Here is a 287,038-nt window from a genome sequence, read left to right on the forward strand (position 1 = left end):
CATAATTTCTTTTTTTTTTTATTTTTATTTTTTTCTTTTTGAGAGTCTTACTCTGTCCCCCAGGCTGGAATGCAATGACGCGATCTCAGCTCACTGCAACCTCCACTTCCTGGGTTCAAGGAATTCTCTTGCCTTAGCCTCCCTGGTAGTTGGGATTACAGGCATGCACCACCACGCCCAGCTAATTTTTGTGTTTTTAGTAGAGACAGGGTCTCACCATGTTGGCCAGGCTGATCTCGAACTCCTGGCCTCAGGTGATCCGCCTGCCTCAGCCTCCCAAAGTGTTGAGATTACAGGTGTGATCCATCACACCCAGCCAATTCTTCATAATTTCATCTTTGAATTTGTGTTTTTTAAATGAAGTCTGATGGGACAGTGGAGCATGCCTAGAGGATTTAGAGCCTCAGTTTAAGTGTGTGCCAGCTCCGCGGCTGCTCCCCGCCTGTTAGCACCTGTTCACCTCCTCTGCCTAGCCCCACTCTGCAGCTGTGCTGTCTCCTGTGCCAGGCAGGACCCTGGGCCCAGGCATGGGGGAGGGGGGATGGTTTGGAATCAGGTGCACACGCCCTTCATCGTCTTGGGCAGGGCATGGCAGCAGCTCTCCCCACCCTGGGCTGGCAGCACCATGGCACATCTGGTGGGTAGCTGGCTAGAGGCCACATCTCAGTGGGGGAAAGACTCTGATCTAAGGACTCAGCACATCCTGGCATGGAGATTTAAAGACCCTTGGGGATGGCCCATCTGCCAAAGGGTTGGGGCAGTGGACCTGTGGGAAGGAGAGGCCTGGTTTGGCTTCAACACACCCCACTCACGCCCAGTGTACCTTGCCTCAGTCCCCTGTCTGACTAGAGGGGAGCCTGGGAGAGTTGAGTGCTCACAATACAGGTCACATGGACAGTTTGACCATTGTCAGGCTCCAGAGAGTAGGAGTGTCCTCCACTGGGGCGTGGTGCCCCTGGGCACCTATGAGGGTCTGTATGAGTCTCCCTGTGCCCAGAAGCACTTTCTCACCTGTGCTGAGGGGATGACCTCTTCCTCCTTCCAATTTTCCTGGGTCTGACTTCTGTCTGTCTCTTCCGGCCGGCTTGAGGCATCCTCAGGGATGAGCCGTGAAATAAAAATTGAGTAATTTCTGTGATTCCACACACAAGTTAAAGGCTCTGATATTTGCATTGTAAACTGACATTGCATAATACAAAGATGAATGGTAAAATTCATGCTAATAATTTAAATGTTTAATTTCTCCTTACTTAGAACCACATAAATAGCAAATAAAAAACACAGTGACAAGAGAAAAACCTCAGAAGAAAGAAAAAATAATTATGCGTGTACCTTCTTTTTCTTCTTTTTTCTTTTCTTTTTTTTTTTTTTTGAGACAGTCTCGCTCTGTCGCCCAGGCTGGAGTGCAGTGGTATGATCTCAGCTCACCTCTGCCTCCCCAGTTCAAGTGATTCTCCAGCCTTAGCCTCCTGAGTAGCTGGGACGACAGGTGCACGCCACCACACCTGGCTAATTTTTTATTTTTAGTACAGACTAGGTTTCACTATGTTGGCCAGGTTGGTCTTAAACTCTTGACCTCAAGTGATCCACCCGCCTCAGCCTCCCAAAGTGCTGAGATTACAGGCGTGAGCCACCGTGCCTGTTTTTTTTTTTTTTTTTCTTTCTTTTTTTTTCCCCAAATAGAGACAGGATCTTGCTTTGTTGCCTAGGCTGGGCTCAAGTTCCTGGGCTCAAGCGATCCTCCTGCTTTGGCCTCCCAAAGTGCTAGGATTACAGGCGTGAACCACTGCACCTTTACCTGCCCACAAGTACCTTTAATGGCCCCTTTTGTCTGCTTTTTGAACAACAGGCCCACACACATCTTCATCTGGGATTGGGCTTTGTAAATTATGCAGCTGGCTTCCTCTGGTCACTCCTGATCCCTCTTAGCCTGTGGTTGATTTGTTTTAAATAGCACGTATTGCATCCTGACACTCTGTGTAACTGATTGACTTTATAAGGTTGTTGTCTATGGTCTGCTCCTGCCACCGAAATGTGGACCCTTAGAGGATGGGGTTTTGAATGCTGGGTTCAGGGCATAGCCCCAGGGCACAGAGTAGCCCAGTACACAGTAGGTGCTCAGTAAACATCCTGGGAGTATAGTATGATGAATGCTCTCCAGCCTGACTTTGGTCCCTCGTCTTTCCACTCCCCAGCTGCCCAGGCTTCAGTCCCTCCCCTTGTCTGTTTTGCCCATTTTGGTTCCGATATCTCATATCAGAACTTGGTGGTTCCAGCATTCTTTTCCAGACCTGAGTGATTCAGCCCTTCTGGTTCCTGCCAGCCCCAGGACTGTGGGTTTGAATGACGACTGCCCAGCAGGCTGCAAGGCACTCAGCCTGGACCTCCGGGCTTCCCTCCTTCCTGGGATTCCTTAGGTCATTTCCATCGATTGTCTTTGGCTGCAACTTCTTGAGTTAATCTCTCCATGTTGGAAAGCTTCCGTTGCTGGTTTCCCCATCTGCTTCCAGCTTCAAGTCCTTTTTGGCTCCGAAACCACATGCCTGTGCTCCCAGCTACTCAGGAGGCTGAGGTGAGAGGATCGCTTGAGTCCAGGAGGTGGAGGTTGCAGTGAGCCGAGATCGCAACACTGCACTCCAGCCTGGGCGACAGAGTGAGACCCTGTCTGGAAAAAAAAAAAAAAAAGAGATCAAGAAACTTGGGTTCTGCTCTGTGTATTCCACCCAGGGCAAGTCCCTGCCCCTGTCTAATTTCCTCACTGTGTCTACACAGTCACCAGTAGCATATTTGATACCCATGTCAGAACTACTGATAGGTTCCCTCACCAATGGACAAAACACAAACAGGTGTCCCTTCCCCTATGCTGAGACATCAGCATGGAGACAGGCTGTCTTTCAGCCACCCTACCCATTCACTTTATGCGCTTGTGCAGTGCACAACCCACACAGCTGTGTTTAGGCAGCAGTCTTGCCAATCAGCCTCCCTGAGACGTATTTTCCCAAGGCCGTAACTGCTATGAGAACGGGTCTAAGCATCAATGACCCCCAGAAAACCCTTGTTGTTTTTTTTTTTTTTTTGAGATGGAGTCTTGCTCTTGTCACCCAGGCTGGAGTGCAATGGCGCAATCTCAGCTCACTGCAAACTCCGCCTCCCAGGTTCCAGCGATTCTCCTGCCTCAGCCTCCCAAGTAGCTGGGATTACAGGCGCCCACCACTACGCTTGGCTAATTTTTGTATTTTTAGTAGAGACGGGGTTTTACCATGCTGGCCAGGCTTGTCTCGAACTCCTGACCTCAAGTGATCTGGCTGCCTTGGCCTCCCAAAGTGGTGGGATTACAGGCATGAGCCACTGTGCCCGGCCAACCCTTCTAACCAGCAGGTTTTCTTTTTCTTGGGTTCTGCAACAGGGCTGGGACTAGTGTGGGGCCTGGGGTACAAAAGTCAAGACTCATCTTCAGGGCTCGCTGAGGATGAGAGTGCCTCCGTAAACCTTGCACACAAGGCACCTCGCTGGCCTCACCTTCACCCCGGTCTGTTCTATGGATTCCCAACAGCTATAGGAGGCGGTGGCAGCGTTTTAAAGGAAAGTGCCAGAAAACCGCCTCAGACTCCCAGCGGGCAGCTTCTTTCAGCAGCTGGGAGCCATGGAGGAGGCTGACTCTGCAAGAGGAACCCAGGGCAGGAGACAGAGGCCAGGGAGCTGGGTGCCAGGGGAGGCGCTGTGCCGGGAAGTCAGCCTTGCCTAGAAAGAGGGTGACCTGACGCCCATGGGAGGGGAGCAAAGGGAGGGCCGGGTAATCAGTCCCCTTGCTTGTGATTGAGGAGTGAAGGGAGGGCCGGGTAATCAGCTGTGATCGAGGGGTGATCAAGGGGTTTATAGGAAAATCTGTGGGGAAGGGGGTGGGGAAGAGAGAAGGCCACGGCAGACCTGGGCTCTGCAGGCTGAGCTCACACTCTGGGGCGGACACAGGGTCCAGCGGGACAGCCCGAGCGAGGCCGGCCCCCACCCAGAAGTGGCCTTCTTGGCCCCCAGTACACTTTCCTCCAGTTGCTTTGGAGACCCGGAGGCTGACACCCTGATGCTTTGAGATACAAGGCCACCTGTAAGTCAGTTACCATTGTCAACACCCGGAGAACACCAAGACGACTGTGTCACCTCCCAGATCCCAGAAACCCTTTAGGCTGTGTTTCCCAAATCTCTGACATCCAAAATCACTTTCATCTTTGCCTGCACTGATAGCTATGTGGTGTGTTTTAGAAAACTCACTCCTCTTTACTTAAATAATTATTTTCAAAGGAAACGATGCAAATAGAAAACAACTCGGTTGCCATAAATAGATGCGGGTATTTTTCCTTCTGGCTGGATTCTGGTGCCCCCAGGGCTCTGAACCCAGGGCCAGCCTCTGTTCAAAGAGGAGGCCCGCAGCCCCGCAGAGGCTCTCCCCTCTTGCAGGGATGGAATCACTTTCTCCCTTGATGTGGAGGCTGTGCCCACATGCTTCATGAATGTGTCTCCTCCTTGTGAAAAACGTTCCCAGGGAGTCCTGGACAGTGGCTGGAAGAACTACTTTTTGCGGCTGGGGAGGGGAGACTGCTGGCTCTGGGAATGTCTGGGCCCTGAGTGCGCCCCCAGCCTCAGCCGTGTCCTCCCATCTCAAGTGAGCAGCGGCTGTCGTGACAGAGGTGTTCAGAGGCTTCACATGAGATCCTCTGAATCCGGCAATCCCGGGATCCAACCTGATCACAGGTGCAGCCTCCACCAGGCACTGCAGGAACGGGAGGCTGGAGGAGGCCCAGGCCCTGCCCTCTGGGTCTAGTTGGGGCTACAGGACACTGCAGGTCCCTAGAGGTGGCATCACTCAGGGAAGGAACAGGAGGACCCTGAGCGGGTGGGAGGGCGCTGGAGGCTGGCGGGTGGGCTTGGTGGGGCTGGGCGGGGAGGGAGGGCAGTGGAATGAGCCAGGTGTGTGGGGGTGGGCGGAGGGGGTGTTGAGGGGACCTAGACAGAGCAGAGGGACCAGGCCCCCAGGGTCTCCCACACCAGTGAGAAAAATTAGGACTGACTCCATCAGAGGGCACCAAGGGATTCTGAAGAGGAAAAACTAACGAAGGCGATGTTTTCAGAAGAACGCCCCGCACCTGCGGTGTGGTGTGCCCTGCGCACTCCCCTCTTCTCCGCTATTCCCTGGAGCAGATGCCGTAGGCACCTCCATCTGCAAATGAAGAAAGGGACCCCCTGCTGATGCCCATGGTGGAGCCAGGGTAGGAGCCCTGTGGCAGGAGCATGGGCAGTACCCCCATCCCACTGCAGACGGGACTGGGCACCCCTTCCTTCTTCTGCTCCAGTGGGTGAAGTGTGCCAGCAGCAGGGCCGGCTCCTCACAGCCCCTCCCTGACCATCAAGCCACTTCCCCTGCTGGGAAGGGAGAGGAGGGGAGCTGTCTCTGCTGTCTGTTTTACACAGTGCACCACAGCACGCACAGTATACACACGACCCACAATACACACAACACACAACACATATACACAACACACACACCACATATACCCAACACAACACACACGCACACACCACACATATACACACAAAACAGACAACATACACATACACACAAGACAACACACACATTCGCACACCACATATACACAACACACACATACAACACACATACACACAACACATATACACAACACACAGACACAACACACATGCACACATACCATATATACACAACACACACATACACACATACATATACAACACACATACACAACACACGTACACACACCACATATACACAACACACACAACACATACACAACACACATATACATACACACAACACAACACACACATACAACACACACATTCACACACCACATATACACAACACATACACACAACACACATACAACACATACACAATACACAACGCACACAACACACACGACACAACACAACTCACACATACCACATATACACAACACACCACACATACACACAGCACACATACACAACACACACATACACACACCACATATACATAACACACATACACACATCACAACACAATTCACACATACCACATACACATAACACACATACACAACACACACATACACACATCACACACAACACACATACATACACTCATACATACACATAACACAGACATACACACACCACATATACACATCACACACACCACACACACCACATATACAATACACATACATACAACACACATACAACACATACACACAATATAGACACATAACAAACAGCACACAACCTAAATACACACACAACACAAACATGCATGCATCACACAACACACACAACACACAGGCACAACCCATACATACAACACAACACAACATACACATACAACACTCATACATACACAGAAACAACACATATGCACAGCACACACACAACACACCACATACAACACACACAACACATACCACACACATACATAGACCACACACAACACATATACAGAACATACTCATACGACACACATACACACAACACATACAATATATACACAACACACAGCACACAACCCTCATACACACAATACAAACTTGCATTCAACACACACACACACAAAACATACACACACACAGAGACACTATACACACAACATAAAATACACATACAACACATGCACACAACATACACATACACACAACACACACAAACACACAACACATGCACACAATAAACACAACATACAACACACTCAACACATATATACAGACACACCACATAGGCACAACACATACATACACACAAACAACACATATTCTCAACACAACATACACACAACACACCACACACAACACACACACCAAACACCACACCACACACATGCACATACTATAGACAAAACCCACAGACTCCTCATCTAGTCGCTGCCCAGGAGCTACAGCCTGGGAGAGCAGAGGGAGGGGCTGCCCTCCACACTCCCCACTCCCCCATCCCCGCTTCAGGCCCCACTTCCTCAGAGAACTCCTCTGTGACCCCAGGCCAGGGCGGGGCTCCCACACGTGGCTCCCTGTGTGTCCACAATGACCAGTCAGGGCGGTGGCGATGGAAAGTTTGATTGTGGGATTGTTGGATGCCTGTCTCCCCATCAACTGTGCTCTCCATGAGGGCAAGGCCTGTGCCAGTTTTGCTATCCCCTTTAACCTCAGCCTGTGGTATAGGAGCTGGCACACAATGGGTGCCCAATAAATGCACGAACACAGAGCCCTTGGAAGAGGGGATAGGTTGGGCCTCAGGGAGCTGCGGTCCTGGCTGCCGCAATGGCTCCCAGAGGGCTGGTTCATCTCAGTGTCCAGCCCCATCCCTGACTTGGAAACCCTAGTTCTGTGAGCCTGGAGCAGGAGGAGGGGGAACATGATCAAGGCTGGGAGGCAGGGGTGTTTGCAAAGGGAAGCCCATGAGGTTGGCATGGCTTTGGCCTCCCGATCCCAGCAGCCCTCTGTCCTTCCACATCCTCATACACCAGGTGGGCCACCTGCCTGGTGCAAGGGTCCCCTGGTGCTTGCCCAGCCCTGCGGGCCTGTCCTCCAGCGTGCCACCAGCAAGGAGGACACTGGGTGCCTGGGCTCTTGGTCCATTCTTGCTGTGTGACACTGAGCATCTCTCTGTCTGGACCTGGCTTTCCTCATCACTGAATGGAAGGGAATGGATGCTTGGTGGCCAAGGGCTTCCCCCGCCAAGGCATCTCATGGGGTCCTGGGGGCAGCAGTTGATGGGCCTGGGGAGACCCAAGAGGGGAGGACGTCCCTGTCATGGAACGGATGTGAGACAAGTTCCCCGTAGGCTCCAAGTCCAAGCTGCACACGGAGGGCACGGGCACAGCTTTGGGAGTAAGAGCCAGAGCGCACGGGCCAGACACCTGATGCTGCCTGCCCGCCAGGGCCTGGGACTGCAGACAGGAGCAGAAGTAGCCCGGCTTCGCCCTGCCCTCGAAGGGTTCCAGGGCCGGGGAGACAGACCAGCCCACAAGAAGTGACAGCACAAAGACTCTAGTGGGCGGCTGGTAGTGCTTGCAGGGGGCGAACAACTCTGTAGCGGGGAAGGGAATATTCCCCATCGTTTCTTTATTATTTATTTTCTGTGGTTTTAGTATTATTGAGATATAATTTACATGACATAATGTTACTATTTTAAAGTGTACCATTCAGTGGCTTTTCTTTTTTTTTTTTTTTTTTTTTTTTGAGACGGAGTCTCGCTCTGTCGCCCAGGCTGGAGTGCAGTGGCTGGATCTCAGCTCACTGCAAGCTCCGCCTCCCGGGTTCGGGCCATTCTCCTGTCTCAGCCTCCTGAGTAGCTGGGACTACAGGCGCCCGCCACCTCGCCCGGCTAGTTTTTTGTATTTTTTAGTAGAGACGGGGTTTCACCGTGTTAGCCAGGATGGTCTCGATCTCCTGACCTTTTTCCGCTCGTCTCGGCCTCCCAAAGTGCTGGGATTACAGGCTTGAGCCACCGCGCCCGGCCTCAGTGGCTTTTCATACATCCACCGTGTGCTGCAACCATCCCCTGTAGCTAATTCCAACATCCACATTGTGGTGCAACCATCCCCACTAACTAATGCCAGGACAGTTCCATTATCCCAAAAGGAAACCCTGTATTTTGCAGTGGTCACGCCCATTCCCTCCTCCCTCTAGCCTCTGGCAACCACTAATCCACTTTCAGTCTCTAAGGACTTACCTATTCTGGACATTTCACATGAATAGAATTCTATACTACGTGGCCTGTTGTGACTGGCTTTCCACTTGGCATGTTTTCAAGGTTCATCCATGTTGTAGCATGTCTCAGTGTTGTTCTAGGCCACCAAGATGTGGGGGCTCTTGGTTACCACAGCAGAGCCTGGTCCCCCTTCTAACCAGCCTGGCCCTCGGCAGGCTGGGCCCCACACAGCCTCCGTGCACAGGAGCGAGTCCAGGCTTGCATATGCACAGACACAGCTTGGGTGTATTTTTAAAACAATTAGTTATGTGCCAAATTGGATAAAAACCGAGATCAAGCTGTGCGGCTTGAGTTTCCAAATGATCGGCATGTACATTTTGGGAGCTGATTTTCATGAGAAAAATCTGTCTGCATAGTGGCTGAAACTTTACCAAGGCAAGGCTCTCTCCTGGATCAACCTCATCTTTGAGAATATCCATTCAATCGGCAGATAATCAGAGCCAACAATGAGTATTTATAGAGAACTTACTAGATACCACGTTGAGCGCTTCTCGTATATTTTGTCTTCCTAACCATCCTAAGGGATAGGCACTGTCATCATCCCCATTTTTCAGATGATGAAACTGAGGCTCAGAGAGGTTAAGAGATTTTCCCAAGCTCCCACAGCAAGTAGGTGGAAGAGGCAGAGTTTGAACCCAGGTGGGCCTGCCTCTGAACTCACACTCAACTCACCATATTTGGCCTCTGAGGTCATCTTGACACTGCAACTGAGTCAGCATCTACCTGTGTCTTGTGCTGGATTCAGCAGCCAGATCCTTTAAGGTGAGACACATCATACTTTGGTAGACAGAACCCAGGATTAAAAGTTGGGAGTCCTGGCTTTAAGTTTCAGATCCAGCTTTAACTTACTTCAAGGCTTATGGCAAATTCCTTCCCCTACCCTCAAGGTCAGTACCCACATCCATGGAATGGGACATTTGGATGAGATCAGTGGTTCCCAATGTTGGCTGTGCATCTGAACTCCCTAACGAGCTGGTTAAAAATAATGATTTCTGGGCCAGGCACGGTGGCTCATGTCTATAATCCCAGCACTTTGAGAGGCAGAGGTGGGTGGATCACTTGAGATCAGGAACTCAAGACCAGCCTGGCCAACATGGTGAAAACCTCTCTCTACTAAAAATACAAAAACTAGCCAGGCCTGGTGGTGCGCGCCTGTAATCCCAGGTACTCTGGAGGCTGAAACAGGAGAACTGCTTGAACCCAGGAGGCGGACATTGCAGTGAGCTGGGATCATGCCACTGCCCTCCAGCCTGGGTGACAGAGCGAGACTCTGTCTCAAAAAATATATAAAAATAATAATTAATAATAATGATTCCTGGCTGAGCATGGTGGCTCATGCCTGTAATCCCAGTACTTTAGGACACTGAGGTAGGAGGATCACTTGAGTCTAGGAATTCAAGGTTGCAGTGACAACAGAGCAAGACACTTGTCTCTAAAAACAACGACAACAACAATAATGATTCCTGGACTCTTCCCCAAACCTGAAAATCAGGCCTGGGAACCTTGAATCCACAGGTCGATTCACACCTGAAGCAAGCATTAGGAACCTTGCCTCCAGGGGCCCTTCAACAGCTGAGCCTCTGTGAGTTTATGGAGGCAGAAGAGACCAACCCAGTAACCATTCCAGGCAATCTGAGTCAAACACTAAACTAAATTTTCTTTAGTCAAACGCTAAAGAAAATCATCTCTGAAAGAATCCAGAAGATAAAGGTTGGACCGTGGATGTTGGGGAAGTAGAAACTGAAGCTGGCTTTGGTTTATTTTCATGGCTTCATCTCTCCCTTGGAAGAAAACCACATTTCCAGCTAAACCACACTTCCTGGCCCCTTTGCAGTTAGGAGAGGCCCATAAAGTAGGTAACTGATGACCAATAAAGTAGGTAACTGATGAGCATCAGTTCCAGATACGGCCATGAAACTCCTGTGGGATCCTCCATGCTCTCTTCTCTTCCTCTTGTGTGGGGGAGGATTCCGGAGTCCCCAGGGATCCACTTCCCCAGAAGCTTGGAAGTGAAGTGTTGATCTTGGTAGCATTTACAAAGGGAAGGAATTGGGGTTCCTGTGGCTGCAAGGAGCAGAACACCCCTGCTACTTGCAGTGGACTGCAGGATGAGTGAGCAATAAACTTAGATTGTGTTAAGTCACCGAGATTATGGGGCTGTTCATTATAGCAGCTAGTGGTACTCATCCTGACTAATACAGTCTGGAAGAAGTAGGACCACAGCAGGCTCTAAAAAGGCGAGTAAGATTTGGATACATGGAGAAAAGGAGTAAGATCTGGATACAGAGAAAAGAAATAGCAGGAGCAAAGGGGTGGGAGTAGGAACAGGTGTGATGTGTTTGCACCCTAGAGAGAAATTCAGCCTGATTGGCACAGAGGGCTACACTGGGTAGGAGTTGAGATCAAATATGTTCCAACTAGTGGGGTGCTAGAGCCAGCTCATACTGGCTCATGGGAGCCAACTGTTAGCATCTTTGCCCAGCTCTGTGTTCAGTGACATTGCTTTGGTAGCTTAAAATTGGCCATGGTGGGAGTATTTACACCATGGCAATTAGCAAACACCCAAGTCAGGGCTTTCTTCCTCCCTTCGTTAACCATTTGTCAGCACACTGCTGACTGCGACCCACACAAGGAGAGATCCTGCCTGTGTGGGAGGCAGTGAAAAAAAGCAAAGATCCAGGAGCTGTGTCTAATCCTGTTTCTTCTGAGCCATGTGGCCTCGGGCAAGTGAATGTCACTTCTTTCTGCCTCAGATTCCTCATCTGCAAAGTGGATCTAAGAGTACCTCCCTCATAAGGTTGATGTGAAGATAAATAGGATCACATATGGGGATTGCTGCCTTAATCACTTCAGCATTGATCCTGTGCACGTGGCACCCTCCTACTCCAAGTCCCTGGGACTCTCTGGGGACCTTCTCTGGCCATGGGGCAGGCCCAGCCTCCTTACAGAGAATGTCGGAAGGGCAGGGGAGCTGCTGTCTTTCAGAGCAGTCCTCAACCAGAGATGGGTGGGAATTGGTAGATAAATGCCCCAGCTTTCTCAGTCCTTGATTAGGACAATCTGAGGCACATCCTGTCCAGTTCCCAGTGGACTCCAGCAGGATTGAGCCCCAGCGTCCCTGGCCATAGCCAGTTCACCAGCACAGCCTGAATTGGTTTCTTCCTTCCCTGCCTCACTTCCCCACTTCCCACCTTGCTTCTTGGGGTCACTACCCAAGGGAACTACCTGCTCGTTCATCCTTGTCTCGGGGTCAGCTTTTGGAGGACCCCAACCCAGACAGCAGCCAAGATGATCAATAACCAGAATTGCCTCTTAATGCTACTGAAATGTACACAGTGAGGCCACACCTGCTCAGTCCCTGCAGTGACCTCGCAGGCAGCAGGACCCATGTACTCCACTTTACAGATGGGGAAACTGAGGCTCAGAGAAGAGCAGTGATTTGCTGAGGTCATCCCACCGTCAAGCAGAAGGGCTAGCACTGGGCTGTCTATTTCCCAAGGGCTCAGCTTTGAGTGGCTCTGGGCCCCTGGAGGGCCCTGAGCTGGCTGGGCAGGTGGTCCCTCTGATGCTCTCCCTGATGTCGGGCTGATTCTGGCCCCTACGTGGGCCTGGGACAGTGAAGAGCAAATGGGCTGGTAGTAAGAATGGCTAGTTATTAAAACCGTCTATCACTCAGAAGGCCTGACCTCATTCTGTCCCAGGAAAGCCAGTCCCGCCTGGGCTGGCCGGGGGTTAGGGTGGGGTGGGAGGGGTGGGGCTGACCCAGGAGGAAAGGGTGGGCAGGGGCTGTGCAAGGCCGGAGAGCAGCTTGGGTGGGATGAGGTCAGAGACAACTGCTGGGTATCTGTGTCTCCGGAGTGTGAGGGTAGCCAGTGCCCCGGGGGACAGTGAGAGGAGACAAGGCCAGTGTGATGCACCTTTGGGCCGTGGCCTGAAGAGGGGGCCCTTGCTCAGAAAGAAGGCGGGGGTCTCTGCCTCTAATTCCCTCATCACTGCCTGAGCCGTGCAAGTGCTGAATCCACCAGATCCAGGTTCCCAAGCGCCAAAAGACAGGGATCGGGGCAAAACGGTGGCTATGACGTGAACCCTGAATGTGCCAGCGGGTGGCCACTATTAGTGAGTACCAACAACGTGCCATGCACTTGTGTCGGGCACTCAACACACATCTCATTTCACTCTCGGGTGAATGGTTAGGGGCCTGAGTCAGAATCCAGGCCCCCACCATGGGTGTCTGTGTGCTTTGGTGAGTTGCCTCGCCCTGCTGGCTTTACTTTCCATTTCCACATCTGTAACGTGGAGTAACAATGGCACCCGCTTCATGGGAGGGATGTGGCGAGGATTTGGTGATGGATTGTGTTCATCACGCTCAGCTTAGAGCCTGGCACATGCGACACTTATTGGCAGCAGAGATGATGACAGGGGACCCTCCTGTGTCCAGGGTGCTGTGCCGAGTGCTTTTCATGGATTATCTGATTTAAACTTCATAACCACCCTGAGGCGGTGGGACTGTGATTGGCCCCCCTCTTACAGGTAAGGAAGCCAGCTCAGAGGGATGAAGTCTCTGGCCCAAGGGCACATAGCTGCTGGATGGCAGAAGTGGGATTTGAATCTAGGTCTCTGCCTTAGAAGCCTGATTAGCAAAAACTCCTCACCCTTCCTCTTACCACCCCATACCCTCATATGAGGCTAATAACTCACTACAGTTCATCTCTCCGGTCCTTTAAGAAACGCTTCTGGGTGAGGCTTTACTGGAGGCTCAGAGAGGGCAAGGGACTGGCCTGGGGCTGCAGAGCTAAATGGTGCCAGAGCTGGTCCTAGGACCCAGGCCCTCTGGCTCTCTGGCCAGGCCTCATGCCCACCCATAAGAGATCATTCAGGACCCTGGATGTCATTTCCATCTCTGCTCTGCTCTCTCAAGGTGGCGGCTCTGATCTTCCATCCCTGACCCCGCCTCACTCCTTTGTAGAAAGGTTCCAGGCCCCATGGGAGCTCAGGAAGAAGCTTCTGGGCTTTTCTTCCTAAGACCACTTAGCTGTGGGATTGAAGCCTCATTCTTTTCTCTTCCACTGATAGGTAATTTGCCTGGAACATGTTGAGCACTTTAAAAATTTGGTCACATTACAATGTCTGGGTTACCATGGTGACCTCACTTTGAATTTGCTTCCCAGGGGAGGCTGGTAGTAATTAATACAGCACTTAGTGCTGGCTGCCCGCAGAGTGTGGGGGAGGATTCTGGAGTCCCCCGGGATCCACTTCCCCAGGGCAGGCACTGCCTCCTCTTCTGAGCAGGATCCTGGGGTTCTCCAAGGAGCAAGTGGGTGGGGGAGAGGACCCGGCCATGCTGCCCACTCCTTCAGCAGGCCCAGCAGCTGTGCTGTCAGGGCTGGTCTGTATTGGGATGGGGAATTCAGGGCTCAAGGGAGGGTGTATGACTTGACCAGGGTCACACAAGATCCAGACAGCATCACCATTGGGCGGAAAGCTGATTTCCTAAGCTTTAGGACGGAGCTCTGCTGATTGCCAAGTTTAGGGAAGCCCAGTTCCAAAACTTCTCCCCTTCCAGAATGCCTGGAGCACAGTGCACATGCCCCACGCTGGGCGTGGAGTGGGGAAGTCAGGGTGGGTGGGAGGCAGTCACTGCCCATTCAATGCGAAGTGAGTTCTCAGATGACCCAGCGTGTTGGGGACCAGGCTCAGAGGAACTTTGGCGAGGAAACGGAGAGGATGGGATGGGGAGAGGAGCCTGAGAGGGAGGTCCTGCAGGACAGGCCTTAGACATTTCTGGCAAAGGGTGGAAGAGCAGTGAAGGGGCATTCTGCTTCTCGAGATCTTCTCCATTCCTCTCCTCCCCAGCATTTCTTGGTCTCCACCCACTACAGCTTTTGTAGAAAGAAGAGTAGAAGGACATGTAGCAGAAAGAACAAGAAATCTCTGTTAGGGCTGGGCACAGTGGCTCATGCCTGTAATCCCAGCATTTTGGGAGACTGAGGTGGGAGGATCTCTTGAGCCCAGGAATTCGAGAGCTGCCTGCGCAACATAGTGAGACCCCATCTATAAAACAAAAATAAATTAGCCAGCCATGGTGGTATGTGCCTGTAGTCTCAGCTACTTGGGAGGCTGAGGCAGGAGGATCACTTGAGCAGAGGAGAAAGGGGCTGGGTGACAGAGTGTAACTGTCTCAAAAATAAATAAATAAATAAATAAAATATAGGCCGAGCGTGGTGGCTCACACTGTAATCCCAGCACTTTGGAAGACTGAGGCAGGTGGAACACCTGAGGTCAGGAGTTCGAGACCAGCCTGACCAATGTGGTGAAACCCCATCTCCACTAAAAAACACAAAAATTAGCTGGGCGTGGTGGCACTTTACTGTAGTTCCAGCTACTCGGGAGGCTGAGGCAGGAGAATTGCTTGAACCTGGGAGATGGAGGTTGCAGTGAGTCAAGATTGTACTCCAGCCTGGGTGACAAGAGCGAAATTCCATCTCAAAAAAAAAAAAAAAAATTCCCGACTGCATCCCACTTTTTCCAGATGGGGAAAGTGAAGCTCAAAGAGGCCGTAGGGAGGTACAGAGACCACAGCCAGCAAGTGGTCAGCTGGAGATTCAAACCCACATCAGTGCATGTAGCATCTGCTCTCTTTTTTTTTTTTTTTTTTGAGACGGAGTCTCGCTCTGTCACCCAGGCTGGAGTGCAGTGGCCGGATCTCAGCTCACTGCAAGCTCCGCCTCCCGGGTTCACGCCATTCTCCTGCCTCAGCCTCCCGAGTAGCTGGGACTACAGGCGCCTGCCACCCCGCCCGGCTAAGTTTTTGTATTTTTAGTAGAGACGGGGTTTCACTGTGTTAGCCAGGATGGTCTTGATCTCCTGACCTCGTGATCCGCCTGTCTCGGCCTCCCAAAGTGCTGGGATTACAGGCTTGAGCCACCGCGCCCGGCCGCATCTGCTCTCTTAACCTTTACCCTTGGGCAGGGTTCTCTCCCTAGATCCACATTCCCCTTGGGGCCTGGGCCGAGGGCTTGGGGAGTTTAGCTCTGATGTAGAGCTGGAGGGCAGGATGGGCCTGAGGCAGGAGATGGGGAGGAAAACTAGGTTGGCTTCTCTGCTGGAAACTGGAGCAGATGTGGCTCAGTCAAAAAGGCTGGAAGCTTGGGAGCTTCAACCATGGAAGTGGGTTTTAGTAGGGGGTTGGGGAGAAGGGGAAAGGGGAAAATGGCTTTGGTATCTTTGCTCACGTCCAAAAACAACTGAGCTTGCGGTGTACCCTTAGTCTCAAAGGAAAACAAACCTGTGACTTTAGTATGCTGCCACCAGGTGGCGGTGTAATGTGGCTACTCATATCACAAATTAACCTCTATTAAAATATATGTCACTCATTTTTCAAAAGGATAAAAGTCTTTAAAGAGTTAGATTTATACATTATTTCACTTGATTTTTTAAAAACTAAGGTAACATTTTAGGGGAAAATGCCTGAGATACAGTTTGGTTCATTCTTCCCTGACCCTTAACTTTCGTCTACCTACTCTAAGCCTGGGCTTTCTGGTGATCTGTCTATATGGTCATAGTCAACAGCCAGTGAAGCCCACCCCAGAAGTTTTCATGCCAACTCGAGAAGCCAGAAAGAGCAAGGGACACAGAGTCAGCTCTCACCCTTCCCCTCAATTAGCCCAGTTCTGGAGATAGCTGCCCACCACACCCAGGCTGCCTAACTTCCACATAGACTTTACATATATTGTGGCTCTCCCATTGGGTTTTAACTCTTTTTTTTTCTTTTTGAGATGGAGTCTTGCTCTGTGGCCCAGGCTGGAGTGCAGTGGATTATCTCGGCTCTCAGCTCACTGCAACCTCCACCTCTGTGTTCAAGCTATTCTCCTGCCTCAGCCTCCTGAGTAACTGGGCTTACAGGCACCTGCCACCGCACCCGGCTAATTTTTGTATTTTTAGTAGAGACGGGGTTTCACCATCTTGGCCAGGTTGGTCTCGAACTCCTGATCTCAAGAGATCCGCCTGCCTCAGCCTCCCAAAGTGCTGGGAATACAGTCATGAGCCACCGTGCCAGGCCTGAGTTTTGACATGACTGTCCGCCACACCAGAAGGTTAGTCCCTCCAAGCAGAGACCGTGACTCATTCATCTGCTGCTGTTCTAGGTCTTAACCACAATGGCTGGCACAAGGTTGAATGAATAAATGAATTGCTGTTTCACAGCTGAGGAAACTGAAGTTCCTGGAGGGAAATAATACCAATAGTAATGATAATAATTGGCATTTGTACCTACTATGTCCCAGACATATATGAACTCTAGTTCCCACAACAATTCTAGGATACCATTACTATGCGCCTCATGCAGATGAGGGAACTGAGGCTGAGAGACATTTGAGATGGGGGAGGGAGCAACCGAAGGGGACACAAGTCCTGTTCAGTAGCTCATTTGGGAGAGGAAGTTGAGGGCAGGCATCACTCATCCTGCTGTTCATTTATTCAGGACAAGTTTACTGCAGTTAGATGCCCGTGTTAGAGCCTGTGGTGGGTGAGCACACAGAAGGGATGAGTGCTCATCACTGGCTGAGGCAGGAGGCAGCCTGAGTCCAAACCTCAGTGCCTTGGGCCAGGCCTGGTAGCTCACGCCTATAATCCTAGTAGTGCTTTGGGAGGCTGAGGCAGGGGGATCGCTTGAGCTCAGGAGTTATGAGACCAGCCTGGATAAAACTGAAACTCGGGCTCTCCAAAAATAAAAAGTGAAAAATTAACCAGGTGTAGTGGCCCACGCCTGTAGTCCTGACTACTGGGGAAGCTGAGATGAATGGATGGCTCGACCTTGGAGTTGAAAACTACAGTGAGCTATGATCATGCCACCACCCTCCAGCCTGGGTGACAGAGCGAGACTCTGACCCTAAAAACATCAAAAACGGGCCAGGCGCGGTGGCTCACGACTGTACTCCCAGCACTTTGGGAGGCCGCCGCGGGTGGATCACGAGGTGAGGAGTTCAAGACCAGCCTGGCCAAGATGGTGAAACCCCGTCTCTACTAAAAATACAAAAATTAGCCGGGTGCGGTGGCAGGTGCCTGTAAGCCCAGTTACTCAGGAGGCTGAGGCATGAGAATCGCTTGAACCCAGGAGGCGGATGTTGCAGTGAGCCGAGATTGTGCCACTGCACTCCAGTCTGGGTGACAGAGCGAGACTCTGTTTCAGAAAAAGTTAAATGTTTTAAAAAGCTACCCGTTTCTGTGTGCAGCCTTGGAGGGGCCACAGCTCTGTCTCCTGCCGTGAAGCCAAGGGGGCCTGTCTTGGTCTGTCCAGGCTGCTATAACAGATACCATAAACTGGGTGGCTTTTAAACAACTAAAAACTGTATTTCTCACAGTTCTGGAGGCTGGGAAGCCCAAGATCAAGGCACTGGTAGATCTGAGTGTGGTGAGGGTGCCTCCTCATGGCTCACATGGTGGAAGGGGCAAGGTGGCTCTCCTGGGCCTCTTCCACAGAGCCACCCTCATGACCTAATCACCCTCCAAAAGACCTACCTCCTAATACCATCACCTTGGGGTGAGGATTTCAACATAAGGATTTTAAGGGTACACAAACATTCAGACCACAAAAGGGCCCTGAATCTCCTTCCCTCAGCTAGTGTTCTCCAGCCCAAGGTTCAGCCAAGGAGAGGGCATATGACTTAAGCTTGGACTCTTTGTGTGTATCAGTTTTTGCTCTGGTGACAAACAGCCCCTGAATCTCAGTGACTTAAGACGAGTAACACATATGTTTTGCTCCCATGTCTGAGGGCTGGCTTTGACGTGGCTCACCTCTCATCCAGCTGTGGCCCCTCTCCCGCAGAGAGAAGCAAGAGGCTGATCTAAAGCACTCAGGTGCATTTCAGGCTGCCCACGCCTGGCACACGTGATGCCCACTCACATTCCATTGACCAATGCAAGTTATATGGCCAACTCGGACGCTGAGTAGAGTGGGATGGATCAACCTCGCTGTAGGGATGGAGTGGATAATTGGGAAAGTAGCACACATCTGCCACCATCCCCCCAAGACTTTGACTCGAGAAGCTTGGACATGGACTCACTCAGCCCTGGGCGCTGCCGAGCAGCTCCTGCCTCCAAACTGCCCATGCTGGCTGGCTCCTGTCTTTCCCATATGGCTTCTTCAGCCCTCTCGACAGCCCCATATGTGCATGCCCCATCCCTTTTCATTCAGTTCCTCTTTGGGCTTATTCTGGCCGCAGTCAGCTTCTATGCCTTGCAATAATAATCATTAAAAAAAAAACCTCATAAGAAAACACATAATAACCACAAATTGGGGTGATGCTAACAGAATTCCTTTTTGGAAACGAGAGGGCTAACAATTTATATTTGCAGACAGTGTGATAAATGTGGATGACAAGGGGAATCTAGGACAAGAGCCTGGAAGGAAGCCCAGGGGCCAGAAGGAAGAAGAGACACGAGGGTCTCCACAGGGGAGGTGGGAAGACAGCAGAGACCAAGTGCTCATATCTCCACTTGGCCAGCTAAAAACATTTGAAGTCCTAGCCCCAGCTCCAGCCCCCAGACACCCGCATGCATCCTCTGAGGTCCCAGGCCCCAGCAGGATGGAGGCTTCCTCTTACTACCCTCTGGTTCCCAGTTTCTCAATCCTGACTGCACATTAGAAACCTCTGGGGAATTCAAACAAACAAACAAAGCCTGGGTTCCTCCCCAGCCCAGTTAAATCAGGCGCTCTCAGGGTGGGCCCTGGCCATGGGCATTTTTAAGAGCTCCCCAGATGACTCTAATGAGAGCCAGGGTTGAGACCCACTGCCCTACTTCTCTTGAACTCTGCAGTGCCTGGAGAGGGATGCCAGTCCTGAGATGCCAGAGCTTGAGATTTTTCAACTGAAAACAAAAAGAATCTGGATAACGTGAAATCTCCCAATTTTTAAATGTTGGCTCAAATGTATTATCTGCAGATCAAACAAAATATGTCTGGAAGCTACTAAATAGGAACCTAAGGCTGTAAAATGCCTACATTTTCCTATTTCTGGCTTTGCTCCCACTCCCTTGGCCTCTGGGAGTCCCTGGGCAGTGCAAACATCAGCACTGAATGTGGCTGAAGTGTTGTACTTGCGTTGGGCTGCCTGAAGCCAAACAGTTAGCCACAAGCTGCAGCAACACATGACTTACACAGATGACAGGCTGCGTCCTCACAGGTGACCATCTATTCCTTGGTCCTAAATCACTTTCTTGAGCACTTGGCCAACTGTGATCCCACTAGACCCCTACCCCTAGGCAGATACCTCAGCAGGACCAACTGAGGGACAAGTGCCAGCTGGGGGCTTTCTTCTCACCCCAAGCTGCTCACTCCAAGTTCCTCTTTGGGTTTGTTTTTATTATTTTTGAGTTGTTGTTTTGGCTTTTAGTTACATTTAAAATGTGTTTTAAAAATCATTTTTTGTTATAAAAGTAATATTAATTTTAGATAATTTAGAATATGAAGTGTAAAGAAGAAAATGAAAATCACCTATCATCTTAATTGCCTTTTGGGTTCTGAATACACAAAGATTCTATGATATTCTGAAAGGAAGTCCCCACTTCAGTGTGATGGAAGCCCTGGAAGCCTCCAGTGGGAACCATTTGTTCCATTTCTTTTCTTTTCTTTTCTTTTTTTTTTTTTGAGACAGAGCCTCACTTTGTCACCCAGACTGGAATGCAGTGGTGTGATCTCAGTTTATTGCAGCCTCGACCTCCCAGGTTCAAATGATCCTCCCACATCAGTCTACCAAATGGCTGAGACTGTAAGCACACTACCACACCCAGCTAATTTTTGTATTTTTAGTAGAGATGGGTTTCCCCATGTTGCCCAGACTGGTCTTGAACTCCTGAGCTCAAGCGATTCGTCCACCTCGGCCTCCCAGAGTGCTGGGATTACAGGCGTGAACCACCGCCCCCAGCCGGTTCCATTTCTTAAAGGTCAGGACATTCAACACCTTCAAAAGGCTGATCCATCTGACCTTTAATATTTGTCAGAGACAGACTTTGAGAACCTGCCTTATTGTTTAGATCCATGTTTCTTCTTCCTAATACATAATAACAAAAATTACAACTAGAAAGAAATCTTTCGGAAAGAACCTCTGCTGGGTGGTGGGTGGGGAGCTGGCAGCTGGAGGTGACACAAGACCTCTGGCTCAGGCTGCATGTGCCCTCTGGTGGCAGCTGGGGCGTGGCTTCGGGCAGGGCTCTCAGCCCTCAAGCTCAACCCAGGGGTTCCCAAGGTGGGACCAGCCTCACTTGGGAACGCGTTAGAAATGCAGTTTTTCAGGCCCTCCCCCAGACCTTGTGAATGAGAAAATCTGGTGTCGGACCCAGTAATCTGTTTCCGCAGGTGACTTCAGGCTGTTCTGGTGAACAAGTTTGAGAATGATTGTTCTGAGGAAGTATGGGCCTGGTACTGGAGAAATGTGCCAACATGGCCTAGGGCTCCAGAAGCAAAACCCTGTCCTCCATGCAGAGGACAGGGAAGGGAATGGCAAAGAACAGGATGCAGGACATGCTGGTGCCAGGCCAAGCATGGCTCATGGAGGTCCCTGCCCGCACTCACCTGCACCTCTCTCTCAACCCAAAGGCTGCAGAGCTCGGAAGCTGGCAGAATGGACCTCTCTCAGAGCAACCGGTCCAGGCTCCTTCGAATGCGGTTTAAAAGGCCCTGCCACGTGTGTGAAGCTAAGTCTGGGATTCTTAGGAGAAAATTCAAGGTATCACAGCAGAGTGGTTTCAGAACCCTAGAGAGCCCATCCTGAGGGGAATAAGACTTGAACCTCAGGAAAAGACAGGAACTAAAAGCAAACGTTGAGATAGAACAAACAGAAACACCTAAAATATGCCCAAGGAGGGAGGAGAGAAAAGAAGTGTGGCACCCTTGGTCGGATGGAAAGGAATTCTCTGAGACATTCAATCACCCAGATGCCTTCCAGGAGGAAATGCTTTATAATTCAGTGGCTGTCGACATGAAAAACCCCCACACTGACTCACAATGCAGCAGTACTGGCTCTTGGGAAAGTCAGTCTAAGGCTCCAGAGGGGTGAAGCATGGACAGGCCCCCAGCAGGTCCCTGCTGCGAGGCTTCCAAGAGAAGTGATTGTTTGCAGCACATCTAGCTGGTAAGGAAATCTTGTTGCACCTGGCTAAATCAAGCAGGAGTTTGTAGAGAAAATCTGACAAAAAAGCAAGGTTTGAGACAGGCAGATGGGAGATGTCATAGTAAATATGTTACTTCAAATGTATCCCTCTCCTTCTAGAAACAATTCTGTTTATGCTCATCATTCTAATAATACTATTACAGAGACGCTTTGATTCAATCAAGATATGGTATTTCAGATTACATGTCTAATCTAAAACCTTAATCACTCAATAAGTATTTATTGAATAACTACTATGTGGCAGTCATTGTTCTAGGTCCTGGGTTATAGCAGTAGGTAAAAATCTTTGCCCTCATAGAGCTTACATTCTAAAGGTGGGGAAACATAATAAAATAAGTAAAAAGGGGTAAGGCTTAGAGTTCATCTCCTGCATGGCCCCTCATCATTAAATTCTTTTTTTTTTTTTTGAGACAGAGTCTTGCTCTTGTTGCCCAGGCTGGAGTGCAGTGGCGCGATCTTGGCTCACTGCAACCTCTCCGCCTTCTGATTTCAAGTGATTCTCCTGCCTTAGCCTCCTGAGTAGCTGGGATTACAGGCACCCACCACCATGCCCAGCTAATTTTTATATTTTTAGTGGAGACAGGGTGTCACCATATTGGCCAGGCTGGTCTCGAACTCCTGACCTTGTGATCTGCCCACCTTGGCCTCCCAAAGTGCTGGGATTACAGGCGTGAGCCACCGAGCCTGGCCCAAATTTTTAATTCTAAATTTTCAAAGCTTGTGAATCAGCTTTTTTTTGGACCAGAAAAGAGGGGGTGACAATGTTTAGAGTCTTCGTGTTAGGAAAGTCAGCTCAGGATGGGGCTTCTAAAACAATATGCAACTGAATTATCATTGACATCTTGTAAAATGCAGATTCAGATGGGTCTGGGCAAGAGCCAGACGCAAGCTCACACAGGCCACCAGTGCTGCTGGGCTGCAGTTGCAGACCACGTTTTTGAGTGTCACGAGTTTAGGAGTCAGGCTGTTAAGGATGGAGGAGCCCCACAAGCAGGAATTCTTCGCCAGGTCCTGGCCTCCTCATGATTCCTTGCGGCAGGTCTGCGCTTCCACCTGGGAGCACCCTGGATGGTTTTCAGGGTACCCTTTTGCATCATGTCACCCAATCTCCATAGCAACTCTGTCAGGTGAGGAAATGGCATCCTAGAGAGGTTAAGGGCAGTCACAGAGCCTGTGGAGGCAAAGCTGGGAGATGACTTCCATCCCTGTCTGGAGGGCTTGGCTGGGCCCTAGGGCTCTGCATGAAGGACGAGGGGGATGCCTTTGGGCAGGTCCTGTGAGGCCTGGGAAGAGGCCAGCTCAGCAGTAAGCATCTTTGAGAGTCATATATAACCAGGCATTTATGGGGCTCAGAGGCCCTTTAATCTAAACAGGCCTAGCTACTCTGGCCAGTGGCTTTGGGGTAGGCTTCTGGTTTACCTCTTTAGTTCCCTCTGCTGTGGTGTGAATTTCAAAAGCAGCAGTGAGGGCAGCTGTTAGAAATGTTCAGCCCTCCCAGGTGGCTCTTCATAGACCGGATTAAAACAGGCAGGGGAGAGGGATGGCAGGAAAAAGGATTATGCCCTTCCTGCAGGCTGGGAGTCGTGAGGAGTTGTTCATTCTCATTCCACAGGATCTCTTGGAGATTGCCACAGGGAGAATGAACGTAGACAGCTGTTTCCTTATGTAAAGTTGGGAGATGTCAAGAGAGGGAGGTTATTCGGCCAGTCAAAACACACTCAGCCCATTCTTCCTCTAAATATTTAACCATCTAGAATGGCAAACACTGCTTTATAGCATGTAATAAATTATGTACTGAGATGTGGAGCTGCTCTATGATGGTGTGAGACTCCATCTCAAAAAAAAAAAAAAGAAAAATTAGCAATGAAACTTGAAGATCTGAGTTTTCTCTCTCTCTCTCCTAGTCTGTCATCACGATTACAGCCTTTTGATTTTCATAGCTAATTGCTGCTTTATGATGGGCCTAAAATAAAGACAACTACTGGAGATTTTGTTGGTAGAAAAGAACGTGCCAATGAGAGTTCTGTAGGCAGACACATTCCTTCAGGGAAGGCAAAGGCAAAAGCCAAGGCAAGCCAACGTGTTCCCCCTGGGGAATTCTGCTCAAGATATTAAGTGTGGAGTGTCTGCAACAGCCTTGATGGCCAAGACTCAGAAAGGCTATCTAGCAATAAGGACAGAGGGTGAGGTGCCAAGAGCAAAATTTTCCAAAACTGGAGCCAAGATCAATTGTAACAATGGCCAAGAGAGGCAGTTGGCTTCTCAGAAGATGAAAACAGACAAAGCCTCTAAAAACAAGGGAGGATGATAAAAGTGGAAGTTAGTTCAGGATCTATAGCAGATAGGAAACCCAATAGAGTATTGGTCACTAAGTGGCCAAATAAGACTCTAGAAAATAGAGGGCAAGGCATTGGTGAAGGAAATTTGCTCTCAAGATTTTCTCACCAACTACCCCCCAACTCCACCCCTAATTTGCTTTCTTAGGAAACGAGGGCTGTACCAGAAAACAAGTCAGCCTTGGTTCTAATCAGATGCCAGAGAAGGGAGAGAACAAATGAGAATGGACAGTCTTAAGCACAGAAACCAAACCAACTTGAGATCCTGATGGGTCACCCCCAAATCCTGTGTCTGCCCCCCACCCAGGGATCGGCTGTGTGTGGGGGGCCCCCACCTGACGCAGGCCGAGATGAGAAGATAGCAACCCACTAAGCCCCACTCAGAGCAATCTACCTTGCTGTGCTCTCCTGAAAGTTAAAAAGGCAGAAAACTAGTTTTATCTGTAAGAAAATGTTTATTCTTTTGAACCCCACAGGAAAAAAAAAAAAAAAAAAAGAATGCAGCCAAGACCAGTATTTAACGAAGTGTCCCAAAAGGCAGCAAAATGGGGGAAACCTCAACACAAAGTCAGTGACAATTTTCCATGTTTTTGCACAAAGATGAGAAAATCTATGACAATTCTGAGTAACACTTTCATGGTGACAGTTACACAAGATGATTCAAAAATGCAAAATGGCAGCAACATGCACACCTGGCTAAAGCTAGAAGTATTTTTTTAATCTCAAAATAAGATCTGTGATTTAAAGGATGATTCTTTTTAATACTTCTATTTTACTGACTTGCTTGTCCTACTTAATTTGCTTTAAATGAGACGTACATGCCAATTAACAGGAAATTTTAGAAGAACTACGTCCTTCCAGAATCCATGGCAAGGACGCAAAACCAATTTATTTGGTTTCTTAATTTTTCCTAGTTTCCAAATACAATTTTGCATTGCCCCCCGCCCCGGTCCCTCCCCCCACCCCCACCCTGATTCTTAAACACTTCCAAAAGTTGCCTGTGCAAACACTTTTCTACCCATGTATAATACACATTTGAAACTGAAATCTTTGTGCAGAGTTTTAAGAGTCTTAAAAAAAAAAACCAAAAACAAAACCCCTCCTTGGCACAAGAGCTGAGGAACAGTCAAGCTTCTTTTAAATCATCAAACACAAGATGATGAAAAGTGGAGAATGCAAAGTTAAATGAAATGAAATGAAAAAAAAAAAAAAAAAAAAAAAAAAAAGCCTAGACCCGCAGCTTTTATTAGCCATCGTTACAGTCTCTCATCCACAAACACTGCCCGGCTCCCTTCCCAGGGCGCTTTACTGGAGGCAAGTGCAAAACACTGTGGTGCTTTCTATTCAAAGAAACAGGAGATGTGGCCGCAGTGGTAACGGACAGCCCAGCTACCCACCAGTTTTACAGCAGGATCCGCAGTGAGCTTGATACAGATAGAGGATAGATGACGGTAAAGGGGGAAAAGAGTTTAAAATTATCAAGTTTCCTCTTGAAATGTCTTTTCCCAAGGCACTGTGAAGAAGACTGCTGCTAGCAATTTTCTAGGACTAAACACACTGATGGGAATATAAATATTTCAAACACAAGCCCTGTTATATTCTTACAGCTAGTTTCATCACTTAGGTCTCTTCTCAGCTTAAATGATGCTCCTTGAATCTGTCTGGTCCTTGGAGGGGCAATCCATTTTTGTTTTCTGTAATATTGACAATCACCTTCTTTAATGCAGCTATAACATCAAAGCTCTGTTAGGTTACTTAACCCTTCACCCTTAAACTAAAAGTTTTCATTATTATCTCATGTGAATCCAATGTGCAGGTTTTGCTTGCTTATTTAAGAATAAAACTAAACAAACGTAAAGGGTTGAAAAGCAAAAACTCTGCTTTTTTTTCCTTCAAGAGGAAACTATGCAAGAATACATAAAAGGCAAAGTTGGCTACTTGAAATCCAAGAATGGTTTTAATGTGTTGGCCGAGAAAAATAAACTGTAAAGTTCTGTGAGGTCTTCTAAAAATTTACAAGAAAAACTGATGGGCAGTTCTAATCAGATTTGGATGTTATCTTCCCCCCCTTTTTAAAAATGACAACAGATACAGTCCCACAAAATACAAGAGAAACTGGTTTTTTTTTTTTTTTATCTTGACTGCCAGAGACGCTCCTTTGCAATGCCTTCCGGTAACCGAATGTTTGGGCACAGCACACAGCTGGCCTTCATTTCTTCAGGGGCTGGTAAACAGAGGCATTGGGGTCAAGTCCAGAGGGGCTGGTCTCCACAAATTTGGAAGAGTAGTGGGGGGAAACAGGGCTCAGGGGGCTGGTGGCGGCACTGTATGTTATGCTGGGCATGACGGCCATGACTTCGGCTATCTTCTGTTTTAGGTCCTTGATTTCCTGATCTTTCTGAAGGATTTGTCCTGTAAGATCAAAGACCCACCATTAGTGAAAAGGGAGGCCTCACCCAACACAATACCCCCAGGGGCCAACCCGAGTAGTTTCGGCTCAGTGTGAACAGCTCCAGGTTCAGTGATTTACAGGGGCAGGCAAACTTGTCCTATAATGGGACACACAGTACATATTTTAGGTGTCATGGGCCATATATAGTGTAATATCTTTGTCATCTTTTCTTCCCAGCCATGGAAAAATGTAAAAACCATTCTTCATGGGCACGCAGTACAGGCACAGGTGGCAAGCCAGATTTGGCCCATGGGTCACAGTTTACTGATTCTTGGCTTAAAGCTAAGAAGGGATTCTGTTCATATAAGTGTGATTGATGTAAAGAAGTCAGTTTCCAGGAACCATGTTTTGAACATGGCAGTTACCTATGACAGCGTAAGAGGGCCAGTAATTGTGAACTCCGGCTCCGTCTCTTGAGCTGGAATTTTTTTGAGAGGATAGACTATCTCTGAGTGTCAGACCAAGGAATACAGAATAACCAAGGCCTCAGACTCAGTCACAGTGATACGCTTCTGCCACCAGCCTCTCTGACAGGAAACAGAGGAAGCTCTGTGGCTGCTGCACTGGGGGAGCACTGGTGGGACCCGCATTGCTTGCCCTTGCCTTAGCAACATCACCCCATTTAGCCTTCCAGCACACTTGCCCTCACTATGCTTCAGTTTCTTGATCCAGTCAGCTCCTGCCTACCTCAGGCCACTTCCTGTCCTGTGTGTCTCCTGCTTTCTTTGCGAAGCTAGCTAACACTTGAGGATTCTGTTTCTACTTCCTCAACAAAACTGTCCCTGAACCTCCTATCTAAATTAGCTTCCTACAACTCCTAGATTCTTTTTTTTTTTTTTTTTTTGAGATGGAGTTTTGCTTTTGTTGCCCAGGCTAAAGTGCAGTGGCGAGATCTCGGCTCCCTGCAACCTCTGCCTCCCAGGTTCAAGTGATTCTCCTGCCTCAGCCTCCCGAGTAGCTGGGATTACAGGTATGCACCACCACGCCCGGCTAATTTTGTATTTTTAGTAGAGACGGGATTTCTCCATGTTGGTCAGGCTAGTCTCAAACTCCCAACCTCAGGTGATCTGCCTACCTCGGCCTCCCAAAGTTCTGGGATTACAGGCGTGAGCTACCGCGCCCAGCCTAACTCCTAGATTCTTAACACACCCTAAACTCCCTTTCTGTCACTTACAATGACAAAGTTAACACATAGAGCTTCATATATGCCAGGCATGCTAAATGCTTATATATACTAACTCATTTCTTTCTTACAACCCCATGATGGGGGAATTATTATTATCCATTTTATAGATGAGGAAACCGAGGCATAGAGAAGTTGAGTGACTTGCTCAAGGTATACAGCTAGCAACAGAGCCAGGATTCAATTCCATGCAGTCTGTTTCAAGTGTACACTCCTACCTACAGCATTCTTCAATCTCTGGCAACTATTCATTTGGTGATGATCTGTGTCCATCATCTCTCTGCTGGACCATGAGTTCCATGAGGGCAGATACTGTGTCTACCTTTCTTTTTTTTTTCATTGCTAGCTCCCTATTGCCCAGGCCAGTAGAAAGCTGGAGTTCTACAAGTTGTGTATCTTGCTCAAAGTCATTTAGTTATCAAAAGGTAGGGCAGGATTTAAACCCAGGACCACTTTGTTCCAAAGCCCCACGTGACTTTCATCATGCTATGTAGCTTCCTGGTCTTCTAGGGACACCAGAAGAAAGACATGGTTAGTATATGTAAAAGCACTTAGAACACTTAGGAGTAGTCTTTCAGAAACTTAAATGCTGGCCAGGTGTGGTGGCTAATGCCTGTAATCCCAACACTTTGGGAGGCAGCAGTGGGTGGGCTGCTTGAGCCCAGGAGTTCAAGACCAGCTTGGGCAACATGACGAAACCCTGTCTCTACAAAAAATACAAAAATTAGCCAGGCTTGGTGGTTCACACCTGTAATCTCAGCTACTCAGAAGGCTAATGCAGGAGGATCACTTGAGCCCGGAAGGCAGAGGTTGTAGTGAGGCAAGATCGTGCCACTCTACTCCAGCTTGGGCGACAGAGACCCTGTCTCAAAAAGAAAAAAAAAAAGAAAACCACAAAAATACATAAAAAAGAAAAAGGTTGCATTTCAGTTGCATTTATTTTGAGATTGCTCATGGGTCCTATAGAAGACAATAATCCATTTGGAATATAAGAAAGCTTGGTGGTATATATTTTTAAAGGATGTAGTAGAGATGAAAGCCATTTTGGTTTTGTTTTGTTTATTATTATTATTATTTTTTTGAGATGGAGTCTTGCTCTGTTGCTAGGCTGGAATGCAGTGGCGTGATCACTGCTCACTGCAACCTCCACCTTCCAGGTTCAAGCAATTCTCCTGCCTCAGTCTCCTGAATAGCTGGGATTACAGGCGCGTGCCACCATGCCTGGCTAATTTTTATATTTTTACTAGAGACGGGGTTTCACCATGTTAGACAGGATGGTCTCGATCTCCTGACCTTGTGATCTGCCTGCCTTGGCCTCCCAAAGTGCTGGAATTACAGGTGTGAGCCACCGCGCCCGGCCTGAAAGTCATTTTGGAACCAGGATACAATCAAATGATACAGAAAGTAGGAAGGAGAAAAGCAACAAGAGGTTTGATTTAAATTACAAAGTTGGGTTCTTATTAGAATATCCTGAGCACATCCCTGGAGGGAGGGAGTGGGGAAGACAGCAGTGAAAGCAGCAGAAAGGAACTGCCCCCCTCACTTCCTTCAGGTCCCCTAAGCTTCAAGGAAGCATCAAATATCCTCCTTCTCTTTGAACAAAATAAGCCTCAGATGAAAAAAATACCTAAAAGCATCTGATATATGAGCCACTGTGTCTTTCCCTGTAGATTTAAGTTTGATTTCTTTAATCAGTAACCCAGAAACATACCCAGTGCTTTGGAAAAAGTTCTTTTTGCTTCTTTGTCACTTTATGAGGATTTCTGGGCTGACAGCAGAGCACACAGTCTGAGCTGGGAAGCCAAGCTCTGCTGGCTACTCTGAGGCCAGGTGCTGCTTCACTCCAGGGGGAATCTTTTCCAAGTTTGCAAAACCAAGCAAACAGGGTTGAAGCAGAGAGGGGTGGCCACTCCTCAGGGAGCTAAGCCGGGCAGGCAAAAAAAAGTGAGTGTAAAGTCAGAAGCTCAGCTTCAAAGCATGATTCCTGGGAGCCTTCTTAAATGCCTTTCCTTGAGTCCACAGATTAAAGCAGTGTGACTCTCAAACTCCTTCTCTTGCTCAATCACCAGTGCCATCCCAAGCCACTCCTGCGCTTCACTAACTTCTCACGACTTCTAAATCCAACCCCTTACTCCCAGGGGTTTGGGCCTCTGTCTTTGGTTTAGGCCCAAAGTTCCCACTGACTGACGAATATTTCCTACTTGGGTTTCTAGGGAGTACCTTCAAATCAAAATATCCAAAACCAAACTTATTCTTCCTTCACTCTTTAAATCTGTTCTGCTCTCCTTCCTTGGTTCCAACAACCCTGTCCTTCCAGAATTATCAGGCACCTCCACTCTCCACTCACCTGTCTGGCCCGTCTGCCCTCCCCATACTTATCATCTCTTAGAGGACAGTGGTAGCTTCCTCACAGTCTGTCTCCACTCAGTCTCAACCCTTCCATCGGTCTTTCACATTGCTATAGGAGGGAGATTTCCCACCTACCAGCCTGAACACATCCCCTCCTTCTTCCCTCAGGAAGATCTAGGGAATACTCTCTCTAGTATGGCTTTATTCATGGTCCCCTACCCTCCCACTCTTTCCTTCCCGGCCCCCAGCTTAAGGCTGCTGGACTGCTCACCTGAACATCCTGGCACCTTCTTTCCTTTGCTTATACTACTTCCTCAGGCAACATGTTCTTTCTTGGCATTCTCTGCTCTTGAAATTCATCCTCAAAGCCCACTCAAAGGCCCCTCCTTCACGAGGCCTTCCCTGATCTCTCTCCTCTGGCTGTTCTAGCCCCCTGCCTCTACCTCAGGCCTCTTACTTTTCTGCTGGGCTCACCCCAGTTCAGCAATTCTCAAAGTACAGTCAGGGTCCACAGGCTCAAAACTACCTTCATAATAGTACTGAGATGTTATTTCCCTTCTTCATGCTCATTCTGTCACAAGTGTAAGTGGAGTCTTCTAGAAATTAGGTGGACTGTGAAATCACAACAGAATGAATCTACAAACAGAGATAAGAAACTATCTGGCTGGGCGCGGTGGCTCACGCCTGTAATCCCAGCACTTTGGGAGGCCGAGGCAGGCAGATCACAAGGTCAGGAGATCGAGACCACCCTGGCTAACATGGTGAAACCCTGTCTCTACTAAAAATACAAAAAATTAGCCGGGCTTGGTGGCGGGAGCCTGTAGTCCCAGCTACTCGAGAGGCTGAGGCAGGAGAATGGCGTGAACCCGGGAGCTGGAGATTGTAGTGAGCAGAAATCACGCCACTGCACTCCAGCCTGGTTGACAGAGCAAGACTGTGTCTCAAAAAAAAAAAAAAAAAAAAGAATGGAACTATCTTTTATGAAGTCAGACATTACAGAGATCTGCTAAATGTAAAATAATGCCACTTTTTTCAGGAATTTTTTTGTTTTGGAAAATAGAGTTTTAAATAAAAAAGTTGTATTAATATGTAATATGTTTGTATGTTATTTTAAAATGAATAATAAATTACTTTGGCTGAACAAAGTGGCTCATGCCTGTAATCCCAGCACTCTGGGAGGCTGAGATGGGAGGATCTCTTGAGTCCAGGAGTTCAAGATCAGCCTGGGCAACAAAGTGAGACCTCGTCTCTAGAAAAAAAATAGAAAAAAAAATTAGCTGGGCATGGTGGCATGCCTATAGTCACAGCTACCAGGGAGAGGGTGAGATGGGAGGGTCACTTGAGCCCAGAAGGTCAAGGCTACAGTAAGTTGCAATTGTGCCACTGCACTCCAGCCTGGGTGACAGAGCAAGACCCCGTCTTGAAAATAAATAAATAAACGTTTTAAGTTTTAATTTCTAGTAGGTAAATATTGATAGATAGAATCCACTTGAAATAAACCTCTTTGGGGTAATAATTTTAAGAGTGTAGAGGGGTCCCTAAGACAAAAGTTCACACACCATGTTGTCTTCATCTTTGCCTCCCCCAGAGCTTCTAGGACAATGCTTTGCACACAGTGACTACTCTGTCAGTCCCCGTTGAAATATTCTTTATTTTAGAGACAGGGTTTCGCTATGTTCCCCAGGCTAGTCTCAAATTCCTGGGCTCAAGTGATCCTCCTGCCCCAGCCTCCTGAGCAGCTGGGACTATGGGCAGGCACCGACACAGACCACCATGCCTTGCTTGAAATATTCTTTTCTTTCCACTAAGTCAACCATTTGAAAATTCTTTTCAGTACTCTATTTTATGCAGTACTCTATTTAGTACTCTATAGAGTACTCTATTTTTTCAGTACTATACTCAATTTAGTACTCTGATTGGATAGCTAATCAAGTTCTTGGACAAAAATCCAAATTTACTTTCCTTAGGTCATGCCATGCCTCTGTTCAGAAGCCTTCCAGTGCTCCCCTGTGGCACTCACGGTAAAACCCTAAGTTCTTTCCATGGGCCTCAAGTCCCACACAATCTGGCTGCTGCTACTCCTGCCTGCTCTGACAACTCTCCCCATCATCACACAGGCTACAACCCCCATCCTCTGCCAGCACAGTACCCACGCTCCCCCGCTGGGCTTTTCACTTGCTGCGCCCTCCCAGGAAGTGCTTTCCTCCAGCTTTTTACACGGCTCACTCCTGCTCTCTTCCTTTGGGTCTCTGCTCAAATACCACCTACTCAAGGGATTTTCCATGATTGCCATGTTAAAAAGGGAGACCCCTGCCACATACATTCTGCCTCGTCACAGCTTTATTTCCATCATTGCACCTACTGCCAACTGACATACTCCCTGCTGGCTTGTTCATCACCTGTCATCGCCAGGGCTGTATTCTCAAGGAATCTTATGGTGCTTGGCACAAAGTAGGTCTCAGTAAATATCGGCAAAGTGGATGACCATGGCCTACTCTCCAGACTCTCCCCTGCGGCTCCCTCATTCGTAACCTCTGCTCCAGTCAAACAGGCTAGCTGCAGCTTGGAACACATCAAGCCCCACCAGCTCCCAGTCCTTGCCTAAGCTGTTTCTTCCATTTAGACCCCTCTACCTCTCACCATCCACCATACTGCTGCTTCACTGGGCTAACTCCTCATCATTCAGGCCCCAGCTCAGACATCAGCTCCCCTGGGGAAGGGCCCTCTCCAACTCCCCAGACTAGTTTCGTCCCTGCCTCTTTCTGTGTTCCCACAGACTCCGTATATACTTCTACATAAGCACCTTTTGATGCCTCTGCAGTTCTCTACTTCAACAACACTAAGCTCCTTCAACACAGAAATCATACTATTCTCTGTATGCCCTGCACTTGACATGTTCTCATCTCAAAATATGTCTGCAAATGAATTAATGTGATAGTTCCTATATTTCAATGTTGGGCACTTACCAAGACCCTTGAAGAGAAAACTGAAATGCACTTTGGTTGAGAGCTCTCAGGAGAGGTCTGGCCTGTGCATCCCCGTGTGCTGTCAGTCACACCACCTCACCAGGGGCCCACGCTCTCCTACCTTGGGCAATCTCGAGCTGCCGCTTTGCATCGCCCAGTGCGGAGAACAGGTCCAGCTTGATTCTCGTCTCTGCGCTTAAGCTGTTCTCCAGGTGCTGTGTTTTGTCTTGCATGGCTGAGAGGGCTGACATTAACACCTCAGTATCCTTCTCATTTTCCTTATATTTCCGAAGCTCCTATCAATATCATCAAAACAGCAATGCTACAAGGTAGTTTTGGCATCGATGTCTATAAATTAGCCTGAAATCACAAATTAAATCCCACTATTCTTGGTCTGGCCACTAGAACACAAAATTCTGGTGTTTCATGGGTTTAGGCAAGTGCTAAATGTGTTCATATGGCAATATGCACATACAAAAACATTTAGAAGATAATCATTTGACTGTGTTGGGCATGTGTCTAGATAACAATGGAATCTGCTTTCAAATAAAACACTTTTCTTACAGGCCTAATTCAGAACCACGGAGAACTTTTTTCCTTGCTGGCCATGTGCAAATTATTATAATGCTGTAATCAAACTTGCCAAAACTTTTCTCTCAACCTGCACTAAAAATTGTAAAAATGTTAATTATTTTGACAGGGCATACTGCAGAATAAGCCCACTTGTTAACGTAGATAATATATACAGATATTTGAATTTTTTCTTTTTAACAGAAAAATTCAAACTTATTACAGAAAATTTAGGAATACAGAAAAATTCAAAGTAGAAAATGAAAATTACTAATACCAACACTAAAAAATTTTATATTTCTTTTAATCTTTTATGCATGTGTATCTTTTAGCATAAGTGAAATATTACATGTACAGTTTTGTACAGTCTTTTAAAAACTAAATGATTTCAACTATTGTCTGAAAATAAAATTTTTATTGGCTATGCAATATTCCTGACTGTTTACATACCAAAATTTAAATGACTCTCCCATTGTTAAGACTGTTTTCAATTTTTTTTTTTTTTTTTTTTTTTTTTTGAGACGGAGTCTCGCTGTGTCTCCCAGGCTGGAGTGCAGTGGCGTGATCTCGGCTCACTGCAAGCTCCGCCTCCCGGGTTCACGCCATTCTCCCGCCTCAGCCTCCCAAGTAGCTGAGACTACAGGCGCCCGCCACCATGCCCGGCTAGTTTTTTGTATTTTTAGTAGAGACGGGGTTTCACCATGTTAGCCAGGATAGTCTCGATCTCCTGACCTCGTGATCCACCCGCCTTGGCCTCCCAAAGTGCTGGGATTACAGGCTTGAGCCACCGCGCCCGGCCTTGTTTTCAATTTTTTTACATTTTTATACCACTACAATGAATATCTCTGTACATCACTCATTGGTGAGATTTTAAAATATTTATTTACCTTAGGCAGGGTTCCTAAAAAAGGTAAATACTTAAAAAGTGCAAGATCTTTTACAGAAAGTTACATTTCCACCAGCAATGTAAGAAGCCTATTTTGTTGCATCCTCACCATGACTGATATTCTCATTTAAAAATTATTTGCTAATTTCATAGGAGAAAAATGATATCTAATTTTAATCTGCATGTATTTTATTATTGGTGAGTTTATATTTTTATGATCTTATCAGTCACCTGTATTTCCTCTGAATTATTTGTTCACATCCTCAACCTATTTTTCTATATATTTGAGCTTTCCTTAGCAACTTTTATGAGCTACATATATGTTGAGAATATTAGTTCCTTATTTATAATATTTGTTGCAATATGTGTACCTTCCCCAATTGATTTTTTCATTTATTATTATGATTTTTGCTTTGTGATTTTTTTCCATTGCTTTTATGTTTAGAAAATCTTTCCCTTGTTTCAAGGTCAAGTATATTTCCACCTAGTTTTTAAAAAATCATTTATTCTTTGTTTTTTTCTGCCGTCAGCTCTTCATCTGGAATTTCTTTATATGTGGTACGAGATGAGCTTCTAATTTTTTTTCCTCCAGTCATTTAGCTATTCCAAAGCCTTTTACTGACTAATCCTTACCTTTCCCATCTGTCTCTGATGCCACCTTTGCTTTTTTTGGTATTTTTTTCAGTACTGTACTCCAGATCATCATTCTAGTCCACTGACTTGAGGGTAATTTTTCACTTGTCCCACCTGGCTCAAATTACTGTAACTTTACAATATGTGACATTAGTTTAAATGACAAATACTTGGCTAAAGTATACACAGCCCACAAAACAGCCTATATCCATAGCACTAGCACCTTTCCTCATCATTCACTGCTATGAACAGCAATCTGCGAGGCTCAGAGCCATGCAGGAGGGTCAATCCCCTGGCAACAGAAAGAGGGTTGGGGCTAAAAGGAGGTATGTAAGTTCCAAAGGACTCTAATCTGGCCTATAACCTGAAAAAGTTAAATGAATCTACAGCAAGTTAAATCCTGGTATAAAACATACCAACGGATTGTCAACATTTCTGGCTTGTATTAGAATCTGGCTACATTAATATGACTTGAAATGAGTTGGACAAGATTAGAACTTCAAATCTTTTTGTCACATAGAGATTTTTCAGATGCAATGAGATTTGATCTGTATTAAAAGGCATTATCTCTACACTGCAACACAGAGCACAAGTTTAGCATAAAAGTGGAATTCAAGTACAAGGGAAGTCTTTTGTTCCCCCCTTACCTGGACTTTCAGTTCTAGTTCTCTGATTTGGTCTTCTTTCACCTTCATGTCCATTGTGAGCTTCTTGCCCTCTGCTTCTAGTTCTCTGATCCGATTCCGTAAGGTTTCGGTGCATTCTCCCCTTTTGAAAAAGAAGAGAAGGAAATAAAATGATTTAAAAGACTATAGGTTGGGGCTAGGCACGGTGGCTCAGGCCTGTAATCCCAGCACTTTGGGAGGCCGAGGCGGGTGGATCATTTGAGGTCAGGAGATCGAGATCAGCCTGACAAGCATGGTGAAACCCTGCCTCTACTAAAAGTACAAAAAAAATTGTCTGGGCATGGTGGTATATGCCTGTAGTCCCAGCTATTGGGGAGGCTGAGGCAGAAGAATTGCTTGAACCCAGGAGGTGGAGGTTGCAGCGAGCCCAGATCATGCCACTGCACTCCAGCCTGGGCGTCAGAGTGAGACTCCATCTCAAAAAAATAAATAAATAAAAATTTTTAGGCCGGGCGCGGTGGCTCAAGCCTGTAATCCCAGCACTTTGGGAGGCCGAGGCGGGTGGATCACGAGGTCAGGAGATCAAGACTATCCTGGCTAACATGGTGAAACCCCGTCTCTACTAAAAATACAAAAAACTAGCCGGGCGTGGTAGCGGGCGCCTGTAGTCCCAGCTACTTGGGAGGCTGAGGCGGGAGAATGGCGTGAACCCGGGAGGCGGAGCTTGCAGTGAGCTGAGATCATGCCACTGCACTCCAGCCTGGGAGACACAGCGAGACTCCGTCTCAAAAAAAAAAAAAAAAAATTTTTTTTAATAGATTATAGGTTGGTCGGGTACAGTGGCTTATGCCTGTAATCACAGCAATTTGGGAGGCCAAGGCGGGTGGATCGCTTGAGGTCAGGAGTTCAAGACTAGCCTTGCCAACATGGCGAAACTCCGTCTCTACTAAAAATACAAAAATTAGCTGGGTGTATTGGCACGTGCCTGTGATCCCAGCTACTCAGGAGGCTGAGGCAGGAGAATCGCTTGTACCCGTGAGGCAGAGGCTGCAGTGAGCTGAGATGGTGTCACAGCACTTCAGCCTAGGTGACAAAGTGAGACTCTGTCTCAAAAAAGAGAAAAAAAACCCCAAAAAACTATAGGTTTACTTATACTGTGGGATTTATATTTCTTTTACACTCCAGGGACTGTCAGGTTTTAGCTTTTGGCTCAGTCTGCTCACTTCTCTGTGTCCTTTCATAATTTCAATAATACTCTAAAATAATTGGGCCGGGCATGGTCGCTCATGCCCGTAATCCCAGCACTCCTAAGGCCAAAGTGGGAAGATTGCTTGAGCCCAGAGTTTGTGATCAGCCTGGGCAACATAGAGAGACCCTGTCTCTACAAAAAATTTAAAAAATAGCTGGGCATAGTAGCACATGCCTGTAGTTCCAGCTACTCAGGAGGCTAAGGCAACAGCACAGCTTGAGACCAGGAGTTTGAGGTTAAAGTAAGCTATGATTGTACCACTGCACTCCAGTCTGGGTGACAGAATGATACCCTGTCTCAAAATACATACATATAAACAATAATTATTATTGAGTGTCTAGATGAGCCAGACACTAAGGTACTTTACCCATACTACCTTCTTCAATACTTACAACAACCTAGGGTATATTTATCCCATTTTCCAGATAAGAAAACTGAGGCTACATAGATAAAATACTAGTCCAAGGTTACCTAGTTTTCAGGTCATAGAACAGGGATAAGAACTGAGGTTTTTTGGCTTCCCAATCCAGCAAACTTCCCACCAGGCCATAAGACTTGAGACAATACACACAAAGCCAGATAGAACTGAACATGTACTATCTCCAGCAGGGGGCAGTGAACTAGAAAAAAAAATTCCCCCCACTTTTGAGGGGCTATGCATTGGGACTTTTGCCTTTCTTGTCATAAAGTTGCCACAAGCCTGAAGTAAATAGAAAAATAAGGGCACACCGTTAAGCTGCTTCTTGGGGCTATCATAAGGTTGAGCTAAAAGAGATGATAGCAATGGTCAATCCAAAGCTGGAACTATCTAGGTTCCAGAAACAGCCCAATGAAGAAAGTAGGTGTTCTCTGCCTACCAAAAAGGAAGGTCCAGTCAGAGATTTATGCCCTGAGATTTACTGAGTAAGTTATGGCAGGCCTGGCGTGGTAGCTCACGCCTGTAATCCTAGCACTTTGAGAGGCCAAGGTGGGTGGATCATCTGAGGTCAGGAGTTCGAGACCAGCCTGGCCAAGATGGTGAAACCCAATCTCTACTAAAAATACAAAAATTTGCTAGGCGCAGTGGCAGAAGCCTGTAATCCCAGCTACTTGGGAGGCTGAGGCAGGAGAATTGCTTGACCCCGGGTGGCAAATATTGCAATGAGCTGAGATCGTGCCACTGCACTCCAGCCTGGATGACAGAGTGAGACTCCGTCTCAAAAAAAAGGAAAAAAAGAATAAATTATGACAAACAAGGACTGTCTGGGATAAGATAAATAAGCTTAACTGGAAGCAAAAGGAATTTGAGGTAGACATTGAAACCAACTTACTGATTCTCAGGCATGGGAGACACTAAGCAATATGGTTAAGGAATTGCTATGTCCTCCTGAGAGGAATTTCTCAGAAAGGGCAGGTGCTGGATGAATTGAGGAGAGAGGAGAGCAGTCATCACTAGATGACTGTTCAGAAATATCTCCTGCAAGTGTAAGTGCTTCAGAATGCGGATACATCTTCAAACAAACAACCCCACACTGTAGGCAGGCTAGTCAAGGGCCTTGTAAGTCCGTATAGATGCTGATGGGCCAAGCCAGCTCAGCCATCTGCTGAGGGGAGACAGGATCACACAGGAGAGAGTTCTAATTTGCTGTTATTTCCTAAAAGGTGAAATGATTCACCAATTATTCTGCAAATGCCAGAACCCACAAAGAAGGCTATCAACATGCCAAAAGTTAAATTATTTAACTTTAATTACAACAAAGCAAAATTCAAGGAAGAATTACAGTTGAATTATACCATGTAGATACAAATTAGGACGGAATTTAAAAGTGAAATAAGTAATAATTTACCCTCGCTCTATATCTGCAAACACCTAACTGACTCCCACATGCAGAGGGACTTCACTAGTCAAAAAAACAAAGGAAAAAGTGGTAAGTGAAGTAGAAGCAAAAAGGAAAAAAAAAAGCTCTTAACTATTTAATAGTTTTTGGAATACTTGCACACAGGGGTACTTTCCAGTGGTACAGGAGGTAGTCCCCAATTTTCATTATGCCACAAATGTAACTCCATCTAGTAGAGACTTATGTTTCACTTTTTTTTCCATTTCATTTGACAGTCTGCTGATATCCATTTGAGCAGCCAGTACACAGTGCTTGGGCAACCAAGATTTCATCTTTCTTCCATTTTAAGATAAAAACTTCAGAAACACATATACCTGAGAGTGGAGAGTAATGATAGCTCTCTAAAGGGAACGAACCTCCAGATGGAATCTCTCAATGCACTTAGTAATCATCAGCCTGACAAAAAGTGACTGGAAACCTCGTTACGAGCAGTACTTTGCCTCCCAGGTATGGGAAATGTGGTGATTCCCTCATCCCACTTTATAGATGAGGTCACTGAGGGATGAAGCTGTTATAAGATAGTGCAAGCTTGAGTAGATGGAGTTTAAACCAGCTAATAAAACAGTACTTAAAAGCAATCCATCTGTGCATGATTGCTGTACATCCAATCCTGCCCAAGGCATCAAATTCCCATGTCTTTGTTGGCAAAGGGAAGCCAACCTTGGACTAAACACTCAGGTGACATGGACGTACCTAGATGCAGCAGCAAATGCAACAGCCCGGGCAGCAGTGGCTTCTTCTAACTTCTTCCTTTTTTTCTCTTCCATTAACTGTTTTTCTACAAAACTTCGGGCTTCCTGCTCAGCTTTTAGTTTTTTCTCCAACTGGCTGATATTCTGCTTGTCTTTTTGCTTCATTTGCACAGCATTATGTAACCTATATGGAAATGATTGTCATATAAAGTCTTAAAATTACAAATGCCCACTATAAACCCTTGAGAAACATCTCTTTATCACCTTAAGGCCAATTAAACAAGAGGTTTAAACAGCAAGTCAAAAATGTCAACTACCAGAATGCCTGAGGAAAACACATTGCCATTATTCCTTAATAATTCCTAAACACCAATAAACAAGCTGCCTTACAAAACAGAGATTCAGACCTAGCCTCTGCTCTATTCAAGTAAGTGATCTACGGAAGATCATCCAGAAAACAGGGTAAAACAAATTTTAAACACAGGGGAAGATAATTGTATAACTAATTCTAATGTTCCAGAGCACCCCGAAAGAACTTCACTCCCACCAAAGAACCACTGATGGGACCAGCCCCAGTGAAACTGAGGTAAGGGGTGGAAAGGGGAAGGTTTTTATTTTTCTTGAATACAATTTTGCTGTAGCCTACTACAGCTTTTCCTTTCCAGCTCAGGATGTTTGCTCACAGTGTCCCCAAATCCTCTTTTAGAGTCACAGGATGCTTAATTTCAGATAGAAATTTCAGTCATATTTCCTGCTCACTACCACCCCCAGCTTTACCGATCAGCATGAGGTGAGTTTATCATTGGGATGTTCTCTACATATCAGTGTGGCCACAAGTGCTGGTCAGAGGCAATGGAGAGGTTATTTGCCACTACCACGGGCACACATTGCTGGGAGATTTAAAAAAAGAAAAAAGGACAGACCCACACTGAGTCAAGAAGTAATTCCAGAATGAACTAATCAAAAGCCTAAAAGAATTCACACAGAAGGCCTGGCTTTTTGCCTGCCTTTTCAAATAAAATCAAAGTTCAATGTTATCTTTTAGTTCTGGCAATAAAAGTAAATATAGTCAAATCCTCTAGAAACTTTCACTCAAAGGAGCAAAATTTTCAAACTGTGGCAGAACTACTTCTTGTCAATTTTACTATCCAAAAACTCAATAACTATTTTAGACTAAATGAGAGAAGACAAAAATAGTAATATTAATAAACTGTTTTGTGGCAATGAAATAAGTTTTTATAGATTTTATAAACGTTGAGTATCTGGTACTAAATAAAGTAGTTTAAACATTTTATTTAAAAACCTCTCAGGGGGTCTCTGTCACCATGAATCTTGTGCTCCAACCCCTGGAAACAAAAAAAGCAGTGAAGCTGCTGGGCTTATGGCCAAAGGCCTAAAAGGTGCACCTACTTGTTCTGCAGCAGCTCATTCTCCTGCCGAAGCTGGCCCATTTCTGAGCGGATCCCTCGCTCGGTGCTCGAAAGGGAGCTGATCTGACTGCGGAGCTCTTGTTCCACTTGTCTGCTGGCTTGCAGGTCAGCCTTTAACTTTTTAATGTCTTGTTCCAGCCTAGGAGAAGGAGAAATGCAGCATTTTCATCTAGGTGAGGGCACCCACAGAGCTGGGAGGGACCTGGTAGGGGTCCTGGACTGCTGGGTGAATGGCAGAAGGACCCTGCTGGCAGTTCCTGCCATCATGAGGACTCCTGTCTGCAGTTGGGTTAATTTTGTTGAGTGATTCCACCTGGGTCCCTACCTCTTCCCACTGGGGTGTAACTTTCAACTTCCCCCAAATGTGTATGAATATTGACAGGTGAGTATGGTGCTTGTAAACATCCATCTGAGCTGCTGATAAAGGAGAAGCGGACGGCAGAGAGGATGGCTGAAGACTAAAGGCTCCCTTCCTACTGGTGGCTTTTCATGCCCTCAGCGAGGGAAATATGTCCAAACAACCAGCTCATGACCTAGCACTTAATGCTTTGAGCTATTTTGATAGATCAGAATCTACTGTCTGAGACTCTGTCCCACCACGGGCCTAGAAGAAAACTATCTGCGACGACCTTCAGAAATTGCTAGCATCCTTGCTGAATGACGTTCACACCCTCTTGTGATTGCAGCAGAAGAGCTCACGAGACTCAACAACAATGAAAAAAGGAACAAATTACATGCTCTAAGAATCATAAGAGAACTCCATCTATAAAATGAAGCCTATCTTTTCTCCTCAATTTCTTACTCTTGTTTCACCTATTTTCTTTACTGCAGTAATAGTTTCACTTTAAGTGACAGGTATTGGAGACCTACCATGTGTAAGTAGTGCTGAAAATGGTAAACAAAAACTATAAAATTGGCCGGGCGCAGTGGCTCATGCCTGCAATTCCAGCACTTTGGGAGCCCGAGGCGGGCGGATCACCTGAGGTCAGGAGTTCAAGACCAGCCTGGCCAACGTGGTGAAACCCCATCTCTACTAAAGGTACAAAAATTAGCTGGGTGTGGTGGCAGGCACCTGTAATCCCAGCTACTCAGGAGGCTGAGGCAGGAGAATCACTTGAACCCAGGAGGTGGAGGTTGCAGTGAGCCGAGATCGTGCCACTGCACTCCAGCCTGAGCGGCAAAAAACAAAAAACAAACGAAAACTATAAAATCAAGTCTCTTTTTTCGTGGGAAAACTTCACAATTAGGAACCAAGACAGAGAGAGGAACCAAGAAATACATAATTTAAATGATTAAACAATAACACAAGGAAGGCCATGATTAAATATATGCTAGAAGGAATAATAACAACAGCTACTATTTAATGAGAACTTACAGGTCAGGCACTATTCTATAGTGTTTAATCCTATGAACTCATTTAATCTGTACAACTATTTAATATGCACAAAAACAGGAAATGCAACTCCTATTCCCATTTTTACAGATGAAGAACTCTAGGCTAGGAAAGGATGCAGCCCAAGGTCATCCAGGCAGTCTAGCTCCAGAGTCCATTCTCTTCACCATTAGACCAAACTATAGCCACATCATCCACAGCATGGTAGAGGAAGTACTATGTGAGTCTGAGGAGAGAAGACTGGGAAAGGCTTTGCAGAGCAGGTAGAGATTGATTGGGCCCTGATGTTTGGATAGGATTTGGAGAAGTAGAAGAGGAGGAGGGGGCATCCTAAATGAGGGGAGAAATGTATTAATAAACTCAAAGGCAAGAACAGCCATAGACATGTGCAGGCAAGCCATTGGTCTGGCTTCTGAGAAAGGCTTGTACTGGGGAGAGAGTAGGAAAGGATAGAACAGATCTGGTAGACAGGACTGTGGAGAGTGGTGCTGAAGGTCAGGTCAAGGATGGCTGCCATGTGAGGAGGAGTTGAGAATGAAAGAAAAATTAGATCTACAGAGGCTAGATCTCAATAATTTTGTAGTTATTACTTTCATTTTTTAAATCTCTTCCTACCACAAACTATTCTAAATAAATATTTATTTAGAAGAGGCTTTTTCCATTAGGATACAAACTCACAGGTAGGTAAAGTCAGTTTGCTCTGACGAGACTCTTACTCATGTCACTAATTCAACATACCAACAGAACCAAGATTTCTGAAGGGCAATGGTGATCTCTTTGGAACTGTCAGCTCCAAAGACTACGTCCTTAGAGACATGTTTTATTAAGCACTAAATCCCCAGAGCCCTCCACAGTGATCAACGCTTACTCAATAAATGTTGCCTGACACAGAGCAGCTTTATTTACATATCTACCTTTAGGCAACTTAAAAAACCCCCAAAACCCCAAATCATAAAACACTGACAGTCACCTTGCAGGTGCAAGTAGCCAGTCCTCCCGTCCAGTGCCTGGGAGCATGGCCTAGAAACCTTTTGTTCCAAAGGCACTGCTGGGTGTCCTGACAGCTTGCTCCCCAGGGAAGGGTCACAAGTCAACATTATGCCACACTTTCCCTAGTGCTTGGGTTATTCCAGTTGAATGTACTCTCAGAACTGCTCTAAACAATTACATATCAGCATTTATACCATCACCATACTGTCTCTCATTCACTCCCAAGTAGCCCAAAGAATATATTCTGAAAGAGGTCAATGCTGTCAGGCTATCTTCATTAAGAAATTTGGCTGAAAAACGTGTTAGGTAATTTGTCTTTCTTGAGAAGCTGATTTGACAGTCTGAGGATTGCGTTTTCAGTAGAAAGGGTGTGTTTTTAGGTGAAAATAGTGGCTAAGCATGGTTTAGTAACAGAGTTTAGGATCAGGGTTCTAGATTCAGCTCTGGCACCAACTTTCTGACCCTGCGCAAGGCGTGTAATCTTCCAGGCCTCAGTTTCCTCATCTACGGCTGTTACCTCTAAAGTTCCTTCCAGTGTGGGCTAGGATTTCTAGACCTGACACACTTACAGATGGCTGCTGATTTGCCTCTTTAGATTAGCAAACTGAGCTGTATCACACGCAGATGCACAGGAATCAAGTTCCACACCAGTGGAACCAGTTGCTGGGGCAAAACATATGCCACAGTTGGGAATGAAAGAAAAATTAAATCTGTAGAGGTTAGATTGCAAGAATTTTGTAGTTGTTACTTTCTTTCATTTTTTAATCTTTTCCCACCACAAACTAGAAATAAGAATATTTACTCTGAGTGAAATTTTAGAGTTCCTTGAAAAATGTAAAAATCCAATGAGCAGTTATGAGACCAAAAAGCATAAAATATCTAGAGTACAACTTCTGAAGATCAAAGAACATTATATATATAAAAATATATATATATATTTTTATATATAAATAAAAATATTTATATATTTTTATAAATATATAAATTTATATTTATATATAAATAAATATATATATTTATTTATTGCTCACTGCAATCTCCCCCTCCCGGGTTCAAGCGGTTCTCCCGCCTCAGCCTCCTGAGTAGCTGGGATTACAGATGCCCACCACCACACCCAGCTAATTTTTGTATTTTTAGTAGAGACGAGGTTTCACCATGTTGGCCAGGCTAGTCTCGAACTCCTGACTTCCTTCAGGTGATCCACCCGCTTTGGCCTCATAAAGTGCTGGTATTACAGGTGTGAGCCACCATGCCCAACCAACAATGTATTTTTTAATGTGAAGCTTCTATAAAAATTTTGTCAAAGACTAATAGTGGCACAATACAACAAAAATAAAATGAAGTGGTTACAGGAATGTGTTCACTTTGTGAAAATTCACAAATGGCACACTTGATTTGTGCACTGTTTTGTATATATGTTATACGTCAATAAGAAAAGGTTTATTTAAAAAATAAAATAATCTCACAAGACACAAAACTAAAATACTTCAGGATTTTCATAACTGCTACCATGAATTTTGTAAAACTGAATTATTTTCCAAACTGCTGCAGCAAGCCTGAGAGTTAACACCAGCATTCCCAGTTTAAGAAACACTGCTCTACAGGAACACTGCCTAATGGCTAATGGCATGCAGGATAATATAAAGCAGTAAATGGAAAAATTCTCAGCAATTTAAAAAAATTTATGATGGACAATTTTTCATTAGCTGTCTACAGAAAGCATTAATTGGCCTTGAATGTCCACTACACATTTTAAATCTTTACTAAGGTAGGCAGCAAAATGATTTACCACCTGCATTGAGTTTATTTTTGATACCCAGTCACAGTATCAAAAACTGAATAAACAATGGAAAAGTATAAATAAAAATATAAATAACTCATAATCCTCTTATGCAGACAGAACTGCTCACTATTTGGTGCACCTCTTTTCTGTATTTTTTTTCTATTTCTTCATACATGTAAATATATTTAATATTGGTGAGAGAGTACCACATATACAGCTTATAAATCATAAGCACCTTCTCACATTATTAGACATTTTCCATAAATAATTAATTGTTGCCTAATATTCCATTATATGGATGTACTATACAATCCAATTTTCTCAGATACATCTCAATTTTTGCATTTGCTCAATAGAAAAATATATGACATGAGTTTTGAAAGAATTATGTGTGGCCAGGTGCAGTGGTTCAGGCCTGTAATCCCAGCACTTTGGGAAGCTGAGGCGGGCAGATCATCTGAGGTCAAGAGTTCGAGACCAGCCTGGCCAACATGGTGAAACCTTGTCTCTACTAAAAATACACAAAAAATCAGCTGGGCATGGTGGTGTGTGCCTGTAGTTCCAGCTACTAGGGGAGGCTGAGGCAGGGAAATCGCTTGAACCCAGGAGGTGGAGGTTGCAGTAAGCCAAGATCACACCACTGCACTCCAGTCTGGGCAACAGAGGGAGACTCCATTTCAAAAAAAAAAAAAAAAAAGAATTATGTGTTAGCAAATTGAACTGAATCAAGATAGTCAAGTGCTAGAAGAATTTATTAAACAGATAACTACTATTTGTCTTAATGGCATACTTAACGCTTTGGTGCTGAAGTTCAATACTGTATAGGTAAAATACAGATATATAACTTATTAGTGTGAAGTACAAAGATGTTTTTATTAAATGGTGTTAAAAGGTTAATGCAAAATCTTCAAATGTATTAATATGATTCTATTAAAATGTCATTAGCTGAAAGCTAAATTAAAAGCAATGATCAGGAAGAAAACGAGGCAGAAGTAATAGATTATAAGCCTTGAAACTAATCTCAGCAGATAGGGATAGAAAGAATGGAGGAAAACATCAAGCTCCTTTTAGCCGAGTTAAGGGCCACACTCTTCCCTAGACTATAAAATTTTAAGGGATAAAAGAGAAGTTTTCTCCAGAAGAGCTACAATCTCATTAAAAAAAAAAAAAGGGGCCAGATACATCTGAACTAAGCTTTAGTAAGGCTTAGTCAGGAAATAAATGCACTTCCTTCTTGCCTAACTCTTGTGGAACCAGTTTTCACCCTTACAAAGGCCTGCCCTATGGCATCACCACTTTGGACACAGACAGGGCCCATGGCAAAGCTGGAGTTTATATGTACAATAAATATGTCAATTTTTGTCCAACTGTACAAGCCAGGGTTCTAAATTATTACACATCAGGTCCAGGCAACTTTCCTAGTCATTTTACTGATAATTTCAAAAGACAGCACTCAACTTCTAAGAGAGTTGTGAAGCTACCTCTGAATCCTATTATCTAACTCACAGCAAGAGTTGGGACCCACACAGCAGCACTTTCTCAGGTCCCTGTGTCAGATGCCAGGCTGACTTCAAAGCAAAATTGTCAAGTTTAAGGATCACTCTTACTCCAAACCTTAACTATATCTCACCTTCTCCCTAATCCTACCCAACCAAGATAAACTGTAATGTAAATGATTAATAATTATTTAATTTTAACAGGAAAAGATTTACATTTTAATAAAGGGTAATCTGCTAATTGACCAAAGGAATGAAGTTCAAATGTTAGCCTTTCAGACAGGCTAAATAGGAAAAATATCTTTGAGTATCTGGAAGAACACCTGGTAGTAAAGTAAATACAGTATTTATTTATTGAAAAAATTTTTTTGAGATGGTCTCACTCTGTCGCCCAGGCTAGAGTGCAGTGGCATGATCTCGGCTCACTACAACCTCTGCTTCCTGGGTTCAAGCGATTCTTGTGCCTCAGCCTCCTGAATAGCTGGAATTACAGGCACATACCACCATGCCTGGCTAATGTTTGTATTTTTTGTACAGATGGGGTTTCACCATGTTGGCCAGGCTGGTCTTGAACTCGTGACCTCAAGTGATCTGCCTGCCTTGGCCTCCCAAAGTGCCGGGATTACAGGTGTGAGCCACCATGCCCAACTGAAATACAGTATTTGAGTATTAGCTTTTAGTTGAAATGGGTATTATTTTTAAGTATCTGAAAAGGTAGGGAGATACTATGTCTAAATGTTTGTAATTCTTATCTCTTGTGAATTACCTGAATTACAGCCCACACCACTATGCCTTCACTTAAAGTTTAAAAGTCTTCAGTGGCTACTGCCAACAACTTCATGGTTTTATAAAGCCTGACTTCAGCTTTATGAGGTCTGACTGAAAGCACAGGGGAAGTTTAAGGCATCAGGGCAGTAAATTTCCCCAGGAATCAAGTCTTATAAAAAAGAAGCAGACCTTTTTCTCAGCCAAGACTTCACCTAGGGGTGACTATGAGTCACAGCCCATACCCATTCCAGAAAACTACCTAAGGATATATGTCTGTGGGCTGCAGGCTGGACCCCATGAACCCCTGGGGATAAGGAGCCTCAGCTTTGCTGGTTATCTGTGAACTCTAAAGAGCAGTGACAGAGAGGCTCTAGGCTCTACAATACAGAACTTACCCTGCTGCTTGCTCTGTAGGAGAAGGGGCTTCAGAAAGTCATCTCCAAGTTATATAGCCAACTGATTGAAACGTAGGTTTTCTAACAAACCCCTCACATCAGCCAAAATGACCTACTCCTTGTTTTCCAGACATTTTCTGCCTTTAACTATGCTACCTCCTTGGGAGGAATGGCCTCCAGTTTTCAATCTTACCTATTCTTCAAGACTCAGTTAAAAAACAAAAATTAAACTCTCCAGCACAAGGTGCCCAACGTCCCTTCTCCTTCTAAAATCCTAAAGCTCTCCGTGTCAGTGTTTCACATTTGGCATCAAACCATCGTCCTGTGTTGGGCTTCTTTTTGTTGCTGTTGTTCTGATGTTTAATCTTTTCCTGTGTCTGTATCATATTTCTAACAAGACTGTAAGTTCTTTGAAGCCAGGGATTGTGCTACAAAATTAGAAGCTGGGACTGTATTTCTAAAGTTTCTTCCAATCCTTATAGATCACGTCACTAATCTTCACACTGTGTCTATCTCCTCAGTGATCACAATAGAAAAGGGTCAGTGTTATGACATAGGAGGCTCTGGAAACCTATCTACAGCAGACCATCCGATTTTTAATTTAAATAGTGGCTGAAGGGAACAGGGGTAAGTGGGCGTTTGCTTTTAAGGAAGGCAGGTGCACATGAAAAGAATTAATGAAGAGCAACTGCTTCATCTCGATTAGTACCTAATTCCATTAGGAGTTCCCCTGGTACACATTAATCATACAAGACAAGACTTGTTTAAAGACCACACAGCTTCTGTCCCCAGAAGAAATACTGATTACCCTCTATACCAACTCCTCCCCCTCTCCTTTCCAGGTCACTCACACTGTCAAGACAGGTAGCTTGGGTCATTCACAGAAAAATGTGTTTTAAGTATATGGTAGATACATCCCATCTTAAGTGAGGCCTACAGTAACGTGACCCTGTTCCAATGCAGCAGCTATAAACCACAGATTTGGAAATACTGACATGAAGCTGCCTCAGATGTCATTGTAGTGACTACAAGGCATAAGTGTACAAAAATAAGCAAGAGCTTGATGACCTGATTACTAGGTGAAGCCATGTTACAAAGTACTTTATGTCTCTGCTCCATAATCTGTCAAACACAAAAGGCAAACACATTAATTTTCCTAAAGGAATGCAAAGAGAGACAGAAAAGAGTTCTAGAGACTTTCACACAACTGGTCATTTAGGGAAATAGGGTACTTACTGACTTCTTAAAGTTCTTCAAGAATAAAGCTGTGAGTGCCAAGAACTAGTAATTTTAGTAAGGTCCATAAAGGAATCTAGCCAGATTTGACAAGTATGTATCAGCAGTCATTAATATTCATATCTTATGTAAAAGCCTGTCTGTTGTAATAAGAAAAAAACCATAAGCACTTATTCAACAGAAGGTGGCTAAATAAATTACAGTACATTCACATTTGATTGTCATTAAATTAAATCATTAAAAAATCACCAATGAAGAATATTCAATGATACAGAAGAATGTTCATGATAGTGAAAAATAAAAGCTACAAAACATACAGAGTATGAGCTTAATTTTGTAAAAAGAATATATATGCAAGAGAAAAATGCTGGGATGATATAAAATAGTGGTTACCTTATCTCTTCCTTTTCAAAATCAGATATAATATGCATAACTTATTTTTAACATTTTATTATTTGATAATTTTGAAAGAGGGTACTGCTAACCTTCTCCCCATTCTGTTCCACATTCACTGACACTCTCAGATTTGCCCATGTCCCAGGGCACTTTCAGAACAACCCAAAACCTTAGGGAAAATCCAAGTCTCTTACTTTTTTTTTTTTTTTTTTTTTTGTAGAGCCTGGGTCTTGCGATGTTGACCAGACTGGTCAAGCTAACTCCCGGACTCAAATGATCCTCCCACCTCAGCCTCTCAAAGTGTTCAGATTACAGGCGTGAGCCACCATGCCCAGCCAACATAAACTTTTTAGGTCACTCCAAAAAAGGGGAACTTAACTTTCTGATATAGAGAATGCCTCAGTTTTTTCTTTTCTTTTTTTTTTTTTTTTTTGAGATGGAGTCTCGCTCTGTCACCCAGGCTGGAGTGCAGTGGCGTGATCTTGGCTCACTGCAAGCTCCGCCTCCCGGGTTCACGCCATTCTTCTGCCTCAGCCTCCTGAGTAGCTGGGACTACAGGCGCCCACCACCACGCCCGGCTAATTTTTTGTATTTTTAGTGGGGACGGGGTTTCACGGTGTTAGCCAGGATTGTCTTGATCTCCTGCCCTCGTGATTCGCCCACCTCAGCTTCCCAAAGTGCTGGGATTACAGGCATGAGCCAGTGCGCCCAGCCGAGAATGCCTCAGTTTTTAAATCTACCTCAACTACTTTCTATTCATCAGCTCCTATCAAAATAATAGTTTTTCTAAATTTAGATTCTGTAGCTGCAGTTTATTGTCCTGTTTGTCCTGCTCTCTTTGGAAAGATCTCTTGGTTACGTACGACACTGGCTGCAGGAGAGGAGGTCCCGCTCTGACTTGAGACTTCACTGTATCACACGTTACAAGAAACGGTGCTGTAAAGTTCAAATTCTAAGCCAGCCCTGTGATGTCTGTGAATAAGTAGGGTCGACATCCTGAGTTTTAGTGTATTTTGTGCTCTGAGAACACAGTAGAAAAATATATTGATGTAGAAGAAGTTACCAGTCCTAGACACAGATGGAGTAAGCAGCTCTCTGCACAGTATGGTTTGAGGAATGCCAGAAGGCCCTAAACCACCCTTATCAAAAGGTTGTCCCCTCTCCTTCTAAGCGGTATGAAAGCCTCACAGTCAGGTGTGGGAATATAACAGTAAAGGGAGTGATCTTTCACTCTGGAGAGGTACAGTCAACATGGCCTGTTTTCTAGGAGCACAGAAGACTGAAGAAGAAAAGGCAAAAAGGTCCCATTAATACATGGCAGATTAGTTCATAGGGTTTACCAGGTATTCCCTAACAGAAAAGTCCTTGCTAAAGGAAAGTCAAGTTTTCACTAGTGAGGCCAGAGTGTTAGAGGGAGCAAAACACAAGTATAACAGAAAAGGTGAGGCACAGAAGTTGCAAACTGGTAAGCCAATATGGCCCATAAATGTGTTTTGTTTGACCCTCCCCCTACAGGATGTTGAAAAAAAAAAAATTTTTTTTTTTAACTGAGAGGTTTCACGTAAAGATATTTTCAGCATCTCTCCAAAGGAAGACTTGGCAACATTGGGCTTACAAACCCCCATGGCAACAACTGGCTGTCCCCTTTGGAAGGGTTTATGCTCCCAAAATTCTGGGTGTCAGGTTCAGTACTGAATGAGAATGAGGACAATACCAGACTCCAGAATGCTCACTCTAACCTGCCCCACTCACTCCTGTAGGAGTCTGAATCTGCAATACTTGCTCTGGAGCAGAGTGTGGGGGAGCAATGGTCCTTTCTAGTTCATTAATTTGTGTTTCTGTTTTGAATCTGTTGGAACACTCTAACAAGAAAAGCAAAATGTACCTTGTGATAGAGGAGAGTTGTCATTCTACCTACAAAAAAGAAAGTGAAACTTGGTTTTAATCCTGAGAGTCCCAGCTGGCTGGGAGAAAAGATCTAAGAGGAACCCAAGAGATTTGCAAAGACTGAAATATACCCACATTGGCTGGCAAAGTATCCAAATAGCCAGTTTCTAAATTATAGCATGAATAATATTTAAAGAATATGGTTCCTTTTCCTTGGGGTTACCTTCCCTTCAGGGAATCCACCCCTAACTTCCTTAGATAAAAAACTCAATTCATTATATGCCAACAGAGGTACTGACTCAGAATTTAACACAAAGCCTTTCAAGGTTTTGTAATAGTTCCTTCTCAATTCTAGTGAGTAGACTTTCAAACAGTCTATCTAGAAATCAGTTTTGATAGAATAAACTTTCAGTACTCAACATAAAAATGTGTTTTTTTCATGTTTATGCAGAAGCCCCCTCCCCAATAACCTGTTACTTCATAATTAATCCATACACCCTAATCACCTTCCTGTTTGGCCTCTTAGATATGGTAACATTCAGTAAACTGCTTGCTTAAATTCACTTCTGCCTAGTTTCTAAAATGCCACATGGTTTTCAAGTCACAAAATAACCCTGTTTAAGTATAAAATCATGCCTCTATTACCACATTTATATCCCAGAATACCATAGTTTTAAATTCCTACAATGGTTAAAATAAACTCAAACTTATTGTATATTAATATAAACAGAGTCAAAGTATAGGTATATAAAATATTATGGGCATAGCAGAAAATGAAAATCAGGTCTGACAAAGTATATCTGCTCAGACATAGTGCTATAAAAACATAAATCAGAAACATGTTTCCACAGAGACAGAAAACACACTAAACTTACTAAATAGACAGATGGCTCTACTACTTATTTTTTCCCACTTGATAATTTCCAAATAATTTAGCAGCAGCTTATATCCAACATATTTAATCTACTCTAGCTAGAACATCTAAGTATCTAGTTTTCACAGTTCCCATTCTAAAATTTCATACATTTTTATTATAATTTTATCTCTCAGCTAGAATAATGCTGTTCCAGAAAATTATTTTATGCCTCACAGAGGCAGAAAGGCCTACTGTGGTCGCCATCACTCACGGAGGGGTCAAGCTGGTGACTCTGCAGCAATCTGTCAGCACCCTGTTGTGTAGCCACCTGCAGGGAAAGCAGCTAGGGGAACCCCCAAAGCCTGAATCACTGTCTACCAAGATCAGATTTTCTTTCACAAACTACTCCTGATGCAAGCAAAATACATTCAAAGCAGAAGAGAACAAACAAATGTACCATTCTCTCTGTAGCACTAGAGAGAAAGCAGTCAAATACGTATTCTAAGCGGGAGGATCTCCTTGGAGAGAAGGTTGGAACAGACACATGGATGAAGCTGGAAACCATCATTCTCAGCAAACTAACACAGGAACATAAAACCAAACACTGCATGTTCTCACTCATAAGTGGGAGATTAACAACGAGCACACGTGGACACAGGGAGGGGAACATCACACACCGGGGCCTGTTGGGGGGTGGGGGGCTAGGGGTGGAATAGCATTAGGAGAAACACCTAATGTAGATGATGGGTTGATGGGTGCAGCAAACCACTATGGCATGTGTATACCTGTGTAACAAACCTGCACATTCTGCACACGTATCCCAGAACTTAAAAGTATAATATATATGTATTTTTAAATGTAGGATCTGAGCTGTATTTCCAGCTACCACAAAGACAAAGAATGATCTGGGGCTGGCGAGGAGAGAGGGCTAGACCCACCAGGAAAGATGAATAAAATAAGGCAAACTGAGATTATCTTCCCTCTTCCTGGCTGAGATGAGGCTTGTGTCTAGATTCCTTGGCCCTGAAGCACAACCAGCCCCACTCCCAGAGCAAATGCCTTTTTTGACAGCAGTGTCTCAGAGGATTTTTCTCCTCTTTTCCCTTGTAACTTCCAGAAATTCTTACACCTCTTTCAAAGCCTTGGGAAAAACTACCGACAGGGTGCTGGTTTTAAAACTCCCTGTGAAATACTAAGAAAAGGGGTTTGGAGTAAAAAGACTTTCTATTTAGAAATAAAATTGTTAATAACCTTCTCAAAAATAACAAACAGTTTGACACTGGATGTGTAGTCCTCGATTGGGTCTAATGTGATACTCAGGTTTTCTAACTTCAAAAGCCTGTGAGTTGCACTGTGATAAAATTACTGGGCGCCATCCTCCCTGCTTCCCAGTATTTTCCCTGCACAAAGGGAGTATTTATTAATTCAACAAGTATTTATTGAGTATCTACTCTGTGTCAAGCCAAGCACTGTGTACTATGACAAACCAGTGAAAATAAGTTCCCTGCCCTTACTGAGCTTACATTCTATTATGGTATAATAAGCATGTTATAAAAACTTAAACTATACAGAAATTAACAATGCAGAAAGTAAATGTCTCTGACAGCCAACTACAATTGATCATCTGCTATACATGTCAAGTAATTTTCTGTGCACATGAGAAATATATCTACCCATATTTTTTTTTCTTTCTCTCTTTTTTTTTTGACAGCGTCTCGCTCTGTCACCCAGGCTGGAGTGCAGTGGCACGATCTCTGCTCACTGCAATCTCTGTCTCTCAGGTTCAAGTGATTCGCGTGCCTCAGCCTCTTGAGAAGCTGGGATTACATGAGCCCGCCACTGCACTCAGCTGATTTTTGTATTTTTAGTAGAGACAGAGTTTTGCCATGTTGGCCAGGCTGGTCTCGAACTCTGGCCTTATGTGATCCACCTGCTTTGACCTCCCAAAGTGCTGGAATTATAGGTGTAAGCCACTGCACCCGGCCCTACCCGTATGTATTTTTTGGTTTTTTTTAAAGACAGGTTCTCACTCGGTGGCCCAGGCTGGAGTGCAGAGGTGTGACCTTGGCTCACTGCAACCTCGGCTCACTGCAACCTCTGACTCCTGGGTTCAAGCAATTCTCATGCTTCAGTCTCCTGAGTAGCTGGGATTACAGGTACATGCCACCACGCCCAGCTAATTTTTGTATTTTTAGTAGAGACAGGGTTTCGCCATGTTGGCCAGGCTGGTCTCGAACTCCTGACCTCGAATGATCCACCTGCCTCAGCCTCCCAAAGTGTGGACTTACAGGTGTGAGCCACCGCGCCTGGCCCCTACCCATATTTTTCAATGGAGTCATACTATGCAATCTGTTTTGCTACCTGCCCCCTCCCCAGCCCACTTTAGCAAACAATCTTGGGTTCCTTTAATTACCTTAGGATGGGCTTGCACCTTTCAAGAGAATTGTTTGTTATCTTTCCCGGTTCCCCACTAAGGACTTGTCAGGGTCTTGGAGGAAGGATGGAATCGTCCATGAGAGGCCACCTGCCCCTGGGTTACCAGTCCAGGAATGCTCACAGGCTCTGTCTGCTGAACTGACTGCTCTGTCTTGCTTCAACCCCATGGTCAGGTCCTAGCTTTGGATTCTATTCTTGCTTCATGCCTATAACAACCTTGGGCTATATGCTCTGAATCTTCTTCTCCACCTTCTGTTGCAACTTGGACCAGCACCTTTCTCTCTTGCCCTGGAGGTGGGAGCCAGCCTTATCCACTCCTAACCCTGACCCAGGCCAGTTTCCTGTAAGAGATAAAGAATGATAGAAAGATAGATAGTAAATAGTATTGGCCCCCAAATTTACTAGTGGCTTTGAAATGCTTCTCTAAGATCATAAAATAGGGACACTCTCTCTTTACTTTGCTCTGTTTTATAGTTATTCATACCAAATCATATCGAATCCACTGATTATGAAAAATCAGTATATAAAAATATAGTCCTTTCTATTCAACTAATGTATAATTTTAAATTGGGCGTAGACATCTCATAATGTGGAGAAACAAAAAATAAGTACTATAAAATGTCTCCTGTAGTTTTTTCCTAAACTGCAAGACCAAATACACCAAGGAGTCTTATAAAAGTCAGAGGTTGGCCGGGCATGGTGGCTCACACCTATAATCCCAGCACTTTGGGAAGCTGAGGCGGGTGAATCACAAAGTCAGGAGTTCGAGACCAGCCTGGTCAATATGGCGAAACCCCCCTCTCTACAAAAATTAGCTGGGCATGGTGGCAAGCGCCTGCAGTGCTAGTTACTCAGGAGACTGAGGCAGGAGAATCACTTGAACCCAGAGGACAGAGGTTGCAGTGAGCCAAGATTGGACCACTGCACTACAGCCTGGGCAACAGAGTGGGACTCTGTCTCAAAAAAAAAAAAAAAAAAAAAAAAAAAAGGTTACACAGCAGTATTAAATGCTGGTAGCTGGAAGACAAGGTTAAATTCAGAAGTATGAAAGTCTGTGAATTGCTAGTCAAGCCACATTTGAGCAATGTGTGCCATCAGGAAAGTCTAGTCACAGAAGAAAGCTGATTGTTTTTAACATTTGCTATCTTCATTGTTTCCTTTTAAGGAAAAAAGGGCAGATTTATGTTTTAAAATCATAAAACATAAATAGAAGGTTTAAGTGGGCTAGAAAGTACAACGAAGGGCAATGACACTTTGCTCACTCACCAACTTAAACTAGAAAGGAATGAGTCACAAAAACTCGTACCACAGACAACTAAACACAACACTAATCAACATACTCACTGATGACTAGAACATTATACAGCTTATTTATAGATTATGTTGCTATCAATATATGAGCTCTAAAAATATTTCTCTAGACTCAGATTTGTTAATTTAAATTAGTACTTGCATATGAGTGTAAGTTAAACACTTCTCAGCTTGGCGTGGTGGCTGACGCCTGTAATCCCAACACTTTGGGAGCCCAAGGCAGGCAGATCACCTGAGGTCAGGAGCTCAAGACCAGCCTGGACAACATGGTGAAACCCTGTCTCTACTAAAAAAATTAAAAAATTAGCCAGGTGTCGTGGCACCGCCTGTAATCCCAGTTACCTGGGAGGCTGAGGCAGGAGAATTACTTGAACCTGGGAGGTGAAGGTTCCGAGATTGCGCCACTGCACTTCAGCCTAGGCGACACAGTGAGACTCTGTCTCCAAAAACAAAACAAAACAAAACAAAACAAAACAAAAACACTTCTCAGTGTAAACAAATGAGTTAAAAATCTCTCAAAGTGCTTTTCTATGCCTCCCTCTTCTCTGAGGCAGGTCTACCAGTTGCTTCGGAGATTCCTGCAAAAATCCTGAGCAATGATTTCCCCCATTTCCTTTTAGGCTCTCAAGTCTCTAAATAAACAGAACTAATTGTGGGAGCAAACCAAGTTATAAGTAATATCATTTTGATGTGCCTAAAATAACCAAATGAATTTGGAGCAGAATAAAAGAGCGAGTATTCAATATATTACACTTTACCCAGATTTCCATATTCTCCTTAAGAAAAGGCACTTTCCTCTTCCATGGCTTCAAAATTTCTAGGAACTCACACCACCATGGCAATGTGCACACCCCAGGACTCCAGGCCGTCCAAGCAGAATGAGGAACAAGGTTAATGGTGGCCTCTTTGCAGGGTAAGTTGATGGTTGCATCCCTGGTTTCAAGTCTTCTAGTTCAGGGCTTTTATATCTGCTGCTGCCAAGCTAAGCCTACTCCAGATATAAAGAATGATTCCCATGCTGTGGGGCTCTAGGCTGTCTGGACCAGACCAATTCCCAAGTTAGCCCTAATCAGAGTTGAAGTCTCAGAGATCCTGTAAGCTTTCAAGGATACAAGCAGCTGGCCCCCTTCTATTTAGAGATAAGTAAGTACACTCATGTGTCTTTGGCAAGAGCAAGAAGTTTTAACACACAACAGCACCTCTCTTAGCAGAAAAAAAAATTCCGAAATTCTAACCATTTTTTCCACAGATTTTAGCCATGAGATCCTAGAATCTCACTCTAGTGCCAATCCTTGGGCCAATGTTAGTTGTATTTGCATTCAAAACAAAAACTCAAAAAAATATAAAGCAGAACAAGAAAGCAAGCTGATAAAAATTTTTAAAGTACTATGGTATAACAGAAAGGGTTCCAGAAGTCAAGAAACTTCAGTTCTGGTCCTGGCACCGTCACCCTAGCTTGGTCACCCACAGCAGCCATGTAATCTTCTAAGGTTCATTTACTACACTGATAAAAATGAAAAACAACAGAGTTCAAGGAAGCTGATCTAGATAGCTCTTAGATCTCTTCTAGTTGCAAAAAAAAAAAATCATTCTAAATTCTACTCAGTTTTACTAAGTGGTACTTTACCAAGCAAACTCTGGATACATTTCCTTTCTGACTCTTCATACCAGACACAATTCAACTACTTTAAAGGGTTGATAATATATTAAACACTATAATACAAAAGATCAATCTATCTTAACAAAAAAGGCAGTGGAATGGAAATAAACAGAGAAGAGACGTTTGCTTCAACATTTCCACAGATTATAGATCACTTAGTATTTTGTTACCTCAAAGAGTTAAATTCTCTCCCTTAACAAGGAAACTGAAAGACATAACAATTGTCCACAAGAAACCACTTGGTCTTGGGCTGTTTTGAGAGGGAACCTTGTGGCAAGTACAAACAAAATTGTTGACTCCTCTGTTTGCAGGCCTTGAAACTTCAGGACAGCAGTTCAGGTGCTGCACCCTGCTCTGCCTGATCTTAGAGAGTGATTTCTTTCTTTCTTTTTTTTTTTTTCAGAGTCTCACTCTGTTGCCCAGGCTGGAGTGCTGTGGTGCGATCTTGGCTCACTGCAACCTCTGCCACTCAGGTTCAAGCGATTCTCCAGCCTCAGCTTCCCAAGTAGCTGGGGTTACAGGTGTGCGCCACCATGCCCAGCTAATTTTGTATTTTTAGTAGAGACGAGGTTTTACCATGTTGGTCAGGCTAGTCTTGAACTCCTGACCTCAAATGATCCACCTGCCTTGGCCTCCCAAAGTGCTAGGATTGAGCCACTGCGCCTGGCTGAGCATGGTTTCTAAATGATCGCACAGGCCTACCATGAAATATTCCACCCTATGTAAAAACGAGCGTTAGACTAAGTTGAGAAAATGATTTTTATATAATTTAAGTGAAAAAAGCAGGACACAAAAACTACACAAACAACTATAAAGGCATGATCTATGAAAGAAAAAATTGATAAGCTAGACCTCATTAAAATAAAAATTTCTGCTCTATAAGACACTGTCAAGAGAATAAAAAGCCTCAGACTGAGAGAAAGTATAACATTTGTAAAAGGCATCTGATAAAGGACTATTATCAAAAATATAGGAAGAACTCTTAGAACTCAACAATAAGAAAACAAACACACTGATTTTAAAATGGGCTGAACTGGCCGGGCGCAGTGGGTCACGCCTGTAATCCCAGCACTTTGGGAGGCTGAGGCAGGCAAATCACCTGAGGTTGGGAGTTTGAGACCAGCCTGACCAACATGGAGAAACTCCGTCTCTACTAAAAGCACAAAATTATCCAGGCATGGTGGCGCATGTCTGTAATCCCAGCTACTCGAGAGGCTGAGGCACGAGAATTGCTTGAACCCAGGAAGTGGAGGTTGTGGTGAGCCAAGATGGCACCATTGCACTCTAGCCTGGGCAACAAGAGTGAAACTCCATCTCAAAAATAAATAAATAAATAAAATGGGCCGAACTAATATCAAAAAGACAAAAAATAACAGATGTTGGCAAGGATGTGGAGAGAAGGAAACCCTTAAACACTGCTGGTGAGAATGTAAATTAATACAACTTCTATGGCAAACAGTATGGAGATTTCTCCAAGAACTACAAGTAAAACTGCCATTCGATCCAGCAATCCCACTACCGGTTAGCTACCCAAAGAAAAAGAAATCAATATATCAAAAATATACCTGCACTTGTATGTTTACTACCACACTAGTCACAACAGCAAAGATACGGAATCATCCTAAGTGTCCATCAATGAAAACGTGGTATACATTTCATTGGACAAAGAAAATGTGGTATACATACACAACGGAATATTGTTCAGTCATAAAAAGAATGAAATTACATCTTTCGCATCAACATGGGTACAAATGGAGGTCATTATATTAAGTGAAACAAGCCAGACGTGAAAAGCCTGATATTACATGTTCGTACTCATAAGTGGGTGCTAAAAAATGTGTACACATGGACACAGAGAGTTGAATGATAGACAATGGAGACTCGGAAAGGTGAGGGGATAGAAGGAGGGTCAATGATGAGAAGTTGGTTAGCAGATAAAATGTATATTATTTGGGTGAAAGTCCTGACTTGACCAATACACAATCCATGCATGTAACAAAATTGTACTTGTACCCCATGAATTTATACAAATTTTAAAAGTGGGCTAAGACTTTAACAGACACCTCACCAAAAAAAGATGCACGGATGGTAAACAAGCATATAAAAAGATGTAACATCATATCATATGTCACCAGGGAAATGCCAATTAAAACAACGAGATACCGGCCAGGCACAGTGGCTCAAGCCTGTAATCTCAGCACTTTGGGAGGCCGAGACAGGCGGATCACGAGGTCAGGAGATCGAGACCGTCCTGGCTAACATGGTGAAACCCCGTCTCTACTAAAAAATACAAAAACTAGCCGGGTGAGGTGGCGGGTGCCTGTAGTCCCAGCTACTCGGGAGGCTGAGGCAGGAGAATGGCGTGAACCCGGGAGGCGGAGCTTGCAGTGAGCTGAGATCCGGCCACTGCACTCCAGCCTGGGCGACAGAGCGAGACTCTATCTCAAAAAAAAAACAAAAAACAAAAAACAACGAGATACCATTATCCACCTATGAGGGTGGCCAAAATCCAGAACACTGACAATATCAAGTGCTGGTCAGGATTTACAGGAACTCCCATTCATTGCTGGTGGGAATGCAAAATGGTATGGCCACTGTCAAAGACATTGTGGCAGTTTCTTACAACTAAATATACTCTATGATCCAGCAACTGTGCCTCTTGGAATTTATTCAAAGAAGTTGAAAACTTATGTCCACCCCAAAACCGGCACATAGATGTTTACAGCTTTATTTATCATTGCCAAAACTTGGAAAAAACCAAGATGTCCTTCAGCAGGTGAATGGACAAACTTGTGGTATATCCAGACAATAGAATATTATTCAGCACTAAAAAGAAATGAGCTACTAGGCCAGGAAAAGACACAGAGCGGGTTGGGCATGATGGCTCATACCTGTAATCCCAGAACTTTGGGAGGCCGGGGCAAGTGGATCACTTGAGCACAGGAGTTCGAGACCAGCCTGGGCAACATAGTGAGTTCCTGTCTCTATATTTAAATTAAAAAAAAAAAAAAAAATTGCCCAGGCACAGTGCCTCATACCTGTAATTCCAGCACTTTGGGAGGCTGAGGTGGCTGGATTACCTGAGGTCAGGAGTTCAAGACCAGCCTGGTTAACATGGCAAAACCCTATCTCTACTAAAAAACCGTCTCTACTAAAAATACAAAAAATTAGCCAGGCACGGGGGCAGGTGCCTGTAATCCAAGCTACTCTGGAGGCTGAGCCAGGAGAATCACTTGAACCTGGGAGGTGAAGGTTGCAGTGAACTGAGATCACGCCTTGCACTCCAGCCTGGGCGACAAGCAGCAAGATTCTATTTCGGTGGGGGGACAGAAATTATAGGCGGGTGTGGCGGCTCACACCTGTAATCCCAGAACTTTGGGAGGCCTAGGCAGGCGGATCACCTGAGGTCAGGAGTTTGAGACCAGCCTGGCCAACATCGCAAAACCCCATCTGTATGAAAAATACAAAAATTAGCGGGTGTGGCGGTGGCCGCCTATAATCCCAACCATTCAGGAGGCTGAGGCAGGAGAATTGCTTGAACCTGGGAGGCAGAGGTTGCAGTGAGCCGAGATCACGTCATTGCACTCTAGCCTGGGCAACAGAGTAAGACTCCATCTCAAAAAAAAAAAAGAAAAAGATGGCCGGGCGCGGTGGCTCAAGCCTGTAATCCCAGCACTTTGGGAGGCCGAGACGGGCGGATCACAAGGTCAGGAGATCGAGACCATCCTGGCTGACACGGTGAAACCCCATCTCTACTAAAAAATACAAAAAACTAGCTGGGCGAGGTGGCGGGCGCCTGTAATCCCAGCTACTCGGGAGGCTGAGGCAGGAGAATGGCGTGAACCCGGGAGGCAGAGCTTGCAGTGAGCTGAGATCCGGCCACTGCACTCCAGCCTGGGTGACAGAGCCAGACTCCGTCTCAAAAAAAAAAAAAAAAAAAGAAAAAGAAAAAGAAAAAGAAATTATAGGAGACATGGAGGAATCTTAAATGCATATTACTAAGCAAAAGAAGTCAACCTGAAAAGGCTATGCAATATGATTCCAACTATACAACATTCTGGAAAAGGCAAAACTAAAGAGACAGTGAAAAAGATCAGCACTTCCCAGGGGTCAGGGGAGGGGAAGAGGGATGGACAGATGGAGCACAGAGGATTTCTAGGGCAGTAAAACTACTGTGTATACTATAATGGTAGATACATGCCATTATAAATTTATTAAAACCTGTAAGACTGTTTAACACTAAGAACGAATCCTAAAGTAAACTATGGACTAGGTGATAATGATGTGTCAATGGAGGTTCATCTGTGTAACAAATGCACCACTCTGGTGGGGGATGCTGACAATGGGAAGGCTAGGCATGCGTGGGGACAGCAGGCATATGAGAAATCTCTGTATCTTCCACTCAATTTTCCTGTGAACCTAAAACTGTTCTAAACATTAAGATCTATTTTAAAAAACACTATAAAATGCTATGATGACAATTATATATAATTAGCCTATGAGAAGACAACAAAATTTTAACAGTGATTTGTGTCATGATTGTGGGACTATTTTCTCTTTTTCTTTTATCTAAAATTGTAAAGACTTTTTTCACACTTAAAATATTTTTAATTGACCACTGAGGAAAAATTTTAAACCAACCTTATTCTAATTTATATTATTCCTTTCCAACTCAGTACTTAGTTAAAACAATGGATCTTCCTCATTGATTTTTCTGTTTTTGACTAGAATTTTTCTCACGTTGGAATCAAAACCATTTTTGGCTTCCAACATTAAGTCTGTTATTTATTTATTTATTTTTTTTTTTTTGAGACGGAGTCTTGCTCTGTCACCCAGGCTGGAGTGCAGTGGCCGGATCTCAGCTCACTGCAAGCTCCGCCTCCCGGGTTTACGCCATTCTCCTGCCTCAGCCTCCCGAGTAGCTGGGACTACAGGCGCCCGCCACCTCGCCCGGCTATTTTTTTGTATTTTTTAGTAGAGACGGGGTTTCACCGTGTTAGCCGGGATCGTCTCTCGATCTCCTGACCTCGTGATCCGCCCATCTCGGCCTCCCAAAGTGCTGGGATTACAGGCTTGAGCCACCGCGCCCGGCCCATTAAGTCTGTTTTTAAATATCTTAGGTAAATAATTCAGAAATCAAGCTGGCAGAACACAGGGTCATTTTGTAAGGTATACATTTCTAAAACCAACAGAGTACTCCGGACTGGCTTTGGCAAGTTCCCAAACTTTCTAAGAAAGGACCCTATAGGTAACACCTATTTATTCCCAGGTTCCTCACCTTCCTCCACATTTCTTTACCTTAGCAATCCACCCAGCACCTTCTGCTCCACATTCTCCTGTATTTCCTCATAAAGCAGCGCTTCTTCCATTCAACCAGTTCCTTGTCCCCATATATCATTCATTGATTCAACATTCACTAAGCACTCTATTTTTATAGAGAGATATTAAAAATGAAGAGAAGCAGCTTCCGCTCCCTGGAGCTCACAATCTAGTAAGGGGGAAAGATCTTCAAAACAAGTGACTGCTATACAATGGACATCAGCACACTTTTTCTGTAAAGGGCCAGACAGTATATACTTTCAGCTTTGCAGGCCATAGTCTCTGTGGCAGCTATTCAGCCCTGCCACTGTAGCACGAAAGTGGCCATTGATATAATGTAAATGAATGAGAGTGGCTGTGTTCCAGTAAAATTTATTTTTACAAAAACAGGCAGTGGGCCAGATTTGGCCTGTGTGCTATTGTAACCCGTGGTATATAGCATACTAAATAACATCCCTAGAGCTGAGAGAGCTTGAGAAAGACCTGCCAGACTGCCTGCCCTTTTACAAGGAATAGCCATCAAACCTTAACTGGACAGCCAAACCAAGCTATAAGAATTCTCCTTGAAACTGGTGGAGCAGTAATGAATTTTCCCCCTAAAAGTCACTGAATTGGTTGCTCAAAAATACCAGTTCTCACCCACAGTTTTCAGACAGACATAGCTGCAGAATGTGTTGCAATTAATCTATTATTACAGTAGAGTTACTGGTTGGTTAATACAGTACTGGTTTTCAAATTTTGTCTTCAACACTTAGAAAAGGGTAGATCAACTTGGGGACACATGGACAGAAAGACTGGAACAACAGACACTAGGGACTTGAAAAGGAGGAAGGGAGGGAGGCAGTCAAGGGCTGAAAAACCTTCCTATTGGGTACTATGTTCACTGTCTAGGTAATGGGATCAATAGAAGCCCAAAGCTCAGCATCATGCAATATGCCCTTGCAACAAACCTGCATATGAACACGTGTGTACCTCCTAAATCTAAAATTAAAAAAAAAAAAAGGAAGAAGAGATCAATTTTATCGCTAAAGCATCCCCGTGGAAGTCTGTCAGCCTGAAACTGTGCACCACCCCAAGTGTGCCTGCAGAAGCAAACAGTCCATGTACATACTGTCAGCACTGTATGTTTGCATCAGAAGGGATCTTAGAGACCACTGAGTCCAGCCTTCTTCATCTGGATAACAAACTCACTCTTTAGCTAACAACTCAAACATGTCAGGTGTGAATCAGTCACAGTCTCACTGATATGGATCAAAACATACATGAAGTCAAACAAGAGGAAACAGAGGAGACAGTTAAGGAAGGGCAGAAGGAAGTAAGATAAGACCTCCTCCAACCAAGCTGGATAATCTGCTCAGATAGATGCCTTTCCTTTTAAATTCTTCACTGTTGTTCATCATAGAAAAACGTGAAAATGTATAAAAATAAAAAGAAAAAATAAACGCCCAATATTATCAAGGGGTAACAACTATTGTTAACAATTTGGTTCTTTTCCCTTTAAATCATTTTTCTACATATATTAGAAAAAATTGTTTTTCATTAAATTGCTTTCTCCTTTATTCATGAAATGCTTTGACATACTTCCCCATATTCTTTAATATGGCTCAAAAGTATGATTTTATAATATCTATATTAAAAGTTTACCAAATGGATGGACCATAATTTATTTTAAATTTCTCCCATTATCAGATATTTAGATCATCTCCTTATTTTTTATAACATTAAAAGTTGAAAATAATACTGTGGGAGCTTATAAACCTACTTAAATACAATGTTGTCTATTAGTCACTTGAAAGCAAATAGTTCTCCAAAACAGAGTAATACCTGGGGCACTGTAGGTCAAGGCAGAGTACGCATTAGTGACCACAGGAAGAAGCATACTCCTTAGGTGTAGGCATGGGGGTACTGGACCCATGTCATCATCCCCAGCTTACTGGACAATTAGCCATCTGAGTCCTTGAACTTCTCTACTAAAAACAGATCAGATAGTAGAGTCAATCAATATCACAACCGGGACCCAAGGGCAATGGTAGCACAAGACCGAGCTCTGACTGCTTTCTCTGCAACAACCAGCAAAGAAAAAGTATTGTGGCTTGACTGCTATTACTAAACTTGGGTCAGCCTGGGCAACATGGTGAGATCTCCTTTCTACAAAAAATTTTAAAAATTAGCCAGACATAGTGGCATGCGCCTGTAGTCCTGGCTACACAGGAGGGTGAAGTGGGAGGAAAACCTGAGCCCGGGGAAGTGGAGTCTATAGTTAGGTGTGATCACGCCACTACACTCCCGCCTGGCCAACACAGTGAGATCCTATCTCAAAAAAAAATTGTGTAGGAAAAAGGATGGTAAATAGCTGTGACAGATGTTTCATGTATAGCATTTACTGAATTTGTGGGATATTCCTTCTGAAATAGAAGGTCAACTAATTGGTCTTTCTCCCATGGGCATCTGGAGGAGGAGGGTTCTTTTCCACGTATTTTTTTCTGCTGGGCACAATGGCCAGAATGTCATAACAAATGGATATGGATGCCAGCCAGGCAACAGCAATAGTATGCTTCCCAAAGTAGCCTGGGGGCTGTGAAACCTCAAGAGTTTCTATTAGTAGAACCCAGATATACCTCGCTTAGTTTAACTGCCAATCAGAAAATTAAAACAAATTAATAATCTAGTTCATACCATTTATAATGCTGGAAAGCCTCCTTCCTAGAATAAATGGATTGCCTAAAGGACTGCCTAAAGCAAGCCAGAGGAAGAGGAATATAACTTACTAGAAGGGGAGAGTTTCAATTGCCCTCTTGAGTTACATACACACAGAAAAGCTCCAGTTTAGATCTCAGTTTCCAAATTAAAGATCTGAGGTGAAAGGAACATATTTGTGTTTGCCTAACATAAACCACATAAAATCCAGTAAAATTAAGTCTGAGCCAGTCAACATAATAAAACAATGTTATTCTTTTATGGCCGGGCGCAGTGGCTCACATCTGTAATCCCAGCACTTTGGGAGGCCGAAGTGGGTGGATCACCTGAGGTCAGGAGTTTGAGACCAGCCTGGCCAACATGGTGAAATCCTGTCTCTATTAAAAATACAAAACAATTAGCTGGGTGTGGTGGCAAGCACCTGTAATCCCAGTTAGTCGGGAGGTTGAGGCAGGAGAATCACTTGGAGCCAGGAGGCGGAGGTTGCAGTGAGCCGAGATCGTGCCAGCCTGGGCGACAGAGCAAGACTTCATCTCAAAAAAAAAAAAAAAAAATTCATTTAATTAAAATGAGAAAAGGAACATTCCTAATTAAACTCCGTGACTAACACTGTGTTTGTCCATAGATATTTGTGAAAGAAATTGCTTTTCAAACCTAACTTTCCCAGAGTTATCTAGGATAATTCATATTTTAAAAACAAACAGAAAAACAAAACAAGCACAAAGTAATAAGGACAACTTTCTCACCCCTCTCCTGCAATGTGTATCTGTTTGACAGAGATTTGCATGAACAAGCACAAACTCTTCTTTTTGTGTTTTTGCCAAAAGAACTTTGGACATGCAAAGAGAAAAGGACAAGGACCAAAGAAGTGCCTTTCAACACTACTAGAAGAATCAAGTTACAGGTCAATTTGTCACATGTGGGAAGTAATCACTGTCACTCCTTATTCAGAACACTGGAAGTAGCTGAAGTCAATGCTTCAACACAATAACACAAGGTGGCCAACAAACTCATGTAAAACACCACATGTCACTAGTCACAGTATCTGATTACAAACAATCCCTACAGGCCCATATGGGAGTATGTCGAGAGTACATCAAGTTTACTGGAAAGTGTTAGGACACAGCATGCGCACTTACCTTACCAGTGCGTCTGGTTTGCTTAGCTGGTTATTAGGAATACAGTTTTCCATTAAGTCCTTGTGTGTACTTGGGCTCTTGCTAGTGCATTTCTGCTTCTTCTCATTTTTACTAGATGAGGAAGGAATGCTCCCATTTGTGGCGCTATGACTTCGAGGTGAGGAGTTCACAACTCCACTGGCATTTTTGTAATTTTTTGAGGAAGCAGTGCATGAGTCCTCTTTCAAGAGATTTTCTGTACTTCCCACAAGATCATTATTTAATCTTTTACTATTGATATGGTTTTCCATATACTCAATCTCTTGTATTTTAGAGTCTACAGGTTGTAGAATATTGTTGTTATTTATTCCAAGGTTGTGTTTTTTGGCATCCTTGTCCTTTTCTTTTCCTTTTTCTCGGTATTCTATCTCTGGCAAAGTTGTGGAGAGTTTTTTGTTGGCTGGGATACCTCCGTTGTGGTGTATAAGGATCGAAGAATCCATATCAGGTAATCCTTTGGCTGCTACAATACCAAAAACAAACCAACAAACAAAAAGCCCACACCGGAGTATTTAGTTTTTTAACAACACAGATTAATTCAACAAACTATTATCTACACTTAAGAAATTCACATTAGTTTGCACACTCATTTAGAAGTAATAACCACAGTACATTACGCTAATCAAGAAGCAAATCCTCATAATTTACTAGAAGATGTAGGAAGAAAAACAGAAGAAAATCCAAATACCTTTAAGAAACTCCACATTTAGAAAATCGCCATCATTTATGAAAATGATGGCCAGTAAAGATCTAGTCTTGAAAACAAGATCAGGGTTTTATAATTAGGGCACACTTTGTGTATTAGTCAAATCAAACTCGCCTATCATTGAGGTGAGAGGACAAAGGCAGATCCTAAGAAGTCATATTTTTTAAGTACCTGGAGTAAATGAACTGCTAATAACTTTACTGAAAAGAAAGAGGTTAAATGAAACAAAAGAAGAGGAATAATTTTAGGATACAGGACATCTATCCTTTTTCTGGACTCTAGTGTTGAGGTAATAAGGAAGTCTTCTGTATCCTTCACCAGACCACTCAGAAAGAATTTTGTGTTTCGGGTCTACACATTCCAATTTATTAAAATCTACTTGAAGAGATATTTTTGTACCACATCAGACAAAAAGATAATTTTGAAATATATAAAAACACGACCTCAAACTTTCAACTCTCAAACCAATGGAAACCAGTTACTGCCAATTATCTATTTCTATTGGTCAAATGCCCATGAGAGAGATTCCATCAGAAATGGTTCAATTTAAAATCTGCATTACATTATACGAAGCATTTAGAATACGACCTATCCATCTTGGCTCTATTCAGAAGACATCTGGCTTCTAAAAGTTCAATTCTACATGTCTACATCTCCATTGTGCTTATACTTTGGTTCTTGACTTGCTTCAATTACCAATTCACATAGTTCCATACTATTTTGTTGCTAAGAATATATATTTTAAAATACGTAAAACAGGCTGGGCAAAATGGCTCATGCCTGTAATCCCTGTACTTTAGGAGGTGGAGGTGGGAAGATTGCTTGAGATCAGGAGTTCGAGACCAGCCTGAACAACACAATGAGACCTCATCTCTACAAAAAAATAATTTTAAAAAATTAGCCAGGCATAGTGGCATGTGCTTATGGTAGCAGCTGTTCAGGAGGCTGAGGAGGGAGCATTACTTTGCTCCCAGGAGTTTGAGGCTGCAGTGTGCCATAACTGTTACCACTGCACTCCGGCTTAGGCAACAGAGTGAGACCCTCCCTGTCTCAAAAAACTAAATTTAAAAAAAAAAATCAGAATTAAAATATAAAAAAGATATAAATATATTTTAAAATAATAAAATAAACATATTTAAACACAGTCTTCAGACAGTATGTAAAAAACTTCATTCACAATCTGTATTTCATTGACCAAACAAAACAATGACCCTGAGGAGAAACACCATTAGACAGAAAAAATGAAATCCTCACTACTTTTCCAGAAAAGAAAATTCTACCAAGAGACAAAATAATGACTAGCCTATTGAGCCAACAGCTTTAGGGTAAAGACCTACCTTCCTCGGCCTCTTTTTCTTGCTTTTGTAGCATCTGTTGCTCTGGAGGGAGAGCTTGTTGAAGAAGTTGCATGTAAAACTCATTCTCTTTTTGTACTTCTTTTTGCTTCCTTAACCGCATTTTGTAGCTTACGTAACTTTTGAAGCCAAAGCCCAAAGTTACCACAGGGTACCCAATACTAGAAAGAAGACAATCCAGCCAGTAATTGCAGGTTTAAAATGAACCATGTGTGTCTCAAGCACATGATAATACCTATGGCTTAAAATTTAAAGATAAATTCTAATTGATGATGGTAGTTGAGAATAGCATTCACTAGACACACAAATAAATGTAATGTCCACTGTGGAAATCAGAAGCAACTGGCACACAGAACAAAACCCCCAGGAACAACAGGACTGCTAGACCGTAAGAGGACACTTCCCATTAGACTTTGGCATTCTTCAAATTAATTCAAGGAGTCACCACAGTTGACTGTCAGATACAGTGGCTAATCCCTTGAAGAAATACTGAAGAACTACCTTATGCATTAGAACTTAGGCATCTATTTGTACCCTTTTTTTTTTTTTTGAAACGGAGTCTCGCTCTGTTGCCCAGGCTGGAGTGCAGTGGCGCGATCTCGGCTCACTGCAACCTCCTCCTTCCAGGTTCAAGTGAGTCTCCTGCCTCTGCCTCCCGAGTAGCTGGGACTACAGGCCAGCGCCACCATGCCCAGCTAATTTTGTATTTTTAGTAGACAGGGTTTCACCATGTTGGCCAGGATGGTCTCGATCTCTCCACCTGGTGATCCATCCACCTCGGCCTCCCAAAGTGCTGGGATTACAGGTGTGAGCCACCACGCCTGGCCTGTATGCTTTTGAAAACTAAAAGGGTAGAGACTTTATGCATAGCCAAAAGTAAACGTGTTAAAAAAAAAAAATCACAAGAACATCATTTGATTTTTAATACTAGAAGGCAGGGTCAAATTCAGGTGACTACTTTAACTTAATCTTCTTGCTGCCTGACGGGTACTGCCACCAGCTATTCCTTGAAGATTGGTTCATAAACACTCTGTCATATATAAATTCTGTCATACATAAATTCAAGAATCATTTAAATAAGTATCTGATATGATCAGTGCCAACATTTGGTTTGTATCACCAAATTAAACCAGCTGTACTTAGAACTCTAATCTCTGGGATAGAAAGTTAAATATTTTCATTGAACTTATCAGCCTGCCTAACAACATTTCAAAGCCTCTGCAAACACTGTCAAGCCCATATAGGTTTCACTAACATGAAAATGTATCAATTTATAATTAGTCTAAATGTGGTCTCACTACAAACTTATGGTGACATGTTTTTCGACCAAGTTCATTTAATTTGTTTGTAAAAAGACTAAAAATACTGGAAACAGTATTTTTTTTTTAGTTGATTGCTGTTTATTTTGGTTTCTGCCATAAATATTAGTAAAAATTGGTGTGTTTAGGAGAAACATACATTAGGTGGTAAGTTCCACAATAGATATAAATAACAATCAAGCTCATTTTTCAAAAATGTTTCATGGTTAAGATGAATAATTAATTAATAATATCTTAATATTCATTAGCATGTTATAAAGAGAAATAATATTCATTCAAAAATTATTAATAATATTATCTTACTTTTATAAATAGGCTAAGGAAATTCTGAATTATTTTAAGTTTCATGAAATAGCCATATATTTCATCAAGACCTTCTGGAATCTTTACCTGATTATAATGAACATAGCTAACATTCATCAGACACCTATGTGCTTGGCATTAAGTTGAATACTTTAGATGTATCACTTCAGTTCCTTTTTCCCATGACCCAGAGAGGCAGGTAAGAAAACCATGGCTTAGGGCCGGGCGCGGTGGCTCAAGCCTGTAATCCCAGCACTTTGGGAGGCCGAGACGGGTGGATCACAAGGTCAGGAGATCGAGACCATCCTGGCTAACACGGCGAAACCCCGTCTCTACTAAAAACACAAAAAATTAGCCGGGCGAGGTGGCGGCACCTGTGGTCCCAGCTACTCAGGAGGCTGAGGCAGGAGAATGGCGTAAACCCGGGAGGCGGAGCTTGCAGTGAGCTGAGATCCGGCCACTGCACTCCAGCCTGGGCGACAGAGCGAGACTCCGTCTCAAAAAAAAAAAAAAAAAAAAAAAAAAGAAAACCATGGCTTAGAGGCAATGACACACACAAGGCAACACAGCTGTCAGGGGACAGAGCTGGGATTCACCCATCTGCCTGAAAAGGGGGCTCATGCTCTTTCCAACCATGCTGTACTGCTTTCTGGGTCCATGTAAACTTTCTAAGAATAAATTTACAGTTGAACTTAACATTCTACAGTGAAATGAATTATAGATAAAGAATATAATACTGGCTGGGTGCGGTGGCTCACACCTATAATCCCAGCACTTTGGGAGGCCAAGGCAGGTGGATTACTTGAGGTCAGGAGTTCGAGACCAGCCTGGCTAATATGACGAAACCCTGTCTCTACTAAAAATACAAAAATTAGCCAGGCATGGTAGCATGCGCCTGTAATCCCAGCTACTTGGGAGACTGAGGCATGAAAATCGCTTGAAGCCGGGAGGCAGAGGTTGCATAACCAAGATCATGCCACTGTATTCCAGCCAGGGTGACAGAGCAGGACTCCGTCTAAAAAAAATATATATATATATATATACACACACACACACACACACACATATATATATACACACACACACACACATCACACAATTTATGTAATACTTACCAGTGAGCAGCAAATGGACGACAAAGGTCTACATGAAAGTTTTTGAGATCTTTAAATCTAATGGCTGCTTCAATATAAACAAAGAGGATCCAGAGAGACACTGTAGGCAAACACACTCCCCTTTCTGTGGGAAAGCAGCAGAGAGGCAAGCATGAATGAATGATACAGTAACTAACAGATGGATTGTTTGGGAGACTAATTCAACGACAGTAACTTTCATTAAGATCTTCACCTAAACTAAATTAAAAGGCAAACTGATCCAAACGGAAAGCTTTTATATGACAAATGATTCCACAGAATCACTGACAAAAATAAAAGACAAACATCCTGGCAAAAAATATTTACAATGTATGTAAAACAAAGGATTCATAGCCCTGACATACAAAGAGCTCCCACAAATCAATAAAAGGTAACTGAAGAAAATAATTTACAAGTCGCAAAATAAGAACTATAGATGGCTAAAAAACATACAAAAAGATGTTAACTATTGATTAGAGAAATACAAATTAAAACAATCAGATTCCATTTTCTTAACTATTAGATAAAATTTTTAAAGACAGATAATAGCATAGGGAGGGTATGGGGAAAGGTTCATTTTCATACTTGGCAATAATATAAATTGAGGCAACTATTTTAGATGGCAATTTGGCATTTAAATGTAAATACTTGTAGCTTTCCTTTACCCAGAAATTCCACTTCGTTTTTTTTTTTTTTTTTTTTTTGAGACTGAGTCTCGCTCTGTTGCCCAGGCTGGAGTGCAGTGGCGCGATCTCGGCTCACTGTAAGCTCTGCCTCTCGGGTTCAAGCAATTCTCCTGCCTCAACCTCACGAATAGCTGGGACTACAGGCGACTGCCACCGCGACCCACTAATTTTTTGTATTTTTAGTAGAGAGGGGGTTTCACCGTGTTAGCCAGGATGGTCTTGATCTGCTGACCTCGTGATCCGCCCGCCTCGGCCTCCCAAAGTGCTGGGATTACAGGTGTGAGCCACCACACCCAGCCCAGAAATTCCACTTCTAAGAATCTACCCTATAGAAACATAAAAGAGCCTTAAGATAAATACATAAAAAATATTCACTGGGCTGGGTGTGGTGGTTCACGCCTTTAATCCCAGCACTCTGGGAGGCCTAGGAGGGCGATCTCCTGAGGTTGGGAGTTGAAGACCAGCCTGGCCAACATGGCAAAACCCCGTTTCTACTAAAAATACAAAAATTAGCTGGGCATGGTGGCAGGTGCCAGTAATCCCAGCCACTTGGGAGGCTAAGGCAGGAGAATCGCTTGAACCTGGGAGGCAGAGGTTACAGTGAGCTGAGATGGCACCACTGTACTCCAGCCTAGTCAACAAGAACGAAACTCCATCTCAAATAAATAAATAAATAAATAAATAAATAAATAAATAAATTCACTGTAGGGCCAGGCATGGTGGCTCATGCTTGTAATCCCAGCACTTTGGGAGGCCGAGGTGGGCAGATCACGAGGTCAGGAGTTCAAGACCAGCCTAACATGGTGAAATCCTATCTCTACTAAAATACAAAAATTAGCTGGGCATGGTGGCACACACTTATAATTCCAGTTACTCAGGAGGCAGAGGCAGAGGATTTGCTTGAACCCAGGAGGTGGAGGTTGCAGTGAGCCGAGACTGCGCCACTGGACTCCAGCCTGGGTATCAGAGCGAGACTTTGCCTCAAAAAAAAAAAAAAAAAAAAAAAAAATTCAACATAATATTATTTGCAAAAGCAAAAATTTATAATTTAAATGTTCATCAACAGGAAACTTTATGATAAATCTATATAATGAAATATGTTGAAGGTTTCCTAAAGAATGAGGAAGATCTGCACTGTCATGGAATGACATAAAAAAAATAAAATCCTGCCGGGCTTGGTGGCTCAAGCCTGTAATCCCAGCACTTTGGGAGGCCAAGACGGGCGGATCACGAGGTCAGGAGATCGAGACCATCCTGGCTAACATGGTGAAACCCCATCTCTACTAAAAAATACAAAAAACTAGCCGGGCAAGGTGGCGGGCGCCTGTAGTCCCAGCTACTCGGGAGGCTGAGGCAGGAGAATGGCGTGAACTCAGGAGGCGGAGCTTGCAGTGAGCTGAGATCCGGCCATTGTACTCCAGCCTGGGTGACAGAGCAAGACTCCGTCTCAAAAAAAATAAAATAAAATAAAATCCATAAGTAAGAACAAGTTGTAGGACAAAGAAATGTTTCTGGCACTTAAGTACTGTTCAAAAAATTTTTATCTTTTTTTTTTTTTTTTTTGAGACGGAGCCTCGCTCTGTCACCCGGGCTGGAGTGCAGTGGCCAGATCTCAGCTCACTGCAAGCTCCGCCTCCCGGGTTCACGCCATTCTCCTGCCTCAGCCTCCTGAGTAGCTAGGACTACAGGTGCCCGCCACCTCGCCCGGCTAGCTTTTTGTATTTTTTAGTAGAGACGGGGTTTCACCGTGTTAGCCAGGATGGTCTCGATCTCCTGACCTTGTGATCCGCCCGTCTCAGCCTCCCAAAGTGCTGGGATTACAGGCTTGAGCCACCGTGCCCGGCCTTCAAAAAATGTTTTTCTAAAGCACAAACTCATATTCCTTTTGTAATTAAAAACAATTTTCATGGGAGGAAAAAGCAACTTGCAACAAAATAAGATGCAAATAAAGGCAAATGTCCATTGGCTTTTGGAATCAAAATCTGCAGGCTAGGTCCATCTATATCAGGACATGACTAATGATGGGGTATTTATGAAAGTGGACTACATGGGCACGAGCGGGAAAAAATTAGTGACTTTTTGCTAAGGATCTTTGGGATGAAACTAAAGAAAAATCATAGTATCTTGAAACTAGGAAGATCATTTTGTCTAACCTCCTCATTTTGTTGAAGAGTAAACCCCAGAGTCTAAACAAACTGGGCCCAAGTTCAGAGACAGTATTAAATCTGCTTCTGAGGAGAACTTCCCTTAGTCCTAGTACCTGAGTGAAGTTGACACTGGATGCTCTGTGAAGCCAGCTAATGGTCTCAACCATTCTTAAGAATTTCACACAACAAAAACAGATATTTTCTTTTTTTCCTTTTCTTTCTTTCTTTTTTTTTTTTTGAGACAGAGTCTGGCTCTGTCGCCCAGGCTGGAGTGCAGTGGCACAATCTCACTTCACTGCAACCTCCGCCTCCCGGATTCAGGCGATTTTCCTGCCTCAGCCTCCTGAGCAGCTGGGATTACAGGCACATGCCAGCATGTCCGGCTAATTTTTGTATTTTTAGTAGAGAAGAGTTTCGCCATTTTGGCCAGGTTGGTTTTGAACTCCTGAACTCAAATGATCCATCCGCCTTGGCCTCCCAAAGTGCTGGGACTGCAGGTGTGAGTCACTGTGCCCAGCCCAAAAATAGGTATTTTCACAACGTAGGAGGAAAAACAGGAACACACAGGACAATGCATTTTCAAAATCATTTCAAAATGCATTTTCAAATATTTATCTGCCCTATTCTCTATATTGATTTACAAGGTTAAAAAAACACAATAAGCATATTACAGAAAAAATAGAAAAATTAGACAAAATACCTGTATTCTACATCTATGAAATAAACAAAATCACATTGAAAGTTTTTTGAGCAAGTATAATAATCATATTGTACATACAGTTTTATATCCTGTTTTTTTCCCCTCTTAACCACCAGGAAAAAAGCTTATGCTACAATATTATTCTTTGTAATCATATGTAATTTCATCAACCATTCCTAATATTGTCATCAAATAATTTTAAATTTTAACAACTGTAAGAAAAACTACCCCAAGTTATAGAAATTGCACTCATCTTTGTCAGCCCAATAAAAGCAGTTTTTTGTTTCATTTGTTTAAGCACTAGTCATCCCAAATTAAAACATATTTCATAACTTAGCTATTCCAATATTCATTTCTGAGCCGAGGGCTAAAGAGGGGCCAGTAGTATTTTATGACTTTAGCTACACTGCTGCCCTGTGGGTCACCCACTGAACCAGTTCCCAATAGGTTCTATTAATAGTTATATGGTTAGTTTCTTCTCCACTACTAAGATATTACTAAAGAAATTTAAGAAATCGCCACAGCTCCTCAGAGTCACAGAATATTTGAGGTGGAAGATTCTTCAGCCATTATTTAGATTACTCCACCTACATATAACAGAGAAGTTGAGACCTAGGGAGAGTGACAAGTATAAAAGGCAGCTCACTCGAAACTGAGGCCCAGGATAAGGAAACACAAATTAAAAACTGGTGGGAAGAAAAATCACTTTAATTAGAGGAAAGCAGACTGAAGAACCTTCATAGTAGCTTATAAATCAAGTCAGATATGAAAGAGTGTAAAACATGGAGAAAAGCATGCTCATTCATAGCAGATACTTTAAAAAACAGAGCTCAATTGTGTGTTTCTACATGGGCCAACATCATCATCTCAGCAGTTCTGAGAAGAGGATGAATGTTGGTCCAGACAGCTTTTATTATTTGGTGCTCCCTCTCTGGTCAAAATCCTGAAGGTTGTAGCTGGGCCCAAGAATCAAGTTTCACGCAGCTTTGCAAACAAGTTTGACTCTGAGAGCCAATCCTCAAATCCTAGTGCATACCAAACTCTGGCTTTCACAGTGGGCTGAGGCTGTCAAAGTATCTCATCTGATCTTAGTTTAAAGTAACAGAAGTATAGCTCTAAGAAGTAGGGAGATCTACTCTAGTCAGAACACACCTGCAACAGTGTAGAGAACCACTGAGGTAGGCAGACTAGGAGGGTAAAAGCTCTTAAAATAATAAGGAAAAGCTGATGAAACCAGAGATGTTCTTGCCTACAGAAAAGACTTAAGAGGTTATGACAGTGTCTTTAAATCTCTAAAGAAATGTTAACATGGGAGATCACATTCATTCAGTGTGGCTCTAATGCAGAGGTTCAATGTTTGAGATTGAGGGGATGGTCTGGTAGGTCCCTTAATATTTTTTGTTTTGTTTCTTTTGTGTTTTTTGAGATGGAGTCTCGCTCTGTCACCCAGGCTGGAGTGCAGTGGTGCCATCTTGGCTAACTGCCACCTCTGCCTCCCAGGTTCAAGCGATTCTCCTGCCTCAGCCTTCTGAGTAGCTGGGATTACAGGTATGCACCACCACACCCAGCTAATTTTTGTATTTTTAGTAGAGACAGGGTTTCACCATGTTGGCCACGTTGGTCTCAAACTCCTGACCTCAGGTGATCTGCCTGCCTCGGCCTCCCAAAGTGCTGGGATTACAGGCGTGAGCCACTGTGCCTGTCCCCCTTGACATTTTAAGGAAAAGTTTTACACATTCCCTTGTATTTTTCTGGGAAAACCTCTTTAGATCCTCTAAGAAATCAGCAAGCTGTGGCTTAGTCCTGATACTTAGGAGGCTGAGGTGGGAGGATCATTTGAGCCCAGGAGTTCAAGTCCAGCCTGGGCAACATAGTGAGACCCCATCCTAAAAAAAATAAATAAATAGAATCTTTTTAAAAGGAATCAACAAGCCCCAAAACAGTTAAGACATACTGGGTCAAAATGTAAGGAAGAAAATTCTGGCTAATATGAGGAAGAACTTTATTTTATACCTCCCAAAAACAGAGTAGGGTACCAGGAATGGTAGGTAAGTTCCTTGTTACTGTAGGTTTTCCATGACAGGTAAAACCACCATGTGCCAGGGATGCTGTGGGGATTCTTGTGCCAAATTAAGGATTCATCTAAATGACATTCCTTTCAATGATGAAACTCCATGAACATTTTTTTCTTTTTTGGCACATGGCTATCTTCAAGTATACCTAGATAGAAATCACTCCAACTATTTTTTTAAAAAAAGATATATTCAGAGTGAGAGTTGGTACCCGCAATGCCTGTAACTGAAATATCAAATCATAACAACTTAAAGTTTTGATTCAAATAATGAAAAAAATATATATATATTTGAAGGTATATTATAATCTATTAAGAAAACTTTAAAATGTCCACATTAAACTCAACTCTAAATAATGTATCCAAAGAAATAACCACATTGAAAAATTTGAATCTAAGATTTCTATCTATCTAAGCAATCATTAAGACTTACCTGTGTGCCACACGTACTGAACCCACACATATGTGCTAGCAGCAAAAAAAAGCCACTGTATGGGGATGAACAGCAGGCATATTATATTTGACGTGAATGCTACACAAACAAAAAATACTGAGAAGGCCTAAAGGGAAAAAGAAAACAAAATAAAAGACACATCTTAGAACTTGTTATTTTCAACCACATGTTGTTAAATGTATGTTGGACAAAATTATTGAAACTGCTAAGAGATAACTTGGTAACTATAGAGCAAATTCACAAAAGGAGATTTTAAACATTTAAAATCAACCATATGAAAAGTAGTGGTGGCCGGGTGCGATGGCTCATGCCTGTAATCCCAGCACTTTGGGAGGCAGAGGCGGGCGGATTACGAGGTCAGGAAATCGAGACCATATTGGCTAACACGGTGAAACCCCGTCTCTACTAAAAATACAAAACTTTAGCCAGGTGAGGTGGCAGGCGCCTGTAGTCCCAGCTACTCAGGAGGCTAAGGCAGGAGAACGGCATGGACCCAGGAGGCGGAGCTTGCGCGGCTGCACACTCCAGCCTGGGCAACAGAGTGAGACTCCGTCTCAAAAAAAATAAATAAAATTAAAAAGTAGTGGTTACTTTAACATTAAAGAATACTACTACTACTTTATGGTCCTCAAATCATGAAAAAGAACTGGATCAGAATGAACTGAGGTGGGACCACAGTGAGTTCGTTTGGATTCCAAATAAATGTGGGTTACCTAAAAGAACTAGAATTTTTTTTTTTTTTTTTTTTTTGGAGGTAGAGTCTCGCTCTGTCACCCCGGTTGGAGTGCGGTGGTGCAATCTTGGCTCTCTGCAACTTCCACCTCCCAGGTTCAAGTGATTCTCCTGCCTCAGCCTCCTGAGTAGCTGTGACTATAGGCACGTGCCACCAGACCCAACTAATTTTTTGTAATTTTAGTAGAGACGGGGTTTCACCATGTTAGTCAGGATGGTCTCAATCTCCTGACCTTGTGATCCGCCCGCCTTAGCCTCCCAAAGTGCCGGGATTACAGGTGTGAACCACCACCAGCCCTGAAAAAACTAGAATTTTAATACAGAAAAGTCTTCTCTCTCCTCACAAACCATTCCTAAAGAGCTTCATTCTTAAAAGACAGGCTTTCTGGAGCACAGATGAACCATAATATTAGTAAGACATATACTGATGTTATTAGGTTGGCGCAAAAGTAACTGGGGCAAAAGTAATTGCACCAACCTAATAGTAATTTTAATAATGCAGTTTTCCTCTGGACACCACAATCGCCAATAGAACATGAGCTGAAACTATCTTTTTAAAGCATGGATTTGCTCTGACCAAAGCACCAGGCCTGGGTGGGAGAGTTATAGTTTTAAGATGTGGCTGTAGAACACAACAGAATTAACACATTAATCAAGGGAACAAGCCCAGGCCTATGCTTGCTCCAATCTAGCAGCTGTCTAAATGTGGTTTGGGGATTTCTGGGGTATCTTTGAGATCCCTCCAAAGGCTCTTTGAGGTTAAAACTATTTTCATAACAATACTAAGATGTTATCTGCCTTTTTTACACTCACTCATGCATATGGTGGAATTTTCTGTAAGTTACATGACATGTGATACAGTAACAGACTGACTTCAGAAGCAGATATGAGAATGTAGGTGTCTTCCATTGAGCTAGATATTAAAGAGATTTACAAAAATGAAGCCACTGTTCTATATTGTTTGTTTTAGAAAATATAGCTATTTTTCACTTAAAAATGTAATTTCTATTAACATGTAATGGGCCTATTATGTTTAAGTGAATTAATAAGTATGTATTTTAAAGTTTTCTCAGTTTTGACTTCTAATACAGTAAATCTGGACAGATATAAGCCACATTAACAAAGGCTCTCTGGAGTCCTCAATAGTTTTTAAGAGTGAAAAGGGGCCCTGAGACCAAAACGTTTGAAACACTACTCTAACTCAAATCCAATCACTAACCTAGCAACAGGGAACCCACAAACACTTCAAAGCAGGACTGAGCAATTTTTTTTTTTTAAAGGTAGGAATGGCCTTTATTGGTTGCAACAGGAAATGGAAGGGGAGGGGATATGCCACCCCCAGACTAGGTTGCCGCCCTCCAAATGACCGAGTAATTATTGCTTCCTCCACTGTTCTGTTTCACTGGAATGGGACAGCAGGAGAAAATGTAACTATTTGATCAATGGGTTTAGACAAAATAGTTTAGAGGTCAATTTCAGTTAATGGACCCTATAAGCTAATCCTAACATAGTCACCTATTGCTAATAACACCTATTTTAAATAGCTGAACGGTCCCCACACACGGAAAACATGTATTAGTAAACATACCAGTCCCTGGTATCTGAAGGAATCATAGACGCTTCTGATGAAAAGCCAGAATGGCCACAGATATTCAAATCTGAACTCCAGGACAAAATCGGCTAGGAGGACAAGTGCCCACACCACCAGGAATTTCAGGTATAAAAATGTACTGCAAAATATAAAAATAACGAATTAATTTAAGGTCATTTGTGAATAACTAGAAATAGAAAATTCACTATTTCTGTTTAAAAACGACAAAAAAATACCTCCGCATATCTTGAAAACAATGGAGATAAAGCACAAAAAAGAGATGCTGCCATGGCCTCTCTGCACTTTAAATGCTCTCTGGTGTTCATTCTCAGACTCAAAACTATCAAGATAAGATGATAGCCAAAAATGCTTAATTCCACTTAAGATGGAAAAAAACCATTTAAATCCCACCACTATTTTAAAAATGTGCTAAGTGTCTGACTTCAAAATACTGCAACACTCTCAAAATTACAGCTTTCAAGCTGTTCTTCATTAGAAGAAAATGTCACAGTTGAAAGGCTTCAAATTTGCTGTTTCCCCACCCCTCTACATCTGTTCGAAGAGTCTTTGAAATTCTTGATGCACATCCTTACATGCCTAAAGAATTCTGTCTTTTTTTTTTCCCCCTTTTCCTCTTGCCTCTGTATATAGTATTCATCTGCATTAACCAAACAAAAACCAAATGACTTCCCCAAATAGAAACAAACTTAGGGAGCAGATGCTAAATCACTACCAAGGGCTGCGAAAGCACAAAAATGTACATTAAAGAAAAAAACCCTTAAACATCTAAGCCATGCTCCAGTTGATATGTAAATGTGTGTTCCCAGTTCCCTCTGGACTTGTGTTAAACAGAAACATTCAGACAAGCCAGTTAGGACACATATGTAACCACTGCAGTAGGTCAAACAAGGTAAGGACACAGAAAAAAATATTATTTTTCATATACTCCATAGGTCAATTTTCCAGTTCATTAGTTGCATAATGGACAATAGAAGTCTTTAGATTCTACTTGTTAACAAGCCTCTATTTCTGTGATCCTAATCCTGCCAATTCTAGAGGTCAACTTTAGGTATTAAAAAATATTTTCCACAATATACAAATTGGAAATACCTAAAATTCACTTTCACTTGGGACAAATACAAACACTCCAATACTGATGTGATCAAGTTAGTCATTTAAAAAAACAACAAGGCCGGGCGCGGTGGCTCAAGCCTGTAATCCCAGCACTTTGGGAGGCCGAGACGGGTGGATCACGAGGTCAGGAGATCGAGACCATCCTGGCTAACACGGTGAAACCCCGTCTCTCTAAAAAAAAAAAAAAAAATACAAAAAAACTAGCTGGGCGAGGTGGCGGGCGCCTGTAGTCCCAGCTACTCGGGAGGCTGAGGCAGGAGAATGGCATAAACCCAGGAGGCAGAGCTTGCAGTGAGCTGAGATCCGGCCACTGCACTCCAGCCTGGGCGACAGAGCAAGACTCCATCTCAAAAAAAAAAATAAAATAATAAAAATAAAAATAAAAAAACAACAAAATTGAGATTTTTAATAAATAATTTTGAAATATATTCCAATAAGATACAAAAGACATACTTGGAGGAAAAAACAAAAACAAAAGCAAGAACTTAAAAGTAAAATAATAAAAAGAAAAGGAAAAAAAGAAAAAAGGGGAAAAAAGCAGGATCCAGCATTGAGGATTTATTTTGTGCCCTTTGAAGCCATTCAGGTAAGAGATGTCAAGAACAGAAACATGTGACCCTCAATGATACAGTATTCACAGTGATACATAATTTGTCATCTAAGGTGGATTTCTAATATTTATCCTTAGAACTTATTTAGGTTTGATAGTAAGTTTCTACTAAGAGGTTTGCTGTAAAGGAACCTGAAGCAAATCACAAAAGAACACAATCTTTTTTTTTTTTTTTTTTTTTTTTTTTGAGACAGGGTCTGGCGCTGTCTCCCAGGATGAAGTGCAGTGGCAAGATCATAGCTCACAGCAGCCTCAATCTCCTGGGCTCAAGTAATCCTTCTACCTCAGCTTCCCAAGTAGGTGGTAATAAAGGTGTGTGCCTCATTTGGCTATTTTTTTTTTAAATTTTTTATAGAGATGAGGGTCTCACCATGTTACCCAGGCTGGTCTCAAACTCCTGGGCTCCACCTGCCTCACCCTCCCAAAGTGTTGGGACTTCAGGTATGCGCCTGGCCAGAACACAGTCTTGAATCCTAAGTCCCACCTTTTAGTTTCAATTCACTAGAGTTCTGCTGGCCTGATGAAGACAGAGCCCTTGTAATTCTCACTCATTAAATCCATAACTGACCTAGTGGAGAGCAATGCACATTTTATTCTAGAACAAATGAGAACCAGGCACAGTGGCTTATACCTGTAATTCCAACACTTTGGGTGGCCAAGATGGGAGGGTTGCTTGTGTCCAGGAGTTCAAGACCAGCCTGGGCAACATAGTGAGACCCCATCTGTACAAAAAATTTAAAAATTAGCCAGGTGTGGTGGCACACACTTGTAGTCCCAGCTACTCAGGAGGCTGAGGTAGAACTGCTTGAACCTGGGAGGTCCATGCTGCTGTGAGCCATGACTGTGCCACTGCACTCCAGCCTGGGTGACAGAGCAAGATCCTGTCTCAAAACAAAAACAAAAACAAACAAAAAACACAACTGACTCATGGAGGTATTCGGGAGCACAAATCTAGTTTGAAACTAGATTTCCAAGGTGCTTGACTTTAAAACTAAGAGGTTTTTTCCTTGTGTCTAGAACTGTTTCTACATCTTGAAAAAGGAATAACAGCCTCTCCACCATGGTTTCAGATTTTTTTTTTTTTAAATGGCATAGCTAGAAGCAGTGGCATGCACCTGTAGTCCCAGCTATTTGGGAGGCTGAGGTAGGAGGATCATTTGAGCCCAGGTGTTCAAGTCCAGCCTGGTCAACAAAGTGAGACCCCATCTCTTTCTTTTTCTTGAGACTAAGTTTCACTCTATCACCCAGGCTGGAGTGCAGTGACGTGATCTCAGCTCACTGCAACCTCCACTTCCCGGATTCGAGCGATCCTCCTGCCTCAGCCTCCCAAGTAGCTGAGACTACAGGTGCACACCACCACACCATGCCCAGCTAATTTTTGTATTTTTTTAGTAGAGACGTGTTTTCACCATGTTGGCCAGGCTGGTCTCGAACTCCTGACCTCAAGTGATCTGCCCACCTTGGCCTCCCAAAGTGCTGGGATTACAGGCATGAGCCACTGTGCCTGGCCAAGAACCCATCTCTTAAAAGAAAAAAAAAAGGGCAAGGAAATATAGTCATTTTCCTGATTAATCCTTTTCCCTACGGAGCTATCTCTGGAATGTAGCTGAATGAGACATGAAGGGTACCCCATCTGGTCTAGCCCTTACCATTCCCAAAGCGGAGAAGAAAGAGTACCACCAATTGCTTTCTGCCCAAAATGCCCCCAAGGCATGGCAGGATCCCAGTCAGATCCCAGTCAGATCCTGCCATGGCAACATTCCGCTTCACTATTTAGATAGCATTATCCAAAGAATGGCAGCCTGTTGAATACGTACTTTTTAATAATTCAATCATTTAAAACTAAGGCAGTTCAAAAATTACCATCTTTGTTAGTGACTATTCTTTTTCAATTGCATAACTTTAAGGCGGGGTTCCTTTTGATACATTTCTTTTCAAACAACTGCTTTCATATCTTTGATGTTCCTTGACATCCAGTTCTTACTGAGTCATGGTTTAGAAATACAGATATCTAATAAAACTTGATCTTTTACAAACATACCCTCAACTTTCCTCTGGCTCTCATTTCAGGCAGGCCTGCCTCTAAAATCAAGAGATAACCTAATTAACAAAGCTGACTTTCTCTAAGACTAATCTTGAATTCTATTGAGTCATTTTAGTCTTAGAGGTTTTGGAAGTTTAAGACAGCTGCCTGATTCAGTATTCACTTAGCCCTCTCTATCAGTAAATCATGCCTCTCATCCTTCTGTAGGTACATGTACAGAAGTTAAAAGACAAGTAATCTAAAATGACTGCTCATCACAGTAAAAGCCCTAATTCCTCTCCTTTCATATTCTGAAGGTCATAAGATTTTTACCAAATCTAAAGAGATGATATTCCAAAGGATTATTAGACAGGGATTTAAGCCATCATGGCATTCTAAAACATTTCTTTTAAACCATGAAGAAAATATGATTTAATATAAAATACTTTTATACACAGTTCATTATATGACTCATGGCTAATTTGATGTTACCTTGATTCTCTGATTCAAATAAATTTGCTAATAACTATACTGTATCTTAAACAAAATTTTAAAGCATAACTGCAACAAAAAGATATTTTCTAAAATAATATATTGAAACAAGGGCAAATGAATAACATCTTCTGAGGGTCTTGTAAGCTTCTATTCTGAGTGCCAATGAAATTAAGAAGTCTTATGCAATTGTTAGGCTTAATGGTAGTGACTCTATCAAAGTGAATATTAACTATAAGATTCCCCCCCATTCTATTCCTACTTTTGCCATTTACAACCATTTTTTACCTCAATCCATTTAGCTGTACTCTCCATCCATAGATTAATCATCTATGATTAATGAGAAGCAGTATTCAACATTCTTCTTATTCCAAGTAAAGTGCACCTTTTTTCCAGTATCTCTAGCTGCTTATCATCTAGATCATTTTCTGGAGCCCACACAATTACCACGAGCTGGCCATCAATCCTCAGTACCTGACCTTTTCCCTAGGCAGACTAATGGCCATTTAGTTCACTTGGTGCTCACTACAGAAATGAGTCTGTGGAATATTTCACTGGCTCTGCTAGTAGCCATCCATCTCAATCCCAGCTTTCCTGTCCTCTCGGTAAAGGCAACTGTGAGTCACCTTTTGCATTCAGTATCTGCCATGATACTTCCTAGACCAAACTGCTTTATCTTTTCTGTTATCCAATACCTCTCTCTACTGGACATCACCTCTAGAACATTCATTCAGCCCCTTATCTGGCTTGTACTCTACCTGAAGTCTCATACTGCCCATTTGCTAATCAAAGTATTGGTCTCTGGAATAGCAGAATCGCTGTCACATATGAGCTTTTGAGAAAAGCAGAATTTCAGGACTTATTTAATCTAAGCCTGCATTTTAACCAGACCCCTAAGCTACTTGTGCATACAATCAAGTTTTAGAAGCACTGGTATATAATATAAATTTCTCATTGTCATGGAACTTCCACTCAATTACAGGATGTCTCAGAAAAAAAGACAATGCCCTAATCAGATAATCAGTGCTTATCACCAAACTGTTGACTGTCCTCCTCTTAACTGGGAATATTCAAACTGTTCAGGGTTAGTTCTTCCATTTTTCTACATTTCTTTCTGAGTCAAAGCCAAGATCCCTGCCTAAGTACAATTAAAACTAAACGAAGCACTTCCATTGCTACTCATCCTTCGGCACAGTACAAATATCACTTCCTCACAAAAAGCCGCCCTAACCCCAAAGTAAAGACTAGGACCCCATTGCATACTTACATAGCATCTTGTACTATAAGAACATTGAATCACAATGATAATTAAATAATATTTTGTGTAATTAGCTGTTTGGATGTAAAGTCCACAAGAAAAAAGGAGCTGCCCATTTTGTTCTCTGCTTTATCTCCTTAGTGCCCAGCACAGCACTCTGACTATAGGAGCTTAACTATTTTTTTTTCCTCAAAAAATATTTTTTGAGGCCAGGGACAGTGGCTCACACGTACAATTCCAGCACTTTGGGAGGCCGAGGTGGGCGGATCACCTGAAGTCAGGAGTTTGAGACCAGGCTGGCCAACACGGTGAAACCCCGTCTCTATTAAAAAATACAAAAAAAATTAGCCAGGCAGATGCCTGTAATCCCAGCTACTCTGGAGGCTGAAGCAGGAGAATCGCTTGAACCCGGGAGGCAGAGGTTACAGTGAGCCGAGATCATACCACTGCACTCCAGTCTGGGCAACAAGAGCAAAACTCCGTCTCAAAAAAAAAAAAAAAAAAAAAAAAAAAGTTGAAGGAATGATCTGTAATGCAGAAAAGTGTTTAGGACTGACAGTAGGACTTTTACCAAAGCACATACTTACAATGAATATAGAGGGAAAGATGATACACAGGTGACCGACTGGGAAGGTATCTGGAGAAAGCAACATCAACCAAGATAACCAATACAGCTTCTGCCTGAAGGATTACCATGAACCTGCTCCCATCTGTTCTGAATGTTCTTCACTATGAAGAAACGAATTTAATAAGCCTTGTTCTGGGTGCCAGACTATCACTCCACTTGGCCTACCTGCCACTGGTTCTGATGACAACAGTGGTTCTCAAAGTGTCTTCTAGTAAGCCACACACTGAAGAGCTATGCAAAAATGTAAAACCACACCAGTCTTCTCACGAATTTATTAAGCTATTGTTACTTTTTTTTTTTTTTTAGATGGAGTCTCGCTCAGTAGCCCAGGCTGGAGTGCAGTGGTGCCATCTCGGCTCACTGCAAGCTCCGCCTCCCGGGTTCACGCCATTCTCCTGCCTCAGCCTCTCAAGTAGCTGGGACTACAGGCGCCCACCATGACGCCCGGCTAATTTTTTGCATTTTTAGTAGAGACGGGGTTTCACCATGTTAACCAGGATGGTCTCGATCTCCTGACCTCGCGATCCATCCGCCTCGGCCTCCCAAAGTGCTGGGATTACAGGTGTGAGCCACCGCGTCCGGTCACTTTTGTTTTTTTTTTGAGATGGAGTCTCACTCTGTCGCCCAGGCTGGAGTGCAACGGCACGATCTTGCCTCACTGCAACCTCTACCTCCCAGGTTCAAGTGATTCTCCCACCTCAGCCTCTCAAGTAGCTGGGATTACAGGCGCCTACCACCACGCCTGGCTAATTTTTGTATTTAGTAGAGATGGGGTTTCACCATGTTGGCCAGGCTGGTCTTGAACTCCTGACCTCAGGTGATCCACCTCCCAAAGTGCTGGGATTACAGCCGTGAGCCACTGTGCCCGGCAATTTATTGTTACTGTTAAGTGAACTAATGTTTTAAATTTTTCTGTTTTAACTTTTCTTTTCTTCCTTTCTCTTTTTCCCCCAGAATTGGGATCTTCCTTTGCTGCCCAGGCTGAAGTGCAGTGGTACAATCATAGCTCACTGAAGCCTCAACCTCAACCTGGGCTCGAGTGATCCTCCTACTTCAGCCTCCAGAGTAATTAGGACTACGGGCACATGCCACCATGCTTGGCTAATTTTTTGGTGTGCTTTTTTTTTTTTTGTAGAGATGGGATGTCGCTATGTTGCACAGGTTGGTCAACAAAGTAAGATCCTGGGCTCAAGTAATCCTCCTACTTTGACCTCCCAAAATGTTGGGATTACAGGCATGAGCCAAGCCAGTTTTAACTTCTAATACAGTAAATATTGGTAGATATAATCCATATAAACCAAATCTCTGAGATGTTCTCGATCTTTTTTTTTTTTTTTTTTTTTTGAGACAGAGTTTTGCTCGTTGCCCAGGCTGCAATGCAATGGCGCGATCTCTGCTCACCGCAACCTCTGCCTCCCGGATTCAAGTGATTCTCCTGCATCAGCCTCCCAAGTAGCTGGGATTACAGGCATGTGCCACCATGTGCCTGGCTAATTTTGCATTTTTAGTAGAGACGGGGTTTCTCTATGTTGGTCAGGCTGGTCTCGAACTCCCGACCTCAGGTGATCTACCCGTCTCGGCCTCCCAAAGTGCTGGGATTACAGGCGTGAGCCACAGTGTCCGGCCTCAATCATTTTTAAGAGTGTAAAGAGATCCAGAGACAAAAAAAAATTTTGACAAGAAAAAAAAACTATAGAAAGTTGCGTGTGAGCCTTAAGATAAAATAAACTGGAACTACTGCTGCATTCTGCAGGCACCTTCTTGTATAAAATTCAAAAAAGGGGAGCAGGCTGAGAAGACCAATCTGTTCCATAATTCTCTTTTCTATTCTAGGCCTTCTGCATACTGCAAAGGGAACCTTTCTAGTGTCAATTATACACACACACACGTACATGTGCAGCCACTGCAACAACAAATCTAACTGTGTGAAATATGCCCTTTTTTGTTTGTTTATTTTTGTCAGACTTACTCTGTCTCCCAGGCTGTAGCGCAGTGGTGCAATCACAATTTACTGCAACCTCCAACCTCCTGAGCTCAAGCAATCTTCCCACCTTAGCCTCCCAAGTAGCAAGGGTGACAGGCATAAGCCACCATGCCTGGCTATTGTTCTTTCTTTAAAAATAAATAAATAAATAAATAAGGTACGTTTCACTAAGGTGTAAGTACTTTGTACTATTTTTGTGACTTTTCTGTTTAAATCTAAAATTATTTCAAAATGAAAAGTTAAAAAGCAGCAACATATACTTGTTATTTAAAAGGTCATATAATATATAATAATATAAAAGCCCTTAGTAGCCCTGCCCCAAGATGACTGCTGTTAGATAATTCATAAATATAGTTTGTTTTTTCTATATAAACAAATGTGTTTCTTAACAAAAACAGGTTTCTGTTTGACATGTCCATTTTTTTTTTTTTTAGTTTTTTTTTTAATTTTATTTTTCTTGAGACAGTCTCACTCTGTCGCCCAGGCTGGAGTGCAGTGGCGCGATCTCGACTCACTGCAACCTCTGCCTCCCAGGTTCAAGCAGTTCTCCTGCCTCGGTCTCCCAAGTAGCTGGGATTACAGGTTCATGCTACCACGCCCAGCTAATTTTTGTATTTTTAGTAGAGATGGGGTTTCGCCATGTTGGCCAGGCTGGTCTTGAACTCCTGACCTCAGGTGATCCACCCACCTCGACCTCCCAAAGTGCTGGGATTACACAGGCGTGAGCTACCAGGCCCAGTCATGTCCACTTCTTTATATAGAAATTTCCCTTATTCATTTTAGCAGCAACATAGTGTTCCACGTAGAATTTACACTGTTGTCTGCAGTCCCCTGACTTCTCTTTCTATACTCTTTCAACCGTGCCTTGCAGCTTTTTAGTTCTCTATTCCTCAGGTTTGTTTCCTATAAAATGGCAATAACTACTCTGCCTATTTCACACTTGTGAGGATAAAATGAGATAATTAATATGAAAACATCTGGAAAAGTTACAAGTATGATACAAATATAAGGTGTGATTAAGCAGATTATTACTATCAATTATATGAAGCATAATTTTGATTCCCTTATGAAATGAATTTCTAATGTTTATATAATGTTAACAGGGTTTTTTCGAGCCTGTGAGTTCTTTTCTCTCCCTCCTATGCTTCTTCACTCCTCCCCTTCCTAAACCCCATAGACTCCACACTGTTAAAAGTATTCTTGAAACAGAAATTCTAAAACTCACCACCTGCATTAGGTTACAATACCTGTCTTTGATATCTCTGTGGTCTATACAGACCTTTATAAAAATGTTATACCACAAAACTGTGAAAATCTTTTTTAGCGATTTCCATTCTAGATTTTTTTTTTTTTTTCTTTTAAATTGGGGGCTGGTTGTGGTGGCTCATGCCTGTAATATCAGCACTTTGGGATTATATTAACCACCACACCCAGCCAATTCTCTTTTCGACACAGGGTCTTGCTCTATTGCCCAGGCTGGAGTGTAGTAACACGATCATGGCACACTGCAGCCTCAAACTCCTGGGCTCACATGATCCTCCCGCCTCAGCCTCCCGAGTAGCTGGGACTACAAGAATGTGACACCACACCCCGCTAATTTTTTTGAATTTTAGTAGAGATGAGGTCTCTCTCTGTTACCTAGACTAGTCTTGAACTCCTGGACTCAAGTGATCCTCTTGCCTCAGCCTCTCAAAGTGCTGGGGTTACAGCCATCACACCTGGCCAAAAATTCTTATTACATCTGAGAAAGAAGACTCAAGCCTCAGACAGTACCTCTCTTTTCTGAGACAGGAATCCTTATTTTGGACATGAACATAGTATTCATTCTCTTTAATGTTCAATCGTTCTTGCTACAAGATAGGCAAACTACTGACTTTACTACTCAGCCACTTATTTGGTTTTTAAAAGTGTTGGGTGGGTGCCGTGGCTCATGCCTATAATCCCAGCACTTTGAGAGGTCAAGGTGAGTGGCTCACTTGATCCCAGGAGTTCAAGACCAGCCTATACAACTTGGCGAGACTCCATCTTTATGAAAACGCAAAAAAAAAAAAAAAAAAAAAAAAAGGCCAGGCACGGTAGTACACACCTTTGGGCCTAGCTACTCGGTCAGCTGAAGTGTGAGGACCTCTTGAACCCAGGAGATGAAGCATACAGTGAGCTGCGATCTCACTGCTGCACTCCAGCCTAGGCGACAGAATGAGACCCTGTCTCAAAAAAAAAAAAAAAAAAAAGTGTTTTGAAGATGAACAATGTAACAATATAATTAAAAAACAGAATGAGATTATTTCTAACCACTCCTCTGTGCTGGGTGGGAAATTGGTCCTAAACAGTTCAAATGCATCAGTGATACGAATAGATAAATAAAAGTGGACCAGTCACACCATTTTAATCACTAAATGCAAAAGCTCTGAAAAACAGAAGGTAACAGGAGATGGGGTGAGGGATACATTGTTTTTGGTACCACAATCCCATGACTCAAAGTGGGCATATCATATCCTTAAAGGCAGCAGAGAAAAAAATATAAAGTAATCAAGGTCAGTACTATGAACGTCTTCAAAGGCCAGGGATGACAAGTGCCTTGGAAGGCTCATCAGCTGAGATTATTTGATGTCAGTTAAATGCCAAATCAAAGATACAAAGCCTCAACATTCTCTAAAAGTTGATTAACTTTTTTCAAGTTCCCAATGCCAAGATGCAACATGAGAGGCTTTGAAAAGTCACTACTTAAGTATCTGAAGAAATTCACAGTGGAAAAAGTCTAACAGGGATGTGTGTATCTACTGTTGTATGTACCTTTCTACTTATGCAGCTTGCTGGACAGCCAACTTATTTTTCTTCTGGACTTAATTCTTGAGAAAGAGCCAAGTAAAATAATTATGCCCAAATCTAGTAAGCCTGGGAATAAAGTAATCAGTATATTTGAAGAGCACACTAAATTTTATGAAGAAAAGTAACCTAATTACAGTATTTCACTTAACTATGTTTGTGAAATTTCTACTTGCCCTCCAAACTCCACAAGATGGTAGCCTAGAAACAGATAAAACAAGGTGCACATTTATATACATAAAACCCCAAAGGGTTAACAGTATCAGTGGGGAGATCTGGGAGACATGGCCAAAGAAAAAGATTCTAGGAACATAAATGCTTACAGAACACGGACTGGGTCCATGAGATATATACAAGCATATAACCAGTAAGAAAATGAAAATAATTATTTGTTAAACCTACCATTAAGGTCAGTCTAAATCTAGTGAGGTTCAAGTGGGGCCATGAGGAATCAATGTGAAGAAAAAGGAGACTATCACTGATCAAACAGGAAGCTTTTAAACAAATAATGTGAAGTGAATCACATTCTCTCCTGTTCCCCTCCTCAACCCAGCAGCAATTTAAAGGGATTTTCAAAACACCTAATGAAACTAAACTGCCACGACTGCTCAGACAGGAAGAATCATAATGAAAGTTGGAGGAAAGTGCTTTTTCATCCCAGTGTGGCCAATTTTTAAAGTGTATTTTGTGAAAACCACAAATAGAAGAGGTTAGCTAACAAATACTTCACTGCACAGGTTAATGAAAACATTTCCATTTCTCCTTCCCCAACACTCCTCTAAAACAATATAGAATCTGTCACTTTTGCGCCAGGTCCAGGATTGTTAAAGCCTACCAAGATTACCAAAATGCTTTTAGGCTATGAGGTTGCAACACAGGTATCTGGGGTTTCAGTTGCAGAACACATGTACAATCAAGGCAGCCAAGGGTCATGACAGCCTGCAGTGACTTTAATAAGCATAGCCCAAAGGAGTCTAAAACTAGACTTAGAAAACATCATTAAGGAGGCAGAAAAAGCAGTCAAATGAAATCTCTGGAGATCAGATGTAGACAAGGGTCTAAAAAAGGAAATTGGGAAGTTGAGAAGAATGTAAAATTTAATCACTTTAAAAAGTCACTTTTGAGGAGCCCCAAGGACCAGAGAATTTTTCTCTGAAATAAAAATGGGAAATAATAACATACACACCAGTGCTGAGTTCTTAGTCCTAGTTTTAAGGCATTAAGCTGCAAAAATATGACAGGTACAATACTGCACTGTCTAAGCTTCACACAGCACTACAAGCAGAATCCAGTACACGAAGACAGGAAGCAGTCTTAAATACACAGTGAAGGGGTGCTTCCTTCAGCTACCAGTAACGCAGATATAAAATCATTTCCAGAAGCTTAAAACATATATCTTACTTAAAATTCGTATTGTATTTACTTGTATAAATAACCATTTAACTGTAGAAACTTGGAATATATGTATACTTTAAACACAAATGTTTCTGCCTCCTTCTTCTACTTACTACATCTTATCTCATTTTTGTATTATAAAGTCAGTAATTCTCTGAGGGAAGGGAGTGGAAAGTATGGTAGGGTGAGAGGTGGGGGTAAACCATACAGAATCCCCTTAAGGCTTTTAAAAACTACATAGTACCCTAACCTCACCTCACCTGGAAAATCACGCCTGCAATGAGATATTACTATTGGGAATGTCTGGTGCACATGTGTCAAGGCAGACACTGGGAGAGAACCCAGTCCAGAAAACCAAAGGACCCTAGATATACAAAAGTTAGGTACTTAATAACTTATGTTCATAATTTTTAAAGTACTTTCATATCTATCTCATTTGAGATAGAAAAGATTCCCCCATTTAGTGGCAACTGTCTACTTTATCATAAAATAGCACAGAGCAAAATACAGCTGTTAATGTGTCAGGTGAACCACTAAAACAGTAAGCTAAAATTTAGTACAACAAAAATATTTTTACTTGAACAGAACTTAAAGTTCTTTGGAAACTCTAAACCACTGTACAAATTTAAGATGATATTACTACGGCCTACTAGACTGTAAATCCCTTGAAGACAATGAGCCATGTGTTATCCTGTATCCTCCACAACTCCCTGAACAACGTAGGCACTTCATGAATGAAATGGACTAGCTTATATTCATTTATTTATTAATTTACTCACTCAACATTTATTGAACACTGAATGTCTACTCTGTGTCAGGCTCTGGGCTGGGTCAGATTTTTTTAGAACTACATTGAACTTTAGCCCCTAGTAAGATGAAAAGATCACTATTTCTATTTCCTTTCTCCTATTTTTAATTATTAACTGGATTAAAATATTTCTATAGCATGTTTCAATTTTCAAATGATGTTTCATAGGTATAAATGCAGATTACATTAATATAATGCCTAAAATTAATTTTCCTTGTATCTCGCCCTGAAACAGAATTCCAAGACAGCCATGATACTCACAATAAATGATATCATTTGACAGTCACCTCAGCAACAGTTGTTGGACTGCAGCCCATGATTTAAAAGTGTCTCCACAACAGGATTTTTTAAAGCAAGACCAAACAGCAACTGACCCCTTGTTTTGGCTCCTCAACTTTTGTTTACAGTTGCACCAAATCTTACAGTATTTCCTACCTACTTAAAAAATAAGCCACACATGTTAAACTGTGATAGTAACAACATGGTAAACAGTATCTGTAAACTACACTAGGATTTATAAAGCATCTCACAAACTGTACATATCTCCTTTAGTCCTCAAAACTCACTTGAAGATGGGAGAACTGGGGCTTAAAGCTGTGGATGCCCTGTCTGCCTAAAGCAGCAGAGCTGGTATTTCGAGTCTGATCCTGGGTCTCCTGATTCCTGCAGTCCAGTGTGCTTTTCACCACAGCTGCCTCCTTCCTATGCCAAGGCTCAGAAAGTTGTACAGACTGAGAACATGAAAATAATAAGTCCATGAAAGGTTTGGCTATGAAACAGTAGACAGTGGTTATCAAAACTGTCAACACGGCCCCAGGAAAAAAACAAGGCTCTCTGTTTAATGAATCCAAAATCAGCCAGATGTTGTTGAGAAACAAAATGGGCAATAGATGGTGTGAAAAACAACTTAGTATAGACTTAAATTTGATGATCACCAGAAATCTGATATTCATGAATCCTCAAGCATTTTAGTTTATAATCAGTCCACTCATCCTATTTGCTTTAGAAATAACAGGAAATTTTTCTAAATCTCTTTAAAAACAGAATTGGGGGGAAAAAATCTTGTTCTTCAGTCCAATACTCCATAATATAAACCAAGAAACAGATAAGTGAGTTGAAACGCTCATTTGATATATGATGCTCCAACCAGGAAAGACAGGTAGAAATACATTTAGGTCTTTCATTAACATTTAACTTAAAGAATGCAAAAGAGAAGTGTAAGAAGATTTAAGGCTAATGCACTGTTGATTTTTAAAATTTTGCAGACGAACCTCTGAATAACTTGCATGGAGTATTTACAATTAACCCTTTAGGGTAATAAATTCAAATTTCAAAAGCCATCAGATGGCTTTTTAATGATGATAAATCTTCATTAAACAATGAATTCACTTCTTCACATAGATTCACACTTGAGTAGCTATTATGGCGCAGGTTGTAAACTGGGTCTATTTGTTCAAGTACAAAGAGAAATTGAAATACAGCAGAAAACATGTAAACAATATGGAACTCTCGATCTTCTTGCTATAAATGGAGGTACATCATCTTATGTTACTGTAAATAGCAGCTATTCAAATGCCACAGTTGTGCTAAGTCTACCAACTCTGTTTAATATCCCTTTCCTATTCTTATGTTACCATTAATGATAAGTTGGTCAAATAGTTTTCAATAGCCAAGGGGGAAAAACTTTCTTTAATTCAAGAATGTGTAGCATACGTAACGTGCATTTAAGAGACCTTTCCTCCATCTATGTGTAGGAAAAATTCTTTGCTTTTACAGTTTCAGTTAAAATGGTCAAGTTTGATTGATTCAGCATAGATTCGAATCTGTTTTATTCACTGCTCTATCTTCACTAATTAGAAGAGTTCCTGGCACACAGTACATATAACCATTGAATGAATGAATTACTCCTATGCTCTATAGCTTATTTTATAAGAATATACCTAAGAACTTTTTACTATGACTTCTCAATGCTTTTAAACTTGAAGAAAATCCCCAGTGTTTACAACAGTCAGCTGCTTGTGGAAAGCAATCATTCCACATCTGTAAACAAGAGCATGTGCAAGGTGTACAGTTATGTTAAGACAACTTGGGTGTCATCAGCTACCTCACGTATTTCTTGAAATCCCACAGCTAGAAGAGCTAATTGTAAAGCACCATGAGGACTCAATTAAGCCTATATCCACATGCTGAGAATTCTCCTTTGTAAACTAATTACCTCTCCACCGAAATCTGTATCAAGGCAAATACCATTTACAATTAACATTCTGAGAAGAACCAGAAAACAGTCGTACACAAATCGACTTGGGGAAGCTATGATAGTAAGTTGCCCCATGAACCTGTTGTCTTTCTCTACCGGTGGACTGATTTCAACTTCTATTTAAAGGGACACTGCTTTTCTTGCGGATAAAAAAAAAAGAGAGTTTGGAGAAAATCCTTTTTCAAAAACGTTCAAAGCAAGCTATCTGTTTGGAATTGTCAAAACAGTATTTGCTGAAAAACTGGTCATCAGACCCTTTCGAGTCTGGAGCAGGGCCACAGGGCATGATTTGGGGGTATCAGCTTCAGCCCTCGGTGCCAAGTTTGAGATCCCATATGGGAAGTAGAAGGCGAAAGAAGTGACAGCATGGCTCCAGGCCACGCTGCTGGCAGCTTGGGGGAACGAGGGGCCAAAGTGGGCTCTGAACTTTGTCAGCCTCCCCCACCCCCCGCGCTGTGGTCCACGCGCCTCCTGGCTCAGGCCGGCAAACTCCCAAGCCACCGGGGGGCTCGGGGGCCAGAGGCTGCAAGTCAGGGCTCCCGGGAGCGGCCCTCTGGCTGGGCCCAGCGGCACGGCCGGGATGCTTGGGAGCGCCGGGCTGGTTGGGGGGCTCTCCGCCCCTCCCCCCGGCGGGCCCGGCGCTTCCAACGGCGGCGCGGCGGCTCCCTCAGCTAGCGCCCGCCGCGCCCTCCCCACCCGGCCAGGCCGGGCCAGCCCTCGCCACGCCCCGCGCCCCCGGAGGGGACCCCCGGTGGGCCAGCCAGCTGCTCCCGGGCCAGCGCTCCTCAGGAGAGCCCCCGGGGCGGGAGTGCGGCCTAGTCGGGGTTACATAACGGGGCCGGGCCCCTCCGAGCTGGCGGGGGACCGCAGGGCCGGCGCCCGCGGAGTGGGGGCGCAGCCGCTCACCTGCCGTAGATGCCCTCGGTGATCCGGTTCCGCTTTAGGGGGCGGCGGAGCTTACTGCAGTCGGCGTTCCGCCGCTTCATCCTCCCGCTGGGGGGCCGGGTGCCCGCGCCGCCGCCGCCGTCTCTCACCTCAGCCGCCGCCGCCGGCCCGCCCCGCGTCGGGCCTGGACTCTACCCCTGGGGCCGGTCACACAGACATGGAGCCAGCACCCGGGGGGAGGGGGTGGCACGGGGAGGGGGGGCTCGGAGCCTCCTCCGCCTTCGGAAACAAAGAAATGACAATTCCGGGGCCCGCCCGCCCAGCACCAGCCAGCCGCCTGCCCCGCCTCCCCAGCTCCGATGGACGGCCCGCGGGGCCAATCGAGGCCACCGGTAAACCGCTGTCGACCAATCCCAGGGCCCGCTGAGGCAAAACTGCCTCTAGAACCCGCCTCTTTGAAGGACAGAAGAATGCGCCAATCATTATGGTGTCTGGGTCCGCGGCTGAGCCTATCAGAAAGATTTAAATAGAGGCTTATAAATAGGCCCTATAAATATAACATCCTATATTACGCCTTGTTGCGAAGGTATGCTTTATTATTATTGGGTTGCGTTTCACTGTATTGTAATCCCTACTAGAGCATACCGTACGACATGGCATTGTAGGCTCTCGTCTAGCAATGTATGAAATCGGGAGGCCCGGGTTTGCGGCATGTGCGGTGTCTGAGCTGACGTGCGCTTCAGCCAGTCGCGTCATTATGTAAGGAAGCATCCCAGGAACAGCGCTGGGGACCCTTCTGGGGATGCTGGAGAGCTCGGCCAAGCCGGCCGCGTCAGCGCGCACAGGGGGTACGAATGACAAAGCAAACCCCACACGCACACAGACACACACCCTGCCAGCTTCCCGCGACGTGGTGACAGCGCGCCGGCCAATCGGAGGTGGCGACCCCGCCCCGGGTTACGTCACGGGGCGGAGCCGTGGGTGCGCGCGACGTCGCGCAGAGATGCCCAGGGCGTGTGCGGCGGTGCGGCCCGTGCTCCACGTCCGCAGGCTGGGTAGCGCCGTGGGGCCCGCGGGCCCCGAGTCGGCAGGACCCGCCAGGGCACTATCGCGAAGCATCGACCTCCGGGCCGGGCCGGGAGCCTGCTTGGCGGGTCCGGGCTCAAAGGCTGGGACGCGGGACCGGAGACCCTTCACGATTCATACTCATTGAGCGCCGATTTTATGCCAGGCACCGTGCTGGGTAATTTGCGTGTATTTGCTCATTTACTCCTCATAACTCCCCTGCCACGTACGTAGGGCAAAATAACACTTAGAAAAGGCAGCACGGTGTTTTTTTTTTTTTTAAAGAGAAAAAGAAGTTTATCATTAGAGAAAACTGGGGAAAATATAGGAAAGTGGCCGAAAAGGAGAAAACACCCATGGGTCTCATCACATTAACACAAATACTGTTGACATTTTATTGTATTTGCTTGTTTTCCAATTTTTTTTTTTTTTTTTTTTTTTTTTTTTTTTTGAGACGGAGTCTCGCTCTGTCACCCAGGCTGGAGTAGGCTGGAGTGCAGTGGCCGGATCTCAGCTCACTGCAAGCTCCGCCTCCCGGGTTCACGCCATTCTCCTGCCTCAGCCTCCCGAGTAGCTGGGACTACAGGCGCCTGCCACCTCGCCCGGCTAAGTTTTTGTATTTTTAGTAGAGACGGGGTTTCACTGTGTTACCCAGGATGGTCTCGATCTCCTGACCTCGTGATCCGCCCGTCTCGGCCTCCCAAAGTGCTGGGATTACAGGCTTGAGCCACCGCGCCCGGCCTTGTTTTCCAATTTTCCCCCATGGATGATAATGTTACTATTCCTATTAAATAGAATAGTGGTCATATACTGTACTTTAATATAAGCATTTTTACATGTTTTAATGCAGCTTTTATAAATATTTCTGAAAAATATAGCAGCATGTCCTATCCAGTAGCTTTACCAGTGTAATCCCTCAACGACAGTGGGGCAGTTAGTCTTCCAATGCATTTGTAAAACTTCCCAGGAAGTAGATGCCATTTTGTTTTGTCCTGGGACACATAGAACTCTCTCTGGCCTGTGATCAGCCCTCCCTTAATCAACATCTACCCCAAGGAGACACTTTAGTTTACACCAAATGCATTGTCCTCAATCATGATTCTGTTACTTTCTCCTGCTCACAAACCTTCAGAGATCTCCCAGTGCCTGGAAGAGAAAACCCATTCTGTTTAGAATGGCATCCAGAACTGGTCCCATTGGTGACCCACCCTCCTTTTCCAGGCTACACCGGGCAAACAAACCTTTTTTCTCACTATCCTTAAATCCACTGCAACCGAGCTTTCCTCCCTGCCTCTGCCCCAACACAGCATCCCTGTTAGTGCCGCTTCTGATGTGTGGTTTCTTAGGCAAGGCGTATCCATCCACTTAGGCAAAAAGCTTCTTGGAGATCAAATCTATACCCTGCAGAGATACAGTTCAGAAAAATGGCCAGAGTACTTGCTTTTTCAGACTAGGGCTGAAATTCTAGCTTGGCCACTTACTAGCTTGGACAAGTTACTAAATCTTTCAGAGTCTGTTTCCACTCAGGTTTGTTTTAAGGCTTGGAGGACAATGAGCTTTCAGAGCCAGACAGGCAGTAGGTAACAGAAAGTAACTGCTGTTAGCAGTATACTTGTTTCTCATGCCTTAACTCTACTTCAGCATATTGATCAAGTGGCACTGGGTGGCCAAGAAAACAAACTCTGTGAGCTCAAAGTTTCACCAAGGCCTGCACATCATCGAGAAAGGATATGAACAGAATGCTCTGTGTGGAGCAGCAGAAAATGGCTTCAGCTGCCAAGGCAGATTGGTTCATGGAGGAAGATACAGGTGGGAACCAAATGAAAATGGAAGCTTAAAGGCATTGGGGAGGGCAGGAACAGGTACATGGTAAAGTCCTGGCTTCAGACTCCATGGGAACCCCAGACTTACATATCCCTCATCCCCATGACTGCAGTGTTCCAGATTACCTGGGCCAGAGACTAAGTGGGATGGATAGATGAGTAATCCAAAGAAAAGATGAGAGGCACTGGGGACACATGCCAGCTTTCTGAGGCTCACTGTCTAGCCTACTCTTAAATAGGTTCCTGACAGGGCATCTCATGCTGTGGCAAAAGTGTGGAGTGGCTGGGAGCAATGGAGGGTGTGGCTGAGAGTTACTGTTGAGCTCTAGGACTACATGGAAGCAGAGAATATCTCAGGGTGATGGCCTGAGAAACAATCTGAAGGTCTGGAGGTCTAGGTTCCAATCCCAATTCACATGGCAACTCACCAGTGTCCTTGGTTGAGTCACCAGCCCACCCTGTACCAAGATCTCCTCTGGAGGTGGTGCTTCTAGTTCTATGTTTAGAAGCACATCATGCTAGCTCCATTTTACAGATGAGAAAACTGAGGCTCAGAGGAAACAAGGTCACATAATAGGTGTGGTAGAGCAATCTAGCTCAAAACACAAGCTGAGCAAAATCTGAGCTGAGCCTTGAGGCCACAGGCATGTGCTGTGGTGCCTGTATATGGCTATTGATGGGTAGAGTTGGGGTGAGGTGGTGGGAATGGCCTTCTTGCCAAGGACCCAAGGATAGGCCAGAGCAGGACTGCCCGTCTCCATACTCTTCCTCTTTCACTCCTCCAGACCCAGCTTTTTTTTCCACGACCCACTCTAGCACAAGCCCTTTTGGCTCCAGCCAAGTGCCAGCCTTTTTCCTCTGAGACCTGAAATGGCCCTTTGGGATTCAGAAGTGGGCTGACCTGACGCAGGCCTCCTGCCACAAGGCCCCAGCTCCCCACACCTTCACCAGTCAGAAAGCAGAGATCAGCAGTGGCCATTTTACAAATGAGTAAAACAAGGAAGGGAAGTAATTTGCCCTTATTCAAAAGACCAAGGCCTACATAGGAATTTAGGCTCGTCCCTCCTTCTGGGACTTTCTGATGAAGGGATTTGCACTTGGGCTTCAGCTGAGCCCAGAACAGCTCTAGAGGCCAGGTCATTAAACCCTGTTTCACATATAAGGAAATGGTGTTCCCACCTCTGTCAGCCCATTCAATCATGTCAAGCCTACTAGCTGTCTTGAGCTTTGTTCCTGCCCTATAGGAATCACAGAAAAGTCCAAACATTTGGATGGCCACCTCTTACACATGTACCTGTATCCCCTAGAGAAACTTTTTTTTTTTTTTTTTTTTTTTGAGACAGAGTCTCGCTGTGTCACCCAGGCTGGAGTACAGTGGTGCATTCTTGGCTCACTGCAACCTCCACCTCCTGGGTTCAGGTGATTCTCCTGCCTCAACTTCCAGAGTAGCTGAGACTACAGTTGCATGCCACCGTGCCTGGATAATTTTTGTGTTTTTAGTAGAAATGGGGTTTTGCCATGTTAGCCAGGCTGGTCTCAAACTCCTGACCTTAGGTGATCCACCTGCCTCAGCCTCCCAAAGTGCTGGGGTTACAGGCATGAGCCACCACGCCAGGCCAGAACCATGTTAATGGAAGACGTTCACTGTAGTGTTTAGAACAGGGATAGTTTGGAAGAGGACTGACCAAAGACTTTATCACATATCCTTACCATAGAAGTCAGTGTGGCATGGAGGATGATTATACACAGCACTTAATATTGCAGCCACCACTCCAAGTAACAGATACATTTTGTTTTAATCCTCACAAGAATCCTGTGAGATAGAGATTACTGGCACCATATTACAGATGAGGACACTGTGGCCCAGAGGAGTTAAGGCACTTGCCTAAGGTCACATAGAGTAACAGAGTTGGGAATTCAAATCCAGGCAGTCTGCTTTCAGAGCCCGGACTCTTTAACCACCATGTTATAGTGTCGTAGAAAGATTTTTCTGGTTTGGAAACTGCTTATGATATAGAGTTCATGAAAATAGCAAGTTACCAAACTGTATGTGCTGTGTAATCCCATTTTTGTAGGGAGAAAAACAAGGCCTAAATCGACAGAAATAGAAAAACATCTGAAAGGATATACACTCAAAACGTAGTGCTAGTTTTTGGAGAGATTGAAATGGACATTTTATGTTAGCTTTATGCATCTGTATTTTCAAAGGTTTCTATAGTAAACTTGCCAAGCTTGTGTGATAATCATAATTGCTAACATTTATGGAGTGCTTTCTACACATCTGACACTTTATGCACTGCCTTGTTGAATCTTCACAACAACCCAGTGAGATTGACACTCTGATTTTCTGCCTTTCCAGATGAGGAAACAGGCACAGAGACACTGACTGTTTTACCCGAGGTCACACAGCTCATTCCAAAGCCAGAATTTGAACCAGGTTGCCTGACTCCAAAGCTCATGTGTGTTAAATCAATGAATGACTGACTTAGCTGCACTTTAGCCAAACGTGCCCAGAGTAAGGTCACACCCTTGGCATGGACACATTTCCAGGGAGGGACTGGAGGACCTCCTACCTCATTGGTCACGGCCCATGACTGAGCTTGACTCAGGTAGGAGGGCGTGGCAGGTATTCTCAGGGAGTCTGGTTTTTACAGAAAAGTCATGATTACACAGGAAAGCTATGGGCTCTCTGACTCGATTCACCACACCTGCAGGAAGCCTGGCTGCTCAGGCCAGGACACCGTGGTCATAGCAGCAATTGCTCAGCTTCGTTTCCGTAACTCAGGCTGCCAGGCCTGCTGACAAATTTTCACATTTGTAATAACCCTGTGAGGAGACCAGAGCACATCATCTTATTTGACTCATACGGAAATTGAGACTGGGCGATTTAGTAACTTGGGAGGCAGAATTGCAAAGTAATTAGCAACACAAGCCGTGGTGTCAGATGGATCTGGGTTAGGTCCCAGCTCTGCCATTTATTAGCTGTGTGGCTTTGGGTACTCACGCCACCTCTCTGAACAGCAGTTTCCTCTTTTGTAAGTGTAATGATGCCTACACTCACAGGCTTGAGAGGGAGAGCTGATGAAATAACATATGCAAAATGATTGGTTCCATGCTTGGCATTCCAGAAATGGTAGCTATTATTCAGCCAACAAATATTTATTGAGCACCTACTGTGGACTTCCCTGGCGCTGAGGATACAACAGCAACCACAGCAGTCAAAAGTCCCTGTCTTCGTGTTGCTCAGATTCTCATAGGGGAAGGTAGATAATAAACAAATACAAGGCCGGGCGCAGTGGCTCGTGCCTGTAATCCAGTACTTTGCGAGGCCAACATGGGCAAATCACCTGAGGTCAGGAGTTCGAGACCAGCCTAGCCAACATGGCAAAACCCTGTCACTACTAAAAATACAAAAATTAGCCCGGCGTGATGGCTCATGCCTGTAGTCCCAGCTACTTGGGAGGATGAGGAAGGAGAATCGCTTGAACCTAAAAGGCAGAAGTTGCAATGAGCCGAGATCGTGCCACTGCATTCCAGCCTGGGTGACAGAGTAAGACTCCATCTAAAAAAAAAAAAAAAAACCTAAATACACGAGTAAAAATATAGACTTCGTCAGATGCTAGTAAGTGCTGTGACGGAAAGTAAAAGGGGAACACAAGGAACCCTTGTCAATGGGAGCAGAAAGGGGAGTTGATGCTGTCCTTTTAAATAGGGCAGTCAGAGGCCAGCCACAGTGGCTCACACCTATAATCCCAGCACTTTGGGAGGTCGAGGCGGGCGGATCACTTGAAGTCAGGAGTTCAAGACCAGCCTGGCCAACGTGGTGAAACCCCATCTCTACTAAAAATACAAAAACTAGCCAGGTGTGGTGTCACGCGCCTGTAATCCCAGCTACTCAGGAGGCTGAGGTGGGAGAATTGCTTGAACCTGGGAGGTGGCGGTTGCAGTGAGCCGAGACTGTGTCATTGCAGTCCAGCCTGGGCAACAAGAGCCAAACTTCATCTCAAAAAAAAAGAAAAAAAATAGGGCAGTCAGGGAAAACTTCCCTGAGAAGGGGATGGTGGAGTACAGATCCAGGGAGGTGAGGTGGGGAGCAAGCCAGTACAGTTGTTCCTTGACTTTCGATGGGGTTATGTCCTGATAAAGCCATGGTAAGTAGGAAATATTGTAAGTCAAAAATGCATTTAATACACCTAACCTACCGAACATCATAGCTTAACCTCACCTACCTTAAACATACTTAGAAGACTTACATTAGCCTACAGTTGGGCAAAATCGTCTAACACAAAGCCTATTTCATGATAAAGTATTGAATATCTCATGTAATGTACTGAGTACTCTACGGAAAGTGAAAGATGGAGGCGTGGTGGGATGGGTACTCTAAGTGTGGCTTCTACTGCATGTGTGTTGCTTTCGCGCCATCATAAAGTTGAAAAGCGTTAAGTCAAACCATCGTAAGTCGGAGGCCATCTGTATCTGGTAGGAGGAGTGTTTCAGACAGAGAGAACAGCAGGTGCACAGAGTGCTTTTTTCCCAGCATTTTATTATGAAAAATTTCAAACATCTACCAAAAAATGTTGAAAGACTTGTACGGTGAAAAGCCACACATCTCACAGCTAGAATCAACAATTAACATTTTACTGTATTTGGTTTTCGACTTATCGATCCTAGATCCCTTGTGCTTTCTGTAGCAGGTGACCTGCCTTGAAGATTTAAAGACAGAATATCAGGAACTATAGTCAGAAAACGGGGCCTTTTATGAGTCAGAGGGGAAGAGCAAAAACTCCGCTTTTGACAAATCTGTCATAAGAGGCCAACTGCAGGGATACCTCCCTTTCTTAATGAAAGCCTTTCTGTTCTGCGAGGAGCGGGGTCCTCTTGTCAAGCAGTCAGTCCCTGCTGCTTCCTTACTGGGGCAGGATCAGGATGCATAGGGATTTGGAGTGCCTTGGAACCAGCTACCACCCACACTGTTTGCCAGCTGGTAAACATGCCCGTCAGGTACGGGGGTTGGCATTGCCTGGAAATCTTTAGTGTTCATCTTGCTGACATCTGGTGCCCTCAGGCAGGTAGGTGCAGTTGGCTGCCTGGTTTACAGAGCTTGCACTGGGCCCAGGTTGGCAGGGGTCACATCTATTTATCCCACTGCACAGGGGAGTTCCTTCTCAGGAAACCCAGTTTATAAGAAGTACTGACTGCCAGAAATAGAGCAGAAATCAGAACCAGGAGGCAATTGTGAGAGGAATGGAGACTTCTGACCTCTGGAGATTGGGGTACCCTCCCCCTTACTTGCTGTTGGGGTAGCAGAGGGCTTAGAACCCCACATTCCTAGACTTTCAGAATTGGAAGAAGACTTAAAAGTAATCTAGGCCAGGGGTCCCCAACCTCCAGACTGTGGCCTGTTAGGAACCAGGCCGCACAGCATGAGGGGTAGGCCAGCAGGCATTACCGCCTGAGCTAAGCCTCCTGTCAGATCAGCAGCGGCATTAGATTCTCATGGGGGCACAAACCCTATTGGGAACTGCGCATGAGAGGGATCTAGGTTGTGTGCTCTTTAGGAGAATCTAACTAATGCCTGATGATCTGCAGTGGAACAGTTTCATCCCCAAACCATCCCTCCAACCTCACCCCAGTCTGTGGAAAAATTGTCTTCTACAAAACCCGTCCCTGGTGCCAAAAAGGTCAGGGACTTCTGATCTAGGTTATAGCTTAGTGGTCAAACACCCAGGTCCTGAAGTTAGGCTACCTGGGTTCAAGTCCCAGCTCCACTACTTACTAGCCCTGCGACCTTGAGCAAGTCACTTAGTTTTTCTGTGCCTCAGTTTACTCATTTGTAATATAAGCCTATTAGTACCCATCCTAGTGTCATGAACTAAGTTCATATATGTAAAGTGCTTAGAATGGTGGCCAGCAAGTACTTAATAACAGTTAGCTCTGAAAATGTATAAAGCAAAAGTAACCAATGTTTTGGTGGTTTGCAGCCAACTTTTTTCTATGCATGTGCTAACATATTATTTTATAAGAGTGGGAATATGTTGTATATACTGTTATATAACTTGCTTTTTCACTAAACAGTATATCTTCTGTGTCAGTTTTGATAAAAGCATTTTCCTCTTGCTTTTCCTGCATATGTTCAGAACCATCATATTGGTAGCAAGTTACATGTCCTGCAGTTTTCTTAACCAGCCCCCTGCTAGTGGACATTTAGGTTAGTCTCAGTTTTTTCCTTCTGTAAATAAAGCTGCACTTCTTAGTGACAGATGCCAAATGACTAGATGACCTTGGGTATGACCTCTCTGGGTCTTGGTTTCTTCATCTAAAATCAAAATGACAGGACTCTACTGGGTGATTAAAATCTCCTCTGATCTACATAGGAATTGTTTTCAAGACATTTCTGACAAGTAACTATCAGCCTCTGCTTGCATTCCCCTAGTGACAGGGTGCTCAGTACCTCATGAGTATTTATTTCAGTGGACAACTGTAATGGTCAATAAAGTATCCACTTTCCACTTTCCGCCTTCCTGCAACTCCTGGCCCTGGCTTTGTTCTCTGGGGCTCCACACATTCGGTTTACACTCAGTGGCCAGTGTCTGGGGCCATTGTAGAAAGTAAGGAACCTCTAATTCCTTCCTTCTTTTCTTCCTCTTTCATCCCTTCCTCCCTCCCTCCATCCCTCCCTCTATTCCTTCCTTCCTTGACACTTACCATGTACCAGACCTTCCAGACCTTCAGCCAGGCACATGGATAGGAGCCACAGGGGAAGTTGGCTGCAGGGTTAGAAATAAGTCCTCAGCCCCTTAAAGCTCATGCCGGGGGACTGGACTGTCCACCACTGTGGGATGGGGATGCTGAGGCTGGTGGCCTTCCTCAAATGCACTGTAGTGCCCCAGGCAGAGTCCTGGGCTGCCCTGTGAGGAGGTGACCAGAGGTAGGAGCAACTTTACCCTAAGGCTGGATCAGGATCCCCTCCAGGTTTTTACTAGAGCTGAACCCCGGCCTCCTTTCTCTTCCGCCACCCACCCTTAAAGTGCTTAGAAACACATAGATTTAAATATAAATTCAAATGTAAATAATTTCAACTGTGTAACTAGGAGGAGTCAGTTCTACATGGGTCCTATCTGTGTCCTCCCCAGGGCTCAGCTCCATTCTTTGGTTTCATCCATTCTCATTCAATACATTGTTGTTAAGAGCTCACTGGGTGACCTCTCTGTCATGTAGTGAAGTTTTAAAAAGAATGCCTTTTCTGAGCTTCGGTTTCCTTATTCATAAAATAGGAGTATTGATCCGTTTCTTGCTTTTCTTACAAGGTTATGGTGAAGATGACTGAAGTCCAGAGTAAAGAAGGATTATGTTTGGGTGTCGAAGGAATAGAATGCCCTCTTTTAAACTGGGCACAGCAGGAACCTATAACAGGAATGCAGCAACTATGGAAAACATACATTTCCTCCCCTCCCCATCATAGTCCCTCTGCTTCCGTGTTAACTCCATAGACAGGCCAGCACAGCCAGCCTTGCAGCCTGAGATAAGGCCTTTGGCGGGTGTCTCCCCTATCGCTCCCTCAAGCCCTCAAGTAAGTGTTGGAGAGAGAGGTGATGCTTGGTGCTGGTGGAACCCCTGCGCAGAGACGGACACAGGATGAGCTCTAAGTACCCGCGGTCTGTCCGGTGCTGCCTGCCCCTCTGGGCCCTAACACTGGAAGCAGCTCTCATTCTCCTCTTCTTTTTTTTTACCTACTACGACGCTTCCTTAGAGGATCAAAAGGGGCTCGTGGCGTCCTATCAAGGTGAGGGTTCATTGGAAAAGTGATCACACAGGCAAATAGCAGGGGTAGGGGCGGGGGAGGCCTGTGGTTCTCCAGGGGCACAGATGTTCCTTTCTACAAAATCTCAAGGAAAAGGATTCCCCCATCTTCTTCCATAGATTGCGCCGAAACTCAGCCAACAATGTAAGCTTTCCTTTAGAAGCAGCCTGGATATTCCTCCTTCCGTGAAACCTGCCTTGATTTTTCAGTGCAGTGAGAGGCGTCCTCTTTGGTGTTCCTCAAATTCCCTCTGCCAGATGATCTTCATAATTCTCTGCTTCTCTACTTCCCCTTCTCTCTCCTTAATGGCAAGGAATTTTTTTTTATTTTTAAAAAATTTTTATTTTTATAGATTTAGGGATACAAGCACAGCTCTCATGCAAGCAATTTCATGTTGTTGTTGGGTTTTTGGTTTTTGTTTCCTTTTTGTGGCCTCTTGCTCATTTCTTATTTCTTTTTGAGACAGGGTCTCACTCTGTCGCCCAGGCTGAAGTGCAATGGCATGATCATGGTTCACTGCAGCCTTGACCTCCTGGGCTCAAGCAATCTTCCCACCTCAGCCTCCCAAGTAGCTAGGACCACAGGAGCGCACCACCATGCCTGGCTAATTTTTTTTTTTTTTTTTGGTAGAAATGGGGGTCTCCCTGCGTTGCCCAGACTGGTCTCAAACTCCTGGACACAAGCGATCCTCCAGCGTCAGTCTCCCAAAGTGTGGAATTACAGGCGTGAACCTCTGCGCCCGGCTCTCTTGCTCATTTCTATACTACTTTTCTTTTGGAAGCGTCATCCTGTTGCTACCCCCCATCCCCACCCCCACCGACCCCAGCTTTCTTCTCACTTAGGGGCTGGGAAGTCTGCACGCTGTCTGTAAATCCAGAACCAGAAGGTATGGCTGAAGGGGAGGGTAGGGTGATGGTTATTTTATATTCAGCTAAAAATATTCCCAGACTGTGATGAGACAACTGTAAATAAGACAGATGTCCACAATGGTGTGACTTCGCTTTTTTAAAAATATTGAAATGAGTTTCAGACATTTTAGTGGGCTGATACGTTGTTGATAATGGACAGGACCTCCTTGAAGAACGTCCCTGAGACAAAGCTGAAGCTCGAGCCTGGTTGAGTGCTTGCTTGTTCCCAGGTGGTATTAACGACCAGTTAACTAAAAGCAAAGAGAAGTCATCCTGGGGCCCATGGCAGTGACAAGTAGGACTTAGGGAGGGAAGACCTTATACCATTGAAAGGGCTGGCCCAGAGAGGAGCCCTCAGTGACAGACAAACAAGAGTTGGCACAATTTTAATTCATTTCAATCCAATACAATTCAATGCATTCCATTCATTCAACCATATATGACAGCCAATGTGGGATCCAGACATATGATGATTAGAGCTGATATTTATGAGCACTTACTATGTAGCAGGCACTATTCTAAGGGTTTTACATTGAACCCTCACAACAACCCCATGAGGTGGGTACTGTTATGATCTTCATTTTTCATATGAGGAAACTAGGCATATGGATGTTGAGTAATTTGCCCAAGGTCGCTCAGCTAGCAATAGCACAGCATATTTAAATTTAGCCATCCTGGATTTAGTTTCCTTACACTTAACCATTATGCATCATGGCCCCATTTTACAGTGGGGTTGAGTCATTTGTCATATAACCCAGTAGGTATAGCAGCCACTATTCCAACCCTGTAGATTGACTCTAGGGTCCATGTTCTTTACCCTTGCACCGTGCTACTAACCTAGGTACAAAATGTCCTCAGAAACTCACTTTATACAGAAGCTCACAGGAGGGTCCACAACCCAGGCAGGGGAGACGATGGTGTCAGGGAAGGCTTCTGGAGGGAGGTGACTGCCCAACCAGGTCTTGAAGGCTCAGTAGGAGTTACCTATGGGACAAAGGAGGGTCATCCAAGTGAGGGCACAGTGGGTGCCATTGCATGTGCACACACTGGAGCAGACTGAGCCTGGGCTTAACATTGCATTGCCCTGGAGCCTAAAAAGGAAGGCAAGGGGCCAGGCGAGGTGGCTTACATCTGCAATCCCGGCAATTTGGGAGGCGGAGGCTGGAGGATCACCTGAGGTTAGGAGTTCCAGGCCAGCCTGGCCAACATGGCGAAACTCCATCTCTACTGAAATTATAAAAACTAGTCGGGTGTGGTGGCACACATCTGTAATCCCAGCTACTTGGGAGGCCATTTCACTTCAGCCTGGGCGACAGAGCGAGACTTCGTGTCAAAAAGCAAAACAACAAAAACAAAAAACAAAGAAGAAAGCAGGGACTGGGCATGGTGGCTCATGCCTGTAATCCCAAACGCTTTGGGAGGCCAAGTCGGGCAGATCACCTGAGGTCAGGAGTTCGAGACCAGCCTGGACAGCATGGTGAAACCCCATCTCTACCAAAAATACAAAAATTAGCCGGATGTGGTGGCATGTGCCTATAGTTCCAGCTGCTTGGGAAGCTGAGGCAGGAGAGTTGCTTGAACCCAGGAGGCAGAGGTTGCTGAGCTGAGATCATGCCACTGCACTCTAGCCTGGGTGACAGAGTGGGACTCTGTCTGAAAAAAAAAATAGTAATAAATAAAAATAAAGAGGGAAGCAGTGGGTGGTAGACTCACAGGGCTGCATAAGGAGTTTGGCTTCAGTCTGAGGTCCAAATAGTGAACAGGAGTGTGACAAGTTTAGATTTGGGTCATGGAGGAAGCCATGCCAGGGCTGGTGTTGGAGACAGGGGGACATGGCTTGAGACACTAGACCAGCATGGAGGCTGTAGTGTAGTATTGACCCGAGGGCTTCAACCTTCTGATGGTGTACACACCATTTTTTGAGCATGTACCATGGTTATATGTTACACTTTAAGTATTACTTTAAGTATTGCTGCATTAATATGTTTTGTATGTTATAATAAATACATACAAATTAGGAAAATTCAAAGAGATCAAAATGAAATATGTAATATTCTCAAATTACTAATCATAATGGTGTCAATCTCCAGGCAGCGTCCATTGCTACAGTTGACGATAGTAGATGAAAATTCACTCCTCAGAGTCTTCTTGATAATTTGAAATTGTCTTGATTGACTTGTCAGATCTGATTAGGTCGACATTTTTTTAATCTCGAATGTGACTGACAGCTTGTGTGAGGAGAAGTTTCACTCTGCCTTTTCCTTTTTGTTCACTTGGCTGCCATTGTTTCTGCGCTTCCAATCTGTGTTTTTCTGCATGAGTTGTTTAAGCAATTACTTCATTTTGTGAAAGTTAGTTGAGTTAAACTTAGGTAACTTAACCTGTCAATCCACTTAATTGAAATCAGTCCTGGTAAACTACAATAGATTATTCAAACCTGCCAATTCTAAAAAGACATTTTGAGGCAATCAGGAAATATGAATACAGCATGAATATCTTATGATATACAAGAATTATTGTTAATTTTGTTAGGTGTGATAAAAGCATGGTGGATTTTGTTGTTGTTGTTTTCTAAGGCTCCATCTGTTAGAGAGGCACATTGAAATGGCATGATATCTGGGGTTTGCTTTATGCCAGAAAAAAAAGAAAAAGTAGAGAAGGTTTATAAAAACAAGATTGGTCTCATGTGACAGTCATCAAAGTTTGGAGATGGGCATGTAGGGTCATTGTGCTGTACTCTCTGTTTTTGTATATGCTTTAAAAGTTCTGTAATAGTTAATTTAAAAAAAAAAAGAAAGAAAAAAGAAAACACCCTGGCTGAGCACTTCGGGAGGCCAAGTTGGGAGGATGGCTTAAACCAAGGAGTTCAAGACCAGCCTAGGAAACACAGGGAGACCCCCATCTCTAAAAAAAAAAAAAAAAAAAGACTTAAAATTTAGCCTGGTGTGGTGGCATATGTCTGTAGTCCCAGCTACTAGGTAGGCTGAGGTGAGAGGATTGCTTGAGCCTGGGAGCTTGAGGCTGCAGTGGGACAGGATTGTACCACTGCACTCCTGCATGGGCGATAGAGCAAGACCCTGTCTCAAAAAAAATAAAAATATTTGAGATGGCCGGGCGCGGTGGCTCACGCCTGTAATCCCAGCACTTTGGGAGGCTGAGGTGAGCAGATCATGAGGTCAGAAGATCGAGACCATCCTGGCTAACACGATGAAACTCCGTCTCTACTAAAAATACAAAAAAGTAGCCGGGCGTCGTGGCAGGCGTCTGTAGTCCCAGCTACTCGGGAGGCTGAGGCTGGAGAAGGGCGTGAACCCGGGACGGGGAGCTTGCAGTGAGCTGAGATTGCGCCACTGCACTCCAGCCTGGGCAACAGAGTGAGACTCCATCTCAAAAAAAATAAATAAATAAAAATAAAAATAAATAAATAAAACATAAAACCCTGCCATTAGTTGCAACATGGTGAATATAGAGAAATGCATATCAAATCCATCCCATTGGACCAATATTCCCTTAGGGTACCTTCCAAAGCTAGGAGACTCAAGGCTGTATGACATCCTGAGCAAGTGAGGGACGGCTTCTGGGTGAATCTGAATATTAAATATTTACAGAGCTGAAAACTTCACAAAGTACCTTTAGAGGCAGAATAGCCTAGATCCATGTTTCTCAAAGTGTGGTCCCCAGACCTGCTGCCTTAGCATTCCCCAGAAATTTAGTAGAAATGCAGATTCTCAGGCCCTAGCCCAGACCTACTGATCAGAAGCTCTGGGTTTGGGGCCCAGCAATTTGTGTTTTCACAAGCCCTCTGGGTGATTCTTCTGTGCATGAAAGTTCAGGGATTCCTGGAGCTAGACTGATTCATATCTTGCCTCTGTATCCTAGAGACCTTGGGCAGATCAGTCAACCTCTTTCTGTCTCTGTTTCAGCTTCTGTCAGAGGATGATAGTACTTGTTTCATTAAGTTGTTGAAAGGATTAAATGAATTAACACACATAAAAAGTATTAGCTTTTATTATCAAAAGCTCTAATTTCTTAATTTTTTAAATAAAAATAAAACTAGAACTGCTTGTTTTCTTCCAGCTACCCTAGTGATTGTATTGAGCATTTTCTACAGTATGTGTTCTTTGCTGTAATGACTGCTGGTCTGGATGACATGTGATGAGACCAGATGGGCAGGGGCAGTGGAGGAGATTCAAGAGAAATTTAGGAGATAAAATCAGCTGTACTTGATGAAAAGAGTGGGGAGTTAAAGCTGGCTACAGATGTATGATTTGGCATAGAGAGGTGTCAGTTCCTGAGATGAGAGACAGAAGGGGAGGGACAGGTTGTGAGGATAAATCAACCATGATATGTTCATTCTGGGCTTGGAGTTAAGGGACCTATGAGATGCTTAGGGGAAGCAGAGAGTATCAATTACCTATTGCTGCATAACAGCCACCCCAAACTTAGTAGCTTAAAATAACAACCTTTTAATTTATTCATGATCATGATTCTGTGGTACAACAACTGGGCTGGGTTCAGCTGGGCAGTTCTTCTGTTGGTTTCACCCAGGGTCATTCATGCATCTGCAGTTTGGGGTGGGATGGCCTCAGATGACCTCATTCACATGTTTGGCAGTTGGTGATTCACTGGGGTCCATTACTGTTAACAATCTCCTACCATGCAGAGCTTCCCTAAGGCTACCAAACTGGGAGACTATCCTGGGTCCTGTGCTGTGGATACCACCCAGTCCCCCGTCCCCACCCCATACTCCTCAGAGGCAGAGAGAGGGGCTACTAGAAGACAGAGGGGTTTTCCCAGTGACATGTAAACATTCCAAACCCTGGCACCTTCCACATCGCGGCTTCTGTCTGTCCCTTTGGGAAATCTTTGTTTTTCTTCCCAGGCTGCAGCAGGGTGAGAGTTGTGGGTAGAGTAGAAGCTGGGGGGGAGGAGGTGGTGGCAGCCTGAGGCTGCAGAGGTCTTCCCAGGCAGCAGTGGGAGCACAGTGTGGAGGTCAACCCTAGAGCCTGGGTGAATGAAGCTGGGTCTGCCTTCAGAGCTGTTGGTGCTGAAGTTTCTGCAGGCCAGAGGGAGGGGCAAGAGTGGGAGGGGGTGCAGATCCAGAGTCACAGAGGCAGCTGACCAGAGGAGGCAGCTGCCTATGGGGATGTTCCAGAAGGCCAAAGTGCTGTTATCCAAACAAACTCTTTGCGAGTGGTCTCTTTGCAACAGGCCTGGGGGAGAGCAGTCTTGCCTAAAGTCACACGGCTAATCAGCGGCTGGCAACGGGTAATAGTTACTAACACTCACTACATACCCAATGCTGGGTGAAGTGACTTGCATAAGCCAGCAAGCTCAATGCTCATGGCAATCCTCTGAACAGGTGGCATTGTTTCATCCCAATTTTACAGCTCAGGAAGCTGGGACACAGGAAGAGCCAGGCTCTGAACACTGACAACCTGATTCAGAGACCCACACTCTTCACCATCACAGTCATGTTATATATGCTATATAGAAAGGCAGCATGGCATAATTGTTAAACCCAGGTAGGCAGGGTTCGAATCCTTCTGCTACCATTACTAGCTCTATGACTGGGACTAGTTATAGCACCTCTCTGTGCCTCCCTTTCCCCATCTGTAAAATGGGGATAATAAATCGTACCTCTTGCATGAGGCTGTTGTGGGCTAAGTGTGTAAGGCACGTAGAACAGTGCCTGGAACGTCGGGTGCTGTCCATATGCCTACTATTACAATGATGGTGAGTATTGCCTTATCTCTTGCTGCTGAACTACCAGGTTAGACTTCTTTCTGCAAGTCATGAGGCTTTCATAAACTTTTCCTGAAGGCTTTCGGTAGAATGTACCCCCTCTGGGCCCAGGCATGGGTGCCCGGGTAGCACATCCACTTCTTATCACCCCTGAACACCTTAGAGCCCATTAGCTTATCAAACCAGCAGCTGATGTGAGTGCAGAGCAGACTGTGAGAGGTGGAGGCTGACACCAATGAGGATGCTCCGAGCTGGGGCCCAGCCCTGAAGCGGGAGCCCAGATAATGAGGGGTGGAAATGGGCCTGGAGCCCAGGAGAGGTGGGAGGATGAGGGGGCAGGGGGAGGAGAAGCCTGAAAACAAATGTTATTTCCTGACCAGTTTGGGGTGCATGAGCTCTGTCAACAGCTCATGGAAACGGCTGCCCTAATTTCATCTTGTTAGCTGAGGCACAATTCCTCTCTCAGGGACGGTGTGGAGCCTTGGGGAGGAAGGTCCTGAGCGCCTATACCTGGAATCAGGGAATTGGGATCGGGGCAGCAGCTCTGCCCAATAAAGTCCCTACCCAGGATCCTCTGACTTCCTCATCTCTCTCTCTTTTTTTTTTTCTTTTTTTTTGAGACGGAGTCTCGCTCTGTCACCCAGGCTGGAGTACAGTGGTGTGATCTCAGCTCACTGCAACCTCAGCCTTCCCGGTTCAAGCAATTCTCCTGCCTCAGCCTCCTGAGGAGCTGGGATTACAGGCATGTGCCACCATGCCCAGCTAACTTTTGTATTTTTAGTAGAGATGGGGTTTCACCATGTTGGTCAGGCTGGTCTCAAACTCCTGACTTCAGGTGATCCACCCACCTCAGCCTCCCAAAGTGCTGGGATTACAGGCATAAGCCACCGCACCCGGCCTTTTGTTTTGTTTTGTTTTGTTTTCTCCCTTTGTCGCCCAGGGTGCTGGAGTATAGTGGTGTGATCGTGGCTCACTGCAGCCTTAACCTCCTAGGCACAAGTGAACCTCCCACCTCAGCCTCCTGAGTAACTGGGACTGCAGGCACCTGCCACCACGCCCAAGTAATTTTGTATTTTTTGTAGAGACAAGGTCTTGCTATGTTGTCCAGGCTGGTCTTCAACTCCTCAGCTCAAGCAATCCTCCCTCCTTAGCCTCCCAAAGTGCTGGGATTGTGCTGGGATTACAGATGTGAGCTACCACACCTTGTCTGACTTCCTCATCTTTAGGGCCCCAACTCTGCCCTTATCTGGGCAACTCTCCTCTCCCCATCTTCCACTAACTTCTTTGGAATGTTCCAGAGCTGTAAAAGCCTTAGTATCAAGCCCAACTCCTATGTGTTACAGACAGGGAAACTGAGGCCTAAAGAAGATAATGGACTTGCCTAAGATCGCTTAGTGAGGTGAGGGGAAAAAAGAGCTAGAGACAGCCTAGCCTGTGTACAGACATAGTTCCAGGCATTCAGAGCTGGGCTCTGCCGCCGGCATGCTTTGGGGCCTGGGAGTTGGTTCACTGTTGAACTACCAGGTTAGATTTTCTTTCTCCAAGTTGTGGGGCTTTCATAAACTTTTCCTGAAGGCCTTCCTTAGAATGTACCATTCACCTCTGGGCCCGATCATGGACGCCCCTCACAGGCTATCTCTGGTCCCCTTCTGTAAAATGAAAGGAAAATGGAAGAATTGCCCCACTCATGGAATCTTCAGTAAGTCTGGACCCTATGCATTATAGCATTGCTGCAAAATGGCAGATGCACTTTAACAATCGTGTTTAATAAAAGGTTGAATTTGCATACCTTAAGTGGGGCGTGCAGTCTCCAACTGAACATGAGCCTCACCGCTCCCACATGTGCATTGCACCTTCATACACAGATTTCCTGCTTGGCTCCTGAGGGAATTTGAGTAATCCCAAGAGGAACCCCTGTATAAAATGTCCCCTGGCCACACACTTCCATTCCTAAGGACGCAAGCAGGAGACAGAAACATTCCCTGCACCTCCCTCCCTGCTGTCAGAAGAGGTGCAAAGAGTTGAATCCTCCCTGATGCCCACTTCTCACCCACGCCCCAAATCCCCAGGTCCCATGGAGGTCCTTGGGGGCCTCCTGTATCCTGGTGGTGTCAAGTTGATTTGGAAATGTCAGTGTCCACCTTGTCCTCTCTGGCAGACCCTAGGTGTGTGTATTTTTCAATGGAAGTGAATTTAAATGTACTTTATAAATCAAAGACTTTTTCTGAGACTTTGGAGAGTTCCATTAATGAGAGCTTCTCATTCTTATCAAAGCCAGGGCTGGAGACCAGTGGCAGGTGAGTTCCTACTGCTGTGATTGTCCTGATGGTGTTGGTGAATAGCCACTATTTACTGAGCGTTCTCCATGTGCCACGTACTGTACTAAGCACTTGAACAAAATGTTATTTTCTTCGGATTTCCCAGCACCCTTTGAGGTGGATCTAATTACCCTTATTTAGCTCATAAGGAAAGTAAGCAACTTACAAGACCACAGGGCTATGAAGTTGAAACATGTAAATTCATATATTTTTAAAATTTATTTATTTTGAGACGAAGTCTCATCGCACTGTCATCCAGGCTGGAGTGCAATGGCGTGATCTTGGCTCATCACAACCTCCGCCTCCTGGGTTCAAGCGATTCTCCTGCCTCAGCCTCCTGAGTAGCTGGGATTACAGGTGCCTGCTGCCACACCCAGCTAATTTTTTTGTAATTTTAGTAGAGACGGGGTTTCACCGTGTTGGCCAGGCTGGTCTCGAACTGCTGACCTCGTGATCTACCCACGTCGGCCTCCTAAATTGGTATTTTTATATGTTCAAAACAGTCAACTGGTGGCAATTTAGTGAGGTTTAATCTAATAGGAAATGATAGAGCTGGGATCGAACAGAGCTATGTGAACTCAAAGCCTATGTTTCCCCTTCCACCTTTTTAAAAAACATTGTCTAGGCTGGGCACGGTGGCTCAGGCCTGTAATCCCAGCACTTTGGGAGACAGAGGCTGGTGGATTACATGAGGTCAGGAGTTTGAGACGAGCTTGGCCAATATAGTGAAACCCTGTCTCTACTAAAAATACAAAAATTAGCCAGGCATGGTGGGGTGTGCCTGTGGTTCCCGCTGAAACACAGGAGACTGAAGCATAAGAATCACTTGAACCCAGAAGGCGGAGGTTGCAGTGAGCCGAGATTGCACCACTGCACTCCAACCGGGGCGACAGAGAGACTCTGTCTCAAAAAACAAACAAACAAACAAAAACAAAAATTGTCTACATGCAGGTTGCAGAAAATTTAAACACTAAAACTAAAAAAGTAAAACATCTCCCAAACTTAAAGACAATATTCATGATGGAAAAAAAAAATTCTTCAAGATCTCTCTCTCTCCAGTCATTTATTCATGTGTGAAAACAGTTGGTGATTATTGATGAAATAGCATTTACAATTTGGAGCAATTATGTGCATTACATATACCATTTGATTCTGGCAACCTAATGAAGGAGGTATGATCATTTTCCCTATTTAACAGACGAGAATAAGCAGAGGGAGGGCAGATGGCATGGTAGTCCAAGGCACAGGCTCCAGCAGACTATCTTGGTTTAAATCTTGGCTATAGGCTGGCTCTGTGGCTCATGCCTGTAATCCCATCGCTTTGGGAAACTGAGGCGGGCGGATCACTTGAGGTCAGGAGTTCCAGACCAGCCTGGCCAACATAGTGAAACCCCTTCTCTATTAAAAATACAAAAATTAGCTGGGCATGGTGGCAGGCACCTGTAATCCCAGCTACTTGGGAGGCTGAGGCAGGAGAATCACTTGAACCCAGGAGGCGGTGGTTGCAGTGAGCCAAGATCTTGCCAATGTACTCCAGCCTAGGTGACAAGAGTGAAACTCCATCTCAAAATTAAAACAACAATCTTAGCTCTACCCACCGGGGCAAGTTACGTAACTCCTCTGTGCCTTGGTTTTCATATCTGTAAAATGGTGACAGTAATAGTGCCCACGTCAGTGTGTGGTTGTGAGAACGAGACAAGATAGTCTATGTAAAGTGATTAAAACAGTGTAGGCACATGGTAAACACTTAAGAAATGTAGGCTGTTATAAAGTTCAGAGATGTTAAGTAACAAGATCAAGACCACACAGAGGGTGCCAGAGACCTGATTTGAACCCAAGTTTGTCTCGTTCTGGAGCTCAAGCTGCTAACCCTTTTTCAAAACTGGAATTAAACCAAAGTACTCACCCTCTTCGCTTTGCTGGGCCCCTCCCTGCCCTCAGGTGCATCTCTTCCACTCACCTGCCACAGCAGCCTCTGCTCAGGCTCTGAGACTGGGAAAGGTGAGGGCTACCCAGGTGGCCCTGATGTTTTCTGCCAGCTGGCTCACCAGGTCCCTCACAGGTGGCAAAGGGAGGGAGGTTTGCTGTGGAGATTATGTGGTTCCCAACAACAACAGCCCTGGGCCTATCTCTGCCCTCTCTTTTCTGTGTATCCTGGGCCAAGTCACTTGGCTTCTGTGGCCTTATTTTCTCATGTGCACGGCCAGGGGGTTGGCCCTGATCTGCAATAACAGCAGCAGTGACCTTTACTGAGTGTCCATGTGTGTCAAGCACGTGTGCTTTACACTTGTTCTTATGATTAGGTTTAATAATACAGTAATTGCCACATTTGCTGAGCACTCATTATGGGCTAGGCCCTGCCCTAAGTGCTTAATTAGCTTTAGCTCCTCTAATCCTTACCTTAACCCCACACGGCATGTGTGTGTTATCCCCATTATTCAGATGAGAACATTGAGGCTTAAAGAGGCAAAGTAACTTGACCAAATACTTGTAAATTATCTCACATGTCCCTTCCAGCTGCCATTTTGTAAGACTCTAATTTCACACCACCCTAAATCTCGTCTGCTTCCCCCTCCTCCTTCTCGCCATCTCCCCACTGAGCAGTCTGCCAAGATCTGACCGTGATGGCGGTCCTTGGCTTGGGCTTCTTCACCTCGAATTTGCGGAGAAACAGCTGGAGCAGTGTGGCCTTCAACCTCTTCCTGCTGGCCCTTGGTGTGCAGTGGGCAATCCTGCTGGACAGCTTCCTGAGCCAGTTCTCTCCTGGGAAGGTGGTCATCAAACTGTTCAGGTATTGGTATGGTGGCTGGATCACTTCTGGGTCATAGAGGGAATGGAGCCCAAAAGGACAGGTTCCAGAAGATCTGGGATATTGCCCCCTCTCTGTCTAGCACCAATGCTGTGCAATATTTAGGACATCCTCATGCTAAAAGATTATTCATTGTTTATCTAAAATTCAAATTTAACCGGGCATCCTGTATTTTGCTGGGCAGCCCTACTCTGTGTATCACAAGGAGTCCAGGCCTACGTTCCTCCTGCATCCTTTCTTTTCTGTTATTGTTGTTTATGATTTTGTAAAGTTACATAATCAATATAAGTTTATGGAAAAAGTAAGAAGGAAACACATTAGACAGCGAGAAATAGACATGCCACACCTAGAGAGACATTCTCTTTTTTATTTTGAGACTGAGTTTCACTCTTGTCACCCAGGCTGGAGTGCAATGGCACCATTTCAGCACACCACAACCTCGGTAGAGATAGGGTTTCTCCATGTTGGTCAGGCTAGTCTCAAACTCCTGACCTCAGGTGACCGGCCCGCATCGGCCTCCCAAAGTGCTGGGATTGCAGGCGTGAGCCACCGCATCTGGCCTGAGAGACATTCTTTTGAAAAGAAATGACTTTCAGCCCTCTAATGCTGCTAGACAAGAAATAGCCATGCCTTTATTTTCATTAAATTACCTGTGCTTCGTTTAGATGCATTTATGTGAAATGCTAAGAACCATCAAAACTAATGCTTAATGGTGCTAGAAGTCAGAATAGTGGTTACCTGGGCAGGAGGTGGATATTGATTAGGAAGGAACACAAAATAACCTCATGGGGTGCAGAAAATGTTCTCTGTGTTCACCCAGGTGATGGTTACACATCAAACTATACACGTTTTAAAAGGGCATTGGCACTTAATGGGAGGAAATAGGCTAAATTTTTTCCTGAAACATTGTTTTGTTTTGTTCAACTCTGAATCTCTGTGCTGACAAGATGATGGTAAATGTCATCCTAGGCATGTTGGGGACCTCTCAAGGCCTCTCAAGGCCATTCCAGCCTCCCCCTCTAAGACCCTGCTAAACCTCTGGGCACTGCTGTTAAACATTTCTCTATGAGCCAGGAACTGTGCTGAGCACTCCACAAATAATAATTTTGTTTAACTCTTCCAGGTAGGGATCTAACCTGGTATACAAATAAGGAAGTGGAAGCTCAGAGAGGGCAAGGCACTTGTCTCGGGCCACACAGCTAAGTGGTGGAGATGGCTCCACCTTTTTATTATAACCTTTTCCATATACTCCAGAGTGGTCAGAACATGAAACACAGTCTAGCCAGCTCCCGATTGGCCCTGGGGGAGAAAACTCTACATATTTTTCTTTCTAAAAAGGTTTAGAGGCTGGGCGTGATGGTTCACACCTGTAATCCCAGTACTTTTGGGAGCCGGGGTGGGCAGATCACTTGAGCCCAGAAGTGTGAGACCAACCTGAGCAACACAGTGAGATCCTGTCTCGGCAGAAAATAGAAACATTAGCTAGGTGTGGTGGTGAGCACCCATAGTCCCAGCTACTTGGGAGGCTGAGGCAGGAGGATCACCTGAATCCAGTGAGGTTAAGGCTGAGTGAGCCATGATCGTGCCACTTCACTCCAGCCTGGACAACAGAGTGAGACCCTGTCTCAAAAACGGTGTTAGGCCACGCGCGGTGGTTCATGCCTGTAATCCCAGTACTTTGGGAGGCCTAGGCAGGTGGATCACCTGAGGTCAGGAGTTCGAGACCAACCTGAACAACATGGTGAAATCCTATCTCTACTAAAAATACAAAAATTAGCTGGTCATGGTGGCAGGCGCCTGTAATCCCAGTTACTTGGGAGGCTGAGGCAGGAAAATCACTTGAACCCAAGAGGCAGAGGCTATAGTGAGCCGAGATTGTACCTTTGCACTCTAGCCTGGGCGACAGAGTGAGTCTCCATCTCAAAAAAACAAATAAACAAACAAAAAAACCACAGTTTTAGAGTTAATTCCCACGGGGATTCAATACACACACACACACACACACACACACACACACACACACACACACACACGCGCGCGCGCTCATGCACACACTGCATTCACCTGGGAAGTGACAAGGGCACCCTGGGGGAATTCAAACGGTGGTGGCCCTGGTTTGGTGTTGCTGCCTTAGCTTAAGGTCACACCAGCCTTCAACCTTCTGCACCACAGCAGAATGGGGCAGGAGGCGTCTACGACTGCTCCTTTTGTCTGATGTCCACAGGGACCTATTTGTTCTTGACTCAATCCAGGAAGACGAGAAGGGAGAGAAGTCACTGGCAGCCTGAGTCAACTCTCCTGCCCCACCCCTGACTGCTTGGATCCCCCTAGGGGTGACCCCTGCTGAAACTGGCTTCCTGACTGGTTCCCATCAGGGCTGTGCTGATGGCTGGTGCCCAGGCCTGCCCCTGGGTACAGGGTACTCTCCCTTGGCAACACTCCAGCTTGTGCCACTTAACTTGGGACTGATTTGGTTCTGTTTTGAGTCCCTTCAGGGGAGGGGCCTATCTTATTCAACGTTGTTCTTTGTTTTCCTCACATACTAATAACTTAGCAAATAGCTATTGGAGCAAAAATGAAAATAAACAGAACCCTAAAAGTGGGATGTTTTAAAATTTTTTTTATTTATTTATTTATTTATTTATTTATTTATTTACAAACAGGGTCTTGCTCTGTTGCCGTCTGGAGTGCAGTGATACAATCATAGCTCACTGCAGCCTCTGCCTCCTGGGCTCAAGTAATCCTCCCACCTCAGCCTCCTGAGTTACATTTTTTTACAGGTGCCCGCTACCATGCCCGGCTAATTTTTGTATTTTTAGTAGAGACGGGGTTTCACCAGTTGGGTCAGGTTGGTCTCGAACTTCTGACCTCAGGTGATCCACCTGCCTAGGCCTCCCAAAGTACTGGGATTACAGGTGTGAGCCACCGTGCCCGGCCTAAAACTGTTTTTGAGACAGGGTCTCACTCTGTTGTCAGGCTGGAGTGAAGTGGCACGATCATGGCTCACTCAGCCTCAACCTCACTGGGTTCAGGTGATCCTCCTGCTTCAGCCTCCCAAGTAGCTGGGATTACGGGTGCACACCACCATGCCTAGCTGATTTTTCTGTCTTCTGTCGAGACAGGGTCTCACTGTGTTGCTCAGGCTGGTCTCAAACTCCTGGGCTCAAATGATCTGCCCACCTCGGCTCCCAAAAGTACTGGAATTACAGCCTCCTGAGTAGTTGAAACCACAGGCATACACCACCACACCTAGCTTTTTTTTTTTTTTTTTTTAGAGAGATGAAGTCTCACTGTGTTGCCCAGGCTGGTCTCAAACTCCAGGCCTTAAACAATCCTCCCACCTCAGCCTCCCAAAGTGCTAAGATTACAGGTTTGAGCCACCATTCCTGGCCTTAAAAGTGTGATTTTTTAATGTTGTATTTTGAAATCTCTAGGACTCTCCCTAGAAGATAATAGCAATAACCAACTCCTTTATTGCACTTGACATATATCAACTCACTTTGCCCTTACCGTGGCTCCAGAGGCATTGGGTCCACCTTATAAATGGAGGCACCAAGGCACAGAGTGATTAAATAAGTTGCCCAGGATCACACAGCCAGAAAGTGGCTGAGTCAAGATTCCAGCACAGGCAGCCTAGACCTGAGAGCGCGCTCCTAACCACTGCATGTCACTATCTTAGCACCTCCCCAGCACAAACTGGCCCTTGAGGAATGAAATACTGCCGCCGGCACACATGCTCCTGAGTTAAGCCTTTGTCAATGAAATGAACACCCACTTAAAAGGAATAACTTGTCCAGGCACCATGGAACATTGAGTAACCCCTTATTCTAAATTCCTGGTCCCTGTAAGACTCCTTCCCCATGCCCTTTGCCCTTTGCTGATCTTCCCCTAAAGTCCTGGAGGCTTAAGCGGGCATAGTCTGCAGCAAACACTGAGGAAGCTAAGTCCAGACTTCAGAGCACAGGCTTTGGATCTAGGCCAGCTGGGTTTGAACCTCACATTTGTGATCAGCTGGTGTGACTATTTCCAAAAAATCCATTATAATCCTCTGCGTGACCCTCTGTAAAATGGGGATACCGAATGGTAAGCTAGCACGATTTTACAGAGACTCGCACAGAGGGTTAACTTTTTAAAAAATTTATTATTATTTTTGAGATGGAGTCTCACTCTGTCACCCAGGCTAGAGTGCAGTGGTGAGATCCCGGCTCACTGCAACCTCTGCCTCCCGGGTTCAAGTGACTCTCGTGCCTTAGCCTCGAGAGTGGCTGGGATTGCAAGCATGTGCCACCACGCCCGGGTAATTTTTGTATTTTTAGTTGAGACAGGGTTTCACCATGTTGGCCAGGCCAGTCTTGAACACCTGGCCTCAAGTGATCCGCTTGCCTTGGCCTCCCAAAGTGCTGGGAGTACAGGCATGTGCCACTGCACCCAGCCTTATAGGGTTAAAATGTAAAAGAGGTGATGCTGTTACAAGCCTGTTTTACAAAATGCTCTTATAATAAATCATTATCATCACTGTTGCTGTGGTTGTAGCATCATCATCATTAACTCCCAGAGGGAGGAGGGAGTCTCAGAGCAAGGTGCTCAGGGGAGACTGGATGTCCATGGATTGTCCAACTCAGTACCACTTCCTACAGGAAGTCCTCCCTGATGAGTCCAGTCAGCATCATCCTCTCCTTCCAATGAACCCCACTAACCTTATGATATCACAGATATTCTTAGTTGACAGGCTCATGGTGTAGCCTGTCTGGATCTTAAGTACATTTTTTTTTTTTTTTTTTGGATCATAAGTACCTTGAAGACAAAAATCATTTTCTCCTCCTGAGCATGCTCATTGGTGGAGGGAAGGAAGGAATCGTAATAGTGTTAGTAAGGCTAGCGTCTTTTCAGGAGTTGGTTCTTTGTGCCAGTCTTGGTGCTAGACACACCGATAGGAAGAATACTCCTTCACATCCCCAGGACACCAACATGGGACACGTCTGATCATCATTCTTAATTTGCAGAAGGAGAAATAGGCTCAGTGAGATGAAATGGCCACTCCAGTAGCAAGGCTGGGACTGGAAGCCTGGCTTGTCCTGATTCCAAATCCAGTTTCTTTCCACTTCCACGGAGAGGGAGAGAAGGGACAGTGGCCCCAGATGAGGATGGGGTGACTGGATGGCGACAGGCCCGCGAGGGAAGAGTGCCCTCTGTTGAGCATCTGAATGATGGCGGCAGAAAAGAAGACTGGGCAGAATCCCAGTTGTCAGGTCCCCTGAGGGAGCAGTCACCCCGATCATCCTCAGTCAGATGAGTATGTGTAGATCAATGCCTCATAGATGAAGGCGCTGAGGCACAGAGTGGTTACGTCATCTGCCAGACCACATGGCTCAGGGTGCAGAGGTCACCTTGACGGGGGAAGAGATGGTCACTCCAGTCCACAGCATCAGCGCCCAGGTGGGTAGAAATCTTGTCTTCTATTCCCACAGAAAGTAGGTGCCCAACAGTGTTAAATGAATGAATGAATGAATGAGAGGCATCCCTCCTTCTCAGTCATCCTGGCTCTCCCTCTCTCCCTCAGTATTCGGCTGGCCACCAGGAGCACTATGTCGATGCTGATCTCAATGAATGCTGTCCTGGGGAAGGTCAACTTGGTGCAGTTGGTGGTGATGGAGCTGGTGGAGCTGACAGTCTTTGGCACCATGAGGATAGTCATCAATAATATCTTCAAAGTGAGTCATGGTGCTGCGAGGAGGGACCGGGGAGAAAAGGGCCAAAAGCCCCATTTGGTGGGGTTTCTGGGGTTTTAAAAATTAAAGACAACCTGTAATCCCAGCTACTTGGGAGGCTGAGGAGGAAGATCACTTGAGGCCAGGAGTTTGAGACCAGCCTGGGCATCATAGCAAGATCCTCATCTCTAAAAAATATTTTTTTTTCTAAATTATCCAGTTGTGGTGGCATGCACCTGTAGTCCCAGCTACTCAGGAGACTGAGGTGTGAGTTGGAAGCATTGCTTGAGCCCAGGAGTTGGAGACCAACCTGGGCAACATAGCAAGACCTCATCTCTAAATAAATAGGTAGGTGGATAGATAGATAGATAGATAGATAGACAGACAGACAGACAGACAGACAGACAGACAGATAGATAGATAGATAGATAGATAGATAGATAGATAGACAGACAGACAGGCCGGGTACGGTGGCTTACACCTGTAATCCCAGTACTTTGGGAGGCCGAGGAGGGCGGATCACCTGAGGTCAGGAGTTCAAAACCAGCCTGGCCAACATAGTGGAACCTCATCTCTACTAAAAATACAAAATTTAGCTGGGGATGGTGGCAGGAGCCTGTAATCCCAGCTACTCAAGAGGCTGAGGCAAGAGAATCGTTTGAACTCGGGAGGTGAAGGTTGCAATGAACCGAGATGGCACCATTGCACTCCAGCCTGGGGCACAAGAGCAAGACTTTATCTCAAAAAGAAAAAAAGAAACGAAAAGAAAAGATTGATAGATAAATAGATAGATGCCCAAATGAGGTTGCAAAAGTGTGGTCTGTACAAATGTTTAAGCACAACAAACCAGTGCCTTTAACTACTACAGTATAATCCTGTCGGATTGTGCTATTCATGATATAATTATGGTTGTATAAAAGTAATTAATTATCAGAGCCTCACCAGCAGTGGGTCCAGCAAGTTTGTACAGCCAGCATCTTCCTTACAGTCCTCTGCTGTAACCCTGGCCCTGAGTGAGGACATAGCCGACTTTCCCATCTCATAGGTGAGAAAGCTGATGCCTGGAGAGGGGAGGGGACTGCCCAAGATCACATAGCAAGATAGTGGCAGAACCCAAGCAAGAACCCAGAGTTCCAGCCTGGCTTAGAAGAAAGAGCACTGGACTTGGAGTAAAAGGCTGGGGTTTGCATCCCAGCTCTGCCATAAATCCCTGTGTGACTCTGGACAATTTAACCTCTTAGAGCTTTAGTTTCTTCATCTGTAACATGAGGGGAGCAGTACTACCACATAGGGTTTGAGGGAGTAATTGAATTAATCACATAAGATGATGCATGTTTACAAAAAAAAAAAAAACTTGAAGCCCCTTTACTGTGCCTCAGTATCCCAAAGGACTTTGGAGTTTACTCTGAGAAATACAGGGAGCACTAGGGAGTGTTGAGCAAAGGAGAGCTGGGCAGAGGAGAGCTATGATCTGACTTATGTTTTAAGATAATCACTCTGGCTTCTGGGTTCAGAAAAGACTGAAGGGGCAAGGGAGGAAGCAGGTGGAGACCAGAGCGGCAGCGATTGCCATCATCCAGACTCAGACTAGGACAATAGCTGTGAGAGTGGTGGGAAGTGGTTGGATCCTGATTGTATTTTAATAGCAGAATTGACAGGATTTGCTGATAGACTGCACATGGGGTGGGAGAGGGTCAAGATGACTTCAAGGTTCTGATCTGGCACAACTCAGCGGCTGCTGGTGCCATTTACTGAGATGGGGAACACTGGGGTGGGATAGATCTGGGAGGGAAAACCCGGAGTTCAGTGTCAAATGTGGTAGCGTTAGGGTTAAGGTTGGGGGCTAGAGATGTGTATGAAACATCCCAGTGGAGACACTGAATGGAAATGTACAGGTCTGAAGCTTAGTGGAAAGGTTAGGGCTAGGGATACAAATTTGGGAGTTGTTACGATACGGATGGTATTTTTTTTTTTTTTTTTTTTTTGAGATGGAGTCTCGCTCTGTTGCCCAGGCTGGAGTGCAGTAGCTGGATCTCAGCTCACTGCAAGCTCCACCTCCCGGGTTTACGCCATTCTCCTGCCTCAGCCTCCCGAGTAACTGGGACTACAGGCGCCCGCCACATCGCCCGGCTAATTTTTTGTATTTTTTAGTAGAGACGGGGTTTCACTGTGTTAGCCAGGATGGTCTCGATCGCCTGACCTCGTGATCCACCCGCCTTGGCCTCCCAAAGTGCTGGGATTACAGGCTTGAGCCACCGCGCCCGGCCTACAGATGGTATTTAAAGCCATGAGACCCAAGGAAATCACTCAGGAGTGAGGATAAAGAGAGATGGGAAGAAGTCTGAGAACTGAGTGCTAGAACACCCGGCATTTTGGAGTGGGGACATGTGGAGGAGCCAGCAAAGGAGACAGAATTGTGCTTGGAGAGGCAGGAGGAAGCCCAGGAGAGGGTGAGGTCCTGGAAGGCAAGGAAAGAGAGGGCCTCAGGTGGGTTGAGTGCTGCTGAGAGGTCAAGTAGGATGGAGGCTGAGAAGTAGCCATTGGATTTGGCAAGGAGATCTTGGCATGCGTGGTTTTAAAGGAGGATGAAGGCAAAAGCCTGGCTTGACTGATTCAAGAGCGGGAGATGAGAAAGTGAAGACAGCATGCAGAAGCAGCCCTGCCAAGGACTTTGCTATAAAGGGGAACAGAGAAATGGAGAAGAAGCGGGAGGGCAATAATCTGATAGAGAGAAGAAAACTCTGATGAAACAGAAGAGAGATGAATTGTAAGAGTCAAGCCTTTGAGTTGGAAAGCGGGAGTAGGATTTTGTGCCTTTAGGCTGATGCAGGGATAGTTCATCTTAACGAGAGAAATGGCAGGGACTGTGAATAGACTGGCAGATTTGGTGGTGGGTGCCACAGGTTCAGTCTCCTGTAGGGAGAAGAGAAAATTCCTTACTAATTACTTGTATTTTCGCAGAGAAACGAGAGGCACCGTCATCAGCCTCATGTGAGGGTGGGAAGTAGGGATGGGGTTTGTGGAGAGGGAAAGTGTGGTATGGTCATCTGTGGGAGTAGAAGAGAGTGAGAGGACTGGGGGGGTGCAGCGGGACTGCAGGCTGGCACCAGGGTCCCTAGGGCTTGTAATTGGTGGAAAGTGCGTCAGTGACCAGGGCTGTGTGCAGCTGCTCCAGGCAGGTGTGGAAGAAGCAGAGTTGAACTTGCCCAGCCTGGGGTGCTGCCCAGAGTGAGCCCAAAGCCCAAGGGAGACCAGAGATGGGGCTGTTTGCAAAGGAGGAAGCATAACAGTAGCCCACGAAATCTAAGCTGGTTAAGAAAGGAGAGAGAGTGAAAATGGGGGAGCCCAGCCAGGCAGCCTGGGTACAAATCTCAGCTCAACCCACACTAGCTGAATCCATATGGGCCCCTTAGTTGACCTCTCTGTGCCTCAGTTTCCCTATCTATAGAATGGGGATAAGAATAATACTACTTCCTAGGGCTGTTGTGAGGATTGAACAAGTGAGCGAACACGTGTTCAATTTTGAACACTGTTCTAAAGCGTTTAGAACAGTGCCTGGCATGGGGTAAGTGTTGTGGCAGTGCTGTTATTTTCATCATCACCATTGCTCTCAGGCCCCATTGATTGGAACTGTTGAAGGGAGGCAATTTAAGGAAGTGAGCTGGACAGATAGGAGGTGGTGGTGGTTATCAGGTACAATGCCTGAAACTGAGGCTACGGAGGCAACACAGTTACTGGTAATGACAAGGTCTAAGGCTTGACAGTGGGTGGCAGAAGTGTAACGTAGGGAAAGATAGGCGAGCGGTCAAGGAACCGAGAGGGAAGGAGTTGGGTGGACTAAGATAATTTCTGGGAAGAACGATGGAGAGAAAGGCTAAAGGGCAGGAGCTGACATCGTCAGGGACCAAGAGGCGGCCAGGAGACTTAGACCACAGCAAGGAAGGGACAGTGTGATGGCATCTTCTTCAAGGGAGCTGGGGATGTTTGGGGTGGAAAAGAGAACAATGATCTTGGAGGGAATATGGAAAGGTTTTTGTTTTTGTTTTTGTTTTTGTTTTGAGACAGAGTTTCGCTCTTGTCACCCAGGTTGGAGTGCAATGGTGTAATCTCGGCTCACTGCAACCTCTGCCTCCCGGGTTCAAGTGATTCTCCTGTCTCAGCTTCCCAAGTAGCTCGGATTATAGGCGAAAACCACCACGCCTGGCTCACTTTTGTATTTTTAGCAGAGACGGGGTTTCGCTATGTTGGCCAGGCTGGTCTCAAACTCCTGACCTCAGGTGATCCACCCGCCTTGGCCTCCCAATGTGCTGGGATTAGAGGTATGAGCCACTGCGCCCAACCTGGAAGTTTGTATTTATTAATTTTTAGTTGTCTTCATTTGTGTATGTGACTTTAACCCCTAAATACTACAGTGTATATTACTTTTTTTTTTTTTTTTTTTTTTTTTTGAGACAGAGTCTTGCTCCATCACCCAGGCTGGAGTGCAGTGGTGTGATCTCAGCTCACTGCAATGTCCGCTTTCTGGGTTCAAGCAATTCTGGTGCCTCAGCCTCCCGAGTAGCTGGGATTAGAGGCATGTGCCACCATGCTCAGTTAATTTTTGTGTTTTTAGTAGAGATGGGGTTTCACCATATTGGCCAGGCTGGTCTTGAGCTTCTGGCCTCAGTTGATCCGCCTGTCTCAGCCTCCCAAACTGTTGAGATTACAGGTGTGAGCCACCATAACCAGCCTCAGTGTATATTTCTGATGGGGTTTGGTTCTATATCCCCTACCAAATCTCATCTCAAATTGTAATCCCCACATGTTGAGGGCCAGGCCTCATGGGAGGTGACTGCATCACAGAGGTGGTTCCCCCATGCTGTTCTTGTGATAGTGAGTGGGTTTTCAGGAGAGCTAATGGTTTGAAAGTGTGGCACTTCTTCTCTCTCTTCCTCTCTCTCTCTCACCTGCCACCATGTAAGATGTGCCTTGCTTCCCCTTCACCTTCCACCGTGATTATAAGTTTCCCAAGGCCTCCCCAGCCATGCCAAACTGTGAGTCAATTAAGCCTCTTTTGTTTACAAATTACCCAGTCTCAGGAAGTATCTTTATAGCGTGTAAAAACAGACTAATACAATTTCCTAAAACACAGGGACATTCTCTTACATAACCATTGTTCAGTTAACAAAAATGAGAAGTTGACGTTGATACATTATGATTACCTTATTCTAATTTCACCAATTGTCTTAATAATATCCTTTCTAGAAAAATATATATGTATATTTTGTGGTTGAGGGTTACATCTTGCATTTAGTTCTCATGTCTTATTAAACTCCATCAATCTGGAACAGTTTCTTCATCTTTCTTTATCTTTCATGACCTTGACATGTGTTGAAGTTTTGAGCCAGTTATTTTGTAGAATGTGGGTTTGTCTGCCATCCCTCATGATTAGATGATGGGTATGCATTTTTGGTAGGAATTCAACAGAAGCCGTGTGCGCCCTTCTTAGTATATCATATCAGAAGACAGACTGTCAATTTGCCCCATTACTAGGTGTGTTAACTGTGATCATTGGGTTAAGATGGTACCTGCCAGGATCTTCCACTGCAAAGTTACTATTTTCTCCTTTGTAATTAATAAACATCTTGTGAGGAGATAATTTCCAATAGGAATCCTGTTTATCATCCAACATTCACCCACTGATTTTAGTGTTCATTGATTCTTCCCTGAATAAATTAGTACTATAATAATTGCCAATGTTGGTTTTCTAATTCCATCTTCCCTTCAATAGTGGGCATTCTTCTGTAAGGAAAAGTTTTCACTTCTCTGTTCATCCACTTATCTCTGTATTTGTTTATATCACCATGGGCTCCTGGATTCTGGTTTGCACACTTCCATTTTCTGCTTTTTCTCTCTGCTTAATGTAAGGATTAATGAGAACTCCCTGATTCCCAGGAAGAAAATGTAACCAGAGCTTTCTTAGGAAGAATGGAGAGAATTCAGTATAAGAACCATAAAGGTATGTCTGTGTAGTATGGACAATTTTAAAAAACAAACAAACAAAAAGAACCTCCAAGGGCAGGAGGTGCTGCCAGACTCAGGAGGGCACTGGAACTGGCTATGAGAAGCTGCTGAGATCCCAGGTAGTCTGTGCTCTCCATCTTTTGGCTCTGTTTCTCTCTGTACATCTAATGTCTCTGTACACCAGCTTTCTCTTGAGCGAAAAACGTGTCCCCTCCACCCACCCACCCACCTCCACTTGTTCCTGCATTTCTCTGTCCCAGATCCTGCAGAAAACAACTCTTTTCTCTCAGTTAGTCTCCATTCTGCAGTCCAGGGAGAGAGAATCGGATCAGTCTCCTGGGTTATTTTTCCACTCTGGTCCGACCAGCTGCAGCTGGCATGGGAGATGGTTCACACAGTGAAAACATGGCTGTCAAGAAGAGGGGTAAATTTCAGAGGTGGAACACTCCCTGCGAGCCCGAACCTCTTCCTGCTTTGTTGCAGTCTTCATAACGATTGCTTTAAAAGACTGCATTGATATAACATCATCTCCTCTCTTCTCTGCAGCTTTGACTTGCTAACTTAACTGGTGTAGAGGAGGGCTTAGCACTGATTTTGGGTGTTTATTTTCCTCAAAACTTCAATTCAGCCTGGGTTTCTTCAGCAGGAGGGCTCAGGGGAACCAGAGCCAGGGACCAGAGTCATTTCAGTGCAGGCAGCTTAAGAAATGAATATACCAGACCAAGAATCCCCAAGTGTTCTTCCTGAACTCCTTCCTGGTGGAGCTCAAAGAGATGAAAAACGCCTGCTTTTCAGTTCTTATCAGGGAATTACATAGACTTTCCTCTTTGTGTATGACTGAGGGCTTTTTACCATCATTTGTTCACTTCACAAATATTTATTTAGTATTTATATATGCCAGGCACTCTTGTGGCAGTGGAAAATACAACTCTCATGGAACGTCTGTTCCAGAAGGAAAGACTGCCAATAAGCAATAAAATGGACAAAAGATATAGCATGTTAGAGAGTGGTAAGTACCACAGAGAATAATGAAATGGAGAAAGGAAACACGAAAAGTTGAGGAGAGAGAAAAACTGTGAGAGAGGGAGGCCAGGGGCAGCTTCATCTCATCAAGGGGGTGATTTTTTTTAGTACAGACCTGAAGGTAGCGAGTGCACAAGCCACATGGGCACCTGAGAACAGCGGCAGAACAATGGCAGGATGCTGGGAGGGCTGTTTTATCACCCACGCTGTTTAGAATTGTCAGCACATAGTGATTAAAAAAAAAAAAAAAAGTAGGCTAGGTGCAGTGGCTCATGCCTGTAATCCCAGCACTTTGGGAGGCCAAGGCGGATGGATAACTTGAGGTCAGGAGTTAGAGACTAGCCTGGGGAACATGGTGAAACCCCGTCTCTACTAAAAATACAAAAATTAGCCGAGTGTGGTGGTGGGCGCCTGTAATCCCAGCTGCTTGGGAGGCTGAAGCAGGAGAATCGCTTGAACCCAGGGGGTGGAGGTTGCAGTGAGCCGAGATCGTGCCACTGCATCCCAACCTGGGTGACTGAGCGAGACTTTGTCTCAAAAAAAAATAAGTAAATAGAAAACAGACAGACTTTTTAGTTGGCTTTAGAATTGTTAGACACCCTCTACAGAAAAGGCACCCCGATTGCTTGCACCCAGGTGGACTACTCCCTTCACCCTGCCCTTGTTACATACTGGCTAGGGGTCAGCATTTCAGGCAGCTGAATGACCCAAAGTGGAAACACACTAGTGGGTTTGAGGATGACAGAAGAGCAAGTGGAGGAGTGCAATAGGAGGTGATGTTAGAGAGGTCAGGCGGATCTGTAGGGTCATGGCAAGAACATGGACCTTGACTTTGAGTGACATGGGAGCCACTGGAGGCTTCTGAGCAAAGGAGTAACATAGGCCGGGCGCGGTGGCTCAAGCCTGTAATCCCAGCACTTTGGGAGGCTGAGACGGGCGGATCACGAGGTCAGGAGATCGAGACCATCCTGGCTAACACGGTGAAACCCCGTCTCTACTAAAAATACAAGAAAATTAGCCGGGTGAGGTGGCGGGCACCTGTAGTCCCAGCTACTCGGGAGGCTGAGGCAGGAGAATGGCGTGAACCCAGGGGGGCGGAGCTTGCAGTGAGCCAAGATCGCGCTACTGCACTCCAGCCTGGGGCACAGAGCAAGACTCCGTCTCAAAAAAAAAAAAAAAAAAAAAAAAAAGGAGTAACATGATCTGACTTGCATTTTATTTTATTTATTTATTTGATAGAGAGTCTCGCTCTGTCGCCCAAGCTGGAGTGCAGTGGCGCGATCTCAACTCACTACAGCCTCCGCCTCCCAGGCTCCAGTGACTCTCCTGCCTCAGCCTCCCAGGTAGCTGAGATTACAAGCAAGCGTCACCACACCCGGCTAATTTTTGTATTTTTAGTAGAGACAGGGTTTTGCCATGTTGGCCAGACTGGTCTCGAACTCCTGACCTCAGGTGATCCACCCACCTCAGCCTCCCAAAGTGCTTGGATTACAGGTGTGAGCCACCACACCCAGCCTGACTTGCATTTTAACAGGGTCACTCTGCCTGCTGTGTGGAGAACACTCCACAGGGAGACGGGTGGAAATGAGGAGACCAGTTAGGAGGTTATTGTAACAATTTGGGGTAGTGGTGATGGTGGCTTAAACCAAGATGGGGTCAGTGGGAAATGGTGCTAAAAATCCTGCCAATTCTGGGTATTTTTAGAAGGCACAGCTGACAGCCTTCACCAGTAGCCCACTAAGTTATTAAGCATTACTAAAGTGTGATAGTCGTGATGCAAAATTAGAATATATCTAGAATGTACCAAAGACTTTAGTTTGGTATTATAAGAAGTCTGGCTACTTCATGTTGCAAATTTTATATCACTCATCACTCCCTGCAGAGTTAAAATTCTGCTGAGAAGTAGGAATCAGTGAGGTGCATGTCTTTGTGGGTTTTTGGCACACCTAAGCGAACCTTGGTCAAAAGTATATAAGAGCTACTGATAGGCTGGGCCGCTGGGTGTGGTGGCTCCTGCCTGTAATCCCAGCAGTTTGGAAGGGAAGGATCTCTTGAGGTCAGGAGTTCGAGACCAGCCTGAGCAACATAGGGAGATTTCATCTTTACACAAAATTTAAAAATTGGCCAGGCATGGTTGTGCATTCCTGTAGTCCCAGCTACTCAGGAGGCTGAGGTGGGAGGATCACTTGAGGCTGGGAGTTGGAGGCTGCAGTGAGCTGTGACCACACCACTGCACTCCAGCATGGGCAATGGTGCAAGACTATGTCTCAAAAAAAAAAAAAAAAAAAGCCTAGGCGCAGTGGCTCATACCTGTAAACTCAACATTTTGGGAGACTGAGGCAGGTGGATCGCCTGAGGTCGGGAGTTCAAGACCAGCCTGGCAAACACGGTGAAAGCCCATCTCTACTAAAAATACAAAATTAGCCCAGCATGGTGGCACATGCCTGTAATCCCAGCTACTAGGGAAGCTGAGGCAGGAGAATCGCGTGAACCTGGGAGCCGGTGGTTCCAGTGAGCCGAGATCGCACCATTGCACTCCAGCCTGGGCAAAGCCTGCTGGGTTGGGCTGGGTAAGCTCTGAACACCAGTCTCGTGGCTTCAAGTCACACCTCCTAAGTGAAGCTCTGAACTTTCTCCAAGGACCGTCAGGGCTCGCCCGTGGGCAGAGGATGCCGACACTCACTGTTCTTGCTGGGTTTTATTGCAGATAGACTACGGCATGAACATGATGCACATCCACGTGTTCGCAGCCTATTTTGGGCTGACTGTGGCCTGGTGCCTGCCAAAGCCTCTACCCAAGGGAACAGAGGATAAATATCAGACAACAACGAGCCCCGGTTTGTTTGCCATGCTGGGTAAGGACAAGGTGGGGTGAGTGGTCTAATACTTGGGCTGAGCAGAATGGCTCAGAAAAGGCTCTGGCTGAAAAATCTCCCTCCTTTACCAACTTCCCCTTGGTGTCTGAAGCCCTTCCGTCATGATTCATTTCTTTGCGTAGTGTTTGCTAAATTCATACCTTTGAATCAAGCATTTGCTTTTAGGGACCTCTCTTCATTAATATCCACTAGAAAGGAGACACTCATTATGTGTGAGTTTAAATAAGTTTATCCAAATCCTTTGTTCTCAACTGAAAGGAGGGAATTGGACAAGTGAAGAAAGTAGGGCCCGGGGTGAAGGAACAAGGGTGGGAATAGTAATAATGTTGTACTTTGAAAATCTGTGAAAATGATGAACTTAGACTGCTGGGAGAGGCTTATAGAAAATCGGGCAGTGAGCTTGATAATAGGCAAAGGACTCTCAGGCCACGGGGTCAAATTAAAGCAGCACATTCATTAAAATAATAGTAATAATAAGCATTTGGGCCAGGTGCGGTGGCTCAAGCCTGTAATCCCAGCACTTTGGGAGGCCAAGGCGGGTGAATCGCCTGAGGTCAGGAGTTTGAGACCAGCCTGTCTAACAGGGCGAAACCCCGTTTCTACTAAAAATACAAACAAATTTGCTGGGCGTGGTGGCACACGCCTGTAATAGCAGCTACCTGGGAGGCTGAGGCAGGAGAATCTCTTGAATCCAGGCGGCAGAGGTTGCAGTGAGCCAAGATAGCGCCACTGCACTCCAGCCTGGGTGACAGAGCAAGACTCCATCTCAATTAAAAATAAATACAAATAAGCATTTGACCATCACAGACCAGGTTCAGGAAGCGTGGGGTACGCAGACTTCAACCCTCTTGGCCTTTGTTTCCTTGTCTATAAAATATGGTTAACTGGTATCAGCTTGAGAGCTTGGAAGGAAGATGTGACTTGCCCATCTAGCTCTAAGTGACAAGGCTGAGACTCTCCAGCCCTAGGATTCTCATCCAAAAGCCCTCAAGGCTCAGACCTTTGGAGCAGGAGTGTGGTTCTCACCAACCACCCTCTCTGGCCCCCAGGCACCCTCTTCTTGTGGATGTTCTGGCCAACTTTCAACTCTGCTCTGCTGCTAAATCCAATCGAAAGGAAGAATGCCGTGTTCAGCACCTACTATGCTCTAGCAGTCAGCGCGGTTACAGCCATCTCAGTGTCATCCTTGGCTCACCCCCGAGGGAAGATCAACATGGTGAGGAGGGCGCTGCCCTTGGGCAGCACTTGGGTCTAACAGGACTAACGTATTTATGCCCCTTCCCACCCCAGGGCCAGCGTGGGTTGGGAGAGGGCATGCCAGGTGGTGGAGCCATGTCTGCCTCTACAGCGGAGCTCTAGGAAGAACGCTGGGTGGTCACAGTGGGCCTGGGACTCAGGAGACTGTCCAGTGATCAAAGGCTTTCTGGGGGGAGTGGTTAAATCCATCCATGCTAACATGAAACACACCTGAGTTTGAACCTCGTTTCTGCTAGTTGCTAAAGCCAGTCACCGTGAGCGAGAGTCAGCAGCAACAGACTAGACTAGAAATCGCCAGCCTCTCTCTTCCCCACAACAAATTTCAAGAATGGAACCATCAGAATCAGAAGTAGAGAAGTATATGACACTAACCATGTGGCCCTGGTCAAGCCACTTCAACCTTTTGAGTCTCAATGGCTTCATCTGTAAAGTGGGAATTAAGAAATGGTGCATGTAAAGTGCTTAACGGGGAGTAAGTACTAGGCAAACATTAGCTGCTGCTGTTAATACAGACAGGAAATGGTGTGTGTGAGTCTTGTGGGCAAAGATGGGTGAGAGGGGAGACAAAACAGATTCTTGTGATGATGGGGGCAGGGGGTCCAGCCAGTGGTATTGGAGGGAAGTCTGGACAGACCAGTGGTGGGGCTGGGGTGGGAGGGGCTGGAGTGGAAAGAATGTGGCCACAGATGACAGCTTCACAGCAGAATTCAGTGCTAAGAGGAAGTGAGTGGCCATGAGTTCCATGGTGACAGCAAGTCTAAGACATCCAGCAAGGCAGGAGTGGGTGTCAGCTCAGGGAAGCCCAGAGGTTAATCCTAGGTGAGAGCTAAGGGTGTTAGATGAGAGCAAGGCAAGGCTCCGGTTCTGGAGCAGTGAAGGACGTAGCAGAGCTATGACCCAGGAACAAGGCCCAGCTTATTGGAACTGGGCCCAGTCATACAGGGTGGCACAGGCACCACGTAGCCAATAATAATAATAAAAACAATAACAATGATTTGTGTCTACTGGGCATTTATTCATGTTCTATGCCAGACACTGGGCTAAGAGCTTTATATGTGGAAACTCATTTAATCCTTACAATAACCTTATGAAGAAGGTACATCCAAAACCCCATTCTTCTAGGCCAGGTGCAGTGGCTCACACCTGTAATCCCAATATTTTGGGAGGCTGAGGCAGGAGGATTGGTTGAGGCCAGGAATTCAAGACCAGCCCAGGCAACATAGCGAGACCCTGTCTCTAAAATATAAAACAAAAACCCATTCTTCCCACTGCCCAGGGACACATCACTAATAAGTGCAATGGGTGCCAGGATGCTGAGCACCTGGACTTCCCAGCTCATTCCCTAAATGCTGCACAATCAAGGTAACTGTGCCCTGGGCCTAAGAGGCAGTAGTGTGCTGGCCCTCATGTCCATTGATGAAGGACATGTAGTTCCAACACAGGGGAGAGGTGGTTTCAGGATCAGCAAAGCAGGGAGGATGTTACAGGGTTGCCTTGTTCCCAGCGTGCTGGTCACTTGTAGCAAGATGGTGTTCTCTCTCTACCTTGCTTTCTTTACCCAAAGCTATTTCTTTGCAGACTTATATGCACAATGCAGCGTTGGCAGGAGGCGTGGCTGTGAGTGCCTCATGTCACGTGATCCATTCTCCTTGGATTGCCATGGTGCTGGGTCTTGTGGCTGGGCTGATCTCCATCGGGGGAGCCAAGTGCCTGCCGGTAAGAGACTAGACAACTAACCCCCTCTGCTTTGGCTGAAGGCCAGCAGGGTGCTGGGACCTGATGGGCCACTATGCAGTGCACAGCTGCATTAGGCAGGTGTTGGTGCATTCTCATGTTGGCTTCAACACCTAGTGAGGGATCCACCCTGGCTCGGTGGTGCATTTGTTAGGATGCTGGGGAGCAGGTGACAGAACCCATTTGAGCTTGCTTGGGCATTGGGGAGAATTTGTTATAAGGCTACTGGGGTGTCACAGAACTCAAGGACAGGGACTGGAGTGTTGTGGGGAGCCCAGAAGCCCCTGTTTTACTTCTTTCTTTGCTTTTCCTGAATATCTGCTTTATTCTTACTCTATAGACCTGCTTCCTCCTCTTCCACCCCACATGGTGGGATGTAGTTTTTGCTTCAAGAAAGCAGCCTGGTGGAATCTCTTGGCCCCAATCCCAAATTCTCTGGAGAAGGGGCTCTTTGGTTTAACTTGGATAATGCTGTCTTCATCTGGGGGTGGGCACATCGTGCATACATGGCTGCTGCTGGGGAACCGTGTAGATGATGTGAGAGGAGCAGCACCCGGAAGAGGGTGCTGGGCGGACGTCCAGGTCGTGTCCACTTCTGATTGTTTAATTCTTCTTCTAAGTGGATGGATCTTTCTTCAATACTCAGCAAATCCTGATCATTCCAGAATAACTCATTATAGCCAATTGGTTATAATGTGCTTCTCTAAGGTTATAATGTGTGTCCCTAAATATTTAGGGACAACAAATCTTCATGGGTTTGAAGACTTGATGGTGGAAAAAGGAGTATATTTTTGAAGGCTGGATTTTGATGAACAGTGATTATTCAGGGGGTCCATTTCAACCTGAAATTAGGAAAAACTGGCCAGGCGCAGTGGCTCACGCCTGTAATCCCAGCACTTTGGGAGGCCGAGACGGGCAGATCGCCTGAGGTCGGGAGTTCAAGACCAGCCTGGTCAACATGGCGAAACCCATCTCTACTAAAAGTACAAAAATTAGCCAGGCATGGTGGCGGGCACCTGTCATCTTAGCTACTTGGGAGGCTGAGATGCGAGAATCACTTGAACCTGGGAGGCAGAGGTTGCAGTGAGCCGACATCGTGCCACTGCACTCCAGCCTGGACGACAGAGCAAGACTCTGTCTCAAAAAAAAAAAAAAAGTGTTTTATATACACATTGGAATATTATTTAGCCATAAAGAGAATGAAATCCTGTCATTTGCAGCAACATGGATGGAACTGGAGGCCATTAAAAAATAAAATAAAATAAATAAGGAAAAACTGATCAATAGTTTGATTTGACCAAAACCAGGGCAAATCTGATTTTCATCTTTGCAAGGGGAGCAAATTTCTTTTATCTCCTCTGGCTTTGAAACCCTGAAATGAAAGGAGGAAAGGCAGAAAAAAGAACACATAGCAAGTTATCATCAGGCTCAGTGCCCATCACATTCCCTGAGCCTGCTTCCTTGACTTCATCCCTGGCAGGACTATTCAAAGATGATTCACTCATTCATCCATATATTCATTCATTCATCATTCCTTCATTCAACACATACGTTTTAACATTCATCCTGCTTTTCAAGCTATAGTTTAGTGAGGGAAATGGATAAACACAATACAGTGTGAGAACAGTTACAGGGCACATCTAAGCTAGCCCGGGGTGGGTCCGGAAATGTTTCCCGGAGCAGAGGAAACAGTTGACAGCCAAGTGTTGACAGATAAGTAGTATTAGCCAGGGGGAGACATGGGGAATGTATTCCAGGCAGAAGGAACAATGTGTATTAAAGGTTATTGGTAAGAAGAGTGTGTGGCCCAACCAGGAAACAGACATTCTAAAGGCATAGGGTCCACCCAGGAGCATGGTGGACCCAGATCCCTGAAAGATGGGAGGTGCTCAGGCACACTTCCTGGGCTAGTTGAGGAGTCTGGATTTTTATTCTTTTTTTTTTTTTTTTCTTTTGAGATGGAGTCTAGTTCTGTCACCCAGGCAGAAGTGGCACAATCTTGGCTCACTGAAGCCTCCACCTCCTGGGTTCAAGTGATTCTCCTACCTCAGCCTCCTGAGTAGCTGGGATTACAGGTGCCCAACACCACGCCTGGCTAATTTTCATGTGTGCATGTGTGTGTGTGTGTGTTTGCTGTTGTTGTTGTTTTTTGAGATGGTGTCTCGCTCTGTTGCCCAGGCTGAAGTGCAGTGGTGTGATCTCGGCTCACTGCAAGCTCCGCCTCCTGGGTTCACGCCATTCTCCTGCCTCAGCCTTCCAAGTAGCTGGGACTACAGGCGCCCGCCACCATGCCCAGCTAATTTTTTGTGTTTTAGTAGAGATGGGGTTTTGCCATGTTGGACATGCTGGTCTTGAACTCCCAACTTCAGGTGATCCGCCCACTTCGGCCTCCCAAAGTGGTGGGATTACAGGCTTGAGCCACCACGCCCGACTTGGATTTTTATTCTGAAGACTAATGGGGATTCTAAGGAAGGAACCAGCCTGATAGAATTTGCATTTGTGTCCACATCTGCTGGCTCACGGCTGTGTGGAAGGCTGAGTGATGGGGAGGAAGGATTACTGAATGGGGATCTGGAGGTGTGGCCTCATGCTTTGTTTCTAACCAGCTGTGTTGTCTTTGGAATGGTGCTTAAATTTGGGCTAGACCAGTGGGTCTCGGTCACCCCCCAGGGGACATCTGACAATGTCTGGAGGCATTCTTGGTTGACATAGTGGGGTGGGGGCTGCTACTGGCAGCTAGTGGGGAGAGACCAGGGATGCTGCTTAACATCCCACAGTGCACAGGGCAGCCCCCATCACAAGGAACTATCAGCTGAAACTGTGCATAGTGCCTACACTGGACCCTTGCTACTGAAAGTGTGGCCCGTGGACCAGCAGCATTGGCATCACCTGGGACCTTGTTAGAAATGCTCTTAGACCCCACTCCACATCCACTAAAGCCCACTGTTCATTTCAACAAACTCCCCGATGATGTGAGTGCACATTCAATCTGAGAAGGGCTTCTTTGAGGTGAGCCTTAGTGCCCATCCCCCTTTGGTGGCCCCAGATGCCAAGGGTGTGTGAAAGGGGTGGGTAGGGAATATGGGTCTCACCTGCCAATCTGCTTATATTAACACTCGTCCACAGGTGTGTTTTAACCGAGTGCTGGGGATTCACGAGAGCCACAGCGTGCACTACACCTTCGGCTTGCCGGCTCTGCTTGGAGAGATCACCTACATTGTGCTGATGGCGCTTCGTGTCGTCTGGGCCAGCAGTAACATGTGGGTCACTGGGCTTACCCGCCATCCCTGTAACACTCCCCTCCAACTCAGGAAGAAATGTGCGCAGAGTCCTTAGCTGGGGCGTGTGCATTCAGGGCCAGGTGCTCAGTTGGCTTCAGTAAATGCTTGTTGGCTGATTTATTCAGAAATTCTGCCCAGCCCCTACCTTGGATAGATTTATCACCTCTCCAGGCCACCTCTTCTTTCCAAATAGGGCAGCCTAGGTGTAGAACAAAGGCGCGAAATCTGAGACCCCACAAAGACAGAGCAGGTCAGATAGGCCCAAGCCAATTAAGACTGTGGTTCAGGTCATGATGCAGAGCTTTGCTGTGGACCTGCTCCCACTGCGTACTAGCTGGGCATGCGGCTTAACCTTTCTCGGCCTCAGTCACCCCATTGTAAATGGAGATAATGATACTGTCTCCGCTCATAGGGCTGTTGGGATGCTACTGGATTTAATAAGCGAATGCAGGAACATGCTAAGCACAGCCCGTCCCTGAGGCCCAGAGAGGGGTGGACCTTGGCTGAGGTCTCACTGTGAGGTGGGAATGTGGGCCTCCAGACCAGAGGGAGGTCCTGTGGCCCCTAGACAGTGGACAGCAATGGTCAGTTTGACACACCAGAGCCCTGGCCATTACCTCCTGGATGTTGTGTGAATATTTTCTGGACATGGCTTATATAAAATAAAAAAGTGAATTGGGTGCAATATAGGGATGGATTTTTAAAGATGAACTGATAGCCTGATGATAATCATATTCACTGATAACATTTACTACTGTTATTGACTGCTTTATAAGTGTTGAGCATTAGGCTAAAAACCATTATATGCGTTTTCTCCTTGAATTCTCACAACCGCCTACTGAGGTATTCTCAGACTCTAAGAAATGGTATTTAGGAGAAGTTATCTGCCCAAGATCACTGGGTTGGAACCTGGCTGTAAAAATGGCTGAAGCAGGTGATGAGGAGCTGATGTGTTTGGAGGTGTCTCAGAGAAATCATGGAGGTGCTGGGGTTCCTTCTGGTTCTTGGATGCCTTATACAGAGACAACCGTAGCCCCAAATTATAGGGATCACATAACAGTGGGTGAGATATCCTTGCTTGGGGTGAGGAGGGGATGACCTGTGTGAAGCAAGGCGCCTCTGTCATGGGTTCCAGTGATGTGTCTGCCACTGTCTTAATAACTGTGCAATTCTAAGCAGAAGCTTTCCTCCCTCTGGGCCTGAGAGTTCCCCTCTGTAAGATGAGGACTTGACCTAGCAAGGTCCCACTCGGATGCCTGTAGAGAACAGGCAGGGGAGGTTAGAAAAAAAAAGCCCGTGGGCCGGGCGCGGTGGCTCAAGCCTGTAATCCCAGCACTTTGGGAGGCCGAGACGGGCGGATCACGAGGTCAGGAGATCGAGAGACCATCCCGGCTAACACGGTGAAACCCCGTCTCTACTAAAAAATACAAAAAAACTAGCCGGGCGAGGTGGCGGGCGCCTGTAGTCCCAGCTACTCGGGAGGCTGAGGCAGGAGAATGGCGTAAACCCGGGAGGCGGAGCTTGCAGTGAGCTGAGATCCGGCCACTGCACTCCAGCCTGGGTGACAGAGCAAGACTCCGTCTCAAAAAAAAAAAAAAAAAAAAGAAAGAAAAAAAAAGCCCGTGAAGGAAGGGAGCTCTTCAGCTCGCACCCACCATCGCAGTGCAGGGACCCAGGCTCAGTGTTGCCAGATCCAATGACTTCTCAAGAGAAGCTTGAAATCTAGAGTTTTGCATGTGCTCTCCCAAGTACTGGCGGAAAATTCAAGATTGTTAGTAACACTGTGTGGCTAAATTCTGCTTGTGGGCTGTCTAGATCCCCAATTCTATGATTCTGTGGTTCTCTGGAAGCGTTGGTTCTCCACAGCGCCTGCGTCACCTGGAAGCTTGTTAGAAATGCAAGCCCTACCTGTGGCCCCACCTCAGACCTACCCAATCAGAAATCTGGGGGTGGGACCTAGCAGTTCATGTTTTAACAAGCCTCACAGGTATTCTCTTGCAAGCTCAAGTTTTAGAACCACTTACCTATAGCCAAAAAAGAAAAAACCAATCAGTGGTTTGCTGGTAAAGGATTAACTTAACAACTGGCTCTCCAAGAAGATAAAGCCTTGATTGGTAACACTTGCAATTTCTATGGCACAAACGCTTCCCACATGACTGAGTTCAAGCTGTCAAGGAGACATCACTGCACATGGACTTGGGAAGAGATGAGAACAATCAGCCCACTGAGCCTATGGGAACTGGCTCCAGCACATCTCTGCAAGTCACCTCTCATCAGGGTGAGTGAGTTGAGGACCAAGAAGCAGTTATCCTCTTGCCTTTGCAGGACCCAGGCAAAGGGAAGGGCATAGTGACTGATGATCTCTCATCCAGAGGCCTTTGGTCTGCTGAGAGTAAAATGTGTGGGCTTCACCAGGCGTGAAGCCAGCCTTGCAGCCTTGGTCATGGTACTCAAATTCTCTAAATCTCAGTTTTCTATCTGTAAAATGAGAAAATAAGACCTGTGTCACAGGGTTGCTGTGCAGATTTAGCAACAGAACATAGCCCCTTTCTCTATGATGAGTGATGCTGTATCAGTATGAGGACATCTCTATGTAATGGAAAGATGGAGAGAGGATTAAGGGCAAAGTCAGAACACTTAACAGGAACTGTGAATTAGCTACTTGGTGGCATTGGGCAAGTCAGTTAACTTTGTATTAATTCCACAAACAATATTTCCCAATTTCCTATTCAGATGAGCATATGTGATTGAGTCAGATGCTGTGATCAGAGCCAGGATGGAGCATTTCTCACAAACTGTGGGATTTTTAAGTGATGGGAAGGCACACTGAAATGGCATTGAATCATGCGGTGCAGATATTATTTTTCAATTCTCAATCCTCTGATTACATCAGGGAGAAAAGAAAGTCCCCACTTAGGCTGAGAATCTCTGTACCCTTCTAGCTCTTGTTAACCACTCTTTTGAATAGCAGAGAAAACCTCAGGCTGCCATATCTGGGAGAGATTTTAGCAACATTTTGTTTTCATTATATCTCTTTTTACAGCTACCTCCCATTTCCCTTCCATTTTAAGCTAGTAACACAGTTTTCTTTTAAATTCATTTATTTAAATGTAAAAATAAGTCTATTTGGAGAAAAAAAATTTAAATAGCATCTCTGGAATGCCAATATGGCTAAATTCATGAATGTTGTCCTCAAATGCTGAAATCTGGGAAGCATCTGGCCAAGCTTTGTGGACAGGCCTGCCTAGTTTGAATCCCAAGAGCCACCCATTCCAAGCCACAAGACATTGGAATTCTTGGTTCACTTCCCTAACCTGAACTTGCCCTCTGTGAAATAGGGACACTAATAGCTCACTCACAGGGCTGCTATGAGGACGTGTGTTGAGTGAGGTCTGGCCAGGGAAGACCCCGTGCAGGGAGACTGTTATCATGGTGATGGATTTCTGCTTCATTCATTTCTTTTTCCAGACAGCATCATATAGTATGAGTTGTGGGGTGGCAGTCAGCAGATTTGGGTTTATCCTTTATTCTGCCACTTATTACTTAAAAAACAACAAAAAACAACCCCAACTTATATAGTATAAGCTATATCCAGAAAAGTACAGATATCATACAAGTACCATTTGATGAATCTTCTGATATCCCTACATAACCAACACCCAGAACCTCTTCATGCCTCATTCTAGGATAACCACTAACCTGACTTCTAACAGCATCAGTCAGTTTTTGTCTGTTTTTGTACATTATATATGTGATGGTTTGAATGTGTCCCCCAAATTTCATGTGCTGGAAACTTAATCCTTCAATTCATATGTTGATGGTATTTGGAGGAAGGGCCTTTGGGAGGTAATTAGGATTAGACAAGCTCATGGGGTGAGGTATGATGGGACTGGTGACTAATAAGAAAAGAAAGAGAAATCTGAGCTGGCATGCTCTTGCCCTCTCACCGTGTGATGACTTCTCCATGTTACGATACAGCAAGAAGGCCCTCACCAGATGGTGACACCATGCTTTTGGACTTCCCGGCCTCAAGAACTGTGAGCTAAATAAATTTATATTTCTTTATAATCGCCCAGTTTGATATTTTGTCATAGCAACAGAAAATGGATGAAGAAAGAAAGTTAATGCAAGAAGTAGAGTTTTTGCTGTAACAGATTCCCAAAAATGTAGAAGTGGCTTTGGAACTGGGTGATGGGAATAGGTTGGAAGAGTTTTGAGCAGGCTAGAAAAAACCTGTATTGTGAAGAATGGAGCTTAGGCCAGGCATGGTGGCTCAAGCTTATAATCCCAGCGCTTTGGGAGGCTGAAGCAGGAGGATCACCTGAGGTCAGGAGTTCGAGACCAGCCTGGCTAACATGGTGAAACCCCGTTTCTACTAAAAATACAAACAATTAGCTGAGCGTGGTGGTGCACACCTGTAATCCCAGCTATTCAGGAGGCTGAAGCAGGAGAATCATTTGAACCCGGGAGGCAGAGGTTGCAGTGAGCTGAGATTGTGCCATTGCACTCCAGCTTGGGCAACAAGAGTGAAACTCCATCTTAAAAAAAAAAAAGAAAGAAAGAATGGAGCATTAAAGACAGTTCTGCAGTTCTGGTGAGGGCTTAAAAGAAGACCCCAGAACTAGGGAAAGTCTGAAACTTCTTACTGGTTACTTAAGTCACTGAGATCAGAATGCTGATAGAAATGTGACTGGTAAAAGCCATTCTGATGAGGTCTCAGATGGAACTGAAGAACCACGTGTTGGAAACTGGAGCAAAGGTCATCCTTTTTATACAGAAGCAAAGATCTTAGCTGAACTTCATCTGTGCCAGAGTGATTTATGGAAGGCAGAAAATTGTGTAGGTCAGGCCGGGCGCGGTGGCTCAAGCCTGTAATCCCAGCACTTTGGGAGGCCGAGACGGGCGGATCATGAGGTCAGGAGATCGAGACCATCCTGGCTAACACGGTGAAACCCCGTCTCTACTAAAAATACAAGAAAATTAGCCGGGCGAGGTGGCGGGCGCCTGTAGTCCCAGCTACTCGGGAGGCTGAGGCAGGAGAATGGCGTGAACCCGGGGGAGCGGAGCTTGCAGTGAGCTGAGATCGCGCCACTGCACTCCAGTCTGGGGTACAGAGCAAGACTCCGTGTCAAAAAAAAAAAAAGAAAATTGTGTAGGTCAGCCATGTTGTAGAGAATGAAAGAACATTTTCAGCTGAGAAAACAAAGTGAGGATGTGACCAAGCTACCGATTCATAAGAAAATTAGTACACATAGAACAAAGCCAGAGGCCGTTCATCAGAACAAGGGAGAAAAACTCCAAAGGCATTTCAGAGATCTTCAAGGCTGCCCCTCCTGTTACTGGCCCAGAGTTTTAAGAGGGCAGAATGGTTTGGAATGACCAGCTGCTGCCCAGGCTGCCTTGGTCTCTGCTCCCCACATTCTGGTGCAGCATTCCTCAGCCATCCCAGCTGTGGCTCAAGTGGCCCCAGGTGTGATGTGGAAGGTAAAAGTCATAAACCTTGGCAGCATCCACATGGCACTAATTTTGAAGGTGTGCAGAATGCAAAAGCTGAGGGGGCACTGCCTTCTTCCACCTGTATTTCAAAGGATGCTATGAACAGCCACCACAGAGAGCCCCCTAGCAGAGCAGTGTCTAGTGGAGCTACAAGGGTGGGGCCACTGCCAATTCCCCAGAACGGGAGAGCTATCATAGTGCAATGCCAGCTTGGGAGAACTGCAGGCATGAGACTCCAACCTGTGAGAACTGCAGCATGGGCAGAGCCCAGCAAAACCACAGGGGCAGGGCTCCCCAAAGCTTCGGGGGTCCAAATTTCATAGTGTGCCCAGGAGGTGGCACATAGAGTAAAAGATCATTCTGAAGGTTTAAGGTTTAATGTTGTTTTCTATGTTGGGTTTTGTACTTTCTTGGAACCAGTTACCCTTTTTTCCTTGCCTCTTTTTCCTTTTAGAATGGGAATGTCTGTCCTATGCCTGTTCTACTGTTGTATTTTGGAAGTAGATAACTTGTTTTGATTTTACAGGCTTACAGCCAGAGGGAATCTCCCATAATGAATTGTATCTTAAGTCTCACCCACATCTGATTTAGATGAGACCATGGACTTTGGACTTTTGAGTTGGTGCTGGAACAAGTTAAGACTTTGGGGGTTGTCTATATGTGGTGTTTCATGCCTGTAATCCTAGTGATTTGGGAGGCCGAGGTGGGAGGATTGCTTGAGCCCAGGAGTTCAAGACCAGCCTGGGCAACATAGTGAGACCTGTCTCTGCAAAAAAATAAAAATAAAAAAATTAGCCAGGCATTGTGGCATGTGCCTGTAGTTCTAGCTACTTAGGAAGCTGAGGTGAGAGGATCACTTGAGCCCAGGAGTTTGAGGCTGCGGTGAGCTATGGTCCTGCCACTGCATTCCAGCCAGGGCAACAGAGTGAGATTCTGTCTCTACAAATAAAATTAAATAAACGTAGCTGGATATGGTGGCACACATCTGTGGTCCTAGCTACTCAGGAGGCTGAGACAGGAGAATTACTTGAGCCCAGGAGTTTGAGGCTGCAGTGAGCTATGATCATGCCACTGCATTCCAACCTGGATGATAGAGTGAAATCCCATCTCTAAAAAAAAAACTTTGGGGCTATTGAGATGAATTTTGCATGTGAGAAGGACATGCATTTTGGGGGCTGGGGCAGAATGCTCTGGTTTGAATGCATCCCTCAAATTTCATGTGTTGGAAACTTAATTTCTAAATTCATGTGTTGATGAAATTGGAGGTGAGGTCTTTGGGAGGTAACTAGGATTAGATAAAGTTATCAGGGTGGGGCCCCTATGATGAGACTGGTGGCTTACAAGAGGAAGAGAGACCTGAGCTGACATGCTCTTGCCCTCTTGCCATGTGATACCCTCTGCCATGTTATGGCACAAGAAGAAGGTCCTCAACAGATGCCAGCAGCATGCTCTTGGACTTCCCAGCCTCCAGAACCATGAGCTATATATACTTATTTTATAAATTACCCATTCTGTGGTATTCTGTTATAGCAACAGAAAATGAACTGAGATAATATACATGGAATCATACAGTAAGTCTGTGCTTTTGTATGCTTTTTTACTCAACATTGTAGTTGTGAGATTCGTCCAGGTTGTTAAGCATTGCTGTACCCTTTTTCCACTGGGATATAGTGTTGTGTTATGCTTGGGTCTTAATTTATAAAGGTGACTGAGTGACATTTTCTTCTAGTATTATTGGAAGGAAAGTTTTGTTGTTCACAGTTCCCCTGTAAATAAGAGGCAGAACACTTCATGCAGGGCCACACAAAACTGTATCACCCAGGGACCAGGCAGCAGAAGGAGAGGGGGAACTGGGACTACGCCTTTATGAAAAAGAGTGGTGGGAGAGTAACTGGGTGAGGGCATCCACTAATGGCCAGGAAGTGAAAACACTTATGTTGGAGTTTGTAGCTGAGGGGTTTATGAATTTCCCATGCCTGAGAAAGCTGACTTGCAAGAAAATGAGATAAACAACTTTGGCCATTAGTGTGGCCCCGTGATAAATGAATGCCAAGTAGACAAATAGAGAATCTGAGAAAAGATAGTTGGAACAAGTGTGCCATTGTGTGAATACAGCAGAATTTATTTATCCATTATTGAGGAAGATTGGGTAGTTTCCAGTTTGGAGCTATTAGGAATATTCTAGTATTGCTCCTATGAACATTCTAGCACTTTTATTTTTGGAACACACGAATGCACTTCCATTGATTATATGCCTAGAAGTGAAATTGTTGAATTATACAGTATTCACACAGTCAGCTTTAGTGGCTACTGCTAAACAATTTTCTCTAGTAGTTTGTGCCAATCTAATCCCCAGTAGTATATACAGAAGCTCCTTTTACTCCACATTTTGCCAACACTTGGTGTTTTCCTGCTTTATGATTAGTCATTTAGGAATCAAACCTGTTGCTTAAATTTTGCTATCTCTAATAACTAACTAAATGGAGCACTTTTCATCTGATTTTGGACAGTTGAATATCTTTTCTTGTGAAATGTCTATTCAAGTTAGTTTGCCCATTTTCTATGGTGGTGTTTGGTCTTTTCTTATTGATTTGTAGGAATTTCTTACGTATCCTGAATATGAATCCCACTTTGTGGGTTACCTTTTTCCTTCTTTCTTTCTTTTTGAAAAGGAGTCTCCCTCTGTCACCCAGGCTGGGATGCAGTGGCGCTAGCTTACTGCAACCTCTTCCTCCCAGGTTCAAGCAATTCTCATGCTTCAGCCTCTTGAGTAGCTTAGATTACAGGCACATGCCACCATGCCCAGCTAACTTTTGTATAGACGAAATAATTTTTGGTAGAAACAGAGTTTTGCCATGTTGGCCAGGCTGATCTTGAACTCCTGGCCTCAACTTTGGCCCACCTTGGCCTCCCAGAGTCCCAGGATTACAGGTGTGAGCCACCGTGCCCAGCCCACCTTTTACTTTCTTAATGGTGTCTTTTGAACAAGAGAGACTCTTAATTTTAATATAGTCCAATTTATCATTGTTCCCTTTATGTTTAGTTCTTTTATGTCCTGTTTAAGAATTTTTGCAGCTGGCGTGGTGGCTCATGCCTGTAATTCCAGCACTTTGGGAGACTGAGGCGGGTAGATCACGAGGTCAAGAGATCAAGATCATCCTGGCCAACATGGTGAAACCCCATCCCTACTAAATATACAAAAAATTAGCCGGGCATGGTGGCTGACTCATGCCTATAGTCTCAGCTACTTGGGAGGCTGAGGCAGGAGAATAGCTTGAACCTGGGAGGCAGAGGTTGCAGTGAGCTGAGATCATGCCACTGCACTCCAGCCTGGTGACAGAGCAAGACTCACAACTCAAAAAAAAAAAAAAAAAGAAATTTTGCAAGGTCATGCAGATGTCCCCCTGAATTTTTTCTAAAAATCACTTAATATTAGATCAATGAATTGAGTAATTGACTCCATTTTTCAGTCATTCAATAAACATTTCCCTGAGGTTTTGATAACCTGAACTGTGTTTGGTGCTGGAGAGGAAGCAAACTATTGAAGATATACAAAGATGGCAAAGATGAGGGCCTGGAGCTTGCCATGCGGATGGGGGGAGGCTGCCTGAATGGTTGGGCAGGTAGTTGTTGATATCTGCACTCACTACTTGAGCAGCAGGGTGGCAACTCTTTTTATCTTTTTAATTTATTTTTCTAGTCTCAGGGTAGTTCTTTTCAATTCTCTCCACTCCCCCATGATCTCATGAAGTAGGAATTGCCATTATTTCCCCCACTTTATAAGGAACGATCAGTAAAGACAGGTAAGATAACCAAATGACATACAAGGGGGGTCCACCCCACGAGGCTGCAGGCTTGGGGCTTTGCTTTGTCTTAAAAATGAGAAGATGAGCTGCCCACCTGTTGAGACAAGAAATAGGAAAGGCTTAAAAAACTGGCTTGTTGTGTACAACTATCCGTGGGGCTGCAGTGAAGGCAGTTCCCAGGTGCAGGCTGAACCCTGGCACAATCACATTTAGCATCCAAGGGCCCCCGTAATATCTTAATCTTTGAATTGAACCCCTGGGGTTGCCTTGAAGGGGAGAGGTCCTGGAAGTATGTTCAAGGGGTAAGGACGGGCAGGGAGATGGGTCTGAAAGCCAAGCTCTACCCCACCCACCTTGCCCCAAGAGAAATAGAACCTTCATCTTTAATTGCCTGATGAGAAAACTGGGGGCTGGCCAGACGTGGTGGCTCATGCCTGTAATCCCAGCACTTTGGGAGGCTGAGGTGGGCAGATCACTTGAGGTCAGGAGTTCAAGACCAGCCTGGTCAACATGGTGAAATCCCATCTCTATTAATAATACAAAAATTAGCCAGGTATGGTGGCATGTGCCTATAGTCCCAGCTACTTGAGGCACAAGAATCGCTTGAACCTGAGGGGCAGAGGTTGCAGTGAGCCGAGATCGTGCCACTGCACTCCAGTCTGGATGACAGAGTGAGATTCCGTTTCACAAAACAACAACAACCACCAAAAAAAAAAAAAAGAGAGAGAGAGAGAAAACTGGAGGCTCTGAGAGGTTAAGGGACTTGCCCAGGGTCTTGCAGTTAGTAAGTGACAGAGCTGGCACTTGAGCTTGGGTTTTCTGACTCCTGGTCTGGTTCATTATCCACAAGGTGCTGAGAACTAAAATAAGCCACAGACGATCTTGGAATCTCCTTCCCCTCCCTCCCTCCCACAGGTCTGCATGGCTTTTGGGGAAAATGACAGGGGAATGTACCAGCTAGGAAGAGGACCCTTGTTTTCCTCATGGCCCTTCCTGGCAATGGCACTACTGACACCAACAGTCCTTTTTGTCCCTGATGACCTCTGCTGCCTGATGCCCAAGTGACCACCTCTGCTTTGTCATTTCTAGGATCGGCTTCCAGGTCCTTCTCAGCACTGGGACACTCAGCTTGGCCATGGCGATGAGTATCACATCTGGTCTCCTGACAGGTCAGTGTGAGGCCACCTTTCTTCCACCATTGCCCAGGACACAGCACCTACATCCAGAGCACACCCTGCCATGTGGCTGGATGTATTTGTGCCCCATCTCCTTCCCTGAGGATCACATAATTTCATAATTGGAAAGGTCCTTAGAGGTCACCTGCTGCTGATGTGGACTGTGAGGCCAGGGAAGGGAAGGGACATCCCTGAGATTATAAGTAGGGTGAGTGGCAACATTGCAGACTTTTGAACCCAGGGCTGATGATCACACTCAGTTTTGCACAGAAGCCTGAGAAAATCCTTACACACAAAAGCCTACCTTTTATTTCTGAGGACACCCATAATACTATTTTATTCAACAGATATTTATTCAATATCCACTATGAGCCAGGCACTGGGGACACAGCTGTGAGCAAAACAAATTCTCTGACTCCATAGAACTGACCTTCTAGTGGGGGAAAGTATTAACAATAAATAGACAAATAAGTGTCTACTATGTCAGATGGTAATAAGTGGCTGTGAAGACAGAGCAAACTAGAGAGACATAGAGTCAGTGTGGGATGGGGTGTTCTTTTAGAGGGGTGGTCAGGGAGGGGTTATCTGAGTAGTTGGCTTTTAAGCAGAGGCCCCAGTGAAGAGGAGGGAGATATGCCATGCATTTAGTTAGGGGAAGAACCTTCCATGAAAATAGGATGGCAAGTGCAAAGGCCCTGAGGCAGGAGCATGCTTTGTGTGTTGAGGGAACAGTAAGGAGACCAGTGTGGTTGGTGTGAATGGAGTGAGAAGGAGTGGCAGGGGTTGAGGGCAGAATGGTAGCGAGGAGCAGGCCCTTATAAAAGATGGGAAGCCACTGGAGATCTTTCAACAAAGGAGTAAAGTATATTTCTGCTCTTGCAATACAATAGAACAGCAAAAAATCTTGGGGAGTTGCTAATTAGTCAGTTTTACTTATAGGCCAGGTGAAAATATGTGGCTATGTGCAGTGGCTCACACCTGTAATCCCAGCACTTTGGGAGACCGAACTGGGAAGATCACCTGAGGTCAGGAGTTCGAGACCAGCCTGGCCAACATGGTGAAACCCCGTCTCTACTAAAAATACAAAAATTAGCCAGGCGTGGTGGCGGGCGCCTATAATCCCAGCTGCTTGGGAGGCTGAGGCAGGAGAATTGCTTGAACCTGGGAGGCAGAGATTGCAGTGAGCCGAGACTCTGGAAAAAAAAAAAAAAAGGAAAAAAGAAAAAAAGAAAAAACACATTCAGGCCGGGAGCAGTGGCTTACGCCTGTAATCCCAGCACTTTGGGAGGCTGAGGCGGGCAGATCACCTGAGGTCAGGAGTTTGAGACCAGCCTGACCAACATGGCAAAACCCTGTCTCTACCAGAAATACAAAAATTAGCCAGGCGTGGTGGCATGTGCCTGTAGTCCCAGCTACTTGGGAGGCTGAAGTAGGGGAATGGCTTGACCCCAAGAGGTGGAGGTTACAATGAGCTGAGGTTGCACCACTGCCGTCCAGCCTAGGCGAGAGTGAGACTGTCTCAAAAAAAGAAAAAAAGAAAGAAAATATACATTCCATCCAGAACTGTTCACCTTTATTCTATAAGCAAACATCTTTTATTGGTTAGACACCCATATACGTGTCCCTAAGCAGGAGGTGGATGCCAAATAAGAGACAAATGACATAAGACACTATGAGTTGTGTGACGTCGGGCATGTCACTTCACTCCTTCTGAGCCTTGGTTAGCTTCTCTGTAAAATGAAAGGATTTTAATAACTAAGCTGGCTTCCTTCCAGCTTTAACAAACTATATGGAGGTACTTTTTGGAGTTACCTGGGTAATTTTTGAGCATGAGATTGGCTAGAATTCCTTTAATATACCAATGTTGGGCCTTAGCTTTCGGCAGAGTCTGTGTGAAGAAGCAGAGGCGGAGTAGAGTTAATTCCGTAAGTTAACGTTCAGTTCGTGGCAGCTGGCAATCCAACCCTGGGAAAGGCTGCCGGATTTAGCAAAACTGCAAGGTGTCTGTTTTTAAATTCGAAATGAATTGGGTATCCTGCATTTTATTTGGCAACTGTATCCCGGGAATCACACTGTTCACTGTTATCACTGGTATGTTCAAAGTGGTGCTGACTTGTACTCTGTCTTGTAAGGTACCTGGGGGTCTTTTTTTTGAGACGGAGTCTTTTTTTGAGACGGAGTCTCCGCTCTGTTGCCCGGGCTGGAGTGCAGTGGCGCGATCTCAGCTCACTGCAAGCTCTGCCTCCCAGGTTCATGCCATTCTCCTGCCTCAGCCTCCCGAGTAGCTGGGACCACAGGCGCCCGCCACCACGCCCGGCTAATTTTTTGTATTTTTAGTAGAGACAGGGTTTCACCGTGTTAGCCAGGATGGTCTCGATCTTCTGACCTCGTGATCCGCCTGCCTCAGCCTCCTAAAGTGCTGGGATTACAGGCATGAGCCACCGCGCCTGGCCCTAGGGGTCTTATGCTTCACTGGAGTCAAAAAAGATGAACAGAGGAAAAGACAATCATATTGTTCCTTTAAGAGTTAAGACCAACAGGCTTTCCTCTTTATATGTTGTTTTTGACATTAGCGAACTGGTGATTAAAAACAACTTGGGTGGCTCATACTTGTAATCCCAGCACTTTGGGAAGCTGAAGCAGGAGAATAGCTTGAGGCCAGGAGTTCAAGACCAGCCAGGGCAACATAGTGAGACCCCATCTCTACAAAAGATACAAAAAATTAGCCAGATGTGGTGGTACACCTGTAGTCCCAGCTACTCCGGAGGCTGAGATGGGAGGATCAGTTGAGCCTGGAGGCAGAAGTTGCAGTGAGCTGAGATCATGCCATTGCATACCAGCCTAGACAACAGAGTGAGACCCTATCTCAGAAAAGGAAACAAAACAACTTGGACAATGGAAGGGGGAAAAATTCCCTCAAGCAGCCAAAATTGCACCAAATGGATTCCCAGAAGCCAAGCACTTAACTTGTTAATTGACCTTTCTATTTGGAGCCTGTCTGTACTTATTTAAGAAACAATCCTATCAAGCATAGTTATTGGATTTCTCAGCTCAGGTAGATTAGAAATAGCAGATTAGAGGTGGGCTAGGTTTCTAGAGGTAAAGTACACCAGCAGAAGTTAGAAGTGAAAGCAAAGAGCCTAACAGAAGAAGATAAATTCTTTTTTTTTTTTTTTTTTTGAGACAGAATTTTGCTTTTGTTGCACAGGCTGGAGTGCCGTGGCGCTATCTCGGCTTACCGTGTAACCTCCGCCTCCTGGGTTCAAGTGATTCTCCTGCCTCAGTCTCCTGAGTAGCTGGGATTACAGGCATGCACCACTACGCCCGGCTAATTTTGTATTTTTAGTAGAGACAGGGTTTCTCCATGTTGGTCACACTGGTCTTGAACTTCCGACCTCAGGTGATCTGCCCGCCTTGGTCTCCCAAAGTGCTGGGATTACAGGCGTGAGCCACTGCGCCTGGCTGAGAAATTCTTAAAACTGGACACAAGAACACAAAACGCTTGGGCTGCTGAGAGATTAGACCAACAACCCTCCATGGCTACACACCTTTTCCACATTATATGGCACGTTATAAATGGGTATTCCTAGTGATAGTTCTGATTTTTTTTTTTTAGAAAAAGTCTAAATATGTTTAGTGTTGTCTCAGAAGACAAAATATATTTTAGACAGATATTCCTCAGTGATGAGTAAGCCTCAGCTATCTGGAAAATTCATGCAGGTGCCAGAGATCATTACTGAGTAATTCAAGCTAACTGCGTCATATGCTGGTGGTACCCTGCATGCCAATATCACCTAAGGGAAGCACCGCGAAAGGGAAATTTGAATCTCACTAAGCACTCGCCCATTCACGTTAACCACGCTGGAACTGATCATCCTTAATAATACACAGATAAATCTATCAGGAGCATTTCCTTGCTTCCTGTGAAAGGAAGCACTCATTCCATGTGTCCCGTGAAATTCAGCCAACTTCCAGAAGCTGGAGGAATACATATGGCCAAGCTATCTGGGCAGAGAGTAGACGGAAAATGGAGGCTGGGCACAGTGGCTCACACCTGTAATCGCACCCTTTGGAAGGCAAAGGCGGGCAGATCACTTGAGCTCAGGTGTTCAAGACCAGCCTGGGCAACACGGCGAAACCCCGTCTCCGCAAAAAATACAAAAAAAAAAAAAAAAAAAAAATGAGCTGGTTATGGTAGCACACACTTGTGGTCCCAGCCACTTGGGAGGCTGAGGTGGGAGGATTGCTTGAGCCCGGGAGTTTGAGGCTGCAATGAGCTGTGATTGTGCCAGTGCACTCCAGCCTGGATAACAGAATGAGACCCTGTCCTAAAAACAAAAAATAAAAGATACTTAAAGAGATGGGGAAAAGGAAGGGCAGGCACCAAAGCATATTATAAGCTACTTTCCTAACTACACAAGTGGAATCTTAAACTGAGGTTCTCGGGAGTTGACTGGAGCCAGAGAAGACAGACCTATAGGAGCACCCAATTGGAGTAACCCTCTGTAGTAGCCTGTATGTCTTACACGGATCAGCTTTCAGGGGGCCCTTCTACTCCATCTGGGGAAGGACATCAGATGTGTGGTTCTCATGTACTGCTCAGTGCACTGCCATTCCCAGTTCTTTTTTAAAAAAAAAATGTCTACAGAATCGGCCAGATGCTATGCCTTATGCCTATAATACTAGCACTTTGGGAGGCCAAGGTGGGTGGATCACCTGAGGTCAGGAGTTCTAGACTAGCCTGGCCAACATGGTGAAACCCTGTCTCTACTGAAAAAAAAAAAGTTAGCTGGATGTGGTGGCAGGCACCTATAATCCCAGCTACTTGGGAGGCTGAGGCAGGAGAATCACTTGAAACTGGGAGGCAGAGGTTGCAGTGAGCCAAGATCATGCCATTGTACTCCAGCCTGGGCGATAGAGCGAGACTCTGTCTCAAAATAAAATATAAAATAAAAATAAAATAAAATAAAATAAAATGTCTACAGAATTAAGCTGGTCCAGGAATGATGGGGCTTCCTTTTATTTGTCTTTCAGTTGTGGGAGAAAAAGGATTTCTATTGAGATACTGTCATTTTGACACACAATATTTCGATTAATCTTGAGATTAAAAATCCTGTGCTCCAAAAGTTTTAACATTTAATTATGCATTTAAACAGGTTTGCTTCTAAATCTCAAAATATGGAAAGGACCTCATGTGGCTAAATATTTTGATGACCAAGCCTTCTGGGAGGTAAGATTTTTCACCTATTAATGTGATAGATTTTGAGTGCGTGAACTTAAAAACATACTTGGGTATATATGTTGACTTGCTGTTTTTGAGTAAAATGGAAACAAAAATGAAGTAAGGAACAGCAGGAGGAACTGGAGGAGGAACAAATCCATGATATGCGTGTGTGGGGGAGGATGGCGGGGAGGTGGCAAAAGTCACCATTTCCCTGATGCCTCAAATTCATTCACAGTCAGGGATGAGACAGCTGCCACTGGCTGCACTTCCCCTTCCCATCTGCAGTCCTCAACATAGCCAAATAGTTTGACATTCAGGTGGCAGAACCCTGCAAGGCAAGAGCAGGAAGAAACCTCAAGCCTTGGAGTCCAACCCCTTTTTTGACAGATGCTAAGAGTGGAGATATGACTTACCAAGATCTTACAGCTGGCTGGGCGCGGTGGCTCACGCCTGTAATCCCAGCACTTTGGGAGGCCGAGGTGGGCGATCACCTGAGGCCAGGAGTTTGAGACCAGCCTGGCCAACATGTTGAAACCCCATCTCTACTAAAAATACAAAAGTTAGCTGGGCGTGGTGCCACATGCCTGTAATCCCAGTTACTTGGGAGGCTGAGGCAGGAGAATCGCTTGAAATCAGGAGGCGGAGGCTGCAGTGAACCAAGATCGCGCCACTGCACTCCAGCCTGGGCGAAAAGAGCTGACACTGTGTCTCAAAAAAAAAAAAAAAAAAAAAAATCTTACAGTGTGTGAGTATCCAGGCTGAGTCCTGAACACAGCTCTTGATAAATGGTAACAGGCAGGCACAAAAAAATGTGTTGTACAGGAGTCTGAGATCACTTAGCAAAGGGACATAGAGCTCAAACAACTCAGCAGCTGCTGAGGGTCCCGTGTTACATTGTAGTGTTTGTTGTTGAGACTGTGCTAGAAAGAAGGTAAAGAAGGTTGGGGCTCACTCCCTGCCCCCTTCCCACTCTTCTCCCTTTGACCTACTCATAGTTTACGCAGCACTCTGATGTGTCCCCTTAGGCCATCCTCTAGTCAATGCTGTGGGTAGGCTGGACCAGCAGGGACCTGTATTGTCACAGTAAGTCCAGGCCAACAGAGGTCAGACTGCCGCCCGGTGTTGTACCTTTGTGAGTGGCAGAGCCAAGCCAGAACCCAGGCCTTCTGAATCCCAGGCCAATGTTTGCCACACCCAGCATCCAAGATGTTGCTCACTAAGGGGACAGAGAAGCAGCCTTATTATGGGCCTGGACACCTGTGCCTGAGGGATCAAGCAGAGAGAACCTGAGGAGAGACCCTGCCCCTTCTTTTCCTTCTCCTTCCTCTCCTTTCTCCTTCCTCTTCTTCCTCTTCAAATAACTTTTTGAGGTATAACTGGCAATCAATTGTACATATTTAGGCCGGGTGTGGTGGCTTATGCCTGTAATCCCAGCACTTTGGGAGGCCAAGGCGGGTGGATCACTTGCGATCAGGAGTTTGAGACCAGCCTGGGCAACATGGTGAGACTCCGTCTCCACTAAAAATATAAAAATCAGCCAGATGTGATGGCAGGCGTCTGTAATCCCGGCTACTCGGGAGGCTGAGGCAGGAGAATCACTTGAACCTGGGAAGCGAAGTTTGCAGTGAGCCCAAATCATGCCACTGCACTCCTGCCTGGGTGACAGAGCAAGACTTTGTCTCAAAAACAAAACAATTGCACATATTTAAAGTATATAATTTGATACATTTTAACGTATTTGTACACCCAAGAGACCACCACCACCATCAAAACAAGGAGCACACTCATCACTTCCACACACTTCCTCCTGCTCCTTTGAAATTCCTCCCTCCCTATCCACCTGGTTCCACCCACAGGCAACCACTGAACTACTTTCTGTCACTACAGATGGTTTGCATTTTCTGTAATTTTTTGGTTTGAGACAGGGTCTCACTCTGTCACCCAGACTGTAGTGCAGTGACGCCATCATGGCTCACGGTAGCCTCAACCTCCCCAGGTTCAGGTGATCCGCCCCCCCTTACCTCCTGAGTAGCTAGGACCACAGGTGCATGCCACCATGCCAGGCTAATTTTTGTATTTTTTGTTTGTTTGTTTTTGTAGAGATGGGGTTTCACCATATTACCTAGGCTGGTCTCGCACTCCTGGGTTCAAGCAATCCTCCTGCCTTGGCCTCTCAAAGTGCTGGGATTATAGGTGTGAGCCACTGTGCCCAGCCCTCTGTAATGTTATACAAAGGGAATCATGCAGCACGTACTCCCCTTGTCTGGCTTCTTTTGCTCAGCGTGATTACTCTAAGAATCATCCGTGTTGTTGCGTGTAACTGACTTTATCAGCTTCCTCCTGCAGCTGTCAGCTCCTGGCTTCTCCCAACAGCCAGTCTCTCTTTGTCCCCTGCAAGGGTTCTTGCCTATTTAGCAGAATCAGGGTACTCTATTGAAAGGACTCAGAAAATTGGTTTAATCTATTCATTCATTCCTCAAGTATTTATTGAATAACTATTCTAATCAACCAAGGATACCACAAACAGGACAGGTCTCCAGCTCAGTCACTAGAGTTGCAATAAATATTTGCCGGATAGGTCAGGTGCAGTGGCCCACACGTGTAATCCCAGCACTCTGGGGATTACTGAGACAGGAGGATCTCTTGAGCCCAGAAGGCCAAGGCTGCAGAGAACCATGATCCTGCCACTGCACTCCAGCCTGGGTGACACAGTAAGACCCCGTCTCTGAAAAAAAATTTGCTAGATAAATTAAGGAAATCCGAGGAACCCTATCTAACACTAGCCACTGCAGCAACAGGTAAACCAGAAAGAGTGTGCATTTGGAATGAGGAAACCTGATGTTAGCATCATTCTGTAATGTCATATATTATGTAATGTAGTGTATAATGTATTGTATTATATTATGTAATGTATGTATTATGTAGACAAGTTCCTCGACCTCTTTCACTGGTAAAATAAGAGTAGTAATCTTTGCTCTATCTAAGAAAGTGGGTTATTTTAAAGATCAAGTGAGGTAATAATGTCTGTAACAACATTCTGTAAAATACAAACCACCACATGAATGTGAAAGTTTATTACTAGGGATTTAGCCAACCACGAAGGAATGTGTGAGCATAAGAGCTATCATATTGCAAGCCTACAGTTTCTGATTTTGTGCTAGGTGCTTTTCCACATTACCTGATTTTATCCTCACAACAACCCTGCATAAAAGTAAGTATCTCGCCCAGGTGAGGTGACTCATGCCTATAATCCCAGCACTTTGGGAGCCCGAAGTGGGCAAATCACTTGAGGCCAGGAGTTTGAAACTAGCCTGGCCAATGTGGTGAAACCCTGTCTCCACTAAAAATACACACACACACACACACACACACACACACACACACACACAAAAGCCAGGCATGGTGGCGGATGCTTGTAATCCCAGCTACTTGGGAAGCTGAGGCAGGAGAATTGCTTGAGCCTGGGAGGTGGATATTGCAGTGAGCCGAGATTGCGCCACCGCACTCCAGCCTGGGTGACAGAGCAAGGCTCCATCTCAAAAAAAAAAAAAAAAAACAAGTAAGTATCTCAGTCTTGAAGATGATGAAACGGAGGCCTAGAGAGATTAAGTAACTTGCCCAAAATGACAGAACTAATGCATAGAAAAGAAGAAATTTGATGTCTTTTGGCTCCAAAGACACCCCACATATGTGTTGAGTACAGTTACTAGAGAAAAGTTATTCCACCCCCACCCCACCCCCAGAAATCTTCTGACTTGTTTTCTCGCGGTTGAGTAGGACCATTTATTCGGCAGTGTACCATTCTCAGCTTGCAGTTGAAAGCCAAATACCCATTAAACAGGCAAGGATGCAAACTTGCAAAGCTGATAAATCCAGAGGTGATTTTTAAAAAAATTTGTATTTCTTTGCAAACCATCCAACAAGACATTTTAAATACTCTTACTGAATTTCATGGAACTGACTGCCAGGGTTGGAAGGACATTAAAGCCAGCTCAGCCACTGCTTCACTGGTTGGCCAGACCACGCCTGGCACTTCTGGGAGGGAGCACTCACCACTCCCCAAGGGCACCCATCTCATCCTCCGACGGTTTATTAAAATGCACTCATTCATTTGCTAATTCATTCCACTACATGTATTACCCAATTTGTGACACGGTATGAAGTACCAGAGAGATAATTCTAATATAGTTATGGGTCTCCAGGAGCCAGATATGCTAATCTCCTATCCTCCTGCAGTCTACCGTGGTCCTCACCAGATACTTATTTACAAAAATTCAGTTTGTTTATTATTTTATTACCTTTTTTTTTTTGAGACAAGAGTCTTGCTTTGTAGCTCAGGCTAGAATGTAATGGTGTGATCTCGGCTCACTGCAACCTCCGCCTCCCAGGTTCAAGCGATTCTCCTGCTTCAGCCTCCTGAGTAGCTGGGACTACAGGTGCCTGCTACCACGGCTAATTTTTGAAGTTTTAGTAGAGATGGGGTTTCACCACGTTGGCCAGGCTGAAGTGATCCGCCGGCCTCAGCCTCCCAAAGTGCTGGAATTACAGGCGACCGGCCGGAATTAGTTTTAAGAAATGCATGTCAGTGAGCTCTTGTGCTTTGCTAAGCATGAAATAAAATCCATGGTTTATTAAACTGAAATAAAAAAGGGAAAGGTTTATTCTTTTAATGAAAGCAGAAGACACATGAAAGATTGTGTTATAAACTGAAGTTTTGGCCGGGCATGGTGGCTCACGCCTGTAATCCCAGCATTTTGGGAGGCTGAGGTGGGCAGATCACCTGAGATAAGGAGTTCGAGACCAGCCTGGCCAATATGGTGAAACCACGTCTCTACCAAAAATATAAAAAATTAGCCAGGTGTGGTGGTTCGCGACTATAACCCCAGCTACTCAGGAGGCTGAGGCAGAAAAATCACTTGAACCCGGGAGGCAGAGGTTGCAGTGAGCTGAGATCGTGCCACTGCACTCCAGCCTGGGCGACAGAGCGAGACTCTGTTTCAAAAAAAATAAATAAATACAAATAATGTAAAACGAAACAAGCAATCCTGGCAGTAGCTGCTGGAATGAGAGGAGGGAGAGGTCTTAGGGCGGTCAGGGAGAATGGAGCATGGAGTTGTGTTGGATTTGGCTAAGCAGCAGGAAGTGCAAGGCATTCCAAGCAAGGGGCAGGGAACAGAAGCAGCATGAGCAACCTGGCTCGGCAGTGTGTGAAAAGGCTGAAAGGTGGCTAGAGCCACTTCAATTTCATCCTTGAGGCAAATGGGAAACTCCCAAAGGTTTGAGTGGGGAAGCGATGCCTACAATGAAAGTTTGAGAGTGAAGTAGAGTGATTGGATTGAGTGTAGGGTGGATTCTGAAGTAACTGCAATGTGCTGAAGATTATCCATTGACTTCTGAGTATTTGCAGGTTATTTTTAAAAATGATTTTATTGCCAAGAAATATAAACACTACTGTTTTGGTACAAAAACATAACAAAGTGTGTTAAGAGTCCCTCTTGCTGTTTTATGCAAAGTTTTAAAAACCTACTCTTGTTACAGTGGTATCACCCGTACTTCTGATTTCAAATAAATGTTCTAGAGACACAGTAAGGGTCCAACAAATGCTTGTCCAACAACACAAGGAAAGCCAGCTTTTAAAGTAAGGTAGGAAAACAGGCCGGGCGCAGAGGCTCACACCTGTAATCCCAACACTTTGGGAGGCTAAGGTGAGCAGATCACTTAAGGTCAGGAGTTCAAGAACAGCTTGGCCAACATGGTGAAACCCTGTCTCTACTAAAAATGCAAAAATTAGCCAGGTGTGGTGGCGCACACCAGTAGTCCCAGATATTCAGGAGGCTGAGGCAGGAAAATGACTTGAAATGGGGAGGCAGAGGTTGCAGAACCAAGATCGTGCCACTGCACTCCAGCCTGGGGGACAGAGGGAGATGCCATTTCAAAACAAAACAAAGCAAAGCAAAATCATACAAAAACATGAGCTGGGTGTGGTGGTGCACACCTGTAATCCCAGCTACTTGGGAAGCTGAGGCAGAATTACTTGAACCCCTGGGGGGAAGTTGCAGTGAGCTGAGATCGTGTGACTGCACCCCAGCCTGGGCGACAGAGGGAGACTCTGTCTCAAAAAATATATATATGTTAAAAAAAAAAAAGAAGAAAAAGTAAAGTAGGAAAACACATCAGCAGCCTGCCAACAGACTCCCCTAGCCTCGCTGAGGGCCAGTGTTCTGGGAGGCAGATCTGAATTCCAGTCCTAGTTCACCCACTGGCAGGCTGGTGCCCTTGGACAGGTCACTTCTCTGGGGCTCAGTTTCTTCCTCTATAAAATGAGATCAAATCCCATGTTCTACGAGTTTGTGCTCTGGCGTCAGACAGATCTGGGTTCTACCACTGCCAGCTCTGTGATCTTGTAGCTTCAGTCTCGTCATCTCTGACATGGAGATAACAGTGACTCTCTCACTGGGTTGTTAGGGTTTAAAGGAGATAATGTATGTGAAATGTTAGCAAACAAGTGTTAGCTACCCTGATTTCCGGTTTCAGAGTTCTGTGGTCCAAGTTTACGCCACAGGCAGCGATGTTGTACGTTGGGCTGTGGTGTGGCAACACTTCAGCATTCACTGCATGCACAGCTTGCAGAAGAGAAGGCCAAAGGAGACCTAAGAAGGCTCTTCAAACACTTGAAAGACTGGCATGTAGGTCGAGCATGGTGGCTCAGGCCTGTGATTCCAGTAGTTTGGGAGGCCGAGACGGGTGGATCACCTCAGTTTGGGAGTTTGATACCAGCCTGACCAACATGGTGAAACCCTGTCTCTACTAAAAAATAAATACAAAAATTAGCTGGGCATGGTGGCGGGTGTCTGTAATCCCAGCTACTCGGGTGGCTGAGGCAGGAGAATTGCTTGAACCCGGGAAGCGGAGGTTGCAGTGAGCTAAGATTGTACCGCTGCACTCCAGCCTGAGAGACAAGAGTGGAACTCCATCTCAAACAAACAAACAAAACAAACAAACAAAAACTGGCAAGCAGAAGAAAAATGTTTTTTCTCTACGCTTCTCTAAAGAATTTAACTAGGCCCAGGGGAGGTGCAGTTTAAATTTCTAACATCTCAACTCCCTGCCAAATGGAATGAGCCACTTCATATGGCAATAATGAGTCCCCTGTCTTTGGAGGCATTCAAACAAAAGCCAGATGGCCATTTATCAACAATCCATGTAAAACACTGTATGAAATAAAACCGACCTATCTAAGATCTCTTCCAATTCAGATTTTATTAAAGAATTTCTAAGGTCTTTGTGATGAGACATTTAGGCTAAGTTTCAAGAAATCAAGTTAAAATCAGTATGTGGGTTCATCTGCGATAAAAATGTTTGTTTTGCTTTTACAGTTTCCTCATTTGGCTGTTGGATTTTAAGAAAAAGCATCCAAGAAAAACAAGGCCTGTTCAAAAACAAGACAACTTCCTTTCACTGTTGCCTGCATTTGTACGTGAGAAACGCTCATGACCGCAAAGTCTCCTTATGTACAATAAAACAAGGTCAGAGACAGATTTGATATTAAAAAATAAAAGACTAAAAACTTAGTTTAAGAGTCAATTTAATAAGTTTAAAATAAATGTTTAGTTTCATTAGGATGATGCTTATCAATATTTTCTTGGTTACAGACACATTATTAAAGTTTTGGGTTAATTTTATTGACAATTCTTAAGATTCTTTCTCATGCTTAATAAAGTATGCTACCCAGTTAACTCTTGTCTACATGAGCAAAGCAGATAGTACAAAACAGGAAAATTACAAATCACTGATCCTTAGTCCTTGTGGGAATCATGCTTTTATCCCAGCAGTTTTATAAGGTGGCTGGCATTCCCTGAGCATATTCTGAATTGCACTGTGGGGAAAGAGGTTGTGCTCAGTTGTAGGGTGGGGGGATGCACTGCCTGAGGATTAAAAAACTAGTTCTGTGACCGTGAGGAAGTTACTTAAATTTCCATGGTCCGGGTTCCCTCCTGTGTGAAAGAGAAGGTAGACTTCAACCTCTAAGATCTTCTCCAATTTTCACATTTTATGGACTTTTGTAGAAAAAACATCAGGAGTTCGTGTGGGATGACAGCAAGTTATTTCTTTGAGAAGAGTCTTAATGGCCAGGCAATATTCACAGCATAGAGACTGTCAGATGACGACGCTAGCATGGAAAAAGAGACCCACACATTTAAATCACCCAGCAAATATTCTGAAGGCTAATTGTAGCACGTTATGAAAGACATTTCAAACTGTGGTTCTGAAGAGCGTATCCCATCTTGCAGAGGTGGGGAGCCTGTGGGGACAAGAGTTCCGAAGAGGATGAGACAACCAGAGTTCCCAGTAGCTAATGTTTGTCATTCTAGTTGACCGTGCCGGTCTATTAGGCTAGTGGTTCAGTATACAGATGAAATGAAACATGGAACCCGGTTTATTATCAGAACAACTACAAAGAAATTGTCCCCTGTGTAAGACCGGAGTGTCAAATCTCTCTCCTTTTCTCCTCTCTCCTTCAACGGTGGGTGTGGAGTGACTGTGCGTCCCACCAGAACCACGTGTCATGGCTGAGTCATATCCTCCTGCCCTTGGAATGGGAGGCACAGCGGAAGAGCTTCCCACGGAAGGGACATGGAGAGCCTGGTGCCTGGATCATGGTGCTTCTCTCTTCCAACACGTCCACTCACACCTTGGGAGACCCTCAAAAGCCACTCAAACACTACATGTTCACAGAATTTTTGGTAAAAGTAAATACCAATTATAGTGAGGAAGAATTTTGACCATGAAATATTTTAAAAACTAAAAAATGTTTATATTTCATTTAACATTTGACACAGAAGAGACCACATCTGAATAAATCTTCAGAGCACTTTCATTGTGGTTTTGGACCTCAGATATGACAAATACTTATACTGACAAATCCATCATTTCTTTTGTAATTTCTTTTTATTTTTACAAATTATGCCATGATCAAATTTGACAAAAATTATTCATGTGAAAGTTTGCTTTAACGTTTTATAAGTTAATCAAGTGAATACCACAATAGATTTTTGGTGGTTGTTTAAATAGGGTGTTCTCGTGATTTTAGTATTACACAACTTTAAGCTGAGACTACACTCAGAAATAAGTTTAGAAAACGGCATTACAAAAGATTGGGAGTGAGCAGTAAAAAAACAAACAAACCCAAGCAGGGATGTTGTGCTGTGGGAAATCGGATGTTTTCACTGCCATAAGTCTTCAGTGCGGCCAAACTTAAAAACCAGCCCTCTGTGAATAAAACAAGAAATACCACATGACTCCCTGAATTTGAGAAAAGAATATGTGAGATTTCGAGAATGGTGTGAAACAAGCAACAAAGAATTGATGAGTTGTAGAAGAAAGTTTGGTACGAAACGTATCAAAACAGAAACTGATTCTAAGGTAGTGAATTCTTCCATTATGTTCAACTGTGCTATTAACCACCATATTCCCAACAACCTTAACTTTCGAGTACTGAAGACACATGTGACTTTTAAAAAGTTAACCAGTGTTTACTATGTAACCATTATATGTCTGATTTTTTTTTTTTTTTTTTTTTTTTGAGACGGAGTCTCGCTCTGTCACCAGGCTAGAGTACAATGGTGCGATCTCGGCTCACTGCAAGCTCCGTCCCCCAGGTTCACGCCATTCTCCTGCCTCTGCCTCCCAAGTAGCTGGGACTACAGGCACCCGCCACCACGCCCAGCTAATTTTTTTTGTATTTTTAGTAGAGATGGGGTTTCACTGTGTTAGCCAGGATGGTCTTGATCTCCTGACTTTGTGATCCACCCGTCTCGGCCTCCCAAAGTGCTGGGATTACAGGCGTGAGCCACCGCGCCCGGCCCTACAGGTCTGATTTTATCAAATTCATTCAACAAACTGTTTTGGTGCCAGGGCTATAAAATAAGATACAAAGCCACTGCCCTCAAATTGCTCTCATTCTTTTTTTTTTTTTTTTTTTTTTGAGACGGAGTCTGGCTCTGTCACCCAGGCTGGAGTGCAGTGGCCGGATCTCAGCTCACGCAAGCTCCGCCTCCCAGGTTACGCCATTCTCCTGCCTCAGCCTCCCTAGTAGCTGGGACTACAGGCGCCGCCACCTCGCCCGGCTAGTTTTTTGTATTTTTTAGTAGAGACGGGGTTTCACCGTGTTAGCCAGGATGGTCTCGATCTCCTGACCTCGTGATCCGCCCGTCTCGGCCTCCCAAAGTGCTGGGATTACAGGCTTGAGCCACCGCGCCCGGCCAAATTGCTCTCATTCTTGCTAACACGATGTGGTAAGCATGGGGGTGGTTGGGGAAGGAGACTTACATACCAAGTATTAAGGGGGCACAGAAACACAGAATTCAGTTGCCCTGAATAAGTTAGAAAAGGATTTACAGAGGTGGTAATATTTGAGATGGGCTTTTGTGGAAAAACAGGAGTTTGAATGGGAGATTGGTAGGAACAAGACCTAGCAGGATGATGAAGGCAGGTGTTTTGGGGACAGGAAACAGTACATCAAAGGCGAAAGAGGCATAAAAAAGCATGGGGCTTCCAGAAAAGCCCAGGAGACTGGTATGACAGGAATTTGCCCTCACAGAGCTTAAGTCCAGGGCAAGCTTGTCCAACCCGCAAAGCACAGGCCATATGTGGCCCAGGACAGCTTTGAATGTGGCCCAACACAAATTCGTAAACGTTCTTAAAACATTATGAGATTTATTTTGTGTTTTTTTTTTTAAAGCTCATCAGCTATTGTTGGTGTATTCTATGAGTGCCTCAAGACAATTCTTCCAATATGGCCCAGGGAAGTCAAAAAATTGGACACCCCTGGTCTAGGGTTTAGGTGAGGGAATGTCTACAGTTGTCCTCAAGGCTTCAATTTAAGAGGCAAGAGGGCAACTATATGCATAAAATGATACCTGAGGTGTTAACAGAACAAGGAGGAATCTGGCCATGTTTAGGAGATGAGGAGGCAGGGAATGGACACAGCCAGGCTTTGGGAAGCCAACTGCCGAGGGCGGCAAATTACCCACAGGTGCCTTAGATGAGCCAGAGTGCAGAGGCCTGCCTGCATGCATGCTCTACGGGGCAGCTGGCGCACAGTCCCAGGCACCAAATGAAATGGGAGCTATGAGCCAGACATGGCGGCTCACGCCTGTAATCCCAGCACTTTGGGAAGCCAAGGTGGGTGGATCGCTTGAGCCCAGGAGTTTGAGACCAGCCTGGGCAACATGGCAAAACCCCGTCTCTACAAAAAATACAAAAATTAGTCAGGCATGGTGGCATGTGCCTGTAATCCCAGATCTCTGCTCTTCTAGTTAATATCGGATCTACTGCTGTAACAAAGAAAAACTGAAGTTGGTTATTAGAGGCCTCTACTGTCCAAATAGCTTAAAAGAGACGCTGTAACTTCAGAATACTCGTTACAAGATATGAACTCCAATCTGAAGAGTTTCTTGGGCAAGAGCCAGGGACCAGTCCCTCCTACACTGTAAGATGGTCACCTCTGGTACTGACATCTGTCCACTCTGACTTCTGAAATAGTAATTCTATGCTGCTGCTGAGTACCATTCTGTTACGAATCAGAATGGCAGGTGTCCCCTCCAAAACTCATGTTGAAATGTGATCCCCAATGTTGGTGCTAAAGCCAAGTGGGAGGTGTTAGTTATGGTGGCAAATCTTTTTTTTTTTTTTTTTTGAGATGAAGTCTCACTCTGTCACCCAGGCTGGAGTGCAGTGGCTCGATCTTGGCTCACTGCAACCTCCACCTCCCAAGTTCAAGAGATTCTCCTGCCTCAGCCTCCCAAGTAGCTGGGACTACAGGCATGCACCACCATGCCCAGCTAATTTTTTGTATTTTTAGTAGAGACGGGGTTTCACTATGTTCGCCAGGCTGGTCTTGAACTCCTGACCTCGTGATCCACCTGCCTTGGCCTCCCAAAGTGCTGGGATTACAGGCATGAGCCACCGTGCCTGGCCAAGGGGGCAAATCTTTCATGAATGGCAAGTTAGTGCCATCCCCTTGGTGATGAGTAAATTCCGTTAGTTCACATGAGAGGTTGTTTACAGGAGGCTGGTACCTCCTCTTCCCCCTCTCTTGCTTCATGTGATATGCTGGCTCCCACTTTGCCTTCTGCCATGACTGGAAGCTTCCTGAGGCTCTCACCAGAAGCAGATGCTAATGCTTCCTGTTCAGCCTGCAGAACCATGAGCTAAAATAAACCTGTTTTCTTTCTAAATTACCCAGCCTCAGGTACCCCTAAATAGCAATGCAAATGGACTATAACAACAGGCAATCTGCTACAACCACTCTGCTAACTGTGTCCATTACCTGGAGTTCGATTTGCTTATAGGATACAAGGTGTAACCCAAAGAGGCTGTGTATCTTGTCACATCTAAGTTTACATTTTTCTTATTTCCAAACTGATTTTACAAAATAGCAAAAATGGTGATGGAACAGAATAGGTGTGAATACCAACTGGTGGCTCATTCTGAAGAGCAACTATTAGTATTTCAAGAGGGCTTCAGAAGACATGGGATTTTCGTTTCTTTTTCGGAGGTGGGTGGGAAGGGAAGGGGAAGGAAAAGTCCTGTAATATATATCAGATTCCTAGCCTTTTTTTGGATTAGCCACTTCTTTGAAAATCTGATGAAAGCCACAGACTCTTTCCAGAAATATGCAAAACACCAATTTCCTGCATATGAAAATATCTGGTGAGTTCTCACCTTCAGAAGGCTACTGACAGAATAAAGGTTAAGAACTCCTGGCCGGGCACGGTGGCTCATGCCCGTAATCCCAGCACTTTGGGAGGCCGAGGCGGGTGGATCATGAGGTCAGGAGATCAAGACCATCCTGGCTAACCCGGTGAAACCCCGTCTCTACTAAAAATACAAAAAATTAGCTGGGCAAGGTGGCGGGTGCCTGTAATCCCAGTTACTCGGGAGCTGAGGCTGGAGAATCACTTGAACCCGGCAGGCAGAGGTTGCAGGGAGCCGAGATCACACCACTGCACTCCAGCCTGGGCAACAGAGCGAGACTCCCATCTTTTTTTTTTTAATTTAAAAAAAAAGAACTCCTGATGCAGGCCGGGCGCAGTGGCTCACACCTGTAATCCCAGAACTTTGGGAGACCGAGGTGGGCAGATCACAAGATCAGGAGATCAAGACCATCTTGGCCAACATGGTGAAACGCTGTCTCTACTGAAAATACAAAAAAAATAGCCAGGCGTGGTGGTGTGTGCCTGTAGTCCTAGCTGCTTGGGAGGCTGAGGCAGGAGAATTGCTTGAACCCAGGAGGCAGAGGTTGCAGTGAGCTGAGATCGTGCCATTGCACTCCAGCCTGGTGAGAGACTGAGACTCCGTCTCGAAAACAAACAAACAAACAAACAAACAAAAACCAAAAACCAAAAACCAACAAAGCTCCTGATGCAGAGGATTAAGAGCTGTTGAGCTATTTTGTTTGTAGGGTTTTTCGGCCAGTGACGGGGGTAGGTTATGGGGGCTGGAGGGGGTGGTAGTGGTTGGAGGAACAGTATGGGTAAAGGGCAGGCCCTAAATTTCTAGGAAAGATGAACATCAGAGAAGATTATTGATAAAAGCCTTGAAGTTTTTAGAGGTTTTCATCATCTTTTCATTTGTAATTGAAAGGGAAGGATAAAAAATGGGCTTTTCCTCCACACCTCAAATCTCACAAATTCTACAATATCAAGGACAGAACTATAAAATATATCAGAAACCAAAATTTAAGGATAAATGGTTTTAGGCAGGCTTTCATTTAAAGCAACTGTTAGAGATCTAAGTTTAAAATGAACATCACCAGTGTTATGTAACTAAATCTTCATGAATCATAGTTACTCACTCATTAAAAGGGGGCGTGGTAGCAATCTTAAAAATTAATATATGCTCCCAAGGTTGGCAGCAAACCAACTCATCTATTTAAAATATCCTTCTCAACCTTACTCTTCATGTTTTATGAAAATATCATGGGGGAGGGGTATTGGATGAGTAATTAAGCAACTAAATATAGCAAATGATATAAAGAAGCTATTTTTTTTTTTTTTTAAAAAAGGTAAGATAATGCAAAACAAACTTACCCAAAAAAGATGAAGGCATTCTGGAAAAATACAGCAATTCCAGGGTATACTATGTCTTTTTCTGTAAAAAATAATTGCAGTGTTCAGAAGGTTATGATCTCAAAACATTTAGATTCAGATATATTGGCAAATACCAGTTTTCCTGCCTAGAAGAATTGATTTTTCTTGGAATCAGGGTTGGCTTGAGTATTAAAATGACATAATGTGTGACAGAGTCTAGCATGGCTTTAGTAAATGATAGCTCCCTTCGTTCATTAACAAATATTTACTGGGGGCATACAGTATGCTGGCCCTATTTAATGCTGAGGATACTGCAATAAACAAAACAGGTACAATTTTTTTTGCCCTCATGGAACCAGAGAACATACTGAATAAAAAGAAGATAAAATAATGCAGGAAAGGTACAGAAGTGTAGTGTGACATCGGACACAGGTGGCCAGGAAGACCTCATGAGAAGGTGACACTGGAGCAAGGACACATAGGAAGTGAGGGCAGAAGCCATGCACATGCCCTGAGGGAGCATGCCAGTGTATTACAGGAATAGCCACATAGGCACAAGAGGGAAGAGCCGGAAAAGGGTAAAGAAAGAGGGCAGCTGGGTGGTGGAGACCTGGCTGTCACAGTGAGGACTCTGATTTTTACTCTGAGTGAGATGAGAAGCCACTGGGTTGAGAGCAGAAAAGTGATCTGAGCTGACATATTTTAAAAGGATCCCTCTGGCTGCTGTGCTGAGGGTAGATTAAAGGAGGCAAGAGAGGAAACAGAAGCCAGTTAGAAGGCTCTTCCAGGAAATCAGGTGAGAAATTATGATGGATTGAACCAGGGTGGTAGCAATGGAGGATGGTAAATGGTGGTTAGACTCAGGATATATTTTATAGCACAGTCAACAGGATCTGCAGATAGACTGGATGTGGGGCATGGGAGGAAGACAAGTGTCATCTTTGACAGGCCTTCACCATCTACGGCTTTTGGCCTAAACACATGGAAAGATAGAGTAGCCAGTCATTAACTAAGATTGGAAGGACTGCTGGAGCAACATTTTTTTCTGACTGTATCTAGAAATGAAGTTGAAATTCTCATAAATTTCTACCGGAATTTTCAATGACTGCTCACTGACAGAGGCACAATAAATAGGTGAACTGTCAAATTTTTCTCATTTCAGAACAGCTTTGGTTAATCTGATTAACATAACAGATGGTTTGCATAGGTCTTCACCACCATTTCACGTTAAATAACCATTACCACTACAATGGCTTCTAAAAACGTTATAAAGCCAACTTTATAAAGTTATAGATCTGCTAATAATTCTCAAAACATAACCTTGCTCCAGAAGTTTTCAAGAAAATAGCCTAAAATTATGAGATAAAGACATTCCGGTTAAAAGGGGCTCTGTATTAATAGTTGTATCTGGGAAAGTTATCAGTAATTTCATTTTCTTCTTTTGAGTTCTTTTACATTCTTAGTTTTCTATAATGAACAAGTATTATGCAATTCCTATGATTAAAAAGGTATTTTTTTTCCCTTTTTTTTCCTTTGTTTTGTTTTTTGAGAGGGTCACCCTCTGTTGCCCAGGCCGCAGTGCAGTGGCATGATCGCAGCTCACTGCAACCTCTACCTCCCGGGTTCAAGAGAGTCTCGTGCCTCAGCCTTCCAGGTAGCTGGGATTACAAGTGTGTGCCACCACGCCCAGGTAATTTTTGTATTTTTAGTAGAGACAAGGTTTTGTCATGTTGGCCAGACTGGTCTCAAACTCCTGGTCTCAAGTGATCTGCTTGCCTCAGCCTCCCAAAGTGCTGGGATTACAGGCGTGAGCTACTGCACCCAACCACATTTTAAAATATATACATGGCTAGGCGTGGTGGCTTACTCCTGTAATCCCAGCACTTTGGGAGGCCAAAGCAGGTGGATCACCTGAGGTCAGGAGTTCAAGACCAGCCTGGCCAACATGGCAAAACCCTGTCTCTACTAAAAATACAAAAATTAGCTGGGTGTGGTGGCGGGTGCCTGTAATCCCAGCTACTTGGGAGGCTGAAGCAGGAGAATCGCTTGAACCTGGGAGGTAGAGGTTGCAGTGAGCTGAGATTGCATCACTGCACTCTAGCCTGGGCAACAAATTTATTTATAGATACATATAAAACAGATTTTATAGCAGCAAAAGAACAACTTATAATATCATGTTAAATGCAACTGGGGGATAAAAATTATAATAACTAAAAACATAAGAAAACAGAACAAAAGAAATAAACCAAAATACTTAAGAGTGCTGAAATTACTATTACTTATTTTTCTTTTCTTTCTTTTCTTTTCTCTTTTTTTTTTTTTTGAGATGGAGTCTTGCTCTGTCGCCCAGGCTGGAGTGCAGTGGCGTGATCTTGGCTCACTGCAAGCTCCGCCTCCAGGGTTCACGCCATTCTCCTGCCTCAGCCTCCTGAGTAGCTGGGACTACAGGCGCCCACCACCATGCCCGGCTAATTTTTTGTGTTTTTAGTAGAGACAGGGTTTCACCGTGTTAGCCAGGATGGTCTCAATCTCCTGACCTCGTGATCCACCTGCCTCGGCCTCCCAAAGTGCTGGGATTACAGGCGTGAACCACCGCGCCCAGCCTTTCTTTTCTCTTTTTTTGAGACAAGGTCTCACTTTGTCGCCCAGGCTGGAGTACAGTGGCACGATCATGGCTCACTGCAATCTCCACCTCCCAGGCTCAGGTGATCCTCTCACTTCAGTCTCCTGAGTAGCTGGGACCACAGGTGCATGCCTCCATACTCGGCTAAATATTTATTATTTGTAGAGATGAGGTCTCCCTATGCTGTCCAAGCTGGTCTCAAAATCCTGGCCTCACGCAATAGTCCCTCCTTGGCCTCCTGAAGAGCTGGGATTGCACTGCACCCACCCTCTTTTATTTTCTACAATTTTGGGAACATGAATAATAAATTACACAGGGCTAGGCCTAGGGGTTCACACCTGTAATCCCAGAGCTTTGGGAAGCTGAAACAGGCAGATCACTTGAGCCCGGGAGTTTGAGACCAGCCTGGACAACATGGTGAAGCCCCATCTCTACAAAAAATACAAAAAACTAGCAGGGCTTGGTGGTATGCGCCCATCGTCTCAGCTACTCAGGAGGCTGAGGTGGGGGGACTGCTTGAGCCTGGGAGGTGGAGGTTGCAGTGAGCTGAGATTGTGCCACTGCATTCCAGTCTGGGTGACAGAGCAAGACCCTATCTCAATCAATCAATCAATCAATCAATAATAATACAAATATTTGGAAATATCTATTACTCCTGTCTATCAGATTAAATAATTTTAATAAAAATTTAGGAAACATTATTTTAATTGAAAAGTTACACTGTATTCAAGTAAGTGTTAAAATATGAGCTAAATAGGCCGGGCGCGGTGGCTCACGCCTGTAATCCCAGCACTTTGGGAGGCCGAGGCAGGCAGATCATGCTCAGGAGATTGAGACCATCCTGGCTAACACAGTGAAACCCCATCTCTACTAAAAATACAAAAAAATATTAGCCAAGAATGGTGGCGGGCACCTGTAGTCCCAGCGACCCGGGAGGCTGAGGCAGGAGAATGGCACGAACCTGGGAGGTGGAGCTTGCAGTGCCAAGATCGCACCACTGCACTCCAGCCTGGGTGATAGAGCGAGACTCTGTCTCAAAAAAAAAAAAAAAAAAAAAAAAAGAGCTAAATATATATAACCTAGTCCAGTTTTTATAAATCATTAATACTGTATTTTTACTACGACAGCCACAGCAATTTCACCTGAACCATTAAATGGGTTTTCTATTTTCCTATGGTCCCTCAAGGTGAAATTTCTCCCAGGGTCTAACAGTACACCTTTTCCTGAGCTTGCCTTAAACTGGCCTTATATAGCAGAAGTATATTAAATGTTAGTTTACTTTTTTGTCTAAAAGGAGATGACATCATATTACCAGGGAGGCTTAACTGAATAAATCTCAATTCTGCGATGTTACAGCTTTGCACAGATATTCTGAAAGTCAGAACTTGTTAGGCCAAGCTTGAGGCCACGAGTTCAAGGCCAGCCTTAGCAACATAGCAAGATCCCATCTCTACAAAAAATGAAAACATTAGCTGGGTGTGGTTGTATGTGCCTGTGGCCCTAGCTACCTGGGAAGCTGAGGTGGGAGGATGGCTTGAATCCAGGAGGTTGAGGCCGCAGTGGGCCATGATCATGCCACTGTACTCCAGCCTGGGTGACAATAAGACTCTTGTCTCTTCAAAAGAAACATCTGCTAACTAGATAGATAACATATATGTTCTGCTTTTGAGATTTTTGGAAGCCAAAGAGAAGCAGTGTTTAGAGCTGTCTCATCCCTTCTAGGCTCTGGATAAGAAGAAAAAAGACTGAAGAAAGGAACACTAAAAATATACAAGACAGACAAAACCAAACACTGTCGGTGGGGGGGGGGTCCCCAGATATAAATGTATTGCTAGCAGTTGGCCCATCTATAGGAAAAAAAATAACTAACTTTAATGCAAAATTCCAGTATTCCACTGAAGTAAGTTGTATCCTATGTTTTCTCTTACCTTTAGCAACATAACCTCCAAAAAGAATCCACATAGATGCAATCAGAGATCCAAAGGCCAACATGAAACCAATGAATAGCCAAATGCGAGCACCTTGAAAGAAATAATATTTTACCAGAATTGTTTCGCATAGGGCAGTAAAATTAACTTTCAAAAATAAAACCCAAACAGAAAAAAAAAAGTGCAGCTGCCATTAAAGTCTAATGTAAGAACAGTGGAAAATGCACTAAACATCTTCATCAGTGTGGCTGTTGGCCTTTTTCTTCTTGGTTGGCCTAATAGATTTTTTAAAATTATTTATTAGTCTGTGTAAGTGCATATACTTACTTCCCCAACTGCCTACACCAAGAAAACCTATACTCAACCTTCCTGTAAAACATCTCATAAAATCTGTTTCACCATATTTAGAGGCTCATTCTCCATATGCTTTTATATGGAGCATGCTTCCACATTTTTAAAGTCCTCCTCTGCCAGGCACCATGGCTCACACCTATAATCCCAGCACTTTGGGAGGCCGAGACAGGCAGATCACAAGGTCAGGAGACTGAGACCATCCTGACTAACACGGTGAAATCCCATCTCTGCTAAAAATATACAAAATTAGCTGGGTGTTGTGTCGGGCGCCTGTAGTCCCAGCTACTTGGGAGGCTCAGGCAGGAGAATGGCCTGAACCTGGGAGGCGGAGCTTGCAGTGAGCCGAGATCCCGCCACTACACTCCAGGCTGGGCAACAGAGCGAGACTCTGTCTCAAAAAATAAATAAATAAATAAATAAATAAATAAATAAATAAAGTCCTCCAATAGTACTTTCAAACAGTAACACAGATATACAGTAAAAAATTCATATTCAGTGATATACAAATCTCAAAGCTACCATATTTCACTTTCAGGGAAGTCAGGCAGCAAAATAAATTCAAATTTACATGACCAGAACTTAGGAAGATGCATTAAAATTATGTTAACAGAGGAGGACAGCCAACTTTCCAATCACATTAACATGTTTATGAAAATTTGCTATAAATAATAAATGGAGTCATGACTGCCTAAAATGAATTCTGATAGGGCCTCTTTAATTAACACAAATACATGTTAATAAAAACACTGCCTACGGCTCAATAAAGCACAGCAAATAGAATGTTATATATTAATTCCCAATTTCAAGCCCAAAACATAAAACAATAGATTCAAAATAAGCTGTTACTCATAGATATATTAAAACAAATAGAATAGTGGTACTTCCATGTGAAATTCTCATCTTAAGGATTTAAGCATGTATAATAAGATGCTGTTTGCACCTATTTACCTGTTTGACCCAGACAACCTTCACTGTAACTATCACCTCGGACTTGTCCATTTGATACTGCATTAATCCTGTATGAATAAAATAAAACCAAGAAATCAGGGTCCATGACACCAATTACCAGAAACAATAATCAACAGTTTCTCAAATTTAAGGTTAGGCTTCAAAGTCTTTTTTTTAAGATACAGGGTTTCACTCTGTTGCTCAAGCTAGAATACAGTGGCACAACCATGGCTTACTGTAGCCTTGAACTCCTGGGCTCAAGAGATCCTCCCACTTCACCCTCCTGAGTAGCTGGGATTACAGGTGTGCGCCACCACACCCAGCTAATTTTTAAAAATTTTTTGTAGAGATGAGGCTTCGCTATGTTGCTCAGGCTAGTCTCAAACTCCTGACCTCAACATATCCTCCTTGCCTTGACCTCCCAAAGTGCCACCACACCTGGCTCATAGGCCTTCAGTTCTTGAGTAAAGAGTTCATATGACTGGTCTCTTCAACCAGATACTCTCCAGAGCAGTGGTCATGGGCCCTAGACTAGCAGAATCAGCATTACTTGGCAACCTATTTGACAAGAAAATTCTCTGGCCCTAACCCAAACCTAGCAAAGCAGACACTCTGGGCATGAGGCCCAGAAATCTGAGTTCTAACAAGTCTTTCAGGTGAGTCTGGATTGTTAAAATTTGGGAATGAGGCCAGGCGTGGTGGTTCATGCCTGTAATCCCAGCACTTTGGGAGGCTGAGACAGGCAGATCACCTGAGGTCAGGAGTTCGAGATCAGCCTAACCACCATGGAAAGACCCCATTTCTACTAAAAATACAGAATCAGCTGGGCGTGGTGGCGCATGCCTGTGATCCCAGCTACTTGGGAGGCTGAGGCAGGAGAACTACTTGAACCTGGGAAACAGACTGCAGTGAGCCGAGATCGTGCCATTGCGATTCAGCCTGGGCGACAAGAGCAAAACTCTGTCTCTTTAAAAAAAAAAAAAAAAGGAATGAAATTCTCAAAATTTTCTTTTGGTAAGATATGAACAGGTAAAAAGATAATTTCGCTTGCTTCTGATTTTCCATTTGTATATATCAGACATGACATGTACTCATGTATGGCAATGGCAGAGGGAGAAAATGGGCCCTAGATAATCCAAATATTTCTTAAAATTGGCTTTGGAATACATTTTTTGTGCTAATTTTGTACTAACATCAAATATTTGGAGAAATAACTATATTTCAAACAACACAATAACTTTTTGCTCTGAAAATATTATTGAATAGAGACTCAAGTGTAAAATCTTGTTTTTTTAATCCTTGATACAGGCTCTAAACATAAGAAGTGTTTTACCAACTTTTCATAGCGTACCACTCTAAAGTGAGATAGGCTTGCTTTCTTTAGAAGTATCCTTTGAAACATTCCAAATGTCATGGGAAAACGTTCACAATACATCAAGTTAAAGTTACAAAACACTATACCTATGATACATATACCCATTTAGTTGTGTGTGTCTAACACTAGAATATAAGCTTCATGAGGACAGGAGCCATTGTCTGTCTTGTTTCTCATTTTCATTCTCAATGCCTAGCACAAGGCTAGGGGTTTCGCACATAGTAGGTGCTCAATAAATGTGTTTAGGTCAGGCCTGGTAGCTTGCACCAGTAATCCCAGCACTTTGGAAGGCTGAGGTAGGAGGACTGCTTGAGCCCGGGACTTTGAGACCAGCCTGGGCAACATAGTCAGACCTTGTCTCTACGGAAAAAAAAAAAAAAAAGTGTTGAATATAGGAATCCTAGTTTTTTTCACAGTAATGTCTTAATTTATTCATACAAAGCTAAGTTTCAGAATGATCAAAATACTCAATTATTTTCAGTGATCTCTATATAGTACTAAATTATTTTGTATATGAAATAAATATATTTAAAAACAGGCTTCATATTTAAAAGTAAAACACAAATAAATGTTCTTGGGTTACTGGTTCCCGGCTCTTGTTTTCCTTGCTGAGCCATCTGAATAAACTTCACAGCCCTCTGTGAGCCACCACAATCTTGTCTTCACTATTAGGGACACTTTGGAATGAACAATCTCTGTTCTCTGCTATGACTATTTTTATGTATGTTCTCAGATTTACAGAAAAGTTACTAGTTAAATAATCTTTTTCCTGAAGCATCTAGTATTTGTCAACATGATGCTCTGTAACTGGGGGCTGTAAGTGTGCTCCTGGTGTTGGGGTGTAGCTGATCTGGGCACTCTCAGCGGATCATGAGCTCAGGAGATCGAGACCATCCTGGCTAACATGGTGAAACCCCCTCTCTACTAAAAATACAAAAAACAATAGCTGGGTGTGGTGGCGGGCGCCTGTAGTCCCAGCTACTCGGGAGGCTGAGGCAGGAGAATAGTGTGAGCCCGGAAGGCGGAGCTTGCAGGGAGCCGAGCCACTGCACTCCAGCCTGGGAGACAGAGTCAGACTCCATCTTAAAAAAAAAAAAAAAAGGCCGGGCGCGGTGGCTCAAGCCTGTAATCCCAGCACTTTGGGAGGCCGAGACGGGCGGATCACGAGGTCAGGAGATCGAGACCATCCTGGCTAACACGGTGAAACCCCGTCTCTACTAAAAAATACAAAAAACTAGCCGGGCGCGGTGGCGGGTGCCTGTAGTCCCAGCTACTCGGGAGGCTGAGGCAGGAGAATGGCGTGAACCCGGGAGGCGGAGCTTGCAGTGAGCTGAGATCCGGCCACTGCACTCCAGCCTGGGCGGCAGAGCAAGACTCCGTCTCAAAAAAAAAAAAAAAAAAAAAAAAAAAAAAAAAAAAAATTCTAACAGCATCATGATTACAGTAAAATAAATTGCAACAAAATGGAAAGAACTAGAAATAGCTGCATAATGGGTGAGCTTCAAAGAGAAAGACCACAGCCCTTTGCTATCAGTGGCTTCTGAAGTCAGACCTTTACTTCTGCGAATGAATAACTACTCTGGCAATGACCCCACGCCACGCACAGTCAAACTGGCTGCCCTTAGCCACTTGCTTTATTCTGAAAATACAAATTACTGTGTTTACACTTAAGTAACTGTAGCATAATTTAAAAATGTGTATAATTTTCAACTTGGATTACCTGGAAGCCTGGAAGAGATGACTCTACAACCTAAATTAAAAGTCTACAGAAGGCTGGGCATGGTGGCTCACGCTTGTAATCCCAGCACTTTGGGAGGCCAAGGCAATGGATCACCTGAGAGGTCACGAGTTCCAGACCAGCCTGGCCAACATGGCAAAACCCTGTCTCTACCAAAAATACGAAAATTAGCTGGGCACAGTGGTGGGCGTCTGTAATCCCAGTTACTCGGGAGGCTGAGGCAGGAAAATTGCTTGAACTTGGGAGGCAGAGGTTGCAGTAAGCCAAGATCACGCCACTACCCTCCAGCCTGGGCAACAGAGTAAGAGTCCATCTCAAAAAAAAAAAAAAAAAAAAAAATCTACAGAAAGCTCATGGACAATGGTAGAGGTCAGGACAGGGGCTATACAGGTGTGGTGGAAGTGCTGATTGAGAACGTTCTGGGGTGATATTTTAAATCGTGATCTAGGTGCTGTTTACATGGGTGTATACGTAATTAAAAATTTGTTGAGATGTATATATGACTTGTGCACTTTATGTATCTCAATAAATGCCTTTTTTTTTTTTTTTTGAGACAGTCTCACTCTGTCTCCTGGGCTGGAGTCCAGTGCCACGATCTTGGTTCACTGTAATCTCTGCCTCTCAGATTCAAGCGATTCCCCACCTCAGCCTCCCGAGTAGCTGGGACCACAGGCGTGCACCACCATGTCGGCTGATTTTTGTAGAGACAGGGTCTCTCCATGTTGGTTAGGCTGGTCTTGAACTCCTGACCTCAGGTGATCTGCCCATCTTGGCCTCCCAAAGCACTGGGATTACAGGTGTGAGCCACCATGCCTAGCCAGAACGCATTTTATATTACATTTTTTAAATTATTAAGGCAGAGAGGCACAGTGACTCACACCTGTCATCCAGCACTTCAGGAGGCCAAGGCAGGAGAATCACTTGAGACCAGGAGTTCAAGAACAGCCTGGGCAACATAGTGAGATCCTGTCTTTACAAAAAAAGAAAACTCTTTTAAAAAAATAGCTGAGTGTGGTGGTGTGTGCAAGCAGTCCTAGCTACTGGGGAGGCTGAGGCCGGAGGACTGCTTAAGCCCAGGATTTTGAGACGGCAGTGAGTTATGATCATGCCACTGCACTCCAGCCCGGGTGACAAAGTGAGGCCCTACTTCTAAAACATTTTTTTTTTTTTAATTTAAAAAGGAAAACTTGATTCTTCTGTAGTTCCTAGGCACGATGATTGGGTGTTCATGTGCATGTATGAGATGTGCCTCCCTCAAACCTTGTTCTTACATCAGTACCTTACCCGTCTAACATGGAAAAAAAAAAAAAAAAAAAAGAAAGGCCCACAGAGAGAGTTGATCCCTAAAGGACGCACTTATAATCAAGGAAACAAAAAAAGGCCCTTAGAAATTGAAACATGAGAACTGAAATGCAAAAATGTTTAACAGATTGGAATACAGAATAAAAAGATAGATGAGAATTCTAAGAAAATGTATCAGCCAGGTGTGCTGATTCACACCTGTAATCCCAGCATTTTGGGAGGCCAAGACGGGTGGATCACTTGAGGTCAGGAGTTCAAGACCAGCCTGGCCAACATGGTGAAACCTGTCTCTACAAAAAATACAAAAACCAGTCAGGCATGGTGGGCATGCCTGTAATCTCAGCTACTTGGGGAGGCTGAGGCAGGAGAATCAACTGAGCCTGAGAGGCGGAGGTTGCAGTGAACAGAGATCATGCCACTGCACTCCAGCCTGGGCGACAGAACAAAACTCCGTCTCAAAAAAATAAATACATAAACTAAAATAAATACTTTTTTCTTTTAAATTTATTGAGACGGAGTCTCCCTCTGTCGCCCAGGCTGGAGTGCAGTGGTGTGATCTTGGCCTATGGCAACCTCTGCTGCCCAGGTTCAAGTGATTCTTGTGTCTCAGTCTCCCAAGTAGCTGGGACTATGCGACACTGCGCCTGGCTAATTTATTTTTATTTTTTATTTTTTTTGAAACAAGAGTCTAGTGGCATGATCTCTGCTCACTGCAACCTCCACCTTCCGGGTTCAGGCCGGGCGATTCTCCTGCCTCAGCCTCCCGAGTAGCTGGGACCACAGGCACGTGCCACCACACCTGGCTAATTTTTTGCATTTTTAGTAGAGACAGGGTTTCACTGTGTTAGCCAGGATGGTCTCGTTCCCCTGACCTTGTGATCTGCCTGCCTCGGTCTCCCAAAGTGCTGGGATTACAGGCGTGAGCCACTGCACCTGGCCTTTTAAAAATTACTTTTAGTACAGAAGGGACTTCACCATGTGGGCCAGGCTGGTCTCAAACTCCTGACCTCAGGTGATCTATCCGCCTCAGCCTCCCAAAGTGTTGGGATTACAGGCGTGAGCCACCATGCCCGGCCAAAATAAATACTTCTTGTATCCAAAAAGAAAAAAGAAAAAGATGTGCTAACTGGGAAAAAAGTGGATTTAACCCTGATCACCAGGGGAGGGAAGCCCCATGGTGACAGTGCTGTAGCAGGCTTCCACAGTAATCAATTCATAACGAAACAGCCTGATATGGGCTTCTGGGATGTCGATTTCTAGAACAAAAGAGGTTATAATACATTGAAGAATATAATTGAGAATTTGGGAAAAAAAAATAAAGATGTAGTAATAGTAGAAAATGCAAGAAAACAAAGAAAAGGCAGCTAGAAACTCTAGGAAAAACAAAAAACTGAACAAGGCTACTATAGTCCATATAGTAACTGTCCAAATTAGAACTGCAGCATTCAAGATGAAATGAATCCTAAAGAAAACATACATTCTTTCTACCAACAACCACCTGGAAAAAAAAAAAAAAAAACAATCAGAAACTCTAGGAAAGGTCGGGCGCAGTGGCTCACACCTGTAATCCTAGCACTGTGGGAGGCCAAGGCAGGTGGATTGCTTGAGCCCAGGATTTCAAGACCAGCCTGGCCAACATGGTGAGACCTCATCTTAATTAAAGAAGAAGAAGAAGAAAAAAAAAAAACTATAGGAAAAAACAATACTAAATAAGAAAGTCATAGCCCAAGTATGAAACAAACTAAACTATATTATAAATTTGAGAAACTGATAAGAATACAAGAATATTTTCAAAATATATTGATAAATTTGAGAAGCACAGGGTCATGGTATTGAAACTTACACTATTTGGCACTGCAATGAATTTTGTTTACCAGTTTAAAAAATTTTTTCAACAGGAATGCTCCTATTAAAATCTAAGGTCATTTCATTCCTCTGCTCAAAAACCTTCTAATGGCTTCCATTACACTTACAATGAAAGTAAAGTTCTTGGCTGGGCACGGTGGCTCAAGCCTGTAATCCCAGCACTTTGGGAGGCCGAGGCAGGCTGATCACCTGAGGTGAGGAGTACGAGACCAGCCTGGCTAACGTGGTGAAACCCAGTTTCTACTAAAAATACAAAAAATAAGCCAGGTGTTGTGGCACACGCCTGTAATCCCAGCTACTCAGGAGGCTGAGGCAAGAGAATTGCTGGAATCCAGGAGGCAGAGGTTGCAGTGAGCCGAGACTGCACCATTGCATTCCAGCTTGAGCAACAAGAGCGATACTCTGTCTTAAAAAAAAAGGAAAAAAAAAAGTAAAGTTCTTATTTTTGTGACGGGGCCTCGCTCTGTTACCCAGGCTGAAGTGCAGTGGCACAATCATGACTCACTGTAGCCTCGAATTCCCAGGCTCTGGCAATCCTCCCGCCTCAGCCCCCGGGGCAGCTGGGACCACAGGCACGCCCTACCAATTTTTGTATTTTGGCAGAGATGAGGTTTCACCATGTTGCCCACACTGGTCTCAAATTCCTCAGCTCAAGTGATCCATCCACCTCAGCCTCCCAAAGTGCTGGAATTACAGGCATGAGTCACTGCATCAGGCTGAAAATAAAGTTCTTATAATGCTTTTCAAGGCCCTATGCCATCTGCCCTTCTCCATCACTTCTCTGACCTCATCAATTTATCTCTTTTGATCTTGCTGCCGCAGTTATACTGGTCTCCTTGCCGTAAAGCGTTTGTACTTGCTGTTCCACCTGCCTGAAATGAATCTCTCTTACATATCCCCATCCCCTAGTCAGTTCTTTCATTTTAAGTCTTTACTCAAAGTCACCTTCTTAGTGAGACCTTCTCTGACTCTACTGAAAATTTCTGGCCATGTGTGGTGGCTCACACCTGTAATCCTGGCACTTTGGGAGGTCGAGGTGGGAGGATCACTTGAGCCCAAGAGATCAATCTAAGCAATATGATGAGACATCCTCTCTATAAAAAAATTTTTTTAAAAAAACTTCTATCCCTCCTGTTGACATCCCATATCTCCTTGCTCTATTTTTTTCTCCTTTGCACTTATTTTAAATGCCAAAAAGACATGGATTTTTCCTGTTTTATTAACTACTGTATGTCCTGTACCTAGAGCAGAGTCTGGAATATAAAAGCTTAATAAATATTGTTGGAAGAATTATCCCTTAGACAAAATACACAGTTTCTGACTTAAATGTAAAGCTACTAAACCCTGGGGGTATAAAAATAAAAGGATAGCTGAGAGAAGCTGGGAGGGGTAGAGAGGTGGACAAGAACAAAGAGGACTGCTGATTTTCTGTGTAAGTCCATCTCTACTGTATGACTTTTAAATCATGTCCAGTATGTTAATCTGATAATATTTAGAATTTTAAACCTATGCAACTATATTTGAAACATTTTTATTTTGTGGCAATCTATGTAAGTAATGCCAATTATGATGACACTTACATTAGGAAGGCTATGGTTGCTATAACACCACAGGCATGGTATGAGTGGTTGAAATCTTTCATGGTGGGATAAATAACAGCTGCATCTATGATAATCCACCAGCCTGTAAAAAACTAAAACAAAGGTGACACCAATGAGAAATTACAGCAATTCTGTATCTCACTGGCTAAAAGACAGCAAGATATTTAAGTGAAGAGATCCCTTTCAATTAATTTCAAAAATGTTCTAGCTATTTCCCACATGTAATTTGCACATGGCCTAATAGCTGATTAGGTACTTTTAAATCTGACAGCAATTTATATTTATTAACGTAACTTTTCTCTAAGTCTACTTCAATCATTATTTAATTTTATGGTAATAAAGTCTTGTAATCTAATTTGGTAAACTAGAAACCAGTTATCTTGTGGAGGGGGAAAGGAAAAAAGTAACTCAAATTCCAACTGACAGAAGCGTCCTGTTGATACATAAGCTTCCAGAGAAATATTCCCCAAAATCAAGAAAAAAGCATTCAAATTAATATGGAGAACAACTATTGTTCACAGAATTTTAGCTATCTTCTTGCTGTGAAATAATAGCTCTGAGGTTCTGCTTTTGATGAATTCCAGTGCAGTCTAAAGGTGGTTTCAGGTGTGATTTTAAATTCAATGTCAACACCAGATTACAATTTATTTGAATTTGGCTCTAGATATTTTCAAGGGCAAAGGTATAACAAAATAACCCCAAAACTTCACAAATAGTTTTTATCATCTGAGCAGAAATTTACAATAAAATTATCTTAACCAAATTCTGACAAGTAGCTTAGAAGATTTTTAGAGTAACCCCCTTTCCTATCCCCACACCAAACCCTGACTCAGTTAGCTCTGGGAACTGACATCTTCTGGCAATTATTTTAAAATAACAATTTTAAGCTAGTCAAATTACTTTTATCAGGTTACAGACAGATCCATACTCGATTAATAACATTTTTAGTGGCTAACACGAGTACATACGCCTTTCTTTCTACCCTCAATGTATTCAAGATATTTTCTTCATAGACTAAAAACTCAAAGCTTTTTGGCCAGGTGCAATGGCCTGTAATCTCAGGACCTTGGGAGGCCAAGGCCAGTGAATCACTTGAGCCCAGGAGTAGGAGACCAGCCTGGGCAACATGGAGAGACCCCCATCTCTACAAAAAAACACAAAAATTAGCCCGGTGTGGTGGCCCTTGCCCGTGGTCCAGGCTACTCCAGAGGCTGAGGTGGGAGGATCACCTGAGCCCGGGAGGTCGAGGCTGCAATAAGCAGTGATTGCACCACTGCACTCCAGCCTGGGAGACAGAGTGAGACCCTGTCTTGAAAATAAATAAATATTAAAGCTTAAGAAAAAATGGCTTGGCACAGTGGCTCATGCCTGTAATCCCAACACTTTGGGAGGCCGAGGCAGGTGGATCACCTGAGGTCGGGAGTTCAAGACCAGCTTGACCAACACAGAGAAACCCCGTCTCTACTAAAACAAGCGTGAAACTCTGTCTCAAAAAAAAAAATTTACTCTTTAGAGCCTATGACACCTTATGATCATAAAAAACTAATAGCAGATCCCTTGAGGGATCTGAAGTGTAAATAAAAATTTTATTCTGTAAATTACTTTTACACAATGTATTTTAATGAGTTTCCTTGTTTTTGCTTTTTTTTAAAAAAAAATTCATGCTAATCTTCTCTATATCATTCCAATTTTAGTGTATCTGTTGCCAAAGCGAGCACTTTTTTTTCCTTAATAAGACTGAGAAGAAAGTTAACTGGATTATGGAGAAATGCAATCATATCTATTGACTGGTTTTGACCTGATTGCTTCTTAAACACTTCCTTGTACCTTAATGTACTCATTAAAAGGAGATAGAATCCATATAATGAACAAATGTTTTATTATGCTAGTTTTACCATGCAGAATAACCCAACCGCTCTGTTAATCAAATTTTAAACCACAAACTCTTAAAGTGGAACTAACGGCTCTCCATAAATAACAAAATATCAACATGGTCAAAGTGGTCAAAGATTTTTAAAACATCCTGCAGAATTCAAAACCCATAAACACAAAACGCACCAAAAAATGAGGTCCAAATTATCAATGACACTTACTAGTACACCAGCAGCAATGGAAGCAATAGTATTGCGCTTTTCCCCCCAGTCAATGCATTCTGAGCATCTCAAGCCCTCTAGAAATCCAGACATTTTTTTCAGGTCACTTAAAAACAAACAAACAAATAATTAAATAACGTACTTCAATTTACTTGCTTCAAACCTGAAAAATAATTAATAGCTCAGGAATAATTAAAGTGAAATTACAAATGCTTTATTTTGGTTCCACACACTTCTTCAGAATATTTGATTTAGTTTTTGATGAATTTCCACGTTATAACTCTGGAAAGTAACATCTGGATTCATTTAGTATCTTTTTTAATGTAAAAAATGGTTTGGGGACCGGGCGTGGTGGCTCATGCCTGTAATCCCAGCAATTTGGGAGGCAGTGGTAGGTGGGTCACCTGAGGTCAGGAGTTTGAGACCAGCCTGGCCAACATGGCAAAACCCCATCTCTACTAAAAATACAAAAATTAGCTGGGTGTGGTGGTGCATGTCTGTAATCCCAGCTACTTGGGAGGCTGAGGCAGGAGAATCGCTTGAACTTGGGAGGCGAAGGTTGCAGTGAGCCCAGATCGTGACACTGCACTCCAGCCTGGGCGACAGAGCAAGCCTCTGTCTCAAAAAATAATAATGAATAAATAGAAATCAATGATTTGGATATATTTAAGCAACATTAACAAAGGTGGGTCTCCAAATATTGAAAAATTTTAACTACTGGTTGACCTCCTCCTAAAAATCTGTCACATCCCATTATTTCTAAGTAGGTATTGAATTAGTTTAGGTGGTACTTTTAATATCAAGTATATGATTACTAATCCACAAGAGCTCTTTTGTATCATTTTGATTCCAAACTTATTAGATGACTTTGATATTTACAGTTTAGGAGTACTAACATTAGTAGAGAGACAAGTGATAAACTGTGGCTCTATGTGGAAGTACAGATTCAAATGAAAAATAATTCTCTAATTTACATATTTTATCACAGAACGTGTGCTTCTTCACACCTAAATTAAGAAATTAAACATTGCACTGCAGTTCTTACCTCTACCCACATCATTTCCTTTCACTTCATTCACTTCACTGTTTTTCTTTCTGCAAGCCTGCCTTTTGGTGTCATTTCTATGTAAAGAACATCCACTTGATTTTAATATCCCTATCTCTGATCCTAAAGGGTGTTTCCAGCCAAAAAAATGCACAAAATTGTGATTAATATTAATTCAGATTACAAAAATCCAACTGCTATTTAAATATAGCAGACCCAAACTGTCCTTACAAATTACATAAAACACTCCTGTAAGCCGAGCTGTACAGACCTGACTTGAGACACAGCCATGTTATCTCTATTTCAGAGTATGAAAAAACCTGAAATACGTATAACTTGAGAACACCCTAATTCCTACAGCGAACTTGAGTCCCTTAAATTACTCTGCAGCCAGCAATTATAGTTGTCCAAAAATATGACACCCTAAAAAAGAGCAACGTCTCCCATTTTTAACTTCTTTCAAAAATTAAATATTAAAATACATTATTACAGCCAGTGCTAAGATGTCTTTGGGACAAGTTCAATTTAGGAAATTCACTCATTCGATTCTTCCCCGGGAAGAACTGCAATCCAGTGTTACTTTCGGTTCATCCCAATGGCCCCGCCCCGAATCCATTTTTCTTGCACGACGACTGGCACGCTCAAGCCAGACCCCGCCCTCCAAACTCTGGGAATTTTAGGTCTCGAGGGACGCGGCTGGAAGATGGGGGAGCCACCTTCAGCCCGGCCGCCCCTCGCTGAGGGAGCCGGACGGGCCACGCTCCTTTCTCGGAGCTTCGGCCTGTCCAGCTGTAAAGTGGGGGACCGGGGGATTTCCAAGAATCCTGGGATGTCCTGGGGGAGGGCGCGGTCCCGTCTCCGTCTTGGCGGGTCTGGACGCGGTCGCCTTCTCCAGGCGCCGCAGGACCCAGGAGAGGAGAGGTCTGCAGGGGCTCAGCCCCGGTCTGCGGCTTCCCGGAGGGTGGCGGCAACGAGCCTGTGCTGTAGGCACCAACCCGTCAGACGGTCCCGGCTCCGAGGCCTCTCCAGCCTTGAAGCCGCTCCTCTCCTGCCCCCATTCCCCGCCCGACACTTACGTCCAGCCCCGTCGTGCAGTGGTTCTGGAGCCCGGTGTAGCGCCGCGCGCAGCTGCCTCACTCCACCGGTTTCAGCCAAGAAAACAAAACGTCCACGGCCTCCAGACACCCGGATGCAGCAGTACCACCCCCGCGGCTCAGCCGCGCATGCGGACACGGGGCGGAGGGCGGGACGCCGGGTCCGGAGGGAGCCACGCCCACCACGCCAACGCGTCTGCGCAGGCCCGGGCGCTCGCTGGCGGAGCTTTCCGCAGCTCTGGGATCACAGCTGGACGTCGGAAGTGCTAGCTTGGAGTACGCCCTTCGAGGGTAGGCGTGAGAAGTTGCTCTGTGTGCTGAGCTTTCTAAAGGAGGGCATCCGTTGGCCTTTGTACCCGTCTTGATTGAGGTGACGAGTGTTTTCTAGTACTGGGGTCGGCCCCCCAGCCGTCTCAGGTGTGGGTGGCAGGAAGAGTGCCGGGTCCCATGTGGTGCAAAAGTTGGGTTCCGGTTTGCAGCCACACAGCGCTACTCAGGACTTTTTAGTCTTGTTTATTTTCTCCGTGCCTGTTCCCGCCCCCTCGCGGTTCCACCTCTGGTAGAGGGGCGGGTTCAGCTCCAGGAGGCGGGGACTTCCCAGCTCGGTGTGGCTGGGGTGTTCCGTGGACCCCAGTCCCGGCGCGGTGACCCACTTATGGGACTTGGCCTTTCTTTGCTGTTTGTTTAAGGCAGGGTTTCTCAGCCTGGGCACTACTGACGTTTTGGGCCAGCTCATTCTGTCTGGGTTGGGAAGGGTAATGTCCCGTGCTGCTTAGAATGTGTAACTGCATCCCCCGTCTCTACCCGGTGGATGCAAGTAGCAGCCCCAGTGAACCAAAAATGTCCCCAGACTTTGCCAAATATCCTCCCCCTCGGGGAAGATCGCCTCGCTTGAGAACCACTGTTGGAGGAGAGCCTGGGTTTTCGGGAGGTGACCGTTTACAAAGGGGAGGACGGTAAGAAGCCGGAATCAATGATGTGTTAGCTACGTGAACGACTTGTGGCCGGGCTGGCCCCTCTTCTGGAAGCCGTCAGTTTGGGTCTCGTGTCTGGGATCACCGTCGAGGAGTCAGATCCAGCCCCAGAGAGGGAGCAGGGTCGAGGTGTCGTTGCAGAAGGCGCCACCGGAGGAAGCACAGGGGCAACGTGCGGTCTTCCTAGCGGAGGCACTCGCGATCCCGCAGCCGCCGGTCCGGGAGGTGCTCGGTACCCCTCCGTGGTGCCTGTCCGGTAGCTGGTCACTCTCGGGGGAAGGTCGTGCTACAGAAGGGCATTATGCGATCACACAGAGACGGCGTTGCTGCGGCTTTGACCCTATGGTGCACCCGAAAGAACACAGAGGGTGGAGGGAGAGATCCAGGAAGAGGTCCTGGAGCAGAACCTCCTTTCACTTAAGTTAAAAAGGTGGGTCACTTGTTAAGAGCTACGCGCAGGTTCATCTGATTTACATGTACGGCGGCAGTATATGAATGGGATGGAAACCATGGTGACTGTTGTTTCCTTTGATGGATGAAACTTATATCCCTTTGGGTTTTTTGTTTGTTTGTTTTCGGTGGGGGAGCATTAACCGATTAGTAGATAAAACTACATAGTATAATCTATAGCCTATTTTTAAATGGACACGTTCTTACCACTCAGGAGGTTTATCGTGATTGTTTAATGTCTCAGGATGGAGGAATCTAGTGCAGGCAGTTCTTAATGAAACCTTTTAAATTCCTGTTAATGACTTAACATTAGTTTACCAGCTCTGAGCAGCTTTAAACAAACCTTGATTTCAGCTTTTAATAAGCTAATGACTGCGGGAGAAAAGATATTAACCCTCCTTTCTCTTTGTGTTTTTTGCCCCTACCCTTTTTTATCTTTACTGACCTTAACATGATTGTCAAATATTTATAAACATGAGTGAACATCTTTATATTACTCTCATTAATAAGATAAATGCTTAATTTGTCATTCTTTACGTTTTTGGGACTTAATGAATGTTTGTCTTTTTTTTTTTTTTTTTTTTTTTTTTGTTGAGACGGAGTCTCGCTCTGTCGCCCAGGCTGGAGTGCAGTGGCGCGATCTCGGCTCACTGCAAGCTCCGCCTCCCGGGTTCACGCCATTCTCCTGCCTCAGCCTCCCGAGTAGCTGGGACTACAGGCGCCCACAACCGCACCCGGCTAATTTTTTGTATTTTTAGTAGAGACGGGGTTACACTGTGGTCTCGATCTCCTGACCTTGTGATCCGCCCGTCTCGGCCTCCCAAAGTGCTGGGATTACAGGCGTGAGCCACCGCGCCCGGCGAATGTTTGTCTTTTGTAGATAAAATGGAGCTGCTAGAAATAGCAAAAGCCAGCCCAGCTAAATCTTTAGGAATAGCCAACCCTGACTTGCCAGATGGTCTCAGAACTGTTCCTATCGTTAAAGAAACAAACTGTGCAACAGCTGTACTATATGCCACAAAGTTCGAGGTAAGTACTTCAGGTATATCCAAACAAAACCTTCCAAAAGATCTGGTTAAAATTTTTTATTTGATTTAACTTCTATACTTCTCAGAAAGGCTAAATATAATTTGTTAAAGTCAAAGTAGCAGATCTGGAAATAGTAAACAGGCTCTCACCCATGAAAATGGGAGGGGAATGAACTTTACTTTTGGTGAGCCTGGAACTGTCCCTGAAAGTCCCACATTCTAGGAAACTCCTGAGTGCAAAAAGTCCTGATTTTCAGCAATGAGTGAGGAAAGTTGGGGATGGGAGGAATACAAAAACTGTATAGTGCCTCCCCCCACCCAAAAAGAGACTGAAGACAACCCTTAAGTGAATATGGCTATGGTCTGCCTTCTGTTAACCTCTGAATTGGCAGCCATGACTTGTGGTTCACAATAATGGATCATCCATTGTTGCATCCTCTCAGAGCAATTTTAAGTTCTAACTATGTACAGTGTGAGTCCTAATCTTGAGTGTTAACAGTCTACTTAACTGTGTGCTTTGTATGTAGATAGACAGTAAACTTTGTGAATTGTGACCATGTTTTCTTAGAGTTCAGATAATGAAACTAATGACAAGTACAATACCAACACCAGTGTGACCTAGACAATACCAAAGCTGTTTAACATAAACGGCTATGTTATTTTAATGACAGATGGAAGGACACATACAGCTGGATTAGGGAGGTAAGTAACCCAAACAGAGCATACTGCACAATATGCAGAAAAGAATTTGCGGTTGGGCATGGTGGAGAAGGGGATGCGAAAAAACATACAGACATTGAATCTAACAAGTCTGGGATGAGACAATCACGTACTTTTGAATCAATTCAAAGTGTTTTCGTTTCCCAAAATGACACCAATGGTCAATTGAAAATAGCAGCTGCTAGTGGGGCACGGTGGCTCACACCTGTAATCCCAGCACTTTGGGAGGCTGAGGCAGGCAGATCACCGGAAGCCAGGAGTTCAAGACTAGCCTCGTCAACATGGTGAAACCTGATCTCTACTAAAAATACAAAAATTAGCTGGGTGTGGTGGCCCCTGCCTATAATCCTAGCTACTCAGGAGGCTGAGGCACAAGATCAGTTGAACCTGGGAGGCGGAAGTTGCAGTGAGCTAAGATTGCGCCAGTGCTACTGCACACCAGCTTGGGCGACAGAACGAGACTCTGTCTTAAAAAAAAAGAAAGTAAAAAAGGCTGGGCATGGTGACCCATACGTGTTATCCCAGCACTTTGGGTGGCTGAGGCGGGTGGATCACTTGAGGCCAGGAGTTTAAGACTAGCCTGGCCAACCTGGCAAAACCCTGTCTCTATCAAAAATACAAAAATTAGCCAGGCGTGGTGGTACACACCTGTAATCCCAGCTACCTACTGGGCAGGCTGAGGCACGAGAATCACATGAACCCAGGAGGCACAGGTTGCAGTGAGCCGAGATTGCACCACTGCACTCCAGCCAGAGTGAAACTTTGTCTCAGAAAAAAAAAAAAAAAAAAAAAAAGAAAGAGAAAATAGCAGCTGATGAACTAGCGAATTAGCTTGGGTATACCACACAAATGACCATGGGTTATCCTATCCTTCCCTTGATTGCTCTATGAAACTGAGTAAAATTACATTTTCTGATTCAGAGGTTATAACTAAAATATCCTGTGGGTAAAAAAAAAGGGGAGATTTTGGTAACAGACGTGCTGGCCCTTACAGTGTAGAGCTGATCCTGTCAGATCTCACCAATGATCATGCTTTCTACAGGATGGCAAGTAATGTATTGAATCATGGCAATACAAAAGTGTTCCCCCTAGCTCTTAGGTACTTTGTTTTTTGTTTTTTGTTTTTTGTTTTTTGAGACGGAGTCTCGCTCTGTCGCCCAGGCTGGAGTGCAGTGGCCGGATCTCAGCTCACTGCAAGCTCCGCCTCCCGGGTTTACGCCATTCTCCTGCCTCAGCCTCCCGAGTAGCTGGGACTACAGGCGCCCGCCACCTCGCCCGGCTAGTTTTTTTTTTTTTTTTTGTATTTTTTAGTAGAGACGGGGTTTCACCGTGTTAGCCAGGATGGTCTCGATCTCCTGACCTCGTGATCCGCCCGTCTCAGCCTCCCAAAGTGCTGGGATTACAGGCTTGAGCCACCGCGCCCGGCCAAGTACTTTGATTTGAAAAGTGGAGTTTCAAGTTGCCTTCTTGATTTCTATGAAAATTTTTATGAAACCTCAGAAAACATAAACAATTATTGATAGCATGTCCAAATACAAACTAGACTTTGCTCACCTATCTGCATATTCAGCAGACAGTGCAAATGTAAATTTTGGCAAGTTCCATTCAGTCTACAAACTTCTCACCACAGAAAAAGAAAAGGTTTTACCTGCTAAACGGCCTGCACAACTGGTATACAAGACTGCTAAAAAGGGCTGTGATTTGCTTTCCTGTGATACTGAGGCTTTCACAATCAAAGTTTTGGGTTGCTTTTCAGTTTCCTCAAAACATGCAGAGACACTTCATGAGGTTTTTGACTTTGTCGAAATGAAAATAGAATCCTTCAACATGTGCCTACAAGATGGCTATCGTTACTGGCCATAGAGAAGATGTTAAAATGTTGGCCTGCCATCAAGTCTTATTTTCAAAATATGGGAAAAGAAGAGTGTTCTTCTCTAATTTGGAAATACATCAAGGATGAGGATGAAGAAACAAGATTATAGTACAACAGAAATATATATGCCTTTTGTCCAGAACTGCTTGATGATCTTTGAAGAAGTTATAAGGGGCGTAGAAAAGGATACACTAACTGCACCTGAGTTATTTGATATTATGTGTAAGTTGCGGCAAAAGCTCATACAGCAAAAAAATGACTCTTTGGAAAGAAGATTGTTTTAGAACTCAAAAAAATGTCATCAGAAAAGGGCAACCAAATTGAACTGGACTTTCTTGATTACTAGAACTTTAACTTTTTTTTTTTTTTTTTGAGATGGAGTCTTGCTCTGTCATCCAGGCTGGAGTGCAGTGGCACGATCTCAGCTCACTGCAAGCTTTGCTTCCCCATTCATGCCATTCTTTTCACCTAAAATTAACCATCACAAAAGTTAAGGAGAAAGAAGACAACTTGTAGGGGAGGCTGCTATGCAAGATAGTGTGTGAAGGAAGGGCTCTCTGAAGAAGTAACATCTGAGCAGAGACTTGAATGAAGTGAAGAAGTGAGCCATGTGGGTATGGAGGATACAACTTGCAGGTAGAGAGGACAAGTGTGGTGTGTATCAGGGTCAGCAAAGAAGCCATGTGACAGAGAAGGGTGGGCCAGGGAGATAGGGATAAGTGATCTACCTCCTGGGGAGGTGGCCAGGAGCTAGAGCATGAGGATCTTGTAGGATTTTGTTCTGCAAGGTATGTACATCCTCATTGTCTTTCACATTCTAAGGTGGTACCACTCAGTGATTGAAATCCTTAAGCGTTGCCGGGCGCGGTGGCTCACGCCTGTAATCCCAGCACTTTGGGAGGCCGAGGCGGGCGGATCACAAGGTCAGGAGATCGAGACCACGGTGAAACCCCGTCTCTACTAAAAAAATACAAAAAATTAGCCGGGCGCGGTTGTGGGCGCCTGTAGTCCCAGCTACTCGGGAGGCTGAGGCAGGAGAATGGCGTGAACCCGGGAGGCGGAGCTTGCAGTGAGCCGAGATCGCGCCACTGCACTCTAGCCTGGGCGACAGAGCGAGACTCCGTCTCAAAAAAAAAAAAAAAAAAAAAGAAATCCTTAAGCGTTATATTAGTCTGCTTGGGCTACCATAACAGCCAAAAGTAGCTATTTTTTGAATTTCTAGTGGTTTAGTCAGACTACAAATTACTTAATAACAGGGGCTACAGTTCATTCCTGGATATATCCCCAGAATCAGGGACAGTTTCTAGAACACACTTGAGTGCTCAACAGACATAGCTATTATAGTTAGTTGAAATAGAATTGGCAATGTGGGAAATAAGAAATCAGATTTTTGGCCCAGCACAGTGGTTCACGTCTGTAATCCCAGCACTTTGGGAGGCTGAGGCAGGAGGATCAATTGAGGTCAGGAGTTTGAGACCATCCTGGCCAATATGGTGAAACCCCATTTCTACTAAAAATATGAAAAGTAGCTGGGTGTGGTGGTGTGTGCCTGTGATCCCAGCTACACAGGAGGCTGAGGTGGGAGAATTGCTTGAACCTGGTAGGCAGAGATTGGAGTGAGCCAAGATCATACCACTGCACTCCAGGCTGGGCAACAGAGCCAGACTCCATCTCAAAAAAAAAAAAAAAAAAAAACAGCGGGGGGTGGGGAAAGGATCCAAGATGGCCGAATAGGAACAGCTCCGGTCTACAGCTCCCAGCGTGAGTGATGCAGAAGATGGGTGATTTCTGCATTTCCAGCTGAGGTACCGGGTTCATCTCACTGGGACTTGTTGAACAGTGGGTACAGCCCACAGAGTGTGAGCTGAAGCAGGGCAGGGCATTGCCTCACCTGGGAAGCGCAAGGCGTCAGGAAATTCCCTTTCCTAGCCAATTGAAGCCGTGACACATGGTACCTGGAAAATCGGGACACTCCCACCCTGATACTGCCCTTTTCCAACAGTCTTAGCAAATGGCACACCAGGAGATTATATCCTGTGCCTGGCTCTGAGGGTCCCATGCCTATGGAGCCTTGCTCACTGCTGGCACAGCAGTCCGAGACTGAACTGCACGGCAGCAGCGAGGCTGGGGGAGGGGTGGGTGTCCGCCATTGCTGAGGCTTGAGTAGGTAAACAAAGTGGCCGGGAAGCTCCAACTGGGTGGAGCCCACTGCAGCTCAATGAGGCCTGCCCACCTCTATAGACTCCACCTCTGGGGGCAGGGCATAGCTGAACAAAAGGCAGTAGAAACTTCTGCAGACTTAAACGTCCCTGTCTGACAGCTTTGAAGAGAGTAGTGGTTCTCCTAGCACGGAGTTTGAGATCCGAGAATGGACAGACTGCCTCCTCAAATGGATCCCTGACCCCGAGTAGCCTAACTGGGAGACACCTCCCAGTAGTGGCCAACTGACACCTCATACAGCCAGGTGCACCTCTCAAACGAAGCTTCCAGAGGAAGGATCAGGCAGCAACATTTACTGTTCTGCAACATTTGCTGTTCTGCAGCCTCTGCTGGTGATACCCAGGCAAACAGCATCTGGAGTGGACCTCGAGCAAACTCCAACAGACCTGAAGCTGAGGGTCCTGACTGTTAGAAGGAAAACTAACAAACAGAAAGGAATAGCATCAATATCAACAAAAAAGACATCCACACCAAAGCCCCATCTGTAGGTCACCATCATCAAAGACCAAAGGTAGATAAAACCACAAAGATGGGGAGAAACCAAAGCAGAAAAGCTGAAAATTCTAAAAATCAGAGTGCCTCTTCTCCTTCAGAGGAACACAGCTCCTCACCAGCAATGGAACACAACTAGATGGAGAATGACTTTGATGAGTTGAGAGAAGTAGACTTCAGAAGATTGGTAATAACAACTCTGAACTGAAGGAGGATGTTCAAACCCATTGCAAAGAAGCTAAAAACCTTGAAAAAAGATGTGAGATGAATGGCTGACAAGAACAGTGTAGAGAAGACCTTAAATAACCTGATGGAGCTGAAAACCATGCCACGAGAATTACGTGATGCGTGCACAAGCTTCAGGAGCTGATTCAATCAAGTGGAAGAAAGGATATCAGTGATTGAAGATCAAATGAATGAAATGAAGTGAGAAGTTAAGAGAAAAAAGAGTGAAAAGAAACAAACAAAGCCTCCAAGAAATAGGGGAGTATGTGAAAAAACCAACTCTATGTTTGATTGGTGTACCTGAAAGTGATGGGGAGAATGCAACCAAGTTGGAAAACACTCTTCAGGATATTAATTGGGAGAACTTCCCCAACCTAGTAAGGCAGGCCAACATTCAAATTCAGGAAATACAGAGAACACCACAAAGATACTCCTTGAGAAAAGCAACTCCAAGACATATAATTGTCAGATTCACCAAGGTTGAAATGAAGGAAAAAATGTTAAGGGCAGCCAGAGAGAAAGGTCAGGTTACCCACAAAGGGAAGCCCATCAGATTAACAGTGGATCTCTCAGCAGAAACTCTACAAGCCAGAAGAGAGTGGGGGCCAATATTCACATTCTTAAAAAAAAGAATTTTCAACCCAGAATTTCATATCCAGCCAAACTAAGCTTCATAAGTGAAGGAGAAATAAAATCCTTTACAGACAAGCAAATGCTGAGAGATTTTGTCACCACCAGGCCTGCCTTACAAGAGCTCCTGAAGGAAGCACTAAACATGGAAAGGAACAACCGATACCAGTCACAGCAAAAGCATGGCAAATTGTAAAGACCATCAATGCTAGGAAGAAACTGCATCAATTAACGAGCAAAATTACCAGCTAACATCATAATGACAGGATCAAATTCACACATAACAATATTAACCTTAAATGTAAATGGGCTAAATGCCCCAATTAAAAGACACAGACTGGCAAATTGAATAAAGAGTCAAGACCCATCAGTGTGCTGTATTCAGGAGACCCATCTCACATGCAGAGATACACATAGGTTTAAAATAAAGGGATGGAGGAAGATCTACCAAGCAAATGGGGAAAAAAAGCAGAGGTTGCAATTCTGATCTCTGATAAAACAGACTTTAAACCAACAGTAACTATACTACAAGGCTACAGTACAGCATGGTACTGGTACCAAAACAGAGATGTAGACCAATGGAACAGAACAGAGCCCTCAGAAATAATACCACACATCTACAACCATCTGATCTTTGACAAACCTGACAAAAACAAGAAATGGGGAAAGGATTACGGTGCTGGGAAAACTGGCTAGCCATATGTAGAAAGCTGAAACTGGATCCCTTCCTTACACCTTATACAAAAATTAATTTAAGATGGATTAAAGACTTAAATGTTAGACCTAAAACCATAAAAACCCTAGAAGAAAAACCTAGGCAGTACCATTCAGGACATAGGTATGGGCAAGGACTTCATGACTAAAACACCAAAAGCAATGGCAACAAAAGCCAAAATAGACAAATGGGATCTAAGTAAACTAAAGAGCTTCTGCACAGCAAAAGAAACCAACATCAGAGTGAACAGGCAATCTACAGAATGGGAGAAAATTTTTACAATCTACCCATCTGACAAAGGGCTAATATCCAGAATCTACAAAGAACTTAAACAAATTTACAAGAAAAAAATCAACCCCATCAAAAAGTGGGCAAAGGATATGAACAGACACTTCTCAAAAGAAGACATTTATGCAGCCAGCAGATACATGAAAAAATGCTCATCATCACTGGCCATCAGAGAAATGCAAATCAAAACCGAAATGAGATACCATCTCATACCAGTAAGAATGACGATCATTAAAAAGTCAGGAAACAACAGGTGCTGGAGAGGATGTGGAGAAATAGGAACGCTTTTACTCTGTTGGTGGGACTGTAAACTAGTTCAATCATTGTAGAAGACAGTGTGGCAATTCCTCAAGGATCTAGAACTAGAAATACCATTTGACCCAGCCATCCTATTACTGGGTATATACCCAAAGGATTATAAATCATGCTGCTATAAAGACACATGCACACATATGTTTATTGCAGCACTATTCACAATAGCAAAGACCTGGAACCAACCCAAATGTCCATCAATGATAGACTGGATTAAGAAAATATGCCACATACACACCATGGAATACTATGCAGCTATAAAAAAGGATTTCATGTCCTTTGTAGGGACATGAATGAAGCTGGAAACCATCATTCTGAGCAAACTGTCGCAAGGACAGAAAACCAAATACTGCACGTTCTCACTCATAGGTGGGAATTGAACAATGAGAACACTTCGACACAAAGCAGAGAACATCATACACCGGGGCCTGTTGTGGAGTGCAGGGAGAGGGGAGGGATGGCATTAAGAGAAATACCTATTGTAAATGACCAGTTAATGGGTGCAGCACACCAATATGGCACATGTATACATATGTAACAAACCTGCAAGTTGTGCACATGTACCCTAGAACTTAAAGTATAATAATTAAAAAAAAAAAAAAAAAAAAAGAAAGAAATTGGCTAGGTGCAGTGGCTCACACCTGTAATCCCAGCACTTTGGGAGGCCAAGGCAGGCAGATCACGAGGTCAGGAGATGGAGACCATCCTGGCTAACACAGTGAAACCCCCTCTCTACTTAAATTTAAAAAAATTAGCCGGTTGTGGTGGCGGGCACCTGTAGTCCCAGCTACTCAGGAGGCTGAGGCAGGAGAGTTGCTTGAACCCGGGAGGCGGAGGTTGCAGTGAGCCAAGATCAGGCCACTGCACTCCAGACTGGGTGACAGAGTGAGACTCTGTCTCAAAAAAAAAAAAAAGAAGAGACACCAGAAGTGTAAAAGCAGAGGACAGGCCATATGAGGACGCAGGAAGGAGGCAGGCATCTGCAAGACAGGAAGAGAGATGTCACCCAGAAACCAACCCTGCCAGCACCTTGAACTTCCAGCATCCAGAATTACAAAGGAAATAAATTTCTGTTGTTTAAGTCTGAGTGACTTAACAACAGTTTAAGCTGCTGTTATGGGAGCCCAAGCAGACTAATACAACGCTTAAGGATTTCAATCACTGAGTGGTACCACCTTAGAATGTGAAAGACAGTGAGGATGTATGTACAACCTCCTTCCCCTGTGTTTGGAGGGTGGCTTCAAATTCTTTCTGTTTTCTGTGCTGTGTAGGAAAAAAAAAATCTATAAAATTCTGTGAGTTTGTAATTGATAGATTGGTCCTCTTTCATACAAATAATGCTTATAGTTTAAAAGTCCCAGAAAAATAAATTCACAGTCACATTTTCTGTATGCAACTACATTTATGTAAGTGAAAACTTGGTAGTTTGTTTAGCTTGTTCATTTTTATTTTTCAAGTATTATGTAAACAAAAAGAACCTTAGTCTGCCAGAATTTTCAAAGAAAATTGGCAAAACAAGATTTCCCATAGTAACAACCATACATACAGCTATATTCAGTGACTAAATGGTGTTTATGCTTTTCTTAAGCAATGGAGTTCATTTTGACCAATTGTTAAGAAGTACCTAAGAAAACTGCTTATTCATTTTCCACATCCTGTTTGGCAAAGTGTGACACATAGCAATAGAAAACAATAATATAATCCTGGGATGCATATGCAATCAGTGCACAGAGAGCTGTGGTATCAGCTTTCAGAAGAACATTTAAACACTGCCACACACTGTCCATCTGTTGTCCTGCAATCAGGTTCTGCCCTTGGTCTCAGTGGAAGCCTGAATCACAAGCACTGCCAGGTTCACAAAGCTGTTAATTCTTCAAAACACCAAATGGTACTCAAAAAGGGAAGTATAGGCCGGGCATGGTGGCTCACACCTGTAATCCCAGCACTTTGGGAGTCCAAGGCGGGCTGATCCTGGCCGACATGGTGAAACCCCGTCTCGACTAAAAATGCAAAAATTAGCCGGGTGTGGTAGCGCCTGCCTGTAGTCCCAGCTACTCGGGAGGCTGAGGCAGGAGGATCGCTTGAACTTGGGAGGCGGAGGTTGCAGTGAGCTGAGATTGTGGCACTGAACTCCAGCCTGGTGACAGAGCGATACTCCATCTCAAAAAAAAAAAAAAAAAAAAAATTATACCATCTGAAGACTCTAATGGTATAATCTAAGGTTCTATGAAGCACATGATTGCAGTCATGTCAAAGCAGTTTCTATGAGCACACTGTTATCTGTTAAAAAAGCAAACAAGGCCGGGCACAGTGGCTCAGGCCTCTCATCCCAGCACTTTGGGAGGCCGAGGTGGGTGGATCACTTGAGGTCAGGAGTTTGAGATCAGCCTGGCCAGCATGGTGAAACCCCATCTTTACTAAAAACACAAAAAATTAGCCAGATGTGGTAGGTGCCTGTAATCCCAGCTACTTGGGAGGCTGAGGCAGGAGAATCGCTTGAACCCAGGAGGCAGAGGTTCAGTGAGCCGAGATGGTGCCATTCCACTCTAGCCTGGGTGACAGAGTAAGACTCCATCTCAAAAAATAATAATAAATTAACCTTAGCTTACTGGATGACCACCATCATATATGCAGTCTGTTGTTGACCAAGATTTTGTTATGTGGTACATAGCTGTATTTTATTGTTGTATTCTACAGTGCATAATAAATGGTGAGATTCTCCTCAAAGAGTGGCAGAGAAAGGATTCAACTCCATTTTCTGTGACACCAGCATCTGCGCAGAACATTGGATAACACCTCTAAAATGACAAAGTGTTTTCTAGGCCAAATCTCCTATGATACCAAACTTCTCATAATGGTACAAATACAAAGTTTTTTTTAAAGAGATATTTATTTCATTGTTTGGTTCCAGAAAGAAAATTCTTTATGCTTTAATACTGAAAGTACTTGGTATAATGACTGAATTTTAAAAGTTTAAATGAGTTTTTATTACATAAAGCAGTATTCTTGTTCATTCTGTAGATAAAAACTTTTAGGTTTTGAACCTACTGAGAGAATAATTAGAACTAATTCTTTATGTCGTAGGAACAGAAACCTCAGACAGCCCTGAGAGGAGGACAGCAGGAGCCAGTCTCACAAACACAATGACAGGGCCTTCCAAAAAGCCTTCTCCCATGAGAACACTAGATGCCGGCTGGGCACGGTGGCTCACGCCTGTAATCCCAGCACTTTGGGAGACCCAGGCAGGCAGATCACAAAGTCAGGAGTTCGAGACCAGCTTGGCCAACATTGTGACACCTAGTCTCTACAAAAAATACAAAAATTAGCCGGCATGGTGGTGCACGTCTGTAATCCCAGCTACTCAGGAGACTGAGGCAGGAGAATCACTAGAACCTGGGAGGCAGAGATTGCAGCGAGCCAAGATTGTGCCACTGTACTCCAGCTTAGGCAACAGATCGAGATTCCGTCTCAAAAAAATAAATACATTGAGAGATTATGCATTTTTGTAGTGTAAATGTTTTAGGTATTTGTTTAAGCAAAGCATATGTTAAAGGTTAAAAGCCTTTGGAACACTCTGCCCCCAAATCCTGCAGGCGTTTTCTTTCCTCCCATCCAGTTAGGTAAAGCTGCTTGCCATCTCAATGTATTCAGTCAGCTTTTAGGAGATAGATTATTTCTGATGAATGAGGATCCTGCTGCTTCATAAGTAGATGTTCACATTCATGTCTCACCACGGTCTGCCTCAAATCTATTTCTCTGGGCCAGGTATGGTGGGTCACGCCTGTAATCCCAGCACTTTGGGAAACTGAGGTGGGCAGATCACTTGAGCCCAGGAGTTCCAGACCAGCCTGGGCAATATGGAGAAACCTTGTCTCTACAAAAAATACCACCACCAACAAAAAATTAGCTGGGCATGGTGATGTGTGCCTGTAGCCTCAGCTACTTGGGAGGCTGAGGTGGGAGGATCACTTGAGACTGGGAGGTTGAGGCTGTAGTGAACCATGACTGCACCACTTCACTCAACCTGGGCAACAGGGCAAGACCCTGACTCAAAAAAACTACATCTCTAACTTTATTTTCCAAAATTCTCCACAATAAACCCTTTGCTCTAGTCAAGCTATTTATCTTCTATCCCCAAATTCTAAAATGGGCATTTCTAATTCCAAGTTTGCTAAGACTTTTGTTTCTCTCTAAAATATTACTTTCCCTCTGCTTGTTCCCTTAAGACCTACGTGAGATTCTTTTTCATTTGTTCATTCAGTAAACACCAATTGAATGCCAAATGAAATACACTATCTGGAATGCTGGGGTAGAGTAAGAACAAGTTTCTGTCCTTATGTAATTTATATTCTGGGATGAAAAGCATTAAAAATAAATTAAAACCTTAGTTATTTAATTACAAGTGTGATAAATGCTAAAAATAGGAGGCACAGGAAAGCAAGATAACCTATAATTGGGGGAAAACCTGTCTGGGAGATCAAGAAGGCATTCCCATGCATTGTTGTGACAACCTTTTTGGAAGGCAATACTGCAATGTATTGATGACCCAGCTCCTTCGACCTAGCAGTTCCACTTTAGGAATAAAAGTAACCTAGCAATAAAAGTAATACTACTTAAAGCAGCATGTGGCTTTGGCTCCCAGTGAAGTTTCAGGTGTTACAAAGCATAATACCCCTCCAAGCCAGGCTGCCCAAAAGGTCAAATCCAGAAACCAGTCTAGTGGACTGAGGAAAGCAAGTGAAGGTAACTTGACATGCCATAAAGAACTGTTCGAGTGAGTGGACTCATTGTGAGATGCCTGATGCATTCCAGAGAAGTCAGATTTAGGTCCAATAGCAAAATACAAGAAGTCAAGCACATGAGGGCCTCCTGTGAGATCTGGATAGGGCAGCCAGGCACGGTGGCTCACGCCTGTAATCCCAGCATTCTGAGAGGCCAAGGCTGGAGAATCATTTGAGCCCAGGAGTTCAAGATTAGCCTGGGCAACATGGTGAAACTTCATCTCTACAAAAAAATTAGCTGGGCATGGTGGTGTGTGCCTGTAGTACCAGCTACTGGTGGGGGCTGCGGTGGGAGGATCACTGGAACCCGGGAGGTTGAGGCTGTAGTGAGCTGTGATCACACCACTGCACTCCATCCTGGGTGACTGAGTGAGACGCTGTCTAATAACAACAACAAAATCTCAATGGGACCCAGCATGGTGGCTCATGCCTATAATCCCAGTGCTTTAGCTGACTGGGATGGAGGATCTTACCTGAGGCCAGGAGTCTGAGACCAGCCTGGGCTATATGGACTTTACCAAAAACTCTTTATAAAAATTAGTCAGGTGTAGTTGCGCATGCCTGTAGTCCTAACTACTCAGTAGGCTGAGGCAGGAGGATCATTTGAGTCCAGGAATTTGAGGCTGCAGTGAGCTAGGATGGCGTCACTGCACTCAGGCCTGGACAACAGAGCTCGTGAGACTCTGTGTATTAAAAAAAAAAAAAAGATCTTGATGGAAGACTTTCAGGAAAAACTTATCCATTAATAGCGTTTAACAAAACAGTCGCTGAACATGGGAGCAATGTTCAGAGCTGATTACTCGGAGCACATTCGTTTTATTGGCCCAAAGGGTTGATATGTATCCCCCTTCACCAATGGAAGGTGGTCTGCAACTCCCCAGTTGTGGCCTGTTAGGAACCAGGCCGCACGGCAGGAGGCAGGCGGTGGGTGAGTGAAGCTTCGTCTGTATTCACAGCCACTCCCCATCGCTTGCATTACTGCCTGAGCTCCACCTCTCGTCACGTCAGCTACAGCATCAGATTCCCACAGGAGCGAACTCTGTGCATGAGAGGCTCTAGAGGGCCACTCCTTATGACAATCTAGTACTTACTGATCTGTCACTGTCTCCCATCCCCTCAGATGGGACCGTCTAGTTGCAGGAAAACAAGCTCAGGGCAAGTTGTATAACTATTTTATTACATATTACAATGTAATAATAATAAAAAGTGCAAAATACATGTAATGCACTTGAATCATCCCAGAACAATGCCCCCACCCCCGACCGTGGAAAAACTGTCTTCTATGAAACTGGTCCCTGCTGCTGAAAGGGTTGGGACTGCTGCTCTATAAGATCCCATTTCACTGGTTGTAAAAATAATGGTTTCATTGCATTGTACCTTGAAGTAAAGGTTATTTGTTGTCAGGATGAGGATCAAACAACTAATCTTTTCACAGGGCCAGACAAGTGCTAAATCTCCCAAGACATGACCTGTGATCATTTGGTTGTTGAGTCGAAGTTGCAAAAATTAAGTATGATCAGGTAGAGGCTGTGAAAGGATTTGGGGGAGTAGGACAGAAAGTGGACTGCATAAAACCTTCAAAAAAGAAACCTCTTACAGCTTCAGTAACTTAGCCTTCTGTAGTATTTCTCCTTTTTCTGTCCTGGACCCAGTTGACATTCTCCAGTTATTCCACTGCCCATGACTGTGCCATCACCGAAGTTAAATTCCCTGTGAAGTTTGTGTAACATAATCCATATATGGTTAATAACGGTTCCTCTGATGTTAAGGCGGGTATGGTTGAGATGGCTCATCTGACTGAGTAGCAACACCCTGTGAGCAAAAGTGTGCATGGAAGAGTTATATTTTGTGCAAAGCAGAGCAGTTCTCAAGCAATACAGGTGGCCATTAGGCATGGACATGACTGTCTCATTCTCAATTACACAGAGGCACCAATCGGTTCTTCCGATTGGTGTTGTAGTGACACCACCAGTAATTGCACCTGTATGACTTATCAAGAATAACATTGGCAAACACATATCTGGATTTGTGTGTTGTCCTTTTGCTTGCCCTAGTTTGAGTAGACACCCCAAAAGCCGAATGATGTGATACAGAACTATTCGGCTGGGCACGGTGGTTCAAGCCTGTAATCCCAGCGCTTTGGGAGGCCGAAGCGGGCAGATCACAAGATCAGGAGTTCGAGACCAGCCTGGTCAACATGGTGAAACCCTGTCCCTACTAAAAATACAAAAAATTACCTGGGTGTGGTGGCAGGCGCCTGTAATCCCAGCTACTCAGGAGGCTGAGGCAGGAGAATCACTTGAACCTGGGAGGCGGAGGTTGCAGTAAGCTGAGACCACCACACTCCAGTCTGCACAACAGAGTGAGACTCCATCTCAAAAATAAAAAAAAAAAAAAACTATTCATAACATCTCTCTATGGTGGCTGTAATGGGACAGAGTCATCGGCTTCCCTGGTGAATATTACACATAGCATCTTCACATACTAGGTCTTCATGGCAGGGAATAGATGTGTTAAGTTTATCAAGGGTGCCTCCTGTGTTGCACTGCAAGCCTGGTATTTCCACAATACAGCTACCAACCCAGGAAACCATCACTAAGAGGAGCAGTAGGAAGAACAGCTGACTTATACCAAGGCTCAGTAATTGCAAACAGTGGAGTGAGCTCCCATGGGGTGATGGTTCACCCAGCAGCAGGAATTCCTTGGGACATCCTGAAAACGGGCATGTTTGTTGATCTGTTAATTGCTTTGAATGCTTTACCGGTGACTGTAGCTATGATTCTATAGCAGCCCTAACAACAGAGATGTCTAATCTCAACTAATCTCTGATCTAAGATCAACAGCTATGTCATCTGTGTCAAAATCACTCAGAGCTGCTTTTTCCTCTTTGTAGCTCTCACACTTTGGATGTGCTCCTCTAATCCTTTCTGAAAGAGCTAAGCTGACCCCCACCACCGTTGGAGGAAACTCCTGGAGCAGTGCTGGGGTTTTCACTGCAATCAGTTGCTCCAAGTTCGTCTTGTACATGGCTCTTCGACCTTGGGCTTGTGGATTAGGGGCCTGTGGAGGAGCTCTGTGACTGCTCTGATTTCTGTGGATAGTTCTGAGGCATTGTATTTAGTGAAAAAACTGGAAACCATATGCATGTCCATGAATAAAAAAAAGGGGGACAGGCCGGGCACCGTGGCTCACACCTGTAATTCCAGCACTTTGGGAGGCTGAGGTGTGTGGATCACCTGAGGTTGGGAGTTCGAGACCGGCCTGACCAACATGGAGAAACCCCGTCTCTACTAAAAATACAAAATTAGCCGGTTGTGGTCACGCATGTCTGTAATCCCAGCTACTCAGGAGGCTGAGGCAGAAAAATTGCTTGAACCCGGGAGGCAGAGGTTGCAGTGAGCCAAGATCGTGCAGCCTGGGCAATAAGAGCGAAACTCCATCTCAAAAACAACCAACCAACCAAAAAAGCAGGGGTAGACTAATTTCTAGTACTTCTAGACTATGGAATATGATACAGCTGATAAACCAAAACACATTAGATCGATATGATTTATCCTAAAGGATGTTGATTATAAGTTTCAACTTGTTTAGAATGAGCCCATATTCATCAAAAATTCTGTATGCACCAGATGCAGTGGCTCACGCCTGTAATCCCAGCAGTTTGGGAAGCCGAAGTGGGCAGATCCCCTGAGAGGTTGAGACCAGCCTGGCCAACCTGGTAAAACCCCGTCTTGTGGAGGAAAAGTTAAATATTAAATTTGAACTCAACTGGACTTGAACACAAGGAATAGTTACATGCCAGAAATCTGTCCCTGGGCACTGGCTCAGGAACAGATGGACTATACTGATTGTTCTTGATACATACATCATCTGCCTCGAGGCGATAAACAAAACCTTGAAAATAGGCTGACCTTTCCGTGTTCCTTGAGTCCAGTGACAAAAGGCCTTGTGCCTGGGCCTCATGCCAAAGAGAATACTATAAAAAGGTCAGGCCGGGTGTGGTGGCTCACGCCTGTAATCCCAGCATTTTGGGAGGCCAAGGTGGGCAGATCACCTGAGGTCAGAGGTTCGAGACCAGCCTGGACAACATGGTGATACCCCATCTCTACTAAAAATACCAAAAATTAGCTGGGCATAGTGGCAGGCGCCTGTAATCCCAGCTACTCAGAAGGCTGAGACAGGAGAATCCCTTGAACCTGGGAGGCGGAGATTGCGGTGCATGCTATTGTACTCCAGCCTGGGCAACAAGAGTGAAACTCCGTCTCAAAAACAAAAAAAAAAGGTCAGGGTCCCAGACTATGCTGAAGCTGCATGAGACCTCTCCTCCTCTGTGCGTGGACCAGTGGCCGACTCTGGAACCCAGGCTGTTGCTTCCCGGTCTGGTGATGAATCCTCCATCATATGGTGAGTGTATATACGCTGATTGTTTTGTTTTTTTTTTTTTTTTTTCTCACTGCTGTTTGCTCAATGCACCTTCTCTTTTATACTTAAATAAACCTAGAGTACTTTACAATCTGCACTTGCTGTGAGTGCTGTGTGTTTGCTTTTACCTGTGCACTCCCCACACAGAATATGTCTCTACTGAAAAAAAAAAAAAAAATAGCCGGGTGTGGTGCATGTGCCTGTAATCCCTGCTACTTGGGAGGCTGAGGCACGAGAATCACTTGAACCTGGGAGAGGGAGATTGCAGTGAGCCGAGATCATGCCACTGCACTCCAGCCTGAGCGAGAGAGTGAGACTCTGTCTCACAAAACAACAACAGCAACAAAAATTAGCCAGGCGTGGTGGCGTGCACCTGTACTCCCAGCTGCTCGGGAGGCTGGGGCATGGGAATCACTTGAACCAGGAAGGCAGAGGTGGCAGTAAGTCGAGATTGCACCACTGCACTCCAGCCTGGGCAAGAGAGTGAGATTCTGTCTCAAAAAAAAAATTCTATATATGGGTATATTTGACATGTCAAAGAAAGCTATGGAAGTGCACTCATTAAAATGTTAACATTGGTTATCTCTATGATATGAGGAAGAAGGATGGAGACCTCTTCTAGAGGATTCTATACCTCTAGGGAATGACTGTTAGCTTTTATACATCTCTACAAAAAATTAATTAAATTAGCTGGGCGTAGTGGTATAGGTATATGTAGTGGTATATGTAGTCCCAGCAGGCAGCTGAGCTGGGAGGATCACCTCAGCCTGAGAAGTCGAGACTGCAGTGAGTTGTGACTGCACCACTGCACTCCAGCCTAGGCAAAAAAGCAAGACCTTGTCTCAAAAAAAAAAAAAAAAAAAAAAAAAAAAAAAAATGCCAGGTGTGGTGGCTTATGTCTGTAATCTCAGCACTTTGGGAGGCTGAGGCGGGTGGATCACTTGAGGTCAGTTCAAGATCAGCCTGGCCAACATGGTGAAACGCTGTCTCTACTAAAAATACAAAAATTAGCTGGGTGTGGTGCACGCCTGTAGTCCCAGCTACCCAGGAGGCTGAGGCAGGAGAATCGCTTGAACCCAGGAGGCAGAGGTTGCAGTGAGCCAAAATTACGCCATCGCACTGCAGCCTGGGCAACAGAGTGAAACTCCGTCTCAAAAAAAAAAAAAAAAAAGGATAAAAGGAAAACTACAAATTCTACTGAATGTTTTATTTTCCTACTGGTGTGGTAATAAATAACCACAATGTTAGTGGCTTAAAACAATGCAAATTTAATATCTCGTAGTTCTACAGGTGAGGAGTCTCACCAGGTTAGAGTCAAGGTGTCAGCCACATTTTGATTCTTTTTGGAGGCTCTAGGGGAAGATCCCCACACTTGCTCATCCAGGTGTTGACCGAATTCAGTTCTATGATGTAGGATTGAGGTCTGTTTCCTGGCTGTCAGCTGGAACCCACCATTAGCCCCTAGAGTCCTCTCCCTGCCCTTGCACATAAGCCCCTACATTTCTTTTTTTTTTTTTTTTAATTATTTTTTTCTTTGAGACGGAGTCTCGCTCTATTGCCCAGGCTGAAGTGCAGTGGTGTGATCTCGGCTCACTGCAACCTCCGCCTCACGGATTCAAGTGCTTTTCTTGCCTCAGCCTCCCAAGTAGCTGGGATTACAGGCGCACGCCACCTCGCCCGGCTAATTTTTGCATTTTTAGTAGAGACGGGGTTTCACCATGTCGGCCAGGCTGGTCTCAAACGCCTGACCTGGTGATCCGTCTGCTTTGGCCTCCCAAAGTGCTGGGATTACAGGTGTGAGCCACCACGCCGGGCCCTACATCTCAAAAGCAGCAACAGGGCATAGAATTCTTCTCATGCTTTGACTCTCTCCTGAGATTAGATTGGGCCCACCCAGATACTTCAGGATAATCTCATCTCCATATCCTTAACCTTAATTACATCTGCATAATGCCTTTTGCCACCTTAAGGTAACATATTCACAGGTTCCAGGAAATTAGGGAATGGACATGTTTGGGAGGCAATTGGTTTGCCTACCATAATGAAGGACACAAACAAAAAACCCCAACTTAAATGGCACACTTAAAGCTTGTTGCGCTACCCTACCTTGTTTTAACCTGAGTGACTCTCTCCTAGCAGAGAGCCGGACAGACTCCATTTTAGTTTCTTTACTTGCAGGCCCCTTTATCCCCCTAAGGGAATAACTAGTGCAAGCTGACTCCAATCACATCCAAGAATGCACCTGCTGATAAGATATTGAGGCAGGCTGTACCAGCAGCTCCTGGGAATGTGCTCGGTGGAAGATACCTAAAGCCCCTGCATTTATCTCTTAGTGATAGTTTAAGCCCCTGCACCTGGAACTGTTTATTTTTTGTAACTGCTTCTATAACCAATTAATTTTTTTAAACATTTTGCCTATTCTGCTTCTGTAAAATTGCTTCAGTTAAACCCCCCTCCCCTATTTAGACCTTAGTGTAAAAGAAAATCTAGCCCCTTCTTCGGGACCGAGAGAATTTTGAGCACTAGCTGTCTCTCAGTCACCGGCTAATAAAGGACTCCATAATTTTTCTCAAAATGTGGTGTTTCTCTCTAACTCGCTTGGTTACAACATTGTCACATTCTTAGATGGGAAGATTTGCTATTGTAAAGATGTTATTTTCACCTAAATTAGCCTACAAATTCAGTGCTAGATGTTCTAAAAACTAAAGTTGAATTTTTTAAATTAGGTGAGTGGATAGATGCTCAGAGAATATATAGTGTTTAGAGAAATAAAGGAAGGTGACATCCTTAGACTTTAACTCAGGTAGACCGCATATGTTTTTGAGACAAATACACCAGCATTCTGCACCAGGGCTAAGTCATGTTTCCCACTGTTTCCAAAATCCTGTTAATATCCAGGATTTGCTGGGCACAGTGGCTCATGCCTGTAATCCCAGTACTTTGGGAGGCCAAGGCAGGCAGATCACTTGAGGTCAGGATTTCGAGACCAGCCTGGCCAACATGGCGAAACCCGATCTCTGCTAAAAATACAAAAAAAGTTAGCCGGCGTGATGATGCACGTCTGTAAACCCAGATGCTCGGGAGACTGAGGCACAAGAATCGTGTGAACCCAGTACACAGAGGCTGCAGTGAGTCCAAGATCGCACCACTGCATTCCAGCCTGGGCACTAGAGCGAGACTGTCTCAAAAAAAAAAAAAATTAGGATTTTTCTGGTCACCATTTTTTAGGCACACATTGACTGATACAATGAACTGTCTACAGAGACTCGTTGCATCCTTTCCTATTCATAATCAAGAGCTCGAGACTGTATCATAAGCATAGTTTAACTTTAGTTTCCCTAACACATCATTTTTATACTTGTCAAATGTGAAACTCGTGTTATTATTATTATTTGTTTTGAGATGGAGTTTTGCTTTTGTTGCCCAAGCTGGAGTGCGATAGCACGATCTCGGCTCACTGCAGCCTCCGCCTCTCAGGTTCAAGCAATTCTCCTGCCTCAGCCTCCTGAGTAGCTGGGATTACAGGTGCCCGCCACCACGCCCGGCTAATTTTCGCATTAACTCCTGACCTTAGGTGATCCACCCGCTTCGGCCTCCCAAAGTGCTGGGATTACAAGCGTGAGCCACCGCGCCTGGCCTCGTGTTATTTTTCTGTCCACTCACACAGCTTTATGAGAACTTTCGGCAAAAGTTTCTGATGGATGGGCATTGGATCTTCACTGTCTTGAGATTTAGAAAGAAACTGTTTAAGAACTACTTCCATCATGATGCATCCTCAGGAGATGTGGATGAACTGCGAACATGTGGGATGAAGATGAATAAGATATGAGTGAGTTTGTATCTCCCTCTAAACAAAGTGGCTTTTGTCAAAATGTACTTGTAAAGAAATGTATAGGCTGGGCAAAGTGGCTCACGCCTGTAATCCCAGCACTTTGGGAGACTGAGGCGGGAGAATCGCTTAAGCCCAGGAGTTGGAGACCAGGTTGGACAACACAGTTAGATTCCGTGGCTAAAAAAATAAAAATATTAGCGTGGTGGTGCATGCCTGTAGTTCCAGCTCTTCTGGAGCCTGGGCTGCAGTGAGCCGTGAGGGTCCCACCACACTCCAGCCTGGGCGAGTGAGACCCCGTCTAAAAAAAAAAAAAAAAAAAAGCAATTAACCCACAATTTTCAAGGCAATTGTTATGCTTTATTACAACAAGAAGTGTTTGAAATGCATCCCATTTGTAGATCCCTAGAAGTAAAATAGTCACCTTTCTTTACATTCTTACACCAAACACAGTTTTTGGAAGAGGTATCTCAGACTTCATTCTTATGCCCAGATTAAAGGTCAATTGTCAGTCCTTTTATTTTGTCTCCACCTTATTACCTTCCTAGCCAAAACATGGAAGTAAAACACCTTTTCTACGTTAATACTGCATTTCCAGGGATCTTGGGGTGTCCCGGGGGAGGGCGCGGTCCCCTCTCCGTCATGGCGGGGTGTGGATTCTGTCGCCGTCTCCCGGCGCCGCGGTACCCAGGACAGGAGGAAGAGGCCAGGAAGGGTCCAGGGAGGCTCAGGCCGGGTCTGCGACTTCCCGGCGGCGGGTGCTGCAACGACCCTGTGGGCACCTGCCTGTCAGACGGCACCCGCTCCCAGCCCTCTCCAGCCTGCGGCCGCTCCTCCCCCGGCCCTACTCCAGCCCCGCCCGTGCAGTAAGGCCAGAGTCTGGTGTAGCGCCAGGCGGGACCGTCCCATCTTCGAAGTTTTCTGCCCCGCAATTATCTCAGACCGGGGAGAGACAGAAGAGAAAAAAAAAAAAAAAAAAAAAAAAAAAAAAAAAAGCCAAGGGCAACGGGACACCCGGATGTACCAAGCACCGCCCCCTGGAGCCCCATCGCGCATGAGCACCGTGGAGGCAAGGGCGCGGCTTCGGGGAGGGAGGAGGCAGGGCGGTGGTTGGGCGAAAGGAGAGCCACGCCCGCTAGGGAACGTCTCTGCGCATGCGCCGGGGGCCAGCTTCTGGTACTTTCGACGCGTCTGCTGACGTAGGCTCTCAGTGCGCGTCCGGACGTCGGAGGTGGAGGTTGTAGAGTTCGCTGTTCGAGAGTGGGCACGAAAAGCTCCTTTTAGTCCTGCGTTCCGAAAGGAGGGCGTCTGTTGGGCCTTTCTCTCAGTCGTGAGGGAGGCGTCGACGGCCTACGGTAAGTTTTCTGCTGACGGGGTCTCTCAGGACCGCCGCAGTGGTCTCTCAGGAGTGAGGGACGGGAAACGTGCTGGGCTCGCGTTTGGGGAACGCAGCGTTTCGCTTCGAGGCCGCGGCCTCAGGGCGCAGAGCGGAGTTTTTAGGGCTGATTCCCTTCGCCGCGGCCGCCTCCCGCGCCTTGGCTCCGCCTCCCGGAGGGCCCCAGACTGTGGCTTCCGGGTGGCCGGGCGCCCGCTTCCGCGACGCGACTTGTTTTTCTCCCTGGGATTTTTAGGAAGTCGTGAGTTGAGGCTTGCGGGATCGTTTCCGGAGAAAGCGCAGGCTAAGGCCGCAGCGGAAGATGTCCAACTACGTGAACGACATGTGGCCGGGCTCGCCGCAGGAGAAGGATTCGCCCTCCGCCTCGCGGTCGGGCGGGTCCAGCCGGCTCTCTTCGCGGTCTAGGAGCCGTTCTTTTTCCAGAAGCTCTCGGTCCCGTTCCCGCGTCTCGAGTCGGTTTTCGTCCAGGAGTCGGAGCCGGAGCCGGAGGAGTAGGTCAAGGTCCCGTTCCCGAAGGCGCCACCAGCGGAAGTACAGACGCTACTCGCGGTCATACTCGCGGAGCCGGTCGCGATCTCGCAGCCGCCGTTACCGAGAGAGGCGCTACGGCTTCTCCAGGAGATACTACCGGTCTCCTTCGCGGTCCCGGTCCCGTAGCAGGTCGCGCTCTCGGGAAAGGTCGTACTACGGAAGGGCGTACGCGATGGCGCGGGGGCGGCGCTACTATGGCTTTGGTCGCACAGTGTACCCGGAGGAGCGCAGCAAATGGAGGGACAGATCCAGGACGAGGTCGCGGAGCAGAACCCCCTTTCGCTTAAGTGAAAAAGGTGGGTGGGTCATTTATCTTTCTAGTTTTGGTAATGTGTAGTGACAGTATACGAGGTTAGGGAACCAAAGTTGCTGTGTAGTTTCAATATTAGTTCCTTTGGTGCTGGAAATTTTTTTCGTTGGAGGAAAGAGGGAGGACATTACATGTAGTTAGTGGACAGCATTCTGTCTCTTCAGGGTTAAAGGTCAATCGGATGTTAAATGGCTCAGGATGTAGGGAACCTTTTTTCCTATTGGCTGGCTGTTCTTGGTGGTGGAGCCTTTTAAATGTTATGTTTAAGTTAAAGGTTTTAAATTTATAGATTGGGAAGAACAACATCAAAACACGCTGCCTTTTAGTTGACATTATTACTGAATACAATTGAATTGTCGAGTATCTTAAATGATTTAGGAGGCCGGCACGGTGGCTCACGCCTGCGATCCCAGCACTTTGGGAGCCGGAGGCGGGCGGGTCATTTGAGGCCAAGCGTTCCATACCAGCCTGGCCGACGTAGCTCACTATCTCTAGTAAAAATACAAAAATTAGCCGGGGGTGGTGGTAGAAATACACTTGAGTGTATCAGTATTGGTTCAGTGGTTGTGATAATTGTACCATATAAGGAATCTGTTGCAGAAAACCCTGGTTTTCAGAAATATCTTTGAAGAAAAAGCAAAACAATACCACTATTAACTAGAGAAAATTAGCTACAACAAAAAGACAAAATAGTAGGACGCTCAGGCCTTTAGTCAGGAAAACTGAAAACTAAGATTAAGAATTTTATTTCTTTCAGCAAGAAGTGAGCTGGAGAGTTGAGTTTTCAGTGAATAAAGTTACACAGTTGTCCCTCTGTTCACTCGGGGGATTGGTGCCAGGACGCATATGGAACCCTCACGCATGCTTGGGGTTTACAGTCTCAAATACTGTGGTACTTTCTATCTGCATTTAGTAGGGAGAAAAAAATCTAACTATAAAGTAGACCAGCGCAGCTCAAACCAGTGTTAAAGGGCAACCTTACTTTACGTATTATAAACAAGTGACTTAATACGTTTAATACCACAAAATAACATGCTTATTTTGTAATTCTGAGTTCTCTTGGGGGGGAAAAAACTACCAGATTAATGAATTAAAAAAAAAAATTTTTTTTTTTCCAGATCGAATGGAGCTGTTAGAAATAGCAAAAGCCAATGCAGCGAAAGCTTTAGGAACAACCAACATTGACTTGCCAGCTAGTCTCAGAACTGTGCATGTAGCCAAAGAAACAAGCCATGGAATAGGTGTATCAAGTAATGGTGCAAAGCCTGAAGTAAGTATTCTAGGTTTGTCCCAACAAAACGTTCAGAAAGCCAACTGTCAAATCTGATAAGCCACTTACTATTTACCTTAGACTATACTTTTTAGGAAGTCTAGCTATGTATATAATGTGCTAAATTCAGAGTAGCAGATCTGAAGATAAGCAAGGTGTCATACCCAGGAAAATGGGAGATTAATGAACTTTAGTGGCAGATCTGAAGATAAGCAAGGTCGTACCCATGAAAATGGGAGATTAATGAACTTTATTTGGCCGTGCATGGTGCCTCTTGCCTGTAATGAGGCAGATGGCTTGAGTCCAGGAGTTCAAGACCAGTCTGCTGCAACGTGGAAAAACCGCGTGTTTACAAAAAATACAAAAATTATCCAGGCATGGTGGCGCGTGCCCGTAGTGCCAGCTGTTTGGGAGGCTGAGGCAGGAGGATCTTTGAGCCCAGGATGCTAAGGTTGCAGTGAGCCAAGATTGCACCATTGTACTCCAGCCTGGGCAGCAGAGTGAGACCCTGTCTCAAGAAATACATTTAATTTTTCATTTTTAGTTAACACTGTACTCTTATAACACCATTAATATATTGTAGCTGGTACTTCGGTGATTCTGTTACCAGGTTTTCTAAGCTATTTACAGTGCGTAGCTTTCATTTGCAGCATTATGTTCCCACAAATCTGTACTCAGCATATACAGTATAGTTTATCTGCTTTATTTCTGTCTTATAGAAATCATGAATGTGGTCTGCAGACATTGATGAAGAAAATCTGTTGGTAATTGATACATGGGCTAAAGCATCAGTGGTTTCATTTGAAGTTTATGTTCACACACTGAAAACTTAGTTTTCTTTGTTGGTAGATACATGTGCATGCTAGAATTTGGGACAGGTACTATTTGTATGAAGTATTAAAGTCAGTTTTTAAAGTAAGCAAAGGTACATGTTGTAATGGTGGGGCATCTGTGAAAAAGATGTCCCTTTCATAATATATGCAATATATTCCAGATGTTTTGAGAGATTACAGAAGAGGAGGCCTGCTTCATTTGCAGATAAGTTTATTATAATTCTCCACAAATGTGCAGGATGTGCATTAGCAAATTGCACTGTACTTTTCACTCCAGCCTGGGTGACAAAGCGAGACTCCGTCTCGAGAAAAAAAAAAAAAGATGCTATATCTAAATGAATCTGTGTAATTGGGCCCAGATGTGGGTTTGCTCAGTATTAGTAGACGAGGTCTTTGTTCAGACGATTAGGTGCCTAACTGGCAAATGTCTTAGCTTCTTAAAGCTAGGTATTTCTGATGCGGCTTTACTTTTCAAAAGTTAACTTGATTCAATCTGAGAAAACTGATTAAAAAACTAGTTTAAAAATTACTTAAATTTGCCAGCAGGGAAGTAAAATAATTATGAGAAGAACGTCTTAAGCCTAATATTAAATCAGTTTTGTTAAGGGGAAAACTCAATAATTGTTACTTCAGCTGTTGAATATATGGTTAGATCCAAGTTGATTTTTGTGTCTACAATTAAATTTTGTATACAATTAGATTATTTTTTAATATAGGATTTAGAAACCAAGGGTATGTGTTTTAAAATTATACTTTTTCTTGACCTGTCTAGCTGTCAGAAAACGTAACAGAAGATGGACCTAGAAATCCTAGTGAAAAACCTTCCCAGCAAAGAAGCATAGCTTTTAGTTCTAATGTAAGTATGTCCAGGCATTGATCACTCAAAAATTGGATTTAGGATGTGTTTGCATCTTTGTGTTTTTATCTTCGTGGTGATAATTGGGGGCCTACTGACACAGTTTTTAAATAGAATTAAAATCGTTTGTTTTTGAGCCATGTTTACAAGTGGCCATTACAATGGGTTCCTAACCTATCTGACATTCACATTTGTTTCGATATTTTGCCTTTTAAGTGTCTCCCCTTTTTTATTGAAATGTTTTAAAGGGAAATCTTCAGAATACTCCTTAATCACAATGTTTTAAAATAGGTTTCAAAAATGAAGCCCCCAAATCATTACGCCTTGTGTATGTCCAGTGTTTCCCTGCTGCCCCAGTATCTTCACTTTACATTTTGAATCAAGCTACAATTAAGGTTCATACTATGGTTGATAATATCTTTTTTTTTTTTTTTTTTTTTTTTTGAGACGGAGTCTCGCTCTGTCGCCCAGGCTGGAGTGCAGTGGCCCAATCTCCGCTCACTGCAGGCTCTGCCTCCGGGTTCACGCCATTCTCTTGCCTCAGCCTCCCGAGTAGCTGGGACTACAGGCGCCCGCCACCACCCCCGGCTAGTTTTTTGTATTTTTAGTAGAGACGGGGTTTCACCGTGTTAGCCAGGATGGTCTTGATCTCCTGACCTCGTGATCCGCCCGCCTTGGCCTCCCAAAGTGCTGGGATTTACAGGCGTGAGCCACCGCGCCTGGCCTTTTTTTTTTTTTTTTTGAGACAGTCTTGCTCTGTCACCCAGGCTGGAGTGCAGTGTTGTGATCTTGGCTCACTGCAGCCTCTGCCTCCTGGGTTCAAGCGATTCTCCTGCCTCAGCCTCCCGAGTAGCTGAGACTACAGGTGCACACCACCACACCCAGCTAATTTTTGTATTTTTAGTAGAGACAGGGTTTCACTGTGTTTGCCAGGATGGTCTCCGTCTCCTGACCTCATGATCCGCCCGCCTCAGCCTCCCAAAGTGTTGGGATTACAGGCGTGAGCCACCACTCCCAACAGTTGATATCTCTAAGGCTCGTATATGGGATTATTTAATGTACTTTTTTGTGTGAAAATGTATAATTATATGTTTGGGAAGCTGACTGAATTTGTTTTTTTACAGAATTCTGTAGCAAAACCAATACAAAAATCAGCTAAAGCTGCCACAGAAGAGACATCTTCAAGATCACCAAAAATAGATAAGAAAAAAAGTCCATATGGACTGTGGATACCTGTCTGAAAGGAGAAAACTAATGGCTAAGTTTGCATGAAAACTGCACTTTATTGCAAGTTAGTGTTTCTAGCATTATCCTATCCCTTTGAGCCATTCAGGGGTACTTGTACATTTAAAAACCAACACAAAAAGATGTAAATACTTAATACTCAAATATTAACATTTTAGGTTTCTCTTGCAGATATGAGAAATAGCACAGATGGACCAAAGGTTATACACAGGTGGGAGTCTTTTGTATATAGTTGTAAATATTTTCTTGGTTATGTAAAAATGAAATTTTTTAGACACAGTAATTGAACTGTATTCCTGTTTTGTATATTTAATAAATTTCTTGTTTTAATTCTTGGTCTCTATTCTATGTGTAATTACCTAATGGGTCTTTGTAGAGATACAAGGGGGCGTGTGTTGATTAAAGCCTTGTTAATCTCAAGTCCAAGGCTCACTGGCCCAAAGTGGGATTTTGAGAAATGCCGAATCTCAAGTCCCTACCCTAGACCTGCTGAATTAGAAACTGAATTTTAACAGGATTCCCAGTTGAGGTCAATAGTTCAAACTTGAAAAATTGCCCTAAAAAATTTATGGAATACTGGGCTTCAAGGCAAGAAACTAAGCCAGAAAGAGGAGAAATAGAATCCCTCATTAAGCTGTAAAATCTGTGTGGTGTAGTTAACATTTATGCCTTTGAAAGTATTCTAAAGAAATTTTTTTTTTTTTTTTTTTTTGAGACCGAGTGCAGTGGTGTGTTCTGAGCTCACTGCAAGCTCCACCTCCCAGGTTCATGCCATTCTCCTGCCTCAGCCTCCCGTGTAGCTGGGACTACAGGTGCCCGCCACCACACCTGGCTAAGTTTTTTGTGTTTTTAATAAGAGATGGGGTTTCACTGTGTTAGCCAGGTTGGTCTCGATCTGACCTTGTGATCTGCCTGCCTCGGCCTCCCAAAGTGCTGGGATTACAGGCGTGAGCCACTGTGTCTGACCTTTCAGCACATAAAATTTTAAGAAGTAGGTATTACACTTTATGAACTGGAAAATATAGACGGCTGGTCTAAATAAGTGGACTGATTTTTATGGATAGACTCTTTAATTTTTAGAGAGAGGGTTTTTTGCTCCATCACCCAGACTGGAATGTAGTCAGTCACAGCTTGCTGCAACTCCAGGGCTCAGGCAATCCTCCTGCCACAGCTTCTGCCATATAGGCTTATGCCACCGCACCCGGCTAATTTTTGGGGGTAGAGATGAGTGGGATTTCTGTGTTACCCTAGGCTGGTCTTGAACTTGTGGCTTCAAGCAATGCTGCTCCTGTGGCACCCCCAGAGTGTAGGGATTACAGGTGTGAGCCACTGTGCCTGGCCTAAAATAATAGTTTGACCAAATGTTTTAACTTTCTTACAAGGATATTTGGTTTTTTTGAAGGATGGCATTTTATAGAATGTTATTAGGGATCAGTCTCCATGGTTTTTTTCCTATAAATGCACCTGGGCTGTGCAGTAGAGCAGGGGACAGGAAAGCACCTATAATTGTGACCACTTCTGGGGAAGAGGAGGGACTACGGTGAATTTCCAGTAGCCATTGTCACCTTCCTTTCACTACTTACATAGCTTGCAAGAAAAATTAGCACTCTGCTGCTGAAGCTCCAAAGGTCAACTCTAGGCTTCACATTAAACACAGAAAACACAAGTGAATAATACACAGATAAACGTGGAAATAATACACATTTCAAACATTTCTTTACCAATGTGCATGGGCCTGGCCAGGTGGCAATCTGAGTTGGTCTCCTAGACTCTGCATCAGTTTCAGTAGCAGCGCCCAGGATTTGCGGTCTCTGCGCTTTCGCCCTGAGGAGGAGCGTCTTCGGGGGGCGGTGGCTTGGCCTCAGAGGCCCTTGGCCGACCCAGTCCCAATGTCTCTGCCTCCGTCTCCCCCGGCATCGCATCCTTCTCTAGGACAGACCTAGCCGCAAACGCCACTACTTCGCTACCCCCAGGCAAGTGCCTGCCACCCGTCTGGTCAGTCACAGTCTCTGCCCTCCCCTGGCAATGCTTCCCCCCACTTCCGGTAACAATTAAGTGGAACCCCGGGCCTCACTTTTCCGGACGAAACGTAACTGGCCCTTCTTGGGGTACCTCTAGAGCGGAGAAGACAGTCCCCGCCCCTGGCAGTCCTGGGGTGTGTCTGATTGGGCTAGGCCTGTGCGCAGGCGCATTGGGTGGAGAAACCTGGACATGTATGGGAGATACGAGGAGGCTGTGAGCCATGATCTCAGCCTGGGTGACAGTGAGACCCTGTCTCAAAAACAAAAACCTATTCCCCTCCTTCCTCTGATTTCCTTAAATGCCTTTCTTTAGGGAAGCCAGCTCACCACTTGAAAAGTCAGTTTCCCCTGTTACAGCTCTTCATACATTTTCATCTTTGCAGCACTTACATAAATGTAATTAAGTAAGTGTAATTACTTGTTTAACGTAGTTAATTTTGGGTTTTTTTGAACCCAAAATTTTGAGCGAATCTCGCTCTGTCACCCAGGTTGGAGTGCAGTGGGGCGATCTCAGCTCACGGCAACCTCTGCCTCCTGGGTTCAAGTGATTCTCCTGCCTCAACCTCCTGAGTAGCTAGAATTACAGGTGCCTGCCACCACGCCTGGCTAAGTTTTGTATTTTTAGTAGAGATGGTTGGTTAGGCTGGCCTGGAATTCCTGACCTCAAGTGATCCACCCGCCTAGGCCTTACGAAGTGTTGGGATTACAGGCATGAGCCACTGAGCCCGGCCTAATGTAGTTAATTTAAATGACATTTCTTAACCTCTATTAAAATAACAAATATTTGGCCAGGCACTGTGGCTTACTCCTGTAATCCCAGCACTTTGGGAGGCTGAGGTGGGAGGATTACCTGAGCCCAGGAGTTCAAGACCAGCCTGGGCGACAGAGCAAGACCCTGTCTCTACCTCTGACCGTGCCAACCCCCAAAATTGAAGTATTAGCCGGGCATAGGGGCAGGTGCCTGTAGTCGCAGCTACTGGGGAGGCTGAGGTTGCAGTGAGCCAAGATTGTGCCACTGCACTCCAGGCAAGGCAACAGAGCAAGACCTTGTCTCAAAAAAAAGCAAATATGGCAGAGTAACAGGATTGTTTTCTATGTTATAGATGATTTGATAGAGCAATATTATGGGTATTTACATTCTTTAAGAAAACAGTGTTAATTATAAACCAGGCATGGTGGCTCATGCCTGTAATCCCAGCTACTCAGAGGAAGAAGCTGAGAATGGAGGGATGACTTGAGGCCAGGAGTTCGACATCAGCCTAAATAACATAGTGAGACCCTGTCTCTTAAAAATAAAGTCAATTATAAAATTATTTTCAGTAAGATCCCTTATCAGAATTAGAGGTTTTGAAAGTTATATTACTAGGCTTATGTATGCTAAGTAATTAGTTGTAGACTGGGTAAGAAAAACCAAAGAGTGAAGCATGCCGGAGCTAGCAATAGGGGGATCCATCACTACTACTATCCCTAAAGAGGCAAAAGAAGGGAGCAGCAATGAGAACCCAGAAAGTATAGGGTTAGGCCAGGCGCGATGGCTCACGCCTGTAATCCCAACACTTCAGGAGACCGAGGCAGGTGGATCACCTGAGGTCAGGTATTCGAGACCAACCTGACCAACAAGGTGAAACTCTGTCTCTACTAAAAATATAAAAATTAGCCGGGTGTGTTGGAAGGTGCCTGTAGTCTAGGTACTTGGGAGGCTGAGACCGGAGAGTTGCTTGAACCTGGGAGGTGGAGGTTGCAGTGAGCTGAGATCACGCCACTACACTCCAGCCTGGGCAATGGAGAGAGACTCCGTCTCAAAAAAAAAAAAAAGAAAAAAAAGAAAATGTAGGGATAGAAGATAGTCTTCAGACAGAAGTGGTGCCTACAGAAATATGCCAAATCCATAATCCAGCTAGGGAATAAATACCTTGACCTCATTTCTTCCAAACCTTTGATCTTATATAGGTACTATGCACTGGCAGGACCCAGGAAGGCAGAGGGCAAGAGAGTTTACTAATGCAGTCCATTCAGGCCAGCACTCAGGGACACAGAACATGGAGACCAGTGGAGAGTAGTTCTAACAGGGCAGACAGAAAATATCTAGCACAATTTTTTTTTCAACAGGATATGGCAACAATTTAAAAAATTGGAGTCTTATAAGAAATCTGTTCAAATTATATTTATACATATTTATTAACAACAGAACAAGTGATGTGTCTAATTGAATTTTTCTAGATGCTGGAAGATCTTCCATCGTATATGCTAGTCTTTACAATGTGACATTGGCACTCCTTCAATCTAGAAGTAGAGTCTGTTTCCCTAATCCTTGAATCTGTGACAATGGAGGGAGAGACACTGTGTGAACTCTGAGACTAAGTCATAAAAAGTGAAACACAGATTCCACCTAGTTCTCTTGGGATACTTGTTCTTAAAACCAGCCCCCATGCTTTGAGGAAGCCCAGGCCAATGGAGAGGCCAGGTGTGGGTGTTCAGGCAGACAGCCAACATCAACCACCAGACTTCTGAGTGAGGAAACCTTTGCAAGGATTCCAGCCCCAGCCCCTAATCTGACTGCAACTGCATGAGAGACCCTGTGTGAGAACCACACCAATTCTCAGAACTATGAGAGATAATAATAAAGTAATACTTATGTTTTTTTTTTTTTTTTTTGAGACGGAGTCTTGCTCTGTCGCCCGGGCTGGAGTGCAGTGGCCGGATCTCAGCTCACTGCAAACTCCGTCTCTCGGGTTCACGCCATTCTCCTGCCTCAGCCTCCCAAGTAGCTGGGACTACAGGCGCCCGCCACCTCGCCCGGCTAGTTTTTTGTATTTTTTAGTAGAGACGGGGTTTCACCGTGTTAGCCAGGATGGTCTCGATCTCCTGACCTCGTGATCCGCCCGTCTCGGCCTCCCAAAGTGGTGGGATTACAGGCTTGAGCCACCGCGCCCGGCCTATAAAGTAATACTTATGTTAAGGTACCAAGTTTTGGGGTAATTTGTTATGCCACAATAGAGAAATGATACAGTTCAGAACAGGTTTTTTGTTGTTGTTGTTTGTTTTTTTGAGCCAGACTCTCACTCTGTCGCCCAGGCTGGAGTACAGTGGTGCGATCTCAGCTCACTGCAATCTCCGCCTTCCAGATTCAAATGATTCTCCTGCCTCCGCCTCCCGAGTAGCTGGGACTACATGTGAACGCCGCCATGCCCAGCTATTTTTTTTTTGTATTTTTAGTAGAGACGGGGTTTCACCGTGTTGCCCAGGCTGGTGTCGAACTCCTGAGCTCAGGTGATCCACCCACCTCAGCCTCCCAAAGTGCTGGGATTACAGGTGTGAGCCACTGCACCCAGCCCAGTTTTTAAAAATCATACATTATCATGTTGCACAGAAAAGTAACATTGAAAGTCCTGTGAATATTCTTAATACATCCTTATAAAATCAGAGTTGTTGAGCAATTTTTACCACACATAATCTTTCCCTTTCCTTTCTATACTGCTTTTTTTTTTTTTTTTAATCACTTCCAGAAACTTCTTTAGTTAATTATGAACATTTACTTTTTTTTAAGGTCAGACTTGCAGATTTTAATTTACGGTATAAACAAATTGGTAATATAGAGCTCAATTTTACTGGCAGGAATGGAGAAAAGAATGAATAGGAATTTTTTTCTTTTCGAGACAGGGTCTTGCTGTGTCACCCAGGCTGAAGTGCAGTGGTGCAATCAGGGCTCACTGCAGCTTTGACCTCCCAGGCTCAAGCAATCCTCTCACCTCAGCCTCCCGAGTAGCTGGGACTACAGGGGCAGGCCACCATGCTTGGCTAATTTTTTATTTTGTAGAGATGAAGTCTCGCTATGTTGCCAGGGCTGGTCTTGGACTCCTGGGCTCAAAGGATTCTCCTGCCTTGGCCTCCCAAGTGCTGGGATTACGGGCTTGAGCCACCATGCTAGCCAGGATTCTTAATAACAGTAAAATAAGAAGGATACAAGCACTACTCTTCCCCAATAATGATTGGATTTCCTGGAAAATCCAAGAGTGACAAAACCACATATAATTTTGTTTTGTTTTGTTTCGTTTTATTTTGATACAGAATCTTGCTCTGTCGCCCAGGAGTGCAATGGCTAATTTTTTTGTATTTTTAGTAGAGACAGGGTTCCACTGTGTTAGCCAGGATGGTCTCGATCTCCTGACCTTGTGATTCGCCTGTCTTGGCCTCCCCAAATGCTGGGATTACAGGTGTGAGCCACCACGCCCAGCCTAAAACCACATTTAATTGTTTTAATTTTCTTTCTTTTTTTTTTTTTTTAGACGGAGTCTCGCTCTGTCACCCAGGCTGGAGTGCAGTGGCACAATCTTGGCTCACTGCAAGCTCCGCCTCCTGGGTTCACGCCATTCTCCTGCCTCAGCCTCCCAAGTAGCTGGGACTACGGGCGCCCGCCACCACGCCCGGCTAATTTTTTGTATTTTTAGTAGAGACGAGGTTTCACTGTATTAGCCAGGATGGTCTCGATCTCCTGACCTCTTGATCCGCCTGCCTCAGCCTCCCAAAGCGCTGGGATTACAGGCGTGAGCCACCGTACCCAGCTTGTTTTAATTTTTCATTTCTGGACTTGTGGCGATGTTGTTTTTCCATATTCTATTAGATAAGAAACTGGTTTTGTCTTGTGCAGATTTAGGCCAATTATGCAAGCTCTATTTATTCCATGAAGCATCACTTTTCCACTGAATCTCATTATAAATTTTCTATTCTGTTCTGCTGATTTATGTGTCATTTCCTGTGTATCACATTGTATTCATTACTAAAGCCATTTATTAAGTTTTAATTCCTCATAAGGCAAGCCCTTCCTTGGTATTTTTTGTTGTTGTTGTTAATTTTTGTGACAGGTTCTCGTTTGGTTGACTAGGCTGAAGTGTGGTGCCGTGATCACAGCTCACTGTAGCCTCAAACTCCTGGGCTCAAGCAATCCTCCCACTTCAGCCTGCCAAGCAGCTAGAACTACAGGTGTACACCATCACGTCCAGCTAATTTTTCTAATTTTTTGTAGAGGCAGAGTCTCACTGTGTTGCCCAAGGTGGTCTCGAACTTCTGAACCTAAGCGATTATTATTATTATTATTATTTTTTGAGATGGAGTCTTGCTCTGTCGCCCAGGCTGGAGTGCAGTGTCACGATCTCGGCTCACTGCAACCTCCGCCTCCGGGTTTACACCGTTCTCCTGCCTTAGCCTCCCGAGTAGCTGGGACTACAGGTGACCACCATCACGCCCAGCTAATTTTGTTTTTGTATTTTTAGTAGAGACGGGGTTTCACCATATTAGCCAGGATAGTCTCCATTTCCTGACCTCGTGATCCACCCGCCTCGGCCTCCCAAAGTGCTGGGATTATAGGCATGAGCCACCGCGCCCGGCCCTGGCAGTTCCCAGCTTGACTTTTCCCTTTGGCTTAGTGATTTTGGGGCCCCAAGATTTATTTTCCTTTCACACATGTGTAACTGTAACATAAATTCCCAGAATTATGATAGCTGAGTCAAAGAGTAAATGCCTTAAGTTTTACAGGTACTGCCAAATTGCCTTCCCTAGGGATTGAATCAATCTTCAGTCCTATCAGCAATATGTGTAGGATTCATCTTTCTTCGGTCTTAACAACACAGTGTGTTGTTGAACTTTTAAGATTTTTGCCACATTATTTTACAGTTCCAAAAAACAAAAACAATGACCCACTGAGATTCTGATGGGAATAATGTGACATTTATAAACTCATTTGAGATACTCCTTTGTGATAATTGTTTTTATGATATTAAGTCTTCCAACCAGAAAATAGCTTATCCGCCATTTATTCAGATTTCATTTACTTCAAAGTATTTTTTATTTTTATGTTACTATTTACATTTTGTACCTAGATATCTTTTCATTTTAGGGATTACTTTTTCATTTCTGTATCTAGTAGTTGTTAGTGCAGAAAAAAATAATTTTCATATATTCCTCTTATATCCAGCACCTTACTGAATTATCTTAATAACTTTAGCACTGTTAGTAATTCTGGCATTGCCTCTCCACTGAGCATGTAAGAGTAAACAAGATGGGTGGACCCTGCTGTTCTCCAGTAATAACGCTGATGAGGAAAATAGAAAATGGACAGACAAAAAGAAAACTTATGCAATTGGAAAGAATTAAAATAGTGACAGTACTAAAAGTGAGACGGTAGTCAGGGAAGACCTGCCTCTTTTTTTAAAACTTTATTTTTATGTCTGGGCACGGTGGCTCACGTCTGTAATCCCAGCACTTGGGGAGGCTGAGGTGGGCGGATCCCGAAGTCAGGAGTTCAAGACCAGCCTGGTCAACACGGTGAAACCCTGTCTCTACTAAAAATACAAAAAGTAGCTGGGCATGGTGGCAGGCACCCGCAATCCTAGCTACTCGGGAAGCTGAGGCAGGAGAATTGTCTGAACCTGGGAGGCGGAGGTTGCAGTGAGCCGAGATCAGTGCCATTGCACTCCAGCCTGGGTCACAGGGCAAGACTCCGTCTCAAACAAACAAAAACCACACACACACACAAACAAAAATTCTTTTTATTTGTATTATTTTTTAATTTAGAGACTGATTCTCACTTTGTTGTCCAGGCTGGTCTTGAACTCCTGGGCTCAAGCAATCCTCCCGCCTCGGCCCGGCAATTTGCTGGGATTGCAGCCATGAACCACCACACCTGGCCAAGACCTGCTTCTTGGAGAAGGTGACAACATGCTAAGCTCTAAACGGAAAGAACTTTCCACTTACGGGAATGAATGGCACTACAGGTTCTTCCTGCCCACTACAGACAAAACCAATTCACTGAGAAGTGCTACTGCAGTATAGAGTTGTATTAATGTGACGCTGGCCTCAGGGAAGAAGGGTTACCACTCAAGTAAGTTTTCCTGAAGGGTCAGCCCAGAGGTTAGTGTTTTTCAGCTGGTTTGGTGTGGGCAGAGCAACAGGGAATGGGTGCTGCTGATTGGTTGGAGATGCAATCATAGGGGTGTGGACTACACTCCTCAACAGCTGAGCCCGCCTCTTGGGGGAGGAGTGGGGCAGAGGAAGCGGTTGGGTCATGAGTCACGAGTCCAGGTGGGGTCACTTAGTTGCCAGAATGCGAAAGTCTCAAAAGTGCCTCAAAAGACCAATCTTAGGTTCTACAATAACGACGTTACCTACAGGAGTAATTGGGGAAGTTACACATCCGATGTCCTCCGAAACAATGGCTGGTTATCGTTTACTACATTTTAGCAGAATTCGCCCCTCATATACCTAACCTCCCGGTCTTTCATTAATTTCATAAAGGCAGTTTCAGCCCCCGAACAAGGCCGGGGACTGTTTAAGGGAGGGACTATGCTCATCCTTGCTTAAAAGTTAAACTATAAATTCTCCCATGGTGAGCTTGGTTTATGCCCAGGAATGAGTGAAGACAGCCGCCCTGCGGGGCTAGAAGCAAGTTGGAGTGAGCCATGTTAGATTTCTCTCACTCTTTGAAAAGGCGGTTTCCAGGAACAGCGTTCAGAGTAGGGGAGTTTCTATTAGACTCCTTTTGTCATTTTTTTCTAGTCCTCCGATTCTGAGCTCTTCCCAACCCTTTTCTTGGCGACTCAACTCCCGCTGTCCTTGCCCACGCGGATTCTCGCGGCTGCGCGAGACCCTGCCCAATCCAAAACGTTTCACAGCTAAAGGGTCCCAACTTCCGGAGGCCGCCCGGAAGGGGCGGGGATTATGGTAGCTCATTTGTACGCATCGGCCCGGTTGTCTGAAGGCTGACGGAAGTGCTGTATGTTGTTGCCGGAAGTGGGAAGAGAGAAAGGTTGTGATGGCGGCTGTTGCTGCATCCGAGGTGAGTTCGAGCGACTCTACACCGGGGGTTTTGTTGGTGAGGGTTCCGGGGAGCGGCCTGGAGAGAGGTGGAGGCGAAGTCTAGTTTCGCTTCAAGGAGGCTCAGACACTGGGATCAAGTCGGCGGTGGAGGCCCTAGGCCCAGCCTGTGGGGACCGGCGGGGACTCGGCCTGGGCCGTCCTGGGAGAAGCCGAGCTGGCTCTGCCTGAAGCCAGTTCTCTTTGCCGCAGGTGCTGGTGGACAGCGCGGAAGAGGGGTCCCTCACTGCGGCGGCAGAGCTGGCCGCTCAGAAGCGCGAACAGAGACTGCGCAAATTCCGGGAGCTGCACCTGTTGCGGGTGAGTAGTCTTGGAGGCCGGCTCAGATCCGTCACCTGGCCAAGCCTTTGCGCTTTTGTAGAGGGGACGAGGAAGCCACACCACTGCGTCTGACAGACCAACAGAGCAGGATCATCTGAGAGGAAAGCTCTGTTCGGTGGTACTCAACCCTGGCAGCACATGGGGATCGTTATGAGAACTTTTGAAAATATACCTGTTCACTCTAGCCCCCCTCCTACCCACATCCAATTTAATGTATCTGGGTTAGGTTTGCGAGTCTCCATTACTAACAACCTCCCTGCTCTGTGATTCTAACAAATTCTTCATTTTACCTAGGGAAATATGTAGAGCTAGAGACAGGAAGAAACTTGTGTCAGTAAGAGACCTGGTTCACTTGATTTAAAAAATAATCTTCTATCAGAATCTGTTTGAAAAGGGAGGAAATAATCATCTGTCTCTAGGACTTCTGGGGGAAAAGAATAAAAAGAAAATTAAAAAAATAATGGGAAACCTTTGAAAGTCTACAGCGTGGTAGTTCAGCCAGTTGATAGGGAATCGGATGTCTTAAGTGCCCTGGAAGTGCAGAGGAGGAGAGATGAATGCAGTTTGTGGGTCTCCAGGGGGTGCCTCGTAATAGGTGACACCTAAACTACTGTTTGAAAGCCAGACAACTAAAGGAGTTAGAGAAAGAGAATCCAAGCAAAGGGAACAAATTCAAAGAAAATTTGTATTAGGGATAAGAGTCCAGCAAATAGCTGGCTGCAGTTGGAGCTGAGAAAGAGAAAAGCAGCCCCTATTTCAGCATGGAGTGACCTGACAGGCCATGGGTTCACAAAACCCCAAAATCACTCTGACTGTTGTAGTGAGACAAAACAAAGAAGACTTCTTGAAGCACAAGAATGACCACGTATTTCTTTATTCTGGCTAACACCAGTGACAGTTATTACCAAATACAGCATTAGTCTCCGTTACTTCTGCCTCCTATATAAAAATTTAAGATACCTAATTGTAGAAAGCCTCTGCTTTCTGACAGTACTCAATCCAGATCCTTAACCCTCCCCCCAGTCACCTGATACAAACCCAAATCCTGGAACGAGCCCCTCCTAACGCCCTTTCACTCAAATGCCCACAGTTCCCCGTGGTTTGCTCTCTTCTTCTATGCAACAGACTCAACTTTGTTGACCATACATGTGTTCTTGGTGTCTTTAATTGCAGGACTTTTCCAGAGCCAAGAATATACTAGGGATGGTAGTTGGGAGGAGTATCTCTCTTTGCCTAGGGAAAGTTAATCTAATAAACAATTAAAAGGACATGCTTAAATATTTAGAGTGATTGTGTAAGGAACACATGTTTGGAAATTAGGAGGCAGGGCTTCATGGACAAACTGCCACCAGCTTATGACCTAAGAAATGTCTAACTTAAGTTTTCCTTAAGATGATATACTCATTTTGTTTTATACAATTAGGTTTATTTAAAAATAGACACCTCTCCCCGCTACCCCAAGCTTAAAAAAAAAAAAAAAAAAAAAAAAAGACTCTTCAATGGTACTTCAAATTCCTTTCATTTTTCATTTGCCAATGTAAACTGTGAAAGTATTTTTAAAAGGAGGGGAACTTGGAAAGCATTAGAGGCATTAAGATAGGTATTAAATCCTCTAACCCAAATTGAGGCATTTTTCTTGAATCAGGATTAAAAGATAATTGAGGCCCGGTGTGGTGGTGCATGCCTGTAATCCCAGCACCTTGGGAGGCTGAGGCGGGCAGATCATTTGAGGCCAGGAGTTCGAGACCAGCCTGGCCAAACTGCAAAACCCTGTTTCTACTAAAAATACAAAAAATAAGCCAGGCATTGTGGCACATGCTTGTAATCCCAGCTACTTGGGAGGCTGAGGCAGGAGAATTGTTTGAACCCTGGAGGCGAAAGTTGAAATGAACTGAGATGCTCCAGTATACTCCAGCTTGAGTGACAGAGTGAGATTCTGTCTCAAAAAAAAAAAAAAAAAAAGTGTCTTTCACATCATGTGATGTAATTTTGTTTTTTGAGGTGTCTTGCTCTGTCACCCAGGCTGGAGTGCGGTGGTGCAATCTTGGCTCACTGCAACCTCTGCCTCCTGGGTTCAAGTGATTCTCCTGCTTCAGCCTCCCGAATAGCTGGGATTACAGGTGTGCGCCACCATGCCTGGCTAATTTTTGAATTTTAAGTAGAGACGGGGTTTCGCCATGTTGGCTAGCCTGGTCTTGAACTCCTGACCTCAGGTGATCCACCTGCCTCAGCCTCCCAAAGTGCTAGGATTACAGGCGTGAGCCACCGTGCCTGTCCGATTTAATATTAATGCCAAATAAAGTCTACTTAAGTGCCACTATAGTATGGTCCCCAATGTTGCAAAACCTTGTTCTGATCCAATAAAAAGGGACCACACAACTCAATAGAGGCAAAGCTGATTTTAACCCCCAGGGCTCTGGAACAGCAAACCAGTGCAACTCAACACATTTTTCTTGATTACATAAAAATGTAGACCCTATTAGGCCATTCCCTGGCTTAAAATACTATGATGGCTGTCTGTTGCTTTTAGGATAAAATGGGGTCACGTTATTAATATGTCCTGCCTGACCCTCCTCAAAGAAGGCAAAATGTATCTGGATTTATTTTCATGTTTTAGCTGACAGACTTCTTGTGTTACGGTTTTAGAATGAAGCTCGTAAATTAAATCACCAGGAAGTTGTGGAAGAAGATAAAAGACTAAAATTACCTGCAAATTGGGAAGCCAAAAAAGCTCGTTTGGAGTGGGAACTACAGGAAGAAGAAAAGAAAAAGGTTAGGAACTGTTTTATCTTCATAAGTGATTTAGTCAATCATTCTGTTGTATCAAGACACTACAACATGGTGGTTGAATACACTGGCTCTTAGGCCAAGCTGCCAGAATTGAAATTCTGGTTCTGTTCAGTAGCGACTGTGACACTTTGGGTGAGTTTATTTGACTTCTCTGTACCTCTGTTTTCTCATCAATAAAACAGGAACTGTAACAATAATTATTTGAGTTCATTATGAATTCAGTGAGTTAATGCATGTAAAACATTTAAAACAAGGTCTGACACCTGATTAACACTCAATAAGTATCATGTGCTCACTTATATACCATAGTGTATTTCCAAATTTCCTTTAAATACTATTACAGTGGCCGGGTGCAGTAGCTCATGCCTGTAATCCCAGCACTTTGGGAGGCTGAGGCAGGCAGATCACTTGAGGTCAGGAATTTGAGACCAGCCTGGCCAACATGGCGAAACCCCATCTCTACTAAAAATACAAAAATTAGCCGGTCATGGAGGTATGTGCTTGTAGTCCCAGCTAGTTGGGAGGCTGAGACATGAGAATCCCTTGAACCTGGGAGGTGGAGGTTGCAGTGAGCTGAGATCACACCACTGAGCTCCAGCCTGGGTGACAGAGCCAGTGAAACTCCAACTAAAAAAATACTATTAAAATATTGGTTAATATTTATTGGATCTTTCTTGATGTAAAGTAGATGAAATTATAGCTTGTATCATAATTGTAGGTGTCAGCTTTTTTCTTCTTTTTAGGAATGTGCATCAAGAGGAGAAGACTATGAGAAAGTGAAGTTGCTGGAGATCAGTGCAGAAGATGCAGAAAAATGGGAGAGGAAAAAGAAGAGGAAAAACCCTGATCTGGGATTTTCAGGTCAGATTGACCTTTATTGAACTTTATTGACTGGGCTGTTAGTCATTTCCTTCATTGTTTCTGGTTTCAAGAAAGGATGTGCCTCTTGTGCTTCATGGGATATTCTTGATGAGGCCTAAAGACCAAGAAAAGTACAAATACGTCTCTTAGGACAGAAGTTAAAAAAAAGGCTGTGCTTCAGTTAGCCGGATTTTTAAATACTTGATGGTAAAATTTATCAAAGTCTGTCTGTCAGCATCTTCAGGATAGAAGCTATGCTTAGAATAGTGTTTTGGGCATATATTACTTCACACAGATTGAGTGTCCCTTGTCTGAAAATCTGAAATCCAAAATGTTGCAAAATCCAAAACTGTTTGAGTGCCAACATGATGCTGTGATGCTCAAAGGAGATGCTGATTGGAGCATTTCAGATTTTGAATTTAAGTATAATGCAGATATTCCAAAATCTGAAAAAAATTGGAAACACTTCCGATTCCAAGCATTTTGGATAAACGATACTTACCTTTGATAATTTAGATTTTTCTCTCAATAGGAAGGTCCAAACAAGGAAATATATTATCTCAGATTCTGATTTTATATTTTTAGATTATGCTGCTGCCCAGTTACGCCAGTATCATCGGTTGACCAAGCAGATCAAACCTGACATGGAAACATATGAGAGACTGAGAGAAAAACAGTGAGTCCTTTTTCATCCTGAGCTGATGTGGATATATTTGTGTGTTTGTGTTTGTGTGTGTGTATGTATACATAAATAGAAACATACTTTAATGCTAAGGTATGGGTTATTAATAGCTGTCTAAGGGTGGTCTCTGTTTTTTCTGGATTTTTTTTTTCCTTTGAGACGGAGTCTTGCTGTCTTGCCCACGCTGGAGTGCACTGAATGGTGCAGTCTCAACTCACTGCAACCTCTGCCTCCTGGGTTCAAGTGATTTTCCTGCCTCAGCCTCCCGAGTAGCTGGGATTACAGGTGCCCACCACCATGCCCAACTAATTTTTATATTTTTAGCTGAGATGGGGTTTCACCATGTTGGCCAGGCTGGTCTTGAACTCCTGACCTCAAGTTATCCGTCCACCTCGGCCTCCCAAAGTGCTGGGATTACAGGTGTGAGCTACTGTGCCTGGCCCTTCCTTGCCTAGCCCTTCTGGTTTTTTTATTTTATTTTATTTTTTAAAGAGACAGTGTCTCGCTCTGTTGCCTAAGCTGGAGTGCATTGACACCATCCATCATAATTCATTGTAACCTCAAACTTCGGCCTCAAGGGAGCCTCCCACATCAGCCTCCCCAGTAGCTAGGATTACAGGCATGTTCCACGATTCCTGGCTAATTAATTTTTTTGTAGAGACGGGATCTCACTGTGTTGCTCAGGCTGTCTCAAATTCCTGGCCTCAAGTGATCCTCTCTCTTTGGCCTCCCACAGGGTTGAGATTACAGGTGTGAGCCACTGTGCCAGGCCTAGTCTCTGTTTTGACAGCACTGTTTATTGCTTGCTTCACAGCAATTAATCACCTGTTTTTTTGTTTTTTGTTTTTTTCTTAACTGGGCATTCTAAGACTGGTTGTTGATTGGTTAACACTCTGATTGTTGTAGTTACTGAGATATTTTAGGAGGCATAATGCTTTAGTGCTGGGGTTGGTAAACTTTTTCTGTGAAGGACCAGATAGTAAATATTTTCAGCTTTGTGAGCCATATAATCTCTGTCACAGCTACTCAGCTGTGCTGCTGCAGTGCAAAAGCGGCTGCAGAGGATTCATAAATGAATCCTCTTTTCATAAACAGGTGGTGGGCTGCTGTAGTTTGGCAGTTTGCTTTAGTGGAAAAGGAAATAACCTCAGGATGGAGCTCTAATCCCACCTCTGTCCCTAGCACTTTGTGACATCTGATAAGTCCTGGAGCCTCTCTGCCTGTTGGCTCTTTGATCTGTAGAGTGAAGGTGTTGGAGGAGTTGATGACTTAGGTTCCTTTCAATTCTGTAATTTTTTATTTTTTATTTTTATTTTTATTTTTTTTGAGACAGAGTCTTGCTCTGTCACCCAGGCTGGAGTGCAGTGGCACAATCTCGTCTCACTGCATGCTCCACCTCTCGGGTTCAAGTGATTCTCCTGCCAAGTAGCTGGGATTACAGGTGCCCACCAGCATGCCTGGCTAATTTTTTTATATTTTTAGTAGAGATGGGGTTTCACCATATTGGCCAGGCTGGTCTCGAACTCGTGACCTCAGGTGATGTGCCCACCTTAGCCTCCCAAAGTGCCTGGATTACTGGTATAAGCCACTGCACATGGCCCTATTTTTTTTTTTTTTGAGATGGAGTCTTGCACTGTTGCCCAGGCTGGAGTGCAGTGGTGTGATCTTGGCTCACTGCAGCCTCAGCCTCCCAGGTTCAAGCAATTCTCCTGTCTCAGCCTCCCAAGTAGCTGGGATTACAGGCACCCGCCACCACACCCAGCTAATTTTTGTATTTTTAGTAGAGACAGGATTTTGCCATCTTGGCTAGGCTGGTCTCAAACTCCTGACCTGGTGATCCACCTGCCTCAGCCTCCCAAAGTGCTGGGATTACAGGCGTGAGCCACCGTGCCCAGCCTCCACATGACCCTATTTTTATTCTTTTAATTACAAAATTTTTTTTTTTGAGACGGAGTCTCACTTTGTTGCCTAAGCTGGAGCACAGTGGGGCGATCTTGGGTCACTGCAGCCTCCACCTCCCGGGTTCAAGTGCTTCTCCTGCCTCAGCCTCCCCGAGTAGCTGGGACTACAGGTGTGTGTCACCACGCCCAGCTAATTTTTATATTTTTAGTAGAGACAGGGCTTTGCCGTATTGGCCAGGCTGGTCTTGAACTCCTGACCTCAAACGATCCACCTGCCTTGACCTCCCAAAATGCTGGGATTACAGACGAGAGCCACTGCACCCAACCTGTATTTTTTTTAAAGAAAAAATTAAAGTAGGATCTCACAGTAAATACATGTGTATATTTTCTTTCTTATTGTGTATGGTAGTTTAGTTTGAAATTTGAAAATGGAGCATTTGCTGGGCGCAGTGGCTCAAGCTTGTAATGCCAGCACTTTGGGAGGCCGAAGTGGGCAGATCACAAGGTCAGGAGTTGTAATCCCAGCACTTAGGGAGGCCGAGGCAGGCGGATCACAAGGTCAGGAGTTCGAGACCAGCCTGGCCAATATGGTGAAACCCCGTCTCTACTAAAAATACAAAAATTAGCCGGGAGTGGTGGCGGACGCCTGTAGTCCCAGCTACTCGGGAGGCTGAGGCAGGAGAATCGCTTGAACCCAGAAGGCGGAGGTTGTAGTGGGCCGAGATTGGGCCACTGCACTCCAGCTTGGGAGACAGAGCGAGACTCCGTCTCAAAAAAAAAAAAAAAAAGAAAAAAAAGAAAATGGAGCATTTATAGTGTTACCATAAGTTCATTTTGCTGTCTTTTCAGTGGAGAAGAGTTTTTCCCAACATCCAATAGTCTTCTTCATGGAACACATGTGCCTTCCACAGAGGAAATTGACAGGATGGTCATAGATCTGGAAAAACAGTAAGCATTCAGTAGAGCAGCCTGACGTTGTAAATACTTCATGACAAAATGCACTTGGAATATGCACCTAAATCTGATGTGCTTAGAATGAATTCACAAGATAGAAATTATACTTGCTAATTTTTGACCTGTCTATAGTGGTTTGGGGATGGATAGCAAGTATGGGTTGAATATATCTGATTTGGAATGGAGATGCAGAATATTGATGAAATTGAATTGTTACTATTGAAGAGGAAAGGTCTAAAAAAATGATCCTTCTTTAAGTGTTTTACTTTAACAACCACTCCCCTGTTTGATTTGAAGAAGCAAGAATGTGGTAGTAAATGTTCTTCACTTAGGTTTGTGTTTCTTAATACTGATAGAGGTGACTATTAGGTAGAGCAGAATGAAAATATATTTTAAGAGTTAATACATGTAAAGTATTAAGAATAGTGTCCGGGCTGGGTGTGGTGGCTCCTGCCTATAATCCTAACACTTTGGGAGGCTGAGGCAGAAGGGTTGCTTGAGCCCAGAAGTTTGAGAACAGCCTGGGCAACATAGCAAAACCCTGTCATTACAAAAAAAAAAAAAAAAAAAAATACAAGAATTAGCTGGGCTTGGTGGTGTGTGCCTGCAGTCCCAGCTACTTGGGAGACTCAGTCAGGAGGATCACTTGAGTCCAAGAAGTGGAGGGTGCAGTGAACTGTGATTGCAGCACTGCACTCCAGCTTGGGCGACAGAGCGAGACCCTATCTCAGGAAAAAAAAAAAGTGTCTGGCACATATTATGCCCTCAGTATTAGCTGTGGTTATTATTTAATACAATTTTTTTTTTTTTTTTTTGAGAGAGAGTCTCACTCTTGCCCAGGCTGGAGCGCAGTGTCATGATCTCGGCTCACCACAGCCTCTGCCTTCCGGGTTCAAGTGATTCTCTTGCCTCAGCCTCCTGAGTAACTGGGACCACAGGCGTGTGCCACCACTCCTGGCTAATTTTTGTATTTTTAGTAGAGACAGGGTTTTGCCATGTTGACCAGGTTGGTCTCAAACTCCTGGCCTCAGGTGATCCACCTGCCTTGGCCTCCCAAAGTGCTGGGGTTACAGGCATGAGCCACTGTGCCTGACCTATTTAATATTGTTATAGTTATCTTCTTTTTTAGAAAATGTATTTAAATTTTTTTTTTTATAGTGATGGAGTCTCCCTATGTTGTCCAGGCCCTGGTCTGGAGCTCCTGGGCTTAAGTGATCCTCCCAGAGGACCTTTTGGGAGGCCTTGTCCTCCAAAAATAGTGGGATTACAGGCATGGGATTACAGCCGCCATGCCCAGCCAATAGTTCTTCTTTTAAGTGGTTCTTCAGTACAGTCAAGTTCCCAACAAGGGATGATTGCTCTAGCATTCTGAAGATGAATTTGTTGTATTTACTGGATTTCACAGTTCATATTCTGAGTTGTGCCATTAATTCAGTTTCAACTTGAATGTGATGAAAACTGGCCTGGTTTCCTCCAGCCCTCACAATGTGTGCTAGTCTAAATGTAGATTTTATTCCTGTTTGGTCACGTTTTATTAAGATCAAAAGAGAAGGCAATTTTGAATTTTGTAAATTTTCTTCTTTCTCCAGGATTGAAAAACGAGACAAATATAGCCGGAGACGTCCTTATAACGATGATGCAGATATCGACTACATTAATGAAAGGAATGCCAAATTCAACAAGAAAGCCGAAAGATTCTATGGGAAATACACAGCTGAAATTAAACAGAATTTGGAAAGAGGAACAGCTGTCTAATCTCTTCAAGAACTGTTTATAGAAGCTTGAGAATGGGGTAAAAATTTCTGCTAGCAAAATCAAGTTCTTTTTGAAATTTTATCAGTAATCCAGAATTTAGTAGTCTATGCCTTCTCACTCAGCATTTAGAAATAAAAATGTGATTTCTTAAACATATATCCTTTCATGTATATTTCCACATTTTTGTGTTTGGATATAAGATGTATTTCTTGTAGTGAAGTTGTTTTGTAATAATCTACTTTGTATACATTCTAATTATATTATTTTTCTATGTATTTTAAATGTATATGGCTGTTTAATCTTTGAAGCATTTTGGGCTTAAGATTGCCAGCAGCATACATCAGATGCAGTCATTGTTGCTATCATTGTGGAATTTGATAGAGTCTAGACTCAGGGGCCACTTGGGGTTATGGACTCCAAAGCCACGGACAGTGATGAGGAAGATGGCAGTGGCCACTGGAGGGCTGGAGCAGTCTCTCCTCATGGCGGCCTGTGACCGAGGTCAGGAAGGAGTGGAGCTATTCTCCCATGATACTGACCATGTGCAGTTCCCTTTTTAAAAAGCAATAAAATGCTTTGGATTAGAATTCCTAACATTTTAAATCTATTATTTAAAACAAATATTTGTATGTATACATTTGTTCATACACATACATGCTTCCATTCTACAAACACTGAAAGAACGTTTTATTATGGAAAATTCCATACATCCAATACCTTTGGTGAATCCCATATACCCAGTACCCTGTTCAACAATCATCAACTCATGGCCAGTCCTGCTTCATCTTTATTTCCATTTACTTTCTTCATGACTCTTATTTTGATGCAAATACTGGATGTGTAATTTCATCTATAAATATTTTAGTATGTATCTCTGAAAGATAAAAACTTAAATGACCACAATACTGTTATCACTGCAATAGATATATTTTTATAAAACTCCAGATAGAAAGATTGCTGTTTTTTCTATATGTTGAATGAAATGCTAAATATCTAATTGGGACATTTTAAATTCAAAGAAATCTGAAGCTCAGAAAATTTCAAATATTGGCTGGGTGCGGTGGCTCATGCCTGTAATCCCAGCGCTTTGGGAAGCTGAGGCAGGTGGATCACTTAAGATCAGGAGTTCGAGACCAGCCTGGCCAACATGGTGAAATCCCATCTCTACTAAAAATACAAAAATTAGCCGGGCGTGGTGGCGGGTGCCTGTAATCCCTGCACTTTGGGAGGCTGAGGCGGGAGAATTGCTTGAACCTAGGAGGCAGAGGTTGCAGTGAGCCGAGATCACGCCACTGTACTCCAGCCTGGGTAACAGAGCAAGACTCTGTCTCAAAAAAAATTCAAATACTTCAACTTTAGTGTTTAAAGGCAGCATAACATATGATGCCACTGGTGATTAATTATTCTCTTTAAATTAACAGCACTTTAGAAAAAATTTCTGTTCTCCCTTTGTTTCCTCTCCTGGCTTTTTTTTTTTTTTTTTTCATATCCACCTGCAACGTGAAAAAGGACATAACAGAAGGTTATTTATTTTTCTGTAGAGATGAGGTCTCACGATGTTGCCCAGGCTGGTCTCGAACTCTTGGGCTCGAGCTGTCTTCCTGCCTTGGCCTCCCCAAAGTGCTGGGATTACAGATGTGAGCCACTGAGCCCAGCTCCTCTCCTGCCATTTCTATGTGCATTTAATCACAGATCTATCACAAAGCCTTGATGCCTCTGAAAATACTTGTGAGTATGTTTCAATCTTTTTATTCCCATTTCCACTACCTTACGTCTTCTTTGATCCTGCATATCACAATAGCCTTAAAAAACACCTTAAAAATATTGTTGAATAGAATATGGCAATGTATTTAAAGGAACAATTCACTGTGACTCAGCAGGGTTTGTTCTAAGAATGCAAGAGTAGTGTGTAGTCTATGAGTTGCCTGGTTTAATTTGTTTTATGAGACAGTCTTGCACTGTTGCCCAGGCTGAAATGCAGTGGCATGATCTCAGTTCACTGCAACCTCCACCTCCCAGGTTCAAGTGATTCTCCTGCCTCAGCCTCCTGAGCAGCTGGGACTATAGGCACGCGCCACCACGCCCGGCTAATTTTTGTATTTTTTTGGTGATTTTTGTATTTGTGCCCGGGGTTTCACCATGTTGGTCAGGCTGGTCTTAACTCCTGACCTTGTGATCTGCCTGCCTCTGCCTAATTTAATTCTTTATTACCAACCAGCACCCAGATTTTTTTGTGAATTTGTTGTAATATTTCCAGGTAAACGCTTGGTTCCCCAGGGCGACTATTATAGGTGGTCAGATGTTATAATTCTGGCTAATAGGACACAAGCTAAATTTATCTTGAGAAACCTTTTCTTTCCTGATATGGGAAGAGGTGGCTACTTCTCCCTTTCTCCTTCCTTCCTCCTTGGATCACATCCAGGAGGCCTGGAGTTGTAGAAGCCCTTTTGTGTCATGAAGTAGCAAGCATGAGGACAAAAGTCAGCATGAAGAGGAGAGTGGAGCAGAGCTTGGTTTGCAGTGCTGAGCCTCTGCACCTAGATGCTCACTTCTTTTACACTTACTTGCTGTTGAATAAATTTATTAGGTTGGTGCAAAAGTAATTACGGTTTTTGCCATTACTTTTTTTTTTTTTTTTTGAGGTGGAGTCTTGCTGTGTCACCCAGGCTGGAGTGCAGTGGCACAATCTCGGGTCACTGCAACCTCCACCTCCCGGGTTCCAGTGATTCTCCTGTTTCAGCCTCCTAAGTAGCTGGGATTACAGGCATCCACCACCACGCCTGGCTAATTTTTGTATTTTTAATAGGGATGGGATTTCGCCATGTTGACCAGGCCTGTCTCAAACGCCTGACCTCAGGTTGTCCGCCAGCCTCAGCCTCCCAAAGTGCTGGGATTACAGGCATGAGCCACCATGCCCAGCCTTTGCCTCTACTTTTAATAGCAGAAACCGCAATTATTTTTGTGCTAGCCTACCCAAGGATGGTTCAATTTCAGGGCAAATGTCAACAAATTAAATGTAAATGATAGCAAACAATAGTTTTTCTCCACTCTAGAAATAAGTACCTAGAAATGGAGAAGGGGGGGAAATAAATAGTCCACTTATAATAGCAACAAAAATGATATTCAGGCACAAATTTAATGAGAAAGCGCAGGATCTATGTAAAGAAGATTATAAAATCTGATTGAGTAAACAAGGCCGGGCACAGTGGCTCACACCTGTAATCCCAGCACGTTGGGAGGCTGACGCGGGTGGATGACCTGAGGTCAGGAGTTTGAGACCAGCCTGGCCAACATGGTGAAACCCTGTATCTACTGAAAATACAAAAATTATCCAGGTGTGGTGACACGCGCCTGTAATCCCAGCTACTCGGGAGGCTGAAGCAGGAGAATCGCTTGAACCCAGAAGGCAGAGGTTGCAGTGAGTTGAGATTGCACCACTGCACTCCAGCCTGGGTGACAGAGTGAGACTCGGTCTCAACAGCAACAACAACAACAAAAAAAACAGAGTAAATAGGAGACTTCTGCATCAAACCAAGATGGACTAACAGAGAATGGGTTTACCTTCCCAGTGGAACAACCAAAAAAACAAAAAACAACAAAAAAGGATGGCATATATGAAACAGCAGTTTTCAAGATACTGGAAATGAGACATGGAAGAAGAGTGACACCCGGGGGAAAGCCAGCTGTGATCACACCAGCTTGCTGTCTTTGGAGAACTTTTAGGCTGTGGTGTGTGGAGAGAACCCAGAGGAGCCCAGTAGACACCCTTAGTTAAGAGCTAGAGCTGAAAGTCTAGAGGAACCAAGGCAAGAGCTCGCAGTACAGAGCACTGGGGAGAAGAGAGCTACAGGGATGTCTTTAGAGGGTCCCCTCAAATACCAGGCAGCGTACTGATCAGCATGGGTATGCAAGGAACTCCGAAAGGCGAGGGAAAGAACCACCTGAAAGGATTAGAGGGGATAGTACCTGGCACTCATGGCCAGGAATAGTGCTTTCCCCACCAGCCAGAATGGAAAAGTTCACAATTCACGGGGCATTGGGTAGAATACTGAGAAGGTTCTTGCCTCAGCAGTGGAAAATAATTAGCCCTAGGCTAAACACTGCTTGAGTCTTGCCCAAAAAATCTTCAAAGACCTGAAAGAATCCAACTGTTTGCAAATAATTTAGCTGCATTCCAGAACAAAGACCAAGAATAATTATAAAGAAACACAGAAACCTTCAGTACCCAAGAACGCCACATTCACAATGCCCAGCATCTCATAAGAGAAAAAGGAAAATAGGACCCATAAGGTGAAGAAAAATCAATCCATCTAACCAAGAACTGACACAAATGTTAGAAGCAAGGAAATTTTTTTTTTTTTTTTTTTTTGAGACGGAGTCTCGCTCTGTCACCCAGGCTGGAGTGCAGTGGCCAGATCTCAGCTCACTGCAAGCTCCGCCTCCCGGGTTCACGCCATTCTCCTGCCTCAGCCTCCCGAGTAGCTGGGACTACAGGCGCCCGCCACCTCGCCCGGCTAAGTTTTTTTTTTTGTATTTTTTAGTAGAGACGGGGTTTCACTGTGTTAGCCAGGATGGTCTCGATCTCCTGACCTCGTGATCCGCCCGTCTCGGCCTCCCAAAGTGCTGGGATTACAGGCTTGAGCCACTGCGCCCGGCAGAAGCAAGGAAATTAAAAGTTATCACTGTACTCCATATGATCGAAAAGTTAAAAAGAGACACGGGATACAAAAAAGACCCACACTGAGATTCTAGACATGAACACCACAATTTCTGAGATAGGAAATATACGGCATGGATTTGACTGCAGATGACATATCACAGAAGAGATTAACGAAGATATAGCACAGAAACCATCCTACGTGAAGCACAGAGAGTAAAAAGAATGAACAAATAGGAACAAAGCCTCCGTGGATCGTGGGATTCTGTACATGTGATCTGGAGTTCCTCAAAGGTAGGAGGGCAGACGCTGCTCCCCGTGGAAGGCTCTGGATCTCAAATCTGATCACTGTTCAAATATGAGCAAATATGAGAGGTATACAAAAGATACATTAGCACCAAGTTGAGGCTTTCTCCTGGGCACTGAATGGGCAAGAGTGAGGAAGAACTGCAAAGGGCCTACTCAGGTGTGCCTACCTGCGAGACACATCTAACCCTTTGGAAAATGCTGTGCCCACAGAATGGAGAGCTTTTATTTCAGTCCTTCCTAACCTATCCATGGGACTGACAAAATTGGGCACCTACACAAGGAAACAAGGCCTATTTGCAGGGAGGTACAGGAGAGTGGTGGAAATGGAAATGGGGGTATTCTCTCTCTCTCTAGGTGGATGTGGCTGGGGACAGGGACGATGTTAGGCCACCCTTGACTCTCACCTGACTGCTGCTGGGTCCTCGTCAGCCATTGCTTATTCCAAGGGAAGAAGGGCGGCTCTGTTCGCCCTCAACTGCAACAGTCCCAGCTAATTCTGCTCTTCTCATGGTGCTCCCCTCTGCCCTGCTCCTGCCCATGAGGGCAGGGTTGCCTCCCCACGGGCCCTTTTTCTCCAAGGTGTGACATCTTGGTGAAGATGCCTTCCTCATTAGCCCACTTATTTTAAAGACCTCTTCAGAGATGTGGGGGCTTTATTACGACTTGACTCAACACGGTTCTCTCACTCGGAGGCGCAGTTGCACAGCTTTCGGCCAGGTGGTGGAGCTGAGCACAACCGAATGGTCTCAACGTTAGAATGGCTTGCAGTAGAGCATCATGTTCTGGGATGACTCTGGAGGGAATGTGCCCCACTGGAATTCTCTTCAGGCCTTGGTGACATGGGGGCGATGATAATACTAACCTCATGGAATTGTTGTTGGGAGTAAGTGGCTAATCCATGGGAAGTGCTTCTCGAGGTGGGCTGGTGCAGAGTCAATGTCCATGAGTGTTGGCGGCTCCTGTGATCATCATCGTGTTCTCCAATAGTTCTCGCTCTTACTCTCTCCTTTCTCCGAAGCACTCCAGTAGCTAATTAAAAGCACAGACTCAGGTGCCAAATGGCCTGGATTCAAATGCCAGCTCTTCCATTTGATGGGTGAAGGATCTTCAGCAACTCGCTCTGTTAGTCCACTTGCGCTGCCATAACAGAATACCACAGACTGAGTGGCTCAAACAACAGAAATTCATGTTTTCACGGTTCTGGAAAACAGGAAGTTCAAGACCAACGTGTGGGCAGGGTTGGTTTCTGGTGAGATCCTTCTCCCTGTCTTGCAGATGGCTGCCTCCTCCCTGTGTCCTCACATGGCCTCTCCTCTGCTTTCACACTCCTGGTGTCTCTTCCTCCTCTTATAAGAACACCAGTCCATGGCCGGGCATGGTGGCTCACGCCTGTAATCCCAGCACTTTGAGAGGCTAAGGTGGACAGATCACGAGGTCAGGAGTTCAAGACCAGCCTGACGAACATCGTGAAACCCTGTCTCTACTAAAAACACAAAAAGTAGCCAGGTGTGGTGGCGGGCACCTGTAATCCCAGTTAACTCATGAGGCTGAGGCAAGAGAATCACTTGAACCTGGGAGGTGGAGGTTGCAGTGAGCTAAGATCACGCCACTGTACTCCAGCCTGAGCGACAGAGGGAGACTCTGTCTCAAAACAACAAGAACAACAACAACAACAACAGTCCTATTAGATTAGGGCTCCACCCTCGTGACCTCACTTGACCTTAATTATTACCTCCTGAAAGTCACTGTTTCCAAATACAGTCACATTGGGGGTTAAAACTTCAACAAATAAATTAGGGGGATACAATTCAGTCCATATTATCAACCAACCACTTTGTGCCTCATTTTCCCCAGATTTAAAACGTGTTATTAATACCTACCTCAGAGGGTTATTGTGAGCATCAGATGAGTGTGACGTGTGCAGACCAGTGCTTGCTTCAAAGTGGGCATGGTATGAGTTGTTATTTTCATTTTTTTATTATTATGTTTTTGAGACAGAGTCTCACTCTGTCACCCAGGCTGGAGTGCAGTGGTGCGATCTCGGCTCACTGCAACCTCTGCCTCCTGGGTTCAAGAGATTCTCCTGCCCCAGCCTCCCGAGTAGCTGGGACTATAGGTACCCACCACCACACCCAGCTAATTTTTTTTTTGTATTTTTAGTAGAGACGGGGTTTCACCATGTTGGCCAGGCTGGTCTTGAGCTTCTGACCTTGTAATCTGCTCGCCTCGGCCTCCCAAAGTGCTGGGATTACAGGCGTGAGCCACTGGGCACGGCGGATTGAGTCATTTTAGTAATAATCGCTTGATCTTAGCCAAAAGGCTGAGAAGCCATATATAGTCATAATACAATCAGTAAGTAGTGTCATCCTCATGGACATTTCCTGCATTCCATCTGCTCTTCTTTCCTCACCTCCAAATCAAGGTAATGCCAAATGGAACTTTCAGAAATCATCAAGGGGGGTAGTATTCCCATGTAACTTGCCCCCCGCTCGTGAAAGTGTTGGTGGTTTTCTCAAGGAGAACTAGCGGAGACTTCTTTCTGCTAATCTGATGGTTTGAAACAATAGGACATCAAGGAGCTTTGAAGCCTGCCTTCCCCAGGATTTCTTCTCCTGCAACACTCGGCCAGGTAGCAGTAGCTAAGTGATGCTCTGCAGTGTACTAGCCTTATTCCCCTGGGGCTCTCGTTATAAGCTCATCACTTATGCAAGATTAATTTTACACGCTCCCTGGTTGGCTTCTCCAGTCTCAAGCAGTTAAGAGTCAAAATCCAGTTTCTGAGAAATGGCAACTCCCTGCAGAACCCAGGGATCTGAGGGCAGGAGGTTCTCCTTGGCTTTTTGCTGGAACAGAAGCAGCACTTCAGGTCAGTTTGTTAAAAACAACAATCCAAAATATCTTTAAAAACTGTTCACATTTTAAGATCAGACGCGGTGGCTCATGCCCGTAATCCTAGCACTTTGGGAGGCGGAGGTGTGTGGATCACTTGAGGTTGGGAGTTTGAGACCAGCCTGGTCAACATGTTGAAACCCCGTCTCTAGTAAAAATACAAAAATTAGCTGGGTCTATTGGCACACGGCTGAAGTCTCAGCTGCTCAGGAGGCTGAGGTGGGAGGATCGCTTAAACCCAGGAGGTGGGGGTTGCAGTGAGCTGGTATTATGCCTCTGTACTCTAGCCTGGGCAACAGAGTGAGGCTCTGTCTCAAAAAAAAAAAAAAAAAGTTCCTTTTAGATGAAGCACCCAGCTTTGGATTCAATCTTGTCCCTGTGGATGGGGTTGTTGGGTTTTTGTTTGGAAACCTACAGGCTGTTGGGAGCTCTACAGGCTGGAGGGACTACAAGAAATTGGGAGATACTGACATCTCCTCTGTCTGGCCCATGAGTGTATGTGAGAGTCAGGGGGCAGATGTGTGTGTTTCTTCAGTTGGAAACGGTCCACTGGGGAGAGATGCAGAGAGAGACGCAGAAAACACCCAGTAATTTCAGAAATACACCCTAAAATGTGTGGAAGGTATTCACCACATATATATAAAGGTTAAATGTAAAACATTTACAATATATCACAATTTCTAGAAAATCCTGTCTTGGCATTTCTCTTTCGCCTGCCTGCCTGCCTTCCTTCCTTCTTTCTCTTTCTTTCTTTCTTTCTTTCTTTCTTTCTTTCTTTTTTTTTTTTTTTGAGACGGAGTCTCGCTCTGTCGCCCAGGCTGGAGTGCAGTGGCGCGATATCGGCTCACTGCAAGCTCCACCTCCCGGGTTCACGCCATTCTCCCGCCTCAGCCTCCGAGTAGCTGAGACTACAGGCGCCCGCCACCACGCCCGGCTAGTTTTTTGTATTTTTAGTAGAGACGGGGTTTCATCATGTTAGCCAGGATGGTCTCGATCTCCTGACCTCGTGATCCACCCGCCTCGGCCTCCCAAAGTGCTGGGATTACAGGCTTGAGCCACCGCGCCCGGCCTTTCTTTCTCTTTCTTTCTTTCTTTCTTTCTTTCTTTCCTTCTTTCTTTCTTTCCTTCTTTCCTTCTTTCTTTCTTTCTTTCTTTCTTTCTTTCTTTCTTTCTTTCTTTCTTTCTTTCTTTCTTTCTTTCTTTCTTTCTTTCTTTCTCTCTTTCTTTCTCTCTCTCTTTCTCTCCTTTCTTTCTTTCTTTCTTTCTCTCTCTCTTTCTTTCTTTCTTTCTCTCTCTCTCTCTCCTTCCTTCCTTCCTTCCTTCCTTCCTTCCTTCCTTCCTTCCTTCCTTCCTTCCTTCCTTCCTTCCTTTCTTTCTTTTTCTTTCTTTCTTTCTCTCTCTCTCTCTCTCTCTCTCTCTCTCTCTCTCTCTCTGAGTTTTTGAGACGGAGTCTTGCTCTGTTGCCCAGGCTGGAGTGCATTGGCCCGATCTTGGCTCACTGCATCCTCCACCTTCTGGGCTCAAGCATTCTCCTGCCTCGGCCTCCTGAGTAGCTGGATTACAGGTATATCCCACCATGCTCGGCTAATTTTTTGTATTTTTAGTAGAGAGAGGAGATGGCCAACATTTCACCATGACAGCTAGGCTGGTCTCGAACTCCTGACTTCAGGTGATCCGCCTGCCTCGGCCTCCCAAATTGCTGGGATTATGGGTGTGAGCCATTTCTCATTCTTATTACTATAGTAGGAATCTTTGAATAAAGACCAGCTTAGTCCTCTCCTACCGCTCAGAAGCCCTTGTGTTTAGTGACAGAGCATTCCCCTTGGGAATCTGGGAAAAATTAAACAGCTCCTCCAAGTGAGCACAGCAAAGGTTTATCACCCTCTTATGGGATTAGAGAAGCATAGTTTCAAAATCAAATCTTTTTTGTGTGTGTTTGAGACAGGATCTCACTCTGTCACTCAGGCTGGAGTTCATTGGCACAATCATGGCTCACCATAACCTTGAACTTCCGGGCGCAAGTGACCCCTCCACTTCATCCTCCTGAGCAGACTGGACTGCAGGCGTGCACCATCATGCTCAGCAAAGTTTTTTCTTTTTTTTTCTTTTTTCTTAGAGACGGGGTCTTCCTGGTCTTGAACTCCTGAGCTCAGGCCATCCTCCACCTGGGCCTCCCAAAGTGCTGGGATTACGGGCTTGAGCCACCTTACCTGGCCCAGTTCTGGGTTTTTTTTTTTTTTTTTGAGATGGAATCTCACTCTGTCACCCAGGCTGGAGTTCAGTGACGCGATATCAGCTCACTGCAACCTCCGTCTCCTGGGTTCAAGCGATTCTCCTGCCTCAGCCTCCCGAGTAGCTGGGATGCCACCACGCCTGGCTAATTTTTATATTTTTAGAAGAGATAGGGTTTCTTCATGTAGGCCAGGGTGGTATCGAACCCCTGACTTCAGGTGATCCGCCTCCTCTAGCCTCCCAAAGTGCTAGGACTATAGGCATTAGCCACTGTGCCTGGCCCCAGTTCTGTATTTTTAAAACCCAAGCAGCAAGCATTCTACCAGAGGTGTTGTTATGGGAGAGCCTTAGGAAGAAAAAGGTATTTTTCCGAGTTATAATATTAATCCATAGTCATTGTATAAAGTTACTTCCTCTGATTTTGAAGAGAGGGATGGAGGGAAGTATGAAGTCTTATTGGTTTATGAAATACTTAAGTATGGGAACCACAGGACTACTTATACCTCTTTTAAAAATACTAAGATAAAAGTTACAAACCATAAACTACACACTCTTGAGTCTATATTTGTTTTACATACTTGTGAATCTGTGCAACCACCAACTAGCTCAAACTGTAGAGGGATCCCTCAGGACATCTTCCCAGTCAAACCATCCCTCAAAGGTAACCATTATTCTGACTCTTTTTTTTTTTTTTTTTTTAAACAGTCTTGCTCTGTTGCCTGGGCTGGAATGTAGTGGTGCAATCTGGGCTCACTGCAACCTCCACCTCCCGGGTTCAAGTGATTCTCCTGCCTCAGCCTCCTGAGTAGCTGGGATTATAGGTGCACACCATCACGCTTGGCTACTTTTTTGTATTTTTAGTAGAGATGGGGTTTTGCCATCTTGGCCAGGCTGGTCTCAAACTCCTGACCTCACGTGATCCATCCACCTTGGCCTCCCAAAGTGCTGGGATTATAGGCATGTGCTACTGCCCCTGGCCCTGACTTCTTTTATAAGCTTTTTTTTTTTTTACTCTTATTTTTCATAGAGATGGGGTCTCAACATGTTGCCCAATGCCATGAACTCCTGGGCTCAAGTGATCCGCCCACCTCAACCTCCTGAGTAGCTGAGACTACAGGCATTTTTTTAAGTGGAAAATTCCAGAAATATGTACTGACTTCTATCACCTTGGATTCGTTTGCCAGTTTTTGAGCTTCCTACGAATGGAATCCTACAGTATTTACTCTTTTGAGTCTGACTTTCTTTTTTTTTTTATTTTTTATTTATTTATTTTTTATTTATTTATTTTTTTTGAGACGGAGTCTTGCTCTGTCGCCCAGGCTGGAGTGCAGTGGCCGGATCTCAGCTCACTGCAAGCTCCGCCTCCCGGGTTCACGCCATTCTCCTGCCTCAGCCTCCCGAGTAGCTGGGACTACAGGCGCCCGCCACCTCGCCCGGCTAGTTTTTTTGTATTTTTAGTAGAGACGGGGTTTCACCATGTTAGCCAGGATGGTCTCGATCTCCTGACCTTGTGATCCGCCCGTCTCAGCCTCCCAAAGTGCTGGGATTACAGGCTTGAGCAACCGCGCCCGGCCTTTGAGTCTGACTTTCTTTGCTCAGCATTTTGTCTGTGAACTTTGTCCAGGCTGTGTGTAGGACTAGCTTCAACTTTATTTTTTATTTATTTATTTTTTGAGACGGAGTCTCGCTCTGTCGCCCAGGCTGGAGTCCAATGGCCGGATCTCAGCTCACTGCAAGCTCCGCCTCCCAGGTTTATGCCATTCTCCTGCCTCAGCCTCCTGAGTAGCTGGGACTACAGGCGCCCGCCACCTTGCCCGGCTAGTTTTTTGTATTTTTTAGTAGAGACGGGGTTTCACCGGGTTAGCCAGGATGGTCTCGATCTCCTGACCTTGTGATCCGCCCGTCTCGGCCTCCCAAAGTGCTGGGATTACAGGCTTGAGCCACTGTGCCTGGCCTAGCTTCAACTTTAAACTGCTTTCCAACTTTGAGACTGTCTGATTCTGTAAGGAAGGAGGAAATGAGGGAATAATAACATTGGAGAGATCCTTGATGTCATTTTAGAGTTGATGGCTTCAGGTTCTTCAGGAGAATGATGATTACTTTGAAAGGTGATGTCTTCAATGACTCGTCCCACGATGGTGTGTGGCTTGTCCGGAGGCATGGGGAGGGGCAGATAACTTGTCTCTTTGACAACTCTTTAGATTGAGAGGAGCTGTCTTCTTTAACTGTTCTCTGAAGCTGCAACTTCAGGTGGACTTGATTTAGAGGACATGATTCTGAGCTGGGCGTGGTGGCTCACACCTGTAATCCCAGCACTTTGGGAGGCTGAGGCAGACGGATCATCTGAGGTCAGGAGTTTGAGACCAGCCTGGTCAATATGGCGAAATCCCATCTCTACTAAAAATACCAAAATTAGCTGGGCGTGGTGGCGTGCCCCTGGAATTCCAGCTACTCGGGAGGCTGAGGCAGGAGAATCGCTTGAACTTGGGAGGCAAAGGTTGCAGTGAGCCGAGATCGCACCAGCCTGGCTGACAAGAGTGAAACTCTGTCTCAAAAAAAAAAGAAAAAAAAGAAGAAAAAAGAAAATAAAAAGATTCCGGACTTTGAGCTGATGCTGAAAGAAGGGATGAGACTGGTGGTTTTGAATGAGGGAGGGCGAATGTATTTTGTTTGCATATGGGAGGACTATAAACGCTTGTGGCCAGAGGATGAGCTGTGGAGGATTGTAGTTTCTGAGGATGGCCACACCAACATCTGTGCCCTTCTTGCAATATGGTGCTGATGGTCCTCCATCAGGAAGTGACATAGGAGTTTCCTGGGGCTGCTGTAGAAAGGTACCAAGGCTGGGCACAGTGGCTCATGCCTGTAATCCCAGCAATTTGGGAGGCTGATGTGGGAGGATCGCTTGAGTTCAGGAGTTCGAGACCAGCCTGGCAACAAAGCAAAACCCTATCACTACAAAAATACAAAAATTAGCCAGGCATGGTGGCACACGCACCTGTAGTTCCAGCTACTAAGGAGGTTGAGGTGGGAAGATGACTTGAGCCCAGGAGGTTGAGGCTGCATTGAGCCCTAATCACACCACTGCACTCCAGCCTGGGCACTGGAGTGAGACCTTGTCTCAAATAAAGGGGTCTTACGATGTGAAAAAAAAAAGTACAATAAACTGGTGGACGAAACGACATAAACGCGTTGTCTCACTGTTCTGGAGGGCAAAAGCCCTAAACGAAGATGCTGGTAGGGTTGATTTTTCTTTTTTCTTTTCTTTTCTCTTTTCTCTTTCTTCTCTTTTCTTTTTTTCTTTTCTTTTCTTTTCTTTCTCTCTTTCTTTCTTCTTTCTTTCTCTTTCTTGCTTGCTTGCTTGACAGAATCTTGCTCTGTTTCTCAGGCTGGAGTGCAGTAGCATGATCATGGCTCACTGTAGCCTCAACCTCTGGGGCTCAGGTGATCCTCCCACCTCAGCCTCCCGAGTAGCTGAGACTACAGGTGCGCACTATCATACCTGGCTAATTTTTGTATTTTTTGCTAGAGACTGGGTCTCACCATGTTGCCCAGGCTGGTCTTGAACTCCTGACCTCAAGTAATCTTCTTTCCTTGGCCTCCCAAAGTGCTGGGGTTTTATAGGTGTGAGCCACTGTGCCTGGCTGATATTGTAAAATATTTATCTGGTCTCTGCCCCTGGTTCCTGAGACAGAGGCACTAAAACCCACGTAGAAGAGGCACTAGGAGAATCTTTTGTTTTAATATTTGGTCTTTGACCCCAGTTCCTGCCACAGAGTTGCTAACGCCTTTGTAATTTTCTGAGTGATAGAAGCATCTGACACAAAGCTCCTAAATCCTTTGGAATTTCCTGGGCGATAGGAGTAGCTTTCGTTTTAGCGAAGTGACTTGGTGGGCTCCTGGATAGCCTCAGATGGGGGCTGGTTGCCAGGGGAACTAAACAAGTGATTGATTAGAGGGTTAGCACTTTCAACTCCTCTCCCTAGTCCCTCTTTCCTTCCTCCCGCCCCCAGACCTCAGGGAGGGGAGGGGGGCGAAGGGCTGAGATTGAGCTGATCACCAGTGGCCAATGATTCAATCAATCATGCCTACACAGTGAAGTCTTCGTAAAATCTCAAAAGGACAGGGTTCAGAGAGCTTCGCAACAGCTGAACACATGGAGGTTCCTGGAGGGTGGCACCCGAGAGAGGGCATGGCAACTCTGTGCCCTTTCATTACCTTGCCCATTTGGCCATTAATCTCTATCCTTTGTCACATCCGTTATAATAAACTGGCAAATGTGTTCCCCTGAGTTCTGTGACCTGTCCTGGCAAATGAAATTGAACCCAGGGAGGGGGTAGTAGGAACTGCAATTTATAGCCAGTTGGTCAGAAGTGTAGGTGACAACCTATTACTTGCAATTGGTATGTGAAGTGGGGACAGTCTTGTGGGACTGAGCCCTTACCTGTGGGATCTGATGCTGTCTCCAGGTACATACTGTCAGAATTGGGTCACATTCTAGGACATCCAGCTGGCGTGGCCACAGAATTGATTGGTGGTTGGTGGGGAGAAATCTCCACAGATTTTGGTGACCAGGGTCACAGAATATTATTTAGCCATAAAAAAGAATGAGATACTGAGGTACTGGCTGGGCACGGTGGCTGACGCCTGTAATCGTAGCACTTTTGGAGGCTGAGGCGGGTGGATCACCTGAGGTCAGCATTTAGAGACCAGCCTGACCAACATGGAGAAACCCTGTCTCTACTGAAAATACAAAATTAGCCAGGCGTGGTGGCACATGCCTGTAATCCCAGCTACTCGGGAGGCTGAGGCAGGAGAATCGCTTGAATCCAGGAAGTGAAGGTTGTGGTGAGCTGAGATTGTACCATTGCACTCCAGCCGGGGCAACAAGAGTGAAACTCCGTCTCAAAACAACCAACCAACCAACCAACCAACTAAACAAACAAACAGAATGAGGTACTGACTTAGGCTACAACATGCATGAACTTTTAAAACATTTTGATAAGTGAAAGAAGTCAGACACAAAAGACTCCAAACTGTAAGATTCAATTTGTATGAAATGTCCAAAATAGGCAAATACATAAAAGACAACAAGTCCATTAGTGGTTGCCAGAGGTTGGGTGAGGTGGGGTAGTGACCTCTTATGGGCATGGGGTTTCCTTTTGGGGTAATGAAAATGTTCTAGAATTATATTGTGGTGATGGTTGAACAACTCTGTGAATATGGAAAAACCACTGAACTGTGCATTCTAGAAGGGTATTTTTTTTTTTTTTTTGGAAATGGAATCTCGCTCTGTCGCCCAGGCTGGAGTGCAGTGGCGCGATCTTGGCTTACTGAAAGCTCTGCCTCCTGGGTTCACGCCATTCTCCTGCCTCAGCCTCCCGAGTAGCTGGGACTACAGGTGCCCGCCACCACGCCTGGCTAATTTTTTTGTATTTTTAGTAGAGACGAGGTTTCATTGTGTTAGCCAGGATAGTCTCGATCTCCTGACCTTGTGATCTGCCTGCCTTGGCCTCAAAGTGCTGGGATTACAGATGTGAGCCACTGTGCCCAGCCCCTAGAAACGTAAGTTTTAAAGTAAGTGAATTATGTCTCAATAAAACTGCTATGGTTTCTGTTTGTAACCATACTGTGAAAAGACTTCCACTGAGTTTGGAAGGTCTGCTTGATATGTAGGCTGTGTGGTCTTTGCAGAATTCACTTGGGTATGATTTTTAGGGGGCCCCTTGAGAAGGCAAAGACAAAGCAGCCAAAACAGATTCCCAAGAGGCACATGTGATTGCCCATGCAGAGAAAGATCAATAAATCAATTAAATTATTCATTTAACAAGCTATATTGAGCACCCATTATATGCTAGGAAGTGGTTTAGAACCTGGGCTATATCAATGAACAGAACAAAGATTCCTGTCTTTGGCTTACGTTCTAGCACAGGAAGACAGACAAATAAAAAAGAAACACTGAATAAGTAAATGATATACTATGCCCGAAGGTTTTAAATGCTATGGCATAACGAAAACATAGAACTAGATCCAGGAATATGGCTGGTGTGTTTGAGAAGCAGCAAGGAGGTCAGTGTGGCTGGAGTAGATCCAGATGAGCAGAGAAAACAGAACTTGAGCTTGAGCTTCAAGTAGAAATGCAGCAGCTCTGAATTCAAGGGTTGATGTTTTTAGGTTGGGGGGGATGCAGCTTCTCACACGGGCAACTCTAAATCACTCCCTCTGGGGCAAGTGGCAGCAGGTATGGATCGAATGATATTAGCAAGAATTTGTGACTTCCTTCCTGCTATTCTAAGGTGTGGGGGAACCAGCCAATCTAAAGAAAAAAGAGGCAGATACAAAGATCTAGCATCTGTACAAGATTTTGCCATACCTGGGAAAGTCAACAGCAGTAAGGAATGGCTTTGGCTGTGAGCAGCAGAAATTTCAACTAACGAAGGCTTGAAAACAGAGGAGATCGTTTTTCTCACAAAAATATACAGGTGGGTGATTGCTCAGTGGCTGGACAAGATCATCATGGCCCTAGGCTCAGTCTTTTCTGCTTGGGGATCCTGAGCCTATTAGCCGGTTGCCTTTGTCCTGGTTGCCTGTGGTCACCAGACGGTGACCCAGCACTAATCATTATGTCCTCATAGCAGTGCCCAGTAGGGAGCAGAGGGGTAGGGGTATAAATGTTTCTCTGGCGGCTCTGCTTATTCTGGAAATCTTTCCTGGTGTCATTGACTAGAACAGAATCATGAACTGTATCAGCCCCACGCTGATGTGCAGTAAACACCCAGTGGGTTGGCTGGGGTTTGCTGATTCAGGCTGGGCTCAGTTGCGTGTGGCTCTAGGCTTCAGGTCCATTTTGGGTGGGCTCTGTGGGTCTCATTCTGGGGCCCATTAGCACAAGGAGGGTACACCAATGGCACAAACACATTTCTTTATTTTTTGAGACAGAGTCTCACTCTGTCCCCCAGGCTGGAGTATAGTGGCACAGTCTTGGCTCACTGCAAACTCCGCCTCCTGGGTTCAAGCGATTCTCCTGCCTCAGCCTCCCAAGTAGTTGGGATTACAGGCACGCATCAGCACACCTGGCTAATTTTTTATATTTTTTGGCAGAGACGGGGGTTTCATCATGTTGGCCTGGCTGGTCTTGAACTCCTGACCTCAACTGATCCACCCACCTCAGCCTTGCAAAGTGCTGGGATTACAGGTGTGAGCCACCACACCTGGCCACAAGCACATTTCAAACCCCCGCTTGACATTATGAAATGTCCCATGGGATGGAGCAGGTCATATGGCTAAGCCCAAAGTCAGAGGGGCAGGAAATCCACTTAGTTCCATGAAGACATGATAAGGGGTACAGGTATAATTCCCCTACTGGGGACTGAAGGTCAAACATCCTGCCTTTCCCGAGACCAGTCAACAGGATTTGGGATTGCCATGAATAGCTTAGTCCAAGTACAACTTACGGACTTATATGCTTCTCCCCCTGCTAGCTATTTGTCCTCGAGCAATTTGTTTCTGTCTCTGAGCCTCGGGTTCCTCATCTGTAAAATGAGGGTAGTTATGGTACTACGTCTTAGGGTTGTTGTGATGATTATATTAATATGTGCTTCTAGGCCCGGCACGGTGGCTTATGCCTGTAATCCCAGCACTTTGGGAGGCCAAGGTGCGTGGATCACCTGAGGTCAGGAGTTTGAGACCAGCCTGACCAACACGGTGAAACCCCCTCTCTAATAAAAATACAAACATGAGTCAGACATGGTGGTGAGCACCTGTAAGCCCAGCTACTTGAGAGGCTGAAGCAGGAGAACTGCTTGAACCCAGGGAGCAGAGGTTGCAGTGAGCCGAGATTGTGCCACTGCATTCCAGCCTGGGTCACAGAGCGAGACTCCATCTCAAAAAAAAAAAAAAAAAAAAAGTGCTTCTAAAATTACCTCGCACATAGTAAGGTGCCATAAGTGTTAGCTCAGATCCTCTGGGGTAGCTAAGGTCTTGGTACTTCTGCTGTCCTTGATAGCGATAACATCCTAACCGGCAAGGAAGCAGGGAGGAACGGCAGCTGGACAGGCAGGACCTGTGTCTGCCTCAGTGTGTCCTGCCAGGGAGGGCCCCTGTCCTGCTCTGTGTCTTTCTGATTGCTCACAAACAGCTCTGCAGCTAATGTACCACAATTGCTTTTTCATTAGTGGCCGCAGAATTCACATCCAGTAGCTCTAGACCGCTGAGGTTTGCAGTTAATGGTGGTCTCGCACACTGAAACATGAAGCCGAGCAGTTGACGCCAGCCTTGTTAGGATGGAATCAGTCACTTGAACAAAGAATGCCGCTTCATGACCTGCTCTTGAGTCAAGCTGAAAGGAGAAAGAGCATCTCCCCCGACGTCCCACGTGCCGGGGCTTCAGTGTTCTCAGGGATTCCAAGTGTGTTCATTCCAGAGAATTCTCAATCAAAGCACGAACTCAGGCAGACACATTTTCACACCAGCATGCCCACAGCATGTGTGGAAGAAAGGGGGGTTGGATTTGTGTAGATCTAAGTCAAACTAATTAGCTATCAGCTGCATCACATCTGGAGATCAAATATAAATTTTTGGCCTCAAAGACCATTCCGGTCCCTGTCATTTCTGTTCCTCTGGTACCAGGCCATCTTTTGTAGCATGGCCCTAATGTGTTTCTCCATGCTGACAAAAACCCTGCGCTTGCTAAGCATGGACTCCCAAGTCATCTGCAACTGGTGACTGTAACACCCTTTTACTTTGTAAGAGGTAGAGTTAGAGACCCAAGTCTTTTGCTGGGACAGATAGGTAGGAGTGGGTAATTTCACTTCCGGCATGTCGGAATGCAGTTTTCATGGAGGAAAACAGAAGTGCTTTTGTGGAAATTTTGAATGCATGGTGGAAACCAGTGACAAATTTGGGTTCGTGTAAATGTGATGTGAGAAACGAAAACCAGAGGTGAGCAGGAGCTCTCCGCTTTAAGAAGACGCTTTCTTTGGTTTCTACTATGTGTAGCAAATATTTAACAGTTGCCTATGAATGGGGTCCTTCACCACTGATACAGTTCTGTGTGTCCAGAGATCACAGACTCTGGGGTCTGACAGGAGCTGATTTGGACCCATCTCCTGCTGAATTTCATCAGCTGCCTCAGCTCGGACCCGGTGTGGATTTTGCTTCTCAGGAGAGGTATGTGCGTCTGGCAATGGGAAAGTGGCCAGAGAACAGAGCCAGCAGCAGTTTTATTCTATTTAGATTATTTAAAGTGTTTTTCCCCTAGTGGAAAATAATCTGTTTCTGGTTTAACTTGATTTAAAATCACTGCCATGTTATTGTAAATAATGTGACACCTCATTTCTTGAAAGAAGCTTGGAATGTGGTTATGGAATCCCAAGTGTGTGAATGACAAATTGGCTTTGTGAATTTGATTCTTCTCCATGACAAAAGATAATGCAATTTTTTTGTATATGCTAAAATCAAAGCAGTATTTGGCATAGGGTACTTCTAGGAACTATCCACTAGGTGGCAGTATACTTTTAGGTTTTTTTTTTTTTTTTTTTTTTTTTTTTTTTTTTTTTTTTTCCCCATGCAGCCAGTGGTTCCCATGGTGTGGTCCTTGGAACAGCAGCACCCAGGAATTTGTTAAAAATGTGAATTCTCTGGCCTCCACCCAGACCTACTGAATCAGAAGCTCTGGGAATGGGGCCCAGTAATCTGTATTTTTTTTTTTTTTTTTTGAGACAAGGTCTCACTCTGTCGCCCAGGCAGGAGTGCACTGGCGCGATCTCAGCTCACTGCAACCTTTGCCTCTATTGTTCAAGTAATTCTTCTGCCTCAGCCTCCTGAGTAGCTGGGATTACAGGCGTGCACCACCACACCTGGCTAATTTTTTTTTTTTTTTTCTTGACGGAGTCTTGCTCTGTTGCCCAGGATGGAATGCAGTGGTGCGATCTTGGCTCACTGCAACCTCCACCTCCCAAGTTCAAGTGATTCTCCTGCCTCAGCCTTCTGTGTAGTTGGGACTACAGGTTCACGCCACCGCAACCAGATAATTTTTGTATTTTTAGTAGAGACAGGGTTTCACCATGTTGGTCAGAATGGTTTCCATCTTTTGACATCGTGATCTGCCCGCCTCAGCCTCCTAAAGTGCTGGAATTACAGGCGTGAGCCACCAAGTCCGGCCTGTAAATAACGTTTTATTGGAACACAGCCACACTTATTTGCATATTGTCTGTGGCTACTTTCAGCTTACAGTGGCAGAGTTGACAGATGGCCTAAAATATTTACTATCTGGCCCTTTACGGGAAAAGGGTTAGATAGATGAAGAGGTTATTTAGCAAAGCCTTGAGGAATTGGGTCATTAGCTCCAGGACAGTTGAGGGACCCAAGGTGGGAGACATTGAGTAGTGAAGTGGCCAAGAGTGTTTTTGAGGGGTGGGGAGAGAGTAGGAGCAGTATGGAGAAGATAAGAGGCTTGGGTAAGGCGTAGAGAGGAGGCATCGAGATACTTTCAAATGACATGCCAATGCCCACAAATCAAATACCAACCAGCAGACCCACCAGTTAGGATCACCTTGACTCATCTGTAAATAACAACTATTTATCCATCTGTAATCAATGAAGATGATTCCTGTTGGGATTTTAATTTACATCTGTTTTAAATTTTCATGCACTTTCTTTCAAAGGACTTGTGAGTGTGCAGATTAAAAGTACAGAGGAGGCTGGGTGCGGTGGCTCAAGCCTGTAATCCCAGCACTTTTGGAGGCCGAGACGGGCGGATCACGAGGTTAGGAGATCGAGACCATCCTGGCGAACACGGTGAAACCCCGTCTCTACTAAAAAAAACACAAAAAACTAGCCGGGCGTGGTGGCGGCGCCTGTAGTCCCAGCTACTCGGGAGGCTGAGGCAGGAGAATGGCGGGAACCCGGGGGGCGGAGCTTGCAGTGAGCTGAGATCCGGCCACTGCACTCCAGCCCGGGTGACAGAGCCAGACTCCGTCTCAAAAAAAAAAAAAAAAAGTACAGAGGAAAAGAAGACATTTGCCAATAAAACAGAATGGACCACATTAGAAAAACCTCTTTGCATTTATTTCCATCTTTAGTACCAGCTACTGCACTGGAATTTCTTTTTTTTTTCTTTCTTTCTTTCTTTTTTTTTTTTTAAAGACAGAGTCTCACTCTGTTGCCCAGGCTGGAGTGCAGTGATGTGATTTTGGCTCACTGCAACCTCTCCCTCCTGGGTTCAAGAGATTCTCCTGCCTCAGCCTCCTCAGTAGCTGGGCCTACAGGTATGCATCACCATTTCTGTATTTTTAGTAGAGACAGGGTTTTGCCTTGTTAGTAAGGCTGGTCTCAAACTTCTGACATCAGGTGATCCGCCCGCCTTAGCCTCCCAAAGTGCTGGGATTGCAGGTGTGAGCTACTGCGCCCCGTCTGGAATTTCTTAAGCAATATTTTCCAGGTGTTTTGAGCCTATTTTGTGCTGGGTAATTTTCATATATTGCATTTATCAAATTTCCACAACACTCTGACAAATACACATCAATTCTTCTGTCTTTCAGAAGAAGGCAACAGCTCAGAGAAATTAGGTAACTCTCGGCCGGGCGTGGTGGCTCACACCTGTGATCCCAGCACTTTGGGAGGCTGAGGCAGGTGGATTGCCTGAGGTCGGGAGTTCAAGACCAGCCTGACCAACATGGAGGAAACCCATCTCTACTAAGAATATAAAATCAGCTGGGTGTGGTGGCTCATGCCTGTAATCCCAGCTACTTGGGAGGCTGAGGCAGGAGAATCAATTGAACCTGGGAGGCGGAAGATGTGGTGAGCCGAGATCGAGCCATTGCACTCCAGCCCGGGCATTAAGAGCAAAACTGTCTTAAAAAAAAAAAAAAAAAAAAAAAAGTCAGGTAACTCTCTAAGGCAGGCCAGCTGGACCCTGAATTTGAACCCCATGAACCAATCTTGGCATTAGTCAGAGCTGAGTCCACTGCTCCAAGCTTCCTCCGTCTTGAATATCTTCCTAATTGTGCTATTCTTGGTGTTCTTTTTATAGACTGGTAGCTAGGCCTTGCAGTCTTACTTACGTTATTATATTATTATCCTTCCGAGTAGGACCCTAATGAATTAATCATATAGAAATGGTTCCCTATTTAGTCCATTAAGTTAAATTGAGGCCTTTAGTGAGAGGAGCCAGAAGCCTTGGCTCAAGTGTAGCAGTCCCAGTCCGTGGGACTAAACATCTGAGAGACACGAGGCAGAGTGACCAAGGGCGGGAGGCTGCTCTTCAGAACAGACGTACCTGCAGCTTGCCGTTGTCGGGCCATGGGAACGAAACGAGACAAAAATCAAACTGCACCTTCAGCACAATTTGTTAGATCCAGGGCTAGTTTTTAACTCTCAGTGTTGACCTGTAGAGGAACACATTACTCTGCCTAGGAGTGGGCTCATGATCCCACCCCAAGACTCGCTTTGGCAGCTGAAAAAAGGTCCCTTTTGTGAGCAGAGTCACACTAGGGCATCTGGAAATAAATGTGCTGGGGCACGTGGATGTTTTAGTCCCCAGCGCTCTGTTTGTTGTTTTGGGAAGTGTTGACAGGTGCACAAGGCAGAAGTAATAACAGAAGTGTGTGTGGGCGCTCTTGGGGAAAGGGGGCTAGGCTGTGTGTGTGGTTTTTTTTTTTTTTTTTTGAGACAAACTCTTGCTCTGTCACTCAGGCTGGAGTGTCGTGGTGCGATCTTAGCTCACTGCAACCTCTGCCTCCCAGGTTCAAGCAATTCTCCTGCCTCAGCCTCCTGAGTAACTGAGATTACACGTGCCCGCCACCATGCCCAGCTAATTTTTTTTTTTTTTTTGTATTTTTAGTAGAGACGGGGTTTTGCAGTGTTACCCAAGCTGGTCTCTAACTCCTGTGGCTCAGGCAATCTGTCCACCTTGACCCTCCAAAGTGCTAGGATTACAGGCGTGAGCCACCGCCAGCTGTTTTTGCATCGCTGTAAATGAATACTTGAGGCTGGGTCATTTATAAAAAGAGGTTTAATTGGCTCACGGTTCTGCAGGCTATATAAGAAGCATGGTGCCAACATCTGCTCAGCTTCTGGTGAGGACTTCAGGAAGCTTACAATCGCAGTGGAAGATGAAGGGGGAGCGGGCATGAGAGTGGGAGCAAAAGAGTGAGGGGGGGGCGGTTCCAGACTTTTAAACAACTGGAACTCATGTGAACTCATGGAGCGAGAACTCACTTACCACCAAGGGGATGTCGATAACCCATTCATGAAGGATCTGCCCCTGTGGTTCAGTCATCTCCCACCAGGCCCCACCCCCAACATTAGGAATCACATTTCAGCGTGAGATTTGGGGTGAACAAACAAACATCCAAACCATATAGAAAGATATCCCCTGGGTCTCAACACCCCCCTCCAACTCTCATTTTTTGCAGGAAGTGTGGAAGGTGAAGTAGGGTCGTGGCTTATGAGCATAAGGTGTTGGTAATTAGATCCTTCCTTGGCCTCAAGTCCTCCCCATTTCTCAACTGGCCACGCTGTTGGAGAACAAAGGCGTGGGACAGGCCTTTAGGATCACATTACCGAGGGGGAGGAGGCAGTTTCAGAGGACACATTCCCGGGAATTGTTTACCTGTTTACGGGATCGCTTGGAGGGCTCCAGAGAGCCCATTCCCAACGGGTGACCTCCAGCGCTGTGGGTGAAGGGGTGAACATGGAAGCTGATGGCCTTGACTGCCAGAGGAGCTGCAGTGGGGTCTACTGGACGGGCAGTCCTGTGTGGGATGGAATGAAGCTCAGGGAGGTGGCAAGTCCAGAAACAATTGTGACAGAGGAGGTACTAAATATGATGGGGTGGGAGGATCAGGAAACGTAGAAAAGATGGAGAGGGGTCAGATATGGTGGCTCATACCTATAGCCCCAGTGCTTTGGGAGAAGGCAGGAGGATGGCTTGAGGCTGGGATTTTGAGATCAGCCTGGGCAACATAGTGAGACCTCATCTCTATAAAAAGTAAAAAAATTAGCCAGGCGTGGTGGTGCATGCCTGTAGTTCTAGCTACTTGGGAGGCTGAGGTGGGAGGATCACTTGAGCCTGGGAGGTTGAGGCTGCAGTGAGCCATGATCACATCACTGCACTCCAGCCTCAGCCTGGACAACAGAGTGAGACCCTGTCTCAAAAGGCAAACAGACAAACACACACCAAGCGGGGGCCCAAAGAGCCACTCCACTCACACAGAGAAAATGTCACACACAGGAGCTCATTTTCGGCGTGTGAGAGCCCTATGACTGGGCACTGTGGTTGTCCTTGCCCTCCAGACAAGGGAGCAAAGGCCCAGAGGTTTGCACTACGGGTTCCACACCACGCTGCTGTGAGTGACAAGGTGGGGATTTGAATCCAGCCCTATGGGCTGCCAAAGCCCCATTGCTCATCCACCAAGTCACACTTCCTCTCAGCCCTGCCTGCTCATTAAGGCTCTTCTCGGAGGCCCCAGGAGCCCGCATACCCTCTCCCAGTGCCCCTGCCATCTGCCCTGACTCCCTGCCTGTCAGAGCTTGGATACCACGTGGTATTTGGTCTTCTCCCGTAGATACTTCTTCCCTACAGATCTGGCCCAGATAGGCAACCCTTTGCCAGCCTGGCCATGCCCCGCTTGGGCGAATGTCGACTCATGTCCTGTGAGCACGCCGTCCCTGGGCACGGTGGTGGATGTCTGGGCCAAAGAGACTGGGCCAGGGTCCTTGAGGGCTCGGACTGGAGCAGGGGCCCTCACATTCCTGCTGCCTGCCAGCACTGTCTCCAAATGCCTGTCAGGTTGTAAAGGCGAAGAGTTGTGCATAACAGCTGCAGAAATCAAGCTGGCTCAGAAGAGCTCAGCCTGCAGATAGAAGAAAATGTTTCTTTCTTCCAGCAAGAAACAAGCTGCAAAGAACTCGTAATGACCAGAGCGGGGCCCTGCTGGCTTTGCTCTGGGTTTGGTGAAATATTTTTCCAAAGACCTGCATTTGGCCAAACTGGAAACGTCCTTCGGCAAATGCTTTCTTTGCCTTAATTTTTAAAGACAAGACTATTTGGAAGGCGATCTCCTTTGCTGTTTCAGATTCGTTTACTCTTGACACATCACCAGGAGCCTGCTGGATGAGAGCTGTTTATAGGAGTGGATTTTAGCAATCAGAGGCTAAAGCAAGCAAGGTGTGGTCCACCCCATTAAGCACACCTCCCTCCATCCTCCATGTGGGGAGAAAGCCCTGGAAACAAGGGACTGAGGCTTGGGATCCCTGGTGGAGGTCAGGGAGCACCTCCTCTGTCACCCCTGGGCACCTTAGAGATGCAAAGGACCCTCTCTGGTCTCCCAAAGCCTCCTCACTTTTCTCTTCTCTTGGATTCTAGAAATGCTGCAGAACCCAAAGCCACAGACCCCAGAGACCTACGAGACAGTGTGGGTCTGATGCGCCTTAGTCTCACGTTACTCAGGGGGTCTTCCCTTCCTCTCAGCTCCTCCCAGCTTCTCCTTCTGCACTGCCCCTTGGGAGGGCCTTGTGAGTGGCTCCTGTGGCACTGACCCAGGACCCCAAGCTCTGTAATTAGGCCCAGAGCCTCCAGTCTTTCAGCTCTGCCCTGGATGCAGAAACAGAATCCCAAAGGATCTTTGCTCCTGATTTCTAGGCTGTCTCCCTGGACCCTGCCTTGCCCTCTGTGGGGCTCTGAGTCCCTGGTGGAGGCGCAGACAGTGTGTGGCTGGCTACACTGCTCGCTGCAATGGCTATAGGAGGTGAACATGGGATCAACCCTCCCGGGTTTGCTCCTTCGCAGTAACGCGTGGCTCTGAGAGCAGCATTTTGAATACACTCAGCCTCTGTATTTTGGCTTCATGTTGGAAAAATCTGCAACAATGCCTTCTGAGTCAATTCTACTGGGGCTCTGGTGACAAACCACTCTGGTTGTGTCTGGTGGTTGTCAGGGTCCCCAGAGCCCTTTGATGGAATTATAGCTGCTCCTCTGGGTCGTTGCTGTCTCTCTACCGCTGTTTCGATCAGCCTCTGTTTCTCTTTCTCTCTGTCAGCACGGAAGGAGCTGGAACCAAACTGGAATGTGTGCTTGGGCAGCCTCAGTCCTGAGTGCCCACGAGCTGGTGTGTCTTGGCAACGGTGGCCCAGCAGCGCCCTGGCAGAGCCAAACAGATGAATGGGTAATTAAACCGAGTATTTCCCTACTGATGCTTATTTCCCTGGTTACAAATTTATTACTTAATTAAAGGGTATTCACAGCCTGCCAAGAGATGCTAGATCTTTCTTTCCTGTGCCAACAAATAGTTCCTCTTATACCCCTCTTTTGCCCTCAGTTCTGCCTCTCTCTTTTTGTCTAGCTCTGTCTGTTTCTCTCTTTCTCTCTCACATACCCACATCCACACCCACGCCCACAGAGTCTTAGATCAATTAAGAATACTAGCTGTTGGTAATTTCCTTGGTTAAGACTCTGATAGTTTTTGCCCCAGGACAAGGCAAGAAAGTTAGTCCCAGCTCTTTTCTCCAATGGCTATTTAGTCCTGTGGGCTTGAGGTTTGGGTCCAGGGAGAGAGGAGTCAAGGGAGTGGTGGCTGAGGCCATGCTAAGACTGGCAGGACCAGTGGGGACGTGAGCGCCCCTGACTTCCCCATCATTGCTTCCAGGTGGGCACTGCCCCGAGGCGGCCTTCTCTCCTCTGCCCCCTCAGCCGCTGCTCCCCGCAGACTTCCCCATTCCTTCTGTTTTGCCCCATCTGAGATGAGCCTGTGTGCTTTGGAACACAGCAGACTATTGTTCCAAAGACAATAAGAAAGATTGGGAAATGCAGTGGCTGTCATTCCCCAGTGCCCTCAAGTTAGAATTCGTCGTGTGTGTTCAGAGGGCCGTGAGGAGATTGCGCCTCCCAAGGTAGGACAAACAAAAAGGAGTTAAGAGGGAAAAAAGACAAGAGCTGGGATTAAGCACCCCAAAAAGACGATAAACTGGGCACCTCCTCCCTTAACCTCCCGTGACAGATTTAAAGCTTCATTAGTGGCCCACAAGGGGTTCTCAAGCAGCTACTGCCTCATCATCATGGCCATTAACCAGCGTGCAAATGACCCGCTGAGGGCCCTCGACCTGTCATGGCGCTGTCACCAGTGTGGTTTATGGCTTTTGAGCACCAGGTCCCCGATGGGCAACATGATCCTTTGCTTCCCTCATCAGAGCAAATCTGGACTTTGGAGCTTGTAAATTCAGCGGGGTGTCCCAGGGGCTGGCTGACATCTTGGAGGTGCCGGGTGAGGATTTATGGGCCCAGCCATAGTTTTGGGGGAGCCACAGGTTACCAGAGCAGGCATTAGAAGATGTGGAGTTGCCCAACACAGCAAACGATGGCCACACTGGTGGCTCAAAGACAGCAAGGATTAGTCAGCATGGGAGACCGCGTGTGGTCCCTTAGTGGGACTGGTGGCCGCTGCTGTTTACCCAGGCACTGGGCTAGGAGTGCTCTATGCTCTGTTTTCCTGCCCTCAATATGCAGGCAGGGGGCTGAGCTGGGATCGTGACTCCTGCCTCACTGCCCAACAGCTCTTCCTAGCTATTCCATTCCCAGGCTGCCTCCACCCCCACCCCCCTCAACCCACCCCGGCCTGGGCTGACTTTGCCCACTTAGAACAACCTCTGGCTTGGTTGTATTAGCAGAGACATGGATCCTTAGGGTTCCTAAATGGCAGGTCTCAGGGCCGGGGCAGGGGCACCACCTCTCCATCCAGATTCCATCTGCTCCGTGCCCTGGTTGGTCCCCACCACCAGCCCTCCAAATTCCTGTCCCTGCTGGCACTCATTCATCCTCTGGAGCTAGGCTGCCTGGTTCAGCTTCCTGCTCCGTCACTCACCGCTGTGTGCTCTTGGACACATCTCTTAACCACCCTGGGCCTCATTCTCTCATCTGTAAAAGGCAGGTTTTTACAGAAGTGCCTACATCATCGTAGGGTTGTTGTAGGATTACATGCGATAACCCATGTAAGTGCCTGGCCCGTAGCAAATGGTTGATAAATGTGAACTTTCTATTTATGTTATCATCATCATTGTGCCAGCTCATCAGACACTACCTACCAGTCCTTTTGGTGAGACGGCCTGCCTGGTGTCAGACTTAATGTGTGTGTCTAGCTCTTTTTTTTCTTTTTTTTTTTGAGATGGAGTCTCGCTCTGTTGCCTAGGCGCGAGTGCAGTAATGTGATCTCAGCTCACCGCAACCTCCACCTCCAGGTTCAAGCGATTCTCCTGCCTCAGCCTCCCGAGTAAGCTGGGATTATAGGCTCCCCCCACTATGCCTAGTTAATTTTTGTAATATCTGTAGAGATGGGGCTTTGTCATGTTGGCCAGGTTGATCTCGAACTCCTGGTCTCAAGCGATCCACCCGCCTCGGCCTCCCAAAGTGCTGGGATGGCAGACGTGAGCCGCCGCGCCCGGCTATCTAGCTCATTTCTGGGAGCCCTTAAAGACCTCTGTGTTCCTTAGGCATTGCACGTAGGAGGAGCACAGACAAGGCTTCAGTGTCAAATTGACGTGGCTGTTGGTCCCCACACCTCCAGGTCCCCAGGTTCCCTGAGTCTTGTAGCCCAGGAGGGGCAGGCGGGGTTTCTTGGTGACCTGAGGCCGCATACGAAAGGTTTTTCCTGATGCTCGTTCCTGGTTGTTTGCAGGTGGGAGGGCTGTGGCCTGCTGGTTTGAAAGGTGTCTCCCAGCCTGTCTTTCTGGGGCGCTTGGGCGTCTTCCCTGAGGCCTGTCCTCTGGGCTGTCACGCTACCTGCTCCACGCCTCCCTGACGTTACCATCTGCTTAGAACCTGTGTGCACCTGCCCCTCCCCTGCCCCCACAGTCCCTAGGAAGGAGGGTGGCCGCATGGGCACCAGAGGTGTGCCAAGCTCTGGTTGGGGGTGGCTGGGGTGTGCCTTTGCTTCCGGCCCACTGCTTGCATGCATTGTTTATGTAGACAAAAGAGAATGGATTTTTGGTTTCAAGGTGTGATCCTGCCTGGCACATCCATCAGGTTCCGCTGCCCCCTCTTTCTCTTTCTCCCCTTCTCATTTCCGCCCTGGGCTGTGGAGGGGAAATAGCAATTGTGAAAGGGCCACTTGTCAAGATAAAAATCACACTGCTCAACAATGCTGCTGCCCTGGCTGCTGGCAGCCTCAGGGATGTGCCAGGGGGCAATGCCAGGGGTCACCACCCAGGGTGGAGGGCGGAGCTGCCCTGCCTGGCTCTAAAGCCCAGCCCTGCCTCCTATTGGCTGTACTACCTAATTGTGCTGTGCCTCAGTTTCCCCATCTGTCGAATGGGGATAATAACAATTCCTACACTACAGGGCTGGAATGGAGGATTTGGTGAGTTCTGTCACAGAAAGCATCCAGGACCCTGCCTGGCGTAGAGGAAGCCAGTACTGCATGTTTGCTGTTTTATTAGGAATCAGGATGGGGCGGGGTGGATGGGCCCCATTTTTGTGGGAAAGTCCAGTGTCCACTGGGAGCTTGGGTGGGACCATTTACCATCTGGGATGGAAATTTCCTCTGAATCACCCAGGAAACTTCAAAAAATTCATCCCACAAATATTAATTGAGTGTCTACTCTCTCATCCATAGGCATGGTGTTGAGCAGCTTGGGCACTGGGCTGGGCTGGCCCGTGCTCAGCTCCGGGCTCTACCACCTGCAGGCTGATTACTGGACAACTGACCCCACCTCGCTGAGTCTGTTTCCTTATCTGCAAAATGGGAGCGGTCCCAGTCCCTGCACTGGGGGGTGCTTCCAGGATGGGATGGGAGGGGGTGCTGCCAGGATGGGAAGGGAGGGGTGCTGCCAGGATGGGATGGGAGGGGCTGCTGCCAGGATGGGATGGGAGCAGGTGCTGCCAGGAGGGGATGGGAGCGGGTGCTGCCAGGATGGGAAGGGAGGGGTGCTGCCAGGATGGGATGGGAGGGGCTGCTGCCAGGATGGGAAGGGAGGGGTGCTGCCAGGATGGGATGGGAGGGGGTGCTGCCAGGATGGGATGGGAGCAGGTGCTGCCAGGAGGGGATGGGAGGGGGTGCTGCCAGGATGGGAAGGGAGGGGTGCTGCCAGGATGGGATGGGAGGGGCTGCTGCCAGGATGGGATGGGAGCAGGTGCTGCCAGGAGGGGATGGGAGGGGGTGCTGCCAGGATGGGAAGGGAGGGGTGCTGCCAGGATGGGATGGGAGGGGCTGCTGCCAGGATGGGAAGGGAGGGGTGCTGCCAGGATGGGATGGGAGGGGCTGCTGCCAGGATGGGATGGGAGCAGGTGCTGCCAGGAGGGGATGGGAGGGGGTGCTGCCAGGATGGGAAGGGAGGGGTGCTGCCAGGATGGGATGGGAGGGGCTGCTGCCAGGATGGGATGGGAGCAGGTGCTGCCAGGAGGGGATGGGAGGATGCAGCTGAGCTCTGAGACTTCGTTCTTCCCTTGGCTCCTTGGCCAGGTGCAGAGGCTGCAGCAGTACCTGCTCTGGAGCTGAGCGAGGACAGGCAGCTGGCAGGGCACCAGAACACAGCCCAGCTTCGGTGTCTCTTTCTGCGGAACGGAAGTTTTGGTGCTGCTGTTTCTCTAGAGTCCGACTAGGCATGACCTTACACCATCTCATGACGCTGGCATTTGTGTAGAGCTGACGTGGCATTTGCCAAGTGGCCTTGGTGTTTCCCCCTGTGCAAGAAGGAGCAGGCCTGTGGTTCCTGCGTTTCTCACTGACCGCAGCAGCCTGAGCTGTCACGTGGCCGCCGCAGCCCCAGGGAAGGCATCTGTGGACACGCAGGGATGGGGCCCTGGCTGATGGCGCAGCTCCATTCCCTGTTGACGTCCCTTTGTTCCCGGGCCAGACCTGATGCAGGCGGTGACTGAAATGTCAAATCAGGGTTCAGCGTTACCCCAGCAGGGCTGAGTCTGAGCCACAGGAAAGCCAGTTCCCTGAGCCAGATTAGACCCGGGAGGGGGGAGTTTGGGGCATAGCTGGCGTAGCTGTGGGGGTGTGCCCAAGATGTCTTGGTGGAAAGATTTTGGAGTGTGTGTGTGTGTGTGTGTATGTGAATGTGAGTGTGGAGACTGTAGACATGATTGTGGGTGCAAGGGTGTGGGTGGGAGTGTGTGCGAGCTTGGGTGTGCTGTGGGTGTCTGTGTGTTAGTGTGAGTGTGGAGAGTGTGTACCTGATTGTGGGGGTGAAGGGGTGTGTGTGTGAGAGCATGGGGGTGTGTGCCGTGGGTGCCTGAGTGTGTGTCATTGTGTACCTGACTGTAGGTGCGAGGGTGTGGGTGGGAGTGTGTGTGGGCATGGGGGTGTGTGCCGTGGGTGCCTGAGTGTGAGTGTGTCAGTGTGAGTGTGGACAGTGTGTACCTGATTGTAGGTGTGAGGGTGTGTGTGTGTGTGAGCAAGGGGGTGTGTGCCGTGGGTGTCAGTGTGTGTCAGTATGAGTGTGGAGTGTGTGTCAATATATGCGTGAGAATGTCATGAGAGTGGGTGAATGAATATGGCTGTGTGTTAGCACGAGAGTGTGCATATGAGTGAGAATGTGTGATTATATGACTGTAAGAATGTGTCAGTGTGTGTGACTAAATGACAGTGTTGGCCTGGTGCGGTGGCTCACACCTGTGATCCCAGCACCTTGGGAGGCCGAGGCAGGTGGATCACTTGAAGTCAGGAGTTTGAGACCAGCCTGGCCAACATACTGAAACCCCATCTCTACTAAAAAATACAAAAATTACCCGGGCATGGTGGTGGACGCCTGTAATCCCAGCTACTCAGGAGGCTGAGGCAGGAGAATCACTTGAACCTTGGAAACAGAGATTGCAGTGAGCCGAGATCGCATCACCGCACTCCAGCCTGGGCGACTGAATGAGACTCCGTCTCAAAAAAGAAAAAAAAAAAAGATTTACCAAAGATCATTTACACACACACAAAAAAATAGTAAGAGTGTGAGAATGTGAGACTGTGTGTCAGTGTGTGTGTGTGCTAGTGTGAGTGTGGCAGTGAGTGCGTGAGCGTGAGCATGTGTGTTGTAAGTGTATGAGTGCGTCAGTGTGTGTGAATATATGTGTGAGGGTGTGCTATGAGAGTGAATGTGTGTGTGCACTAGTGTATGTCAGCAAATGTGTGCTAGTGTGAGTGTGTGTGCTAGTGTATGTGTGTCAGTGCAAGTGTGTGTGCTGTGGGTGTATGAGTGCATCAGTGTGTGAATATATGGGCATGAGGGTGTGCTATGAGTGTGAATATGAGAGTGGATATGTGTGTGCTAGTGTGAGTGTGCCAGTGAGTGTGTATGTGTGTGTGCTAGTGTGTGTGTCAGCAAGTGTGTGAGTGTGAGCATGTATGTGCTGTGGGTGCATGAGCGTGTCAGTGCGTGTGAATATATGCACGAGGGTGTGCTATGAGTGTGAATATGAGAGTGGATATGTGTGTGTGCTACTGTGAGTGTGCCACTGAGCATGTGTGCTAGTGAGTGTCAGTGAGTGTGTTCTAGTGCATGCTAGTGTGTGTGTGTGTGAGCATGAGCGTGTGTGTGCTGTGGGTGTAGGAGCATGTCAGTGTGTGTGAATATATGCGTGAGGGTGTGTTATGAGTGTGTGGATGAGTGTGGGTGTGTGGATGAGTGTGAGAGTGAATATGAGTGAGAATGTGTGTGTGTGTGTGTGTGTATGTGTGTGTGAGGAGGAGTGTGTGTGCACATGTCTGAGGGTGTCCGGGGGGTTGGTATGAGAGGGACAGAGAGGAATTATGTTGGATCCCTCAGGGCGGAAAGAAAGGTCCTCCATGGGCTTTATCCCCGACTCCTGTGGGTCCCAGAGCTGTCCTCATGCTGGCCCCTGGCCCCGCCGCCTGGGTCCTGGCAGCAGCACCTCCCTCGGTCTCCTCTTCCTGCCCTTGCCCCCAGCTCTGGGTATACAGGTTTTTAGGCCAAGTTCTCAGGATCACCCCCACGCTGCCCTCCTTACAGGGTGAAGCCCTACTTCTGCTCCCCCTGCCAGGGACAGTGGGGCTCCTCTGGGCCAACCTGTCAACTGGGCCCTCAGGGCGCATCCGGGGAGCAAGGGTTCTGTCCTCGGTGGGTCAGTGGAGCCACCAGAGCCTTTTTGCAAATGGGCCAGTGGTGGTGGATGGGAGTAATTTTCTCTGGAATTCTTGGGAGGGAGGTGAGGCTGAGCCACCCCGAAGCAGACACCGAAGAGGCAGGGGTCCTCCATGAGACCATCCCACTGGGGTGGCGCCGGGACCCTAGCGGACTTTTGAGGAGAGTCCCAGCCCAATGGGGACAGCCGAGCCCCTGGCCTTTGGGCTTTCACGGATTTGTAAAAATCCACCTTTCTCAATCTCAGGACAACTTGAGGTGACAGCCTGTTTATTTTGCCAGTTCGAGGCATCATGTCATAAAAGGAAGGACATTTAAAAAAAAGCAAGCAACATATGCCAGTTTAAAAAGCAGTATTTTCCAACAAAGAAAAGTTGATAACTTTACTAGAACATTTTTTTGCCTTCAGCCAGTGAAAATGTTTTCAGAGTGGAGAGTGGGGAGGCATCTTTCCAGGACCTAGGGGTTGGGAGCCACGGTGGGGTGAGCCCAGCAATGGGCAGGGACCACCAGCAGTGCAGTTTCCACACCGGGGTGGTAGAACCCTGTGTGAAGCAGTGAGTCCTGTTCTGCGGCAGGGGGAAGGGGACAGAAACTGGGTGGGTGCAGTACCTGACCCTGTTTCAGGAGGAGGGGATGTTGGGCTGGAGTCTGCTTCCCCTGCATGTAAGTCCTGAGGCCACCACTTAATTCCTTGCTGTGTGACTTTGAGAAGTTACTCAACCTCTCTGGGCCTTCATTTTTTCATTTGCATAATGATAGTAGCCATCTTTCAGGGTCGCTGAAATCATTCAGTGTTTTAACACAGAGCCTCAAGAACAGTCCCTGGCACACAGAATTCGATCTCTCTGTGTTATTATTATTACTATTATTAAGAGGGCTGCTTCCACTTTTTGGAGGGATCTCATGTACAGAAGGAATCACACTTTGTGTGGCTTTGAAGGGCAGAGCAAGCCCCCTGTAAGCATTCACTGTGACCCAGGCTCTGTACCAGACATTTCTTTTATTATTTTTTTTGAGACAGAGTCTTGCTGTATTGTCCAGGCTGGAGTGCAGTGGTGCCATCTCGGCTCACTGCAACCTCCTCCTGCCTCAGCCTCCCGAATAGCTGGAACTATAGGCGCCACCACGCCTGGCTAATTTTTTGTCTTTTCAGTAGAGACAGGGATTCACCATGTTGGCCAGGCTGGTCTCGAACTCCTGATCTCAGGTGATCTGCCTGCCTCGGCCTCCCAAAGTGCTGGGATTGCAGGTGTGAGCCACTGCACCTGTCCCGTACCAGACATTTCAAACATTACTTTGCAGCAGGGTCTATCAGCCTCCTTCCACAGGTGAAGAAACAGACTCAGAAGGTGAGCGATTTCCCAGGGTTGCATAGATAGGAGGAGGTGGAGCTGAGAGAAGGCCTGGGTTGGTCTGACTCTACAGCCCCCCGTGGCATTCTGTAACAGCTGGACAAGACTTTAAGTTTCCCTGTATGGAGGATCACCACTGTCTGGTCAGTGCTAACACAGTGCCTGGTGCAAGTGGGCACTCGAGAAATGCGCTCGGAGAATGAATGATGGCAAAGCAGTGAGGTCCCCGGCAGTGGAAGTTTTCAAGCAAAGAGCTACCATAGACAGCACGCATGCATTAGGGACTCACTGACCTGTCCTCAGAAGTCCCTGCCTGCCCTGGATCCTGTGAGTCTGTATCCAGACACACAGAGAAACTTCCCATGGCTGAGGGCATTTCTGAAGCATGTGTTCAGCTGGGAGCCCCTGACTTAACCCTTAGAGTTTGCTGGTCTGTCGCTCCCTGAAGGCCCACGGAGCAGCCAGCCAGCTCCTTGTTACTGCACAGCCAGGGACACCTACCTTAGTACCATGTACAGCACCATCTCCATCTGTGTGACAGGTGACTTCTGTCACCTTCCTTGCCACCCAGTTGGGATCTCCGCATCTAACCACGGGACCTTGGGACACGTGGGGACTTTGGATTTGGCCACAGCCTCTAAGTTGGTGTGCTGGAGTTGATAGTAGATACCGAGATCCAATCGTTCAATCTTCAGGCGTTTCATGAGCCAGCAGCATTAAAAATCAAATTATAGACTGGGTGTGGTGGCTCACACCTGTCATCCCAGCACTTTGGGAGGCTGAGGTGGGAGGATCACTTGAGCCCAGGAGGATGAGGATGCAGTGAGCTGTGACAGCAACATTGTGCTCCAGCTTGGGTGACAGAGTGAGAGCCTGTCTAAAAAAAAAAAAAAAAAAAAAAAAAAAAACCCAAAAAGCAAATTATATAAGCTTACAATTGGATTATATTTAAAAAGACAATAAGTGTTCAAAGCTCCCCACTTCCTAATGATTTTTCTACATTTTGCTATTTTATACTCTTGAGGTTATTTTACCTAGTGTTCAGTGACTTCACATAAGTAGCTTGAAATTGGCTGTGGTGGGAGTATTTACACCACAGAAACTGGCAGACACTGAACATCACCCCATCCACCCCATGAGCTGGTTGTTAGACATTTATGAGCACACCATAGCTTCTGCCTGCCCTAACTTTTAGGAATCTTGTTGACAATGGGTGTGTACTATTCCAGAGAAATTAGGAGACCAACAGCCTTATGTGCTCAGGAGTGGGTCTTCCTAAACAACTGATTTCATTTCTAGCTCCTGGACACGGAATCATGTTAATATCCCTCCTCTTCTTTGCCTTCACTGCTAGAAAACTTAGAAACAAATTTGAGTCCCACCTCCATCAAGTAGCACAGTTTATATTCTGCATCCTGGCGCCATTTCTAGTACCTTATTTTCCTCCTTGTGTTTCTTCTTTTACTTGTCATCCCCTCCCCTTTTAAAATTTTTTTTGATTCTTTGGCTGTGACAACAGAGGAGATGATTTAGTGTATATGTGTTACACTCAGCCACCACTGAGAACAGAACTAGTCCAGGCTGTCCCAGGTCCAGGGCAGAGGACCAAAGGGACTGCTTTGGTGACCAAGGGGGATCTCTTAGAGGTGCTCTTGGTGATCAGATGGCGATGGATGTTCTGGATCCATTGAAAGACAAGCTGTAGACAGTAGCATGCAGTCCAACGGTTATGCCAGTGTCCCCAGCTGTTGGCACTCTTTAGGCTACCATGGGTACACAAGCTGCACTTCTGCCCTATCTTTCTTCTTTTGCGTTTTAGCCTATATTTGGTTCTCATGGCACGTAGGTTTCTAAGAAGATGACACTAAGGCTAAGAGAACATTTAAAACATATTATTTATTTATTTATGGCCGGGCACGGTGGCTCACACCTGTAATCCCTGCACTTTGGGAGGCTAAGGCGGGCGGATCATGAGGTCAGGAGTTCGAGACCAGCCTGGCCAACATGGTGAAACCCCATCTCTACTAATAATACAAAAATTAGCCAGGTGTGGTGGTGCATGCCTGTAATCCCAGCTACTTGGGAGGCTGAGGCAGGAGAATCGCTTGAACCTGGGAGGTGGAGGTTGTGGTGAGCCGAGATTGTGCCATTGCACTCCAGCCTGGGCAACAAGAGCAAAACTCCATCTCGAAACAAACAAACAAAACAAAAAACCCACACCATATTATTTATTTATTTTTGAGACGGAGTCTTGCTGTGTTGCCCAGACTGGAGTGCAGTGGTGCAATCTCTGCTCACTGCAACCTCCGCCTCCCAGGTAAGTGATTCTCCTTCCTCAGCCTCCTCGGAGTAGCTGGGATTACAGACGCATGCTACCATGCCTGGCTAATTTTTGTATTTTTAGTAGAGATGGGGTTTCGCCATGTTGGTCAGGCTGGTCTTGAACTCCTGACCTCAAGCAATCCACCCATCTTGGCCTCCCAAAGTGCTGAGGTTACAGGCATGAGCCACCACGCCCGGCCTATTATTATCATTATTTTAAGAGACGGGGTCTTGGGATGTTGCCTATGCTGTTCTCAAACTCCTGGGCTCAAGCAATCATCCCACCTTAGCCGCCCAAGTAGCTGGGACTACAGGCACACACTGCCATGCTTGACTTCTCTTTTTATATTAAAAAAGTGAAAAAAAAAAAAAAGCTTTTATATAGGAAGATACAAACAATTGCAACTTGTATTGCAGTTTTGTTGAGGTATAATTGACATATAATACACTGCACATATTTAACGTGCTCAATTTGATAAATTTTAACATATGTATGTACCTGTTAAACTATCACCGCAATCAAGATAGTGAACAGCTCCATCACCCCTAAAGGTTTCCTCATGTCCTTAGCAATCCATTCCTCCTGTCCCCAGGTTATCTTCATTTGCTTTCTATTAAGATACATTAGTGTGCATCTTCTGGAATTTTGTATAAATGGAGTCTATAGTATGTACTCTTTGTTTTTTTTCTTTTTCAGTTTGGCTTCTTCTTTTTTTGAGGTGGAGTCTTGCTCTGTCGCCCAGGCTGGAGTGCAGCGGTGCAATCTTGACTCACTGCAAGCTCCGCCTCCCAGGTTCACGCAATTCTTCTGCCTCAGCCTCCCGAGTAGCTGGGACTACAGGCGCCCCTCACTGCGCCCAGCTAATTTTTTGTATTTTTAGTGGTGACGGGGTTTCACCGTGTTGCCCAGGCTAGTGTCAAACTCCTGAGCTCAGGCGACCCGCCCGCCTCGGCCTCCCAAAGTGCTGGGATTACCAGTGTGGTCACTGCACCCAGCTCTTCATTTTTATTTTTTGAGAGATGGAGTTTCACTATGTTGCCCAGGCTGGTCTTGAACTCCTGGGCTCAAGTGATCCTCCTGCCTCAGCCTCCCAAAGTGCTGGGATTACAGGTGTGAACCACTGCACCCAGCCCTTATTTTTATTTTTTGAGAGACAGGGTCTCACTATGTTGCCCAGGCTGGTCTTGAACTCCTAGGCTCAAGCAATCCCCCGCCTCAGCCTCCCAAAGTGCTGGGATTACTGGTTCGAGCCACCACACCTGGCCTAATTTGTTTCTTTTCATAGCAGAATAGCATTCCAGCATAGGGGTATATCCCAATTTGCTTATCCATTCACTTTTTGATGGATATTTGAGCTATTTTCAGTTTTTGGCTGTTATGAATAAAACTGTAAATATTTGGGTACAAGTCTTTATGTGCACTTATGCTTTCATTTTTCTTGAGTCGATATCTAGGAGTGGGATGCCTGGGTTGCATGTTAGATATATGTTTAACTTTTAAGAAACTGCCAGCTTCAGTTTATTTTTTATCATACAGTATCATCTTGGACAAAAGCCACCCAGCATGACCTTTAACCTCTCTGGGCCTCAGCTTTGCTTAGAACTCAATGATACCGCTTCTTTGGAATTCTACCTTCACAGAACTGTTGCAGGACAGATAAGACGGTCTTTGAGAAGACGCTTAGGGCTCTCAGGAAGGACAGAGACCTCCAGAGAGCCAGGAGGTTATTGCCACCATCATTGCACCCTCACAACCTTTTCATTAGATCACTCATCTCACCTGTGGACCTGAGGAGGGTGCTGGGGTGGGGCGAGGGCTACTCTAGATTCCCTCCAGATTTTTGTTTGTTTGTTTTGAGACAGAGTCTCGCTCTGTCGCCCAGGCTGGAGTGCAGTGGCGCGATCTCGGCTCACTGCAAGCTCTGTCTCCTGGGTTCACGTCATTCTCCTGCCTCAGCCTCCCTAGTAGCTGGGACTACAGGTGCCTGCCACCACACCTGACTAATATTTTTGTATTTTTAGCAGAGTCAGGATTTCACCATGTTAGCCAGGATGGTCTCAGTCTCCTGACCTCGTGATTCACCCACCTCGGCCTCCCAAAGTGCTGGGATTACAGGCGTGAGGCACTGCGCCCGGCCTAGATTCCCTCCAGATTTTAAGATGCCCAACTCTCCCTGGCCTCTGAACGGTGCTGATGCTGTCATAGGTCATACAGCTTTTGAAGACAGATGTGAACACCGGGCAGCTGGCACAGCCTTTGCTAAGCTGACGCTTTCCTCCTGTGGCGTGTGAAACGTCCTAGTCAGGTTTCTATACCCCCCAGTCAGCTGGTGACTCCTGTCCCTGGCTCAAAAGCAACAGGCGATGTGAAATGACAGAAACCACCCAGCGCCCCCCTTCAACACACCAAAACCCTCCAACATCTAACAACTGGCTTAGTGAGTTTCTTTTTTTTTTTTTGAGATGGAGTCTTGCTCTGTCACCCAGGCTGGAATGCAGTGGCACAATCTTGGCTCACTGCAACCTCCGCCTCCTGGGTTCAAGTGATTCTCCTGCCTCAGCCTCTCTAGTCGCTGCTGTTACAGGTGTGTGCCACTATGCCTGGCTAATTTTTGTCTTTTTCTAGTAGAGACGGGGTTTCGCCATGTTGGCCAGGCTGGTCTTGAACTCCTGACCTGAAGTGATCTGCCCGCCTTGGCCTCCCAAAGTGCTGGGATTACAGGGGTGAGCCACCACACCCGGCCCCTACAGTGAGCATTTTTGCAGAGGACTGGAGACAGGGGATGGAGACTTTCCTCCTTGGGGTGGACTCTGTGGCCCCGTGGCTTTGTTCTGAGGTTTCGCCGCTTCTGATATTTCTGTGCCCTGGGTGATGGTGGGACTGTCCTCGGCGGGTCTGTGCAGGTGGAAGGAGAAGAGGGAGACTTCTCATTTGATGTGCAGCAAATGCATCGGACTCGGGCCATGGTGGGATTTGGGGAGAACGCGTTGGGGAAGGAGTGGGGAGGCTCCATGGCCTTGCGGGTTGTAGGGGATTCCATAGCAGGCTTTCACTCCTTAAGAAGGGCACGGGGCCTGCAGATTTTGTTCCACTCTGCTGAGCCTGTCAGAGTGACTGGTCTTGCTGGGTGCTGGGCAAAGGCAAGCCGGGGAGCTAGGAAATGCCTCCTCCTGCCCTTGATGTGTGACAAGCATTGTACGCACCACCGGAGCTCCAGCTTCAGAAAGAAGATTCTGTTCAAGTCGAGTCAGTTTGTCCAATCTCTTTGCCTGTACAACTGCAACTCTTCAGTTTTGTACTGGTGATTGGGGTGGAAGGAGGGGCGGGGAAGGAAGGGACCGTGGAGGGAGGAATAACGGAAAAAAAAAAAAAAGAAAAAGATTTGTGTCAGCAAAATGACAGAGCCAAGTTTTTCATGTGTTTCTGGGGAAATAGAATTTGCAGAGCTTACGCTTGACTGTAAATCAAGGCGTCTGTTCCAGGCTGCTGTCAGCTCTGTGTTTGCTCTGGGGGGCTGGGACTTAGGTGGGATTCAGAGCCAGGCAGGGTCTGCCCTGGCACTGAGCTGTAGATGTGAAAACTGTCCCAGATACAAGGCCTGAAAGAAAACAGAAACTGGCTAAAGAAAATCAGGCTGGAGGTGGGTGGATGGGGTGGGGGTTGAGGTGCAGGGCAAAGCTGTTTGCTAAACCTAGGGTAGTTCCCTCTCACACCAAATCCAAACTCAAGTTCATGTTCTTTGCTGTAGGCGGTAAATGTCTGAGCCTTCTCTTTGCCAGGTGATGTGGGAAGAGGTTGGTGAAACCTGGAGGATGGATGGTATGAAAGGGGGAGCAATTTGAGAGGGCCAGGGTAGGGCCAGGGGAAATTCTGCAAGCAAAATTAGATTGTTGGAGGGCTTAATGAGTTTGGAAAATGTTTCGCAGAGCTGCTCCAGCTGGAAAGGCTCTCTGGGAGGTGCTGAGATGGGAACTGGACAGCATCTTGCTTCCGTGGAGCGAGAGGTGGGGGCTTCCTAGCTTTCAATTGGATGAGTTATTTTATAAAGTTGAACTGGAAGGAACTAGCAGCCTCTGCCCCCCTTCTCTTACCTGATTAAAACTCCACCCATCCCATCCTTCAGGGAGCCCTTCCCCTCCCTTCTACGACCTCAGAGATGTTTGGTGTCTATCAGTACTGACATGTGTATTTGGATTTCAGTCCAACTTTCTTTCTTTCATGTTTTTTTTTTGTTTTGTTTTTGTTTTTGTTTTTGAGACAGAGTCTCACTCTGTCGCCCAGGCTGGAGTGCAGTGGTGCGATCTTGGCTCATTGCAACCTCCGCCTCCCAGGTTCAAGTGATTCTCCTGCCTCTGCACCCTGAGTAGCTGGGATTACAGGCGCCCACCACCACACCTGGCTAATTTTTGTATTTTTTTTTTTTTTTTTCTGAGACGGAGTCTCACTCTGTAGCCCAGGCTGGAGTGCAGTGGCGTGATCTCGGCTTACTGCAAGCTCCGCCTCCCGGGTTCACGCCATTCTCCTGCCTCAACCTCCCAAGTAGTTGGGACTACAGGCGCCCGCCACCACGCCCGCCTGATTTTTTGTATTTTTAGAAGAGATGGGGTTTCACCGTGTTAGCCAGGATGGTCTCGATATCCTGACCTCGTGATCCGCCCGCCTCGGCCTCCCAAAGTGCTGGGATTACAGGCGTGAGCCACCGTGCCTGGCCAATTTTTGTATTTTTAATAGAGACAGGGTTTTGCCATGTTGGTCAGGCTGGTCTCAAACTCCCAACCTCAGGTGATCCATCTGCCTTTGTCTCCCAAAGCTCTGGGATTACAGGCATGAGCCACTGTGCATGGCATCCTTTCTCAGTTCCCTTCGGCAAAAAGTTGTCATGAGGGTAACAGTACTTGGCACTCAGTCAGCGCTCCATCACCTTTTTTTTTTTTTTGAGATGGAGTCTCAGTCTGTCACCAGGCTGGAGTGCAGTGGCACGATCATGGCTCACTGCAATCTCTGCCTCCCGGATTCAAGCAATTCTCCTGCCTCAGCCTCTGGAGTAGCTGGGACTACAGGTGCGCACCACCATGCCCAGCTAACTTTTGTATTTTTAGTAGAGATGGGGTTTTACCATGTTGGCCAGACTGGTCTCGAACCCCTGACCTCGTGATCCGCCCACCTCAGCCTCCCAAAGTGCTGGGATTACAGGTGTGAACCACTGCGCCTGGCCTCCATCACCTTTTAGTCATCACTGATACTAAGACTAAGGACAAACTGAGTCCCAGAGAGGCTGAGGCCTTGCTCCAAGTCCCACAGCAAAGCTGCTAAGTAGTGAGCCTAGGGCAGCCAGTTCATGGCGCCCAGGCACTGGAGGCCTGGGGCTATGCACCGTGTGCTCAAGAGGGTGGGTGTGGGAGAGGCCAGGTATAGCCCACACACCTTTCTTCAGTTTCTCCATTTACCAAATGAAGACAATGGTCCATGTCCACCCCCCACCCTGGGGCAAACATTGTTGCCTGCTCAGGTGGGAAAGCAGTTATTTTCGTGTTTAGGGGCCCTCCAGGTGGCCCTGGACCCTTTCAGAAGCAGCAGTAGCAGGAGCCTACCCCTATCATATTCCTCTTCTCAAATTGCTCTGTGCAGAGCACCAGGAGGCCTTGGGAAACACACGCGCACACACGCACGCATGTCCCCCTTTCTGGTTCCCATGAAACACATCTCCACTGGCACAGTCGGCCGAGGATGCATGGCTCCATCCCTGGGTCTGCCTTCCTAAGGGAACCCGCCAGGGAAAGGGACATGGCTCACCCTCATGGGTGGGAGGCTCGAGGAAGCTGCTTGAGAGCCTAAAGCTTTTCCTTTGCTGACTGGTTCTGGAGTGAGGGCAGCATGCTTGCTGGGCAATGAACGAGAAAAGGCACAGCAGAGCCTGGATCTGGGCAGAGAGGCAGGACAGGCCGGGGCTGGAGCAGGAGGCCCACGGACAGGGCCGTGGGGCTGGGCTGTCTGCGAGGAGGCTGCAGCTTGGGTGAGCACAGCCCTGACCACGTGAAGACCCCTCGTGGAGAGCCCTGGCCCAGAGGCTGCCTCCAATAGAGCTGCTTTTGTGTTAAGATAACTGGACCCCGGTCTCAGGAGAGCAAGCTGACTCTGCGGCGAGAAAGGGTGGAGAGATGAAGGAGGGGTGCAGCAAGGCTCGGGAAGGCCTTCACACGTGAGGCAGGGCAGTGAGGGTGGTGAGGAAGGTGAGGACCGTGGGAGGGCATTGTGCAGGCAGCTGAGGTGGACCTCAGGGGCCTGCCAGGCTTTGAGGCTACATGCCTATGGCCAAAGGCACTTCACCTTGCTGGGCCTCAGTTTCCTCTTCTGTAAAACAGGAAAATAAAATACCCACCTCATGAGGTGTTGTGATGGTTCACGAAATGGTGCAGGCCAAGACCCAGCATGGTGCCTGGAGGGCGGGAACGCCATACTAAATCAGCTCTGCGTGTGGAGACTCTGCCACGTGCCAAGTCCTCCACTAAGAACTGAAACCTGTGTAGTCACATTAAATCCTCACAGCCACCCAGGGAGAAACGTGTAATTATCACCGACTATGTTTTACATATAAGGAAACTGAGGCACAGGTCACTGGCTCAGGGTCACATGAGGCCAGAGATGGGCTCCTGACCATTATCCCCTGCTGCTCTGCCTCCCTGGTAAGTGGTTGAAGGATGAAACTGTTGTTTTTGCCAAGGCGAGAGATGGAGGATTAGCTGGAATCTGTTCTCTGGCTTCAGTAGGTGTCCATATATTTTCCTCATGTCACATTCTCATTAGATGGCGTATTCTACCGCCTTCCGGAAATGCGGTGAGGGCCTGAGGTCCTGTTTCCTTCTGCCAGTGAGCTCGGTTCTCAGCGGGAAGGATGGGCAGACGACCGTATTTTACACCAAGTGATAGTGGGTTGACCTCACTTATGCTTAAAAATTTATAACGTTCCCATCCAGATCTTTCCACCAATGGCACATTCCTTCACTAGACACTGCAGTGTGGTTCACAAAAATGACTCATGCTTTCATGCCACAGGCAGGGAAAAAAAATCTTCCCTAGAACTCCCAAGACCAGTAAAGAAGCAGCCCCAGCTGGACTGCTGCAGTGGGTCCAGCCCCGAGTGGTGGAGGATTCATGTTCCTGTAGATTACTCGCACCTCGCCACGGAGCCCTCTCCTGCAGGTGTCGGTGACGGTCACTGGCCTTTCTCCTGCACAGTTACCAAAGGACAGCAGTGATGTAGTGAAGTCTTTCTTTTCTGAAATGATGTTTTAGACAAAGAATAGGATACCCTAATAGTATTAATTCTAAATTATAATTTAGAAGTATGCATTCTAATATAATTTTTTTTTTTTTGAGACAGAGTCTTACTCTGTCACCCAGGCTGGAGTGCAGTGGGCAGTGGGCAGTGGTGCAATCACAGCTCACTACAGCCTTGACCTCCTGGGCTCAAGTGATCCTCCCACCTCAGCCTCCCGAGAACCTGGGACTACAGGCGTGCACTACCACACCCGGCTAATTTTTGTATTTTTGTTCGTTTGTTTGTTTTGTGGAGACGGGGTTTCACCATGTTGCCCAAGCTTATCTCAAACTCCTGGGGTCAAATGATCTGCCTGCCTCTGCCTCCCAAAAGGCCAGTATAATTCTATATCTAATATAATTTAGAAAAGTGTAGTTTCCAGATATTTCAAAAATTTGTTTCTAATGTTCCTAAATATTTCCAATAGATGCAAATTTCCTTTCCAGGCTCAGTATGGGTATCCTTGATGGAACAGGACCAATTCTCTTCTTGACGGCATTTAAGTGTCACCCTGAATCTTGATTTGGATGGAAGGTGGTGAGCAGCTGGGAGGTTTTGTACGTTGTACCAATGCTTTACCCTGGAAATTGCTTTTACAAAGCAAGTAACGAGAACCTTGCTCTAATGCAGGTGAAGGCAAGGACTGTGTTTTAGTCCACCGAACATTGCTGCCTTTTAGCAAATGTATTTAATTTCAACAGTATTTTGTATTGTAAATAGTGCTTAAATCTTACATTTTGGTCAAGGTGGCACTTTCTAACTTTTTAAAGAATTACTAGGTTTGATGGTTTATTTGTCCATTTTTCCTACTAGCCAGCCAGCTCCTTCGGGGAAAGCTTCTGTCTTCTGCCTCCTTTTATTCCCACAAGTTAGCTAAGGCCTGCCACAGCTCTACGATAATACAAAAGACACCCACTGGCCAGGCGCGGTGGCTCACGCCTGTAATCCCAGCACTTTGGGAGGCCAAGACAGATGGATCACCTGAAGTCAGGAGTTTGAGACCATCCTGGCCAACATGGTGAAACCCTGTCTCTACTAAAAATACCAATATTAGCCAGGCATGATGGCGGGTGCCTGCAATCCCAGCTACTCGGGAGACTGAGGCAGGAGAACCACTTGAACCCAGGAGGCAGAGGTTGCAGGGAGCCGAGACCGCGCCATTGCACTCCAGCCTGGGTGACAAGAGCGAACCTCCATCTCAAAACAAAACAAAACAAAAGCAAAACAAAACAAAAACACCTACTGAGCCCCTGCTGTGTGCCAGGCTATAGTCCAAGTGCCTTATCCTAAAAGGCGGTGTTCTATTATTATTATTATTCCCACTGTACAGATGAGGAAACTAAGGCGCAGAGGGGTTAGGTGCTCAATAAACGTTTGTTGACTGAATGACAGAGTCTTGGAGGGATCTGCTAGCCTTACAGTACTAGTGGCAATTGCTTGAAACGACCCTTTTTCCTAGCATGAGTTTCCAAGCTCTGCAATGTCAGAAAAGAAATGCTGCTTATTGGTTCCTTAAATGGTTCCTTCTCTTCTGGAAGCATCATGTAAGCGTTAAGGACAAGGGTTCTAGAATCAAAGTATGGCTGGGTGCGGTGGCTCATGCCTGTAATCCCAGCATTTTGGGAGGCCGAGGCGGGCGGATCACGAGATCGGGAGATCGAGACCATCCTGGCTAACACAGTGAAACCCCGTCTCTACTAAAAATAGATAAAATTAGCCGGGCATGGTGGCGGGTGCCTGTAGTCCCAGCTACTCAGGAGGCTGAGGCAGGAGAATGGCGTGAACCCAGGAGGCAGAGCTTACAGTGAGCCGAGATCACGCCACTGCACTCCAGCCTGGGCGACAGAGCGAGACTCTGTCTCAAAAAAAAGAATCAAAGTGTATGAGTCCAAACCTGGCTCTGCCATTTACTAGCTGTGTGGCCTCAGGCAAGTTATTAAAACTCTCTGGGCTCCAGTTTTCTTATCTGTAAAATGGGGATAATAATAGTACCTTCCTTTGAGGGTTGCTGTGAAGATTTAAAAATATGTATAAAGTGCTTAGAGAAGGGCCTCGCAGTATTCAGAGTAATACCTGGTGGCTTATAATTACACTGTCTGTGGAAGCGTGAAACACAGAGAAATATGGTACCAATTTGTGGGTCATTTGCCCTATTATGATTAAAATTCCTATTTTTACCCCAGTGCTTTCAGACTTGAAGACTCTGGTCTCAGGATTGGAGGTCTGCCTGGTCACAGTAACATTTATCTTGGGAGGGCGCTGCTTGCCAGTGCCTCCCTCTCCCTTTCCATCCTCCCCACCATCTTCATCTTCCTCTTTTTCCTTATTTTTTTATTTTTTTTTTTTTGAGACAAAGTTTCGCTGTGTCGTCCAGGCTGGAGTGCAGTGGTATGATCTCAGCTCACTGCAACCTCTACCTCCTGGGTTCAAGCAACTCTCTTGCCTCAGCTTCCCAAGTAGCTGGGATTACAGGCTCACGCCACCACGCCCAGCTAATTTTTGTATTTTTAGTAGAGACAGGGTTTCACCATGTTAGCCAGGCTGGTCTTAAACTCCTGACCTCAGGTGATCCGCCCACCTCAGCCTCCCAAAGTGCTGGGATTACAGGTGTAAGCCACCACACCCAACCCTTCCTCTTTTTCTTCCTTCCATAAAAATTTAGTGAGCGCTTGTTAGGCCCTGGGTAAGGAGCTGGGGACACAGCAGGGAAGAGAAACGGGCTTGGTCCCTGGCTGAAGCAGCTTGCATTCCAGCAGGAGGGACAGCCTTTTTTTTTTTTTGAGACGGAGTGTCGCTCTGTCACCCAGCCTGGAGTGCAGTGGTACGATCTTAGCTCACTGCAGCCTCCAGCTCCCGGGTTCAAGCAAGTCTCCTGCCTCAGTCTCCCGAGTAGCTGGGATTACAGGTGCCTGCCACCTTGCCCTGCTAATTTTTGTATTTTTAGTAGAGACGGGGTTTCACCATCTTGGCCAAGCTGGTCTTGAACTCCTTACTTCGTGATCCACTCACCTCAGCCTCCCAAAGTGCTGGGATTGCAGGTGTGAGCCACTGCTCCCGGCCAGCATTGTTTTAACAATCACACAATGGCACTAACATTGTTTTAACAATCACACAACAGCAGTGATGGCACCGATGCAGGGCTGCCATCAATGACACATGTGGGGGATGATGAGTCCCCTCCCCGCCAATTCTCTGCTTACCAAAGGGGAGAGGTGCACGGCCTGGAAGCTGGCAGCAACAGCCAGGCCATGCTGGAGGCTGTGCTGAGGAGAAGGCCTGGCTTACAGAGCAATGATCAGAGCTGGCCCTTGGCCATGTGCCTAGCTCTGTTCTAAGCAGTTTCTGTATATTAATTCATGTAGTCCTTACATCAAGCCTATGAGGCTTCTGAGATTATCATGCCCATTTTACAGGTGAAGAAACTGAAGTCCACATTCAGCAACTTGTTCTCACAGTCAGCAAATAGCAGAGCTCAAAGGCAAGCACAGCTGTGAGAGTGCCAGGATCAGTGCTTGTGACTGCTACATAGGCTGCCTCCTGCCTGGAGACTTCACACCCAGAGTTGGGGGTGGGTTGGTGATGGAGAAAGGTGAGACTCCAGAGTGAGGATGCTATAAAGTGTAGCTATGCAGGCAGAAGTGGGAGGGTGGCTGTCATAGCCAGAGTCAAGAATACTGAGCATACTGTAAAACTGCAAGGAGGCCTGGAGTGGAACCCTCACTCCTTCCTGGGTGGGAGTCTGTAAGTGCCTTGAAGGCAGAGGCAGTGTCTTTAAGGCCTTTGTGTCTCCCTCTTCACCTAGCAAACGTCATGCACATGGAAGATGCTCAAAAAACGATGCATAGTTGAATTTCCAATCAGTTCCCACGGACAATAGGATTTTATAGGTATTTCATGTGCTGAACATCTTGAGAGCAGGTGGTGATTGTAAAAGGTCCATTGTAACCCCCTGGATGTAGTTTGGATGTTTGTCCCCTCCAAATCTCATGTTGAAAGATGATCCCAGTGTTGCAGGTGGGGCCTGGTGGGAGGTATCTGGGTCACGAGGGCAGATCTCTCAGGAATGCCTTTGTGCCGTCTCCATGGCAATGAATGAGTTCGCCCTCTGGTAGTTCATGTGAGAGCTGGTTGTTAATTAAAAGGGCTGGAACCTCTCCTCTCTCTTGCTCCCTTTCTTGCTGGTGACTTGCCTGTTTCCGCTTCACCTTCTACCATGAGTAAAAGCTCCCTGAAGCCTCACCAGGAGCCAAGCAGATGCCAGCGCCATGCTTTCTTTTTATTTTATTATTATTTTTTTGAGATGGAGTCTCATGCTGTCACCCAGGCTGGAGTGCAGTGGTACAATCTCAGCTCACTGCAACCTCTGCCTCCTGGATTCAAGTGATTTTCCTGCCTCAGTATCCCGAGTAGCTGGGACTACAGGTGCACACCACCATGCCCAGCTAATTTTTGTATTTGTAGTAGAGATGAGGTTTCACCATGTTGGCCAGGCTGGTCTTGAACTCCTGACCTCAGGGTGATGCGCCCATCTCGACCTCCCAAAGTGCTAGGATTACAGACGTGAGCCACCATGCCCAGCCATCACCATGCTTTCTATACAGCCTGCAGAACCATGAGCCAATTGAACCTCTTTTCTTTATAAATTACCCAGCCCTGAGTATTCCTTTATCGTGATGCAAAATGGACGAACACACCTCTGATGTCTTTCCTCTTCCAGGAGAACTGTCCCAATGAAAGAAAAGGAATGAAACTATGCCTGCTGTCATTCCCAACTTCATACTGGGCCCTGTACTAGGTAATTTATACCAGTATCTCATACAGTGACACAGACATGTATATTACATGACTTTTCAGTCTTAACGAAAACTTGTGATATGGTTTGGCTCTGTGGTCCCACCCAAATCTCGTGTTGAATTTTAATCCCCAGTGTTGGAGGTGGGGTCTGGTGGGAGGTGATTGGATCATGGGGATGGTTTCTAACGGTTTAACTCCATCCCCCTAGTGCTATCTCAGGATCGAGTTCTCATGAGATCTGGTTGTTTAAAAGTGTGTAGCACCGGCCAGGCATGGTGGCTCATGCCTGTAATCCCAGCACATTGGAAAGCTGAGGTGGGAGGATCACGAGGTCAAGAGATTGAGCTCATCCTGACCAACATGGTAAAACTCTAAAACTATCTACTAAAAATACAAAAATTAACTGGACATAGTGGCAAATGCCTGTAGTTCCAGCTACTTGGGAGGCTGAGGCAGGAGAATCGCTTGAACCCAGGAGGCAGAGGTTGCAGTGAGCCAAGATGGCACCACTGCACTCCAGCCTGGTGACAGAGCGAGACTCCGTCTCAAAAAAAAAAAAAGAAAGGATAAAAGAAAAGTGTGTAGCACGTCCTGCTTTGCTCTCTTCCTCCTTCTCTGGCCATGTAAGATGTGCCTGCTTCCCCTTTGTCTTTTGCCATGATTGTAAGTTTCCTGAGCCTCCCCAGCCATGTTTCTGCCATGACTGTGAGTTTCCTGAGGCCTCCCCAGCCATGCTTCCTGTACAATCTGCAGAACTGGGAGTCAAATTAAACCTCTTTTCTTTATAAATTACTCAGTCTCAGGTAGTTCTTTACAGCGATTCGAGAATGGACTAATACAACTTGTAACCCTATGTTGGCAAAACAAACAAACCCAAATCCAACTATTGTATCAGTCCATTTTCATGCTGCTGATACCTGAGACTAGGTAA

The 287,038-nt window shown here is 45.3% G+C and overlaps 5 protein-coding genes, 2 long non-coding RNA genes and 1 other non-coding gene across 26 annotated transcripts; 6 read left to right on the forward strand and 2 right to left on the reverse strand.

The window, feature by feature from the left end:
• Window positions 1-26,206: 26,206 nt before the first annotated feature.
• On the reverse strand, window positions 26,207-96,780 carry MACO1 (macoilin 1). 2 transcript variants are annotated; one of them, XM_011762899.3, is made up of 11 exons: window positions 96,501-96,780; window positions 80,177-80,318; window positions 77,836-77,962; window positions 71,781-71,904; window positions 69,026-69,204; window positions 66,944-67,445; window positions 41,162-41,320; window positions 39,753-39,935; window positions 35,955-36,075; window positions 33,340-33,514; window positions 26,207-26,680 (listed from the first exon to the last, which is right to left on the reverse strand). In XM_011762899.3, exons 1-11 carry the CDS (start codon window positions 96,578-96,580, stop codon window positions 26,478-26,480), a joined length of 1,995 nt encoding a protein of 664 aa, XP_011761201.1. In that variant the 5' UTR covers window positions 96,581-96,780; the 3' UTR covers window positions 26,207-26,477. The 2 variants fall into 2 exon arrangements, with proteins under 2 accessions (XP_011761201.1, XP_070954461.1); XM_071098360.1 differs by lacking the exon at window positions 26,207-26,680 and having other exon boundaries at window positions 33,459-33,578; window positions 96,501-96,756.
• A 759-nt stretch (window positions 96,781-97,539) lies between these two features.
• Window positions 97,540-164,102, forward strand: LOC105494466 (RH-like protein). 13 transcript variants are annotated; one of them, XM_011762892.3, is made up of 10 exons: window positions 97,540-97,722; window positions 118,744-118,930; window positions 124,509-124,659; window positions 134,390-134,537; window positions 135,608-135,774; window positions 137,394-137,531; window positions 140,676-140,809; window positions 151,222-151,301; window positions 156,464-156,537; window positions 163,908-164,102. In XM_011762892.3, exons 1-10 carry the CDS (start codon window positions 97,704-97,706, stop codon window positions 163,932-163,934), a joined length of 1,125 nt encoding a protein of 374 aa, XP_011761194.2. In that variant the 5' UTR covers window positions 97,540-97,703; the 3' UTR covers window positions 163,935-164,102. The 13 variants fall into 13 exon arrangements, with proteins under 13 accessions (XP_011761194.2, XP_070954481.1, XP_070954469.1 ...); XM_071098368.1 differs by lacking the exon at window positions 97,540-97,722 and adding an exon at window positions 99,106-99,353; XM_011762889.3 differs by lacking the exon at window positions 97,540-97,722 and adding an exon at window positions 106,927-107,150 and having other exon boundaries at window positions 134,390-134,519.
• LOC105494467 (transmembrane protein 50A) lies at window positions 164,100-188,722 on the reverse strand. 3 transcript variants are annotated; one of them, XM_071098436.1, is made up of 8 exons: window positions 188,574-188,722; window positions 186,453-186,558; window positions 184,339-184,451; window positions 176,478-176,545; window positions 175,176-175,268; window positions 170,625-170,685; window positions 165,718-165,801; window positions 164,100-164,701 (listed from the first exon to the last, which is right to left on the reverse strand). In XM_071098436.1, the coding sequence occupies exons 2-7, from the start codon at window positions 186,543-186,545 to the stop codon at window positions 165,756-165,758; spliced, it is 474 nt and encodes a 157-aa protein (XP_070954537.1). In that variant the 5' UTR covers window positions 186,546-186,558; window positions 188,574-188,722; the 3' UTR covers window positions 164,100-164,701; window positions 165,718-165,755. The 3 variants fall into 3 exon arrangements, with proteins under 3 accessions (XP_070954537.1, XP_070954532.1, XP_011761200.1); XM_071098431.1 differs by having other exon boundaries at window positions 164,100-164,833; XM_011762898.3 differs by having other exon boundaries at window positions 164,100-165,801; window positions 188,574-188,721.
• On the forward strand, window positions 180,781-180,884 carry LOC112429061 (small nucleolar RNA U13). The gene has a single exon (XR_003021196.1). It is a non-coding gene; the product is annotated as a small nucleolar RNA U13 (small nucleolar RNA).
• Window positions 188,723-188,866: 144 nt separating the features above from the next.
• On the forward strand, window positions 188,867-206,185 carry LOC105494468 (uncharacterized). Of its 2 annotated transcripts, XR_011624674.1 has the most exons (4): window positions 188,867-189,995; window positions 190,896-191,044; window positions 191,612-201,375; window positions 201,603-206,185. It is a non-coding gene; the product is annotated as an uncharacterized lncRNA (long non-coding RNA). The 2 variants fall into 2 exon arrangements; XR_011624672.1 differs by having other exon boundaries at window positions 190,896-201,375.
• A 6,559-nt stretch (window positions 206,186-212,744) lies between these two features.
• LOC105494465 (arginine and serine rich protein 1) lies at window positions 212,745-218,321 on the forward strand. 3 transcript variants are annotated; one of them, XR_003021063.2, is made up of 5 exons: window positions 212,745-212,905; window positions 213,182-213,773; window positions 214,906-215,057; window positions 215,777-216,746; window positions 217,871-218,321. XR_003021063.2 is itself a non-coding variant. In XM_011762887.2 (5 exons), exons 2-5 carry the CDS (start codon window positions 213,248-213,250, stop codon window positions 217,985-217,987), a joined length of 879 nt encoding a protein of 292 aa, XP_011761189.2. In that variant the 5' UTR covers window positions 212,746-212,905; window positions 213,182-213,247; the 3' UTR covers window positions 217,988-218,321. The 3 variants fall into 3 exon arrangements, 1 of the variants encoding a protein (XP_011761189.2); XR_003021064.2 differs by having other exon boundaries at window positions 216,052-216,746; XM_011762887.2 differs by having other exon boundaries at window positions 212,746-212,905; window positions 216,663-216,746.
• A 9,367-nt stretch (window positions 218,322-227,688) lies between these two features.
• LOC105494464 (SYF2 pre-mRNA splicing factor) lies at window positions 227,689-237,732 on the forward strand. Its single transcript, XM_011762886.2, has 7 exons — window positions 227,689-227,843; window positions 228,074-228,181; window positions 230,849-230,974; window positions 231,736-231,853; window positions 232,439-232,529; window positions 235,286-235,384; window positions 236,980-237,732. The coding sequence occupies exons 1-7, from the start codon at window positions 227,820-227,822 to the stop codon at window positions 237,143-237,145; spliced, it is 732 nt and encodes a 243-aa protein (XP_011761188.1). The 5' UTR covers window positions 227,689-227,819; the 3' UTR covers window positions 237,146-237,732.
• Window positions 237,733-249,071: 11,339 nt separating this feature from the next.
• Window positions 249,072-267,101, forward strand: LOC105494462 (uncharacterized). The gene is made up of 5 exons (XR_011624676.1): window positions 249,072-253,714; window positions 256,293-256,400; window positions 263,273-263,398; window positions 265,391-265,495; window positions 266,837-267,101. It is a non-coding gene; the product is annotated as an uncharacterized lncRNA (long non-coding RNA).
• Window positions 267,102-287,038: the final 19,937 nt, after the last annotated feature.

Source organism: Macaca nemestrina, chromosome 1, assembly GCF_043159975.1.
Source record: "Macaca nemestrina isolate mMacNem1 chromosome 1, mMacNem.hap1, whole genome shotgun sequence".
Classification (NCBI taxonomy): Eukaryota; Metazoa; Chordata; class Mammalia; order Primates; family Cercopithecidae; genus Macaca; species Macaca nemestrina.

Coding starts and splice junctions, on each gene's coding strand:
- MACO1 (XM_011762899.3), bottom strand. CDS start 96,580: ATGAAGCGGCGGAACGCCGACTGCAGTAAGCTCCGCCGCCCCCTAAAG. Junction 67,446..69,025: donor AGAAAAAGAGGCCGAGGAAG/GTAGGTCTTTAC, acceptor TTGGTATTGTAG/CAGCCAAAGGATTACCTGAT. Junction 39,936..41,161: donor AATGAGCTGCTGCAGAACAA/GTAGGTGCACCT, acceptor ATTTCCATATAG/GTTACATAATGCTGTGCAAA.
- LOC105494466 (XM_011762893.3), top strand. CDS start 107,003: ATGAGCTCTAAGTACCCGCGGTCTGTCCGGTGCTGCCTGCCCCTCTGG. Junction 107,151..118,743: donor GCTCGTGGCGTCCTATCAAG/GTGAGGGTTCAT, acceptor CCCACTGAGCAG/TCTGCCAAGATCTGACCGTG. Junction 118,931..124,508: donor GTGGTCATCAAACTGTTCAG/GTATTGGTATGG, acceptor TCTCTCCCTCAG/TATTCGGCTGGCCACCAGGA.
- LOC105494467 (XM_071098436.1), bottom strand. CDS start 186,545: ATGTCTGGATTTCTAGAGGGCTTGAGATGCTCAGAATGCATTGACTGG. Junction 176,546..184,338: donor GCAACCATAGCCTTCCTAAT/GTAAGTGTCATC, acceptor TTATTCATACAG/GATTAATGCAGTATCAAATG. Junction 175,269..176,477: donor AGGTTGTCTGGGTCAAACAG/GTAAATAGGTGC, acceptor ATTTCTTTCAAG/GTGCTCGCATTTGGCTATTC.
- LOC105494465 (XM_011762887.2), top strand. CDS start 213,248: ATGTCCAACTACGTGAACGACATGTGGCCGGGCTCGCCGCAGGAGAAG. Junction 215,058..216,662: donor GTAATGGTGCAAAGCCTGAA/GTAAGTATTCTA, acceptor TGACCTGTCTAG/CTGTCAGAAAACGTAACAGA. Junction 216,747..217,870: donor GCATAGCTTTTAGTTCTAAT/GTAAGTATGTCC, acceptor GTTTTTTTACAG/AATTCTGTAGCAAAACCAAT.
- LOC105494464 (XM_011762886.2), top strand. CDS start 227,820: ATGGCGGCTGTTGCTGCATCCGAG. Junction 228,182..230,848: donor GGGAGCTGCACCTGTTGCGG/GTGAGTAGTCTT, acceptor TTACGGTTTTAG/AATGAAGCTCGTAAATTAAA. Junction 235,385..236,979: donor GTCATAGATCTGGAAAAACA/GTAAGCATTCAG, acceptor TTCTTTCTCCAG/GATTGAAAAACGAGACAAAT.